This window comes from Ovis canadensis, chromosome 2 (assembly GCF_042477335.2).
Source record: "Ovis canadensis isolate MfBH-ARS-UI-01 breed Bighorn chromosome 2, ARS-UI_OviCan_v2, whole genome shotgun sequence".
Lineage (NCBI taxonomy): Eukaryota > Metazoa > Chordata > Mammalia > Artiodactyla > Bovidae > Ovis > Ovis canadensis.
The window spans coordinates 184,230,341-184,518,698 of record NC_091246.1 but is presented as its reverse complement, the minus strand read 5'-3'; the positions used below and the strand labels follow the sequence as shown (position 1 = coordinate 184,518,698).

The window sequence follows — 288,358 nt, the reverse complement described above, 5'->3', positions numbered from 1 at the left end:
TCCATGGACTGTATATACATGGGGTCGCAAAGAGTTGGGGCTTCCCTGATGGATCAGCAAGTAAAGAATCCACCTGCAATGCAGAAGACTCAAGAGACATGGGTTCAATCTCTGGGTCCTAAAGATCCCCTGGAGGAGGAAATGGCAGCCCACTACAGTATTCTTGCCTGAGAAATCCCAAAGACGGGGGAGGGACCCTGGTGCACTACAGTCCAAAGGGTCACAGAATTGGACCCAACTGACAGACTAAGCACTTAAAATTTATTAACAATGTAGTAATAGTTTCAGGTGTACATCAAAGTGATTCAATTATACAAATATGTGGATCTATCCTTTTTCTTGAGAGTCCCTTGGACTGCAAAGAGTTCCAACCAGTCTATTCTGAAGGAGATCAGCCCTGGGATTTCTTTGGAAGGAATGATGCTAAAGCTGAAACTCCAGTACTTTGGCCACCTCATGCGAAGAGTTGACTCACTGGAAAAGACTCTGATGCTGGGAGGGATTGGGGGCAGGAGGAGAAGGGGACGACAGAGGATGAGATGGCTGGATGGCATCACCGACTCGATGGACGTGAGTCTCGGTGAACTCCGGGAGTTGATGATGGACAGGGAGGCCTGGCGTGCTGCAATTCATGGGGTCACAAAGAGTCGGACATGACTGAGTGACTGAACTGAACTGAACTGATTCTTTTTCAAAAATTTTCCCCACTCAGGTTGTTATATAATATTGAACAGAGTTCCCTGTGTATACAGTAGTTCCTTGCTGGTTCAGTTAGTCAGTTCAGTCGCTCAGTCCTGTCTGACTCTTTGAAACCCCATGGTCTGCAGCATGCCGGGCTTCCCCATTTATCACCAACTCCCGAAGCTTACTCAAACTCACGTCCATCGAGTCAGTGATGCCATCCAACCATCTCATCCTCTGTTATCCCCTTCTCCTGCCTTCAATCTGTACCAGCATCAGGGTATTTTCTAGTGAGTCATTTCTTTGCATCAGGTGGCCAAAATATTGGAGTTTCAGCTTCAGTATCAGTCCTTCCAATGAATATTCAGGACTGATTTCCTTTAGGGTAGACTGTTTAGATCTCCTTGCTGAACAAGGGACTCTCAAGAGTCTCTTCTCTAACACCACAAAAAGCATCAATTGTTTGGCATTTAGCTTTTGTTATAGTCCAACTCTCACATCCATACATGACTTCTAGAAAAACCATAGCTTTGACTAGATGGACCTTCGCTGGCAAAGTAATATCTCTGCTTTTTAATATGCTGTCTAGGTTGATCAGAGCTTTCCTTCCAAGGAGCAAGCATCTTTTAATTTCATGGCTGCAGTGATGAAATCAGTCACCATCTGCAGTGATTTTGGAGCACCGCCCCCCAAATAACGTCTGCCACTGTTTCCACTGTTTCCCCATCTATTTGCCATGAACTAATGGGACCAGATACCATGATCTTAGTTTTCTGAATGTTGAGTTTTAAGCCAACTTTTTAACTCTCCTCTTTAACCTCCTTGCTGGTTGTCCATTTTAAATACAGTAGTGTATACATGTCCATCCCACACTCCCTAACTATCCCTCCCTGTTTTTCAATGCGGATTTTATTATCATTAAGTTCTGGTGTGATTAATAAATTTAGAGATGAATGCCATTAAAAAGACATCAGGTGTTCCTCACACTCCCCAAGAGGAAGGGCAGCCCTGTACCAACAGGGCCTCCACAAGGAAGGGCCAGGGTGGGTCAGGAGGCAGAGAGAGGTAGGAGGGCGTGGGGAAGAACCTTTATTATAGTTTGAGGGGAAAGTAGTAAGTTCAGCAGGATAAGCTAGCTGAGCATGGCAGGATGGGCTAGCTTGAATACTTTCAGTGGGCTCCAGGGCACAGGGGCTGTTCCTCATTGTCTGGTATCTGAGCCTGAAGTGCTTAGGGAAGGCAAGAGTACCTGGAAGTCTGAGAGTCTAAGCAAGGAGATGATCAGAGGCAGGGCTCTGGTTGGATGATAGAAATGTGACAGGTTCAATTGTAGGGGACTCATCTGCTATCTCCAAGAAGCAGCTTACCCTGGGATGGGCAGTCTCTCCACAGCCAGTGAGTCTCCAAGATGACAAAGTATCATAAAATGCAAAAATTTAAAAATATACACACCAGGATCAGATGGAATATGGAGTATTACACTGGCAGGGAAGACAAAGAAGGAAGAAAAAAAAAAAATAAGGATGCTGCTAATAACATTGCTGGTAACCCAGCTGAGAGCATTCCCTGACTTTCATAAAGTTGATAAGAAAAATTCTTCCAGTCCTGGATTAAAAATAGCCACTCACTTTCTGAGAAGTCGGCTACTAAAACATTTACTTCAGATTTCTTTTTATGTGAAGTGATAAATATACATTTTTTCCCCCTGGAGAATATTTATGAAAACTTTTCTGGGAAATGTCTTTTCACTAAATATAGGGTCTCTGGAGACAGTTAAGGAAAGCAGGCCCCCAAATGTGCTGTCAATTGTGACCTGACTGTCTAAATTACCATATTTTTATATTGTAACTCACTTCCTTTAATGATATATATATTCAGCTAATGGTGTGAAAGAGACGGAAACTGGCAGCTTTAATGGTGTGTGATGTATGTGCTCCCTGAGCATTAAATGTGAGGGTTTGCCTGAGACCAGAAGAAGCTTCGATGGCCTGCATCTGGGCCATCAGCTTCCGTGTGTCACTCCGCAGAGGTGACTTTGGTGGTGATGTGGCGTGTTTCCTTAGAGCACATCACAGATGACCGCAGAGCTGGACTTCAACAGTGGGAACTTCAGAGCCTTTTAAGCACCACTTTCTTTCTTTCAGGCCTTACCCCCACTCCCCTTGGGCCTCCTTTCCTTACTTTTCTTACTGTCTGTCTTCCTGGATGAGGCTCCAGACCTCAGCACTTACTGGAAGTGACTGTCAATTCAAATGACTCTACTGCTGGTCATCCTGTTGAAGGAGACGTATGCCCACATACATGTCTCTGGGTTTTGGAGACCAGGATGTTTAAAATGAGCCCAAGACAGGACAGGGGTTTTTCGGGTGGTGCTAGTGGTAAAAAATCCACCTGCCAATGCAAGCGACATAAGAGATGTGGGTTCAATCCCTGGTTCAGGAAGATCCCCTGGAGGAGGGCAACCCACTCCAGTATTCCTGCATGGAGAATCCCATGGACAGAGGAGCCTGGAGGCTACAGTCTAGGGGGTTGCAAAGAATCAGACATGACTGAAGCTACAGAGTGTACACAAGACAGGGCTCAAACAGTAGGGCACCAGGTGTGTCTCCATCTGGGAAGGAAAGGGGGGAACACCACACATTGAACCCCTTCGTCCCTACCCTATATCTCCTCTCCAGACTGTCCCAACTTAACAGACCCAGCCTAAAGGGGGCAGTGTTAATCTAGAGCAATGAGTTTCTGTTACTCAGTGGCTCTCTTCTGTCCTCTTTCCCCTCATTATGTCCCTTTATTACCAACCCCAGTGTTCTCGATGCCTTTTCCTTGCAGAGGTGAGGAGAGGATGTTTTATCAATAATTCCTGCTTCAAGCTAATCGTCCTCACTCCAGGCATTTTCAGCCACTTCTGACTGTAAAGTACAATATTTAGGTTCCCTCAAAGAAACTGCAAACAAGAGCAAACAGGGGGAGCAGAAATGATCTGACACGATGGAAACAGGTCCTCCCTGGACCCATTTGATAGAAACAATTAAAAATACCTACTCCTCAAGGAAAATTACCAACCGAAAGAAAAAGAATAGGCAGACTGGGCAAATATAGCTGAAATGGCTATTTTTAATGTGCTAAAAGTGCATGCAACTTGTAATAAATGCATTAAGACCCCAGCAGATAAAACTAGGAAGACAATAAGATAATAAAATTCAGAAATGTGAAAGACAAGTTTGCCAATTATAAAAATAATGCGAATTAAGTACACATTAAGGTACACAATTTACATATTAAGTTAATAAATAAAAGTTTAGTGGTAATCTACATTACTAGTAATGATGTATTGAAAATATGATCACCTACATTGCGTACAGCATTTTTAATGATACAATCCTTTTGGAAAGCTACTTGGTAATATATTTCAGGGACCAAATGAAAGATTATATTGTTCGACTGGATAAGGTTACTTCATACAAAATATGGGAAAGGCTATATATATGAAGATATTTATCACAATATTACTTTAGTAGGAAAAAAAAAAAACAATGTCCAGTAACAAAAGGATAATTAGGACAATTAAACTGGCTCTGGACTTGTGCCAGTTCTAAAACATCTCTGCAGATTCTTTCAACCCCTTGCCAGAGAGACATATTCCTTCCCCTTGAATTCGTGCTGACCTTAATTACCGGTTACCAAGAGGGAGAGCTGAATGGCACTATTTTAAGGTGATAGGAGACAAAGCTTTTGCCTGGCTTGCTAGAATACTCCTGCTAGAGCCCCGAACCACCACTTATGAAGTCCTAGCATCCTGTGGTTGCCATACTGTGAGGAAGCCCAAGAGGAGTGTCTACACTGAGATGCCCTGAAACTACAAAAAGACAGATGGATGCCCAGCCAGACCCAGCTGCTGCAGTCACCTCTGTCCAGGATCCAACCACCCTCTGATGGTAACTACTTGAGCCTAAACCACCCAGGCAAGCCTTCCCCAAACTCCTGACACTCAGAAAGCATGAGAAGTAATTCAATGATTTTGTTGTTTTAGGTCACTAACTTCTGAGTGCTTACAACAGAGGCCTAGAACAGGAATCTCTACTAGACAGAACAAGAGGCAGCCACTAATAAGCTTAATTAAAAGACCATGTAGAGGGACTTCCCTGGTGGTCCAGTAGTTAAGAATCTGCCTTCCAATGCAGGGGACACAGTTTCGATCCCTGGTCAGGGAACTAAAATTCCTGAGGGGCAACTAAGCCCACATGCCAAAATTAGAGAGCCCATGCGCCACAACTACTGAAGCCCTTGCACTCCAGAGCCCCGTGCACCACAACTAGAGTCTGTGCACCACAACAAAAGATGCAAAGACTCAACAAAGATCCCAAGTGCCTCAACAAAGACCTGGGACAGCTAAATAAATAAAGTTTTTTTAAAAGATTATATAGAAACTCAGAAGATTCTTTTACATAATATTTAGTGAAAAAGCAAGACTACAATTTTTGCACATTATGATTCTAAGCATTAAAGATCCATACTGAAAAGGACTAGAATGGAGTAACTACAATGTTAAGAGTGGTATGGTTTGGTAATGTGAGGATGGTGTGTGTGTGCTGTCACTTCAGCTGTGTCCAACTCTTTGCCATTCTATGGACTGTTGCCCCCCAGGCTCCTCTGTCCATGAGATTCTCCAGGCAAGAATAGTGGAGCGGCCATGCCTTCCTCCAGGAGATCTTTCTCACCCAGGGATCTAACTCTCATCTCAGTCTCCTGCATTGGCAGGGGGGTTCTTTTTCACTAGCGCCATCTGGGAAGCCCAAGGATGGTATTACTGTACTCAGTTCAGTTCACTCCATAGTGTCCAACTCTTTGCAACCCCATGGACTGCAGCACACCAGGCTTCCCTGTCCATCACCAACTCCCAGAGCTTACTCAGACTCATGTCCATCAAGTCAGTGATGCCATCCAACCATCTCATCCTCTGTTGCCCCCTTCTCCTTCCACCTTCAATCTTTCCCAGCATTAGGGTCTTTTCTAGTGAGTCAGTTCTTCACATCATGTGGCCAAAGTACTGGAGTTTGAGTTTCAGCATTGGTCCTTCCAATGAATATCCAGGACTGATTTCCTTTAGGATAAACTGGTTGGATCTCCTTGCTTGCTAATAAAGTCTAAACTCACTAATAGTGTTATAATGCTTGCACAATTAATTAATGAGAGTCACTGGTCCCTAAGAGAAAAAAATGAAGAGTTTCACTTCAAGATACTCATTTAGCAAAATGGAAAAAAAAAAATCTAAGATGCCAAAGCACAGAAGTGCTAGGGCAAAATTCATCCCTTTCTCAAGAGTGATTCTGAATTGGGATGGAACCCCTGAGGTTTAGGTGTTAAAATGTAAAAGTTGTACCTTCTGTTGTTTCTAAAGACTGATAAGCCCTCATAAATATTGATACTATCCACAGCCAAATAGGCACTGCCGATTTCTTCTTATTTTACAATGCCCTTATTTTTAGGACAAAAATTGCTAAGTATTTGTACAGAATGCAAACAACACAGAAGTGTTTGACATGGCTAAATGAAAATGCAGTCTTACAATGGTCTCTCTTGGGAACAGATAAGACTCTTGGGGCTACTTTTGAAGTTCATTCATATCCCATCACCTCCAGTCCACCAGGAAATGCATGTCTCCTTGGAGCTCAGTGACCTATCAACTGAAGGACACACCCACACAGTATGGGATGATGCAGTAAGTCTCAACGGTGGTAAATAAAACATCCTGCCAGGGGAAGAGGACTCAGGAAACACAGAGCAGCCACTGGCCCATTTGTCCTTTATCAAATCCACAAGGTAAGTACTGTGCAGGCCTTGTCTCAGGCCACAGAGTACATTGGCTGCTGGCTCTCTGTCCTGTCGTTGGAGGGGGGATGAGGCAGGCCCTGGAGGGTGTGCTCCTTTTAAATGCTGACCACCCACCTCCTGCTCAGGCAGGTTTGGGATCAGCAGCATTGCTTTCAGGCTTGAATGATTCCAGACTTTTGCAGGTGAAGGTAACACTGACTTAAAACAATAAAATTTCCCTCCAATTTTGCTAAGTTTCTTGCTTATTTGCCTGCAGTCACTCTGTGTATGGGCTTCCCTAGTAAATCAGCAGTAAAGAATCCACCTGCAATGCAGGAAATGCAGGAGACTCAGGTTCAATCCCTGGGTTGGAATGAATCTCCTTCAATTCCTGGAGAAGGGCATGACAGTCCACTCCAGTATTCTTGGCTGGAGAATCCCATGCACAGAGGAGCCTGGCGGGATATAGTTCACAGGGTCACAAAGAGTCGGACATGACTGAGCAACTGAGCACACACACAACTTTGGGTCTAAGACCTTATATATGCTCATGATACCAGTGCAAAGGTTGGCAAACTTTTCTTATAAAAAACCTAGAGCATAAACACATGGGGCTTAATGGGCCAAAACAAAAAATCAGAAGTATTATGTAGATACTCACAGAATATTAGAGAGAGCACATATTGATATTTTTTTCCACCTGATTTAAGGTCAGGGTCATACAGAAACCAGCGGCAGGTCAGACATGCCTGCACATCAGCAGTGAGCCTGCCCCTGATCTATTCCGCACTGCCCTCAGTGTTCCACACCCTTCCTTTCATCTTCATAGTGGCTGTCTTGAAGCCATCAGAGACAGCAGGCTTTAGAGAGAGGGCAACACCTGATCTGATCTTTGTCCATTACTTTATTTTGCTTGTGGAGATGCAGAGAGCTCTTCATAGACTGAGCTTAAGAAGAGCCTGCAGCCCAAAATTTCTGTCCAGGCAAAGCTGCCCCTTCAGAGTCACCACTAACCACTTTGGCTTTGGACACAGATGCATTGGCACTTTCAGCCCCCGGTCCCCAATTACCAAGCACTCCTTCAGCTTAAGATTGCAGAACATGGTAGAGTCCTGTTTCAGCAGAGCTGTGCTCGCTTCCACCAATGCCTACATACTGCCAACCCTGGCCAGAGCTCAGCTCTCTTATGGCAAGAGTGTCAAGAAACAGTCAACACACCCAACACTGTAAACTTTTTCCACCTGTTCCTGAATACTACCCCTGTTCCATCTCCCAGTGAACTCAGGCAAGAGTTTTTACTAAATGTTTTGCCACCACAAAACCAGAAGCTCACCCGTCTCTTAGCCAGCAATATCTGTGTATTCCCACTTATTACCTGACCACTTCAGCTCATCCTGTGCCACACACTTAGGTTCTGTAAATGCAGTCTCCCGCTTATGAACCAAATTCTCTCTTGTAGCTATTCTTGGCTTTCATCTTTGGTCCAAGATTATAACATCAGCTTCCAGGGAACACTATGGAAGACAAGGCAAATTTAAAAAGGGAAAGGGGTATGTGCCACGTCTTTAAAAGAAGGCTCTTAAAGCTACTAAAAGATGTTTTTGCTTGCATATCATTTGCTTGCCAGAAGGTAGAGACTAAGAAGAGCTCAAGGAAGAGCTAAGAAAGGCAGTTTCCATCCTGGGGAGCCTGATGACTCGCCAGAAAAGTGGCCTTTTATCACCTTGGAAGTGACAATGATATAAGGGCTGACTAGTAGTCTCTTTCATTGATCAGTCAGTCAGTTCAGTCACTCAGTCATGTCTGACTCTTTGCGACCCCATGGACTGTAGCCCTCCAGGCCTCCCTGTCCATCACCAACTCCCGGAGCTTACTCAAACTCGTATTCATCAAGTCAGTGATGCCACCAATCATCTCATCCTCTGTCATCCCCTTCTCTTCCCACCTTCAATCTTTCTCAGTTTCAGGGTCTTTTCTAGTGAGTCAGTTCTTTGCATCAGGTGGCCAGTGTATTGGAGTTTCAGCTTCAGCATCGGTCCTTCCAACGTATATTCAGGACTGATTTTTTTTAGGATGGACTCATTGGATCTCCTTGCAGTCCAAGGGACTCTCAAGAGTCTTCTCCAACACCACAGTTCAAAAGCATCAATTGTTTGGTGCTCAACTTTCTTTATAGTCCAACTCTCACATCCATACATGACTACTGGAAAAACCATAGCTCTGACTAGATGGACCTTTGTTGGCAAAGTAATGCCTCTGCTTTTTATTATGTTGTCTAGGTTGGTCATAGTTTTTCTTCCAAGGAGTAAGCATCTTTTAATTTCATGGCTGCAATCACCATCTGCAGTAATTTTAGAGCCAAAAAATAAATAAATAAAGTCTCTGACTGTTTCCATTGTTTCCCATCTATTTGCCATGAAGTGGTGGGACCGGATGCCATGATCTTTGTTTTCTGAATGTTGAGCTTTAAGCCAACTTTTTCACTCTCCTCTTTTCCCTTTCATCAAGAGGCTTTTAGTTCTTCTTCACTTTCTGCCATAAGGGTGGTGTCATCTGCATTTCTGAGGTTATTGATATTTCTTCCCGGCAATCTTGACACTTGTGCTTCTTCCAGCCCAGCATTTCTCATGATGTACTCTGTATATAAGTTAAATAAGCAGGGTGACAATATACAGCCTTGATGTACTCATTCCCCAATTTAGAACCAGTCTGTTGTTCCATGTCCAGTTCTAACTATTGCTTCTTGACCTGCATACAGATTTCTCAGGAGTCCCAATAGAATTCTCATTTTGAAGATGAAAATATGTGCATGTGTGTGTGCTAAGTCGCTTCAGTCATGTCCAACTCTTTGCAACCCTATGGACTGTAGCCCACCAGGCTCCTCTGTCCATGGGATTTCTCAGGCACGAATAATAGAACAGGTTGTCATTTCCTCCACTAGGGGATCTTTTCAACCCAGAAATCAAACTCACTTCTTCTATGGTTCCTGCATTGGGAGGCAGGTTCTTTACCACTGAGACATTCTTTACCACTGAAGATGAGAATACCAAGGCTTAAAGAGACTGTGTTGCCTGAGGTAAAGTGGTAAAACCAAAATTCCACACCAGGCTGTCTGACTCAAAGTCTCATGTTCTTAACTAGGACCAACCAGCTTTTATGTGGGATTTCACCACACGGTTTGGGGGTGCCCCTCCACTCTGCATATAAATAGATTTAGAGAAGGAAACCGCAGTGGGCTTCCTATCCAGCAACTTTTTTGAATCATCACATTTTTTAGCAAAATTTTCAGACTAAGCTTGAGAAGTCAGAGGGGAAAAGGAAACTATGGTCCCTGAACAGTGGATAACAAAATGCACTATATCCATACAATAGAATACCATTTGACTACCAAAGGGACTGAAGTGCTGATACATTCCATAATATGGTGAATGGTGAAAACACTGTGCTAAGTAAAAGAAGCCCATCTCAAGGGAGCACACGGTGTAAGTTTTCATTGATGGGAAATGCTGCAAATAGGCAAACCCATAAAGACAGAAAGTAGATTAGTGGTTGCCAGGGGCTGTGGAAAAGGGCAATGGCAAATGATTGCTAATGGGTACAGGGTTTCTTTGAGGGGTGACGGAAACATTTTTAAATTGATTGTGGTGATGGTTATGTGACTCTGAGAATATACTGAAAAGCACTGAGTTAGACATTTTAATTGGGTGAATTCTATGATATGTGAAGTACATCTCAGTATAATTGTTGCCAAGATAAAAAGCCCAGGGCAACGCTGCAACAGGAAAGTTAAAACAATGTGTTAGGTTGATAGACACGTGAGCATCTCATGTGCATGTACTCATGTGCTGTTGTACAACAACAGTCCCTGCTACTTGCCGCGCATCCAAAGAGTGCCATGGGAAAGCCAAATCCACATTAGGAATCACTAGCTGCAGTTGTGTGGTAAAGATTAACCAAAGGAAAAGACAACAAGACAGGGGAAACGTGAGCTATGATGGTCAAAGTGCTCAGGGTGAATGAACTTTCCTTTCAAACTGCTAAAATATTCTTATCTTTGTTATAGACTGATTAACAATCATTGATATGGTTCATGGTTCAATAGAGCACCAAGCATTCTGCACTTGAACTGAAAATCATGTGAGCAAGGAGACCTTTCTCTAGCTGTGTTGCCTTGTTCTGGCCACATAGAAGTGACAAGCCCTCTCCTCCACTCAGAGCCTGCCCTCACCTAGGCCTGGATTACTTGGGATTCCACTAATTATACAATCAGAGACCTCAAAGGTCCAGCTAATCCATTTCTCTTATTTTACAGGTTAAGGAGTCAAATAATCCTAGTGTTTAGTGACTTTTCCAAAATAAGGCATCCAGTGGGGGCAGATCTCCTCGCCCCTCCCCTTAGCCCAGTATATCTTACCCTATGTCTTATTGTTGTTGTTGTTTAATGGCTACGTAGTGTCTGACTCTTTTGTAACCCCCCTGGACTGTAGCACTCCAAGCTCCTCTGTCCATGGGATTTCCCAGGCAAGAATACTAGAATGGGTTGCCATTTCCTTCTCTGAGGGGTCTTCCTGACCCAGAGGTTGGATCCACGTCTCCTGCATTGTCAGGTGGATTCTCTACCACTGAGCCACCAGGGAAGCCCGCACTATGCCTTGCTCAGTCTCAGATGGCAGTGGAGAAATGCTCTGGAAATGTCCAAGGGTTGAAACTAGTATCTAGTGTCAATATTCTCAATATTTTACAGAGACAAAAATATTATTGTGAACCGGGGACAAAAATGTATGTGTAACTCTTCACTGTGGCATCCAAGCGGGGAGAATTCTCACAAGTCAGGCCAGCTCTTGGGCTGTCAGTATGAAGGTTCTGGACAGGGCAAAAGGGAAAATCAAGAGAGCCATTATGCTTACAACTGTCAGGAGATGGTTTTCAGGAATAGGGAAATGAAAGTAGAAGATAAGGATTTACAGGGGGCAAAAACTATTTTTTTTAAATTGGAGTAAAGCTGCATTTACAATGTTGTATTAGTCTCTGTTGTAAAATGAAGTGAATCAGCTTAGGTATACATATATTTCCTCCTTCTTGCACCTTCCTCCCAGCGCCCATTCTACTCACATAGGTCATCACAGAGCACCAAGCCGAGCTCCCTGTGCCACACAGCAGCTTCCCCCTAGCTAGCTATTGTATACACAGCAGCGTATATATGACAATCCTAATCTCCCAGTTCATCCCACCCCCCCCCCCCCGTGTCCGCAGGTCCATTCTCTAAATAAACTTCAAGGCTTTTTCCCAGCAAAGAAAGCCATAAGCAAGATGATTTTTTTAAAAAAAAAACCCATAGCAATTGGAGAAAATATTTACAAAAGGACAAATAATTAATCTTCAAAATATACAAACAGCTCATGGAACTATATCAAAAAACAAACAACCCCAATCAAAACAAATGACCTACATAGACATTTCTCCAAAGAAGACATACAGATGGCCAAGAGGTGCATGAGAAGATGCTCAATATCACTAATTATTAGAGAAACACAAATCGAAACTACAATGAGGTATCACATCACACCAGACAGAATGGCGAAAGCTATTAAAAGGAGCAGTGATGGGAGAAAAAAATATATCCTGAAAGAGGCTAGTGTGTCTTAAGAACACATAAGCTTCTTTTCCATTTGAGTAAGAGTTTGAGTAAAGAGCTGAGGTATTTTTATAACCTTTTGGCCAACATATTACTTACTTGAACATAACACCCTGTCCAGGCTTTGAGGTGTTGCACAATTTATGCAGGTTATGGTGATAATAAAATCAGTCCTCTAAGAGTTCTATAGTTTCTGGTCTTAACAAATTGAGAAAGTAGCATTGACATATATACACTATCATGCGTAAAGCAGATAACTAGCAGGAAGCTGCTGTGTAATATCAGGAGCCCAGCCTGGCACTCTGTGATGACCTAGAGGGGTGGAATGGGGTGGGGAGAGAAGCTCAAGAGGGAAGGGATATATACAATTATAACTGACTTGTGTTGATATATGGCAAAGACCACCACAGTACTGTAAAGCAATTATCCTCCAATTAAAATAGAAAAAAATAATCCATTAAAGCCACCTACATGGTAATTCAGAAAAAGAGTGCTCTGGGGATTTTCTTTAACATATATACATTTTTATTCTTAATTATTGCAATGTATGACTTGACAACTGGAGAGTAAATATTTTGAGAATAGAGAGTGGTTCTTACTCCTTTTTGTACTCCCAAACTACCTAAAACTGCTTTTTTACAGTTGTGAGAATTTTCCATATTTATCAACAATAACTATCAACTTTCTGATCATTCTCAAACGTGAAAAAGAAAGTAGGCAAGCAATGCCTTGGGTCCTGTGGCAGAGCTGATAGTTAGCCCTCAGGATATATTTTCTCCATATTACATGCCTGGATGCTCATTCGTGTCCGACTCTTTGCAACCCCATGGACTATAACCCGCAAGACTCCTCTGTCCATGGGATTTCCCAGGCAAGAATACTGGAGTGGGTTGCCATTTCCTTTTCCAGGGATCTTCCTGACCACGGGATTGGAGTAACATATCCTGCATCTCCTGCATTGGCAGGCGGATTCTTTACCACTGAGCCACCTGGGAAGCCCGCTCCATATTACATAGTAACAGGATTGTAGTAAAGGGCCTGACTATCCCTTTAAAGACTACATTTCCCAGCTTCCTTCGCCAGTAGGCAAAGCCACATGATTCTTCCTGACTCCACGGATTGAACCTGGCACTCCTGCATTGGCAGGCAGTTTCTATAACACTACCGCCACCCGGAAAACCCCACATGACTAAACTGTGGCTACTAAGATGTGACCAGCAGTGCTGTGTGCAAATTCAGGATGATGCGCTTAGAGAGTTGATGGAAGCTGTGTTTTAAGGATGGTAGAGCAACAAAACATAAGAAACCTGGGTCCTTCTTATGGTGGAGTTCCAGACTGGTAAATTAAATTTGTAAATAAGAGAGAAACAAACTTCAAGTTTATTTAAGCTACTGAAATTTTTTAACCTCTCTGTTATAGAGATCAAAACAATTGTGTTTTTATACATTTCATGAGTTTTGATCAATGTAAAATGGTGTGTATACATCATTCAAATATCATATAGAACTGTTTCACTGTCCTAAGAAAGTCCCTTGTGCTCTGCCTATTCACCTCTCCCTCCCTTACCCTCTAGCAACCGCTGACATTTTTACTGTCTCTAAGTAGTTTTGCCTTTTCCAGAATATCATATAGCAGGAACCGTGTAATATGCAGACTTTCCAGATTGGCTTTATTCACTTAGTAATGTGTATTAAAGTTTCTTCCATGTCTTTTTGTGGATTGAGGGCTCAGTAATTTATAGCACTGAATAATATTCCATTGTCTGAACGTACCACAGTTTATCCATTCACCTACTGAAGGAAATCTTGTTTGCTTCTAAGTTTTGACAATTATAAATAAAGCTCCCAGTGCCCTAATGTATATTATGGACTCTGGGTGATGACATGTCAGTATAGATTCATTGATTGTAACAAGTGTAGGATTCTGGTGAGGGATGTGCATAGCAAATGAAGTTGTATGTATATGGAACTCTCTGTAACTACTGCTCAATTTTGTCTTTAAAACAGCTCTAAAAAAATTAAGTTTATTAATAACAAAAAATGTATGTCTTCAGGAGAATTGTTCATATGTAAAATATGAAAGCATCTTACTCAATTCCTTCCCAAGAGTTGGTTTTCCACACCTATTGTATGACACCTGGGTATGTTCTATTCAGTTCTCAGGAAATATGAGGAGTTTTCCCTATATTTAAGTTTTTCTGTTTTAAAAAATAAACTATCAAGGAATTATCTAGCAGTCCAGTGATTAGGACTTAGTGCTTTCACTGCCAGAGCCCAGGTTCAATCCCTGGTCAGGAAACTAAGATCCCACAAGCCAAGTGGCACAGCCAAAAAGAATGAAAGAAAGAAAAAACTGCTTTGTTCTATTACACATCTAGGGGCTGATATAGACCTTAAAAAGTATTTCCTAGGGATTGAGTTGTTTTTTTCCAAGATCCTAAAAATCTATAATGCATACAATTCTAAAACCACCAAAGAGGATTAATTTTGAGAGAGAGAGAAATGTTTAAAGAACTCAAATAACCAGGAAGTTTTGCAAGCATTGCTGCAGAGGCAGTGAAAAGACTTCCTGTCCATGCGACCCTGGGTGAGCTCCTGCTACTCTCCCATCTCAGAAGATCAGTGGGAGGCGGGGTGGGGGACGGACTGTTCACTAATTCCCCTCTCAGCTATCAAATGTAGATGTTAGTAAAATGAGAGCAACTTGGTTTCCCAACTTTCAGTTAGACCAAGATAAGTTTGTCTCCAGCATTAGAACTCCAGGCTGAACTTCTTAGTTCTAATGGCCTGTGTAAGATCTGTCTTTGGAATTCCGCTGAAAGTCTCCTGTTTCAGGAATTAAAAAGTCAGTTATAAAACACAGGGGCTTCAGTTGAGTTTCATGAAGATCGAGTAGGTCCGCCTTAAGGATACCTCTGAGGCTGCCACGCCATGAGGACCTGGGGAACTCTGGAGCCCAGGCACAGCGTCCATTGCCCACTGTAGCCTGATGGGTTTGCTTCTGCGCTCTGTGTCAGTGTCCTGTTCACTTACAACATCAGTGTGCATCCATCTTCCTGTGCCCTGCACTGCTTCTCCTCGTACCACAGCCTGCCAGCCTCTACTCCCACAGTTCACTGCTCTGTTACTCAGCCTCTGCCTGCGCGTCATTATTGTTGTTCAGTCACTAAGCCATGTCCAACTCTTTGTGACCCCATGGACTGCAGCACTCCAGACTTCCTTGTCCTTCACCATCTCCCAGAATTTGCTCAAACTCATGTCCATTGAGTCAGTGATGCCATCCAATCATCTCATCCTCTGTCACCCCTTTATCCTCCTGCCCTCAGTTTTTCCCAGCATCAGGATCTTTTTCAATGAGTCAGCTCTTCCCATCAGGTGGCTGAAGTATTGGAGCTTCAGCTTTAGCAATAGTCCTTCCAATGAATATTCAGGGTTGATTTCCTTTAGGATTGACTGACTGAATGTCACTGGCCCAGGTTATCTTTCTATGACAGGCCCCAAGCTACTGGTCAATGGCCAGTCTGCAGTCCAGCTACCATTGGGTCACACTGCTGTCTCTGTGCCAATCGAAGGTAACCAGGGAGATCTCATGCTCCAACCCATGGCTTCCCTGCAGCAGTGTCTACAGACGCAGTAAGCACCTTGATGGGAGTGCCTTGTATTCTGTAACGGGACTGTCACTGTGTATACCCTATTTTGAGTTTTAATTAAATTGCAAGGCAGCTGAAAGAGCTTTGGTTTTAGAGTTCGTGCTCTAGAGGGATATGGACCCTCTCAGCCTCTGCTTCCTCATTTCTTGGGTGGGGATCATTATTCCTGCCTGTATTACTCAGGGATCTCCAGAGAAACAGAATCAACAGGAGATATATATATATACATATGCATATGGAGAGGGATTTATTTTAAGGAATTGGCTCACATAATGGTGGGGGCTAGCAAGCCTAAAATTTGTAAGGCAGGCTAGCAAGCTAGAAATCCAAGTAAGAATTGACATTGCAGACTTGAGGCTGAATTGTGCAGGGGAGCAAAGTAGACATTTTAAAAAGGTTTATATGCTGCAATCTTGAAGAGAATTCTTTCAGTCTTTGTTCTTAAGGCTTTCAACTAATAGGATGAGGCCCATCCAGATTATGGAGAGTAATCTGCTTTACTTACTGTCAACTGATTGGAAATATTAATCATATTCACAAAAAAAAAAACTTTATAGTACTATCTAGTCTACCATTTAACCAGACAACTGCTACCGCAGTACAGCCAAATTGACACATAAAACATAAAATTAACCACACTACCCTTCCTGCCTCACAAGTTGCTTAGGGAGGCATCATTCCTACATATTTTGCTTATTGCCTACATAGCATTGGGCACATAATTACCACAAAGATATACTTTGTGAGTGTGTGCTGTGATAACACTATGGAATTCAGAGCAATTGTCCATGTCAGGCCCTGAGCACTGTGGTTTGGGAGTGAGCCCCCTCACTCTCATCATATATTTTTGAGTCCTCTGCAGTCTCATCAGTTACACCTTAACTTCACCATTAAACTAGCACAGTAGCCCAGAAATTATACTTCTAGAAGTTATACCCATGTATATACTCACAGTGACACAAACTGACTTAAGGACAGTTATTCATCACAGCATGGCTTGTAGAAGAAAAGACTAGAAACAACCTAAATGCCCGTCAATACAGAATTTGGCTAAATGAACTTACTGGAATTTTAAAAATGAGGAAGCTCCTTATGTACTGTTGTGGAAAGATCTGCAAGATAGATATACTATTAGCAAGAAAAGCAAGAAACATAATGAGGGATAGGATGTTACCAAATTGTATAAAAGAGAAAAAATAAGGAATATTTGAGAGATGTCCTTACTTATGCATAATACATATTTGTACAGGTGTATAAATTAATTATAATGGAGAGAGACACTGAGTTAGCTGAGGGGTGGAGGCAGGAATGAGACCTTTTACTGAATATTCTTACTAATAATCTTAAATCCCATGAGCATATGACTGATACAAAATTAAATTTAAAAATAAAGAAAATGAACTCAGCTAGTACTTGGTATAAAAATGAACAGGCAAACAAGTGAGTTTTCTTTGAGTTTTCTTTTCACTTACTTCTATCTTCTTTTGGGGGCTTCCCAGGTAGCTCAGTGGTAAAATCCACTTGCCAATCCAGGAGAAACAAGAAATGTGAGTTTGATCCCTGAGTTAGGAAGATTCCTTGGAGAAGGAAATGGCAACTGACTCTAGTATTCTTGCCTGGAAAATTCTATGGGCAGAGGAGCCTAGCAGGCTACAGTTCATGCCGACATAAAGAGTCAAGACTCAACTGAGCAACTGAGTACATACACACCTGCTTTTGAACTTTGTGTTCAAAACTTTGTGTTTCAAAACTTCATGTTTCTTGGATCTGAGAATAACTATCTCATAGAATGAGGCATATTGAAAAGACCAACAGAGGCTTCATTTCCACAGGAAGAAGTCCTAAATTTTAGATTTGGGGCCTGATGTCTGGTTTGTAACAGATTTTCCTCTGAAGAAAGAAAAGAAAGAAAGAGTGAAGGGTTGGCTCAGAGGAATTCCAGGAAACTGATCTGAGTAAAAAGCAGCAGGAAAATGTTTTTGAGAAGATGGCCAAAACACATCAGCCCAAACATAACAAGAGCTCAAAAAAAAAAAAAAAAAAAAAAAAACAAGTTATTTAGTTGAAAGACAGAATTCCAATGCTTTTTTTTTTTTTGCATGCAGCCCATCAGAACTAAAACAAGTGAACCAGAAGACTTCAGACAAGATTATAAAAGGTATATCTTTAGAAAACCAAGCTTGCAAATCCAGCCAACTCTCAGTTGGCCAGAGGTTGGCAGTTCAATCTATGAATCCAGACTAATTCTTCATCTCTTTCAGAGCCCTGCTATCTGCTTTTTAACACTTCACCAACTCCCTCAAGCTGGAGAGGAAGCAGAAAAAGAAAAAAATCAAAATATTTCACCCAGGAATTTGGATTATCAGGGCTTTTTTTTTCTCCTTTTCTCAGTAAAGTGATATTCCCTATTCACTAAATGTTGCTGTCTGTTTCTTTCTATATCCATCAGGTTATGCTAGTTTCCACTGTAGTAACTGACAACCTCAAATATCTTAAAAGCTTAAAACAATGGCTTATTGCTCAGTTATTCAGAGTATACTGCCAGTTCTGGCACCTTCCAGGTAGCTGTCCTTGGTGTTGCACCCCATGACACAACTTTCTCACATGACCACTGTAGAAGAGGAAGCAAGAACGTGGAGAACCTCACATTAACTTTAAGGCACTTGCACCCAGAAGCAACCTGCATCTCTTCCAATCACATTATCAGGGACAAAAAGATCACATGAGACATCCATCCTCAGAAACCAGGGAAGTCCAACCTCCCTGCTCACCTAAAGGAGGGGAAGTGGGAATATTGAGGGGCAGCATTAGTGGCTTCCACACCTGCTTTGTTCACCAACATTAGAAGCTCTATTATAGCGTGGTTTTTACTTTGATTTTTAAAACCCCAGTTGTGCCTGGAGTTGTGTCCAAATGCTTGGGGGTAACAGTACTTGAATGACAATTTCCCTGCTGGTACACTGGATAGGAATCCACCTGCCAATGCAGGGGACATGGGTTTGATCCCTGGTCCATATGGTATGGCAAGATTCCATATGGTATGGGCAACTAAAGCCCACGTGCCACAACTGCTGAGCCCACGTGCTGTAACTACGGAAGCCTGTGCACCCAGAGCCCATGCTCTGCAACAAGAGAAGCCACCACGATGCAAAGCCCATGCACTGCAGCTAGAAAACAGCCCCTGCTCACTGTGACAAAAGAAAGCAGCAATGAAGTCCAAAATGAAATAAATAAATTTTATTTTTAGAAAAACAGTACTTGAATGAGTTAACTGATGAAACAGCAGTCTGGCTGCCCTTGTCCTGATTATTCTCTGACACGAATTACTTTTGGAAACCTGTCTTCTAGGCACTAAGGGGACCCTGAGGGCTCCATTAACAGTGCATGTTCAATGGGGTTCCACTGTAAGGAGCCATTCCCATTCTCTTCATGACTCTTCCTTGTAAGAGCTGCCAAGTATCTGTAAAGCTAGAGGGTCTTTTGTGGATTTAGAACCAAGATTCCAAACATCTAAACTGATAAGACCATTAGAAGATGATTAGACAATTAGAATATGCTAGCAAATTTGGAAAACTCAGCAGTGGCCACAGGACTGGAAAAGGTTAGTTTTCATTCCAATCCCAAAGAAAGGCAATGCCAAAGAATGCTCAAACTACCACACAATTGCACTCATCTCACATGCTAGCAAAGTAATACTCAAAAATCTCCAAACCAGGCTTCAACAATACATGAACCATGAACTTCCAGATGTTCAAGATGGATTAGAAAAGGCAGAGGAACCAGAGATCAAATTGCCAACATCCATTGGCTCCGCGAGAAAGCAAGAGAGTTCCAGAAAAACATCTATTTCTGCTTTATTGACTATGCCAAAGCCTTTGACTGTGTGGATCACAACAAACTGTTGAAAATTCTTAAAAAGATGGGAATAGCAGACCACCTGGGCTGCCTCTTGAGGAATCTGTATGGAAGTCAGGAAGCAACAGTTAGAACTGGACATGAAACAACAGATTGGTTCCAAATCAGGAAAGAAGTATGTCAAGGCTGTATATTCTCACACTGTTTATTTAACTTATATGCAGAGTACATCATGAGAAATGCTGGACTAGAAGAAGCACAAGCTGGAATCAAGATTGCTGGGAGAAATATCAATAACCCCAGATATGCAGATGACACCACCCTTATGGCAGAAAGCAAAGAACTAAACAGCCTCTTGATGAAAGTGAAAGAGGAGAGTGAAAAAGTTGGCTTAAAGCTCAACATTCAGAAAACGAAAATCATGGCATCCGGTCCCATCACTTCATGGCGAATAGATGGGGAAACAGTCAAAACACTGACAGACTTTATATTTGGGGCTCTAAGATCACTGCAGATGGTGACTGCAGCCATGAAATAAAAAGACACTTACTCCGTGGAAGAAAAGTTATGAACCACCTAGGCAACATGTTAAAAAGCAGAGACATTACTTTGCCAACAAAGGTCTGTCTAGTCAAAGCTATGGTTTTTCCAGTAGTCATGTATGGATGTGAGAGTTGGACTATAAAGAAAGCTGAGCACCAAAGAATTGACCCTTTTGAACTGTGGTGTTGGAGGAGACAACTCTTGAGAGTCCTTCAGACTGCAAGGAGATTCAACCTGATTTTCTTAAAGGAAATCAGTCCTGAATATTCACTGGAAGAACTGATGTTGAAGCTGAAACTCCAATACTTCGGCCACCTGATTCTAAGAGCTGACTCATTTGAAAAGACTCTGATGCTGGGAAAGATTGAAGGTGGGAGGAGAAGGGGATGACAGAGGATGAGATGATTGGATGGCATCACTGACTCGATGGATGAGTTTGAGTAAACTCCAGGAGTTGGTGATGGACAGGGAAGCCTGGCATGCTGCAATCCATGGAGTTGCAAAGAGTCAGACACAATTGAGCAACTGAACTGAAACTATTAGAAAACACTTCCATTCCAACCACTGCCCAGTAACAGATCAGAAACTTGAGATCCAGAAATGAAGTGCCTTACTCAGAACCACAAAGCTAATTCATGAGTGTTAAGTGGCTAAATGTGCAGTAATTTGTTGCACAACAATAGAGAACTAACACCAAGTTGTAGTCTCCCAAGAATATTTCTGTTTTAACTAGGTGAAAATTAAGACATAAAACATGAAAAGCAGTAAAAAGACGTTGACATCCAATAGTCACTATCACATGTAATTCAAAATAAAACGCTAGTTTTTAAAATTTCACATACCTTACATGTGTGGGATAATTAAAATAAATTCCTTAGAGATATTCTGATTTCAAAGGTCTGGATCATTCTATCAAAATAAAATTTTTCTCTTTTCTCTTTGGTACTAGATAATCTGTTGATTTTTATGATAACCCTTACTGACATTTAAGAACCTAGTCAGCTTATTAAAAAGCAGAGACATTACTTCGCCAACAAACGTCCATCTAATCAAAGTTATGGTTTTTCCAGGAGTCATATATGGATGTGAGAGTTGGATTATAAAGAAAGCTGAGTGCCAAAGAACTGATGCTTTTGAACTGTGGTATTGGAGAAGACTCTTGAGAGTCCCTTGGACTGCAAGGAGATCCAACCAGTCTATCCTAAAGGAAATCAGCCCTGGGTGTTCATTGGAATGAAGATGCTGAAGCTGAAACTCCAATACTTTGGCCACCTCACGTGAAGAACTGACTCATTGGAAAAGACCCTGATGCTGGGAAAGACTGAAGGCAGGAGGAGAAGGGGATGACAGAGGATGATGAGATGGTTGGATGGGATCACTGACTCAATGGACATGAGTTTGAGTAAACTCCGGGAGTTGGTGATGGACAGGGAGGCCTGGTGTGCTGCAGTCCATGGTTGCAAAGAGTCATAACTGATGACTGAACTGAACTGAACTGAAAATAAAAAGTAAACGTCTTGGTGTGTGTGTATACATGTAATGGAATATTAGCCATAAAAATGAAATAATGCCATTTGCAGCATGGACCTAGAAACGGTCATGTGCTCAGTTGTGTCTGACTGAGTTGTGACCCCACAGACTGTAGCCTGCCAGGCTTCTCTGTGCATGGGATTTCCCAGCAAGAATACTGGAGTGGGCTGCCATTTCCTTCTCCAGGGGATCTTCCCAACCCAGGGATCAAACCTCCATCTCCTGCATTGCAGACATATTCTTTACTGTCTGAACCACCAAGGGTGAAACCAAGTTTGGGCCTCCTCTGAGTAGGATAAACCAGGAGACTGCTCAAGGCCCATGGGCGCCAGGCCCAGATGACAGCACCCAGCAGGCACCCCACCATAAACAGACTGAAAGCTCCTGAGGCAACTTCTCTCTTCAAGACAACCACTGCCACTCCCTCACAGACATGATTTACAGAGGGGTGACCAGGTGCGGTAGCGGGGAGGCGGGGGCGGGGACAAGGCAGAGGGAGAGAAATTGAGGGAAGAGGTGTCGCACCGGAATAAGCAAATTTCAGGTCACCGTAGACAGAAACTCGGTTCTACACACCATGAGCCTCCACAGAAGCCAACAGGACTGCCCTCACAGCAGTCCTGTCCAGGGTAAGAGCAATGCTCCTGACAGCCTGCCTCCAAATCCCGAGGCAGCTTTGGCTCCCTGTGCCCCTGGCCAAGTCCCCTGACTTCTCTCAGCATCTGTTACCTCATTCATAAACTGGGCGTGAAAAAACTAGCTCCATCGTTAGGTGCTTTTAAGGACTGAATGACTTAAAACATAGAAAAGTTCTTGGTTTGATATTTGGCAGATATAAAATATCTAAACATCTATTACAAAGGCACTGTCTTAGTCTTCCCTGGTAGTTCAATGGTTAAGAATCCACCTGCCAATGCAGGGGACACAGGTTCAATGTCTGCTCCAGGAAGATCCCATGTGCTGAGGAACAATTAATAAGTCCGTGCACTACAGCTACCAAACCTGTGTGCATAGAGCCTGTGCTCCGCAATGAGAGAGGCCACCACGATGAGAAGCCCATGAACCACAGCGGGCTTTCCACCCGCATGCAGCAATGAAGACCCAATGTAGCCAAAACAGTGAAGAGTCTGCCTGCAGTGCGAGAGACCCGGATTCGATCCCTGGATCAAGAACGGTTCAGACAGTAAAGAATATGCCTGCAATGCAGGAGATGGACGTTTGATCCCTGGGTTGGGAAGATCCCCTGGAGAAGGAAATGGCAATCCACTCTAGTACTCCTGCTTGGGAAATCCCATCCATGGATGCAGGAGCCTGGCAGGCTACAGTCCATGGGGTCGCAAAGAGTTGGACACAGCTGAGCGACTTCACTTTCACACTTTCAAATCAACAAACAGAAACAAAAAGCAAAGGTGCTCTCTTTCTAACCTTTGGTAAACTCACTCTCAGCATGGAAGAAAAGAACCACCACTCTCCACCTCTCTTCCACTCCTGCCCCTACTCCCAGAAGGAGCCCTGGTCTTATTTACCCACTTCCCTTGTTTACAGGATGAAGTCTGGCACCACGGCTGATGTTTACTCTGTGTTTGGAAGAAGCTGCTCTTGCTGTAGCTTCAGGCTTATTTTTTTACTTCAGCTACTGGTTATCACCTCAGTCTGCCAAAAGCTGCCACCAGTGCAGCAAGACACTGAGGTGGGCAATTGATTTTTTCCCCCCCTTAATTTGGGGCCAGAGGCAACAGCTTCTTTCAAGAAATGAAATCATAGCTCTGACTGTTCTCAGTGGGGAGGAGGTCAGGACTCAGTGTGAAGAGAGGTGATATCTCCCTGTTCCAAGATTCCCAGCAATGAATCTGCCTGGAGGTAGACATGGTTGGCCTGGGTCCACAGGAGTGGGCAACCCCTGGTGTTAAGTGTCATCTGTAAAGAAAAAACCACAGAACCCACCAGCTCAAGGCAGTTAGCAAAACCCAGGCCAGCACTGTGAGCTACAGCAAAAACAATGAGCTGAAAAGGAAAAAAGAGAGACCAAAAAAAAGTATGTGGTTTTAAGCTACATGGTCTTTATTTAAAGAGGTGTCCAGCTATCAAATAGCTGCTTGGAATTCAATACAGAAAGTACAGGAGGGTTATAGGATCACAATCCCAACCAAATTTTGAAGTCAATTCACAAAGCTTCATCACACTGCAGAGAAAATACTCAGAACATCCCTAAATTCACAGTTCAAAAATGACATTCTTTTGGTCAAGTTTCTAGCAGCTTCCTTGGAGGTATCCTCTCCTTTGAGCCCCTTTACTCAGGATAAGATAAAAAGAGAAATAGGGATGCTAGCGGACTTTTTAATCCCACAGGGCTGGTCTAAATGGCCTAAGGAACTCCACAATCTCAGGGCACAGTTGTCTGTCACTCAGAGCCACAGATGGAAAACTTAGACCCCCAAACCTCCGCTGAAGAAACAAAACAGCAGATACATTATCTGAGTGGCATCAAGTCAGGGAATTTTTTTTTCTTATTTCTTTTTCTGTATAGAACCATCCAGTCATCCAAACCTCATGGTTATAACCAGGAGAGTCATTTAGTCTGAAATGCACTAGTTCCATTTGTCCACGAAGTGGCAGTAATACACTCTTTCCCAAAGGGAGCAACAGCAAGAACGGAAATGTAATTTATTTTTTATTGCTGAGTTGGGCTTTTCAATTTTTGCAGACATATCTTTAATAGATTTTCCGACATTTTATTTGTTAAAAAATTTCCATGCCCTCGCATAATTTCAATTATTCAATGAAAAACACAGTTTGGGGAATTGCTTCCAGCCACTTATTCAGCCCTTTGAATAAGCCATATTTATTACTTGAATTGATTACTTTGCCCATTTGAAGATTAGCTCGGATGAACGGGGATTAGGAGAGAAAGCGTTTTTAATTCTTTCTCCTCCTGAGATCACACAGGGACCCTTTGTTTCTTGGAGCAGCTCAGAATCTGGCCGTGCATATCCCTGGGGTCCTACCAGAGAGGGGCAGAAGAAGGAGGGTGCCAATGGGGCTTCCCAGGTGGCTAGGTGGTAAAGAATCCGCCTGCCAATGAAGGAAATACAGGTTTGATCTCTGGGTTGGGAAGAGCCCCTGGAGAGGAAATGGCAACCCACTTCAGTAGTCTTGCCTGGGAAATCCCATAGATTGAGAACTCTGGCAGGCTACAGTACATGGGGTTGCAAAGAGACACGACTGAGCACACACACACTGTGGAGGTACCACATCAGAACATCCATCAGCTGCAGGCAACAGAGCTTTGTTGAGTCTCTAAATACAGGAAATCTGGAGATGGGCAATTACTGGCCTTGGCTCAGGGAATCGACAAAGCCCTGGGCTGACATCTCAGGATGTTTTTTTGACCACAAATGGCTGTAGCAAATCAGGTCATCACATCCACTAAGAAGAGTCAAAGGGGAAAGACCACTTCTGCACATTCTGCCTCTTTTTATTAGGAAATGAAAATCTTTTCCAGCAGTCTCCCGCTGGCGTCTCGTTACTTCCACTCCCACAGTCAATCCAGGCTACCATCTTATCACCCTCACTACATTCTCATTTCTCTTCCACCTTCTTCTCCTTGCTCTGTCTGCCTTTTCTCAATATAACAACCAGAGTGAACACATTCACATGAAAATGAGATCATGCTACTGCTGTGCCCTGAACTTCAGTAGCTTCCCCACATACTGCAGAAAGAAGCCCAGGCTCCTGGGAGGGGTTGTGAAGCCCACATGATCTGGCCCTCTCCTTCCATCTGTGGTCTCTACCCACTGAACAATCTGTGTCCACTCTGCTCCAGCCACACTGGCTCCTTCTGGCTTTTTTAAAGTATTTATGTTTTTCTTATTCGTTTATCTGGCTGCATCCGGTCTTAGTCGCAGTATGTGGGATCTTTTGTTGAAGCGCACAGACTCTCTAGATGTGGCACAGGTTCCAGAGCACATGGGCTTCACTAGTTGCAACTCATGGGTTTAGTTGCTCCATGGCAAGTGGGATCTTAGTCCCCCAACCAGTGATTGAACCCATGTCCCCTGCATTGCAACGCAGATTCTTAACCACTGGACCACCAGGGAAGTTCCTGGCTCCTACTCTTTTAATAAGGCCAGCCTTTTCCTCCCCCTCAGGGCCTTTGCACATGCTCTTCCTGCTGCCTGGCATGCTATTCCTCCTATAACCACACACTTGGCTCCCTGACCTTCTGCAATCTTTGTCCACATTTCATCTTAGAGGTGAGATCTTCCCTGACCACACTATTGATAATTCCAACTTCCCTTTCCCCATTTCTCTCCATGTTTTATCTTACTATTTTTGCATAGCATTATCTAACATATCCTGAAGGAGGGCATGGCCACCCACTCTAGTATTCTTGCCTGGAATCCCCATGGACAGAGGAGTCTGGCAAGCTATAGTCCATGGGGTCCCAAAGAGTCTGCCATGACTGTGCAACTGAGCATATCTAACATATACATTAAGTCCCCTACATATGAATGAGTTCCATTCTGAGAGCATATCTGAAAGTCCAATTTGCTCGTAGGTCCAACAAACTAGGTGCCCAATTAACATGATCTAGTATATAATCCTGCACTGTAATAAGGTTTATAATACTTTTCAGACAAACAATACACACAAAACAAACACACAAAAAATAAGAAAGCCTTTTAATCTTATGGTACAATATTCTAAAAAGTACAGTAGTACAGTACAACAGCTGGGATACAGGGGCTGGCATCGAGAGAAAAGTTGCTGACTAGAGGAAGGAGAAGAGGTGGGAGATGGTAGAGCTAAAGGACTGTCAACAATATGAGAGTGAAGGCAGGCTGCAACTTCACTCGAGCCTGACATTGATAGAACACACATTCACATCTTTGAAAGTTCACAACTAGAAGATTTATATGTAGAGGACTTACTGTATACCTATTTATCTTTTTAACCTGCCTTCCCCCAGTAACTGGAACAGGGCCTCACATGAGTTATCCACCAAGGCACTCATGGAAGAATGCAAGAATTGATGGGACAGAACTAATCTGCAAGGCCTCTACTAGCAAGAGTCCATATACCACATATGTGGTACTCTGGCCTCTATAGCAGGAGCCTATCAGGAGAAAGGCGACTAGAAATTACTTTGAGGGGGGAGGTTTGCCACACCATGCAGCTTATATGGGCACTAGTGGTAAAAAACCTGTCTGCCAATGTAGGAGACATAAGAGACGCAGGTTCAATACCTGGATCAGGAAGACCCGCTGGAGGAGGAAATGGCAACCCACTTCGGTATTCTTGCCTGGAAAATCCCATGGACAGAGAAACCTGGTGGGCTACAGTCCAGAGGGTCGAAAACAATCAGACATAACTGAAGTGACTTAGCACACATGCAGCTTGTGGGATCTCAGTTCTTAGTTCCCCAACCAGGGATTGAACCTGTGCCCTCAGGAGTGAAAGCACAGAGTCCTAACCAGTGGACTGTAGGGAAGTCCCTAGAAATGACTTCTGAGTGATCAACTAACAGTGAGTGCAATATACATACACCAGCCCTTCTTCATTAAAACAAAATCTCAATCTACAACCATTTGTGATTGACTGTAACAAAACCAATCAAATTATTCTGATTTTTCTCACTGAGGATTCCAAAGGTTAGCTGGAGTATTAAGGATAAGGGAAAAGAGAAAAAAATAAAAACAGATCATAGATCTTCATAGACATGTGTTATTCATTCTTTAAATCCTCAGGACAGCCCCAGAGGAAAGCAAAGTTAGGAGATACTGGGCAATGTGTCCACAGGCCCTGTTGGGGTGTAACACCGGAGGTGTTAGTCTCCAGTGAAGGCGCTGCACACCCCGCTGTAGAGACTCACACTGTCCAATGCTGTGGTCATCAGCCACAGGGGCTGTGGAGCACCTGAAATGCGGCTGATACAACTTGAGATGTGCCATCAGGGCCAATACAACACAGATTTTGATGGCTTAGTAGGCAAAAAATGTAAAATATCTCATTAATATCTTTCATATCTCACTAATATTACATATTTAAGGGAAGATATTTGGGATATATTGAGTTGAACAAAATATGTTACTAAAATTAATTACACTGGTTTGTTTTTACTTTTTTCATGTGGCTACTAGAAAACTTTAAATCACATTTGTGGCTTGTGTTATATTTCTATTGGACAGAGCAGACAATTCATCATATTATACTGCCATTATTTATTTTATCTCTGTCTCACCCACCAGACTGGGAGCTCAAGGAGAAGAGAAAAGAGAACCTTCCAGTGCCAGAGAGAGATTTATGGTAAATACTCCAGAAACATTTGTTGAACGAAGCTGTGAAAAAATAAACTGCAGCTATTAAATGATTTTGAAATAGTTATAAATCTTTTGGAATTATACGCTATAAATTACTACTGAAGTGACCACCAATCTGTTGGGTGTGGATTTTCAATACATATGGTTAGTTTCTACGTCCATATAATCTCACGGGCATAGAGAAAATGAGTATTCCAAAACTACACCAAACCTTATGCATGTGAACTCAAACCAACACACATTTATCTTAAGGTGAGTTAGGCAGCCTACTACTTATACAATGCTGCAAGTGACATAATTCGACTCTGCAATCTGCTCTTCTATCTATATCCCTACTATGCAATGGCTGATCCAAGGACCAGCAGCAGGAGCATCGCCTGGGAGCTCCTGAGAAACGCAGCACCCTTCGATGCACCCTGATGTTCACTGCAGCACTATTTACAATAGTCAGAACACAGAAGCAACCTAGACGGCCATCAACAGAGGAATGGGTAAAGATGTGTTACCTATATACAATGTAATGTTGTTTTTCAGTCAGTAAGTCGTGTCCAACTCTTTGCAACCCCATGAACTGCATAGCACCCCCAGGCTCCTCTGTCCATGGGGTTCAGGAATATTACTCAGGCATACAAAGAAACAAAATAATGCCATTTTTCAGTGACATGGATGCACCTAGACAGTGTCATACAGAGTGAAGTAATTCAGAAAGAGAAATGCAAATATCGTATAATATTGCTTATATATGGAATCTCGACAAACAGTACAGATGAACTTAACCGCAAAGCAGAAATGGAGTCATGGATGTAGAAAATAAATTTATAGTTACCAAGTGGAGAAGAGGGAGTGGAATGAATTGGGAGATTGGGATTGACATATAACGCTACTACATATAAAATCGATAACTAATGAGAACCTACTCTATAGCACAGGGAACTCTACTCAATGCTCTGTGGTGATTTAAATGGGAAGAAAATCTTAAAAAGAGTAGATATATGTATATGTATAACTGAATCACCTTGCTGTACAGCAGAAACTGATACAACCTTGTAAAGCAACTATAACCCAATAAAATTTTTTAAAAAGAAAGAAGTGTAGCACTTCTGGTTGCACCCCAAACTTACTGAACCAGAACAAGATTTCCAGTTAATAGTATGCATGTAATAGCTGAGAAACCGAAGCTGTCTCTTTTTGCTTTTTAACTCTGGGAAGAAGGCCACCTGGGAACTTGGCTATCATTCCTTTTCATTTTTCACACCTTGTCTGTTAAAAATAATTAAGCATTTACTTGGTGTAAAATGCTATCCTTAGGCCCAGAGATCCAAGGGTGAACCAGGCACATGGCTCGTGGTTCTGTGGCTTGTGTCTCCTGTTACTGTGACCTCACTCCTGGTATGGCAGCTGGATACACCAGGTATTAGAGCCCCAGCAAGCACTGCTGGGGGTGTGTACTGGAGCGAGAGGGCAGGCACAGTACAAATGGCCCCACTTCTGCAGTGAACCTGCAGATAGCCACCTCATGAATTGTGCATCTCAGCATGTCTAGAGGAAAGGAAGCAGCCAGCACTCTCCTTTTCAAGAAAGAAACTTTCCCTGAATCTGCCTGTTTCCATAGAGACCCAAGAACCTGCAAAAGCTTCCATCAGCTTTGTGGTCCCCAGGCTCCAGTGTAAGCAAGCTTACTTCCCCTTTGTCTGAGTCTCTGGGATAGCATGAGTTTTCTTACTCTGGGGAAATGCAGGGTATTTTAGTCACAGGTGTATGGTCCCAGGGAGCAAAATCAACTCACACTGCATCTCAGCAGCAGTTCTCAGCCACTCTGTGGTGGGCAATTTGTGCTGAAACCTCAATGAACTCTCAGACATAATCAGGAAATCCAACTCCCAGATTTCTTTTCCTCTATTTCCACAATTACAACTGCATCCACTTTATCAGTCACATTTCTTAAGCACCTTTGATGTTTATCGTAAAGAATGCAGAAATTGTCCTTCTTAACAAGAAAAATTGATGTCCAAACAAGCAACAGTTTAAAACTTGATGCATGGCTTTCAATGAGTCACTGTTGCTGTTATTGGTCAGTCACTAAGCCATGTCCAACTCTTAGTGACCCCATGGACTGAGGCTTCCCTGTCCTTCACTATCTCCTGGAGCTTGCTGAAACTCATTTTCACTGAGTTGATGATGCCATCCAACCATCTCATCCTGTGTTGCCCTCTTCTACTCCTACCCTCAGTCTTTTCCAGCATCAGAGACTTTTCCAATGAATCAGTTCTTCACATCAGGTGGCCAAAGTACTGGAACTTCAGCTTCAGCATCAGTCCTTCCAATGAATATTCAGGGTTGATTTCCTTTAGGATTGACTGGTTTGACCTCCGTGCTGTACAAGGGGCTCTCCAGTCTTCTCCAGCACCACAGTTTGAAAGCATCAGTTCTCTGGTGCTCAGCCTTCTTTATAGGCCAACACTCACATCCATACACGACTGCTGGAAAAACCATAGCTTTGACTATAGACTTTTGTTGGCAAAGTGATGTCCCTGTTTTTCAATATGCTGTCTAAGTTGGCCATAGCTTTTCTTCCAAAGAGCAAGCATCTTTTAATTCCATGGCTGCAGTCATCATCTGCAGCGATATTGGAGCCCAAGAAAATAAAGTCAAGCAAAATTAATGTCTAAACAAATAACAGCTTAAAACTTAGGCATAGCTCTCAATGATTCATACATGGAAATTATTCCACAAATGCTTGGTCCACCAGGCTCTGCGTTCTGGACAGGCACCTGGCTCATCTTCCCTACCTCTTGCCTGCTCTCGGCACTTCAGCCAGACTGGAATGTTCTTCCCGCCTTCCCCGTTCTCTCCCCCTCTTCTTACCCAGTGAACTCTATTCATCCTTCAGTTCTCAGCTCAGGGATTTCTTTCTTGGGGAGCCTTCCAGGTGCCCAGTGGCTTGTGTGACCTGGGTTTCTCCCCTGTGCTCTCTTTCTGACACTCTCTCCCCTCAGCCCTTAGGTATGAGCCTCTTTCCTGACTGATTCAGACTTTATTCTATAGACTAGGGAAATCTGAAAGTTTCTGAGCAAAGGAGAGATAAGATTAAAGCCAGGGGAAGACAAATTCAGCAGCTGTGGACAGAGTATATTAAACAAAGGAAGAGATTTACAGGCACAGGGAAGAGCCTGGAATGATTAGCTGTTAAATGCCAGGCCTGGGGCTGTTTTTAAAGTATTATCTTTGTTCTTCATCATATAGCTTCCCAGGCAGCTCCAGTGGTAGAGAATCCACCTGCCTACGCAAGAGACATAAGAGACCCGGGTTTGATCCCTGCATCAGGAAGATCCCCTGGAGGAAGGCATGGCAACCCACTCCAGTATTCTTGCTTAGAGAATCCCATGGCCAGAAGAGCCTGGCGGGATACAGTGCACGGGGTCACAAAGAATTGGACACAACTGAGAGACTTAGCACATATATCTGTAAGGGAAGTTTTGTTTTCCCCATTTTTTAGTTAGAGACTGGGATGGAGAAGGATTTATTAACTTGCTCAAGGCCCCACAGCTGAAATGCTCAGGCCTGCCTGGCTCCCATAAGCAACTTCTTTCATAGGAAGGAACGAAAGGAAAGAACTGATCTGGCAAATATTGTAGAGGAAAAGAAACAGAATTAATTGATGATTATGTGTGGGGATAAGCATGGTGGTGGTGGTTTAGTCACTAAGTGGTGTCCAATTCTTTGCTACCCCATGGACTGCCTGCCAGGCTCCTCTGTCCATGGGATTTCCCAGGCAAGAATACTGGAGTGGGTTGCCATTTCCTTCTCCAGGGGATCTTCCCAGCCCAGGGATTGAACTCGTGTCTGCTGCACTGGCAGGAGGATTCTTTACCACTGTGCCATCTGGGAGCGGACTGGAGTGGGAGAAAGGAATTTATCCAAGATGACTGACATTCTCACCGGGTCACCACCTCCTGGAAGCATACGAGACACATCTCTCCTGAGTCCCCTCAGCACTCTGTGTCTCCCTCCCTGCACCCACCCCCACATCAGAGCACTCTTCCTAGAGTTTAGAGCTCCCAGTCTGTTTGCCTGCCTTCCCCACAAGACCATGTCTATGGGATTCACTACTGGAGCCCTGCAGGAAAGAAAACAGCCTGAAAGTGCCTAGTGAAGACCTGCTACTTGAACACAAGGTGACAAATGAACAAAGGACTGGACAATCAGGAGAGTGAGAGTGCCAAGGACACATTCACAGAGGGAAGTGCTTGGATCAAAGTGCTGAAGATCCGCCAGCCAGAGAGGGCCAGACAGCTCTCTGGGGTTCACCTGGAGTGATTGTCTGATATTGGGGTTAGCTTCATGAAAGTTAGTGAGAGAAGCCCCACTGTATGATGGTCTCATTTCTATGTCATAGTTAAAGTCCACTGGTAAACAACAATCACCCACACTCAGCACATTAGTGTGTTGCTCTGGTGTTCTTTGCAACCTAAGAGTTTCTGTAGTTAAGAACCCTAATTAAAACTATTAGCATGTCAAAGGAAATTTTTTAGAAAAAAACAATAATTAGCTTTGAAAGTTTTCATAATTTGTTAATGTTGTCAAGCTCAATAAACACTATTTTTTCCTGCTTACACGTCTTTCAGGAAAAGATCTGAAGTCCTGAACGAGTGGAAATAGAATGGGTCACCATTTTCAAACGTTTTTCCTTGTTTTTTAGAAAGAGAGTCTACAAAGGTTTTAAGGGCAACCAACTCAAAAATTCACTATCAACTGTTTCCTCCCTCTTGGATAATTCTCAGCTTGCAAGAATATGCTAGAATCTCCATGTTTAATAACTTTCTTTTAACCTAGTCCTCCCTTCCAGAAATGGCACCAGCAAAACTTCTCAGAAAGAGTTGTTCATATACATTCTATCTCTGCTTTCTTATTGCCTACCTAGTCTCTATTTTGAATTAAATTTATATTGTGTTAGAAACATAAATTCATTGTGGGAAGTTATAAAATATAAATAAACTGTGAGAAAATTAAAAGAATTCATGTGACGATGGACCTAGAGATTATTCGTACTGTCAGAAAGAGAAACACAAATACCATATGATATCACTTATATGTGAAATCTATGTCCGACGCAGGATACAGCATGCTTGGGGCTGGTGCACGGGGATGACCCAGAGAGATGTTATGGGGAGGGAGGTGGGAGGGGGGGTTCATGTTTGGGAACGCATGTACACCCATGGTGGATTCATGTCAATGTATGGCAAAACCAATACAGTATTGTAAAGTAAAATAAAGTAAAAATTAAAATTAAAAAAATAAAATATTACACAAATGAACCTATCTATGAAACAGAAACAGACTCACAGAAATAAAGGACAGACTTGTGGTTTCCAGGTGGCAGGAGGGGTGGAGGAGGGTGTTTAGGACTAGCAGATGCAAACTATTATACCAAGAATGGATAAACAACAATGTCCTACTGTAAAGCACAGGAAACTATATTCAATTTCCTATAACAGACCATCATGGAAAAGAATATGAAAAAGAATGTGTGTATATAAATATACTTAATGATTTTGCTATATACTAGAAATTAACACAACATTATAAATCAACTATACTTCAACTTAAAAAAAAAAAAGTGATGGGAAAAAGTAGCCATGTGGGGAAACTAAGCACATGGTAAACTACATTGCCCAGCACCCCTTGCAGTTTGGGCATACACTTACATTCCATTTGTGAGTGAGACACATCATTTCTACTCACTAATGTGACTGGTAGTAATATATTCTACTTACTGGCATAGGCCACAAAACCCCCCATGTACACTCCTCTATGCTCTTTCCTCTTCCTATAATATGTAAGAACTTATAACAAACTGGAAATCAATTAATGTAATACATCTTATATAGGTAAAAACAAACATTACACAATCATCTCAAAAGACACAGAAAAAATTGATGAAATCCAACACTTTTAGGATAAAAACACACAAGTAACTAAGAATGGAAGGGAATCTCCTCAACCTGAAAAAATTATCTATGAAAATCCCAGAGTTAACTTTATACTTCCTGGTGAAAGACTGGAAGCTTTATCCCTAAGATAAGAAACAAGACAATGATGACCATTCTTGACCACTTCTGTTCAACCTTGTACTGGATATTCTATCCAGGGCAATTAGTGATTTAAGATTCTTCCAAAAAATGCCACAGACTGGTTGACTTAAACAATAAATATTTATCTTGGGAAATCGAAGGTCAAGGTGCCAACAGACTCTAGTGAGAACAGCTTCCTGGTTCATAGACCACTCTTCTCATCATGTTCTCACACAGCAAAAAAAGCAAGGGAGCTCTCTACAGTCTCCTTTAAAAGGGCACTTGACTGTGTGTATCACAATAAACTGTGGAAAATTCTGAAAGAGTTGGGCATACTAGACCATCTGACCTGCCTCTTGATATACCTGTATGCAGGTCAGGAAGCAACAGTTAGAACTGGACATGGAAAAACAAACTGTTTCCAAATAGGAAAAGGATTATGTCAAAGCTGTTTATTGTCACCCTGCTTATTTAACTTCTATGCAGAGTACATCATGAGAAAAGCTGGCCTTGAGGAAGCACAAGCTGGAATCAAGATGGCTGGGGAAATTATCAATAACTTCAGATATGCAGATAACACCACCCTTATGGCAGAAAGTGAAGAAGGACTAAAGAACCTCTTGATGAAAGTGACATAGGAAAGTGAAAAAGTTGGCTTAAAGCTCAACATTCAGAAAATTAAAATCATAGCATCCAGTCCCATCACTTCATGGCAAATAGATGGGGAAATAGTGGATACAGTGGCCAACTTTATTTTTCTGGGTTCCAAAATCACTGCAGATGGTGACTGCAGCCATGAAATTAAAAGACGCTTACTCCTTGGAAGGAACGATCTGACCAACCTAAACAGCATATTGAAAAGCAGAGACATTACTTTGCCAACAAAGGTCCATCTGGTCAAGGCTATGGTTTTTCCAGTGGTCATGTATGGATGTGAGAGTTGGACTATAAAGAAATCTGAGGACCAAATAATTGATGCTTTTGAACTGTGGTGTTGGAGAAGACTCTTGAGAGTCCCTTGGACTGCAAGGAGATCCAACAAGTCCATCCTAAAGGAGATCAGTCCTGGGTGTTCATTGGAAGGACCAATGCTAAAGCTGAAACTCCAATACTTTGGCCACCTAATGCAAAGAGCTGACTCATTTGAAAAGACCCTGTTGCTGGGAAAGATTGAGGGCAAGAGGAGAAGGGGACAACAGAGAATGAGATGGTTGGATGGCATCATCGACTCAATGGACATGGGTTTGGGGGGACTCCGGGAGTTGGTGATGGACAGGGAGGCCTGGCATGCTGCGGTTCATGGGGTTGCAAAGAGTCAGACATGACTGAGCAACTGAACTGAACTGAACTGAATTCCAGCCATGAAATTAAAAGATGCTTGCTTCTTGGGAAAAAAAAAAAAAAAAACTATGACAAACCTAAACAGTGTGTTAAAAAGCAGAAACATCACTTTGCTGACAAAGGTCTCCATAGTCAAAGCTATGGTTTTTCCAGTACTCATGTACAGATGTGAGAGTTGGACCATAAAGAAGGCTAAGCACCAAAGAATTGATGTTTTCACATTGTGGTTCTGGAGAAGACTCGTGAGAGTTCCTTGGATAGCAAGGAGATCAAACCAGTCAATCCTAAAGGAAATCAACCCTGAATATTCATTGGAAGGACTGATACTGAAGCTGAAGCTCCAATACTTTGGTCACCTGATGCAAAGAGCTGACTCATTGAAAAAGACCCTGCTGCTTGGAAAGATTGAGCGCAGGAGGAGAAGGGGTCAACAGAGGATGAGATGGTTTGATGGCATCATTGATTCAATGGACATGAGTTTGAGCAAACTCCAGGAGATAGTTAAGGACAGGGAAATCTGAGGTTGCAAAGAGTCAGACATGACTGAGACTGAACATCAGTTCATTCATGAGAGCTCTGCCCTCATAACTTCATCACCTACCAAAGGCTCTATCTCCTAATACCATCACACTGAGGATTAAGATTTAGATGTATGAATTTTAGGAAGATACAAATGTTCACAAATATTCAGTTTGTAAACAGCAATTCATGCATAAAAGAAATAAAAGGAAACCAGATTGTAAAGAAGTAAAACTGTCTCTAGTCATAAATAACATGATTTTGTATATAGAAAATTCTAATGAAACCACCAAAAAACTACTGAGTGTGCTAAGTTGCTTCAGTCATGTCCAGCTCTTCAATGCTACAAACCATAGCTTGTCAAGCTCCTCTGTCCATGGGATTTTCCAGGCAAGCGTACTGGAGCGGGTTACCATTACCTCCTCCAGGGGATCTTCCCAAGCCAGGAACTGAACCAGCATCTCTTAGGTCTCCTGCATTGGCAGGAAGGCTCTTTACCACTAGCACTACCTGGGAAGCCCCAAAAGACTGCTGCTGCTGCTGCTAAGTTGCTTCAGTCGTGTCTGACTCTGTGCGACCCCACAGACGGCAGCCACTAAACTTCCCCATCCCTGGGATTCTCCAGGCAAGAACACTGGAGTGGGTTGCCATTTCCTTCTCCAATGCATGAAAGTGAAAAGTGAAAGTGAAGTTGCTCAGTAGTGTCCGACTCCTAGCGACCCCATGGACTGCAGCCTACCAGGTTCCTCCATCCATGGGATTTTCCAGGCAAGAGTACTAGAGTGGGGTGCCATTGCCTTCTCTGCAAAAGACTACTAGAACTAATAGATAAATTGTTGGCAAAGTTATAGAATACAAGATAAATGACACAAAAATAAACTGTAATTCACACTTGCAATGAACTATCCAAAAATAAATTATGAAAACAATTTACAATAACATTAAAAAGAGTAAGACAGTCACCAAATAAGTTAACAAAGAAGTACAAAATTTACATGCTGAAAACTACAAAACTTTACTGAAAGAACAGCTAAACAAATGGGTAAGTATGCCATGTTTATGGATCAGAAGACTTAATACAAAAACCACTACAATATTTTGAAGTAATTAGCCTCCAATTAAAATACATAAATTTTTTAAAAGATAGTAATAATCCCCAAACTTATCTACTACAAATTCAAAACAAAATCTACTCGGAATCCTAGCTAACTTCTTTGTAGAAATTAAAAGGCAATTTGAAACTCATACGGAATTGCAGTGACCCAGAATAGCTGATACAAAGCAGAAAAAGGAGGACAGATGAGAGAACTCAGACTTTTCAGTTCTGACAATTACTACAAAGCAATGTTAATCAGAAGGTGAAACTGATGTACTGCTGCTGCTACTAAGTCGCTTCAGCCGTGTCTGACTCTGTGCGACCCCATAGACGGCAGCCCACCAGATTCCGCCGTCCCTGGGATTCTCCAGCCAAGAACACTGGACTGGGTTGCCATTTCCTTCTCCGATGCATGAAAGTGAAAAGTGAAAGTGAAGTCGCTCAGTAGTGTCCAACTCCTAGTGACCCCATGGACTGCAGCCTACCGGGCTCCTCCGTCCATGGGATTTTCCAGGCAAGAGTACTGGAGTGGGTTGCCATCACCTTTTCCAACTGATGTACTAATGGGTATCTAAATCAATGCAACAGAAATGAGAGGCCGGAAGTAAACTCACACTCGATTGTTAACCAATTTTCCACAAGAGTGTCAACACCATCCAAGAGAGAAAGAATAGTCTTTTCAACAAATGGTATTGGGGACAACTGATTAGCCAAATGCAAAAGAATTAAACTAAAACTTGACCTCACATCGTATTCTAAACTGAAAACAAAATAAATCAAAAACCAAAATGTAAAAACTAGAATTATACAACTTTTCACAGGAATCATAGAAGTAAATCTTCATGACTTGAGATTTAGCAAAGGATTCTTAGATACACCAAAAGGACAAGCAACAAGAGAAAAAACTGACAAATCAGACTTCATCAAAATTAAAAAGCTCTCTGCTTCAAAGGACACTACCAAGAAAATAAAAACAACAACCCACAGAATGGGAGAAAATACTTTCAAATCATATATCTGAAAAGGGCTTGTATCTAGAATATATAAACAACTCTTACTCATTAGGAATTCAATAATTTAAAAAAACTCACTTTACAAATAGGTAAAGGCTCTGAATAAGCATTTTTTCCTAGGAAGACATACAAATAACCAGTAGGAACTTGCAAAGATATTCAACACCATTTGTCATCAGGGAAATGCAAATTAGAACCACAGTAAGATTCCTAGTCATACCCATTAGGATGGCTACAGTCAAAAAGTCATATAACAAGTGTTGGTTAGAAAGTGGAGAAATCAGGACCTTCTTGAATATGAAGCTGGTGGGAATTTAAAATGGTGCAGCCACTTTGGTAAACAATCTGGCAAATTCCTCCAACAATCCAATATAGTTACAGTATGACCCACCAACTCTACTTCTAGGTATATAACCAACAGAAATTAAAACATACATCTACATAAAAACTTTTACTACATGAATGTTTATAGTAACATTATAATAGGCCAAGTTAGAAACAACCCAAACATCCATCAACTGATGAATTAATTAACAAAATGCAGTTTAACCACACAATGGAATATTATTCAGCCATAAAAAGTAAGAAAGTACTGATGAATTCTACAACATGGACAAACTGTAAAAATACTATGCTAAGGGAAAGAAGTCAGTGACCAAAAGTGGATATGCCATTATTTCATTCATATGAATTCTCTAGGATAGAGAAATCTACAGAGTCAGAAAGCAGATCAATGGTTGCTTATGGCTGGGGGGTTGGTGATTAGGAGGTTAGAACGATGACAGTTAAAAGAGTATGAGGTTACCTTTTGAGGTAATGAAAATGCTCAAACTTTACTGTGGTGATGGTTGTACAAATCTATGAATACACTAAAAAGCATTGGATTGTATATTTTTAAATAGTGGTATAGTATATGAATTATATTTAGTGAAGCTGTTTAAAAATGTTTGAGCCATTGGCTATTGGGTTCAGCTTACCCTAACTAATACAACCGATAATCTCACAATCCATTTATATGCTTATTTAGACATATATCCTCTATACTTTGTTTGCATGATATACTTTTAAAAAAAACCATTCTTTTTAATGTGCATTTTTTCACTTAATTATAACTATGTCAATAAATATGCTTTTTCTTGTTTTATTTACTACTGAGCATTCCATTTCATTTTCTGTTTATTATAGTTTAAAATCTTGAGTTGACAGGCTTTCTTTTTCTTTCAATTTTAATTTTTCCACAGCATACCAATTTTTTAACTTTTTTTTCATCTCTCTTTGTTGTTGTTTTACCTTCTGAAAGATTTCCTTAGCTTTAATACCAATGTCTCTAGCATATTTTAAACTTTCAACCTTCTATCTTTTTCTCTGAATGTTCCTTTTTATACTGCCTTATTCTTTTTCATGAACATAAAATCTTCTCCTATGCTTCTGAAGATATTAATTATAGGCTTTTTAAGTCTGTCTGACCTCCACATTGCTTTCTCTGAGTTCTTTTCTTTTTTTTCCCTCTGTTTGTTCATTTCACTCTCTGTGTTTCATCATAGAGGGTTACTTCATAGAGGGTTACCATGTTTTTCACTGGCTTTCTGTTCTTGTTTAAAGTGAAAGTGTTAGTCACTCAGTCACATCCAATTCTTTGCAACCCTTTGTACTGTAGCCCACCAGACTCCTCTGTCCATGGGATTTTTCAGGTAAGAATACTGGAGTGGGTTGCCATTTCTTCCTCCAGGGGATCTTCCCGACCCAGGGATTGAACCTGGGTCTCCTTCATTGCAGGTAGATTCTTTACCATCTGAGCTACCAGGGAAGCCCAGTTCTTGTTTAAAAGTGCAACACTAAAACACGATTGGAAGCTATTTGTGTAGGGGTGCAGTATGCTAACCTCTGAGCACACAGTACAGTCAGGGAGAGGAGAGTCGGACTCCTCTGCTGTGGTTTCTCTCATATTAGTGTCTGGAGTCCTCTTATCTCACCCTAGAGGATGTCTCCAGGCAGAAGTCCTCCAACCTCCAAGCCTGCATTCTTACTTATGGCTGTCTGCGTGCCAGTTGCTGGGAAAGGCCAGGGGCCTGGAGGGTCACCCCACTCAGCATGCAGTTTTCCTTGATCCCTTGTTTGTCCTCCTGCCTTACTTCTATCTTATGCTGTGTGGCCATCTGCAAGCTCAGATCTTCTACATTTCAGTCTCTCGCCAGGGAATCTTTCTCCCTCAACCACTCTGGTCAGTTCTCCATCCTGATCTTTGAAATGAAGGCTCTCCTGTCCAAGTCTTTGATAGTCTCCATCTTGCAAAATCCAAAAGATGTTTTTCCATTCTCATCTCATTCATCCTCTCAGAAGAATTCGACACAATTTAGTATCCCCTCTTTCTAGAAATTCCTTGTTTTCTATGACAAGAGAGCTCTCTCCCCGCTTGCCTTCTGCTGAATTCCCTTCTGTGATTCACTTCCCACCATGCCAAACAAACAGGCCACTCTACTGCCTAAGCACAGTGAAGCATCTAATCCCAATTCAAAGCATCCAGTTTCCTTAACATGAACCCAAAGGCTCCACAGCAACTCTCCCTACCTGCCCCTCCAGCTCATCTCTGCCCACGCTCTGCCCACACACTCTGCCCCAGCCAACCTGGTCTTCTTTCTATGTCTCAAACACAACCAACTTGTCCCCTGGGGAGTCTTTTTTTAAAATAAATATATTTATTTTAATTGGAGGCTAATTACTTTACAATATTGTAGTAGTTTTTGCCACAAATCGACATGAATCAGCCACAGGCGCACATGTGTCCCCCATCCAGAACCCCTTCTCACCTCTCTCCCCATTCCACCCCCCAGGGTCATCCCAGTGCGCCAGCCCTGAGCACCCTGTCTCATGTATTGAGCCTGGACCGGTGATCTGCTTTACATATGATAATATACACATTTCAATGCTACTCTCTCAAATCATCCCACCCTTGCCTTCCCCCACAGAGTCCAAAAGACTGTTCTTTACATCTGTGTCTCTTTTGCTGTCTCGAATATAGGGTCATTGTTACCATCTTTCTAAATTCCATATATATCCGTTAGTATACTATATCAGTGTTTTTCTGACTTACTTCACTCTGTATAACAGGCTCCAGTTTCATCCACCTCATTAGAACTGATTCATATGCCTTTTTTTAAAATGGCTGAGTAATATTCTATTGTGTATATGTACCACAGCTTTCTTATCATTTCATCTGCTGATGGACATCTAGGTTGCTTCCATGTCCTGGCTATTATAAACAGTGCTGCGATGAACATTGGGGTACACGTGTCTATTTCAATTCTGTTTTTTTCAGTGTGTATGCCCAGCAGTGGGATTTCTGTGTCATATGGAAGTTCTATTTCCAGATTTTTAAGGAATCTCCACACTGTTCTCCATAGTGGCTGTACTAGCTTGCATTCCCACCAACAGTGTAAGAGGGTTCCTTTTTCTCCACACCCTCTCCACCATTTATTGTTTGTAGACTTTTGGATAGCAGCCATTCTGACTGGCGTGAGGTGGTACCTCATTGTGGTTTTGATTTGCATTTCTTTGATAATCAGTGATATTGAGCATCTTTTCATGTGTTTGTTAGCCATCTGTACATCTTCTTTGGAGAAGTGTCTGTTTAATTCTTTGGCCCATTTTTTGATTGGGTCGTTTATTTTTCTGGAATTGAGCTGCAGGAGCTGCTTGTATATTTTTGAGATTAATTCTTTGTCAGTTGCTTTATTTGCTATTATTTTATTCCATTCTGAAGGCAGTCTTTTCACCTTGCTTATAGTTTACTTTGTTGTGCAAAACCTTTTAATTTTAATTAGGTCCCATTTGTTTATTTTTGCTTTTATTTCCATTACTCTGGGAGGTGGATCATAGAGGATCCTGCTGTAATATATGTCAGAGAGTGTGTTGCCTGTTTTCCTCTAGTTTTATAGTTTCTGGTCTTATGTTTATATCTTTAATCCATTTTGAGTTTATTTTTGTTATGGTGTTAAAAAGTGTTCTAGTTTCATTTTTTTACAAGTGGTTGACCAATTTTCCCAGCACCACTTGTTAAAGACATTGTCTATTCTCCATTGTATATTCTTGCATCCTTTGCAAAGGTAAGGTTTCCAAAGATGCATGGATTTATCTCTGGGCTTTCTATTTTGTTCCTTTGATCTATATTTCTGTCTTTGTGCCAGTGCCATACTGTCTTGATGACTGTAGCTTTGAAGTATAGCCTAAAGTCAGGCAGGTTGATTCCTCCAGTTCCATTCTTCTTACTCAAGATTGCTTTGGCTAGTTGAGGTTTTTTTGTATTTCTACACAAATTGTGAAATTATTTGTTCTAGTTCTCTGAAAAATACCATTGGTAGTTGATAGGGATTGCATTGAATCTATAGATTGCTTTGGGTAGCATACTCATTTTCACTCTATTGATTCTTCCAGTCCATGAACATGGTCTATTTCTCCATCTATTTGTGTCCTCTTTAATTTCTTTCATCAGTGTTTTATAGTTTTCGATATATAGGTCTTTTGTTTCTTTAGATAGATTTATTCATAAGCATTTTATTTTTTTCATTGCAATGATGAATTGAATTGTTTCCTTAATTTCTCTTTCTGTTTTCTCATTGTTAGTGTATAGGAATGCAAGGGATTTCAGTGTGTTAATTTTATATCCTGCAACTTTACTATATTCATTGATTAGCTCTAGTAATTTTCTGGTGGAGTCTTTAGGGTTTTCTATGTAGAGGATCATGTCAATCTGCAAATAGTGAGAGTTTTACTTCTTCTTTTCTGATTTGGATTCCTTTTATTCCTTTTTCTGCTCTGATTGCTGTGGCTAAAACTTCCATAACTATGTTCAATAGTAGTGGTGAGAGTGGGCACCCTTGTCTTGTTCCTGACTTTAGGGGAAATGCTTTCAGTTTTTCACCATTGAGGATAATGTTTACCATGGGTTTGTCACATATGGCTTTTATTATGTTGATATATGACCCTTCTATTCCTGCCTTCTGGAGGATTTTTATCATAAATGGATGTTGAATTTTGTCAAAGGCTTTCTCTGCATCTATTGAGATAACCATCTGTTTTTTATCTTTCAATTGTTAATGTGGTGTATCACATTGATTGATTTGCAGATATTAAAGAATCTTGCATCCCTGGGATAAGGCCCACTAGGTCATGATGTATGATCTTTTAAATATGTTGTTGGATTCTGTGTGTTAGGATTTTGTTAAGGATTTTTGCATCTATGTTCATCAGTGATATTGGCCTGTGGTTTTCTTTTTTGTGGCATTTTTGTCAGGTTTTGGTATTAGCTTAATGGTGGCCTCATAGAATGGGGATGGAAGTTTACCTTCCTCTGCAATTTTCTGTAAGAATTTGAGTAGGATAGGTGTTACCTCTTCTCTAAATTTTCGTTAGAATTCAGCTGCGAAGCTGTCTGGACCTGGGCTTTTACTGAAAGATTTCTGATTACAGTTTCAATTTCAAGCTTCTGATGGGTGAGTTAAGATTTTCTATTTCTTTCTGGTTCAGTTTTTGAAAGTTATACTTTTCTAAGAATTTTTCAATTTCTTCAAAGTTGTCCACTTTATTTGCATATAGTTGCTGATAGTAGTCTCTTACGATCCTTTATATTTCTGTGTTGTCTGTTGTAATTTTTCCATTTTCATTTCTAATTTTGTCGATTTGATTCTTCTCCCTTTTTTTCTTGGTGAGTCTGGCTAATGGTTCGTCTATTTTATTTATCTTCTCAAAGAACCAGCTTCTAGCTTTGTTGATTCTTGCTATGGCCTCCTTTGTTTCCTTTTCATTTATTTGTGCCCTAATTTTTATGAATTCTTTCCTTCTACTAACCCTGGGGTTCTTCATTTCTTCCTTTTCTAGCTGCTTTAGGGTTTCAGTTCAGTTCAGTTCAATCACTCAGTCATGTCCGACTCTTTGAGACACCATGAACCGCAGCACAACAGGCCTCCCTGTCCATCACCAACTCCTGGAGTCCACCCAAAACCATGTCCATTGAGTCGATGATGCCAACCAACCATCTCATCCTCTGTCATCCCCTTCTCTTCCTGCCCTCAATCTTTCCCAGAATCAGGGTCTTTTCAAATGAGTCAGCTCTTCGCATCAGGTGTCCAAAGTATTGGAGTTTCAGCTTCAGCATCAGTCCTTCCAATGAACACCCAGGACTGATCTCCTTTAGGATGGACTTGTTGGATCTCCTTGCAGTCCAAGGGACTCTCACGAGTCTTCTCCAACACCACAGTTCAAAAGTATCAATTCTTTGGCTCTCAGCTTTCTTCACAGTCCAACTCTCACATCCATATATGACCACTGGAAAAACCATAGCCTTGACCAGATGGACCTTTGTTGGCAAAGTAATGTCTCTGCTTTTTAATATGCTGTCTAGGTTGGTCATAACTTTCCTTCCAGGGTAAGCGTCTTTAAATTTCATGGCTGCAGTCACCATCTGCAGTGATTTTGGAACTCAGAAAAATAAAGTCAGCCACTGTTTCCACTGTTTCCCCATCTATTTGCCATGAAGTGATGGGACAAGATGCCATGATCTTCGTTTTCTGAATGTTGAGCTTTAAGCCAACTTTTTCACTCTCCTCTTTCACTTTCATCAAGAGGCTCTTTAGTCCATCTTCACTCTCTGCTGTAAGTGTGGTGTCATCTGCATATCAGAGGGCAGACAGACTGAAAGTACAACCACAGACAGCTAGCCAATCTGATCACATGGCCCACAGCCTTATCTAACTCAGTGAAACTAATCCATGCCATGTGGGGCTGGATGGGTCATGGGGGAGAAGTCTGACAGAATGTGGTCCACTGGAGAAGCGAATGGCAAACCACTTCAATATTCTTGCCTTGAGAACCCCATGAACAGTATGAAAAGAGAAAAAGATAGGACACTGAAAGATGAACTCCCCAGGTCTGTAGGTGCCCAATATGCTACTGGAGATCAGTGGAGAAATAACTCCAGAAAGAATGAAAAGATGGAGCCAAAGAAAAACAACACCCAGTTGTGGATGGGACTGGTAACAGAAGCAAGGTCCAATGCTGTAAAGAGCAATATTGCATAGGAACCTGGAATGTCAGGTCCATGAATCAAGGCATATTGGAAGTGGTCAAACAAGAGATGACAACAGTGAGCATTGACATTCTAGGAATCAGCAAACTAAGATGGACTGGAATGGGTGGATTTAACTCAGATGACCATTATATCTACTACTGTGGGCAGGAATCCCTTAGAAGAAATGGAGTAGCAATCATAGTCAACAAAAAAGTCCGAAATGCAGTACTTGGATGCTATCTCAAAAACGACAGAATAATCTCTGTTCATTTCCAAGGCAAACCATTCAATATCATAATAATTCAAGTCTATTCCCTGACCAGTAATGCTGAAGAAGCTGAAGTTGAATGGTTCTATGAAGACCTACAAGACCTTCTAGAACTAACATCCAAAAAAGATGTCCTTTTCTTATAGGGGACTGGAATGCAAAAGCAGGAAGTCAAAGAATACCTGGAGTAACAGGCAAATTTGGCCTTGGGATACAGAATGAGGCAGGGCAAAGGCTAATGGAGTTCTGCCAAGAGAATGCACTGGTCATAGCAAACACCCTCTTCCAACAACACAAGAGAAGACTCTACACATGGACATCACCAGATGGTCGACACTGAAGTCAGGTTGATTATATTCTTTGCAGCCAAAGATGGAGAAGCTCTATACAGTCAGCAAAAACAAGACTGGGAGCTGACTGTGGCTCAGATCATGAACTCCTTATTACCAAATTCAGACTGAAATTGAAGAAAGTGGAGAAACCCACTAGACTGTTCAGGTATGACCTAAATCAAATCCCTTATGATTATATAGTGGAAGTGAGAAATAGATTTAAGGGACTAGATCTGATAGACAGAGTGCCTGATGAACTATGGAATGAGGCTCGTGACATTGTACAGGAGACAGGAATCAAGACCATCCCCAAGAAAAAGAAATGCAAAAAAGCAAAATGGCTGTTCCAGGAGGTCTTACAAATAGCTGTGAAAAGGGAAGTGAAAAGCAAAGGAGAAAAGGAAAGATATACCCATTGTAATGTAGAGTTCCAAAGAATATCAAGGAGAGATCAGAAAGCCTTCCTCAGTGATCAATGCAAAGAAATAGAGGAAAACAACAGAATGGGAAAGACTAGAGTTTTCTTCCAGTAAATTAGAGATACCAAGGGAACATTTCATGCAAAGGTGGGCTCAATAAGGACCGAAATGGTAGGGACCTAACAGAAGCAGAAGATATTAAGAAGAGGTGGCAAGAATACACAGAAGAACTATACAAAAAATATCTTCACGACCCAGATAATCACAATGGTGTGATCACTCAACTAGAGCCAGACATCCTGGAATGTGAAGTCAAGGGGGACTTATTAAGCATAACGACGAACAAAGCTGGCGGAGGTGATGGAATTCCAAATCCTGAAAGATGATGCTGTGAAAGTGCTGCACTCAACATGCCAGCAAATTTGGAAAACTCAGTTGGGACCACAGGACTGGAAAAGCTCAGTTTTCATTCCAATCCCAAAGAAAGGCAATGCCAAATATTGCTCAAACTACCACACAATTGCACTCATCTCACATGCTAGTAAAGTAATGCTTAAAATTCTCCAAGCCAGGCTTCAGCAATACTTGAACTGTAAACTTCCAGATGTTCAATCTGGTTTTAGAAAAGGCAGAGGAACCAGAGAGCAAATTGCCAACATTCACTGGATCATCAAAAAAGCAAGAGAGTTCCAGAAAAACATCTATTTCTGCTTTATTGACTATGCCAGAGACTTTAGCTATAGATTTTTGTTATTTATTTGACTTTTCTCTTGTTTCTTGAGGTAAGCTTGTGTTGCTATGAACCTTCTCCTTAGCACTGCTTTTTCTGAATCCCATAGGTTTTGGGTTGTTTTGTTTTCATTTTCATTCATTTCTATGCATATTTTGATTTCTTTTTTGATTTCTTCTGTGATTTGTTGGTTATTCAGGAGCATGTTGTTTAGCCTCCATATGTTTGTATTTTTAATAGTTATTTTTTCCCTGTAGTTGAAATCTAATCTTACTGCATTGTGATCAGAAAAGATGCTGGCAATATTTTCTAATTTTTTGAATTTACCAAGGCTAGATTTATGGCCCAGGATGTGATCTATCCTGGAGAAGGTTCCATGTGCACTTGAGAAAAAGGTTAAATTCCTTGTTTTAGGGTGAAATGTTCTATAGGTATCAATTAGGTTTAACTGGTCCTTTATATCATTTAAAGTTTATGTTTCCTTGCTAATTTTCTGTGTAGTTGATCTATCCATAGGTGTGAGTGGGATATTAAAGTCTCCCACTATTATTGTGTTAAGATTAATTCCCCCTTTCACACTTGTCAGCATTTGCCTTACATATTGCAATGCTCCTATCCTGAGTGCATATATTTTTATAATTGCTGTATCTTCTTCTTGGATTGACCCTTTGATGATTATATAGTGTCTTCATTGTCTCTTTTCACAGCCTTTATTTCAAAGTCTGTTTTATCTGATATGAGTATTGCTACTCCTGCTTTCTTTCGGTCTCCATTTGTGTTAATTATCTGTTTCCAGCCCTTCACTTTCAGTCTGTATATGTCCCTAGGTTTGAGGTGGGTCTCTTGTAGACAGCATATATAGGGGTTTTGTTTTTGTATCCTTTCAGCCTGTCTTTGTCTTTTGGTTGGGGCATTCAGCCCATTTACATTTAAGGTAATTATTGATAAATATGATCCCATTGTATTTCCTTTGTTGTTTTGGGTTCAAGTTTATAAACCTTTTCTGTGTTTCCTGTCTAGAAAAGATCCTTTAGCATTTGTTGAAGAGCTGGTTTGGTGGTGCTGAATTCTTCAGCTTTTGCTTGTCTGTAAAGCTTCTGATTTCTCCTTTATATCTGAATGAGATCCTTGCTGAGTACAGTAATCTGGGTTGTAGGTTTTTCTCTTCCATCACTCTAAGTATATCCGGACATTCCTTTCTTGCCTGAAGAGTTTCTATTGAAAGATCAGCTGTTATCCTTATAGGAATCCCCTTGTGTGTTATTTATTGGTTTTCCCTTGCTGCTTTTAATATTTGTTCTTTGTGTTTGATCTTCATTAATTTGATTAAAGTGTGTCTTGGGGTGTCTCACCTTGGGTTTATCCTGTTTGGGATTCTCTGAATTTCTTGGAATTGGGTGAGTATTTCCTTCACCATTTTAGGGAAGTTTTCAACTATTATCTCCTCAAGTATTTTCTCATGGCCTTTCTTTTTGTCTTCTTCTTCTGAGACTCCTATTATTCAAATGTTGGAGTGTTTGACATTGTCCCAGAGGTCTCTGAGGTGGTCCTCATTTAATTATTTTTTCTTTTTTTCTCTCTGCTTCATTTATTTCCAACATTCTATCTTCTACCTCATTTATCCTATCTTCTGCCTCAGTTATTCTACTGTTGGTTCCCTTCAGAGTGTTTTTGATCTCATTTATTGCATTATTCATTATTGATTGACTCTTTTTTATTTCTTCTAGGTCCTTGTTAAACTTTTCTTGCATCTTCTCAATCTTTGTCTCCAGACTATTTATCTGTAACTCCATTTTGTTTCCAAGATTTTGGACCATTTTTACTATCATTATTCTGAATTCTTTCTCAGGTAGACTCCCTATCTCCTTCTCTTTTGTTTGGTTTGGTGAGCACTTATCATGTTCCTTTACCTGCTGAATATTTCTCTGCCTTTTTGTCTTGTTTAGATTGCTCTGTTTGGGGTGACCTTTCTGTATGCTGGAAGTTTGTGGTTCCTCTTTATTGTGGAGGTTCCTCCCTGTGGGTAGGGTTGGATGAGGGGCTTGTCCCTGGTTAGGGAAGCTTGCATCGGTGTTCTGCTGGGTGGAGCTGGATTTCTTCTCTCTGGAGTGCAATGAAGTGTCCAGTAGTGAGTTTTGAGGTGTCTATGGGTTTGGTGTAACTTTGGGCAGCCTGTATATTAATGCTCAGGGCTATATTCCTGTGTTGCTAGAGAATTAGCATGGTATGTCTTGCTCTGGAACTTGTTGGCTCTTGGGTGGAGCTTGGTTTCAGTGTAGGTATGGAGGCTTTTGAATGAGCTCTTGTTGATTAATGTTCCTGGAGTCAGGAGTTTTATGGTATTCTCAAGTTTTGGATTAAGCCTCCTGCCTCTGGTTTTCAGTCTTATTCTTACAGTAGCCTCAAGACTTCTCCATCCATACTGCACTGATGATAAAACATCTAGGTTAATGGAGAAAAGATTCTCCACAGTGAGACACCCAGAGAGCTTCGCAGAGTTACATGGTGAAGAGAAGAGGGAGGAGGGAGATAGAGGTGGCCAGAAGGAGAAGAGGGGGAATCAAAAAAGGAGAGAGCTATCTAGCCAGTAATCAATTCCCTGTGTGCTCTCCACAGCCTAAAACACCCAGAGAGGTTCACAGATTTACACAGAGAAGAGAACAGGGAGAAATGAGATAGAGGTGACCAGGAGAAGAAGAGGGTGAGTCAAAAGGAGAGAGACAGATCTAGCCAGTAATCAGTTCCCTAAGTGTTCTCCACAGCCCGGAATACCCAAAGAGATTCACAGCATTGGATAGAGAAGAGAAGGGGGAGGGAGGAGATTGAGGTGACCTGGAAGAGAAAAAGGAGAGTCAAAAGGGGGAGAGGTCAGTCAAGCCAGGAATCACAATCTTTAGTAAAAATGGATACTGAAGATTGGATTCTTAAAGGTACAAAATTGATAACAAATACCAAAAAGCAAAGATTAAAAATCTAGAGTAGAGGTTAGACTCTCAAAAATACAATATTAAAAAAAAAAGAAAATCACAAAAATTATAAAAATATATATATGAAATTTGCTTTAAAGTGGCATCTTTTTTGCAAGGTAGTAGTAGGTTATAAAAATGAAAATTAAAGGAGTAATAAAGGGCTTAACATTTTTTAAAAATTTAAAAAAATTATAATAGTAAAATATAGGAATTTCTCTGGAGCTGTTGTGGGCAGTGTGTGGTCAATTCAGTTTCAGACAGTTCCTTGTTCCAGCTTATACTTCTTCTTGAGGTCTATAGGCCCCTTCCAATGTAGTCGGTGCTAACTCCAGGGTTTTAATCTGTTGCACTTGTCACTTTCCAAGCTGTTCCCTCTGTTTATTTTGGCTTCTGTTTGCAAATCTCTTCAGTGTCTAATTTCCACCTTGACACAAGGGGGCAGAGGTGGTCACTTATTTAGGCTCACTTGTTCAGTTGTGCTGTGAGGAGGGAGGAACACTGCAAACAATATCAGTGGCATGTGTGGAGAGTGCTTGCACTGTCTGGGCCACACTGGGTTTGCCCCCGCTAGTGGAGTGTGTGTTTTCCCAGTCTACACTATTCAAGCTCCAGGTTACTCTATGGGGGAAATGTCTAAAGCAGGCCCTGGGTTGCGTGAACTTCCCAAGTCTAAGCCTCTCAGGTTCAGGTTCTTGGGTACTCCACAAAGGCACAGACTCAGTTGGGCCTGCGTTTTGTGCCCTTCCCAGGTCCGAGCAGCTCAGGCGACCAGGTGCTTGGTGAGCGCACTCTCCCCAGGTGGGGTGGTAAGTCTTATCACCTGCCTGGGGCCAGTCGCTGGGTTTCCTGGGTGCACAGCGGGAGCGCCGTCTCAGATGTGCCATGTGTCTCCTCTGGGGAGCTGATCTCAGGCTGCAACCCTCCTGGCAGACTTCAACCATCCAGGATCCCAGGAAGACTTGATTAGCAATTGGGAGCCTGCTCGCAGTTTGGTAGAGGATGCCATCTCTGGGGCTGAATTTGGCCCTCATTGGCTCTGGCTGTCAACCGCCTGCCTCTCTGCCTCTGGTGGGGAATGGGCCAATCCACAGCTGGCTAGCTGTCCTCTGGTATTCACTCAGTCCTTTGTTCTGTGAGCAGGCCGGGCAGTGCCTTAGGTTAGAGCTTTTCAGGGGAAAGTTCTCTCTCTCTCTTTTTTTTCCTCTCTGGCTGTCCCACAGTGAGTTGCTATCTCACCCTAGCTCCCTCAGATTGTCCTCAGGGCATTCAGGCCCAGTCCTTACCCTAAATAATGCAGACCGCACCTCCGTGTTCAGCCCCTACTTGCTGGTGGTGGACGCAAGTATCTGAGCTACTTCTCTGCTGTGAGTTGTGGTTAGGCGCATAATCTGTGGGTTTTATTTATTTATTTTTTCCTCCCAGTTATGTTGCCCTCTGAGATTCCAAAACTCCCCACAGAACCCCAGTGACAGAGTTTCCTGGTGTTTGGAAACTTCTCCTCCTTCACGACTCCCTCCCCGGGATGAGTCTATGTCCTTAACTCTTTTGTCTATCTTTTTATCTTTTATATTTTGTCCTACCTCCTTTTGAAGACAATGGGCTGCCTTTCTGGGTGCCTGGTGTCCTCCACCAGCATTCAGAAGTTGTTTTATGGAATTTGCTCATGTTCAAATGATCTTTTGATGAATCTGTGGGGGAGAAAGTGGTCTCCCCGTCTTATTCCTCCACCATCTTAGGACCCTCCCCAACTCCCAGGGAGTCTTGCACTTCTGTTCTCCATTAAACATTCTTCTCCGTTAAACACTCCAAAGTTAAAAATCTTTCCAAAGTTGGCTTCTTCTCCTTACCTATTATCAACTCAAACATCACCTCCTCAGCCAACCCAATGGTGTGTCACTGCCATCATTACCTCCGCTACACTTACTGCATGAGTCAGTTCTATTGTCACCATGATATTTAAACCTGTGTGATATTCAACATGGACAGGGAGGGTGAGCAGGACAAATTAGGAGTATGGAATTAACAGATACAAACTACTGTACATGAATAGGAAGGCAACAAGGATTTACTGTATCAGTTCAGTTCAGTTCAGTTCAGTCACTCAGTCCTGTCCAACTCTTTGCAACCCCATGATCGCAGCACACCAGGCCTCCCTGTCCATCACGATCTCCAGGAGTTCACCTAGACTCATGTCCATCGAGTCAGTGATGCCATCCAGCCATCTCATCCTCTGTTGTTCCCTTCTCCTCCTGCCCACAATCCCTCCCAGCATCAGAGTCTTTTCCAACGAGTCAACTCTTCACATGAGGTATCCAAAGTACTGGAGTTTCAGCTTCAGCATCATTCCTTCCAAAGAAATCCCAGGGCTGATCTCCTTCAGAATGGACTGGTTGTATCTCCTTGCAGTCCAAGGGACTCTCAAGAGTCTTCTCCAACACCACAGTTCAAAAGCATCAATTCTTTGGCACTCAGCTTTCTTCACAGTCCAATTCTCACATCCATACATGACCACTGGAAAAACCATAGCCTTGACTAGATGGACCTTTGTTGACAAAGTAATGTCTCTGCTTTTAAATATGCTATCTAGATTGGCCATAACTTTGCCTCCAAGGAGTAAGCCTCTTTTAATTTCATGGCTACAGTCACCATCTGCAGTGATTTTGGAGCTCCAAAAAATAAAGTCTGACATTGTTTCCACTGTTTCCCCATCCATTTCCCATGAAGTGATGGGACCAGATGCCATGATCTTTGTTTTCTGAATGCTGAGCTTTAAGCCAACTTTCTCACTCTCTTCTTTCACTTTCATCAAGAGGCTTTTTAGTTCCTCTTCACTTTCTGCCATAAGGGTGGTGTCATCTGCCTATCTGAGGTTATTGATATTTCTCCCGGCAATCTTGATTCCAGCTTGTGCTTCTTCCAGTCCAGCATTTCTCATGATGTACTCTGCATAGAAGTTAAATAAGCAGGGTGACAGTGTACAGTCTTGATGTACTCCTTTTCCTATTTGAAACCAGTCTGTTGTTCTATGTCCAGTTCTAACTGTTGCTTCCTGATCTGCATACAGATTTCTCAGGAGACAGGTCAAGTGGTGTGGTATTCCCATCTCTCTCAGAATTTTCCACAGTTTATTGTGATCCACACAGTCAAAGGCTTTGGCATAGTCAATAAAGCAGAAATAGATGTTTTTCTGGAACTCTCTTGCTTTTTCCATGATCCAGCGGATGTTGGCAATTTGATCTCTGGTTCCTCTGCCTTTTCTAAAACCAGCTTGAACATCTGGGAATTCACAGTTCAAGTATTGCTGAAGCCTGGCTTGGAGAATTTTGAGCATTACTTTACTAGTGTGTGAGATGAGTGCAGTTGTGCAGTAGTTTGAGCATTCTTTGGCATTGCCTTTCTTTGGGAATGGAATGAAAACTGAGCTTTTCCAGTCCTGTGGCCACTGCTGAGTTTTCCAGATTTGCTGGCATATTGAGTGTAGTACTTTCACAGCATCATCTTTCAGGATTTGAAATAGCTCAGCTGGAATTCCATCACCTCCACTAGCTTTGTTCATAGTGATGTTTTCTAAGGCCCATTTGACTTCACATTCCAGGATGTCTGGCTCTAGGTGAGTGATCACACCATCGTGATTATCTGGCTCAGGAAGATCTTTTTTGTACAGTTCTGTGTATTCTTGCCACCTCTTCTTAATATCTTCTGTTTCTGTTAGGTCCATACCATTTCTGTCCTTTAGCAAGCCCATCTTTGCATGAAATGTTCCCTTGGTGTCTCTAATTTTCTTGAAGAGATCTCTAGTCTTTCCCATTCTGTTGTTTTCCTCTATTTCTTTGCACTGATCACTGAGGAAGGCTTTCTTATCTCTTCTTGCTATTCTTTGGAACTCTGCATTCAGATGCTTGTATCAAGGCAAATTGGAAGTGGTCAAACAGGAGATAGCAAGAGTGAACATTGGCTTTCTAGGAATCAGCAAACTAAAATGGACTGGAATGGGTGGATTTAACTCAGATGACCATTATATCTACTACTGCAGGCAGGAATCACTCAGAAGAAATGGAATAGCCATCATGGTCAACAAAAGAGTCCGAAATGCAGTACTTGGATGCAATCTCAAAAACGACAGAATGATCTCTGTTCGTTTCCAAGGCAAACCATTCAATACCACAGTAATCCAAGTCTATGCCCCAACCAGTAACACTGAAGAAGCTGAAGTGGAACAGTTCTATGAAGACCTACAAGACCTTTTAGAACTAACACCCCAAAAAGATGTCCTTTTCATTATAGGGGACTGGAATGCAAAAGTAGGAAGTCAAAAAACACCTGGAGTAACAGACAAATTTGGCCTTGGAATACGGAATGAAGCAGGGCAAAGACTAATAGAGTTTTGCCAAGAAAATGCACTGTTCATAGCAAACACCATCTTCCAACAACACAAGAGAAGACTCTACACATGGACATCACCAGATTGTCAACACCAAAATCAGATTGATTATATTCTTTGCAGCCAAAGATGGAGAAGCTCTATACAGTCAACAAAAACAAGACCAGGAGTTGACTATGGCTCAGATCATGAACTCCTTATTACCAAATTCAAACTTAAATTGAAGAAAGTAGGGGAAATCACTAGACCATTCAGGTATGACCTAAATCAAATCCCTTATGATTATATAGTGGAAGTGAGAAATAGATTTACGGGCCTAGATCTGATAGATAGAGTGCCTGATGAACTATGGACAGAGGTTCGTGACATTGTACAGGAGACAGGGATTAAGACCATCCCCATGGAAAAGAAATGCAAAAAAGCAAAATGGCTGTCTGGGGAGGCCTTACAAATAGTTGTGAAAAGAAGAGAAGCAAAAAAAATGAAAGTTTTACTGTATAGCATTAGGAATTAACTATACTCAGTATCTTATAATGGGCTTCCTAGGTGGTGCAGTGATAAAGAATCAGCCTGCCAATGCCAGAGACACAGGAGACTTGGGTTAGATCCTTGGGTCAGGAAGATCCCCTAGAGGAAGAAATGGCAACCCACTCTTGCCTAGAAAGTCCCATGGACAGAGGAGCCTGGTGGGCTACAGTGCATGGGGTCACAAAGAATCAGACACACCTGAGCATGCACACATGTAATATCTTATAATAACTTTTAATGGAATATGGTCTGCAAAAAAAGGTGAATCCTTATGCTATACACCTGAAACAAACACAATATTTTAAACCATCACTACTTCAATAAAATAAAATTATGCAATATTACTTTGATTACTATTTATACCCTTTCTGTCTGAATCCCCTACGAGAATGGAAGCCTCACATGGACAGAGTGTTATTTGTTTAGCCTGCAAGTGCCATCAACTGGTGCCTGGTACATGATGGGTTCCTGGTAAGTGCCCACTTCAGGAACACGTGAAGTCATGTTCTAAGCTCTCCATGGGAAGTCATTGCAATACAGCACAAGAAAGATCCATTTTCAGTTCAGACTGCCACCTAGATGGAACTCTTTCCAGTAGAACAAGTTTAAAATGCTCCTGGAGAGATTGGGATTGATATAGATAGATAGATAGATAGATAGATAGATAGATAGATAGATAGATAGATAATACCATGCATAAAATAGATAACCTAATGAGAACCTACTGTATACCCTGGGGAATTCTATGCAATGGCTCTGCGGTGACCTAACAGGGAAGGAAATCCAAAAAAGAGGGGATATGTGTGTAAATCTAGCTGATTCACTTTGTTGTACAGCAGAAACTAACACAACGTGGTAAAGCAACTCTACTCCAATAAAAACTGATGAAAACAAATAAAATGTTCCTTGACCACCACGATACCCAAAACCACTCATGACATCACAGAGTACAGCACTTCTCCCCAGAAAGACAGAGGACACACCTTACAGAGCCATTGCTCATCAGTAGTTAAAAGCAGGCACCTAGGAAGTAGTAAAAATCTTCCATTGAAATTAGTTAAGAAAAACTCACTGCCTTTAGACAGAACTTTGGACAAGTACACAAGTAAATACTAAGAATTTAGCACAGATCACTGCAGTAGGTGGATAGGCAGAAAAACTATACAAAATAGCCTGAAAGGCTCCTTTCTTATTCCCACTGATTGTGGGGTTCTAGCCACTTTCCTTATAGAGAAGCTCTATACAGTCAGCAAAAACAAGACTGGGAGCTGACTGTAGCTCAGATCACAAACTCCTTATTGCCAAATGCAGACTTAAATTGAAGAAAGTAGGGAAAACCATTAGATCATTCAGGTATGACCTAAATCACATCCCTGATGATGATACAGTAGAAGTGAGAATAGATTCAAGGGACTAGATCTGATAGATAGAGCGCCTGATGAACTATGGACAGAGGTACCTGACGTTGCACAGGAGACAGCGATCAGGACCATCCCCAAGAAAAAGAAATGCAAAAAGGCAAAATGGTTCTCTGAGGAGACCTTACAAATAGCTGTGAAAAGAAGAGAAGTGAAAGGCAAAGGAGGAAAGGAAAGATATACCCATTTGAATGCAGAATTCCAAAGAATAGCAAGGAGAGATAAGCCTTCCTCAGTGATCAATGCAAAGAAATAGAGGAAAACAATAGAATGGGAAAGACTAGAGATCTCTTCAAGTAAATTAGAGGCACCAAGAGAACATTTCATGCAAAGATGGGCTCAATAAAGGACAGAAATGCTATGGACCTGGCAGAAGCAGAAGATATTAAGAAGAGGTGGCAAGAATACACAGAAGAACAATACAAAACAGATCTTCCTGAGCCAGATAATCACGATGGTGTGATCACTCACCTAGAGCCAGACATCCTGGAATGTGAAGTCAAGTGGACCTTAGAAAGCATCACTACGAACAAAGCTAGTGGAGATGATGGAATTCCAGTGGAGCTATTTCAAATCCTGAAAGATGATGCTGTGAAAGTGCTGCACTTAACATGCCAGCAAATTTGGAAAACTCAGCAGTGGCCACAGGATTGGAAAAGGTCAGTTTTCATTCCAATCCCAAAGAAAGGCAATGCCAAAGAATGCTCAAACTATCGCACAATTGCACTCATCTCACACACTAGTAAAGTAATGCTCAAAATTCTCCAATCCAGGCTTCAACAGTACATGAACCATGAACGTCCAGATGTTCAAGCTGGTTTTAGAAAAGGCAGAGGAACCAGAGATCAAATTGCCAACATCCACTGGATTATGGAAATAGCAAGAGAGTTCCAGAAAAACACCTATTTCTGCTTTATTGACTATGCCAAAGCCTTTGACTGTGTGGATCACAATAATGTGTGGAAAATTCTTCAAGAGATGGTAATACCAGACCAGCTGACCTGTCTCCTGAGATATCTGTATGCAGATCAGGAAGCAACAGTTAGAACTGGACATGGAAACACAGACTGGTTCCAAATAGGAAAAGGAGTACGTCAAGGCTGTATATTGTCACCCTGCTTATTTAACTTCTATGCAGAATACATCATGAGAAACACTGGGCTGGAAGAAGCACAAGTTAGAATCAAGATTGCTGGGAGAACCATCAATAACCTCGGATATGCAGATGACACCACTCTTATGGCAGAAAGTGAAGAAGCACTAAAGAGCCCCTTGATGAAAGTGAAAGAAGAGAGTGAAAAAGTTGGCTTAAAGCTCCACATTCAGAAAACTAAGATCATGGCATCTGGTCCCATCGCTTCATGCAAATAGATGGGAAAACAGTAGAAACAGTGAGAGACTTTATTTTCTTGGACTCCAAAATGACTGCCAATGGTGACTGCAGCCATGAAATTAAAAGACGTTTGCTCCTTGGAAGAAAAGTTATGACCAACCTAGACAGCATATTAAAAAACAGAGAGATTACTTTGCCAACAAAGGCACATCTAGTCAAAGCTATGGTTTTTCCTGTAGTCATGTATGGATGTGACAGTTGGACTATAAAGAAAGATGAGCACTGAAGAATTGATGCTTTTGAACTGTGGTGTTGGAGAAGACTCTTGAGAGTCCCTTGGACTGCAAGGAGATCCAACCAGTCCATCCTAAAGGAAATCAGTCCTGGGTGTTCATTGGAAGGAATGATGCTGAAGCTGAAACTCCAATACTTTTCTGATGTGAAGAACTGACTCACTAGAAAAGACCCTGATGCTGGGAAAGATTGAAGGTGGGAGGAGAAGGGGACCATAAAGGATGAGATGGTTGAATGGAATCACCAACTCAATGGACATGAGTTTGAGTAAACTCTGGGAGTTGGTGATGGACAGCGAGACCTGGAGTGCTGGATTCTATGGGGTCGCAAAGAGTCAGACACGACTAAGCAACTGAACTGAACGGAACTGAGCCACTTTCTCACTGTAAAAGAACTAAAAGTTGCCATCATAAATTGCTACGGAGCTGAGTTTGTATTTACACAAATGTGCACGGCAAACTGCATATAAGTCTCCCCCAAAATGGTGACAAATTAGTCTCACTCTACCAATATTTCATACATAGAGCACACCAGCATGGGGACACTCCTGTGCTCTCTTTAAAGCATAACCACTTATGACCCTACAATTCTACTTTAAGGAAGTTAACCAAAGGAACTAATTAAGAATGTGAATTAATTTGGGGCTCTAAGGATAGTCATTACAATATCATTTATAGTAGCAATCTAAATGTCCAACTGCATGAGATTGGTTACAACCATCTAAGAAATTATTCTGTGGAGAAATATTTGTTGGTATCAGATGAGTTCATTATGTTGAAAAAAGCAGGTTACAAAATAATATAATCTGATTGTATTTATAAAATACATACATTAATACATATACATACATATCCATCTATATATGAATATGTATGCCAAATTGAAAGTTTATAAGCAGTTTCTTTGGATGATAATAATATGGAAGATTTTTTAAATGTTTTTTGTTTTTCTTTACGCTAATCCAAATTTTCTGTTTTTCCTATAATGAACAGTTGCTACAATTGCAATATAGGGGAAAAAAGCCATAAAATTTTAATCAAAACTTTGTTGGTGATCATAATAGGTACAATTAAGCAGGAAATACACTTTACACTTTTCTTAATCAGTTTATTCTACTTGAAAGAGACACATGTCATGCCATGTGGACAGCACAAGGCTTTAAGCCTAAAACAGACAGAGCCCTGTAGACACCTGTGATGTGGATCTCTCTGACACAGTTGGAGAACCCTTTCTTCTTAAATCTGTCTAATCCTTGACCTCTATGAAGTTACCTTCAGGAAGGCTTCTCCCTTTAGCCTTTTCATCATGCTTTCATTCTTTTTCTTAGCCTCCTTGTTTTAGCTTGACCCATCATAACGAAGGGGGCTTCCCGGGTGGTGCTAGTGGTAAAGAACCCACCTGCCAATGCAGGAAAAGTAAGAGATATGGGTTCAGTCCCTGGGCCGGGAAGACCCCCTGAGGTGGACACAGCAATCCACCCCAGTAGTTTTGCCTGGAGAATCCCATGGACAGAAGAGACTGGTGGGCTACAGCTCATAGGGTCGCCAAAAGTCGGACATGACTGAAGTGACTAAGCACACAGTAGCACGTCATAACGAAATACCCCAGACTGAGGGGCTTAAACAGCAGAAGTTTATTTCTCACGGTTTGAGAGGCTGGATGTCCAAGCCAAATGCGGGCTGACTCAGTTCCTGGTGAGAGTGTTCTTCCTGGCTTGAGATGGCATCTTCTCTGTGTGCTTTTAGTCTTTTGTTGGTGCATATACTTGGAGAGGAGAGAGAGCTCTCTCCATTTTTCTTCTTACAAGGCCACTAAATGCCATCATGACAACCCCACCCACAAGGGCCCCATCTTTCAATACCAGCACAGTGGGAGTTATACTTTCAACATATGAATTTGGGGGCAAGGTTAGGGAGAACCAACACTCAGTTCATAAAATTCCTCTTCTTCTGATTAAATACAAATGTTTTCCAGGGCTCTGTCCTGATGCCTTGTACATTCTCCATCATTCACATATAGCAATGCTTTCCACCCCATCTTTTTCTAAAGTCTCAATGATGACTCAGGCTTCAACTCCAGACCCAAATAAATCATCCATGAGTCTCACACACAGCTCAAACTCAAATATCCTAAAACTGCTACCCATCTCCAGACTTACTTTAGGATAAAGAAAAACAAAACACATATGAAAAGGGGGAAACTGCTCCATTCAGAATCTCAGGACCCAGAATTCAGACCCTCGTGTGACAGGCCTTGCATGAAGCTAGCAGTGGTGCTAGGTGCCAGTGTGTCCTGGGTCATGAAACTCACAGCCTTTGGCCTCTCTGACTTGGCAGACATCTCACCACACTGGCTGCCAAAACATCCAAAATACATCTAGAAACAAGGGAGGCCATGGGAGACCCTCCTTCATCCTAAAATCACAAACGGCATATTAGCTGCCTCCCTGAGGTTTTGTGAGCAGATTAAAGTAAAAGCAACCTTGGAACAAGTTAAAATTCTCCTTCTCACTATATCTGGCCTAATTTGTATTAGCCCTGGAGATTTCTAGAACATATCTCAAATTCCCTTTGCCACTCCTCTTAGTAGCTCATGTTCTAGCCATTTATCTCACAGCTTAGGGCTCAGCTTCTAGTTTTCTCTGTTGCTCAAATCTCTCCGGACTCCCACCCATCATCCATGCAGCAGCAGAATGGTCTTTCCAACATGGAAATCTAATGCATCTCACCCACTGGAAATCCTCGGATGACTTTCCCTTATCCCCTGGCATAGGGATCTTCTACAACCCAGCTCCTACCTGCCTGCCCACACCCAAATGCTTCATTCTAACTCACTCTTGCTGTACTTGCTGTTTTGAGCAAGTCATGTTCTGTTGCCTCCACTCCCTTGCACGTGCATTTGCTCACACTGTGCTTCCAAGCCCCCAACTCCTCTCTTACCTGAGAACTTCCCTGAGACCCCTCCCCTGCACCACCCGTGGAGACTTCAGAGTTGCTTTCTCCTTGCTCCTGTTGTACCGCAGAGAGCCTGGGGTAGCCAGACCTTGCCGTGTCATATAGTAAATGTTGACCTCTCTCTCCACCATACAGTAAGCGCCCAGAGAACAGTCATGAAATCTTTTTGCCTTTCTTCTCACATGCGATTCTGTGTTTAGACATAATGTTCAATAAATATATTTGAATGAGTTGGTGACTAAAATAATGAACAAACCAAAGAATGACAGTGGGCAGGAGGAGAAGGAGGGTAACAGAGGATGAAATGGTTGGATAGCATCACCAACTCACTGGACATGAGTCTGAGCAAACTCCAGCAGATAGTGAAGGACAGGGAGTCCATGTGGTGGCAAAGAGTTGGACACAACTGAGTGACTGAACAACAATGAAGAATGACTAGATGGCACCAATGACAATGACCTCTATGATTAACATGTCCTTTCAGGACTTCCCTTGTAGTCTAGTGGTTAAAACTTTGCCTTCCAATGCAGGGAGTTTGGATTCAATCTCTGGTCAGCAAGCTAAGATCCCACACACTTCAAGGCCCAAAAAATACAAAACAGAAAACAGAAGCAATATCATAACAAATTCAATAAAGATTAAAATTGTCCACATCAAAAAACATTTTTTCAATTTAAAAAAATTAAAATAAAATATCCTTCAAAAATGCTAAGGAATCCTTGTGGCCTTGGATATGGGACACTGGAATGAGGTAATTAAAAGACTAGAGAAGTTATTCATGTGACATGGATGTCAAGAGAGTAACCTGATGATAGAAAAATGTAAGATGCTGATCTGAAGAGTTTTGCAAGCCTCTGTAATGTTGATTTGGTGATTTTGCCATAGTCATGAGAAGGAGACACTATAGCTCAGACCCACTGTTTCTTAGCAAATACACTTCAAAAGATAACCCAGGGAAAACAAATCCCACTGAAAGCAACATTCTGTTAATCAGAGGCTCTCAGATGTGACCTGCCTGGGCAGCTATTGGGCCTCTTCTGCCATTTTATATTTCCTCTTTAATCAATCCCTGGATGCTAGTGTTTTCAATGTGCAGAGGTTTAAAAGGCGCTTTGATTAATGGACTTGATCAGTGTCCACTCTTGTTTAACTACTGTGTTCTCCTCCATGTTTCACATTTCACATCCACACAGCACCATTCCCCTTTTATTACAGGAACTAAAGAAGGTGATGGCCTGCCAGACAGCACAGTAATTTATGAAAAATATATTTTTAAAAGGAGAGTGTATTAAAGCTTGAAAAGAACTCCGAGCCTGTTGCTATTTTAATTTTAAATAGGCTATGCAAATAATTAAATGTCAGGTCATATTGACACCATCAAATTTAGGAGTATAGATGGCATACAACCCCAGAGTCCTAGGGAATATTAAATCAAATGTACCAGGGCACTGAATCGTGTCTTGGTTTTGACATGAAACAACAGTATTGACTGGGTTAAAAAAGAGCCAATTTCTGAAAACCTCTACCTGCTACAAATGTTTTCATATGTACCACAGTTTTTTAAAAGGAGATAAAAATAAAGAGCCATGAATTCCAAATATATTTAAGCGCTAAATCTCTCTTTGGTCTTTTATTTTTCTCAAACCTCTCCTTTCTCACACTAACCAATTTCAAATATTGACTTGCAGGAGGGAATGGATGAGAATAGCCAATATTCAGTGCAAAAGTAATGGACACTGCTCACTCTGCTTTAGGAAAGTTTAATTTGGATATTTACCTGAACTCTGCTCATGCCTTTACACATCTGAGTCTCAATCAGTCACATCAATGGGCCCTATGTACTGTGTACTATGTAGGGTGTCCCTGGTGACGCTATTCTAGATTCACAAGAAGGTTGAAAATCCCTCTAAAAATGACACAGGAAAAACACAAATGGTCAGTGAATAAATATTTATTGTGCAAAGAAGTGTGCTAGGTCAGAGATGTTCTATGATGAATATGACACTATTATGCTCTTGAGAAAAGGAAACAACAGCAGAAAATGTGCCTTCTCCTTTTAAATTCTTATTAGTGATGAAAGTAAATTTCTATTTCCAGAGTACCTAATAATTGGTCATCAGGAGACGGACTAGAATCAAGCTGGATGCCAGAAGGAAACCAGTTCCACATCCAAAATTGTTTGGCCATTATTAACCAATCCTGTGATAACAAAACTTGGTACTGAAATCATGACTGGTTCCTCCACTACCTGTAACAGGCCTCTCTAATCAACTATGGCGTTTGGCATCCCTTCCACAAGTATTTACTAAGCATTTCCTACATGTCAGTGCCCTAACTGGCACAGCAGATACGCAATGGACAAGGTAAACATGATCCCTGCCCTACTGGAGCTTTTTTCTATTTTGGCTGCACTGCATGGCTTGTGGGATCTTAGTTCCCCAACCAGGGATCAAACCTGTGTCTCCTGCAGTGGAAGCACAGAGTCCTAACCCCTGGAAGTCCCTTGGAGCTTATGTTCTAATGGGAGAAGAAAGCAATATACAAGAAAGAGTATTTCAGATAATGCAAGCAAGAGGAAGACAAGCAAGGAAAGGAGATGGATGTGGGAGAAGATGGAGGAGGGAGGGCACTTGAGCTGGGGCATTCAAGTCCTCTGAGTAGAGGTCACATCTCAGGAGAAATTTGACCAGTTTCTCCAGCCTGAGAGGTTCGTACTGACTCCTCCTCAACAGGCTCTCTTGGCAGCCATTACCAGTCAACTGCCAATTGACTGTGCTGTGGATGAACCCTGTACAAGGCATGCTGTGGAATACAGAAAAGTCCAACATAAAAGCATTCAGTGGAGCTGGGGGAGCACATTTAACAACATCCAACAGCACGAGGTTCTGAAATACACAGCAGAAGGAAGTTTTGGAAAACATGGACTCCAGATCCTTTTAACTTTTCAGAATCTCAGTTCCTTCACCAGAAAAATAAGAGGTTTATACCAGATGGTCTATAAAATTCTTTTTAGCTACTATGGTCAACTGTTGTTGTTGCTGCTGTTGTGCAGTCGCCCAGTCATGTCCAGCTCTTTTGCAACCCCATGGACTACAGCCCACCAGGCTCCTCTGTCCATGGGATTTCCTGGGCAAGAATACTGGAGTGGATTGCCATTTACTTCTCCAGGGGATTTTCCTGGCCCAGGGATCAAACTCATGTCTCCTACATTAGCAGGCAGATTCTTTACCACTGAGTCACCAAGGAAGCTTATGTTCAACAAATCTAACTAAAAAGCAAAGCAGTATTTTAGACAATTGCAGAGAGAAGCTAGATTAAGGAAAGAAGTCTATCTATAAATGGGGTCATTTGAACCATTAGAGGAAAACTAAAATGTAGGCACACTTCTTAGAGTCTTCTTGGTAATTTTAGAAAGAGCCACAATCAGCCCCTGGTTTTGCAAACAGCTTCAACTGCCACAATGCAAAGCAATGTTCACTTTAAATTCTAGATGAAAATGAGTTGGTGTGGTCTTCTCAGCTATACATATTCACAATCACCCTCAGCCCAGTCAGCTGGTCATCTCAAACACAAAGCACTACACCAAGGCCAACCACCCAGCTGTGGAAAAAAAGAGGGAAGAGTTACCAGAGTTTCATCCAAAGAATCCACCTTGCACAGCTGCCTGTCAACAGGAGAGCCAGAACTTCCACAAGTGCCATATGAGAGAATGACAGGTTTGCGTCGTAATGACTGAAGCCTCTGTGGTGGCTCAGATGGAAAAGAATCTGCTGGTAATGCAAGACACCCAGGTTCAATCCCTGGGTTGGGAAGATCCCCTGGAGAAGGGAATGGCAACCCACTTCATGATGGGTCTGGACCAAGATTCATGTATATGTGTCCAAAATTCCTGTTCTTCCTTCACAATAGCATTAAAAATAGATCTCAAGTGCATGAAGATGTCCCCCTTTGTACAGGCAGCAACTCAAGTTTGGGGCATCAGCCATAACACAGATACATGTGTCACCAATGATATTGTGTTTTTAGATGAGAAATGATTGAAATTCTCTTTGTGGATACAAAGTGCTTCATAAATACTTAATCTCCAGAGAGCCTTCAACTTAAGAGTGTCTGACTCCATTTGGAATTCTCGTCCATGTCACACAGGGTCCCTCTCTGTCTGTACCTACTTCATGTTCCACACTGGCCTCTTCACTGTTCTCCAGGCCAATGATCAATGCAGACATGGATCTGGACACCGTGGCAGACTGACACATCCTGAAAAGGCCAGGAATGCTGTTTTGAGTAACTTATGATTCAGAAACAGCACCACCAACTTACTGTTTTTCTGCTTTTCCATGCTCTGGAGCAAAGATGAAACTGTGATCCATCCCAGATCACAGGGGTGGATGGTTTTGTGGGAGGATGCTCTCTCCAAAAAGCTCTTGTTACCAATCCAGCCTTTTGCCCATGAACTGTTCATCAGCCTAATTATAGCTCCCACATTCCCACAGCCAGGAGCTAAACAGAGTGACTGAGGGCTCGTGTTCCTTGGAAACATACGAGAAATGTCAGTGGAGACTTCATCTTCTCTGCCACCCCTCGTAAGGCAACAGTTCTCAAGACGTTCATTCAGTACATCTTTGATCTACACTCAAGGGAACTTTTGAGGCCAGGCTGGAGTGTTCCTAGCCAAAGATCTGTGGTTAGTGATAAAGCACAGCAGTGATGCTATTTCTTCCTGGTTCTCAATCTTCTTATTTGTAGAATGAAGGTTTGCATCTGTCTTTTAAGGCTTTCACATCATGGAAAATAATTGGTGGGTAAAGTGAAAGTGTTAGTCGCTCAGTCATGTCTGATTCTTTGCAACCCCGTGGACTGTAGCCCATCAAGCTCTTCTGTCCATGGAATTTTCCAGGCAAGAATACCGAGTGGGCAGCTGTTTCCTTCTCCAGGGTATCTTCCCAACTCAGGTCTCTTGCACTGCAAGCAGAGTCTTTACCATCTGAGCCACCAGGGGAGCCCAAAAGAGAGCCAGAATGCTCAGTCAAGGCACCTGCTGGAAACGAACCTAGGGTCTCCTGTTTATCAGCAAGTAAACAGGAGATCTGAATTGGTGGGTAAGTCTTGGTTCAAATCCCATCTCTGGCACTTACTGCTTATGTGACCTGGTTTCAGTTGACGTTTCAGTGTAATAAAATGATATTTGCTTCACAAGGTAATGGTAAAAAGCAAATTAATTAAGCATGAGAGTACAGTCCATAGAGTCACAAAGAGTCAAACACGACTGAAGCGACTTAGCACGCATGCACGTGTACTTGTTAAACTGCAGTGCGATGTTTTACATGATATGTACAGAGAGTCTTCTTCCACCACCATCCAGCACACTTTCCTCCCCATGAAGATGCTTACTCAACACTGGATTGATTACTTATTGGATTTAATCTGACAACAAAATTGTACCTGCAGTATAGACCAAACAATACTTAAAAGAAGAGTTTACCTGGAGCATCTCTGTTGAAGATGGAGATCCCAGGCTAACCATGCCTCCTCACGGATGAAATCTGTTATAGCATCCAGGCACACAATATGAAGGATCTGGGAAAAGGGAAAAGAAAATCAGGTACCTGAGAGCGAGTGATAAGTGTGTATAATCTGCTTCATTACCTCAGTGCGTTTATGACAATAGCCATATTATTATATCTTGCGACTTTGTGGGTTGAGAATTCAGGCCACGTTTTAGCTAAGGGATGTTTCAGGTCCTTGTGGCATCAACTGAGACCAGTCTGCGGTATTTAGATGGTGAGTAGGATGAACTGAGGTCTTCCCAGGTGGCACTAGTGGTAAAGAACCCTCCTGCTAATGTAGGAAAACTAAGAGACATGGGTTCAATCCCTGGGTTGCAAAGAAACCCTGGAGGAGGTCACGGCAACCCACTCCAGTATTCTTGCCTGGAAAATCCCATGGACAGGAGCCTGGCAAGCTATGGTCCATAGGGACACAAAGAGTCTGATACAAGTGAGGTGACTCAGCATACACGTACACATGCAGGATGAACTGTAGGGTCCAAGACAGCTTCACCCATACCTGGGGGCCTTGGTGTGAATGGCTGAAAAGCTGAGCTCAGCTGGACTGTCAACTGGAGCAGCTCAAGGTGGTCTCAGGGTGGTCACACTTCTAGCACAGTCAACTGGGGCTTTGAGGTTGTGTCCCAAGAAACTGAGGCATGAACTTTAAGGCTTCTTCTGACCGAGCCTCAGAAGTTATGCAGTGTCGCTTCAGTCACATTCTGTTGGACCACTAAAGCTGGCCCAGATTCAAGGTGATGAGGAGCCAAGAATTTACAGCCCTCTTTAATCTACTCAATACCTGAGCCTCAGTCCTGTTTTGCAGAATGGGCTGTGTGTGGGTACCCCTTTTTCATCCTCTCATCCTTCCCAACGTCACTCTCAATCTCTTCCTCGCCAAGACTGAGATATTACCAGGACAACAGAACACCTCAACAGGTAACTCCAAGTAGGGCTGCCAGATAAGATACAGGGTATTCAGTTAAATTTGAACTTCAAGTAATTATAGTAATAATTTTTAGTATGTATTTCTGGAGATGTACTTACACTAAAAGAAAAAAAAAAACAGATTGATCATTTGAAATTCAAATTTAGCTGGTTGTCCTGTATTTTCTTTGTTAATTTGAGCAACCCTACTCCCAAATGACCTGCACGGGCCATGTAGCATTAGGAAGAAAAAACTTCCATTAATTTAAGCCATAGAGACTTGGGGATTGTTACAGCCCAATCGCCTAAAATGACTTAATTTCTCATCTTTGATGAAAAATATTTTGATTAGTCTTAAGTGCAGCCCTAATATTTGAAAGGAAGTAGGCAGCTCCTCTACCTAATAAAAGAGAAAATTAAAAGCTCTGAGATGTTATTTGAGAAGCAGAGATGGAGAGGAAACTGATAAAATACTGCCTCAGTCATCCAGGAATCACTTGTCCACTTGGAAAAGAAAACAAGAAAAAAAAAAAATTATGGTAGAGAGTAGTCCTGATTAGTCCTGAGGGCAGAGAGGTCATTGTGGGTCTGGAGGAGAAACAGACGATTTCAAGAGAAAGGTGGACTTGTCTGACCTAGGGATGGCCTAATAAGTAGGATTTAGACACTGAGGAACAGGACTTCCCTGCTGGCCCAGTGGTTAAGAATCTGCACTTCCAATGCAGGGGGCATGAGTTCAATCCCTGGTCTGGGTTCCAAGATCCCACCCGCCACGCAGTGTGACCAAAACAAGAAAAAACAGACACTGAGGAGCTGGAAGCAGGAATGTCGTGCGAGAAACACCATGGCTACATTAGTCAGTGCTCTCACTTTCCAGCTTCTTCAGCCCCTGCGGGGTTAGGCTTCTAGGTGGAGATGGAGATCAAGCTCCAGGTGGCCACTGGACCCTAGTTCACAGGACTGCTTGGATGCTGACAGGTTGACTGCATGCCACCACACAGGGGTTGGTGACTACCCTGGGCCTCTGGACTCAGAGTTGAAGTAAAACCACCTTGGCAGGGAGTGGATGTTTCAACACACAAATCCAAACATTTTCGCTAACTTTCGTCTGAAACATCAGTGTTGCAAGAAAGCTCCTTGGTATTAAGGGCCTGGCTCTCTTCATCTTCATGTGACCGTGTCCTACGCAACCCCACCTTTAGTGGCTGGTTGGTGAAATAAACATACGCGTAATCAACAGGAGGACGCCCTAGTTAGTTCAGGAGGCAGCCCTAAATATTAATATATTGAGACCCTTTTAGCTGCTAGTTACTCCCTTGGACCACCAGGGGGCAGCATGGCATCTTAAACAGTAAACCATGGTTAGGTTTCAGAACCCGGATGGATGTGATTCTCAAAAACCAGTTGCGATGAACATTGGGGTACACGTGTCTCTTTCAATTCTGGTTTCCTTGATGTGTATGCCCAGCAGTGGGATTGCTGGGTCATAAGGCAATTCTATTTGCAGTTTTTTTTAAAGAATCTCCACACTGTTCTCCATAGTGGCTATACTAGTTTGCATTCCCACCAACAGTGTAAGAGGGTTCCCTTTTCTCCACACCCTCTCCAGCATTTATTGCTTGTAAACTTTTGGATCGCAGACATTCTGACTGGTGTGAAATGGTACCTCATTGTGGTCTTTATTTGCATTTGAAGCAACCTAGATGTCCATCAGCAGATGAACGGATAAGAAAGCTGTGGTACATATACACAATGGGGTATTACTCAGCCATTAAAAAGAATTCATTTGAATCAGTTCTAATGAGGTGGATGAAACTGGAGCCGATTATACAGAGTGAAGTAAGCCAGAAAGAAAAACACCAATACAGTATACTGACACATATATATGGAATTTAGAAAGATGGTAATGACAACCCTGTATACGAGACAGCAAAAGAGACACAGATGTATAGAACAGACTTTTGGACTCTGTGGGAGAGGGAGAGGGTGGGATGATTTGGGGGAATGGCACTGAAACATGTATAATATCATGTAAGAAACAAATTGCCAGTCTAGGTTCGATACAGGATATGGGATGCTTGGGGCTGGTGCACTGGGATGACCCAGAGAGATGATATGGGGAGGGAGGTGGGAGGGGGGTTCAGGATTGGGAACTCATGTACACCCGTGGTGGATTCATGTTGATGTATGGCAAAACCAATACAGTATTGTAAAGTAAAATAGAGTAAAAGAAAAAAAAAAAAGTTGGACCTGGATGCCAGACCCTGCCAACATTTTCCTGAGCCCACAGCAAAGGGAGACAGATGGAGGCAAAGTGGTCATTTTTTTTTTTTCTGTAAAGGTATTCATTCAATTTGAAGGAACACACTTTTATCTGAGATTGTCTTTCCCAATACATATTTTATCATTAAAACATCCTTTCTTTTGTGAAATGATGGCAGCAATACGTGGTAGAGGTTTTTTTATTGTTAACATTCTTATTTAATCAAATAAATAATGATAACCTTCTGGTATTTGCAAATGATTCTAGAAAAATACTTTTTAGGTTTATGAAATCAAAAGTCAGAGATTCATTTCTGTAGAACGTCAGAATGAGACAGAGCCCAGGATACAAAAGGGGGTAGGGAGACAAACTTCATCTTTGGGTCCCTGGCCTTCTTTCCCACCACCCACTGCTCTTTTCTTCCTGCCAACCCCATTCGTGGTCAACAGGCCAGCTTAGGGCTCTCTTCCAGCCCACCCTCCTCCTCCTAGTGGAAAGCCATTCTCAGGAAAAACTCTACTATCAACAGCTTAGACCTCAATGAAAATTTAAATCACTTTTTTCCTCACCCAGAAAAACCTGCCTTCCATGTTCAATCTCGAATCTTAGAACACAGACATGTGTGGCCAGTTTATGGGTTTCAGGCATCAGCAGATCTGGGAATGAAAGGCAGTCAGCAAGACGCTGAAGTCAGGCCATCCAAGGGGCTCTATGATGCCAGTGTGCTTTACTAGGGAGACGGAACAGCCACCCCAGAGCAAGAGGACCAGATTCTCAGACAGAAGGCCCCAGTGGTTATTCTTCCCCCAGCTCTCTGGAAAGTCACAGGTTGAACCCATAAGTACCATGATATTCTGGCCCTGATAACAGAGCTTTCCATCCAGAGGACCAGAGCAGCCAGGACACGAAGTGCCTGCCCACATCATAAAGGTCTGCTTCTGCCACACCTCAAGAGGTACTATCCACAGTGCATGTGGAACACAGCACGCCTTTCAGCACTGATTGTACCCAACACATCGACAAACCTTGGCTGAGACCTACCATGGGTGCCACGGGGACTCAAAGGAATACCAAACGCCAAGAGGCTGCCTGTAAAAGTACTCCAAGACCATTGCCAGAGTTGAAAAAGAGCTGACAGCTGGTTTTGGAAAGACTTGGAAAGGCTTTATGAGCTGGGCCTGGAATAAAGGGTAAGGTTTTGACAGGAAACAGGAAAGGAAAGACCTATTTCAGTCAAGATACAGCCTGACTCAAGGGCTCAAGCAGCAAGTACAGGGCACAGGGCCCAGTCCAGTTTGGCCAAAGTATCAGGCAAGTAGCAGGAAACAGAGAAATGATAAGGAAAGGCCAGAGGCTTTGGCAGGCAGGCAGAGGTGGGCCTGAATGCCCTGACCACAACAGACCTCTCAGCAGCCTCAGTTGCCCCTGCTGCTTCTGTGCCTCTCAAAGTCCCCTGAATCTCTGTGGCCCTCTGCTCTGGGATGAGGGCACAGCCCTCTCTGCTCTGAGACCCTCACATCCTTCTTGTTTCTTCCCTAGGAGCTCAAGCATTCACTCTGAGGTCCCACAAGCCCAGCCCTCCCCAGGGAACTTGGCTGAGGGTAGATGAGAGCAGCAGGGCCTCCCTGGCTTCAGGCACACCAGTGCCCCCTCTCGCCACCCCACACCCCTCCCTTCTCTCTTACCAGCCTGGGACCACTATGTCTATTTACCACTTGTGCTCCCAAGTCTATCAGAGAAGACCTAAACTTCTGAAACCCAAAAGCCAAGAAAAGAGCCCTTTTCTCCAGTACTCTGCCTTTCCTGACATACCTCCCTCTGGCTACATGGAGCTAAGGGGTCTTCTAAGAAAATACCAGCAATAAAGTGACTCATAATTTGAAAATACTGGGACTTCTCTGGTGGTCCAGTGGCTAAGACTCTGCACTCGCAATGTATGGGGCCCAGGTTCCATTCCTGGTCAGGGAGCTAGGCGCCACATGGCAGAGTTGAGAGTTTGAATGCGGCAGCTACAGATCCCGAATTCCCCCACTAGAAGACCCCCCAGGCCGCAAGGAAGACCAAAGATCATGTGTGCTGCAACCAAGACCAGGTGCATCCAAACAAATAAGTAAATAAAAGATAAATATCAAAAAGAAATGGTATCCCAATGCCCATTCAACTGCCCGGCTACTGAACGTGTGCGAAGCTCTGTTTTCTCTGGGGTGAACATTTCAGTCAACCAGGATCACTAACCATATGATTTTGCTTTGCTCTCACTGCTAAAAGCAGGAAAGTACTAGGCACCAGGACAGAATAATCATCCAGCAGTAAACATCATGACCTTCCCCAGTCCAGGGATACTAAACAACCCAGGGGTGGGGATGAAAAGTGCTGAAGGAACTCAGAAGTCTCTCCAACAAAGGCTGTTTTTAACACGGTGACCAGTTATAATTTCAGAGAAACGCCACCAAAAGGCGCTTGGCAACTCGTGGGATGACACAGAGGCATCATGGAAGGGGCTCCGATCCTCTCAGGGGGCTCACCCCAGAGCCCTCACCTCACACGTGACCTTTGCTAGGCCTCTGGTCCACTCTCCACAAGCAGCTGCCCCACCACAAAAAGAACACTTGACTTCTTTTTCATATTCTTGAAAATAAAACTATTATAGGCTCCCCTACACCCTTTTGCCTCGGGATTCAGTCTTTCTGACTTTGTGTTTCCACTGTAGCTGACAGGCGTCTGAAATCTGTAGCGTGTCTGCAGGGCAGAAAAACCACGTGGAGTTCCTCAGCCTGAAACCTAATATCTGGTAGGAAGGTACCATCTGGTGGATACTGGGGAAACTGCTCACGTCCAGGGCTTGAAAATGAGCATCTGAGTGCAGCTCACCAGACAGAATGCCAATGGAAACATTACTCCGAGACTTAACGACAGCTCATCACCAAATACAGATCCATTACCTTAAATATCTAACGCCACATACAGCTATTCTCAGAGCCAATCAGAAGCACCAAACAGAGTCTGTCTCCCGGCCTCCTTTGTCCAGTTTACAATGACAGCCATCCCCTTACCTGAAGCTTGGCTCTTGCAGGTTTCCATTACCCATGGTCAACTATGAACAGGAAATATTAAATAGCAAATCCAGAAATAAACAATCCTTACATTTTAAATCACAATTGCACTCATCGCACATGCTAGTAAAGTAATGCTCAAAATTCTCCAAGTCAGGCTTCAGCAATACGTGAACTGTGAACTTCCAGATGTTCAAGCTGGTTTTGGAAAAAGCAGAGAACCAGAGATCAAATTGCCAACATCCACTGGATCATTGAAAAAGCAAGAGAGTTCCAGAAAACCATCTACTTCTGCTGTTTTGACTATGCCAAAACCTTTGACTGTGGGGATCACAATAAACTGTGGAAAATTCTTCAGAAGATGGAAACACCAGACCGCCTGACCTGTCTCTTGAGAAACCTATATGCAAGTCAGGAAGCAACAACTAGAACTGGACATTGAACAACAGACTGGTTCCAAATAGGAAAACGAGTACGTCAAGGCTGTATATTGTCACCCTGCTTATTTAACTTAATGCAGAGTACATCATGAGAAATGCTGGGCTGGAAGAAGCACAAGCTGGAATCAAGATTGCCGGGAGAAATATCTATAACCTCAGATATGCAGATGACACCACCCTTATGGCAGAAAGTGAAGAGGAACTAAAAAGCCTCTTGATGAAAGTGAAAGAGCAGAGTGAAAAAGTTGGCTTAAAGCTCCACATTCAGAAAACTAAGATCATGGCATCCGGTCCCATCACTTCATGGGAAATAGATAGGGAAACAGTGGAAACACTGTCAGACTTTATTTTTGGGGCTCCAAAATCACGGCAGATGGTGACTGCAGCCATGAAATTAAAAGACGCTTCCTCCTTGGAAGGAAAGTTATGACCAATATAGTTAGCATATTGAAAAGCAGAGACATTACTTTGTCAACAAAGGTCCATCTAGCCAAGGCTATGGTTTCTCCAGTGGTCATGTATCGCTGTGAGAGTTTGCCTGTGAAGAAAGCTGAGCGCGGAAGAATTGATGCTTTTGAACTGTGGTGTTGGAGAAGACTCTTGAGAGTCCCTTGGACTGCAAGGAGATCCAACCAGTCCATTCTGAAGATCAGCCCTGGGTGTTCTTTGGAAGGAATGATGTTGAAGCTGAAACTCCAATACTTTGGCCCCCTCATGCAAAGAGTTGACTCATTGGAAAAGACTCTGATGCTGGGAGGGATTAGGGGCAGGACGACCGAGGATGAGATGGCTGGATGGCATCACCAACTCGATGGACGTGAGTTTCAGTGAACTCCAGGAGTTGGTGATGGAGAGGGAGGCCTGGTGTGCTGCGATTCATGGGGTCGCAAAGAGCTGGACACGACTGAGCGACTGACCTGAACTGAACTTCGTTTTAAATCACGCACCACTGAGCAGCGTGTTGAAATCTCGCCAAGTTTTAAATCCCGCCCATAAGCGGATCAGCTCTAGGTTCAGCACGTCTGCCCGTTGGTTACTTTGTAGCAGGCTGGCTATCAGATCAACAGCTGTGATATCCTGGGGCTTGAGTTCAAGTCACTTTTATTTAGTAATGGCCCCAAAATGCAACAGTGGTGATGCTGGCGATTCGGGTGGATATTCCAAAGACTGAAGTGTTGGAGAAGACTCTTGAGAGTCCCTTGGACTGCAAGAAGATCCAACCAGTCCATTCTGAAGATCAGCCCTGGGATTTCTTTGGAGGGAATGATTCTAAAGCTGAAACTCCAGTACTTTGGCCACCTCATGCGAAGTGTTGACTCATTGGAAAAGACTCTGATGCTGGGAGGGATTGGGGCAGGAGGAGAAGGGGACTACAGAGGATGAGATGGCTGAATGGCATCACTGACTCGATGGACGTGAGTCTGAGTGAACTCCGGGAGTTGGTGATGGACAGGGAGGCCTGGCGTGCTGCGATTCATGGGGTCGCAAAGAGTTGGATACGACTGAGCGACTGAACTGAACTGAACTGAAATGTTCTCTTTAAGTGAAAAGGGGAAAGTTTTCTACTTAATGAGGGAAGTGGGAAAAATCATATGCAGAGATTGCTAAGAGCACAGGAAGAATAAATCTGTCTGTGAAACTGTGAGAAAGGAAGAAGGAATCCGTGCTCGTTTTGCTGTCGCACCTCGAACTGCAGAAGTTAGAGCTGCCACACGCAGTTAAGCACCTCGTTAAGATGGAAGAGGCATTCAATTTGTACAGTAAGATATTTTGAGAGAGATTACATTCATTTAACTTTTATTGCAGTATCAGTTCAGCCGCTCAGTCGTGTCCGACTCTTTGAAACCCCATGAATCGCAGCACGCCAGGCCTCCCTGTCCATCACCAACTTCTGGAGTTCACTCAAACTCATGTCCATCAAGTTGGTGATGCCATCCAGCCATCTCATCCTCTGTCGTCCCCTTCTCCTCCTGTCCCCAATCCCTCCCAGCATCAGAGTCTTTTCCAATGAGTCAGCTCTTCGCATGAGGTGGCCAAAGTATTGGAGTTTCAGCTTCAGCAACAGTCCTTCCAATGAACACCCAGGACTGATCTCCTTTAAGATGGACTTGTTGGATCTCCTTGCAGTCCAAGGGACTCTCAAGAGTCTTCTCCAACAGCACAGTTCAAAAGCATCAATTCTTCCGCTCTCAGCCTTCTTCACAGTCGAACTCTCACATCCATACATGACCACTGGAAAAACCATAGCCTTAATTAGATGGACCTTTGTTGGCAAAGTAATGTCTCTGCTTTTTAATATGCTATCTATTGCAGTATATTGTTATGTAATTGTATTTTATTAGTACTTATTGTTGTTAATCTCTTACTGTGTCTAATTTATAAATTAATCTTTATTACAGGTATAGGGCTTCTCTGGTGACTCAGACAGTAAAGAATCTGCCTGCAATACAAGAGACCTGAATTTCATCCCTGGGTTGGGAAAATCCCCTGGAGAAGGGATGGCTACCCACTCCTGTGTTCTTGCTTGGAGAATTCCATGGACAGAGGAGCCTGGGGCTACATTCCATGGAGTTCCAAAGAGTCAGACATGACTGAGCAACTAACACTTTAACTTTCATGCATGTACAGGAAAAACATCATATTAGATTTCAGAACTTGCTATCTGCAGTTTTAGGCATCCAATGGGGGTCTTGGAAGGTATCCCCTCATGGGTAAGTGGGGACACCTATAAATCAAAAAGCTGTTCATTGTCTATTCTGTCCCTCCTGACATATAATTCTGCTTCTCTTTATCATGGGCATTCATCTCTGAGAGTTGTAAATATCTTGAGAAATCTAGTCATCCCTCGTTCAACCCTCCAAGGACAGATTCACACATTATATATAGTTAATCATTCTGCAGGGGGGTGGAAGGGGCCCTCTCCCCAGCTCACCTCAGCCCCTTCCTCTGAGACTCTGCACCCCCCGCCCCCAGACCCCGGCCACAGATGTTGAACCGGGATGGCCATGTCACTCAAGGAAGGCAGCCAGATTCTCTCCCTCCTGGGATTTGGGATTGGGAATCGGTATTCAGAAATCATGAACTGGTGCAACTAAATCTGCGGTGAGGTGGACTCAGGTGCTGAGGGGCAACTGCTGCCACGTCATGCACAGGAAGATGACCAAGACTGGCCAGCTGCAAGCAGATGCCAGCCCAGAGCAGAGTCTGTGGCAGAGAGACCCTCCTGCCTGTGCTCTGTGGTTATTTGTGGTTCACGCACACGCACACGCACACACACACACACACACACACACACACAGTCTGATGATCTATCCGTAGATCCTGAGCTGCCAGACCTCTGAGTTCGCCTGGGGGAGTCTGAGTACTGCACACAGACAAAAAATTAGTTCTAATCAAAAAATTCTGAGCGATTCTATACTCGATATAATATATAATATCTGTGATCAACAGTGAGTTAAACCATACTGCCCAGGCCTGTCTGAAGGTTCTAGCAAGGGAGGTGCTACACCTCTGCCCACCTGAAAAGCAGGTTTTCTCCAATTATCTTCCATGATGTAAACGGTTTGGGGGAGAAAGTGCATGGTGATGCAGGAAGGAGACATCTACCCCCCCATCACAGCAGTCAGGCCACAGTGGAGGCAGACAAGGCAGTCAGAGGCTTCTCTGAGGGTCCCTGTGTTCCCTGGGAAGTGCCTCTGAAGTTTAGTGGGCAAGGTCTGGGAGGGGGCAGAGGCAGGACTGGGTAGATGGAGAGCTGAATTTCTGTACTGCCCAAATCAGTCTCAGCTGCCAATCCAGTGGCTTATCCTCTTTGAAAACAAAACTCTGACCTGTAGAAGGAGGGAATGGAGAGAAGTGAAGGACCAAAAAGGGGAGAAGTAGTACAGTAAAGAGAAGGGGCAGAGAGCAAAAGTAGAAATGGAGCGGATATTGATGGCATCCCCCCTATTTCTTACTTATAGATCCTGGTTTTGAGGGGATGGTTTAATTTACTTTACATAATCAGTTCAGTTCAGTTCAGTCGCTCAGTCGTGTCCAACTCGGCAACCCCATGAATCGCAGCACGCCAGGCCTCCCTGTCCATTACCATCTCCCAGAGTACCTGTGGCCATTTCTCATTGCATGAGGGTAAGAAAGAACAGAATGAGAAAGATGTGATCTCCTAGCGCAGGTGTCCCCTACCTCCAGGACCTAATTCCTGATGATCTGAGGATGAGCTGATGTAATAATAATAGAAATAAAGTGCACAATAGATGTAATGCACTTGAATCATCCTGAAAGCAAACCACCCCCCACCCCTAGTCCATAGAAAAACTGTCTTCCATGAAACCAGTCCTGGGTGCCCAAAAGGTTGGGGCCTACTCCCCTCGTGGGCATAGACCTTAATGGAATAAACATCATGTTAGGAAAGGAAGAGCACACACTCTGGAGCCCAGCTGCCTGGGGCTACCTCACTTCCAGGCAACCACCAGCTGGTTTTCAGTGATTGGAGACGCCCTCGGGGAAGGACTTGTTATCCCTCCCCCGACCCTTGTTGGGAGGTCTGTAGGGCTTCCTCGTCCCAGGCATTGCCTTTGCCTGGAGACCCTCACCCAGTAACTGACAGATAAAGGGTATAAAGACTGGGACATCCTGGCCCAAAGTGGGCAACCCTGACAGGCAGTCTACACTCCAAACTTTTGGGCAGCAGGAACTGGTTTCATGGAAGACAGTTTTTCTATGGACTCGGGGTGGGGAGTGGTTTGCTTTCAGGATGATTCAAGTGCATTACATCTATTGTGCACTTTATTTCTATTATTATTATTACATCAGCTCCTCCTCAGCTCTTCAGGCATTAGACCCTGGAGGTAGGGGACACCTGCACTAGGAGATCACATCTTTCTCATTCTGTTCTTTCTTACCCTCATGCAATGAGAAATGGCCACAGGTATTATGTAAAGTAAATTAAACCATCCCCTCAAAACCAGGATCTTTTATTAGTAAGAAATAGGGGGGATGCCATCAATATCCGCTCCATTGCTACTTTAGCTCTCTGCCCCTTCTCTGTACTGTACTACTTCTCCCCTTTTTGGTCCTTCACCTTCTCTCCATTCCCTCCTTCTACAGGTCAGAGTTTTGTTTTTGAAGAGGATAAGCCAGTGGTCTGGCTAATTCTTACTGTGAGTTGAGTGAAGGCTAACATCATTCTTGTCCAGTGCAATCCTCTATCCCTGCTGTGGCCCAGATGTTCAACTATATCTAGACAGTCTTTTACTCGGTTTCCCTTCTCCATTTCTTCCCTACTCCACCCAGACCACTGAAACCACACAAACCAACTCTCAATATCTCTTTTGCCAAGTCACTCCCTGGCTCAATGACTTCTCAGTGCCTTACATGCCTAGTTCAAGGACTAGGAGCACTGGATGAGAAGCCCTGGATGAGGAACACTGGACTTGTGGCAGGAAGGGGGATCCCTTCCAGGGCCCGAAACTGGGCTCTTGTCTAACAATCGGAAATGAATTGTCTGAGGAGACACATGTGCTGACAAAGCAAGAGATTTTATTGGGAAAGGGCACCCGGGTGGAGAGCATTAGGGTAAGGGAACCCAGGAGAACTGCTCTGCTGCGTGGCTTGCAGTCTCGGGTTTTATGGTGATGGGATTAGTTTCCGGGTGGTCTTTGGCCAATCACTTGAATTCAGAGTCTTTCATGGTGCATGCATCGCTCAGCCAAGATGGATGCTAGCCAGAGGGATTCTGGGAAGTGGACGGACATGTGGTGTCTCCTTTCGACCTTTCCCATACTCTTCCTGGTGGTGGTGGCTTATTAGTTCCGTATTCCTTATCAGGATCTCCAGTCATAAAACATCTCCTGCAAATGGTTACTATGGTGCCTGGCCAGGGTGGGAGGTTTCAATCAGTGTGCTTCCCCTAACAGACTGAGGGGCCCTGTGGCTCAGAAATGAAGAATACACTTTGTGCAGCCCAGCTGCCTGGGGCAGATCTCATTTCCACCACTTTCTGGTTCTATGACTTTGGGCAAGCTGCTTGTACTCTTCTGCCTCAGTTTTTCCATCTGTGAAATGGAGGTGAAAAGCAACATAACCAGCTGTGGGTATTCACTTAGATAATACACCCAAAGCACCTAGGATAGTGGCTGGTACACAGTAGAGTGCTCTATAATCTTAGCTATTAGTATCACTGTTAGTACTATTATTACCACTCCCATTCATAGCATTATTAGTACTATTATTTATGGTATGAGTACTACCATTAGTAGTAGTAGTAGTAGTAGTAGTTGTAATCACTGAGTACCAGATAACTGAGTGACTTTGACCTTGAACAAACCACTCCATGTTGCTGAAAAGAGGCTTTGGTTTCTCCACTTTTTTTTTTTTTTTTTGGTTGTGCTGGGTCTTAGTTGCAGCATGCAGGATCTAGTTCCTTGACCAGGAATAGAACCCAGGGCCCGTTGCATTGGGAGGACAGTGTCTTAGCCATTGGACCACCGGGGAAGTCCCTCCCAACCTTTAAATTGAGATTGCCAAGTGTCATCTCCAACCCTGGAATTTGGAATTTTGTTTCTCCCTTCCTCTTTGTGTATCCATCAAGAGCTATCCATCAATACACATTACCACTTTATTGTAGGGTGGCTACAGTTTTCCGTTCACCCTTAGAGAAGCCTTCATTCCTAGAGTTGTCCCTGCACCCCTCCAGGTGCTGTCAGTCTTACTAGATAAAGGACAGAATTCGGTCTTTGTGATTTCTATGTTTTCCTCTAGTGCTTGGAGCAGCTCCTCCTACATAGGCATTCAGGAAGTGCTTATTGGCCAAATAGATGCCGCCGAGCACCAAATGTTTTTTGGCCACTTTTAGGTATTTGTCCTCCCTGCCTCTCCCCCTCTGGAATCACTTCCCCAGCAGAGGGCCTGGAAACGATCTTTTTTCAATTGCCAGTTTAATTTGCCACCATCTGTCAGAGGACAAGTTCTCAGAGGCCTGGAGCACATTTCCAGGCGCTCAGCGGGGGGCCCATCTGCCTCCAGGCAGAGGGAGTTTACATATGGGGAAACAACAACAACAACAACAACAACCAGAACGGCAGTAGGAGCGAGAAGGGAGGCAGACGCTGCTGTAGACACTCTTACAGCCTCCAGTTTTTAGTTCTCCCCATTCTCTGGGCACTGATAGAATTTTAGGAGTTGAATTCTAAACATTTAGAGAAACTCGTGTCGTTGAGTACAGACATCTTCCAGAAAGATAGCCTTCTAAACGTATCCTTTATTCTTTTTTAGGTTAATGGCTACAGCACCCACAGAAGTAGAGGCACCGGTAACAAGACAGTGAAAGTGTTAGTCACGCAGTCATGTCTGATCCTTTGCGACCCTGTTAACTGTATGTAGCCCACCAGGCTCCTCTGTCCATGGATTCTCCAGGCAAGAATACTAGAGTGGGGCCATTCCTTTCAGAAGGAAATGACAAAAATCCTAAGATCCATGGGTTATGGGTAAGGGAGGTGGGAAATGACAGTTTTTCCTAGAAGTATCAATGATAAAATCCATAATATCAGATAAGGAAGTCTCTACAATGTGAATGAGCAGAGCAGTCTTAGACTGGTATCCTCTGCCTAGAAAGTCAAAAATATACTTATGAAATTTTTAATGTGTATATTTGAACTTGTTAACTGCCCATACTGAGGATACTTGCTAGGGTTTTAAAAAATATACATCCCTTTTCAGACATAGCCAGATTTCTGGCAACTTCAACCCTCCAGAACACAACCTGGGGTCAAGTGAAAACATCACAGCATCACTGCCTCCCTGTATCACCAACTGGCATGCATTCAAGAAGTACAGAAGCACTCTGGCTGGAGCAAACTGTACACTTGCAGCATCACATTCATTGTGAAGCCCATTTGGTCTGCTAGGAGCCCCTTTTGTGCTGCAGATACAATTCTGATAATGATTACAAACCAGAAGGGCTCCTGAATTCAAAGTCTGGCATGTCCCAGGTTCATCTTGCCAATCTTTGCAGCCAATGTTAATCACAATTGGTAGAGCCAGGTAATTCCATCCCTGGTTGATCTGATCAAAGAATGTGTGCCTAGTGTTTCTTGATAACACATCATGGTGTGGTTCTTAACTTAGGGCTTGCTGCCATCTGCCACCACATGACAGACAGGCTACAGACTGACTCTGGGGAAAGTGATCTCTACTATCTAGCCCTGGGCAGTTGGGAGAGGCCTCCTGTACATGCGCTGCACTTAAATCCAACCTCCTTGAACACGAAGTGGGAGCTTTTATCAACTTTACCTGTTCAGAATAGATAGAACAAAAAAATCTCTTAAGGAGCCGTGTCATGCTGACGACAGGCATTGGAGCTGAGGCTGCACCATCCGCACTCGGGAATATGTCACTCATCCTCTCCTGCTTTGTTGCTTTTCAAGAAGAGGACCCAGCCATCATTCTTCTCCAGGCTTAACCTGCCCCCTCTTTCTTCCCATCCTATTAGCTCTTACCTCTTCTGGGAACTTTTTAAAAAAAATTCCTTATATTTAATTTTGGCTGTGCTGGGTCTTCGTTGCTGCACATAGGCTTTCTCTAGTTGCGGTGTGCAGGCTTCTCATTGTGGTTGCTTCTCTTGCTGCGGAGCATGGGCTCTAGGCCCACGGCACATGGGCTTCCATAGTTGCAGCCCACTGGCTCTAGAACTCAGGTTCAGTGGTTGTGGCGCACAGGCTCAGCTGCTCCATGGCATGTGGGATCTTCCTGGACCAGGGATTGAATTCACGTCCCCTGCATTAGCAGGTGAATTCTTATTCATTGTACCACTGTACCAGGGAAGTCCTCTCCTAGGAACTTGAGTTCAAATCCACCCTTTCACCCTGCCTCCTCACCCCCAACCCAGTCATCTCCACCACCATCCAGGCTACACTATTCAGCATGGTCCTTCCTCCACCTCTGCCCCGTCTAATGATGCACTAAGCTCCACTGACACCCGTTCAGCACCAGCTTTCATTACTACTCCCCTGAGCTTGTTCCCAGGCTCCACTCTAACTTAAGGCTGAACTGGCTCTTCTCTGGAGAATTAAGTGGTAGCCTAATTTATTGAGATTAATTTGTATGTTTTTATGTTGCCATTTCCCTCTTCTATTCCATGAAAACAGCCAAACACTTTATACATCCTTGTCTCTAATAAAAATCTTTCTGGCTTTTATTGGAGAAAGCACACTAAATGCTTTTGAAGGGAACAAAGGGAAGGAGCTGCTTCCAAGGAAAGAGGAGGAGAGGCAGGGAACAACTTACAAAATAAAGAGGTGGAATGCTATTCAACAACATAAAAGTAACACTAAGCACCAAAAATGAATGCTGATATACACAACATTGTGCAAGGGTCTCACATATAGAGTGCTGAGTGAAAGCTGAAGGATCCTATTTATATGAAATTCTAGAACAAGCATGGTCTTCCCAGGTGGGTCAATGGTAAAAAATCTGCCTGCCAATGCAGGAGACACAGGTTTGATCCCTGGGTTGAGAAGAACCCCTGGAGGAGGAAATGGCAACCCACTTCAGTATTCTTGCAGAGAATCCCATGGACAGAGGAGGCCGGCAGTCTATAGTCCATAGGGTCACACAGAGTCAGACACGACTGAAGCGACTCAGCACATGTGCATGTCTTTTTCTGGCTAAAGTCTTCAGTGACTCCAGGTTCCTTACAGAAAAGCATTCCTTGGCCTGAATGAAATTCAAGGGCCTCCTCAATCTGTCTGCCTTCTCAAACTCGTGAGCCCACAGCTACTCCTCACTAAGGAGACAGTGAGAGGGATGTTCTGTAAGAAGAGACTGTTAAAACCAGTAAGAGGAGTTATGTTGTCTTGTTTCCAGGAAGTTGCACTCTTCAATACCACAGTTGTTCCACACACCATTTGGCCAATGTTCAGAGAAAGTGAACAAATGTTAATACTTATCTAACCCAAATGTAATTACAAGTGTAAATCTCTTAAACACTGGGATCTGCTCCAGTCACATTTTTCATAAGAGCCATACACAGGAAGTATTTATGTACATGTGAGTTTCGGGAATACGGGAGGCAAGCACAGGCTTTGGGATAGGTCCCTGCTCTGGTCCGAGGGAACAGACATTGTTGAATGTGTATCCAGCGATCTGAGGTGTGCACACACACCCCTTCCACACAGCCTGATTTGTCTCAGGGAGACACACTCTTACACTTGGTCTCATTAACTCAAACACTGAAATCCACTCAGCATGGACACATGCTGTAATTCTGACCATGGAACATGTAAGGAGAACTCTTCTGGGAGGTATGTAGGAAATTGCCCTTTTTCTTAAAAAATGACGATCCAGGATGAGCTGTCTCTTCTGCTGCTGGATACGATGGTGTCTGGATAAGAGGCCTGAAACAGCAACTATTCACTGTCAACCACAGGAAGAGAACCCACACACAGAATTTCCTGCTGAGAATGGCACAACATAAAGATGGGGAAAATGGGGTTCTGGACAATGCCAGTGGACTCTCAAGTTAATCACTCCTGGAGCTACTTCCCTATAGATTGCTTCCACACAAGGTGATATTCTTATTTAATCTACTTGAATTTGATTTTTCTGTTACTTGTATGCCAATGGAGCCTGCTTTGGTCAAGTCTTTCCTAGTGACACCCAAATCATGGAGTGACTGTGAGGATTAAGTGTCAAGTATCCAAAACACTGGAGAAGACTCTTTGAGTCCCTTGGATTGCAGGGAGATCAAATCAGTCAATCCTAAAGGAAATCAGCCCTGAATACTCATTTGAAGGGCTGATGCTGAAGCTGAAGCTCGAGCCACTGGAAGACCCTGATGTTGGGAAAGACTGAGGGCAGGAGAAGGGGATGACAGAGGGTGAAATGTTTCAATGGCATCATCATCATCATCAGACATGAGTTTGAGCAAACGCCAGGAGACAGTGAAGGACAGGGAAGCCCATCGTGCTGCAGTCCGTGGGGTCACAAAGAGCTGGACGTGACTGAGCAACTGAACAACAATCCAAAACACTGCCTACCACAGAGTTGGTGTTCAACAGATAGCAGTTTTTGTCTGTCAATTTTTTTTTTTTTTGCAATTTTTTATTTTTGGCTGTGCTGGGTCTTCATTGCTGAGGGAGCTTTTCTCTAGTTGTGGGAAGCAGGGGTTATTCCTCATTGCACTGTGCAGGCTTCTCATTGCAGTGGCTTCTCTTGTTGCTGAGCATGAGCTCTAGGGCACTTGGGCTTCAGTAATCGCAGTTCCCGGGCTCTAGAGCACAGGCTCGATAGTCGTAGCACATGGGCTTTGGTGCTCCACAGCATGTGGGATCTTTCCAGACCAGGGATCAAACCGATGTTTTCTGCACTGGCAGACAGATTCCTTACCGTTGAGCCACCAGGGAAGCCCCATCTTGTTTTTTTTTTTTCAAATTTGGCCATGTCTCACAGCCTGTGGGATCTTAGTTCCCCAACTAGGGATTGAACCTATCCCCTGTGCAGTGAAAGCACAAAGTCCTAATCATTGAACTGCCAAGGAATTCTCAGTAGTTATATTTTCAACTACTTGTCAGCCTCATTTTTCAGGTAGCAAAAAACCCTTTAAACATTATCTTTTACACTTTCCCTTTTCAACTATTTTTTAATACTTATTGAACAGAATTGAATCTTACTGTGGAAAAATTATCAAAACCAAAGAAGCTTAGGATCATGACCGGGGATCTTCATTGTTTTTCACATACACAGTGCATTACACCAATGAGTGCTACAGCAAACATTGGGACAGACTCCCTCCTGGTTCCTTCACCTGCCTTCAGTGGGAAAACATAAAACTGTTCCAGGTGTACATCACTGAAGTGATCAGGCTTCATCAAACAACCTAGTAAGTCCAGACGAAGGTGGGGACAGGATCACTAGCTCAAAAATCTAATATATTAACACTCAGTAGGGACAAAACACTAGAACAGAGAGCTTTCAGAACCACGTGTCAGGTAAGCATGAATTTTAGGGCACAACCATGAGGAAAGAGCAAGGGGTCAGAATGTGGGCTTTTACCCAATCCTTTCTGGTTACTCAAAAGGTTTATTACTTCCTACTTCTGGTGGTTTTATGAATCCTTGAATAGCCAAGTTTCAAGGGAAAGTGTTACTTTAGGTATAGGTAGATCAAGGACATAGATCCCCCAGCAGCCACTAAGAGCCAGGGACTTCAGCTTCTCCACCAGCCGCTACAGAAAGGGCAAGGCCTGCCTGGAAGGCAAGTCAGTGAATTCAGACTGTTGTTGCGCTGCTGCTGCATTGAGATCTATTAATGCCATCAGTGGTTTTCCTGAGCTGTTTTTAATTAAAGGTTTATTTCAACCAAAGTGATGAATGAACAAAAGTAAATACACAGAGGTTTGAAAGACAAATCAGGTTGGAGTGAGAAATTGTGCATTTACTTTTGCACATTTTCAGCTACAAGTGACATTCTGTATTTCCTGAGAGAGCAATCTGACAGCTTATCACCTCTTCGAGTTCCTGTGTATCGATTTTATCTTAGTGATACTACTAACAGGGGGCTTATTTGCACTTACCGCACATTATGACAAATACATCTATCCACTGACATTTAGACAGGCTTCAACTGCGCAGCGCCTCACTATCTGGGTAACTTGTACTTTATACAGAGATAGAAATGTGAGGAAGAGGATGCCACAATACCTTAGGTTTCAAACTTGGGGGAAGGTCTCAAGGAAATAGCTAAGATGTGAAACTTCTTTGATTCCATGTGTAAAGTGTTTATCTTTTAAATGTTTTATTACTTTTTAAAATTTTTACCTTATACTGGAGTTCAGCTGGTTAACAATGTTGTGTTAGTTTTAGGTGTACCACAAAGTGATTTAGCTATGCATATACATACATCTATTCTTTTTCTAATTTGTTTCACATTTAACTTGCTTTAGAATACTGAGCAGAGTTCCATGAGCTATTCAGTAGGTCCTTGCTGACTACCTGTTTTAAATATAGTAGTGTATATATGTCAGTCTCAAACTCCCAATTCATTCCTCCCCTGCCACCATTCCCCTTTGGTAACCATTAGTTTCTTTTCTAAGTCTGTGAGTCTGTTTCTGTTTTGTAAGTTCAACTGTATCATTTTTCACAAGATTCTGCATAAAAGCCATATCATACAATATTTGTCTTGGAAAGTATTTATTGAACACCTACTATATGCACAACGCTGGTCAAGACACTGAATAAAACTTACATGGAATTTTAAGCACAAGCTCCACTCTCCATGAAGAGGTATTACTGTGTTGAAGACCACTCTCCATGAAGAGGTATTACTGTGTTGAAGAGAAGTTATCTATCTATATATAAAACCACTAGAAGTGAAAACACAGGATACAGGTATATATTACTGTATATAGTATGTAAATGCATTACATATACATATATTTAATGCTAAATTGAGAACTGTCAAAGTGGAAAAATCACTTCAGTTTACTTGGTCTCGTATCTGTAATACTGAACTGTTTAAAAGGTGAGAACATCTAATAAATTATTAATTCAACTGCCTTCTTGAAGCAATCCTGAATCCTCAGTTAAAATCAGATTCTCTGTCCTTTTGTGTTTTATACTTAGAATAGATTTCTGTCCTAGCCCCCAAACCATTAAGACTTCCAGGAGCAAACCAATAAACTGACAGTCACCAGTCTGACAATACCCATCACTGTAAAAATACCTGCACACGGAGGAAATATGGAAATTACAAATTCTGGGGAAAGGGTGAAATTTCAATAAATCAACCCTGTGATAGGCTCGGAGCAAGGCAGGGCTCCATAAAGGCCTGAACATAAGGTCTGGACTACCAAATGGACCTAGGGTTCTGTATCCTTGGGAACTAGAGTTGACAAGTGCCATGACATGTTCCTAAACCCTTATTTGAAGCTCTGCCCCTCATCTGGAAGCCATGGCAACTTGTATTAAAGTAAATGACACAAAAATGGAATATTTCATCTTACTGACAAATTTTAAGTAACAAAATTTCTGATGGTCTATAAGACTTATAAAACAAAGTTTCTCAATGAGTAAAAAAGCAGTAGACACTTTAAGGAGATTGTTATATTACAGTTGCAGCATATCCAAGAGAGAAACACTGTTCCTGTTAACTCTGCAGCTGGCTTTATCTGTGTCTCATGAAGGGCAATGCAGTGTCCTGCCTCTGCTTAGTAACGTTAGTTCAGGGCTGTCTCCAAGTAAAGCTACACATACAAAGTGCCCCATGTCCCCACTGTCTAGCACAGTGCCTCCTATGTGATGAATGCTCAAACATATTTTTTGGATTGAATTTGGTTACCAAAGAATAGCAAAATTTCAAGTTCAGCAAAAATTGCACATCATGCCCAACCAAAACTAAGACGAGGCTGAGTCAAGCAGTAGGTTACAAAGCTACAACAAAAGACCTCCCCACTTTCAAAAGTGAAGGCAGGCCAGTCTTCCTCAGGTGGAAGGAACAGTGATTTAACAGGATTTCAACAGGAATCCACTCGGCAAAGTTGCACCTACAAAAAGAACTCTCAAAGGAAATGGGCAGCTAGGAATCAGGTTAGCCTTCTGTGTAAATCCTGCTCACACAAATAAGGTGATACTTTCAACCTGCAACTTTTAGATTTTGCTCTTTTTATGAATGGGGGACAGTAATCAGCCTTTTCTTCTTGTCTTATCCTACCTTAGACACACGTTAATTGCTTGAAAAGGCATAGCCTATTAAGTTTTTATTGCTCAAATGATGTATATAACATCATCTCAGCTCCAATGTGTCATCATTAGATAATCACACCCATTATAGAGAATATAATGAGACCACATGGAGTGGAAACCTGTTCTTACCCCAATGTGATAGGGACAGAGTAAAGGGACAAAGTAGGTGAATAAATGGTTAAACCCACTAGGGGATTGTTAACTAAAAAAATACAGGACTTCCCTGGTGGTACAGTGGATAACAATTCTCCTGCCACTGCAGGGGACATGGGTTTGACCCCCAGTCCAGGAAGAGTCTACATGCTTCAGAAAAACTAAGCCTGCACTCTGCAACTACTGAGTCCATGTGCTGCAACCCTGAGGCCCTCACAGATAAAGCCTGGCTCCAGAAGAGAAGCCACTTCAATGAGAAGCTTGCGTACCGCAACAGAGTAGCCCTCACTGGCCATTACTAGAGAAAGCCCACATGCAGCAATGAAGACCCAATAGTCTGCTATATATATATATACGACTATATATATTATACAGGGGAAACTCTTATACATTACCGATTACTCAACAAAGTAGGTTTGCTTAACCACAAAACCAAGCAGGCTTGCTTAGCAGCAAAACCATGAAGCACAAAACATGCCCCAAACAATAACACAATGGTGGCATGAGCCCCACATCCTGCCCAGTGGGCTTATAAGTTAATGATGCCTAGGAAATGCTCTCTGCACACATAAAAAACAATAATTTGTGGTCTTAGCTTGACCATGTATGGACAAGAAAACTTCCTGGCTCAACCTGCAGGAGGAACTGACGATGGAACCATGACATCTACACCAAAAAATTTGTTTTTCTCCCCCTCCCTTTTCCTTTGGTTATAAAACTGTAGCCCAGTAAGTTCTCGGAGCACAGCATCCTCTCACCCACCCACTAGTAAGCCTCAGAAGTGCCCTATTCTAATAAATCATTTCTTACCTATCACTCTGCCTCTTGCTGAATTCTTTCTGTGCTGATATAAAGACTATGGTGCTGGAGCTCTTCAGAGCCCCTGAAACCACCACCAAACTGTTTCAAAAGTCACTCTTAAGGGCTTTTGTGTCTTAAGAACACTTCCCACTCACTGCATCATGAAATGTTAACACACTGGTAGGGCATGTCTATAAACTGGTCTGGTGGGTGTAAACCAGCAGACAGTACAAAAAGCTGTAGTTCACAAGACATGCTGTCCGCATACATAAAAAGACATGGCACTAGAATTTCTGAGTTTAATAATTCTAGGGTAAATGTACTACAATGTGGTGAACACAAGACTTCTTTACTGATGTTCTGGGCTCTCCTGGTGGTTCAGATGGTAAAGAATCTACCTGCAATGTGGGAGACCTGGACTCAACCCCTGGATGGGGAAGACCCCCTGGAGGAGGGCATGGCAACCCCCTCCAGCATTCTTGCCTGGAGAATTCCCATGGACAAAGTTGTCTGGTGGGCTACAGTCCATGTGGTTGCAAAGCTGGACATGACTGAGCGACTAAGCACAGTAATGATGTTCTACCATGCCCTGTTGACCAGCCACATCTAGGGCAACTGGCCCTGATCTCAAAACAGACAAATGTTCAGAGGCAGAAGTGATGACAGACGTCAGCAAGGCCTCTCCCCATAAAAGACTGTTTTCAGTCAATTTGTAGAGCCCCTTCTTGAAACTGGGAGACAAGAGACATGCATTACTGCAGCTGTGTCACAGAGCCAGAGGTCTCCTGCCTGGTGCAATGTGCAAGTTCTTTCTCCAGAGTATCTCAAGGTCACTTAAAATCCTAGTATCTATGTATTGTCAAGACAACACACAGGCATTTATTCCACTTCGTAAAACATTTGCATTAAACTTCAGGTAGCTCTATCTCAATCTGAAGTGACAGCCCTCAAACTCACAATAAAGCATTCTTTTAAGAGTTAGCTTTAGGCTTGTTCTACTGGAGTTCACCTTGCACATTTTAAGAGGTAGCAATGGGAGAAAACCTAACAGCACATAAGGAAATAAAAATGCTTCTTTGATACAGTATAACTTCAGTTCATTTCTTTGCTACTAAGGCTCAAGGCCACTTATTAATACTGAAGGAACTTTAATCATCTCCTTTTGCTATTGGTGCTCATTTTGAGAATATAAAGGGCCTAAGAAGGAAAGCTGCTGGGGAATGGGAAATGATCTTGCCAAGAATGTAGGTGACATAGAGCACACAGCCCCTGGTCTAAGAACACCATAAATTCCCAGTTCTTGTTGTAATTTTATGATGGCAGTAAAAAAAAAAAAAAAAAAGTTGAGATTTTCTGTTGCAAAGGACTAACCAATGTCCAGAAAAGGGTATACATACCTTGAATACATTCTGGAATATAAAACTGAAATCACAATTCTTAGGCCAAACCACAGTACCTCAGATCAGACTAAAATAGGAAGAGCAACTGGCCAAACCAATTCATGCTATTGTCACCCAAGGTTCAGTTTGATGGGTAAAACACACCACCTCAAGGAGTTCTTGATCACATATTGCTAAATGGAGGTAATTTTTAATTTTTTTTTCTGATAAGAAACCTTCATTTACCCTTTATATATTAACCTTAGAAAACTTAAGTTGGTGGGTGTCTCAAGTCTGCATGTATTTAAGACAATTAACAAATCACGTATTTGTAACATGAGATGTAACCAATCTTAACTTCTTTGACTTTGCAATTAACTTGGCATTTTTCCAATGATCTACATCACTAAAGAGAAACTGAACAAAGCCTAACCTTAAAGAACAGTTCAGGTAGCAAATACCACTTCTGTTTTGCTATTATAGTCCCTGCATCTTGAACAGTATTTAGCATACAGAATGTTCCAAACAAATACTGCAGAATAAATCACACTCTGAATGATGAAAACAGCCTGAGGAATATTTCATTTTTAAAAGTCATGCTGAAAATGGCATCCTTTAAATGGGAAAGTGAATGTTTTTGGTATAACCCAGATCCAAACTGCTCTTGACAGCAGCATATCTAATCGAAATATATTCATTTATTAATGGAGAAGACAGAGACATCTAGTGGATGGATTCAAAGACTAAAACTCAAAAGCTACCTCTGCTACTCCTTCCATCTGTTAAATGTCTTTTAAGTCATGTGTCTTCTTTGTGAAATAGGTAAAAACAAGTAGTACCTTCAATTTCAAGAATACAAAAATGCTAAAGATTAAGTGTAGTCTCCTACATGGGGTTTTAAGAAGTCGTTATTTTTTTCCTTGGGGAAAAAGTACTTAAAACCATTTAATTCATTCTTCCAGTGCCTTAAGGAATAATGTCCAGAGTTGTTACTTCCATTTTATAAAAGTGGAAAAGAAAATTAGGTAGGAAAATAGTAATGCTCAGATCAAATAACCATATATGTATTTTTTTAGATATATCAGTGACAGATGAATTCAGACATACAACTCAAATGCAATCCAAATGTGAAATCATTAGCAAATCCTTGAAGTTATTAAAATATAAAATATATATAAAGTGTTGAACTTTTTCAATGAATCATCTTGCAAAAGATGAATTTTAAAGACAGCTATAAATGGATATGTAAATTTTTAATCTGTGCCAAATTTGTGACCTATTTTTAAAACAGATATCCCCTGCCTGTATCATAAGTATTCTTTTAAATTACTGGATCAAAACAATGACAAGATCAGAAATATCATTTCCACAAGTCCTTTTTGAACCAGATCTTTTCTCCAAGAAATATTTGAGCACTTCCTACATGCCATGATAACTTCCTAACATTATCATAAACTTCACTTTTATTTGTAGTCTAAAAATGCTTTCTGTTTTTAAAACCAGTTCAGGTACTAAATAAAAATAGTTAAGCCACTGACAAATTTAAATTTCTGTATTAGTGAGAACTGAAATATGGTACATAAATTTAGCATTTTAGAGCTACATGGCCAAAATGCATAAGAGCTCAAATATGCCATTTCACCTACGTTGGGACAGTTTAAAATTCCAAAGCTTGTTCTGAATATGAAGTGTCCTTTACTTTCTTTTTAAAGACCACTGCCTCTTAACATCTAATTCTGTCTCAAATAGACATCCTGATAGGCTCTTAATATTCATTCAGCCCTTTGGCCTGGTAACTATGGGCATCATGCACAACTTGGTAGACAATGAGTCATTTAATACCTTCCTCTTGTAAACAGCATCTAGCACAAGAGTGCTGGTAGGAGCTCTCCCAAGAGAATGAGTGGTCTGAGAGGCTAAGCAATGTTGCCAAATAAATTTTGGGAAAAACCCATATGCTATTCAATATAACAAGTATCATTCCCAACAAGTCTTCTGCCACTACTCAAGTGGTCTCACACAGTCAATGTGTCTCCTCATCTATAAAGTGAGTTTAAGTAGACCAAACTTTGAAAATTCCCCAGTGATACCAATGTCAATCTGGGTGTGATATCAACCTTAAGTGCATCAACTTTTAAGTCAGTGTTTGAAGGAGACGCCTTCTCATCTTATGCCCCACTCTTCAAACTTGTCTACAATCACATGCTCACTCTTTGCCCAACTACTAATCATTTCACAGGCTGTTTCTTCTATAACTAAAACATCTTCCCCATCTACTCTCCAACTACCAAAATCTTATTCTTCTTTCAGGATCTCAGGAAAGACCAGCAGTATTTCAATACTAAGTGCCCTGTGAAGTACTTTCATCATCTCATGAATGTATGTGATATCTCAGCTAAGCATCATGGCACCAAAAACAAGTCTCGGATTTTTTTTTTACTGCCCAGCCTTCTGACAATGGATTATTAAGAATTTGTTTGGGAATGATACCATGTATGGCCAATAAGAGAAAGACTGTGTGGTTCTAATTCAGTATTAACTTTCTAATAAACCTCCAATAAATTAACAGCCTACCATACCACTGACTTATTAATTGAAAACGGAGGCAATTTTGAAGTCATCACCTCTAAATAAATTGGTTTAAAATGAAATTTGAACAAATCATAACTGATCAATAAAAACCAGAGCTAGAAATCAGTGTTTTTTTTACTGTTGATACTGTTACAAAACATTTCAGGACATTTCAATTAGCCTTGTACAATGCGATGATTTTGAGAGACATGGTCATTTACATCAGAGATTTCAAAATGATCAAAGACCTAGTTAAGGAACTACTGAAAATCTACTTCAGAAAATTTGATCACTTAAATGATTCCCCACTATTTTATGTAAAGTGTCACTGTTTTACTTTTAAGGCAAAAACTACTGGCATTAAAAAACAGTAATAATTCAGTCTTAAGTTTTCTGATAGACACTTTTTAACGAAAAAAGCTATATACTCAAGTAACTCAAAGTTTTCATTTCAAAGTGAAAAATGGCTTTTATTCAGTCATCTATCAGACACTGCCTAAACACCACAATGTGCCAGGAAATACTGTAATGCCCTAAAAAGAGCATATGGAAGACAAACCCTACTATAAGATTTCACTTTTGTCAACTATTGTTGGATAACATTTACAGTATTTTAAGAATCTCAGGCACACAGAAAATACTAATTTTAAACCATAAAGTGTTGGAAGTGTCACTCAGTCGTGTTCTACTCCGTGACCCCATGGACTGTAGCCCACCAGGCTCCTCTGTCCACAAATTCTCCAGGCTAGGATACTGGAGTGGGTAGCCAGCCATTCCCTTCTCCAGGGGATCTTCCCACTCCAGGAATCAAATTGGGTCTCCTGCATTGAAGGCAGATTCTTTACCTTCTGAGCCATCAGGGAAGCTAATTTTAAACCACAGCCACACTTATATTGGGCTTCCCAGGTCGGATTGTTGGTAAGAACCTGCCTGCCAATGCAAGAGACTAAGAGATGGGTTTGATCCCTGGGTCAGGAAGATCCTCTGGAGAAGAAAACGGCAACCTACTCTAGTATTCTTGCCTGGAGAGACCCACAGACAGAAAAGCCTGGTGGGTTACAATCCATAGTATCACAAAGAGGCAGACAGGACTGAAGTGACTTAGCACACTTACATTGTGTGTGTATTTTCCACTTCACCTGAGTTTTCTCCCTAAAATCCACTACCACTACCACCATCTTTACAAAAAGAAATTCTAAGTTAACATGATATTTCGCAAAACTCTGGGCAAAATATTCCTCACTCCTCCGAGAGCATCTTTACTAATACATTAGCCTTTGAGCTCAGGGCAGATGTTCTATTCACCTTCATGCAGTGCCTGAATCACAGTATGTAGTCAAGAAATGCCTGTGAGATTAGAGGCCCCAGATTTGATGCACTATATAGAGTATAAATGAGTTGTAGCGTCTGAATAAAACTAAAACTATTTTGACTCAGCATCTTAGCTTTAAATGTAATATACAAAAATCACCAAAAGTGAAGAAACACTGGAAAACAGTACAAGAATAATAATTTGCAAAATCAAACTAAAGAACAATACTTTTCTTCTTCCTAATTTTTAATTTCCTTATTTTCTTCTTTCAGGTTTTTTTCCAATTGCCACTTTTTCTAAATCATTCATTTCTATTTTTCTTTTTTTTTTTTTTTACTGTGCCTGTGACACTGGAACAATGTTAAAGTAACTCTAAATTCAAATAGGTGTTATTTCCTTTCAGCTCCAAGTTAAAAATTTATCAGTTAAACTGCGTTATGGCATAGAGAATACCAAAGACAACCATAGATTTTAACTTGTTTTTGTCAAGGTTCTACCAAGACCAAGCAGGTTATAAAGAAAACTCTGGAATGCTGGGGGAAAATGTGGAAGAGAGATGAACACTTATATAGTACTGAGGTGTTATGAAATCCTTTTCCACTAATGTCTAAAAACTTTTCATACTTACAAGCAGATCTAATCATTGTTGCTTAAGGTTAGCTTAGATGTGATATGGAACTAATTATAAAAATAAAGTCTTTATTTTCTGAATTTGCTGTGAAAGTTCTTTATAAACTCTGAATAACAACTCTGCACCAGGCCACCTATCTAGACTTAGTGCTATTACACAGAAACATATTCTAAAGCACAGGATTCCAATATGAACGAGAGAATGCTTCACTCCTAGAGTCGGCACATATTTTGGTTTGTATGTTGGCTAATATATTTAGTCCCCATTAACCGAAGCTGAGATTATTGGTGCTAACAGTTAAAGAAGAGACTGCCAAGGGCTATCCAAGGTACTCAAGCTTACTGATGATGAATTACAAAATATCAGGGAGTACGGGGTCACAAGAGTCAGAGATGGGATGGTAAGAAAATCAGAAATTCACTGGACTTCACTAGTGACAGAAAGTCCAGTATTTATAACAGCACTCTTTACAATGACACAAATAAGCTTTTACATTACAAATAATTTCCTCAACATTGTTACAAGTACTCTAGTACCACCTTTAGGGTTATCTGAAAGTTTTTATTCATATAGATATATTCTCTAGGACTTCTCTAGAGATTAAGAATAGAGAACATAACAGCCTATTATCCACACATTCATTTTATTTCTGAAGGTATTTCTAGAAACTGCAAGAACAATTTATTTCCATTTGTTAAAGTAGCTTTGAAAACAAACCAAAATATGTATATTAAGGGACCTGAATAGATTAACTGCCTTATCTCTTATCAAAAAGGAAGATCAATCAGAACAGGATGATTACTTGCAGTATACACCATTTAGAGATTTTAAGGGTAAGCTATACTTACCAAAGAGTAAACATCATGTTAGAGAGAGCCATCATCTATTTTATTTCCGTCCGTCAGTATTTCCAATTGATTAAAAGTCCTGCCTATCAAAAAAGAGACCTTTACAAACATCTTTACAACCACAAACAGATTAATCAAAAAGACTAGGTTATAGTGTCACAACTCATAAAAACTGCATCGTTAATCCAGGTAACACTGTGCTGTGCTATGCTTAGTCGCTCAGTTGTGTCCAACTCTTTGCAACCCCATGGACCAACAGCCTGCCAGGTTCCTGTGTCCACGGGGACTCTCCAGGCAAGAATACTGGAGTGGGTTGTCATGCCTTCTTCCAGGAGATCTTTCCAACCCAGGGATCGAACCCAGATCTCCCACATTGCGGGGGGAATTCTTTACCATCTGAGCCACCATGGAAGCCCAAGAATATTGGAGTGGGTAGCCTATCCCTTCTCCAGGGAATCTTCCTGACCCAGGAATCAAACCAGGGTCTCCCGCATTGTAGGCGATTCTTTACCAGCTGAGCTACCAGGGAAGCTCCAGGTAGCACTACTATCTTATATATAAATTGAATTAAGGTCCAGCAAGTTCAAACAATATGTCCATGATTATATAAATAGTTTTTTCATGTTTTAACAATAACAACAACAATAAAAGTTGAAGGAGTTGTATTATCAATCTGTAGAACTAGAATAAAAATTTCAACAACTGGCTTCAGGCTTCAGTCTGGTGTTTTTCCCATGTAACATGCTTATGCAGTTTCTTCTATCGGTGTTACAGGTTTTAATCACCTTGGCCAACCTCTACACATATACAACCAAGGGTGCAATAAATTAATGATATACAATGACAGGAGAGATGTAAAGGACGTAAGAGTACTGTTTCTATCATATTATACACCAGGAAACATACAGGAAAGGCTAGAGACTTCTTGTTTCCCCAAGTAAGTTTAAGCTTAAAACAAAATTTCTGACTCTCAAGTTTATTTATTTACTATTCAATCATCTCAGATGGAAAAGACAGTTATGACAATACTAATAATAATACTGTTTTGGGCCAGGAGGATAAAATCTTTAATGCTTATTAATTTAGTTCTGTATCAAAAGATCTTTGAAAAAGCAAAGTGCAGAACAGTATATATAGTAAGCTCTTATTTCTGTAAAACAAGGGAGCTATATTCATTCCCATATGCACAGAAAATTACAAGGACATAAAAGACATTCTAAGAGTGTAATGATGGGAAAAAATGAGACAGGCTAGGGTAGGAAAGAAATCTTTCACTATGTACTCTTTGGTACTACTTGAACAGTTTTTTTTAACAATGTTCATGAAATACTTTTTCAAATAAAACAAGATCTTTGATCCTGACAGGATTACCACTTTACAACATACAGTATGTTCCTGACTGTCACACTCAAAGAATTAAGATTCACATAAATGATTAATATAATTTTAAACATCCATATTCACTCTAAATAAAAACTAAAGTTTACTCCTCAGATCTATATTAAAGACAAAAACACTTTAATTGTTCTTTAAAATTTGGACAGAAGTATATATTAATATTAATCCTGTGTGTTATTTTCATGGATAATGAAGTTCAAGTGTTCACTAGTATTACTGTTTAAGTTCTAAAAGCCTATAAAACATCTCTCATTTGTCTTCTATAAATAACTGGCAAAATTTCAAGTTCACAAGAAATTTTCTACCATATATATAGAGAGATTTCAATGAATTCTACTATTTCAACAGAAATAAAAAGCATATAAATATATAAACACAAAGTAGAATGACACTGCTTCTAAAAAAAAAACATTAGAACAGGTAATTCAGTTTTAATTTATTTTCATCACTTGTTCTTCATGATCCAGATATTTTAAAATGTAATGAAAATTAACTTTCCATATGTCAGGGACTGGCACTAAAAAAATTTTTGGACTGCAAATGGGTTATACAAATGAAAGTATCAAATGGAGATCCAGTTATCAAAATGAAAGCACTCAACATATTAAAAGTTCACAATTATTTGTTTAGAGCACATAAAAAAGTCAGCTCACTAACCAACTGTTGAGATTTTAAAGAACTATTGCAGAGGTTTGAAGAAAATAGATTTATTAGTTAACTTATAAAGATTAAAGAGCTTGAAACAAGTATTAAAAAGAAATTTGTGCCTTTATTAGAATGGTGTTAGGCTTTAAATATACCAATTTGGGTAATCAAATTATTCATTTTTTAATAAGAAATGACACTACAGAACTGCAATACTGGTCCAACAGTCTTGTCTTTACTTTTCCTTTAAAGCGAGAAAACAGAATGCGAGTAATCAGAAAGCACTAGCAGGCATCAGTTAATCCAAGACACTAGCTTCTTAGTTCCAAAAGCACTTGCAAAGAAAACCATTGGGGGGCACAGGAGGGTGGAAGCACTTCATAATAACTGGAATCCCATGAGTGTGTGTGTACGCCAAGTCTCACAGGCTATTTTTTGTATTTATCCTTTACTTGGTCACTTTTTTTTTTTACCCTCAAATACTAGTTTTTCTTTGACTTTTTTTCCTCAAAGTATAAAAAGTATGAAATATAAACAAGCTCTTGCATTGCACACTTCAAAGTGTACAATTCAAGCATTATAGAGCTATCTACATACTGATAAATCCCATCAAATCTCGGATAATTCAATAATATACAAAATACCAGGGCACAGAAAGAACTAAAACCCACTTCTTTTTGATACACGTAAGATTCAAATATTCAATCTAAAGAAAAACACTTAATCATTTTGGCTCTCCTCTACATTCGCATGTTGATATACTTATTAAAATATTCCTGTATAATTAATGTTTGGTCTTATTATTTCAAGTCAGGTTTAAAACCAGCCATCCAGACAAAACAGGTAATCTTTCTTCCCCACCTCCCTAACCCCAATAACTATGAAGCCAATTTTACGACATGACTCCAAACACTGGATTGTGACGACAAATGCTAGGTCCAATTTCTTCATAATCCTTTTTGGTGTGGCATACTTGGTAGAACTCAGGCTGAAAATAAAAACAGATTTTTGGAAAGGTCAAAAATGTAACACTTTTCGACATGCTTTAAGATAAATATGTTAAATCTAAAACGTTTATCAGTCCATTCATGGTAGCTGAACAAAGCTTTGAAATTCTAGCAACTGTGACTCAAAATCAGCTACAAGTCTATAACCAAAACTGAAAATGAGCATTTGACAAAAGTCTCTCCAATCCCCCTCCTCAACATCTGTTTCTCCTGAAAATTTTCAATTTTGGAAAAACTGAATGGAATGGAAGGTTGAATCTCAAATGCCCAACTATTCTGTTGTGGCTTTCCCACACTGTACACTGAAACAAGAAAAGCAGCAGCATTCATATAAGTTACAGGTGATATATTCTAGGTCATGCTCCAAAAACTTCTAGATGAACTTGCTTTCCTCACTGAAGGTCTGGTATAGACAGACTGTTCCATAGTCTATCACCTCATTTCTTCAAGGGGAAAGTTACACACTCAACTAGGTGACAGAGACATCACAAATGAAGACAATTCAAATTAAGGAAGAAAATAACTTTTACCTCTTATTTTTAAATGCTTTTATTGAAATCCAAGGTTGTATAGTTTTCAATAATTCAAATAAATTTCTTACATTTTATTTTATACTGTGTACTACAGGATAAAGCTAAAAAAGTGAAGTCGCTCAGTCGTGTACAACTCTTTGCGACATCATAGACTGTAGCCCACCAGGTTTCTCCGTCCATGGATTTTCCAGGCAAGAATACTGGAATGGGTTGCCATTTCCTTCTCCATGTACTACAGGATAGAACACCACTATTTACTAGGCAAAGGATGTTAACATTTAAAGTATCTTTCAAAGGGACTTTAACATGTTTTGGTTTGGGAGAGGTAACCTATTAATTCCCTTGACTCAGTTTAGAACATCATACTTCTTATGTGGTAACTCTTAATATTTTAAAATATTTGTACAGAAAAAACAATGACCTTCTGATACCTGTATTACTACAGACTTAAGCCTATGCTCTGCAACAAAAGAAGCTACCACAATGAGAAATCTGCACACTGCAATGAAGAACAGCCCCCAGTTGCTAAAACTAGAAAAAGCCCACGTGCAGCAATGAAGATGCAGCACAGCCAAAAATACTACATTAAATAAATTTTAAAAAGAAGTGCTCACTCAAAAAATGTCTAGCAAGATCAACAACAACAAAAAAACCACCCCAAAAAACCAGTAAGTCCAAATGAATTCCACTTTTCAAAAATACTATGTTTATGTGTGTCCAATTTTAAAACTTTGCTGTGCAATATTACATAAAAACTTAAGAAATTTCTCTTGTTGCTCTAAATTGTTTAAGTTGATAAATTATTTCATCTTTAAAACAAAAAAGTCAAATTTTAAAGTAAGCTTCATCTCACTTACTGTGGAAGCCAGCATAGATCCTCCAAACCAAACTGCGTATCGTTGCATGTGATGTGTAATGACTTGTACATCAATAGGTTTCGGCTATAAAAGATATAGTAAGATCAGTTCAATGGTAAACTCATATAACAATTCCTGTATTATTTAACCTTAGTTGTACACACTCAAAAACAAACAAAAAAAGATGTGGAGGTGGGGGTGTACACAGGGCAAAACAATGTAACAGAAACAAATTAAGCTAATTTTATTATTTGTTTTAAAAAATATAACCACCGTAAAGGGAAAAGAACTAATCCAGGTAACCCATGAACACAGTATTAGGACCACGCCCTCAGGGTTAAGCTAAAAACTAAGCAAACACTGAACTCTCATTAGTCAGTCTATGTCTCACAGTGGCATGGATCAATAATTCTGAAACTACTATATATGTATTCTAGGACTGAGCAAACAACAAACATAAGGCTGGTTTCTTACCATCAGAGAAGAGCATTACAAATATGGGAAGGTATAAGGCTAGAATGAACCTTACAGTACTCTGGAACTTCTATAATCAGTATGAATCTGTAGTTTTTAGGTTATACAGAGAGCTAGATTTATATGCATACACACACATACTACATCTGACTGCCAACAAGGCCTAGCTGCCCTGACCCCTCAGTAACAACTGAATATATATCTAGTGTCCAAATCTTGGTTTCTTTTAATTGAAGTACAGTTGGTTTACAATATTGTTAGTTTCTGGGTGTACAGCAAAGTAATTCATATCTGTATAGATACATAGATAGATTTCAGATTATTTTCCATTAGAGGTTACTATAAGATACTGAATATAGTTCCCTGTGCTATACAGTAAAATCCTTGTTGCTTGTCTATTTTATGAATAAGACAAGAAAAGCATTCTCCACTAAAAGGAACACGGGTGCCTTGAAATAAAATGGCTGATTTCAAGACTGGAGAAGAGAAAGTACAAGATGAACTTGCAATATCTTGCTATTTCAGAAAGTTAGGATGTACCTGCAGAATACTGGGGCGACAACAAAAGGAATAAAAGCCACCTCTGAAGGATTCTTACTAGTCAAATATGAGAAAGTCTGAGCATCAAACTTAATAATAGTACTAATGGTATGTTATATCATAATATTAATGATAGCACCTAGAGAATAACTGAGAAATCAGGAATTCAGGGATATTAATGAATGAATAAGGGGGGAAAACATACTCTTTCTTACAGTAAAATGAGACTATGAAACAAAGAAGAAATAATGGAATTTGCAAAATACCATTTGGCAACTACCACAGCAATAACAAAATATGATGCTATAAGCAGTGGCTGAGACTTTGATGAAAAACAAGACAGTTACACATAATCTGAAAGTATCATCCTATAAGATTCTTATTAAATATAAAGAAAAAACAATAACTTTATAATAGAGACACCTGACACACTTAACCAGGTGATCAAACTTAACATAAATCATGCATCTGGCAAACCAATGCAGTAAAAAGAACACAACATCCACTTCTGTACTATTACTGCAAAAAATGCATTATCTGAACCTAATCATAAGAAAATATCAGACAAACCCAAACTGAGAAACAGCTTGCAAAATAAATTTCCTGTAGTCTTCAAAAATACTGAAGTTATAAAAGACAAAAAAAAGACTACTTTTTCCAGACAAGAGGGAAATGAAACCAAATTCAAACATATGATCTTGGACTGAACCCTAGACTAGGAAAAAAAAAAAATTATATATATATATATTGGTTTTGATAATTGTAATGGCCTGTTTTTAGGAAATATATACACTAACATTTAGGGGTAACAGGCTATATTTGAAACTCACTCTCAAATAGTTCAGGAAGATACATGTGTCTATTTGTATACATGGATATATTTATAAAAATAGAAAAATAAAGCAAATATGTTAAAATTTGGAAATCTAGGAGAAGAATATATAGGAATTCCACTAGAATTTGCCAACAGTTTTACCTTATGAAATTATTTTGGTATAAAATATTTTTTTTAATTTATGTATCACAAAAAGATACGGCTTTTTGTTACTAAAAAATCGCTATTTGACTGTCATTTAAAATTGGATTGATGGAAAAAAAAGCAAGATTTAAATACAGATATATAAAGATGTTATAAAGATCCATTTTATAACTACTGAGTAAAATAAAAGATAAGGAGGTGGAGTACTCTAGTATGTATGATTTTTCCTATATTATTAGATATGTTAGCATAGTGCTGACATCACTGAGAGAAAAAAAAATCTCTCAGTTCTTAGTTAGAAATGTGTATGAAGCATAAAAATATTTAAACATTTTTATTTAGCTGCAATCAGTCATTAAAAACTAAACCACCACTTTTTACTGTACTCCAACAGTTGAGCTATTTCAAATCCTGAAAGATGATGCTGTGAAAGTGCTGCACTCAATGTCAGCAAATTTGGAAAACTCAGCAGTGGCCACAGGACTGGAAAAGGTCAGTTTTCATTCCAATCCCAAAGAAACGCAATGCCAAAGGATGCTCAAACTACCACACAATTACACTCATCTCACACGCTAGTCGGAGAAGGCAATGGTACCTCACTCCAGTACTTTTGTGTGGAAAATCCCATGGACGGAAGAGCCTGAGCCTGGTGGGCTGCAGTCCGTGGGGTCTCGAAGAGTTGGACACAACTGAGCAACTTCACTTTCACTTTTCACTTTCATGCACTGGAGAAGGAAATGGCAACCCACTCCAGTGTTCTTGCCTGGAGAATCCCAGGGACGGGGGAGCCTGGTGGGCTGCCGTCTATGGGGTCGCAGAGTCGGACACAACTAAAGTGACTTAGCAGCAGCACACGCTAGTAAAGTAATGCTCAAAATTCTCCAAGCCAGGCTTCAGCAATAAGTGAACCGTGAAATTCCTGATGTTCAAGCTGGTTTTAAAAAAGGCAGAGCAAACAGAGATCAAATTGCCAACATCCGCTGGATCATGGAAAAAGCAAGAGAGTTCCAGAAAAACATCTATTTCTGCTGTATCGACTATGCCAAAGCCTTCGACCGTGTGGATCACAATAAACTGTGGAAAATTCTGAGACAGATGGGAATACCAGATCACCTGACCAGAATCTTGAGAAACCTATATGCAGGTCAGGAAGCAACAGTTAGAACTGGACATGGAACAACAGACTGGTTCCAAACAGGTAAAGGAGTACGTCAAGGCTGTATATTGTCACCCTGCTTATTTAACTTCTATGCAGAATACATCATGAGAAATGCTGGGCTGGAAGAAGCACAAGCTGGAATCAAGACTGCCGGGATCAAGACTGTCAGATATGCACATGACACCATCCTTATGGCAGAAAGTGAAGAGGAACTAAAAAGCCTCTTGATGAAAGTGGAAGAGGCAAGTGAAAAAGTTGGCTTAAAGCTCAACATGCAGAAAACGAAGATCATGGCATCCGGTCCCATCACTTCATGGCAAATAGATGGGGAAACAGGGGAAACAGTGTCAGACTTTATTTTGGGGGGCTCCAAAATCACTGCAGATGGTGATTGCAGCCATGAAATTAAAAGACGCTTACTCCTTGGAAGAAAAGTTATGACCAACCTAGACAGCATATTCAAAAGCAGAGACATTACTTTGCCGACTAAGGTCCATCTAGTCAAGGCTATGGTTTTTCCAGTAGTCATGCATGGATGTGAGAATTGGGACTGTGAACAAAGCTGAGCACGGAAGAATTGATGCTCTTGAACTGTGGTGTTGGAGAAGACTCTTGAGAGTCCTTGGGCTGCAAGGAGACCCAACCAGTCCATTCTGAAGGAGATCAACCCTGGGATTTCTTTGGAAGGAATGATGCTAAAGCTGAAACTCCAGTACTTTGGCCACCTCATGCGAAGAGTTGACTCACTGGAAAAGACTCTGATGCTGGGAGGGATTGGGGGCAGGAGGAGAAGGGGACAACAGAGGATGAGATGGCTGGATGGCATCACCAACTCGATGGACGTGAGTTTGAGTGAACTCCGGAAGTTGGTGATGGAAGGGAGGCCTGGCGTGCTGCAATCCATGACGTCGCAAAGTCGGACACAACTGAGCGACTGAGCTGAACTGAAGGAATAGTTTAAAGATAATCAAAATTTAGGGGCTGAAAGCAGTCAGCTATCATGCAATTCTTCAAACAGCAGTAAACCACAGAGTGCTGTATCTACTACTTTCAAGTAATTTGGGGTGACTGATAGTCTCGGATGAAGCCCTCATTCTTGGTAATTTTCCAAGTTGCATAAATGTGTTTTATGTAGTAACATATTCTCTGAATCAATGTTTTGCTTCAATATCCCACATATAATGAAAATATAACAAAATTTACTGAAAATTTGTCTTATAGAAAGCAGTCATCTGAGAATTTGAAGTTAATTTTGATTTTTTTGACAGCAAGCCCAAAATTACAGGACAGAAATTGAAAGGTTATTTTGCTGTACCACCAATCTAGTTTCACACTATGAGGCTGCTATTGGAGAGGATAAAGTCAGTGTGTGAAAACAGGTGAAATCACACAACAGTCTCTTTCAACTCTGCTTTGTTGTCCTGCTATAAAAGGTATTTAATATTTTGTAGACTCATAAAGAATATTATTCCTGGAATATGCAACAAGTATATGTAAATTATATACGTAAATTATTTGTGAGATGAACATTAAAAAAATCTCTCTCATAGCTATGAAAGTGAAAGTGCTAGTCACTCAGTCATGGCTGACTCTGCGACCCCATGACAGCCCACCAGGCTCCTCTGTCCATGGAATTCTCCAGGCAACAATACTGCAGTTGGTTGTCGTATTTTCCAGAAATATAGGTAATATCCTAGAGGAATAGAATGACCAAGAATATCATGGATATTAATCTATAAAATTAACCACTTTCCATTAGGTACCTCAGGCTCCTCTTACCTTCCAAAGAAAGCTGGCAGACATTCTACATTTCCAATACAATAATCAAGGCACCATCAACCTTTCCACCAATAATTCAGAAAACCTACCTTCAATCTACCACCACTCAACTCCTCACTTAATTTCAGCCTGGCATCTACAGTTCTTTTCAAATCTCTTTGCAAACGACGTCCAAAGTCCCTGAACATGGTTGAACCTCCAGAGAGGACAATATTCTGTATTAGTAGAGAAAAATAAATAAATAGAACTTTTACATAAAGAGAAGTTTAGACGTGTTTTTAAATCTACATTCACCAACAGAAAGAAAATAAACACATTTTTTTAAAGTGTGACTTCGAATAACAATTTTGCTATAAACACTGACCTTGTAGAGAGGACGTCTGACATCAATAGGACAATTCTGAATTACTTCATCTACAACTTCTGAGATAGGCTGGGTAAAGTCTGGGTTAGCAAACTGAAAAGTAAGTTGGACACATGATAGAGATTAGACCACTACTGATTTAAATATCACAATTAAAAATTAAGAAACTTTTCAGTTAAAAAATAAAAGGACTTCTAGAAATAATAAATTCTGGTCTCTAATTCAAATTAAAGACACTGAAATCAGAAATTTCAAAAGAAATAAAAATAATGATTACATATACCATTTCATAAACATCAGATTAGCAAAAATGTAAAGCCAAACACATACTATGACCCAGCAAAAATCTATATAAATAGGAATACTTTATAGTGCTGATGAGAACATACATTGATGTAAAGATTACTCACTACAGCACTTTAGTATTCAAAAGAAAAGTTCCTGAGATTAACTCTCTCTGATACTATTAACCAATATTTTCTGCAGCATAATTCAAAACAAGTCTATCTTAAAAAAAGAAACAAAACTTACCTCTGGATGAAAAAAGATTTCAGGTCCCAAGAATCTCTCATATCCAACATCAATGGAAAACTCTTTCTTTGAAATAGCATTGATTCCAGTATACTGTTTAATCCACTTTGATCCATCTGTATCATACTTGTTAAATTCTTTTACTAAGTCTGGGCAGACATAACTATAGCGCTCCTAGAAAACGAAGAGTAATTTTTCCCTCTTGTTTTAGGAAAAGCAAAACAGAATGGTATTTATTTTCAGTTAACTAACATCAAATGAAAAAATATCTTCAGAAAATAAAATTCAGAGACTAAGATGAAGAAAATTTTATGATAGGATGTTATCATATGTATAGTACAAATAAACAGCTCATCTCCTGGGCTTCACATACAAATAGAATAAGACTTAACAAAGAGTCGATTTCTAATATTTCAGTGCTACTTCATGAAAGCACTCATTAATGTCATACAAAATTTTATACTGTTTCAATAATTAAAGGACTTTATATTTTATCAAAGAGAAAAGATAAAATACACAAAGAATAGCAGAATAAATACCTGACATAACCACACAAATTATAATACAGTAAGAGGTACAAATTATTAGGTATAAAATAAACTTTAAGGATATATTATACAACATGGGGAATATAGCCAATATTTTAAATGAAGTATGATCTTTAAAAGCTATGGCTCACTATGCTGTACACCTGTAACATATATATTAGAGCAACTATGCTTCAGTAAATAAAATTTCTGAGGTGACTTTTGGCAACCATTAACAAATTCCTTTACTATCTAGGAAGTGGTAAATTCATTTTCATTCCTAATCTCCGATAAGCAAGGAAAACACTATAATCATGCAAAGACTGTCAAATCAATGGAATTATCTTTACCTGGCAAGTTTTGCTTTTATGAAAAGCATATATAAAAACATACTTCACATTTTTCTTCTATCTGCCATATCATTTGAACCAACCACTGCATCTATCCTATAGCCCAATGAATCAATGACACCAAAAATTTTGTTGTAACAGATAACTGTTAGAATCAGAAATAAAGAAATCAGTGAAAATTGAGATGTGAGGACTCTGAAGTGAACTAATTACAGGCATACCCCATTTTACTGTGCTTCGCCAATAGTGTATTTTTTACAAACTGAAGATATCTGGCATCTGCATTATCAGATGACAGCATGCTTTAGCAATAAATATTTTTTAATTAAAGTATGGGATTCCAAATTAAAGTATGTACATTTTATAGACATAATGCTAATGCCACTTAATAGACTGTAGTGTAACCATAACTTTTAAATGCACTGGGAAACCAAAAAATTTGTGTGACTTGCTCTTTTGTGATACTCCCTTTCCCACAGTGGGTCAGAACAGAACCCACAGTACCTCCAAGGCATGTTGCATTTATTTTACTAAAGACAGTAACTATGTTGAAGTCAGTTTATATAAATGTCCTTATATGTTAGTCCTCTCAAATGTGAAATGTGGTGAGAGCAAGCAGCAAGTTGCTAAGCCCCCAAAATTTCCTATAAGAAATACAGAGAAAAAATATAAATAAGAATAGTGGTTTGTAACTGGGTAACAAAAGCTTTTTTTAAACTACTGTTCTTAAGAATTTTTCCTGTTAATATTATAAACATGACTTTAATTTCTAACTGAATTATATTCACAGCATTATTTTTTACCTTCACTGCCTTAGCAGTTTCCAAGGATTGCTCTGGAGGAATTCCTACTTCTCGGTCTCTCAACAATTGCTGAATAAAATATGTTATATCTCGTCCTGCGATTGGAATGTGCTTAATACAGCTGCCAATCACATACCCTTCAGCCTAGATGGGGAAAAAGTGTCAAATTTACTTTCAATGTTTTCAACAATCACCTGAACTAATCATTAAAGACCAATTTCTTAGATTACTACACTTGTATCCTTAAGTATTGCTTCATTCCAGGAAAATTCTTCTAGTCTTTATTCCTCAACTGTATTCTTTACAGCTAACTTACCACAGAATTTACAATACTGTACAGACACCATGAATAAGAATGGCAAGTTAGATTTATTATCCCACTGCTAAGAGTTTATAACAAAGACTGAAATGACTCAACAACAAAGAAATAGTGAATTTTAGAAGTATTAAAGGTTTTATATAACAGACTTCAAATAGGATATCATTATAAATTTACTATAATTTCAGAAAAAATTTTAAATTGCATTGTAGGAAATTTAATCATTAGCACACATTTTCTATCATTTATAATGAAGTAGGTACCAACTTAAGTCTGACATAGTCCATGCACCATAATACTTCCAAATAATTTTACAGAATGAATTCATAAATTTACTACTATAACTCACAAGTACAAAAATAATGTAACAAAATTAAATTTCATTAACTTGTTATTTATGAAAAGGTAGAATATTATTATTAGATTATGGTAAGTTAGAGATGTTTACTATAAACCATACAGCAAAACTCACCAAAATCAAATGACAGTAACAAAGAAATACACAGCATAGCCAAGTCAGTAAAAAAGATAAAATGAAATTATAAAAAACACTCCATAGTTCAAAAGAATGCAGGAAAAAATAATAGGAATACCCAATTCTTAATATGCTTCATAAAACTGTTCCAAGTTGGTAGCTTCTTTTTGCAAATTACCTACTCCAATATTAATTATAAGGATAAAGACATTATTGCTTAACTCTGTAGATATTAAGAAAAGGCTGCAGTCAGGAAGAACAAGTCCAAATCCTAGCACCATGACCTACTTGGTGATGTTAAGGAACTCATTTGCATATTATAAGTAAGTAAACTGAGGTCCTTAAAGGATAATATAACCTACAATGTAGATCTTGAGGTTAAAATGAGAATTTTAAATGAACAATTTAAGAATCTTTATGTATCTCTAAGCAGTATACATGTATCCATTATTTAATCCTCAAAACAGTTTTATTAAACAGATTGCTATTATCGTTCTCATTCTGGAAAAAAAAAAAAGGAAAAGAATATGTAGCACTAAGAAAAATATGCCAACTAAATTATAAAAAGCTATCAAAATAGACACACCCTAATATCCAAGATATTAAAATATCCCCCATTGCAATACAATAAAATGTAGAATAGCCATATAAAAAGATATTATTTGGCAATAATAATAAGTGAAGTACTAGACATGCTACAAACACTGGACTATGTGAGAGGACAATCACAAGAGTGCAGGACTCCGTTTATATGAAATATCCAGAACAAGCAAAACTATAGAATCAGAAAAGGTAGACTGGGCTAAAGGTAAGTGGGGAGAGTGAATGCTAAAAGATATAAGGTTTCTTTTTAGAGTGATAAAAATGTTTTTACTGACTCTGGTAATGATGTAGTTTATGAATATACAAAAAACACTGCATGGTACACTATAAATGAATGAACTGTGTGGCGTGTGAATTACAGCTCAAAAAAGTTTCTTTCTTTTTAAAAAAAAGGGCAAGTACTACTAAAACTATTATGATATCAGGAGGGTGAATTATGACATCTAACCTAAGACAGAGGGTGAGATGGCTGGACGGCATCACCGAATCGATGGACATGAGTTTGAGTGAACTCCAGGAGTTGGTGATGGACAGGGAGGCCTGGCGTGCCTGCGGTTCATGGGGTCACAAAGAATCGGACACAACTGAGCGACTGAACTGAACCTAATAATCACTCTGAGGATGTAATTGTCAACAGAGGTTGCCCACTGCATTAAAATGAGGAATAATAATAATGAAGAAATAAAAGTTCAAAACAATTTCATTCTTTGCATGATATTCAATATAACATAGAAAATTTTTTAAAGAGAAACATTTCTATATATACCAACCCAATCAGTATGAATTCAAGCAATAATTCTGAATCTATTGGGCACAATGAAAAAATTTTATTTGTCAATAAAAATTAGAAGTAGAAAGGCTTTGGCAGAAAAATGCTTTCTCTCATAAATAATCCAATCTGATGAATTTTTTTAAATGTGCTTGATTAAACCCATGCAAAGCACAAACAAAACTTGAGCTTTTTAATTCAAAAAATGTAATTCCCCAAAAGTCACTGATGGTCATGTGCTTTCAACTAACTGCCATTTTAGTAGAAAGCTAACACAAGTATGAAATCTGTTAATGAAGAAGAATAAGAAAAACTATTCATTGGCTGTGGAGTAGGAAATGGCAACCCACTCCAGTACTCTTGCCTGGAGAATCCCACGGACAGAGGAGTCTGGCAGGCTATAGTCCATGGGGTTGCAAAGAGTCGAATATGGCTGAATGACTTAGCACATTCACTGGCTAACATAAATCTAAGCTGGAAAACTGAATTCCATTTTTAAGACAAGAAAAGCACATTTCCATTCCAGATATTGTAATTCATCATTTCCTAACTACAAATTGGAAACTTCTAATAATTTTCTAATTATTTTTAACTACAGTACAAACCTATAGCAAAAAAGAAAAAAAAAGGAATTTGTTTATAAAATTCTAATAATGTGAGCAAAACACAACTATAGCTGAGCAATGACCAAATTATAGTAAATAAATATAATATTTCAAGTTTTTTTAAAAGGTGGCATTAATCCATATAATTAAACTTTGCTAGATGTTAACTGCTATCTTATTCAGTAATTTTAAAATATCCTTACCACAGGGATGACATGAGTGACACCGTCTCCACTGTCTATTACCGTACCAGTCAACGTCCGTTCTCCTACTTGTCTGGAGGTCCAAGATGCAGCTAAGGCAAGAACGGCCTTGAACAAAAAGAAATATGGCAGGCAAGAAAATAAAGAGTTAATAGAAAAAAACTTTTTTTATTGTAGAACTTCATTCAATTGTAAACGTAATATCTTTGGAAAGGAAATACACAGAAATAACTTACATTATACAGTAAAATTGTTTATATCCTATATATTATTAAGATAACTTAAAGCCTTAAATTAGTTTTTAGGGGCATATTTATAAAATTTCCATATTTTAATGAGGGCCATTTTCCTCCTATAGCCAAAAAAAAGTGGAAGACTAACATGAGATACTACAGTACTAACATATAGGAGACTAACATGAGATAATACAGTATAGGACTTAAATTCTATGTATATGGCCTACCCTATAACAAACACAAAAGTAAAAGTAAGGTAGAGAAGCACACAACCACCAATCATTAGTTATTCAATACATACATGGCTATACACAAGCATCACTCTTGTATTATTGGCTCCAAATTTTCTAAATGCAACATGCATTCAGGAATATGTAACAAGCAATATAACCAGAGAATAGACCACTGAACATTTCCAAATACTGTGATTTAATTAGGAAAACAAAGTTGATGAAATGTTTTTCTATAAACAATCTTGGCATAAGCAATAAAGTATGGTTTTCCATTTACAAAGAAATTAATGTAACTAGTTCAATTAAAAAAACTAAATTTCATATAAATCCAAGCCTCAAACAAGATAATTAACTAAAAACAGTACTAAGCTGGCTTTATTTTATCTACTTGCAATATAATAGCTGAAAAGAATCTAGAAAGGTAACTAGACCATCCTCTTACTTTTAACACTGGATCACACCATAGTCATTATGGGCTAACAGAACTACACAATAATTTATATACCTATTAAGCATTTGTGATATGCCAGGGATCACATTTGCTACAGGGTTAAGAAACAAGTAAGAAGTAAGCTCTGTTACTAAGAGGGGAGAAAAACTATTCCACTTTCCATACAGATTTATTTCCATACAAATTAAATTCGACAAAACATTAGAGGGATTTGTGATATACAGTATACAGAGGAGCACAATGGTGACAATGGTCAAACATACGTAGTGGTAACTAATTCAAAACAGACTACAAAAAAGGACACAATGAATGTTATAAGGGTAAATAAATGTGTATACAAAGTTTTTACATGAACTCTGAATAAATATTAGTTCCCTTATTTCTGTTTTCCAAAAGGCCTTATTAATTTATCCAAAACCCAACAACTTACTTCCTTTTAACACTTCTCTTGTACTCACTAAATAGTTCCACTGTTCTAATGAAATAAATTATCAATTCAATAGAAAACTACGATATGTTTTGAAATTAAGAAAAATACACGAATATTTTAAGGTTAAATTAAACCAGGTTAAAATTTAAGAGCCATGTTTATTTTGACATCTAAACTTGCTTACCTGTACAGCAATGTACAAGCCAGGAACATTGAAGGACTCAAACATTATTTCAGCAGTATATTCCCTGTTTTCTGGAGTATTCAGTGGAGGTTCAGTCTATGAAATTGAATAACATTTAAATAGGCAATATCAGAATACTGTGGTAACTTTATAGACAAATTGTAAGTGAGAAATAATATATTTCAAACACTATATTTACATAAAAATCATTAAACTCAGAGGTACAAAGACACACAGGCTAACGAAAAACTGTAAAGAATTCAAATAGATCTATACATACATATAACAAGAGTGTAAAATGGAGATGTTTACACAGTTCTCTTCAGTTTAAATTATGTGACTGAATACACCACATCCCTTAGAAACCTATGGGGTAAGTCTGGGTCAGAACATATCCCAGTGAGGTAAGAAAGGACCGAAGGAACAGCACCCAAAATCCTGAACTTCGTGGTTCACCTTTGTCTCAGGAATACCTAAATCATTTTATATCACCAAGCTTGAAACCACATAAGACATTATTCTCATGAGTCTGATTTGACTATTAAATTCTTTTTGTTATCTCAAATAGTTAAACTTGAAATGTAAAACTTTAAATTTAAGAAATACAGAATTATCTTTTTGACCTGGGGTTAAGGAAAAAGTCCTTAAATTTAATGAGCACAACTTGCAATTCATTGCAAATAAAATCATGTTCTAGATTTTAAAAGACACCATAAAAATTTTTTTTCAATTAACTGGGATCAGATCGTTAACTTCTAAACTACTTGATGTATTTAAACTTATTTAGGAAGGCTTTGGACTACGTTCAAGAATTTGGAGATAATTAAGTAATAGTTATATGTAAATTAAGCAAACTAAAAAAACCAAGGCAGTTAAATTATAAACTCCAAGAAAAACAGAATTCTATACAAAATAAAATTTAATCAGAAGATCTCACAAGGAAAATATACAAATAGCTACTAAGCACATGAAAAAGTACTCAATGTCATCAGTCATCAGAAAAATGCAAATTAAAACCAAAATGAGAAAGCTCACACCCACCAGAATGGCTAAGACTGACACATATGAAATGTTAGACAGAATGCAGAGTAACCGGATCAATAACACATTGTTGGTGGGTGTGAAAAAAGGTACAATCCTTTGGGAAAAGTTCTGAAACTTAAAATCAATCATACAGCTACCCTATGGCACAACAATTCCTTATCTAGGTGTTTACACAAGAGAAATAAAAACATGTTCACAAAAGACTTGTATAAGAACATTCACAATACCCAAAATATTCATAACTATCAAAAACTTGGAACAGCCCAGGTGATTTTCAACAGGGAAATGGGCAGTGAGGCATATTTATACAATAGAGTATGACCCAGCAAAAAAAAGCAGCAAATGCAACAACATGTATGAATATCAAGATTATGGTGAATGAAATCTTACCAAAGAGCACATTTTATACAATTCTACTTATATGAAACTCAAAAATAAGGAAAATGTATATGTGTGGGAAAAAAATTGGAACAAGGGTTGCCTCCAAGAGATGGGGTAGGGATTAACTGGAAAAGGGCAAGAGATAACTTTGCAGCTTAATTGTAATGTTCTGTATCTTGATAAGGGTTTGGGTTACACAGACATATGCATCTGTCAAAACTAGAGAAGGGCAACGATTAACACATCATGCATCCTGCAGGCCAGATCTAGTCTACCACTTCTTTTTGTAAATAAAAGTTGACTGGAACACAGCCACAGCCACTCATTTAAGTACTGCATATGGTTGTTTTCCTACTACAACAGCAGAGCTAAGCAGCTGCAACAGAGACCACATGGTTCACAAAGCCACAAATCTTTCCTATCTACCTTTAGACAAAGTTTGCCAATGCCTGGTCAAACCAATAAAATGGTAGGGTTAAGATGTGTGATTTTACAGAAAGTAAGTTTTACAGAAAAGAAAAAAATATAAACAATAATAAACTCTAGTTGATGATAACGTATCTAAAGTAGTTAGGGGTGAATTGACTCAATCTCCAACTCTTTGCAGTGATTTAAAAAGTAAGATGCAGTAATAGAAAGATAACCAAATAAACAGATGTTCTAAGACAATTACAGCAAAACTGAATGCTGAGTCTAGATTGTAGGTGCTCACTGCAACGTTCTTTAAACTTTGTATTTATGTCTATGTATATCCACATATGTGTATATATATATTCACAATCACCATAATAAAATATTAATTTTACCCAAAATTATGATATAACTGTATCACAGAAAGATGAAGAAGATAAGGATACTGTGTTTAGGAGGGGGGACAAAAGGAAAAGAACAAAATACTCATCTTTCCTAGTAGGAAGTTACAGTATCTAATATTTAAAATAACAAATGAAATACATGAGAAAACTATCAGGGAGAACTTTTTAAAATTTTAAAGCGTGTGCCTCTGGGGAATCAAGTGTTTAAGAGCAGGGAGAGGTTAGGAAGGAAAGTGCTGTTTCTTAAATCTATAATGATTAAATTTTTAAAGTTATAAACATGCATTGCTTTGATTAAAAAAAGTTTAAAAATTAAATTACATATTTTATTAGCAAGAATCACAAATGAAATAAAAATCACACCTGCTATTTTTTTAATTTAAAAAAAAGTGTCATGTTTCCAACTTTTTCCCCTCAAATTTACAGTTAAAGATACTAAAATATGATCCAGATTTATCACAATGTTTTTAGATACATGACAAATAAATTATAGCCTATTGAGTACAGATGTAATGAAAACATTCTAATTAAGCTTCTTCAAAAATTTCTTCACTGAAATTATAAGTTGTGCTTACCAAAAGAAAATAATGATCTTCAGGTTCTGCCCTTAAATATTTAAAGATCACTTGCTCCATAAACCTTTCCATCAAGTCCCAATCTTCAACTATACCATGGCGGATTGGCCACTATTAAAACAAAAAAATAAAACAGGAATCAAATCTTTATTTTAATATCAAAAATAAAACAGATCATTAGTAAATAGCAGATGAGGGAAGCATTTCTTAGGTGTAATGACAATGCATACTTAACTAGAGATAAAGGAAATGATTTCTACATATTTTCAGATGTTTCTATTAAAAAAATAATGCAAATATGTCAAAATGTTAAAAACTATTCAATCTAGATGAAAGATTGCACCAGTCTTTCTGGATTTTTGAAAATTTTATAATAGAAACATACCCCATTAAAATTCAGCTTGTGAAAATTACTGGTTATGACAATTTGCTTAATCTTTAATTTATTAGCTCTCACAAATATTTGTTGCATATCTAATATATAAAAAATGGTAAGTAAATAGCAAGAATAGTCATAAATCAAGCAAGCAAAATTTTGTAGGACAAGTCATACATATCTATATAGACTCAGTTTCAAAACTGAACCTGGCAGAACTACAGCAAATTCAAAAATACATTGCAAATATTTTAAATTTTCCAGGGAAATTTGGTGATACTCAGAATCAGTTTGACACTACATATCTACTAGTTTAATAAAACAATACAGTTTCAACATCAGTCAGTAACATTACTTCTTTGAAAAACTGGATTACCAGCAGTTGTTATGATAAAAATTAAATCCCTCCCTCCAAAAATCCATAAAATAAGAAATGTAAAAAGTAAATTAAGAATGAGGATGGTGATACAAAATCTAATTCAAGGTGTGAGAAAGTGTGACCTACCTGACAGGCACATGCATTCTAATAGGAACTAATTAACAATTTAACAAAAATATTTTCCTTTCAAAGAAGTGTCATTTTTTTTCAAGTAGCTACGTTCCTAGTTAACAAACAGACTGTTAGAAATTTCTTTCTAAGTGACAAAAAACTGTCAAAACTTTTACTGAGACACTGAAGGCACTAAGAAAGTTTGTGAACCTCTGCAATAAAAGTTTCACAACACATAAAACTAAAGCAAAAATTAGTATTCTGACTATATGAAGAATTCCTTAAACAAGCAAAGTAAAAGCTTAGGCAATAATCCAAAATTTTACCAAAGAAACATTTTTTAAAATATACTTCCATACACATAGAATAAATATACACTCAGTACCTAAGGATGAATACATTAATGAAGAAAACATCCTACTGCCATTTAGTCATCATTAAACCTCTTATCTATACATTTCTAATGACATTTCACCAAAGCCTTCTAATATACTTCTTAAGCATTACACTTAAAAAGTAACTTCTACTCCTCACTGACTCATTGGAAAAGACCCTGATGCTGGGAAAGATTGAAGGTGGGAGGAGAAGGGGATGACAGTCAATGACATGATGACATGATGGATGGTATCACTGACTCAATGGACATGAGTTTTGAATAAACTCTGGGAGTTGGTAATGGACAGGGAGGCGTGGCATGCTGCAGTCCATGGAGTTGCAGAGTCAGACACGATGGAGCGACTGAACTGCTTTAGGAAAAGCAGTTCTCACTTTGCTTTAGGAAAGGAAAAAAATGTACTTATTACATCATTCATTTTATAACATTACTGGGAGTTTACATATTTTAATGTTCTAAATGCTATTTACTGATTTATTGATCATCTAGTATTGTGTACCTACTATGAATCATTGGCACAAATGCTAAGGCCATGAACATCCTGCCATAAGAATCTATCTAATGAAAGAAATATAACAGATACAAACATTACACTATTAGCTTTTAAAGAAATAAAATACCTAGGACAAGATGAACAACTTGCCTTCAGAGGGAAAATATGAAGGCTCTTATTTCTCTATGACTGAGGGGGTCATATCTTCTTAAAGGAACAACCTTGTTAATTTTGTTTTCAGAGTGGGAGATAGAAGGAAATGTAAGTAGAGAATAGCAAAAAATATGTACAGACACTACATAATATACAAACACAACAGTTATCAATGAAAAACACCTGTGTCTTTAGGGAAAGGGGTGTAGATAGGTAGATGGCTTCTAGATGAAGAGGACCAGGTTCTCAAAAACTATTACTTGCCTTGTATTGGCGTTTTATTCTGTAAGAAATAGAACATCAGTAGAAATTTTCTATCAGGGTAAACAAGAATAGCTTTGATTTTTAAGAAGATAATTACAGTAGCATTGGGGAAGCTGAACTGAATCTTACAAGAACAAAAGAGAATAAGAGCCCCAGTTGTGCTGTAAATGATGTTAGGCCAGACTGAAGATTTCTGTCACTAAGAGAAAAAACTCAAAGATATCAATAGGCTTCTAACTATGAAATCAGGATGAAAAGAATCTATTATTAATCAAGATAACCAAAGATGTATTTTGTCTTATCTTGGAATAGCAAGGGTGGAGTATATATAAAAAATTTTGTTTTGAATATATTAAACTCAAGAGCCAGAGAATAGGTAGGTGACAGCAGGCAGCTGGAAATGGGTCAAGGAACTGGGTAGAGATCTAAGCCGTGCCGGCAGATGAAGGTGTGGATGAGATCATCTACAAAAGGTCTTAAATAAGAGAGAATCAAGGACAGTACCTGGGAAATACTGATATTTGAATAGTAGGCAAAGGAAGAAGAGCCAGTGACAGTACAGGGTAAAAAATGAACAGTAACAACAAGAATAGCCTCTGTTAGGAAGAGAGCCAGCAGAGTAATCTTGTGAAAGAAAGACCCATCAAGAAGGATAAAGACTGCTAGATATAATTGGATTTAACAAAGAGCTTATCAAAATAAGTTTGTTTTTAAAAGGACAAAGAAGAAAATAAAATAACAACTAAAATGCGGAGGAAAGAAGGCAGGACTGTAAGAAGTTTTGTCATTTGAGTGTGCCTGCTGCATCTGGAAGACCTGAAAGTGTATTAAGAGAACGAATCAATGCAGAGGAACTCTGGCCTCTCAGATCACTGACTTCACCACCTCTGAAGGTGTCTTTTCCATTTTGGCCACAGTCTAGATCTTAGTATCAACATCATCTCTAAATTTCTGAAATGCAAGTACACCCTCTCTCTGATCACAACTTCTTATCCTTCTAGCATACTCCAGCACCTCACTACATCTCTCTAGACTTGCAGTCCACAGGCTAATATACTTTTTCTCTAGCCAAAACCCATCCCTCCTCACAACACACAGTTTAGACTCCGGGCTCCCTTACTCTGCTTGTATTTCCTTTTATCATTCCATCTACCAAAACCCAACTTGGCATGATCCTACCCTAAACTTAACCTATATCCAGAATGCTGATCATACAAATCACATAGAACTGGCTGATAAAACTAAGAATTCATAACTACTATTCCCAAATGGACATAAATATACCTGGCAAGCTGTTGTTTCCCCACTCTGTTCATTTTTAGTCTCCACAGTGATGATTTTAAATATTCTCCGCATCACTCAGACTTCACTTTTCCCTTCTATTTCCGGAGCAGTAAAGAAAATGTCATCATGTGTTTCACAAGGAAAGCAGGAGCTAAGTCAGGAAGCCAAACTGACTTTCCTCACCAAATCTATAAAACTGATTCCACACTTACTTCTTTTTTCCTTTTCAATTGTTTATAATTTAAGAGATCCTCCATGTGTGAAGTAAATCATCTGTGCTCTGGATTCCATCCCTCTAGCTTTGTCATCGACCTGTATTATAGTCTGTCTTTCCTGTTGCTTTGATCTCTTTTTCTAATAATTCTCTCACATTAGCATTTAAGCATTTAAACATCTCTTCTATCTTATGCCCACACTTATCTGTTTATTTCTCCTTCCCAATCAAAGCCAAACCTCACAGGAATAATGATTTTTCCTGGCCTACTTTGCTGGCCATTCACAATCCAACCTATACTTTAATCCAGGCTCATTAATCTTCTAAAACTATTCTTATTAAGGTTACAAATAACATCCTTGTAACTAAAGACAGCAAGTAACGTAGGGGCTCTAGGTCACTTGATAGCAGCATGCCACACTGTTTATCAGTGACCTACAGTTCTTTCCTGTTTACCCAGTCTAACTATGCCTTTTCAGAATCCTTTGTAGGCTTTCCTCCTCCATCCAAATCTCAGTGGTGCATTGATCAAGCTCTGTCATAGGCCTATCCCTAGAGAATCTTATCCCTTCCAAAGGTCACTAATATCTTCCAAATATTTATCTCTAGGTCTGTCTTGTTTATAAGCTCCAAGAGCCAAATATCTGTATAAATGCAAACCACTTATAATTTCTTCTTCAAGGGCTTTCTTTCCACATTACAATAGTCTTGAAGTCAGGAAATCCATTTTTCTTATTTAATCTCAGCACTTTAAATAAAGTTGTTTATACATGGTAGTTTTTTTGTTAATGAATGAATTATGAGAAGTGAAGAAAAGACGTATAAAGGAAGAAATGTGCAGATCAGGCAAAGTGAGTTTTAATAGTGTCTACCTTTTAGTGCAGGTGGGGATAGTGACTCTGAGAGCAGACACAAGGAAGGTATCTGGGTTACTAGATTTGTTCTCTATCCTGAACTTTTATGATTACAGTCACAAATTTTTTTTAAACTGTATAACTAAGCCTTATCTATTTTATAGCATGTAAATTATATCTCAATAAAAAAGGAGCAGGAGGATGAAGGGTAGGGAACAAACAAGAAAAAGATAAAAAACAGTGCCCTTTCAGATGACACAGGCTTCAACAGGAGAAAAAACAGCGTGGGTCTGAATAAAGATGGGAAGTATTTCTAGGTGTGATAATGTGGAGGCAAGAGAAAGTCAATCACATTGATGACTCTGAGATTGAAAAAGTAAATACCAGTTACTCGAAGGAGCTAAAATATTCCTCTTTATGGGGAGGGAAAAGTAATGCAGTTAAAGCAAGGCTGGAAGAAGTCACAAGGGAAGAAAAAATTTCTACTGTGAAGAGGCTGAGAGTATTAGTCCTGTAATTGAGTGGCAAAATTACTAAATGAACTAATTTTTTGAAATAAAATGTTATTTATATTTATACAAATCATAAAAATATACCTTTGTTGCATATGTAGGTTTTTCTATTGCTTCATCACCAATGAAGAAGTCTAGGTCATCAACACCTTTCATCACCCTCCTTTGAGCTTGATCTCCCACTTTTGCTGACTCCTTAATAGCAATACCTTTAAAATAGAAGTTATTTATGCATGTAAAAAATTTTATTTTTTTCAAGTGAGACGAATTTTTCACTTGTATTTTTTCATAATGAAGTATTATTACATAGAACATGATCTAGTATATTTAAACTGCTAAATTAAAGCAAAAAGATCATTAATAAAAAAATGACAAAATTCCTTTAATACAATGAAATCTCAACTTCCACCCAGAAACAAGGCCTCAAATATAAAAAGCCCCCAAAAGAGAAGTACTGTTGTGGGAATGTTTCAGTTATGTTCTTAAAAACTAGGTAAACTCTGTTTTGATCTGAGTAAAACTGTAATTCCACCAAGTCAACATAGGCTTGATGCACAATCAGAAAAAATTGAAAACCAGTAATAAAAGTAGGAAAACTGCATGGGGAGATATTTTTTTAAAACTTTTTTCATATACTGTTTGCGCTACTGTGAACTAGCTTACTTTTAACACTGGCATAAGGACCTGTTAAACTTTAATCCACGTATACAAAGGGAAACTTCAAATCATTCAGGTAAAACACATAGCAATCTCCTTATATAATTTCTAAAAACAGCATACAGTTCTAGACCTAAAACTTATAAATTTCTTAACTAAGTTGTAAATGTCTGAATCCTTCAAATTAAACAGTTCTTCATTCAAAACATCTGCATGGGGACTTTCCTGGTGGTCCTGTGGTTAAGACTCAGCTCTTCTACTGCATGGGTGCAACCCCTGGTCAGATCCTGCATGAGGAGTGGCCAAAAATTAAAAAGAAACAAAAAACAAAAACATGCATGCACTTAAGCTGATGGGCCATTCAAATAGTTACACTTTCAGTTAATAACCATTTATATCCTTAATAAGGTGTGTAGCAAATACAGAAGGAAATTCTAAATTCAATCTACTTCTAAATGCTGCTTCTCTAGCATAAGGCACATAGACATCCAGACGCGTCACTACAAATTTCCTAGAAACAAAGATTATGAAAATAACTTTGAACCATATCCACAGGTTTTCCAGACCAAATATCCATGTTCATCAGTGGCAATGATTATATCTGCTCATTATAAAACTACACCTGCAGCATTAAAACTAGTTGGGTGAAAAAAACTCCATAATCAAAAATCTTTTCTTTCATACACAAATGGATTTTTAACATGCTGCAACATCTCATAAGAAAGACAATGAAAACTAAAATTGCAAATTTTGGCAGAAAGATGAAATAGAGAAAGAATACAATGGTGATGAGAAACAAACGTTTAAAATATCAAAATTACATGGGCTTCCAACTAAGACTTAATACAGCACTTAAGAATATAACCAAAAGCAAATTTTGTAAGAATCTTGAGTTAACACATCAGGAATCTCCTGAAATAAATGTTTTAATCACAATACAATGCCTTATAAAAAATTACAAATTAAGAGATTACAAAATCAGCATTTTAAGAGTTGAGTTGTGTGCCCCCAAAAAGATATGTTTAGGTCCTAATTCTTACCACCTCAGAATGTGACCTTATTTGGAAATAGGGTCTTTCAAGTTAAAATGAGGTTATTAGGATGGGCTACAATCCAATGACTGGTGATCTTATAAAAATACAGAATTGGGGCATATCCATGCGCAGAAGAAAAACAATGTGAAGACACATAGGGTTAGCTACGTGACTGGAGTGATGCACACAGAAGCCAAAGAATGCCAAGGACTGTCAGGAAACACCAGAAGTTTTAAGAGCTAAGATTTCTCCCCTAGAGCTGTCAGCAAGATCATGGCCCTGTTGACACCTTGATTCTGGACTTCTTGCTTGCAGTACTACAAGTTTCTGTTGTTTTAAGCCATCTGGCTTTTGGTACTTTGCCTTGGCAGCCTTGGGAAACTAATATAAGCATACACATGGAATAAAACTAAACTCAAACATAACTAACATCAAGTAATAGTTTGCAAAAGTACTCTATTTTAGTCAGCAACAGAGCCAATATTTGTCATTAAAATCTTAAACAAACTATCAATATATTGATATGTAAAGCTGGGACAAAAGTGAAAAAAAGCAAATCTGTCCCTCCATGTAGATAACAATATACTTGAATAGAGGATAAAAACAACAGTACTACAAATTAACACCACTATATTCCTATGAATAAGTTATTTCATCAGTGTCAGCTAAAAGCCATTCCATGTATTGAAGCATCAGATTTAGGTAATAACCTAAATTCACAGATAATCAATCCCTAGAAAAATATATCAAAAGTTTATCAGAAGTGCAAAAGTCAAACAGGTCTGTTTCTAGAGAATGAAATAAATATATAATAGCTCCCCCTTTAGAGATAACTTTGACACATCTTCACACATTTAACTTTGTTCTTGCCATACATAAACAATAAAACTACTCGTTCATGTCCAATGAGTGCCCAACTGAGTCCAGAGATCTGTAGTTCAGGCAAGTCTAGGAATTTCTACATTGTTCTCAATATCACAGACTCTGAATCCTAAGCTGCTTTCACTATTCTCTGTATGTTTATCTTTCCGTTTCCTTCTCATTTTCATAAATCAGTAAGAATACACAAAAATATTCAGTCACACAAATACTAGTGATACTTCCAAAATTAAACCACCTAGAAGTTAGCACCACCAAGGAATGGCTGAAAAAGTTTGTCGTCTGATATGCTGAAGTCTTAACCTGGCGGTAGGTCAGGTAGTTGAGAAATGTTACTATACAATGTGCAAAAGGTGACCGTCTAACATTCAGATGTCCAAAATATGTCCATCAGGGACCAGGTACATAGCCCAGGCTAACAAATAAGAGCACAAATAAACCAAGTCTGAGAGTATTTTTTAAAAACATCTGAAAGATAAATTATTGAAACTGGACAGTCAGTTAAAGTGAAGTTAACAAACATAAGCCAGAACAAAAATAACCTAAGTAAGGTTATAAAGTATTCGAGAACAGCTGAAGTCTGCATCTCTAAAGATAAGATGCCATCCTTATTTTGAAGATGCGCTTTTGTTAGGGATGTCAACAAGCACAAGCCCTGCAAAAATCATGAGCACAAACCAAAGGATGGTCTTTGTAGCTGTGTGATGAGAAATGCATTACTTAATAGTAACACACACACATTACTAATAGCAATATCCTCAAAGCAGATTCCCAGCTTATTCATTTTGTCTTTGAAAAAGTATTTGGTAGATTTAGTAAATGAAGAGCTAAAAAGAGATTTGAAATAAATGGTCAGAGATATGGAAATTAGGCCACACTTAGAACTTGGCAAATCATGTTTCTAAAGCACTAAATCTTACAGAATGTTGAAATGATTATTTACTTATTTTTTTTTACTTTTATCAAGAAAAAGATATTCAGTCAGCTTACTTATGATTTAAAAGAAATACTTACAGGAAGGGATGATAAACTGTGGTTCTGTATTTCCAGCATATCCTAATTTTGTATACCTGAAAAACAAAACAAAAAGAATTTTATAAGTATTTCACTAATATCTTGCAATTTATGAATTTAATTCTTAGAATTCTATGTTATACAGTAAGATTCCATTCTGGGTGAATATTATACAAAATCCCATAGCTTCAATTATGGCAAACCACTTCAGTATTCTTGCCTTGAGAACCCCATGAACAGTATGAAGCTTTTTGCCTTTTCAAAATGATAGGATACTAAAGAGGAACTCCCCAGGTCAGTAGATGCCCAATATGCTACTGGAGATCAGTGGAGAAATGACTCCAGGAAGAATGAAGGGATGGAGCCAAAGCAAAAACAATAGGCAGCTGTGGATGTGACTAATGACAGAAGCAAGGTCCGATGCTATAAAGAGCAATATTGCATAGAAAACTGGAATGTCAGGTCCATGAATCAAGGCAAATTGGAAGTGGTCAAACAAGAGATGGTAAGAGTGAACATCGACATTCTAGGAATCAGCGAACTAAAATGGACTGGAATGGGTGAATCTAACTCAGATGACCATTATATCTACTACTGTGGGCAGGAATCCCTCAGAAGAAATGCAGTAGCCATCATGGTCAACAAAAGAGTCCGAAATGTAGTACTTGGATGCAATCTCAAAAACGACAGAATGATCTCTGTTCGTTTCCAAGGCAAACCATTCAATACCACAGTAATCCAAGTCTATGCCCCAACCAGTAACACTGAAGAAGCTGAAGAGAACAGTTCTATGAAGACCTACAACACCTTTTAGAACTAACACCTAAAAAAGATGTCCTTTTCATTATAGGGGACTGGAATGCAAAAGTAGGAAGTCAAAGAACACCTGGAGTAACAGGCAAATTTGGCCTTGGAATACGGAATGAAGCAGGGCAAAGGTTAATAGAGTTTTGTCAAGAAAATGCACTGGTCTTAGCAAACACCTTGTTCCAACAACACAAGAGAAGACTCTACACATGGACATCACCAGATGGTCAACACCGAAATCAGATTGATTATATTCTTTGCAGCTAAAGATGGAGAAACTCTATACAGTCAACAAAAACAAGACCAGGAGCTGACTGTGGCTCAGATCATGAACTCCTTATTACCAAATTCAGACTTAAATTGAAGAAAGTAGGGAAAACTGCTAGACCATTCAGGTGTGACCTAAATCAAATCCCTTATTATTATACAGTGGAAGTGAGAAATAGATTTAAGGGCCTAGATCTGATGGATAGAGTGCCTGATTAACTATGGAATGAGGTTCGTGACGCTGTACAGGAGAAAGGGATCAAGACCATCCCCATGGAAAAGAAATGCAAAAAAGCAAAATGGCTCTGGGGAGGCCTTACTAATAGCTGTGAAAAGAAGAGAAGCAAAAAGCAAAGGAGAAAAGGAAAGATATAAGCATCTGAATGCAGAGTTCCAAAGAATAGCAAGGAGATAAGAAAGCCTTCTTCAGCGATCAACGCAAAGAAATAGAGGAAAACAACAGAATGGGAAAGACTAGAGATCTCTTCAAGAAAATTAGAGATACCAAGGGAACATTTCATGCAAAGATGGACTTGATAAAGGACAGAAATGGTATGGACATAACAGAAGCAGAAGATATTAAGAAGAGGTGGCAAAAATACACAGAAGAACTGTACAAAAAAGATCTTCAAGACCCAGATAATCACAATGATGTGATCACTCATCTAGAGCCATACATCCTGGAATGTGAAGTCAAGTGGGCCTTAGAAAGCATCACTACGAACAAAGCTAGTGGAGGTGATGGAATTCCAGTGGAGGTATTTCAAATCCTGAAAGATGATCTGTGAAAGTGCTGCACTCAATATGCCAGCAAATTAGGAAAACTCAGCAGTGGCCACAGGACTGGAAAAGGTCAGTTTTCATTCCAATCCCAAAGAAAGGCAATGCCAAAGAATGCTCAAACTGCTGCACAATTGCACTCATCTCACATGCTAGTAAAGTAATGCTCAAAATTCTCCAAGCCAGGCTTCAGCAATACGTGAACCGTGAACTCCCTGATGTTCAAGCTGGTTTTAGAAAAGGCAGAGGAACCAGAGATCAAATTGCCAACATCAACTGGATCGTGGAAAAAGCAAGAGAGTTCCAGAAAAACATCTATTTCTGCTTTACTGACTATGCCAAAGCCTTTGACTGTGTGGATCACAATAAACTGTGGAAAATTCTGAAAGAGATGGGAATACGAGACCACCTGACCTGCCTCTTGATGAATCTGTATGCAGGTCAGGAAGGAACAGTTAGAACTGGACATGGAACAACAGACTGGTTCCAAATAGGAAAAGGAATACGTCAAGACTGTATATTGTCACCCTGCTTATTTAACGTATATGCAGAGTACATCATGAGAAACGCTGGGCTGGAAGAAACACAAGCTGGAATCAAGATTGCCGGGAGAAATATCAATAACCTCAGATATGCAGATGACACCACCCTTATGGCAGAAAGTGAAGAGGAACTAAAAAGCCTCTAGATGAAAGTGAAAGAGGAGAGTGAAAAAGTTGGCTTAAAGCTCAACATTCAGAAAACGAAGATCATGGCATCTGGTCCCATCACTTCATGGCAAATAGATGGCTAAACAGTGGAAACAGTGTCAGACTTTATTTTTTGGGCTCCAAAATCACTGCAGATGGTGACTGCAGCCATGAAATTAAAGATGCTTACTCCTTGGAAGAAAAGTTATGACCAACCCAGATACATATTCAAAAGCAGAGACATTGCTTTGCCGACTAAGGTCCATCTAGTCAAGGCTATGGTTTTCCCAGTGGTCATGTATGGATGTGAGAGTTGGACTGTGAAGAAGGCTGAGCACCAAAGAATTGATGCTCTTGAACTGTGGTGTTGCAGAAGACTCTGGAGAGTCCCTTGGACTGCAAGGAGATCCAACCAGTCCATTCTGAAGGACATCCATCCTGGGATTTCTTTGGAAGGAATGATGCTAAAGCTGAAACTCCAGTACTTTGGCCACCTCATGCGAAGAGTTGACTCATTGGAAAAGACTCTGATGCTGGGATTGGGGGCAGGAGGAGAAGGGGACGACAGAGGATGAGATGGCTGGATGGCATCACTGACTAAATGGACGTGAGTCTGAGCAAACTCCGGGAGTTGGTGATGGACAGGGAGGCCTGGCGTGCAGCGATTCACGGGGTCACAGAGTCAGACACGACTGAGTGACTGAACTGAATTGAACTGAAGTTTCAAAATTGTAAGTACCCATAGCTTTTATTTGTTATTTGTATTTCAACTGTTTTACAAAACTGCTATCTCTTATATTATCAAAGGGTGATTAAGCCTCTGATAAAATAATATATAGTTCCATATGAGATCAATCATTTTAACAGTGTAACTCTAGATATGGAAGAAGCAACAAGAGGGAATATTTTCTAGGATCGAAAGGCTAGTAATACAGGTGGTGCAAAGAATTTTGGATACTGTTTTACGACCTAGTCCAGTAAGAGGACACCGAGTGGCCTATAAGCAATATCTCTGCCAGACTTGGGAATGAGCATTCTCAGCACAACTGGACGAAATGGCAGCCTCAGATCACGGTCAAATTTATGACATGAAGGGACCCTGCCAACTGGAAACTGGCAATTGCCATCTACCTCTACAAAGATTAAATCATGGCCACTGCAGCTGCTGACCTTCAACATCACTGAAAGATTAGGGTGGAGATCAGGAATCAGGCACTCTGTGCTCTGGAAAAACTGGCAGAACAGGCCTTCAGAGAGTTGGATATCTTCAGGAAAAGATTTTGAGTCCCAATTCCTGCATCCTCTCATACACAGAGAAACACTAACATTGTTAAAGATGATATCTGCTTTGGCTAATAAGAAAAACATTAAAAGTCAAAATAGAGCAAATATGGTTCAGGCATCCAAGGAAATAACGAGGTGACACAATGGGTGTAATTTCAGACTAGTCTTTGCATTGCTAACAAGTTGAGTTTTCTGAGATGTCAGGCTTGGATGCCACTAGACATTATCAAACAGTATCTGCTGGCAGCTAGTAACTACAATCTTACTTTTTATAAAGCTAGGCAACTGGCTACTTGGCTATTAACCATTAAAACTAAGCAGGAGTCTATGGGGCTTTAGGGTCTTTCTTTGTCCCATTTCTTCCCAGGTGGCTCAGTGGTAAAGAATTTGCCTCCCAAGGAAGGAATGAGTCAGGAAGATCCCCTGGAGGAGGAAATGGCAACCCCCTCCAGTATTCTTGCCTGGAAAATCCCATGGGCAGAGGAGCCTGAAGGGCTAGAGTCTATGGGGTCACAAAGAGTCGGACACGATTGAGTAACTGAGTACACATAGCTTTTCATAAGAAACTGCACTTCTAGAAATTGATCCTATAGGGATATTCATAACATACAAAATAACATATAATAAGGTGTTTCATTACAATCTTGCGTATAAAAGCAAAAGTGAAAATAAGGGCCATCAAATGAGAAGCTAATTACATATGCTGTTTAAACCACAGAATATTAGGTACCTATTCAAAAAGTGATTGAAAAAGCTCTTTATGTACAGATATGGAACAATCTCCAAAATGCTTTTGTTAACTGAACAAAATCAAGGTACCGAACACTTGTGAAAAAGTAAAGGGTACAGGTAAAACATATTTCACTGTATAAGCAGAGAATATCTCTGGAAGAGATTAAGAAATTCGTAATTTTGGTTGTCTCTAGAGAACAGAACTAAGTAACAGGCAAGGGTAAAAAGGTTTTTTTTATCACGTATTATTTCATACCATTTGAATTCATTACTATTCAAAAAAAAAAGGTATAAATTTCATAGTGTTTGCCATAATAGATTCAACCTACAGTCTTACAATGGCTTTCTGGTGACTCAGCAGTAAAGCCAATGCAGAAGACATGGGTTTGATCCCTGGGTCGGGAAGATCCCTTGTAGAAGAAAATGGCAACCAATCCAGTATTCTTGGGAAATCCCATGGACAGAGGAGCCTGGCCAGCTACAGTCCACAGGGTCACAAAAAGACTTGGATGCGATTTAGCGACTAATCAACAACATCTTACATTAACAAAATAACAACAAGGATGTCTAGAAAAGCGGAGCTTCCACAAGCAGCATGTTGGGGGCTACTTAGGAGACAGCTGGATACTTTCTGGCTATAAGCAGGCTTTAAAAAGAAAGTATTTACATTACAATATTCTGAGAAACACACTCCACAGAGAGTTTGACTCCATATTCAAACAATGCTAAACAGTAGGTAAATTACTGTGATATTCTTGGATTTTAATAGTTTCAGCAGAAATATTTTTTAATATGATGGGAAGATCTCTCTTTGGGGTACATTTTAGCCCCCAAACTAAGTTCAAGATCTGAAAGTGCTAAACAGACTAAAACATTAAAAATAAGGGGAAAACATAAACTGTTCACAATGTGATACTGCTCCACTGACCAAATCTCTACAAAGATTCCATACTGTATATGTTATAAAAATAAATAAAACTTCTTTGCAGGACATACAAAAGACCCCCTTTAATATTTGGTTCCTGACAACCTCTTCCAGCAGCCCTGACACCACACCACACTACCAAACCATAAAAATACTAACAATTTCCCAAAAGACCAACTCATGCCATGTCAAAGAGCCACTATCAACACTGTTCCAGGTTATATACCATTGTTTTTATATGAAAACTTTCACAACCTCCCACACAGTCAATTACCTCTGCCCTTGTGAGTACAAGTATCATTTACTAATAATTTCTAAGTCTTAATTCCTTCATTTATAAAATAAAGTGCACTAACTCATGACTGTTCAAGGTATTTAATAGGAGAACAAGGTAAACCATTAAGCACAGCACCTGTCATAAAGGACACACTTAATACATGTCAACTCTAATTACTCTTTTCGTGCATTCTCTCCAAAATTTCCATTCCCCAATAATCAGATAAAGGCCATGCAGATATCTGAACTTTTAAATACTTATCAGTTCAGTTGCTCAGTCGTGTCTGACTCTTTGTGACCCCATGAACTGCAGCATGTCAGGCCTCCCTGTCCATTACCAACTCCCAGAGTCTACCCAAACCCATGTCATGTCCATTGAGTCAATGATGCCAGCCAACCATCTCATCCTCTGTCGTCCCCTTTTCCTCCTGCCCGCAATCCCTCCCAGCATCAGTGTCTTTTCAAATCAATCAGCTCTTCGCATCAGGTGGCCTAAGTATTGGAGTTTCAGCTTCAACATCAGTCTTTCCAATGAACACCTAGGACTGATTTCCTATAGGATGGACTGGTTGGATCTCCTTGCAGTCCAAGGGACTCTCAAGTCTTCTTCCACACCACAGTTCAAAAGCATCAATTCTTCAGCTTATCACTATGATACAAATTATCCCTGTATTCATAAATAAAAGTTAGTCTGTAGAAGATTTTTCAGATTAGTGCTTATATCTATTTTTTCAATGCTTTCACTGCCTTTTTTTCTTTAAATATAAGAAGTCGATTTATTTAGAGCGAAACATACTTCAGACAGTGTGAGCCATCTCAAAGGCAAGACTGGCCTTGGGAAAAACATACTCCATAGACAAGAGTGTGGGTTGTCACAGAGGGCTAATGCCCACATTTTTTATACTTCTAAATCAGTCTCTTCTTAATGTAAAACCTTCAATTGTGGTAGAACAGAACTCCTGTAATAGATGGAGGTCAGCATGATTGAACCACTTGCTCACACCCTCTGGTTTGGGTACAAAAAAGTAAGAATTATTCAAACGCACAAAACCACCATCAACTAATATGAATAATCTGTTCCCACTGAACTCACTAAAACTAACAGTAACCTACTTGAAGTAAGAGGGTATGTGTGTGTGCTCAGTCGCTCAGTAATTTTGTGACCCCACAGATGGTAGCCTGGCAGGCTCCTCTGTCCATGGAATTTCGCAAGCAAGAATACTGGAGAGGGTTGCCATTTCCTACTCCAGGGGATACTCCCGACCCATGGAATCGAACCACCTCTCTTATACTTCCTGCATTGGCAGGCAGATTCTTTACCACTGCACCACCTAGGAAGCAGGATAAAGTAGAGGCTACCATGACACTGAAAGGAAGAGGGCCAACAGTATATCTTGTCCCACCCCATTCAGAGGAAAAAAAGAACTACTTTAACCTTATCAAAACAAAGACTTGGTTAAAACAAGTTAGTCTAAAGCTGCCTGAGGCTATAAAACCCTAAAAGACACTACTGTCTTACCGACACAGTGGAAAAATAAATACTAATTATTCTTTCATCCAGTCTCTTCCATTTTATTCCCAAAGCTGTTCAAGCAATTATACACAACAATACCCTAACAGAACAGAATGACTTTCTTCCAGTTCTATGACCCTGACAAAGGAGGATAATCTCCCTAAAAAGTCACTGCCTAACAGAAATCTTCAAATGAGGCTCTATGATCCACAAGATTAAGAACTTGTTTCTGCGTCTATAAAATGATCCACTGTAAATAGTTCGTAAAGTATCTTGTAGATAAAAAATTATGACTCTGACTCCTTCGGCTAAGTATTAAGATTCTCCAAAATAACCCTCAATTCAACTTTAAAAGTGTCTCCCATCACTTCCATGAACCCAACTCAAAGCCCACTGTACCTATTACTCATTTTCCCCTACATGACTTGCACATTCCCCCTCACATATTATCTGTGTTCTCACTGCACCCTCTCAAAGACCTCAGGTCACAGCTTAGGAGTCTTCCATGAAGCCTTTCCTGATCATTTTAATTAAGAGTCATCCTTTCCTTCAATTAAACTTCTCTCAATCACTCGATGAACATATATATACAAGTCTATGTTATTTTTATGTGTGTAAATACCATTTCCCAAGAATAACAGTAAGAAACTTGAAGCAGAAACCACATTACCATAAGAAACTTCCATTTAACAAGTTCACCAGGTAAATCAATACTCCATTCCTGGTCAAAGTAAAATTTCCTAGGTTGAGCATATTCAGCAATAATCTACTCTCAAAACAAACACCGAAAGAAGGATATAATAAATGTAATACAAAAGCCAAGACATAATCAAAACAAGTGTGTTCTTCTCCCAAACATGAATGTAACTACAGATAATATATCAACTATATGGATACACGGTAACATTTAATCATTTCTATTAAATTTAAAACAATCTAGCAAAATAATTTTTTAACTGGGGGAATGGGAGGAACAGCAGCCAAATACATTTACTAATGTTCTACTTGGAGTAGGAAATGGCAGCCCACTCCAGTATTCTTGTCTGAAAAATTCCAAGGACAGAGGAGCCTGGGGGGCTACAGTCCTAGGGGAGCCTGGGGGGCTACAGTCCTGGGGGAGCCTGGGGGGCTACAGTCCTGGAAAACCTGGGGGGGGGCTACAGTCCATGGGGTGGCAAATGGTAGGACACGACCGAGCAACTGAACACACATACACAATGTTCTACTGCCCTGGATTTAAATAATACCCCCAAAGAACAAAATCATCTAGTCTAGATATACCAGATATAGACCACTATATAATAATATTTGAGATTATCATAGAGGACAGTATTTTCACCCATTTTTAAGAAATGTAAGGGGAAATGTCCTAGTTTATGTAATTTTACAACTTGTTTAGCTTCTAAAAAGCTTTCCAACCCTTTACATATCAATGCATAGAAGATACAGTAATATTTGTAGAGCACATATAAATAAACTGGAGGGGATTTGAGAATATAGCTGTAAGAGGTTTGCTTTAAAACTTCACTTAAATTTTCTTTATATAAATATAAGAAAAAAATTAGGAAAGACTTTAAGTACTAAATTTGTTTAGAACTTTCAAATATAAACTTGCTTTTCATTAACCTAATATTAAATATAATCAGGTTTTTCACTTGAAATGACTGATTTAAGGTATTTTTACAATGAGCTGTCAAAATTCTCCAGCCACCACAGAGAAGAAACACTGTGTTAAGTAGATGCCAAAGTTTCTCTCATTTTTTTTCTAACTCAAAGAAACTCCCTTCTCACAATTAATTCAATTTTTATAGTAAAGGAAACATTTCAAATCAAACCTTTTCATATTAAGAATTTCTCTGGACCCAGTACAAAATAAAGAGTTAAAAGTTAAAAAAAAAATAGGCATACACACTTTCCTCTCTTAGTTATAATACTGTTCCTTAGACTTAAAAACAAATACTGACCAAATATCACAGCACACCATTTCTAACCTTATATTTACAAGGTAAATTTTTGTTTTAAATTCATAGATTATGTCAGTACACTTTATTTTTCCACAGCCCTTGCAATTTTCTACTAAGTTTTCGGGGTGTCCAAAAAGTCACTTATATAATTAAGCATGTTAGGAAAATAACAGTTAACTAAATTATACTTAATTTCAGACATTCACACACATAAACACATCAAAATCTTTCTAAACTTCCCTTGTAACAGGGAAGAACAAATCTGACTCCATATTAGAGATGTTCCTTTTATATACTTTATTAATCTTTGTGCTTTGTCTCCTATGCTTAGTCATGCTAGCTCCGCACTTTGGTAAAAATAAAAAAATGTTGCCTATTATCTGAAATATACAGGATAACAGATTCTCAAGGCTTCTTTGACCTTTTAGAGTATAATACCTCCTTATTCATACAGAGATAAAAAGTTGCAGAAATCCTTGCCTTATTAGAGGCTTAGACAAATAACCTGATGTATGTGAACAGCTGCCAACATACCACCCCATCACTTTGCCTTTAAAAGTGCCTTGCTGAAACCTTTCAAGGAGCTAAGGGTTTGTATGGCACAAGGTACCAGTCTCCTTGCATGGCCCTGCAATAAACCTTTCTCTGCTCCAAACTCAATGTTTCGGTTCATTTGGCCTCACTGCTCGGTAACACCTTCAGAAAAAAAATCTTCCTTCAGACAGACATGAGATTAAATAGCTTGGATTTTTCTTAAATTTGCCATCTGGATAACATTATTTGGTACAGGACTCAGACATGGGTCAAACTTGCACAACAGCAAGCTATTTATTCAAATCCACCTACAGATCCATGTGATTGCTATCAAAATTCCAACAATTTTGGGGGGAGAAATGGAAAATCAATTCGAAAATTCACATGGAATCTCAAGGGACTATGAATAGCTAAAACAATCCTGAAAAAGAACAAAGTTGGAGGTCTCACACTTCCTGATTTCAAACTTACAGTAACCAAAGCTGTGTGGCCTGACAGACATATAGACCAACTGGAATAGCAGAAAGCCTGGAAATAAACCCTGCCATATACAGTTGAATAATTTTTGACAAGGGCGCCAAAACTACTGAGTGAAAGGACAGTCTTTTCAACAAATGGTGCTACGAAAACTGGAAATCAATTAATGAACATGGACTTTAATCTTATACCACATACAACTCAAAATAAATCAAAGACCTACATGTAAACACTAAAACTAGAAGGTGTTGACAACAAGGGAAAGAAAGGAGGAGGAAATAAAGGAAGGAAAGGTAAAAGACACTAACTACTTAAGAAAAAGAAATATAAATGGCTACAAACAAAAAGATGCTCAACTCCACAGGGCTTAAAAAAAGAAAAGCAAATTTAAAGTACACTGAGATAAATTTCATACATTTCTAGTTGAAATGACAGAAAATCAAAATCATTTGTAAACAGCCACTTTAGAAAACAGTTAAACATTCATTTACTATATGATCCAGCAATTCTACTTCTAGGTATACACCCAAGAAAAATAAAAACATATGTCTGCACAAAGATATGGGCACATTTGTTCACAAGAGCATTATTTGTGATGCCCCAAAACTGGAAGCAAAGCATATATTCATCAACAAGAGAACAACTAAAAAAAGGTTGGTTAATTCATACACACCAAAATTATTATATTAATATGAATAATCAGGAAAATGTAACCCATTTTCCAAGGAAAAGACATTCAACAGAAGATGAAATAATTCAATGTTAGAATTATCAGATAAAGCCATGGAAGCAGCTGTAACTTGGTAATGACTGATAATAAATAACAAAGAAACTCTAAAACTGTAAAAAGAGCAAATGGAAATAACAGAACTGAAAAATGCAATGCCAGGTACAAAAAGTTCTCTGAATGAGCAAAGCAAAATAGAGACAACAGAGGAAATAATCAGTGAACTTGAAGGCAAATCAGTAAAAATTATCCAATCTGAAAAGAGAGAGGAAAAACATTAAAAAGATAGACACAAAGAGAAAAGAACAGACCCCAGAGACTTAGGGAACAAAAAATGAAAGGTGACACAATGAAGTTTCTGAAGAGTGGGAAGGAGGAAGATGGGAGGGAAGTGGGCAGGGTAGCAGAGAGGGAGGGGAGAAACACAGAAAAAAACACAAAGAAACCTTAGGGATGTCATAATTAAACTACTAAAAATCAAAGATAAAGAAAAATCTTAAAAGCAGCCAGAGAAAAATGCCCCAATAACAGGAACAAAAAATTTAAATTGCTGCTAAGTCACTTCAGTCGTGTCCAACTCTGTGCGACCCAAGAGACGGCAGCCCACCAGGCTCCCCCGTCCCTGGGATTCTCCAGGCAAGAACACTGGAGTAGGTTGCCATTTCCTTCTCCGATGTGTGAAAGTCAAAGTGAAGTCGCTCAGTCGTGCCCGACTCTTCGCAACCCCATGGACTGCAGCCTACCAGGCTCCTCCGTCCATGGGATTTTCCAGGCAAGAGGACTGCAGTGGGGAGCCATCACCTTCTCCTATTATGAGAAACAATGCAAGTCAAAAAACAGTGAAGTAATATTCCTCAAGTCTGAAAGAGGTACAAAAATAGTCAACCCAGAAATCTTTGAGAGTGAAAATATCCTTCAACAATGAAAGTGAAATAAAGACGTTTTTCTGTAAAAGAAAACCCACTGCCATCAAACCTGAGCTAAAGAAAGTTCTTTAGGCTGAGGGGAAATGACACCAGAGGGGAAACTGTGGTATTAATGAAAAACATTAGAAATGGCAAACTGGTAAATGAGACTTTTTTCTGCTTAATTTTTGACATACTTTTGAGTATTTAAGTCAAAAATTAAATTGTTTTGTGGGGTTATATTAACACCTATGATAACTATACCATAGAAGGACAGTAAGGTAGAGGGAATGGCAAGAGTTAGTACTGATAAATCTACAGAGATGCAAGGGTTCTACTCTGCATAAAGTTTTAAATTATTCACTCTAAGTAAAAAATAAAATGGCATACCCAAATCCAACTATACTAATTGTTACATTAAATGTAATAGACTATATTCTCCAATTAAAGGGGATAGACAATCAGAATAGATGAAAGAAAAAGGAAGAGAAGAAAGGAAGAAAGAGAGAGAGAGGGAGCCCCAAGTATATACTGTCTGCATGGTACACACTTTAAAAAGATGGATGAAGGGCAAATAGTAGGCATAAGTCTGAAGTGGCTATATTAACATCAAATGAAACTTTTAAGAAAAAGAGTAATACCAAAGATAGAGAAGTTTTATGATCATATAGTGATAAATTCATCAAGAAGACGTAACAGTCTTAAATGTATGTGCCTATTAACAGTTAAATGTCAAGCATGGATTAGCAGGGGCTTCCCTTGTGGCTCAGCTGGCAAAGAATATACCTGCAATGGGGGAGACCTAAGATTGATCCCTGAATTGGGATGATCCCCTGGAGAAGGGAAAGACTACTCACTCCAGTATTCTGGCCTGGAGAATTCCATGGACTGTGTAGTCCATGGGGTCACAAAGAGGTGGACACAACTGAGCGACTTGCACACACATACATGGATTAACAGTACAAAAAACCAAGGCTCTGCTTTTCAGAACACCTCAATGAATTTCACTGGTTTGAAGACTACTCCTCAACAAGCTATGTATGATCTGATGCCTATTTACCTTCTCAGACTCATCTAGATACCCACAGTTCTCTTTCTTAATCCTCATCTCCTGCAATACACTCTGTTATGTCTGAAGCAGAAAGAATAACTATTATAAAGTCTTGAAAACTGTATTTGGGAACAGAAACATAAATCCTAGCACTTATAAATGCTCTATCCTCTCTTCATTGTTGTTTTTGTTTTATCCTAATCATTTCTTTCTTCAAAGGTCCTTTTCAAATCTTCCATTTTCATCAATCCTTTTGGAAACATTTGATTTTCACAGCATGATTCCCAGGCAAATTAGTAAGAGTCCTAAAGCGTTCCAACTTGCTATTTCTTAATAAATGATGTGTGTGTATGTATGTGCCTGTGCATGTACATGAATATGTATTTTAGTATTAATTACATTACACTGTTACTTTAAAATGTCTCAAAAATACTTTCAAACCTAGTTCTAAACAGGGAAAGATACATGTTGTGAATACCCTGATATTTTCATGTCAAGTATTTTTGTCAACTGTAAACAAAAATTTACACATACATGTAGAGTAGAAATAAAATTACACATCAAGAGTAATTCTATTATATAGTGCTAGAATATACATACACAGTTTCTTTTGAAAGTCTACAGAAGAAATAGTAAAGTCTGATTACTTACATGCTGCTATTTGCAGGATGTCAGAATTTTGTTTTTCAAAATAACACTTGTCTTAAATAGTCCTAACCATACACATAAATTATTTTTAAAAGAATTTCGGAATAAGTAACACTAGCACATGATAAAAATTTCAATAAATAAAACAGGAAGTACTAAAGTTAGTAGCTCTACCACACAAAAAGCTTCCCTACAAGGCTGATCTACTAACCAGTCTGTTGTGACCCCTAGAGTCAATCATTTATGTATTCCAGAGATAATTCGCACATAGGCATATAAATTAAATTACTTTAATTTAAAACATGTCACTGGGTTACCTGGGTAGTGAAATCATGACTCTTCTTTAAGCTTTCCTATACTTAGAAAAAGAAAGTGTCATTTCAAATGGTTTTTAAAGAGACCATAAAATGAAAAAGTCAAAGCTATACTAAGTTTATGAAATTGACAAGGGCAATATAATACTGAGAAAAATTAAACCAAATTTTTTCCTTTGTGGCCCAGGGAAGCAAGTTAAATATACAGAAAAACCTCCCTGGACTGTGGTAGCTATGAGAAAAAATCTACAATGCTAGTTTTGAGCAGCAAGGTTAGAAACTGCTTTTGAGAAAGGAATATAGTAAAAGAGAGTTCAAAAGCACTTCTGAAATTATATCAAAGTGACTAGAAGAACAGTAGTGGTAATGTAATCAAGTCAGGAGTGAGGGAAGACCTGGACTGATAGAAATGAACAGCAAAAAAAAAAAAGAATTTTATACAGAAAATGGTTAATTTATTGTAGTCCTGAATGCTTCTGGGCAGGGGAAAAGTGGGCTTGAGGAGAGTCATTTATAATGTTCTCTTATTCTTAAAAAACAAAGAGATGAAACAAATATAAAATTTTACCAGGTAATGATTCTGATAAATAGGGGTATATGTTATATTATTCACTATATCTTTCTAAAAGGAATAAATTTATTTATGAAAGAATATTTTTAAACAGTGAAATCAGTGATGCTTGTAATATAAAAACAATAGCACCCCACATGTTGGGTATTACTTTTAATTCTACAAATTCATGTTTCCTTATTAAAAACATAAGTTGACAAAAGTACATTTTTTTACTTAATACAATGGTTCATTTTTCTTTTTGTTTTGAAAAACATATCACAGGAAAAACTACTTAAAGATCTCAATTAGTTGCTGACATTAAACCATTAAATGAGAATATTAAATAGAATCTTTGAAAAAAAAAATCACATTTCAAAAATGAAATGGATAGAAAGCTAGGACAAAAATCATTCCAGAAAAGAATAAACTGAATTTATTATACTAAGTATGGTGTACTTGACTCTATAGACTACATAAGGGAAAAACAGCAGTAGAGTTTTAACTGTAAATGTTTCAACAATTTTAAACCATACAACAAAACAAATAAAAGACCCCAGACCCTAGAACTTTAGAGTGCAAAGAACCTGAATAACTTAGTACAATCCATTTTCCAAAATTTCTTAGTAGTGAGAACCATTAATTTAAAGTTGAAAGAATTTTACCTCAGTACGAATGATCAGCTTCCACCTTTAATATGTTATAAAAACAAAGTAAAGCGTACACAGAGAAATTTTTACAAAATAAATAAATGATTTTCAAATTTTAAATGAAAAAAGAGGTATACAAATGAATCCCAATGTCAAATTTCATAATACCTCAATTCTCAGCTTAGCTATGGTTTTCTTTATACTTGTAGTGTTAAGGCATTTTCAGAACAAGAAGGTAATATCTAGTTAATAGGGAATGTTAGCTATAAAGACAACTACCGACTGTTTAAAGAGCATTTCCAATCTCCTCCAATGCTCTTCTCACTACATGAAAGTCACTATTTAACCCGACACAAAAACATGTACAAGACCGTTGATTGGAGGAATCTGGACTCCTAAATATCAACAGAAATATTCTTTCAATTCTTCTAGAGCTAAAACTTAATACTTTTACACTAGCAGGGAGGTAAGAACACAGACCATAGAATCAAAAAGTCATGAGTGAAATGTCCACCATTTACTGTCGTATGATAAACTTCACTCCTAAGACTGTATTCCTGATACACATTGCAAACGTGTATTAAGTCTAATACAAAATGTCTAATGTGTCTAAATGTGTATTGAGTCTAATACAAAAATTATTTTTACAGTCCTAGATTCTAAGGCTAGTTTTACTCTTCAGTTCAGTTCAGTCGTTCAGTCGTCTCCGACTCTTTGCGCCCCCATGAATCACAGCACGCCAGGCCTCCCTGTCCATCACCAACTCCCAGAGTTCACTCAGACTCACGTTCATCGAGTCAGTGATGCCATCCAGCCATCTCATCCTCTGTCGTCCCTTTCTCCTCCTGCCCCCAATCCCTCCCAGCATCAGAGTCTCTTCCAATGAGTCAACTCTTCGCATGAGGTGGCCAAAGTACTGGAGTTTCAGCTTCAGCATCATTCCTTCCAAAGAAATCCCAGGGCTGATCTCCTTCAGAATGGACTGGGTGAATCTCCTTGCAGTCCAAGGGACTCTCAAGAGTCTTCTCCGACACCACAGTTCAAAAGCATCAATTTTTCGGTGCTCAGCCTTCTTCACAGTCCAACTCTCACATCCATACATGACCACTGGAAAAACCAAAGCCTTGACTAGATGGACCTTAGTCAGCAAAGTAATGTCTCTGCTTTTGAATATGCTATCTAGGTTGGTCATAACTTTTCTTCCAAGGAGTAAGTGTTTTTTTACTCTTAGGTTCAACCATTTCATGTCTGTGTTTTATGCCATCATTAATGAGAAAGGAATTTTTAAATGCATCAATTATTTATCTTCAAATTACAGCTTAACAAATATGCTCATCTTCATTTTAAAGTTATATGTAATTAGACATCATTTCCTTAATTGAGCTGTCCTGTATTAACCAACAATTTTCAGTTTTATTATGTTAAATACAATATATGTCCTTATAATATTCATGAGGCTAAATGAATAATTCTATGCTATGTAATTTACATGTGTTTCTGGTTAGTAAAATCAATGAACTGGTCACAAAGACCTCCCTATATATTTCATATTTGTTCAAAATTAGCAGTTCTGGGACATTCCTGGCAGTCCAATGGTTAAGAATTCAGCTTTCAATGCAGGGTACTTGGGTTTAGATCCCTGATCAGGGAATTAAGACCCCAGATGCAGAGGGCAACTGCCTGTACACTGCGACTAGAGGAACCCTCTTGGGGCCGTAACTAGGGAAAGCCTGTGCCCTGCAAGGAACCCCAGCACAGTCCTGCCTCGCTCACCAAAAAATATAGTTCTAAAGTAGAAATTTAGGACTTCCCTGGTTGTACAGTGGATAGCAATCCACCTGCCAATGCAGGGGACACCACTTAGATCCCTGGTCCAGAAGGATTCAACATGCCGCAGGCAACATAAGCCCATGCACCACAGCTACTGAGCCCACGTTCTAGAGCATGCCAGCCCCAACTGTTGAAGCCCATGTGCCTAGAGCCTGTGCTCTGCAACAAGAGAAGCCACCGCAGTGAGAAGCCTGCCACCGCGGTGGAGTAGCCCCCACTCGCCGCAACTAGGAAAGTTTCCAAGTAGCAATGATGACCCAGCGAAACCATATATAAACACATAGTATCCTTTAAATTTTTTTAATAAATAAATAAAAGTAGAAATTTACTTTTCTACATACGTAACTTAAACTTTGAACACTATTCACAAAACTGGGTGAACAATTTAACTATCCCTGGTGAATATATCCCAAGTTAAGGTAGTACAGCAGTGGGCCCTGGAGTCAGACTGCCACAGGGCTCAATTCTAGACTACTACTTAACTGAGCAAGTTACTTAAGCTCACCATACCTCACATTCCTCATCTTTAAAAAGATAATTATAAATAGTACTCATTTAGCAAGGTTTCTGAAACTGTTATAAAAAGTTATCTCAGAAATAAAACCCTTACAAGGGCCCTGAAAGACATTTCTCAACTCTGGACCTCTGTTTAATTTGTAAATAAAGAGTGGATTAAATTATTTTTCAGTCTTTTTCAGCTCCAAAATTCTGTGTGAGTAATTAGGCACTTTTCTTAATTCACTAAAATGTAAGTGAAGTGTTACAAATACACATTAAATACTATTTGTATAGCCTCAAAGTAACCTAATTTTTTAAAGGTTTATAGCAGAAGAAAAAGTGCACTGTATTTAATTATACTCAACTCTAAAACTTTAAGTAGGCAAACATTTGTGTTTTATCATAGACCAATATTAAAAATATAGTTTATATTTTTAGAGAGCTTCCAAACCAACTCTAAACTGTAAGGTATTTTGCATCCTGGTTCCCCTTTTGAAGACGTACCCTCCTTCTAGCAACTTTTCATTCACACTAATTACTACAACCGAAAAAGTGTTAAAAGACATTCTTCTCAAAAGTATCACACTTTCACAAAGGGCAAGAAGCCTTCAAGGAGAATGTTTAAAGATAAAACGCTCAGCATTGGAACAAATGAAGAAAATATTCTTTGAGGTATGGCTTATAAGTAGGAAGAAGAGAAGGAGTAAGAGTGAAAAAGAGTATGTAATCAGATATACTCAAGGCTGTTCTCTTCCTGGTTGCAAGGAGTATATAAGAATGACTTGTGTTTAAATGAACAGTTTGGGAAACTTTTGAAAGAAAATTATTTAAATTCCATAAAATTTTGTCCTTTGAAAAAAATTAAGATACTATTTGTCTTTCTTCACTGGTATTAATCAGTTATGCAGGCACATTTTATATATTTTATGATATAAAGGCACACATAAAGATATAAAGCACTTTCTTGGTAGTGCTAGTGGTGAAGAATCTGTCTGCCAATGCAGTAGCCACAACAGATGCGGGTTCGATCCCTATGTCGGGAAGATCCCCTGGAGTAGGAAATGGCAACCTGCTCCAGTATTCTTGCCTGGAAAATTCTGTGGACAGAGGAGCCTGGAGAGCTACAAGCCCATGGTGCTGCAGTCAGACACAACTGAGTGACCAAGCACAAAACATAAAACAAGCAACACACAAAATAGTATTAATGGGTACCACACCTAAGAACCAAATTTAAAACATTAATCCAATAACATCACCCTATCTTGCACCATTCCTTAATAACTCATGAATTATTAAGCTCTTGGTAAGCTAGAAAGCATCTTAATGTAATGCTATTATTACTTAACTGCTTTGCTCTTACCTCTATGTTAGTGTCTATTATAGACCACAGTATCATAAAAGAGGCTACAAGTTCCTAAAGAACTGCAAGTGAGCATTCCAATGCTTTTATTACAAGGGAATTTTATTTCAGAAAATATATTGCCTAAAGAAACATTTTAACCATCCCTCAGACTAGAGCATTCTGGACTAGGAGAAACACTGTGGAGTAAAATTTAACCCATCTTGAGCTAAACTCTTCTAAGCACTTTGAAGAAGTGGGATGAGATCACTCACCATGTCTAGCCAAAGAGCTTCTTATTCTTCTTTTTGTGATGTTCAAGAAGCCAGACCACATATCCAAGATTTTTTTTAAAAACAGAAGATAAATATTCAAGCCTTCTGTTCTCTCTTTGTCATCTTATTAGCTTCAATTTAAAAATTATAATGGTGACTGCCAAATCCCCACCTTCATTCCTAAAGTTCCTATATCTCTAACTTCTCTTGGAACATTTCCAATTATGGCTCACAAATGCAAATTTCAACCTTACTCAGCTTCTTAAAACCAACTCCTTCATGTCCCACTCCAAACTCACAATCTGTAATATTCATTGATTCCTATTTACAATACACCAGAAACAAATGCCAAGCCCTAACTATACCTCCATCTTTCAAATCAACAAAAATATTGTGACTGAGCAAAAAACTATGGTAGACAAAGCCTGCTGGAAATAAGCATAAGACAATGTGTTCCTTTTGTTAAGAACCTTTCAATTCAATAAAAAGAGAAAGCTAACTGATAATTAAAAGACGCTTGCTTACTCCTTGGAAGAAAATTTATGACCAACCTAGATAGCATATTCAAAAGCAGAGACATTACTCTGTCAACAAAGGTCCGTCTAGTCAAGGCTATGGTCTTTCCAGTGGTCATGTATGGATGTGAGAGTTGGACTGTGAAGAAGGCTGAGCACCGAAAAATTGATGCTTTTGAACTGTGGTGTCGGAGAAGACTCTTGAGAGTCCCTTGGATTGCAAGGAGATCCAACCAGTCCATTCTGAAGGAGATCAGCCCTGGGATTTCTTGGGAAGGAATGATGCTGAAGCTGAAACTCCAGTACTTTGGCCACCTCATGCGAAGAGTTGACTCATTGGAAAAGACTCTGATGCTGGGAGGGATTGGGGGCAGGAGGAGAAAGGGACGACAGAGGATGAGATGGCTGGATGGCATCACTGACTCAATGGACATCAGTCTGAGTGAACTCTGGGAGTTGGTGATGGACAGAGAGGCCTGGCGTGCTGTGATTCATGGGGTCGCAAAGAGTCGGACACAACTGAGCGACTGAACTGAACTGATAACTGTAATGATTACAATGTATTAAACTCTTACTATATGCCAAGCACTGGGTTGACCCATCTTCATGCATTATCTCAAAAAACAAAAACCCCGTAAGATACTATGATCTCTAAGTGACAAAAACAGTATCTGTAGAATCTGAAGTGTACAAGGTCACACAGCTAGAAAATGGTAGAGCTTGAACTCAAAAATAGCTCTGACTACAAAGCCCTTGCTAACCATAAATAAAACATACAAAACAATGTAACTGCCAAAAGAAAGGTACAAAAGCAGCAACTTTTCCCAAATTGATCTCTTCTCCATTCCCACTGCCAACACCCTATTTCAGAATTCCTGAAAAGCAGGTACTGAGAGGAGTGCTTAAAAATCACACAGGGAGCCCATTTAAATAAATGTGCCTAGGCCCAACCCATAAGATTCTGAACCACTGGGCAAAAGGTGTTTCTGATGCACTTTTTAAAAACCATATCCCTAATTATTGCTCATTCACTCATTCATTCATTCATTCATTCAACAAGGATTCAGGTTTCTACTATGTAGCAAGTCCAGTAAGTTCACCCCAAATATCTCCTCTACACCTGGTCCAACTAAATTCCATTCCAAAAATACTCTAAAAACCCTATTTTCAACATTCACTTATCTGTGTACTAGATTATGTCGTCCTCTCAAGTAAAATGATTTTGACCAAAGCTTTCCTGCCATATAATGAACACCTGATACACAAGAAGAGCTCAGTGAATGTCCGCACCTTTTCGCGTTACATAATCTAGATTTGGACTGTCATTACAGATTTCAATCCATAAGGTAGGGGAAGTGGTGCAACATATGCCAAGAGGGCTAAACACAGACAGCTCCCCCCTCCCCACGACATATGCTTTTCCTTTCCCTGCCTCAATCCAAATCCTTAAAGGAAGAATTTATACCCTATCTTCACTGCAAGTTCCTTGACTAATCCTAACCACAATAATTCTTCTTTCCTTACTAACCTACAGGACAGGAATTACTACTGCCAGAAAAGGAAATATCTTAACATTTGATTAAGTACAGTCTTATACATCCTCTAAATTCCTTTTTTAAAAAATATTTATTTACTTATGGCTGTCAGGTCTTAACTGTGGCACAAGGGCTCTGCCTTGAGGCATGTGGGATCTTTGTTCCCCAACTAGGGTTAGAAACCCAAATGCTCTGCACTAGAAGGCAGATTCTTAACCACTGGACCACCAACAAAGCTCCTCTAATTTCTTTTTAATGATTTTTCACTCTTGTCTCATTAAGATTCTTGAGAGCTGATTGTACTACATTTTCGTTATAATTCCAAGAGTTTCTGACCTGGTAAGTATTTAAGTGTTAGTTGCTCAGTCATGTCCGATCTTTGTAACCCTATGGACTATAGACCACCATGTTCCTGGTCCATAGGATCCTCCCGGTAAGAATACTGAACCTGGGTCTCCTGCACTTCAAGCAGATTCTTTACCACTGAGCCACCAGGAAAGCCTCCTGCTAAGTATATAGTTAGCCTTGATATGACAACACCACTTTTTCCACCTGTGCAAGTAATTCTTAAGTTACACTGCTTTCTGCCTTTTTAACAACATATATTTCTCTTTTAAAAAATATCAAAATGATTCAAAATTGTCAAAAGCTCATCCTCTATGTAAGGAGACTTACATAGTACAGTGTCTCTACCACAGGTATTTGCTACAATACCTTGAGTCAAGTAGTTTAACGTCTCTAAACCTACATTTTCCAGTCTAAAAACGGAGGTAATAATTCTCAAGCCAATATGAAAAGTAAAGGAGATAACACAGAACAGTTAGCACAGCGCTTGACACATAATTCTTGGTAAATGTTAGCTGTTAGTATTTCCTGATTAAAAAAACCTGGGGCGTAAATTTTTTCTGGAGATTAAATTTAATCATTTCTAAAAGTGACAAAAAAATTAAGTCAGGGAATTCACATATCCAGAAAAAGAAAAATCTAAAGTCAGTCAGATTTGCACAGAAAGATTTCTCTAATTAGTAAGGCTGCTGCTGCTGCTGCTAAGTCACTTCAGTCGTGTCTGACTCTGTGCAACCCCATAGATGGCAGCCCACCAGGCTCCCCCGTCCCTGGGATTCTCCAGGCAAGAACACTGGAGTGGGCTGCCATTTCCTTCTCCAATGCATGAAAGTGAAAAGTGAAAGAAGTCGCTCAATCGTGTCCGACTCTTAGCAACCATGGACTGCAGCCTACCAGGCTCCTCCATCCATGGGATTTTCCAGGCAAGAGTACTGGAGTGGGGTGCCACTGCCTTCTCCGAATTAGTAGGGCTAGGATTTTTTTAAATAAGACTACTTTAAGCAAGAATAGAGTTAACTTTACTAATACAAATAATCAACGTACACAGTTCCTAAGAAGAGTCCCCACAGTATTAACAGAGAGAACATGGGGCTTAAATACCAAAAAAATAATAATAATAAACTTAAATACGAATAGCAACTCTTACACTTAACTACATGATATCAAAAAGTAAATTCTCTATTCTATTTTCTCACTTGTAAGATGAGGTAAAAATAGCTATCACAAAATTAAATAAGTTAAGTAAAAAGCCTGACCAACAGATCCTCCACTAGTGGATCTTTCCCTTCTGTGCTTAAAAGTAAAATTTCCAAACTCTTTAACAATAAGGCTGAAAAGTTCATTAGATACAACATATACCCAATCTAAAGTCAATATTCCAACACAAAATTGGCAGGCAGAAGAAGACTGGAAGGAAAGGAAAGAAAAGATTTTAGACAAGACCAAGTAAGAATCCGACTTTTCAACAGGAGCATGTCTGTTATGTTTACTGCAAACAGCATGCAAAACAAGACCCATGAAGTAGTAAGACTTTTAATGAATGTTTTGGTAACAACTAGATACTGTGACTGCTTCTGCTCTTCAAGACAACTGGAAAAATAGCGTTATTATTACATATTACATACAGAATTTATGTAAGAAACATGGACTTCCCAATTATATTTTCTTCCACCCACTCAGCTCTTCCTCACTGCTCTCAAACATGAGCACTAGCTAGAATGTACTATAAGACAAACCACCAACTCCAACAAAATACTTGTGCTTACATTTCAAGATGACCAAGAAGTTTAACTCAACTAGGAAAACTGCTTAATTGATTCTAAATCCAAATATATCCAAGAGGTCTAGGATATATGTACAATAAGACTATAACAACTCTGCTAATGGAAATAATTTACCAATACAGTATTTATTAGGGAAAAAAAAGAAAAGACATTAAAGGGGAAAGAAATTTCACAATGCACAGCTCTGCAAACAAGCTATAACAAAATAAAAGCATGTAAGCAGTTCCTCTATACGGCTTGAATGCTGAAGAATTCTGGGGGAAAATATGCAAAAGATAACTTAGGATAGTCTTAACTTTACAAGTATTACAATATTTTTTAAATGCTTAAAAAAAAGTTTTCCTCACCACTGGTAGCCCATTTGAGTCCGCACCTTAGTTCGTAAGCAACCCACTCTACCAATAATAATCTGTTCCCAAATTTTATTTTACATTACTATTCCAATACAGATTCCACCCAAAAGTATGTAGACATGGTATCAATATGAAAGAAGTATTTTTTTCTGAATTCTTTTTAAAAGGCGTTACTTTCTTTTATGATCTGTGCTTAGGTGATTCTTTACCTTATGCTGAAATAAAGGATCACTGGAGGATCTCTAAATTTGGGGATTAAACGTCATTGTTTCCTAACTTTTACAACTTTTGTTACCTAAGCCCACCAAATTTCATAGATGGCCATTCTTTTCATCACCTTTTGCTTATCTTATATAATGAAATGGAATAAGTATCTGAACTCACTATAATTTTTCACTTATGTAAATGGGTAATTATGGTTGATGAATGCATTCTCTAAAGTACAAAAGAACACACACATTGTAGGTGCATAATTTGCATCTGGAAAACTACAGTACTCTGGAACATAAAACTCTCTATTAAGGGCTTATTTACATGTGTTTATCAAAGGTCCAATTTCAATGAGCTATCTTCTATATGCTATTAAAGCTGAAGGTGTAACTTTCCAGGATTTGTACTAATAGGCAACAAGAAAGACCAAAATGCCTTCTGAAAACCACAATAAGTATATATCTGGAACTTCCCTGGTGGTTAACACTCTGAGTTTCCAAAGCAGGGAGCAAGAGTTCGATCCCTGCTCAGGGAACTAACATCTCACATTCCGCATGGGCAATCAAATTAAAAATAAACAAATAAATAAACGGATCTCTTAAGGTGGAATTTCAGACAGTGACAGATGGTAAAAGAAAGTAATAAGAATTCTTAGATCAGTTTCATTTAAATCATGACTGTCCAGCTAACACAACCTCTCCCTATGAGATAAAACTAATGTAGTAATATAATTAATAACTGATCATTAAAGCAAAAATACCCTAAGTATAAGGGGCTTCCCAGGTGGCTCACTGGTAAAGAATCTGTCTACCAATGCAAGAGACACAGGTTCGATTCCTGGGTGGGGAAAATCCCCTGGAGTAGAAAACGGCAACTCACTCCAGTATTCTTGTCTGGAAAATTCCATGGACAGAGGATCCTGGCAGGCTACAGTCCACCCGGCCGCAAGGAGTCGGACACAGCTCAACAACCAAGACTGGGCAGCATCCTAAGTACAGACTGAACCCCCCTCCCCCACACCTCATGGTAACTCAGTCTGTGTTTTAAATTCAAAGCTGCCCTATCAGAAAGACACTTAAGGATAGTTAACCTCAAAGAAATACCCAGCATACTAATTCAAACGTAATCAAGATTTCAAAAGGGAAAAAATTAAATGAGAAAAAGTTAACACCTTACTTAAGATATTACCATTAGGGCAACAATTATCTATACTAATTTTATCGACAAGGCAATAATTACTAAAGCATAGAATATTAACTATGTAGCAATATTTTTCACTGTAACAAAACATACTTGAAAATTCTTTCTCAGTCAAGCTGCCAAATCTAATTTTAAAACTGACCCTAAACATAAAACTACTCCCCAACTGGACTAAGAAGGAAGGCGGGAAAAAAAAATACTGATTCAAGGAAATAAAACTGGATTAAGAAAAATAATCAGCTATCCATCAAAAATCTACATAGAAGTTTCATGGCTAAACAACACTGGTTTATTATTATATTAATAAATCGGTTATTTCCTTCTGCACGGCTGGGATTTTACAAACTGCCACACTTTCATAAAGGTATGATCATGAGGATTATAGAGAAATTTCACACAGAACAAACTGAGTGAGGAGTATACCATCCTTTAAGTAACAATAGTTCGCTAAAGAGTAAAAAGGGAAGGGAAAGGCTGACAATCTACTTCTCATAACCCCGTCCAAAATTGGGGGAAATGGAGAAGTAATCATGTATCAGCACAGCATTCACAAGCACAAGAAAACACTTCCAATAGTGAAACATAAAGTCACTCTGCATTAAAACACAGGCAATATTTTCTACGATAGTATAAAGTGTGCTATAAACGCCTATTAATACAAAAGGAACGACCACTTCCACACCGTTATATACTTTAGTAAACTACACTGCAGATCCATAATAACTCCTTGAAAAGCAAGTACCTCCCTTTACAACTCTATTACCTTCCTTCTCTCCTTAAGACACGGTCACAGAATGAACCTATACAACTTAATTTTCCTGGGTGCTTCACTTCCTTCCTCTCAGTGCAACGCAAATATACTTTTTAAGTTCACAGAAATTCATACCTAGCACCAGTACCTCAGCCTATTTGAAAACTGCTTGATTTTGAAAGTTCTAATAAGATGTGTTCAGGTTGGAAACGAAAAACTACCTTATAAGGGTATAAAAGACTGAAAGCAGGAAGCGGCTTTGACAAAACTAAGGAAGTTGCAGCGCGCTTGCTCACTGGGGGACTTTTTTGAGGCAAGAGAAGTAACACATGACATCTTTCTCTCAAATTAAAATGTGAGTTGGTTGGCCGGTAGGAACGTAGTGGGAGATGGAAAAGACCGGGAGTCGAAAAGGAAGAGGAGGTGGGTGGTCCAATGAAAGCCCCGATCTAGGTTCCCATTTTCAGGGTCCGATTCTTCCCTTTCCCCTCCCACACCCCGGGTAGAATGTTGTCACAGCAATCTTGCAAAACCTACAAGGAGCGCTTCTCTTTTCTCGCTCCTTTGCCCGGCCAGTCCCCGCGCTCCATTCCCCCCGGTCTCCAAACCTACGGGCAGGAAAGGGCACCGGGCAAAGGAGGGTCGGCTGTGCGGGGCTCGAAGACCACCCCCACGCGACCGCGGGCCCCGGGGAGGCAGCCCGTCCCCGCAGCCCCTCGGGCGGCGCTGCCCACCGCGGTGGGGGAAGGGCCGGGAGGGGTGGCGCGGAGGAAGCCGCTCCCCGGGGTTTCTGGGCCCCGCGCCGCCGCCCGGCTCCCAGAGGGTGCAGCGCGGGGGATGAGGGAGGCCCTGACTGCGGGCCCCACCCCTCGCCACCCGGCGCGGCCCGGGCTGACACAGCCGGCGGCAGCACCTTGCCGCTCCATTCATCTCCCGGCCTCCTCCCGGCCCCGCCATTTTCCTGCCTCCGCCTCAGTTTCCCCACCCCCGCCCATCAGCCCCCTTACCCCGTGCCACAGTCCACCACACAGGCCGGCAGCCGTCCCGCCATCTTCCTCCTCGCCTGCTGCTGCTGCTGCCGCCGTCTGCTCCGTGCCGTTTGGGGCCAGGGATGGGCGGCGGGAGGTAGAAGCTATCTGACCATCCACGGCCGGGCCACCCTCTCCGTCTGGGGGGGAGCCGGGAAGCCGAAGCAGTAGCGAGAGAGAAGCAGGCTCGGTCAGCGGCTACCACTTCCGCAACCCGGGCAGGCAGGCAGTCCCCGCCCTGCCCCGCCGCGGCCTCCTCCCTCTCTCTCTCCCCTCCTCCTCACTCCTGCCCCCACCCTACAACTTCTTCCCCTCACACCGCCTTTCCCCGGGAAGCCAAGATGGCCGCCAGTGCCGACGCCCCGGCCAGGACAGGCCTAGGCCTCGAGCGCTCCCCCTTCCGGCTCCGAGCGGGCGGGGCGAGAGAGCATGCGCACTGAGGAGCGCCGCCGGCTGCCGCTCCCATTCCGAAGGTGAGGTAGTCCACTTCGGGTGTTCTCCAGGTAGGGTTGGGTAGGTCTGCCCGAGTCTCCAATTCTCCTTCTGAAGCTGGAAGGGGTTTTTCGTTGCAATTACTTCTGTGCTAGGTTGAGGAAGCGATGAAATCGCATTCCACAGCCACAACTATATTCCGGTGCTCCGAGGAAAACGGCCTAATTGAAAACCTTGTCAGCGGCACCCATCCGATTTTATATCTTGAGCGGCTCCTTTTCTGGTTGGAAAAGAGCTATATCAGACGGAGGGTGAGCCGTTGGAGGAGAGAGGAACAAAGGCTTGCACCGTGGCTCCTCTGCCTTGGTACTGTTTTTTGGGTTTTTTTTTTTCCTTCAGTTACACTTACGCATTGTTACAACGTGGCACATTACAAGTGTTACTACAAGGGTTAGATTGTAGGCCACCCGGAGGGCAGGCCTGTGCCCACGACGAAGGCACACCTCACAGGAATGTACAGGTAAATCCCTTACACAAATAAGCCTTTGGTGGCTTTGAATGAGGAGAAAAAAGTACTCTCCGGGGTAGTTTTAGGTTGTACTATTCTACTTGCAGGATGAAACCACGGATTAAGGACCAAACTTTTTAATTTAAAAAAAAAAAAAAACTAGAAAGCCTAGAACAATGACATTTAAACTTCTCAAAGTGTGCATCAGAATTCCGTGGAAGGCTTGTTAAAGCACAGAATGCTGGACTACATCCCTTGAGTTCTCTGATTAGGTAGTCTGGAGTGGGGCCTAGTAATTTGCATTTCTACCCAGTTCCTAGGTGTTGGTCTGGGACCTCCTCCCACCTAGGAAACCTATAATATTAATAGCTTTTTTCTCTTCTTGTTTATCTTCTGATAAACCATGTGGATTCACTTATAGGTGACTGAAATAATATTCTTCCTAAGAAAGGATGTCTAATTGCTCCAGAAGATAACATAGAGTGGTGTTAGACCAGCCTGGGCAATGGAATTTAAGCTTTTCATTCATTTGGCAAATAAGAATTGCTCACCCATTCTATTAGGGCAGGGACTATGCTGACCATTAATATTCAGTAGGCACAAAATGAACAAGTTCTCTGCACTGCCGGGTTTACAGTTTAGTGGCGAAACATACAAACTGTATTAAGAGCAATAGAAATTATAATGCAGAGGGTGCTGAGAAATGGGGAGGAGGGGTGAGTGAATAGGAGGGAAACAAAAGTTAGGAGAGACTTCTCTGACAAAAGTGAAAGTCTCTCAGTTATGCCTGACTCTTTGTGACCCCATGGACTATACAGTTCATGGAATTTTCTAGACCAGGATACTGGCGGGAATAGCCTTTCCCTTCTCCAGGGTATCTTACCAACCCAGGGTCTCCTGCGTTGCAGGTGGATTTTTTTTACCAGCTGAGCCAGAAGGGAAGCCCAAGAATGCTGGAGTGGGTAGCCTATCCCTTCTCCAGTGGATCTTCCTGATCCAGGAATGAAACTAGGGTCTCCTGCATTGCAGGCAAGTTCTTTACCAACTGAGCTATCAGAGAAGCATTTAAAAACTGAGGGCTGGAAGATGATAGGAGATAGGGAGGAGAGTGAGGAAGAAGGGGAGCCCTCCAGGAAGTGAGAAGAGTCAAGGCCCTGAGGTGAGAATGAGCCCTTTTTCTTCCACAAATTTAAAGAAGGTCTTTAAGTGTTCAAAGCGAAGTGAGCCAGGGAAGGAGACAGAATGGGAGACAAAGCCTGAGAGAAGGAGGAATCTAATCATGCGAGGATTTGTAGACTTCTTAAAGCATCTTAAAGTTTAGCCTAAAAGCAACTTGGAATCCATCAGAGACTTAAGGAAATGTTCTGCCTGCTTTGTAAGGAATGGATTCTACAAAGTTAAGAGTGAAGTGAATGCTTATATAGCGTATATGATGTTGGCATTAAGAGATAGAAAATGTGAGGAGTAGCATCCAGATGGGATTGGATGTGTACAAAGGAGACTTACTAAGCGGCATCATCATCATTACCATCCACTAGTGCCCAGCACATCCACAGCTACTCATATGAAATAAACAAACAAACAAATAATTCTCAGGGGCAGCTTTCCTCAGAGATTTGTCTTCCAAGAAGTCAAACAGAAGTGGTTCTTTGTTCAGGTGCCTTCTGTTTTTTCACTATGCATAGAAGGTGGTATATGAGGGTTCTTTGCTGCTTTTTCCACCATCAAGTATTTAAGGTTTGGGGGGAGAGCAGATGCCTGAAGATTGGCTCTGACAGAAGACGGAGATGTGGTTTGGTTGGGGTTGAGCAAATGATTGTTTCCAGTATGACAGGTAGTATGTCTGGACTAAAGGGATCTTACCAAAGGGGTCTCAAGAACAGAGGTTTGGAACTTGAACTCAGGAAAATTCTCCTGGTCAGGGAAGCCCGCAGTGATAGATCCTCAAAATGGCTGTCCAAAATGCTGGCCTTGGGTAGGTTGTCATGGAAGTAATTACATCAGTGTTCAGAAACTAGAATGCTCCCATGATCCAGGCAGGCAGCCTCATAAGTGAAGAGGGCTATGAGGAGGGTGTGGCAACATGGAGAGTCCACAGAAGACAGTAGAAAATTGTTGCTATGTAAGAATGTAGGCCTTGTGTTGCCAAAACCTCCCCCCTTTTTTTTTTTTCAAGAAAAGTTAGAAACACCTGTATTTTTATCTGTTGGTAACTAATTTTTTGAAGAGCATAGCTGACCCATGGGCTACCCATTTTCAATGTTTGATTCAAGAGACTGTTTAATGTATACCAGTGTATTACATTCAAATATGAGCTTCGTGTTCATGGTAGTTACTGTATCTCATTCCGTAGACATGAGGAAACCTGCTGGAGTCTCTTTCTCAGAGCCAAGACCTGTCCCTTGTCTGTAAAGGGAGTGACTTGTTAGAAGTGTTTCAGTTTCCAGCACTTGTGAAAACTGTCATTTGTGGAGGTTCCTCATAACTCACCTACCCAAACGCGTTGCCTGCTTAAGACCCTTTCCACTTCCTGCTTGCTACATGCCACATTGGTCAGCGTCTGTACCGCTGTGGTGGCTCAGCCTTCTTTAGCTATGCAGAACCTTCTGAGGCATATCCGGCCAAAGCATTTCTGACCACCCTGTTTGCATATGCATCCCTCTTCCTGCTTCAGTTCAGCTCAGTCGCTCTTTGCTTACTCTTCTCCAAATACTGAGAAGCAGAGGATGTCAGAGCTAGAAGGCCTCTTGGGGATGATCCTTGATCAATATGAAAAGGAAAGCAGTGGTGGATGGGTGGGATTTGTTTGACTGCCCTAAATTCATTGCTGCCTGTTAGTACCCTGGTTTTCCTATTAGTTCAGGTCAACCAGGTGCCTTGTTCTTATCAGTTTCCAAACCCAGTTCCTAGCCTTTAAGCATTTGTCCATCTTACAGTATCCTTCCAATAAATCCCCGTTTGCCTAAGTTAACAGCAGTCAGTTTCCATTACTTGCATAAATTTAAGAGCCCTAAGTGATACAGAAACCCTGAGAGTTTAAATGATTTTCCCAATATCTTAGAGAAACTAAGGAACACAGTCCAGATCAAAACCCAGTTCTGACCCCTTTTCAGGACTCAAGTTATAATGCCACAAGCATTGTTTAATTTTGACTGCTCTACTGGTTACAGGTTACCATGAGATTTCCTAGGTCATTCCTGTTCTTTAACATCAATTTAGCAAATGTCTCTAAATCTTAAAATGTCCAAGAAATTCACAGCATTCCATTTCCATTATTTTAAAGTGGGAAACAATGTTATTTTTTTTTAAATTAACTTGGGTTCTTGTTGCACAGGTGACTATCTGCAAGTTGTCAGACCAATCATATCTATAGAGAGCATTGATTAAGGCAGATAGGTAAATGGTCAGGATGTCCATGCACCCCAGTGGTCATAAGGGATGATGGCTATGAACTGTGGCTTCTCCTTTCTCAAGTTGTGTGACCTTAAATAGCTTAGTGTGTAGAGAGAGCACTGACCTTGGAATCAAGAGACTTGAATGTCAGCTTCTTAAACTGATCTGTTTCTTCATCTTTAAAAAATGGTAGGAATATGTAACTCACAGAGTTGTTGTAAAGCATAAATTTTTAAAAAGCATGTTGCAAATTATAAAACAACTATATGAAAAGATCAAAAGGAATATGCTTGAATTATAAAGCAATGACTCTTTTACTTATTATACACACCTAAAGTTTTAAAGTTTGTCCCCCTTTTCAAAGAAGTTATCTTGGGGCCCATCTGGTTACTCTTTTAATGCTACCATCATGCAAAATATTTTTAGAAGGTTTCCTTCAGACTTGCCTTCAGAGCCTTTTGCACATTCCTTTAAATATCTTCATTGGTGGCATATCTTGGCCCTTGAGTGTTTGCATGTCTCACACGAAGGCACAGGTCATCAGTGGCCTGACATGAGGACAGGAGCTCTGGCTGCTACAGACCTGGGTAATGCAGCATGTGGCATAAGCCCTATTGGAGGAGGTCATCATTAGCCTGACCATAGAGCCACTGAGCAGACAACCCACAAACTGCAGAACAATTATACCGAAGAAATTCTCACACTATTAAGAAAGTTCTAGGACCCAAAACAAATTTATAACCTGGGATCGGGCAAAGGGAAGGAGAAAACAAAGGGAATTTGACTTTGGAGGACAGTGGGATTTTAGTACAGAACTTCCTACAGTACTTGGGAAACAGACTCTTGGAGGGCATGAACAAAACCTAGTGTGCACCAGGAGAAAGGAGCAGTGTCCCCACAAGAGTGAGCCAGACTTGCCTGTGAGTGTCCAGGAGTCTCAGTGGAGGCATGGGTCAACAGTTTGGCCTCAGGTCAGACAAAACAGAGAGAACACAGCCCCACCAATCAACAGAAAATTAGATTAAAATTTACTGAGCATGCCCCCACCCAGTAAACAAGACCCAGTTTCCCCCACAATCAGTCTCTCCCATCGGGAAGCATCCATAAGCCTTTTATCCTTATTTATCAGAGGGTAGACAGAATGAAAACCACAATCACAAAAACTAACCAAACTGATCACATGGACCACAGCCTTGTCTGACGTAATGAAACTATGAGCCATGCTCTGTAGGGCCACCCAAGACAGACAGGTCATGGTGGAGAGTTCTGACAAAACATGGTCTACTGGAGAAGGAAATGACAAAACACTCAAGTATTCTTGCTTTGATAACCCCATGAACAGTATAAGAAGGCAAAAACATACAACACTGAAAGATGAACTCCCCAGGTCGATAGGTGCTCAATATGCTACTGGAGATCAGTGGAGAAATAACTCCAGAAAGAATGAACAGATGGAGCCAAAGCAAAAACAACACCCAGTTGTAGATGTGACTGGTGATAGAAGCACAGCCTGATGCTGTAAAGAGCAATATTGCATAGGAATCTGAAATGTTTGATCCATGAATCAAGGCAAATTGGATGTGGTCAAACAGGAGATGGCAAGAGTGAATATCAACATTTTAGGAATCAGTGAACTAAAATGGACTGGAATGGGCGAATTTAATTCTGATGACCGTTATGTCTACTACTGTGGGCAACAATCCCTTAGAAGAATGGACTAACCCTCATAGTCAACAAAAGAGTCCAAAATGCAGTACTTGGATGCAATCTCAAAAATTACAGAATGATCTCTGTTCATTTCCGAGGCAAACCATTCAGTATCACAGCAATCCAAGTCTATGCCCCAACCAGTTATGCTGAAGAAGCTGAAGTTGAACAGTTCTATGAAGACCTACAAGACCTTCTAGAACTAATGCCAAAAAATGATATCCTTTTCAACATAGGGGACTGGAATGCAAAAGTAGGAAGCCAAGAGATACCTGGAGTAACAGGCAAGTTTGGCCTTAGAGTACAAAATGAAGCAGGGCAAAGGCTAACACTTTTGCCAAGAGAATGCACTGGTCGTAGCAAACGCCCTCTTCCAACAACACAAAGGACGACTCTACACATGGACATCACCAGATGGTCAACACTGAAATCAGATTGATTATATTCTTTGCAGCCAAAGAGGGAGAAGCACTATATAGTCAGCAAAAGCGAGACCAAGAGCTGAATGTGGCTCAGATCATGAACACCTTATTGCAAAATTCAGACGTAGATTGAAGTGAGGAGAACCACTAGACTGTTCAGGTATGACCTAAATCAAATCCCTTATGATTATACAGTGGAAATGACAAATAGATTCAAGGGATTAGATTTGATAGAGTGCCTGAAGAACCATGGACAGAGGTTCATGACATTCTACAGGAGGTGGTGATCAAAACCATCATCAAGAAAAAGAAATGCAAAAAGGCAAAATGGTTGTCTTGAGGAGGACTTACAAATAGCTAAGAAAAGAGAAGCAAAAGGCAAAGAAGAAAAGGAAAGATATACCCTTCTGAATTCAGAGTTCCCAAGAATAGTAAGGGGAAGTAAGAAAGCCTTCCTCAGTGATCAGTGCAAAGAAACAGAGGAAGACATTAGAATGGGAAAGACTAGAGATCTTTTCAAGAAAATTAGGGATACCAAGGGAACATTTCATGCAAAGATGGACACAATAAAGGACAGAAACTGTATGGACCTAACAGAAGCAAAAGATATTAAGAAAAGGTGACAAGAATACACAGAAGAGCTATCCAAAAAAGATCATGATCCAGATAGCCACAATGGTATGATCACTCACCTAGAGCCAGACATCCTGGAATGCGAAGTCAGATAGGCCTTAGGAAGCATCACTACAAACAAAGCTAGTGGGAGTGATGGAATTCCAGTTGAGCAATTTCAAGTCCTGAAAAATGATGCTGTGAAAGTGCTGGACTCAATATGTCAGCAAATTTGAAAAACTCAGCAATGGCCACAGGGCTGGAAAAGGTCAGTTTTCATTCCAATTCCAAAGAAAGGCAATGCCAAAGAATGTTTAAACTACCGCACAGTTGCACTCATCTCACACGCTAGTAAAGTAATGCTCAAATCCTTCAAGCTATGCTTCAACAGTATGTGAACTGAGAACTTCCAGATATTCAAGCTGGATTTAGAAAAGGCAGAGGAACCAGAGATCAAAATGCCAACATCCGTTGAATCATAGAAAAAGCAAGAGAGTTCCAGAAAAACATCTACTTATGCTTTATTGTCTACGCCAAAGCCTTTGACTGTGTGATACACAGCAAACTGAAAATTTCTTCAAGAGATGGAAATATCAGACCACCTTACCTGCTTCCTGAGAGCTCTGTATGCAGATCAAGAAGCAACAGTTAGAACCAGACATGGAACAATGGACTAGTTCTGAGTTGGGAAATGAATATGTCAAGGCTGTATATTGTCACCCTGCTTATTTAACTTACACACAGAGTATAACGTGAAATGCCGGGCTGGATGAAGCGCAAGCTGGAATCAAGATTTCCGGAAGAAATATCAATAACCTCAGATATGCAGATGACACCGCTCTTACGGCAGAAAGCAAAGAGGAACTAAAGAGCCTCTTGATGAAAATGAAAGAGGAGAGTGAAAAAGCTGGCTTAAAACCCAACATTCAAAAACCTAAGATCATGGCATCCGGTCCCATCACTTCATGGCAAGAAGATGGGGAAACAATGGAAATAGTGAGAGACTATTTTCTTTGTCTCCAAAATCACTGCAGGTGGTGGCTGCAGCCATGAAATTAAAAGATGCTTGCTCCTTGGAAGAAAAGCTGTGACCAACCTAGACAGCATATTAAAAAGCAGAGACATTGTTTTGCTTACAAGGGCCCATCTAGTCAAAGCTGTGGTTTTTCCAGTACTCATGTATGGATTTGTGGGCTGGGCCATAAAGAAAGCTGAATGCCAAAGATAATGCTTTTGACCTCTGGTGTTGGAGAAGACTCTTGAGAGTCCCTTGGACTGTAAGGAGATCAAACCAGTCAATCGTAAAGGAAATCCGTCCTGAATATTCATTGGAAGGACTGATGTTGAAGCTAAAGCTCCAATACTTTGGCCACCTGATGCAAAAAACTGATTCATTGGAAAAGACCCTGAAGCTGGGCAAGATTGAGGGAAGGAGGAGAAGGGGACGACATAGTCTGAGATGGTTGGATGGCATCCCCGACTCAATGGACATGAGTTCGAGCAAGCTCTGAGTTTTTTGATGGACTTGGAAGCCTGGCGTGCTACAGTCCATGGGATCACAAAGAGTCGGACATGACTGAGTGACTGATCCGTACTAACTCGAGATGACTTAAAAACTGCTTCTGACCATGTTTCTAAAAAGCAGTTCTAGAAAGATTTGTTGAATAGTCACAGCCTTGAGATAAAAACATTATATACTCATGGGGACTTTCCTGATTATCCAGTGGTTAGGACTCAGCACTTCCACAGCAGAGTGCATGGGTTCATTCCCTAGTCAGGGAATTAAGATCCTGCATTCCACATTGCATGGCCAAAATCCAAAACAACAACAAAAACAAAAAAAGCAAAACAACACAAAACAAAAATTACACTTGTTCTATGTTTAATTTCAATTGAACAAATATTTTATTTAGTAATGTTATCTGTACAGTGTTTGAAATGGGGTGAGATTCTGTAGAATATCACCCTAGTTCCCACCACCACCTGCAAATGATGAATAGTTTATTTAAAATAGAACTCTCCATTTGAAAGCAAATGGACAGTTAGACTTCCCCTACACACATACCATATTACATATAAAAACAAATAAATCCTCAATGTAGGATAAAATCTTTACTTCTCTTTGGCCTGCTAAACCCACCGTGTTCTGGTCCTGCCTCCCTCTCAAATTTTTCTCCTCTCCTTGAGCCATTGGCCACATCAGCCTTCCAGCTCTTCACACATCCCAAGGCCATTCCCACCTGCATCTTCTCCCCTAATCAGTAGTTATTCCTGAATCAGTTTATATCTTATCTCCTTTTAGAAGCTTTTCTTGGTCACTCAATCTAAAATAGCCCGCCTTACCCTACCACATCACCATGTTTTAATTCTATGGTGAAATGCCTCATGTTTTATATCAGTTCATTGCATTATTGTCCATCTTTACCAACTAGGAAAACATCCCCACTGGAATTTGAAGAGGACCTGGCATATAGTAAGTGGTCAACAAATAGTTGACTGGATGAGTTGGATAATAAAGATAAAAATATATTAGAAAAATCAGAAGAAAATTTAGGAAAATAATCTGAAAGTGGAAGAGATGTTTTCTTAAGTAAAAGTAGAAATCCATCACTATTCATGGAAAGATTTGGTTACATAAATTTCCAGTGGGTAAAGATTTTTTTTAGAAATTATGGGATTAGAAAAATATTTATATCATGTATGACGAAGTCAAAATGGTAAGAACAAGGCAAATAATCCAGCAGAAACATTGGCAAAGGGTTTTAACACAAATTCCCTACAGAAGAAATTTAACTGGACAATTAACATAGACAAAGAGGCTTTTCATTGCTGACAGTAAGGGAACCACAAATCAGACAATGACAGATACCATTTTTCACCCATGATTCACAACATTTAAAAAGAAAAAAAAAATTCCAGTGCTGAGAATATATATCAAGAAATGGACATGTATTGAACAGTGTATGTCAGTTGCTCTAACATAGTGTCAGTTCTTAAAAATGAATTGCCATAGCCTCCTGCAAAGTGAACCACCAGTATCTGTTAAAACTTAAACTTCCAGTATGACACAGGGAGCTCAACCCAGTGCTCTGTGACAACCTAGAGGAGTGGGATGGAGTAGGAGGTGGCAGGGATGTTCAAGCAGGAGGGATATAAATATACTTATGGCTGATTCATATTTTTGTATGGCAGAAACCAATACAACATTGTAAAGCAGTTATCCTCCAATTAAAAATAAGCTGAAAAAAAAACCAACTTTGCTTAAGTTAGTCTTAGGAATCCCATTTGGTGAATCCTAAAAAAAAGGTCTGATGATGGAGGAAGAGAAGGTTATGATCATGAAGTATTATTTAAAACTTTGAAGAGTTAGAAATATAGCCTTCATTTCAAGTACCTCTGTGAACAGGTTAAAGCTGAAACTTCTTTTAGCTTAAAAGGGTACCCTGGCAGTCTCGGCCATATGTCTGTACTAACCTGCAGGGATATGGAGCAGAGGTTGATATGTTAGTTTTCTCCTTGATAGCAGTACCCGGATCTTATTCTGGTGCTTATGTTCCCAGTCAAGGACATTGCTCCACCTCCTATGTAGCTAGGTGTGGCTGTGTGGTAAAGTTATGGCTAATGAGATCTAAGTGAAAGTATTTGCGCAGGACTTCTGGAAAACGCCTTTCAAGAAGGCTGTTTCAGGAGAAGCACCATTCTGTGTTTTGCCCTCCAGTTTTCTACTGCCTGTAACACAGATCAAGATTGAGTGACTAGAGTTCTTAGCCAGTAGGGATGATAGACTGAGCTTGAGACTGGAAGCCATGTCCCAAGGAAGGTGGAAAGGAAAAATAGGAGGAGCTCAGGTCACTTATGACTCTGAAGTGCCATCTAGGCTGTGGCCCACACACTTCCAGACTTATTTTACATGTGAAAAAGAGAAACCAGTAGGATTTAAGCCACTATCATTTGGCATTTTCAGTTATATGCAACTGCATTTAATTCTAATCGATAATACCATGACATAATGTTAAATCCAAAAAGCAAGTTGGTAAGTAATACCAGGAGGATATAAATTCAAATGCTTATAGGTGATAGGCCAGTAATGTAAAAAGGTGGATTATTAGAGGCGTGAATAATAGGGACTGGAAAGGACCATGTTAAATTAAAAACCCTGTGCAGCATCAATAACATCATTGCCACGGAGGAATGGGTGTGCAGATTGTTCGTGTTAAATTTCCCTAATCTTTTGCCAACAAAATATTTTCCCTGACTGTGAGCCGCTAGTTTGTGACCATTGATTTATAGTGGGATCCAATATTTGGAAAACTATGGGGGGAAAAGGGAGGATTAAGGGAGGGAGAAAGGAAGGAAGGATGAGCCCGGTGTATGTATGTGTTTATATGTGGTATAAACAGAAACTATATAGAAAGTTGCACATGAAGCAATGGAGACCTAACAGATGAGATTGAAGGAAGATTAAATTTTACATTGAACTTCTGGTATAACTTTTTATTTTCTGTCTAATTACAATGAATATACATTAATTTTTCTAATTTAAGAAAAATCTAATAAGGCAGGAGGAAAATTGCTGAGTTACCCAACTTGGAAATCCAATGCAAATATCACAACATAGTCATAGAAAACTTTTAGGATAATTCAGCCTGAGCAAGTTCAGTGTGTCTTATGAGCAGATCACTGTGTATTAACACCTAAAACTAAAAATACAAATTTGAGAGAAAACACAAACACATCATAGATTGCAATGATTTTTGTTAGCTGTGGATGAATAGGAAGTCATGTAAACACATGCACATGAGAAAAAAAATGTTTCAGGAAGTGGAACCTTGATTATTTTTTAAGTGAAAGATAAAAAGAAGTGCATTCTGAGTTCTTTGAAGTTGCAATGTAACCCACTGTGTCATTACATTTAGTTTAATGTATTATGTTGGTTTTTATTAAAACTGCTCCTGGTTTTAGAGCAGCCCAGGTTTTTAAATAGTCATTGCTTTTTTCTACGTTTGTCTCAGGCATTGCCATCTCTTCAAAACACATATTTGAAAAATGTTTAGGCTTCTCTCAATCGAAAACTGGGCATTTGGCTCCAGTTTGATGAGAAGAAACTGAATTATGAATGCATTTTTCCCCTGACACATCTATTTTCATCCTTTGGTAAATCTGACAACCTGTGACAGTTCTCACATTTCTGGAACTCATCCCCCAATTACAGAAGAAGCTAATAATGATACTGTGATAAATATTTGACTGTTTGGGGTTTATCCAAAATGAAGTTTATTGGACTTTCTTCCCCTTCTTTCTCTACCCTCCCCCTCCTCCAGCCCCTGACACTAACTGTATGCCATGGCAGCATTTATGGTTGGAGAATTATGATCCTCAATAGCAGTCAGTTGCTCTAACATTGTGTCAGTGTTTTTTCCATAGAATAATAATTCTGCAGAAAGAACTTTGTATAATTCCCCAGTTTAGCAAATGAGGAAGCTGAAGTACAGAGAATTAAATGATTTATTTAAGATCTGACAACAAACTGGTAGATTCCTTCTACTTAAGTATATCTCTAGGGATTCGTAGACGAGAAGAGCTTTATTGAAAATCCACACAATTCTTGTATAATAAGTTCAGTGATGCTATAAAATTAGATATAGTGTCTTATGATCAAGACACATATGATAGTAAATGCTGCTGCTGCTGCTGCCGCTGCTAAGTCGCTTCAGTCATGTCCGACTCTGTGCGACCCCATAGACGGCAGCCCATCAGGCTCCCCGTCCCTGGGATTCTCCAGGCCAAGAATACTGGAGTGGGTATCCATTTCCTTCTCCAATGCATGAAAGTGAAAAGTGAAAGTGAAGTCGCTCAGTTGTCCCTGACTCTTAGCAACCCCATGGATTGCAGCCTACCAGGCTCCTCCATCCATGGGATTTTCCAGGCAAGAGTACTGGAGTGGGTTGCCATTGCCTTCTCTGATAGTAAATGAGACAACTCAAACTTAAGCCAGTTTAAGAATAAAAAGGATATTTTTACTTTAGAATGAGTAGAGCTCAACTAAGTATAAATCTCAAGCAGTAAACAGTTTAGTCACAGCTGGATGCAAAGGCTCAAAAGTATCATCAGAAATTGCCTCTCTTTCTCTTTTGGCTTTGCTTGTTACCATGTTGGCTTCATTCTTAGGCAGCTTTACTCACACAGTGGCAAAAATGGCTTATGTTCTAACAGTGTATCAGTCCCAGTGCAGGGAGAACATCTTTTCCAATAGTCTTGGCAAAGGAACAAGGACTAACTCTCCTTGGCTTCCTTGGACCATGCATCTTCCCTAAGCTCTTCACTGTGACTCCAACTGGCCAAGCCTGGGTCACATGTCCCCCGTCCCCAACCAGTCTCACCAAAAAGAACCACGTGTCTAGAAAGTGGAGAAGGAGTAGTCACAAAGGGAAAAATATGCATTTACTACCCAGAGAATGAATGTAAGGGAAGAAAAAACAAATGAAGTCCATTAAAAATTGCATTTACATTGAATTATAAACTGATACAACTAAGTGTCAGTGTCTTGCTTAGTGGTTGGGGGTTCATGGTATGTTCATTGAAACAAAAATACTACCAACTAAAAGCCGAAAAAATAGAAATACACTGAAAAATATTTTTGACTTTGCAAAAAAGGAAGAGATGAATTGCATGTTTATGTTTATATTGGTTTACTCTCAGTCATGTCCAACTCTTTGTGATCGCATGGACTGTAGCCCACAAGGCTCCTCTGTCCATGGGATTCTCCAGGCAAGAATACTGGAGTGGGTTGCCCTTTTTCTTCTCCAGTATTTATATTGCCAGCCCATAAATGAACACAAAGGCAAATGAAAAATAAAGAACATTGGACATCTGCCAAACAATACATTAATCTAAATGTTTAATGATTCCCTCAATCCTGCACAAGGAGAGAAATCATTATATTTTTTGTAGTAGCATTTGTTTATTTCCATTTTATCTCAAATGCTGATGAGCTTCTGCTAGCTTTGCTTAATAGTATTCTGTTGAAAGATACAGAATTATTCAGTTCATAAAGAGTAATGATCAATACACAGCCAGTTTCTACCATAGTGTAACCAGAATTCTGCTCATTCATTAGTCTATTTGTTCATTATTTGTTATGTCCCTGTTATGAATCAGGAACAAGGCTGGACTCTTAAGATTAAAGAGATGAGTAATTTGCAGTCCCACCCCTGAAGGAGTCAAAGTACAGTAAGAGAAACAGACAAGTGAAAATTAAAGTACGCTACGAGAAGAGATTTGCACAAGGCTTTTCAAAACAAAGGCAGACCCTTAGCTCACTTAGCTGAGAGATCAAGGAAAGCTTTAAAGAGGGCTTAGGAAATGCTTTCCAGGATGAAAAAGGAGTGCAAGGTAATTCTGGAAAGAATAGATATGCAGTGACACAGAGGCTTTAGAACCCTGGGAGTTTCAGAAGTGGGTTACAACTGTGACCATGATATGGGGTGTGTATGGGGGAAGAGTCCATGTGAATCACTGTGTGCTAAGTTTGGACTTTATCTTGCAGTTCCAAAACCCTGGGCCCTCCACTGGAACCAGGCTAACAGTAAATAGCTTCTGAAGAGCTTGTTAAAAATACAGATTGCCAAGGCCCCACTTTGGAAATTTTAGTTCAAGAGGAATCTGTTGGAAAAAGAAGTTCCCTAACATGATAATGGGGTACATCCAAGTCTGAGAGCCACTGTCTATGGACAGTGGAGGTCTATCAGAGGGTACCAAGAAAGAGAATAATGTGTTTTGGAAAGAGAGCACTTTGCCAGTGCAAAGTTGCAAAAGAGCAGATCAAAACAGGAGATGGAGAGACCCAATAGGAGACCATTGTGATAGAACAAATTAAGAAATGGCAGGTACCTGCACTGTAGCAGAAGCAGATGTTCAGAGATATTTCTGAGAAATGTAGTCATCAGCACTAGATGACCTGTTTGATGTGGGAAGCAAAGTATGTCTGTCTGTGGGAGGCAGGGGGTGGAATTAAGTTTGTGTAGGGTGCCCATGAGTTCTGGGAGTGAGAGGTGAGCAGGAGGCACAGCTTTGTGTATAGCGGTGTGATGTTAGCTCAGGATGGAAACCAGGCTGGAACTTGCCATGGGCAGGAGACCAAAGCTTGGCACTGGGCTGTCCAAGGTCCAGAGCTTCCAGTTTGCCAACCTTGAGGTTGAAAACTTGTGGATGACTCCCTAGGGACACCTCTCTTCTTTGTGCTACCTGTGGGCCCTGGCAATAGTCACCTCTCATAGCTTCTGTAGTAGCTTCTTAGACTTTTTAGCTTATTTACTCCCTGAAGGTAGGAATTATGTATATGTACATGTTCTCAGAGCCTAGCCTTGTGCCTGCACATATTTGATGCCTCTATTTCTGGGTGAATGAATTTTATTAATATCTGTAATTATAGCTACAGCAGCCTCATTATATCTGTATAGATTTTTGGCCTCCTTTGTGTGTGTTTGTGTGTATGTGTATGATTATATAAACTAGTATTTCTGAAATTCACATGCTTCCTTTATTATTTTCCAAAATGTACATTATAATGATAAAGGAGAGTGTGCAAAATACACTGCTTTCTTCCAAATATTAATTATTGTAAATGTCTGTATAATTAGTGGATCAGGCATCTCCTATAAATATTAATTTAGATTCCACCAAAAAAGAGCTTGGTTAACAAAAAAATAGTTTTAAAACATTCAATCTAATTAATTAAAGACAAGGAACAATTTTCATTTCATTTTATCTAAATAAACATTGTGGATCCAGAGAGATTTTTCTCTTTTTTTTATCAGCCGACGAGAGAACATAGCCTGAAGAGCCAGTCTGTGGGCTGCAAGGAGGCTCATTTGCCAATTTTCAGAGAAACCCGTGACTCTCTCCACCGTTTCCCCAGAAAGCCTTGCCTACAACCCCAGAAATAACCTCTTGTTCAGTCGCTAAATCGTGTCTTACTCTTTGCGACCCCATGGACTGCAGCCCGCCAGGCTCCTCTGTCCATGGGATTCTCTAGGCAAGAATACTGGAGTGGATTGCAGAGACATTATTTTTAAGGAGAGTAGTATGATCACGTTAAAGTATCTTTTTCTCATATGATACTATATAGAATAAATAAGAAAAGCGTTACTCAAGCTCATGAAAAAGAAATAATACAAGGACAGAAAATGTAAGACGAATTTGATGGTTACATTACTCTATATCTAAACTTTCCTTCTATCCATTGACTGGATGATTCCTTTTTTTGTTTATTCCGCATTATCTTTGCCTTCCTTGCTGCAGATAAGTGCCTTGTGAGTACCTAACAGGAACATCCTACTTGTAGAGTTTGCAATCAACAGAAAACTCAAATAGTTACAACTTTTCTTTATAATCTACTCTCATGAGAAAGCAATGACAAGTAACTAAACTAATACAGTGATTTCAAAGTGCAGTTTCCAAGCAAATACAGAAATGTCTACCTTTCAAACCGTTTATTTGGAATGGATCCCTGCTGTAATACAGGTAATGAATTGTACTCTCTCTCAGCCTATTTGACCCCTTGTTACTACCCTGTGTGTGTTGATGTTCTATCCGCATGATATGGCCTAATTATCATGAAAATCTGTGGCTTCTTGTTTCCTCTGATCTCCAGGAGACTGTTTTATACGTCTCTACTTATAATTTATGACGTGTGTGTGCTGATTCTCCTTATTGACTCAACTCCTATTTATGACTCTGTATTCCTTTTTTTTTTTTTTTTTCCAGTTTGGTTGTGGTATGTGGGATCTAGTTCCCTGACCAGATATCAAACCCAGACCCCATGCATTTGGGAGCCTGGAGTCTTAGCCACTGGGCCACGAGGGAAGTCCCATAACCCTGTAATCTGTATGCAGTATCTATCATACCTCACTGGCTTTGCCCAATCTCTGGTTTTGGCTTCTCTGACCTGTTTTGACCATTTGCTACCCCAAAGCACAATATAACATACTGTACTAAGGGCTTAATGTGCTGGCCATTTGCTTGCATGTGTGTGCTAAGATGCTTCAGTCATGACCGACTCTTTGCGATGCTATGGATTATAGCTCATTAGGCTCCTCTGTCAATGGGATTCTCCAAGCAAGAATACTGGAGTGGGTTGCCATGCCATGCTCCAGCAGATCTTCCTGACCCAGGGATCAAACCTGAATCTCTTAGGTCTCCTGCATTGGCAGGTGGGTTTTTTGTTTTTTGGTTTTTTTACCACTAATGCTACCAGGAAAGCCTAGTCATTGGCCTACTTGCTGTCATATTCATTCATTCCTTATCATTCTCTTATTCTGTCTGTATGGAAGGAAGCTGATTGCTGCCAACTTCATTTCTTAGACTCACCGGCCCATGCCAAAAAAGAATTAGGATAATGAAAGATAAAAAGATAAAATAGGAACACGAGCAGAAGAAGAGAAGCCAAGGTATTTGCCTCTTTCTCTGAATCAGGAAGCTTCTCTCACAGTGACTGCTTCTCCTCTGTGATTCCCATTCTAGGACCATCTGGGGTAAATGACTCCAGGGATCTGTTAACTCAATCCCTCTGTTGGTCTCTCCAAACCCTAGAGGTGGAGGGTAGAGGCTTTCTGCTATTGCTTCTCACTGGGCTTCCCCCTCTTTCCCCAGTTAGGCTTTCTGGCCCATCCAGCACCTTTGTAACCAGTTCCTTATTAAATTCCCTCAACTAAACTATCTCACTTGGTTTCTGACTAGTCCCCAGAGACAATACTAGACAGATTGTTAGGCAAAGAACCAAGTGATCGTCATCATCACAGAACTCATGTAGGTATTTCAAGGTTCACATCCCAAAATATCCAGCAGAGGTCTAGAATAGCTAATTAACATGCTATTGGAAATATATAATGCAATGGAAACATAGTCATTTGGTTTTTTTAAGGGACTTTCATTTATTTCTTATATTTATTCATTAGTAATCTCCCATCAATAGGGAAACCATGGAGAATGAAGCAGAATGAACAAAGAACCATGCCCACGTTGAGTCCAAAATAATCCCAAGCATATTTGCCTGCACAAAAGAAAGAAAGACAGCACCCAGTGTAGGTAACAAAATACATTTACCATTGTTAATGTTAAATAACAATGGGGACTTCTGCTCTCCCCCCAAGAAACTCTCTCTCTGCATTAATTTTTCCATGACCCAAAAGCAGCCACACTAATGGCAAGGAAGTCCAGGACAGTTGTCAGTGGCCCTGATGGCCTAGGAATGATCCATCCTTTGAGGTAGGTTTCAAAATCAGACCTTTGTACTCTGGGAAAAGTTGATGCTATGGTTTCATAACCTTGGGTAGGATTCAGTTCATTATGTCTATCTTTTAAGTAAATTATTTTCTGGTTTTGTTGAAATATAGCAGAATGAGAAGCTATAAGGGGGATAAGTTTTATTCTTCAACCAGTGATGGGCTGTATGTTAGATTCCTGTCACCAGTGTAACAAAGGACCCACAAACTAGGGGGCTCAAACAACAGAAATGTGTTGTCTCAAGTTCTGGCAACTAAAGAGTGAGATGAAGGTGTTGGCAGGGCTGCTTCTGAGGACTGTAAGAGAAGGATCCATTCCAGTCCTCTCTCCTAGCTTCTGGTGACTTGCTGACAGTCTTTGGTATTCCTTAGTGGGCAGAAATATCATCCTGATGTTTGCCTTTGTTTTTATAATCAAATCTCTACCATTTGGTGGGCATTTAAGGTCACACATAGTTGAAGAAGGGCTTCTCCGGTAGCTCAGATGGTAAAGAATCTGCCTACAAGGTGGGAGACCTGGCTTCTATTCCAGGGTTGGGAAGATACCTTGGAGAAGGAAATGGCAACCCACTCCAGTATTCTTTCCTGGGAAGTCCATGGATAGAGGAACCTGGCAGGCTATAGTCCATGGTGTCACAAAGAGTTAGACATGACTGAGCGACTAACACACACATATGTAAAGAAAGTTAAACATTTGTTTTACAAGAACTTTTATGGCCTGAAATGTATACCTGATACTCGATCTGGGTTCAGATTGGGAGTCTCTCTTACAAGCTGTGTGTGCCACTGGACAGTCAGTGTTTGTGAGCCTTAGGTTCCTCATCATTAAAATGGGTATGTTAACATTAGGTTGAATATATAAAATTGACGTTTTTGTGGGTAAAAAAATCAGTGAATATTTGTAATTTCATATGATTTAACTTAATACCTATTTAATAGATACAAGGAAAAAATTAGAATAATGTTCTAGCACTGTCCCTCATATTCAGTAAGTGCCTAATAAGCACTTGATTTATTAAAAAATATATAAATAAAACCTTGAGGCCTAATTATCAGCGTATAATCTGAGCTTATAATATCTGCCCTTTGCCATGTGTGCACGCTCAGTTGCTTCAGTTGTGTCCGACTCTTTGCAACGCTATAGACTGTAGCTCGCCACGCTTCTCTGTCCATAGGAATTGTCCAGGCAAGAATACTGGAGTGGGTTGCTATGCCCTCCTCCAGGGGATCTTCCTGACCCAGGGATCAAACCCATGTCTCTTATGTCTCCTGCACTGGCAGGTGGGTTCTTTACCACTAGCGCCACCTGGGAAGCCCACCCATTGCCACACAGAACATCAAATGCCTACTAATTTCTAATTTCTCTCTCCCTCCCTACTTCCTTCCTTCTTTACTCCTTCTTACTTCTTATTCTTAAATCCCAGTTCTTCTTTATTTTAGTGTTTACTTTTTTTCAGATAGCTAGCATGTTTTCATGATTCAAGAAGCAAAAGGCATAAAAAAGAATCTATAACATCACTTGTCTTCCATCTGTCCAGAGTGCTATTTCTTATATGTTTTCCTGATGTTAAACACATTTAAATGTGTTGTTGATCTGTGTGAGTTCTAAAAATAGCTTTAAAATATTTCTTTATATGAATATATATACACATACATATATATATATATATATATATATATATATATATGTAGTCCAAGACTATCACTTTATGAGTAAGAAGCTGATGCCCACAAAAATTCAGTCCCTTTGCCCAAGGTCACTCTCAGAATCAGTAGCAAAGTTTGGGCATTAATTATACTTATCCGATGGAGGAGCCTGGTAGGCTGCCGTCTATGGGGTCACACAGAGTTGGACATGACTGAAGCAACTTAGCAGCAGCAGCAGCAGCAGCATTCTATGAGGCCTCACATTACAAATATTAACTTTAAAAGTAAATAACCTATTTTGTTAAGCAAGTAAGACTTTGTTTATTTGGTTTATGGCAATGGAAGCCAAGTCAAAGTACCTCATTTTTCAGGGCTTTGTATTTATGAATAAAAATATATCTACAATGCCAAAATGAATATCCATGGCATTTCACTGTCATTCCCAGAGATGAGCAGAGGGGCAAAAATATTTGAGTTGCTGATTATACATATTCCCAGGTGAGGTCAAACAGGTGACACTTGGCCTTGTTTTAGGTCTCATACTATAAACCAGTTTCCTTTTTGTGCTCTATTTATTGCTATTTTTCAAATTTCTGTGCTTTTTGTGGTGACTTTGCTATTTAAAATGGCCCTCAAGCATAGCGTGAAAGTGCTGTCTCCCACTCCTAAGCAAAAAGGGACTGTGATGTGTTTTATGGACAAAATATTGTTAGATAGACTTATTTCAGACACAAATTATAGTATTGTTGGCTGTGAGTTCAATGTTAATTAATCAACATTAAACATTAAATAATATGTCTTTAAACAGAAACGCACATGAAACAAGGTTATGAGTTCAGTTGACAAAAACATTGTGACCAGAGGCCAACATGAACCTAACCCTGCATTTCCCCTAGGAGCAGTGGTTCATTATTCACTAATTTCATGTTCACAGCAACTTTATAGAATATAACTACCATGCATAATGAGAATTGACTATATTTTAGAGTACAACACATGAAGTCCAGTTTTCCTATCTTTTTAGTTCTCAGGGTAAGTTTGGTATAAGTGTTTCTTAAATATGATAGCTGTGCTATCAATAGTCCACACTCTTGAGTTTAAAAAAAAAAATTGTGATGCCTGCAAAAATGGCTCCTAATAATAATTTTAGAAGGGATAGATTTAAAGCCATTGTTCATTTGAGTGGTTCAAATATCTTTCTAATTTCACCTATCACTTATGAAACAGCAGTAGCTACCAAGTTTGCATTTCCTTTGTTGTTGTTTAGTCGCTAAGTCATGTCTGACTCTTTGCAACCCCATGGACTATAACCCACCAGGTTCCTCTGTCCATGGGATTTCTCAGGCATGAATACTGGGGTCAGTTGCCATTGCCTTGTCCAGGGGATATTCCCAACCCAAGGATTGAACCTGCCTCTCTTGCATTGCAGGAGGATTCTTTAACACTGATCCACCTGGAAAACCCACGGTTCCTTTAGGAGTGTCTATATTTCTTATTAAAGAAGAAATTTACAGTAATCTTAAGTAGGGACTGTGAGTACATATCTTTGTATTAACAACATGGAATGTAATCCTATTTTGCATTAATAGAAAATGCTTTTATGTTAATTATAAGAAAAAATAAGTATTGCTTAGCAAGTTTTACATATTATCCCAAATATTGCTACAATTTATGTTATAGTCTGGCCCAGCTGGCCCAGTTCTCTCCAGCCATTCCTTCCCGGCTGGCAAGGAATGGGGAACTCTGGGATCTTACTGCTTTTTTTTTTTTTTAATTGAAGGATAATTGCTTTATAGAATTTTGTTGTTTTCTGTCAGACTTCAAGATAAATCAGCCATAGGTCCTTAGCTCGTGGGACTTACATCTTCTCTGCTCTTCAGCAGGATGTATACCTCACAGACCACTTTCTCTGAAACCCTTAAGTCTACTCACCACTAACTTCCTCACTGGCTCTCCTGGATCCAGACCCTTCCTAGTCCCAAGGAACAGAAAAGTCTGATTCTTACATACTGTACATAGTCCTTTCAAGGCATGGGCTTTGATATTTCAAAAGCTTAATCTTTCACATTTCTGACAAAATGTAGTCCACCGGAGAAGGGAATGGCAAACCACTTCAGATTCTTGTCTTGAGAACCCCATGAACAGTATGAAAAGGCAAAAAGATAGGAGGCTGAAAGATGAACTCCCCAGGTTGGTAGGTGCCCAATATGCTACTGGAGATCAGTGGAGAAATAACTCCAGAATGAAGAGATGGAGCCAAAACAAAAACACCCAGTTGTGGATGTGACTGGTGATAAAAGCAAAGTTCGATGCTGTAAAGAGCAATATTGTGTAGGAACCTAGAATGTTAGGTCCATGAATCAAGGCAAATCGGAAGTGGTCAAACAGGAGACGGCAACAGTGAACATCAACATTCCAGGAATCAGCGAACTAAAATGGACTGGAATGGGTGAATTTAACTCAGATGACCATTATATCTACTACTGTGGGCAAGAATCCCTTAGAATAAATGGAATATCCATCATAGTCAACAAAAGAGTCCAACATGCAGTACTTGGATGCAGTCTCAAAAATGACAGAATGATCTCTGTTCATTTCCAAGGCAAACCATTCAGTCTCCCAGTAATTCAAGTCTATGCCCCAACCAGTAATTCTGAAGATGAAGTTGAACAGTTCTATGAAGACCTATAAGACCTTCTAGAAATAACACCCAAAAAAGATGTCATTTTCATTAAAGGGAACTGAAATGCAAAAGTAGGAATCAAGAAACACCTGGAGTATTTGGCCTTGGAGTACAGAATGAAGCAGGGCAAAGGCTAACAGAGTTTTGCAAAGAAAACGCGCTGGTCATAGCAAACACCCTCTTCCAACAAGGCAAGAGACAACTCTACACATGGACATCACCAGATGGTCAATACTAAGATCAGATTGATTATATTCTTTGCAGCCAAAGATAGAGAAGTTCTGTACAGTCAGCAAAAAGAAGACCAGGAACTGACTGTGGCTCAGATCGTGAACTCCTTATTGCCAAATTCAGACATAAATTGAAGACAGTAGGGAAACCAACTAGACCATTCAGATGTGACCTAAATCCCTTAAGACTATAAAGTGGAAGTCAGAAATAGATTCAAGGGATTAGATCTGATAGACAGAATGCCTGATGAACTATGGATGGAGGTTCATGACATTGTGCAAGAGACAAGGATCAAGACCATCCCTAAGAAAAAGAAATGCAAAAAAGCAAAATGGCTGTCTGAGGAGGCCTTACAAATAGCTGTGAAAAGAAGAAAAGGGAAAAGCAAAGGAGAAAAGGAAAGATATAAGCATCTGAATGCAGAGTTCCAAAGAAAAGCAAGGAGTGATAAGAAAGCCTTCCTCTGTGATCAGTGCAAAGAAATAGAGGAAAACTACAGAATGGGAAAGACTAGAGATCTCTTCAAGAAAGTTAGAGATACCAAGGGAACATTTCATGCAAAGATGAGCACAATAAAGGACAGAAATGATATGGACCTAACAGAAGCAGAAGATATTAAGAAGAGGTGGCAATAATACACAGAAGAACTATGGAAACAAGATCTTCAGGACCCAGATAATCATGATCATATGATCACTCACCAAGAGCCAGACCTTCTGGAATGCAAAGTCAATAGGCCTTAGGAAGTATCACTACAAACAAAGCTAGTGGAAGTGATGGAATTCCAGTTGAGCTATTTCAAATCCTAAAAGATGATGCTGTGAAAGTGCTGTACACAATATGCCAGCAAATCTGGAAACCCAGCCACAGGACTGGAAAAGGTCAGTTTTCATTCCAATCCCAAAGAAAGGCAATGCCAAAGAATGTTTAAACTATCACACAATTGCACTCATCTCACACGCTAGCAGAGTAATGCTCAAAATTCTCCAAGCCAGGCTTAAGCAATACATGAACCGTGAACTTCCAGATGTTCAAGCTGGTTTCAGAAAAGGCAGAGAAACCAGAGATTAAATTGCCAACATCCATTGGATCATCGAAAAAGCAAGAGAGTTCCAGAAAAACATCTGCTTTATTGACTACGCCAAAGCCTTGAACTGTGTGGATCACAACAAAATATGGAAAGTTCTACAAGAGATGGGAATACCAGACCACCTGACCTGCCTCCTGAGAAATCTGTATGCAGGTTAAGAAGCAACAGTTAGAACTGGACATGGAACAACAGACTGGTTCCAAATAGGGAAAGGAATACGTCAAGGCTTTATATTGTCACCCTACTTATTTAACTAATAGGCAGAGTACGTCATGTGAAATGGCAGGCTGAATGAAGCACAAGCTGGACTCAAGATCGCCAGGAGAAATATCAATAACCTCAGATATGCAGATAACACCACCCTTATGGCAGAAAGCAAAGAAGAACTAAGGAGCCTCTTGATGAAAGTGAAAGAGGAGAGTGAAAAAGTTGGCTTAAATCTCAGCGTTCAGAAAGCTAAGATCATGGCATCTGGTCCCATCACTTCATGGCAAATAGATGGGGAAACAGTGGAAACAGTGACATATTTTATTTTGGGGGCTCCAAAATCACTGCAGATGGTGACTGCAGCCATGAAATTAAAAGACACTTACTCCTTGGAAGGAAAGTTATGACCAACCTAGATAGCATATTAAAAAGCAGAGACATTACTTTGCCAAGTAAGGCCCATTTAGTCAAGGCTATGGTTTTTCCAGTGGTCATGTATGGATGTGAGTGTTGGACTATAAAGAAAGCTGAACACCAAAGAATTGATGCTTTTGAGCTGTGGTGTTGAAGAAGACTCTTGAGAGTCCCTTGGTCTGCAAGGAGATCCAACCAGTTTATCCTAAAGGAGATCAGTCCCGAATATTCATTGGAAGGACTGATGCTGAAGCTGAAACCCCAGTACTTTGGCCACCTGGTACAAAAAACTGAAAAGATCCTCATTTGAAAAGATCCTGATGCTGGGAAATACAGATGGCAGGAGAAGGCGACGACATATGAGATGGTTGGATGGCATCACCGACTCAATGGATATAAGTTTGCATAAACTCCAGGAATTGTTGACGGACTGGGAGGCCTGGCGTGCTGCCGTCCATGAGGTTGCAAAGAGTTGGTCCCGACTGAGTGACTGAATTGAAGTGAACTGAATCTTTCACCTTCAATAGACTGTTCTCTTCAGCTCTTTCCTATTTATGATTTTGAAGTCTCTTTTGAAATACAAAAACATCAGGTATCAACTTTGAGTTTCCTTTTAGTCTTTTCTTAAAGCCTAAAGGCAAAATAATTAGTAGCCTGAGGGTGAGAGTGCTGGGAGGGGTAGAGCTAAGAGGAAAGAACATGTGGGAATGAGGAGAATATCAGTTAATGTTCAAAATACTGTCCTGCCACTTATGTCTGTTGTTTTTTCTCACCATAGCTTTTCATGTAGTTCTCAAACTTGGGGATATGTATCAACTATCTAGCACCATGTGGCTTGCAGGATCTTAGTTCCCAGACCAGGGATCAAACCCATGAACCCTGTAGTAGAAGCTTGGAGTCCTAACAGGGAAGTCCCTAGACCCCATTCTCTTTGAAGAAGGCTACGTTGGACCAGTGGAAACAGTTGACCTTTTATCTTACTTTGCACTTGTGGGCACATCCAGATTGAAATAAGAACTTGCAATCATAGGAAATAGAAGGAAATGTTTTAGGTAAATAGGACTGAAATTTATTTTCAGCCAGGAATTGAATAGCAACATGGCACTGGCTAAACAGCAAAGCCTCTTGCTGTTTAGCAGCTTCTTGGCCCTTTGACTTTACCTGTGAGCAGTCCTTTTGGACACAGAAGAGGCGCTGGGCCCTTATTGAGATAAGACTAACATAGGACAGAAATTGTTCAAAAGGACATGACAGATCAGAGAGGAGAGTCAGGCAGACTGTTCTGCTGTGCTATATCTAAATTGCAAAGGAGAAGAGAGACTTGGGAAACAGTGTAATTAGAGGCATTTTAAGCTCCCTCGTAGGAGGAACAGCAAAATGTTCTAAATTTGAAATTGTGGGAACTTGAAGCTCCAAGGTGGTGGGGACAAGGAGAAGGGAAGAAGGCACAATGTGCTTTCAGACTCAGAGGGAAAGTGTTTGATCAGACACTTCAGAGAATCAGAAGACACAGTTCTAGGAGAAAGGAAGAGTAAAATCACATTTCTCCCAAGTACAATGAGAGATGTAAGGCTAGAGAAGAAAGAACCAGAGATTGAGGGGGTGGGAGTAAGAACAGGGTTGACAGGGCAGAAAGAACTCAGATGAAAGCAGATTGAAAATGTACACGGCATAAAATAAAAATTGATATTTTTAAGTAAAAATATTTCGCTGTAGAAAGTCTCTAGGCATGCCATTAATGTTTAATTTCGATTATCACATTCACTATGTATTTTTTCTAAAAATACTTTTAAAAGTGCTAACCAACCTTTTTGGCCACAGTTCAGAATACAGTTGTGAAGCCTCACATAGACTCAGAGAGTTTCTCCTCCTGAAGGCTAATTTTGTTCTCTACCTGATCCTGCCAAACTGAGAAAATAAGCGTAAGTTATTTCTTCAGCAAAGAGCAACTCTCAAGATTGCTGTCGATCTAAGAGGAGAGGCAAAAATACCAATTTTTCATGTTTCTCCTAGAAAAGCTTTCTTGTTCAAATAACCCCTCACAGTTATATAGCACTTTATGCCCTTAAAACACTTTCAGATGCATTATTGCTTCCTTTGAATTTTAGTGAGTTGTATCATAACGGGCACTTTCTGTTTGATGTATTTTTACTTGCTGCTCTTCTACCATCAAAATCAATAAAACATTAGACATGGTTAATTAGATTCTTATGCCCTAAAAACTCTCAGCGTTTTGCTATTTCCACTTTAGTTTTTGTTTTGTTTTGTTTTTAGTTTTGTTTTTTTCACTTTCCATCTAATTAGAGAGCATTTTATGCTGCTGGTCTGTTGTCTTGACTGTCTAAATTTCTCATCTTGCACTTAACAAAGTAACACAGGGTCTCTAAGACCTAGAAAAAATCCACGTTGGGATGGACCTCTGGGTCTCTATGTTATAACTTACTGCCCAGGTCATTCACTAATAGTGTGAGAGTTCTGTGGCCTGTTGATGCTGTTGAAGCACATCAGAGGTTATCAACTATCAACCAAATTTTTAAGCTAGACTAGACCAGGCTTTGAACCCTAGATTTACCGCTTAATAGCTGTGTGGCATCCTCCATAAAGTGGTGATATTTACTTCATGTCATTTGTAAAGTTTCTAAGTACACTAGTGTTCCTGATATACAGTGGGGACTGAATGAATGTCCATTCCTTTCCTTACCACAGAGAAGGAAGACCATTGAAAAGTGGAGTCACTCACAATTTATGTGACAAGGACTGGGTTTGATTTTCTTTACAAAAGTAAAGATGGGAAGGCTACCTGCACACCCCCAGGGTAATTGTGTGCACTGCTAAACTCTGACCAGTCCACCAAGCCTGCTGACACCTCAGTGGATTCCATCATCACCATCAGGCAGATCATGAGGTGCCTACATACCATAATCTCAAAATGGCCCAAATATATACCATATTCCCAAAGAAGACTAGCCCCATAATTATACAAGCAGTAGATTCAGATAGCACCAGCCAACCAACATCACACAAGACATTTTGCTTTCCTAATATGGGGTGGAAACAGTTGGAGTGTTTTTGCTTTAAAAGATACACCTGCTTTCTCCTTCCCTAAATCTCATCCTTGAGGGGCTCCTAAGGCCTGTTCTTCTGTCTGAGTCGAGTTTCCTGGTTTTCCAATCATCAGTCAGTCTTAGGTCTCCAATAGTCTTTCTTTTTTTTCCCTTTAACACCATGTAAGAAAAACTAGTGTCTTAGCCTCTGGGGAAAAACTCATCATCTTTATGCCCCTACAGAAGAAGGCAAATAACTTAGCTTGATAGATGTTGATTCTTTGCCTAAAGGAGAGAACCAAGTTGAGAGAACTGGACTGGAAGGTCAAAAGATTTTGCTTCCACAAGACAAAAATCTCTCTGTGAGAGACAATGGCTCAGTTTCAACAAGCACGAATAGAATATATACATTGTCCAAATACTGCATTGGATGTCAGAGTATTAAAGTGAGTAGAACATGTTCCTTATCCTATCCTTCAAGCCTACTTGGAAGAACAGAAGAAACCTATGATTCAAGCTATGATGATGGTGACTGAGGCTAAAAAAGGCTCAAAGTGAAAAGTGCTCTGGGTCATACATAGAGGGGAAATCATCAGCTCTAATGGGAGGAAAGGGAGCTAAGAAAAGTCTTCACAACAGGGGTAATACTGATGCTAATTACAATCTCTATGTTGGGTCTAACTGGCAGTTATTTTGTGAATGTGAGGTATATTATGGAGTTTATTGACATTTCTGGTTTGTCCTAATTTTTTTACTTTTTCTTTTCAATTCATAAAGTTCTGTTTTACAAATATATATGTCTCTGTGTGTGTGCATATATACATATACATGTGCATGTCCATGTATATAAATATATGTACATGAATATATTACAAATACTGTGCTCTATTGTGAGTCTTTCTCCTGCTTCTTTCACAATAAGTTCAAGCATTAAAATATGGTTGAATCTATGCTTTTTCTACCTAGTAGATATAAATGATGACTTCTTCTAAATAAGCTGAAACTGGGATCAGTATGTATTTTATATATGTATACACATACCATTTGACTTGAATCCCCTAAATACCTTCCTTTCTTTCTTTTGAAGACTGCTATCCTTATTTGGGGCTTCTCTCGTGGCTCAAACAGTAAAGAATCTGCCTTTATTGTAGGATACCCAGATTTGATCCCTGGGTCAAGAAGATTCCCCTGGAGAAGGGAATGGCTACCTACTCCAGTATTCTTGCCTGGAGACTTCCATAGACAGAGGAGCTTGGTGGGCTACAGTCCATGGACTTGCAAAAGAGCCAGACATGACTGAACAACTAAATACTTTTGCTTTTTCATTCTTATTTTCTGCTCTGTTTCTTTCACCATACTTGTCATAGAGTTTGCCATCAGCCTACATCCTGTAACCAGCAACATTGCCCCAGGATCCCTTACAAGAAATACCTGGAGAGGCCCATAATGTATGATCTGAGTACACAGCCCCTGTTTTTACTTTCAAAGCTCCATGCAATTCTGCAACTTCCAAGTAAGCTTGGACTTCGGAGCATGTTGTCATCTTTGTTGTGAGGAAATGCTCTATGCCCTGCACTGCTCTCTTGATCACCTTTAAGAGTATTTTCTGTTAGTACAGTATGTAAAATAGAACTTTCAGTTTCAACTCATCTCAGACCGTCTGTCCTTGAGCTGTCTCCAAGTCACACTGATCCAAGGAGAAGGGATTGGTCCTGCTCGTGTTTTAATGGAAGGAGAGCTTAAAGTACTGGAAACTAGCAAAGATTCCCTAACGGAACTCCAAAATCTGCTTTCTGTGTGGTTCCTATAGGTACTTTCCCTTGCCACTGCCACTTCGTCATCCCATATCCATTTTGAGGGAATGGAGCATCCTTGGCTGAAGCTTACCTCACATCCTTCTATGATGTAGACCACAAAAGCGCTTTGCAAACTGTAATGCATTATACAAACACAGAGTCTTATTGTAATTATATTAGAAATAGCAATCCATTAAAAGATAAAGTCTGTCTGCATGGACCACTCCAATTTATCAGTCCTTTATCACCATTTATGTGAACTACTTTGGGACTAAGTTGTCTTATTATTCCTTACAGTCATTAAAAGGCTACCCATGTGACTGCAGAAGAACCTAAAAGAGATGTCAACTTTTCAGGAATATTCTTGTATTTAAGAAAAAAATATGATGAACGTTCATTAATTCTGGGTATCTGTGTATTTTTCACTGTCATCTATGGTTTTTTTTTCTGTATTTTTAAATGTTTTCAAATTTCAAAAATTAAAAGTCCTCCCTGGACCAAACTGCATACCTGCTAAAATGTGCATAATTAAAATATAAGAATAAGAAGCCGATTCTGCTGAATCAACTGGCTCTTAAAGGTAACTTCTAAATCATTCACATTTAACTTTTTCCTTTTTAAAAAAAGTTCTAAAAATTTTTTCTTAGCATCTCCTCCCTTGCTTATGCTGAGAATACCAACTGTGCTTGTTGGCATATATTTATAATTGTAGGTAACTGGAAACAATAGCCACCAGACATAGACACTGACAATGTAAGTCTGATGAGTGATGGTGTATTGAAGAAAACAGGTTAAATTTCAAAAGTAGCAAAATGTAAATATATATATTGTGTGTATGGGGGCATGGAGAGATAAAATTGGGGAGGAACATAAAGAAACAAAATCACCATATAGTAAGGGAATTTCAGGTCACTTTTAAAAATTGCTTCTAAAAATGTACTCCATTTATCTATGAAGAAAGATGAGTGTCCCTACATTTATGCCTCCATGCCACTGAGTTTGGGCTCTCTTTGGTGACTCTTGCTTCTGCTTTTCTAGCATGAGTTCAAATGTTTAACTGCTAGATGCTATCTATGCTTCTCTGGTGATACATTCTAGCTATGAATAGTGACTTTTTTGGTCCACAGAAGCTGAAAATGGGTCAGTGCTCCCTCCTTAATTTTCATTTCTGCGAAGTGTGAGCTGTACTTTATCCTAGGCACCTTAGGATCAGCCTTGCCTCACACTCCCTGATACTCTCTTTCTACCCACCCTGGGAGCATAGCAAGGAAACCCCAAAGGGGAACGTCCTCTTGAACTTCAGCACTTCATTTCTTTGCATGGATGGCCCAGTCTAAAATCTGTCTTGGTGCAAAATTAAAAATTACCTTTCTGAGACTTCTCTGGTGGTTTGAAAAAAAGTGAAAGTGAGAGTTGCTAAGTCATGTCCGGCTCTTTGTGACCCCATGGACTGCAGCATGCTAGGCTTCCCTGTCCATCACCAGCTCCTGAAGCCTGATCAAACTGATATCTATCGAATCGGCTATCCAACGATCCCATCCTCTGTTGTCCCCTTCTTCTCCTGCCTTCAGTCTTTCCAAGGATCAGGGTCTCTTCTAATGAGTCAGTTCTTCGCATAAGGTGGCCGAAGTATTGGAACTTCAGCTTCAGCATCAGTCCTTCCAATGAATATTCAGGATGGATTTCTTTTATGATTGACTGGTTGAATCTCCTTGCAGTCCAAGGGACTCTCAAGAGTCTTCTCCAACACCACAAGCCAAAAGCATCAATTCTTTGGTGCTCAGCTTTCTTTATAGTCCAACCATACGTGGCTACTGGAAAAACCACAGCTTTGACTAGACAGACCTTTGTTGGCAAAGTAACGTCTCTGCTTTTTAATATGCTGTCTAGTTTGGTCATAACTTTTCTTCCAAGAAGCAAGCGTCTTTTAATTTTATGGCTGCAGTCACCATCTACAGTGATTTTAGAAACCAAGAAAATACAATCTCTCAGTGTTTCCATTGTTTCCCCATCTATTTGCCATGAAGTGATAGGACCGGATGCAGTGATCTTCGTTTTTTGAATGTTGAACTTTAACCCAGCTTTTTCACTTTCCTCTTTCACTTTCATCCAGAGACTCTTTAGTTCTTCTTCACTTTCTGCCACAAGGGTGGTGTCATCTGCATATCTGAGGTTATTGGTATGTCTCCCAGCAATCTTGATTCCAGCTTATGCTTCATCCAGTCCAGCATTTCTCATGATGTACTCTGCATATAAGTTAAATAAAAGGGATAAAATATACAGCTTTGACATACTCCTTTCCCATTTTGGAACCAGTCCATCATTCCATGCCCAGTTCTAACTGTTGTTCCTTGATGTGCATACAGATTTTTCAGGAGACAGGTAAGGTGGTCTGGTATTCCCATCCCTTTCAGAATTTTCCACAGTTTGTCGTGATCCACACAGTCAAAGGTTTTGGCATAGTCGATAAAGCAGAAGTAGATGCTCTTCTGGAACTCTCTTGATTTCTCTATGATCCAGCAGATGTTTCCAATTTGATCTCTGGTTCCTCTGCTTTTTTAAATCCAACTTGAACATCTGGAAGTTCTCGGTTCATGTACTGTTGGGGCCTCATTTGGAGAATTTTGAGCATTACTTTGCCTGCGTGTGAGATGAGTGGAATTGGGTGATAGTTTGAACATTCTTTGGCTCTGCCTTTCTTTAGGATTAGAATGAAAACTGCCCTTTTCCAGTCCTGTGGCCACTGCTGAGTTTTCCAGATTTGCTGGCACTTTCACAGTACCATTTTTTAGGATTTGAAATAGCTAAGCAGTATATCTGGCTCTAGGTGAATGATCACACTGTCATGGTTATCTGGGTCATTAAGATCTTTTTTGTATAGTTCTTCTGTGTATTCTTGCCACCTATTCTTAATATCTTCTTCTTTTGTTAGATCCATACCATTTCTGTCCTTTATTGTGCCCATCTTTGCATGAAATGTTTCCTTGGTGTCTATAATTTTCTTGAAGAAATCTCTAGTCTTTCCCATTCTATTGTTTTCCTCTATTTCTTTGCACTGATCACAGAGGAAGGCTTTCTTATCTCTTGTTACTATTCTTTGGAATCCGGCATTCAGATGGGTACATCTTTCCTTTTTTCCTTTGCCTTTCGCTTCACTTGTTTTCTCAGCCATTTGTAAGGCCTCCTCAGACAATCATTTTGCCTTTTTGCATTTCTTTTTCTTGATCACTGCCTCCTGTACAATGTCACAAACCCCCATCTATAGTTCTTCAGGCACTTTGTCTATCAAATCTAATCCCTTGAATCTATTTCTCACTTCCACTGTGTGATCATAAGGGATTTGATTAAGGTCATATCTGAATAGTCTAGTAGTTTTCCCTCCTTGTTTCAATTTATGTCTGAATTTTGCAATAAGTAATTTATGATCTGAGCCACATTCAGCTCCTGGTCTTATTTGTGCTGACTGTATAGCACTTCTCCATCTTTAGATGCAAAGAATATAGTCAATCTTATATCGGTAGTAGTACTGACCATCTGGTCTATCCATGTGTAGAGTCATCTCTCGTGTTGTCAGAGGATGTTTGCTATGATCAGTACATTCTCTTGGCAAAACTCTGTTAGCCTTTGCCCTATTTCATTTTGTACTCCAAGGCCAGACTTGTCTGTTACTCCAGGTATCTCTTGACTTTCTACTTTTGCATTCCAGTCCCCTATGATGAAAAAGACATCTTTTTTAGGTGTTAGTTCTAGAAGTTCTTGTAAGTCATCATAGAATCATTCAACTTTAGCTTCTTCAGCATATGTGGTTGGGGCATAGACTTGGATTACTGTGATATTGAACAATTTGTCTTGGAAACAAACAAAATCATTCTGTCGTTTTTGAGATTGCACCCAAGTACTGCATTTTGGACTCTTTTGTTGACTATGAGGGTTAGTCCATTCTTCTAAGGGATTCTTGCCCACAGTGGTAGATATAATAGTTGTCTGAATTAAGTTTGCCCATTCCAGTCCATTTTAGTTCACTGATTCCTAAAATGTTGACATTCACTCTTGCCATCTCTTGTCTGACCACTTCCAATTTACCTTGATTCATGGACCTAACATTCCAGATTCCCATGCAGTGTTGTTCTTTACAGCATCAGACTTTACTTCCATCACCAGTCACATCCACAGCTGGGCGTTGTTTTCTCTTTGGCTCTGTCTCTTCATTCTTTCTGGAGTTATTTCCCCACTCTTCTGCAGTAGCGTATCAGTCACCTACTGTAGTCCATGGAATTCTCCAGGCCAGAATACTGGAGTGGGTAGCCATTCCTTTCTCTAGAGGGTCATTCCAATCCAGTGATCAAACCCAGGTCTCCTGCATTGCAGGCAGTTTCTTTACCACCTGAGGTACCTGGTCTAGTGGTTAAGAATCTGCCTTGCAGTACAGGGGATGCAGGCTCCATTCCTGGTTGGCAAACTAAGATCCCTCGTGCCATGGGGCAGCTAAGCCCACGCATCCCACAACTAGAGAGACTGAGTGCTATAACTAAGACCCCATGCAGCAAAAAATAAATAATTAAATAGATAATTTTTTTTTTTTTAATCACCTTCCTAATTCTGTCCTTTGGTACTGTAGCCTTCCTCATAAACCACCCAGCTACTTTTTTTTACCCTTTTATGCTAGACTGTGTGCCTTGTGAGTCATGCTCCTGGAACTTTTTGCTTGCCTTGCAATAAGAGTTACCCCAAAATCTCAGAATTTAGAAACATTAGTGCTCCTGAATTCCTAGCAAATTTTTACTTTGAAAATGTCATCATTAATAAACAAACATGGATATATAATATATATGAATATATGTAAATATGTTTATCATATATATAGATGTCAAAGTATGTGTTAAAAATATAAAATCGTGTTAGAATGGTAAACATGGAATTAATGAGATAGGTTTTTGATGTAATGATAAACACTAGTAAAGAGAAATAGTATAGATGCCCTTAATGGATTGGCAGTGCTTTTTTTTAAGGGGAGTAAATATGTATGGTGTTAAGATCTGATAAAGCTGAGTGGCGGATATATATATATATAATATTCTATATTAGTCTCTATTATTGTCTGTGTGCATGAACTGTTTCACAATTTTTGTAATGTCGTTTGAACTTCTTGTTTTTTGGTTTTTTTTTTTAATACCCTTTTTTTTTTTTTGGCTACACAGTTTGTGGGATCTTAGTTCCCCAGCCAGAGATTGAACCCAGACCCACGGAAGTGAAAGCACTGAGTCTTAACTACTGAACCACCACGGAATTCCCTGAACTTCTTATTCCATTATGCTGGTCCTTTGAACTTTTTCATTGAAATCTTACAGAGGACAGCAGTAAAAGAACTTTGGAAGTGGAAGGGGAGGGGACCTATACAAAGTAAGGGGTTGAGAGCTATAGGTCATTGTTAATGGAACAGGAAACAAAAATACATAGAGTAAGAAAATTGCAAAGAGGAACTAAAGAGCGTTACTGAAAATTACAATAGTGGAATTAAAAATAGTGAGATATTCCCGTTGAGGGGTTGGGAGGATGTAAGCGAGCTAAGTACTCATGTATCAAAATGTGAAGGAAGTCCATAGATAAAAGTCTATTTGATAAACAAAAAGTCCTGATATGACTGTATTACTGAGAGATAGGGAGGTAACCACCCAAAAGAATAAAATAAAAAATAAACTGTAGCTGTTAAAAAGTTAAACTTAGTTGATTCTCAAGTTTGAGTCTTCTAGGGTTCGGGTAGAGACAAAGGGGTGGGGTAGGGCTGGGATGTAGCAGCAGATATTCCTACCTTTTGCAGTAGCTCTTCAGCATCAGTGATACTTTTTTATAAAGGTGTGCATATACTGCTTTGATATTTGAAAAAATATTTTAAGAATGAACGCAGAAAAACTGTCAGACCCAAGAAAATGTCTCTTTAATAATCTGATCAATTTACTATTCACTTCTTAAGGTGTATTGTCTGCTTGTGAATAATTTTTACATCTTCATTTTTCAGTTATCCTAGAATTATCCTTTATTTGTTTCTTTCTCTGTTTCTTTTCTTTCTTTTAATTTTTACCCTCTGCAAACATTTCTATATATAAAAATTTGAAAGCTGTTTATCCATTCATGAAAAATTGTTTTTGATAGATTATTTTTTTTAATTGGAGGATAATTGCTTTACAATGTTGTATTAGTTTCTGCTGTACAACAATGTGAATTAGCTATATATATATATATATATATATGTATATATACCCTCCCTCGTGAGCCTCCCTCCCACCCCTACTCTTATCCCACCCCTCTGGGTCATCACAGGACCAAGCTGATTTTCCTGAGTTTTATACTAATAGCAGCTTCTCACTAGCTATCTATTTTACACATTAGTGTATATATGTCAATCCTCATCTCCCAATTTGTCCTGAACTCCTCTTCCCCCACCACGTTCATATGTCAGCTCTCTACATCCGAGTCTCTGTTCCTACCCTGGAGATAGATTCATCTGTGCATTAATACATGATATTTGTTTTTCTCTTTCTGACTTACCTCATCCAGTATAATAGACTCTAGTTGCAGCCACATCTCTACAAATGACTCAATTTCATTCCTTTTATGGCTAAATAATATTCCATTGTATATGTGTATCACATCTTTATCCATTCATCTGTTATTGGGCATTTAGATTGTTTCCATGTTCTGGCTATTGTAAATCGTGCCACAATGAACATTGGGGTGCATGTATCATTTTAAATTATTATTTTCTCAGGGTATATGCCTCGAATCATTCCTCAAGTCTAATCAAAGCTGGCAGGAAATTTGGAGGAGGGGGAAAAGGGCTCAGATAGGTTAAGCAACTCACTCTGGACCACACAGCTGGTAAATCGCAAAGGCAAGTGTCAGACCCAGTTCAGTCTAACTTCAAAACCAGTGCTCTTTCCTCTGTACCTTCATTTTTAGTTAGATCAATGCTGTTGAGACATATTGCCAAAGTGGCCTCCAAAGTTATATCAACTTATACCAATAATTGGTGGATTTTTATGTTTATTGGTCACTTACATATTTGCCATTAGTAGATTTTCATATATATATTAACTATATCATTTCTTCTCTGAATTTGCTGCCAATTCCTTTTCCTGTTTTGTTACTATGTTATATGTAGTTATGATTCTTCTTGATTTACAGCCGCTCTGTATTATGGCTAATGATTTATTTATTTTCTTTGTTATAATTCTGAGTTCCTAGATTGCCATTCACCTCCTAACTTTGTTTATAGTACTGTTACATGAAAAACAATTATAATTTTTCACATTTTAATCATTTTCTTTATTGTTATGGGCTTAATGTTATTCTGAGAAGTGAATTTACCACCCTGAGATTATAAAAACATTTCTATGAATTTTGTTCTTAGTAGTTTTATAGCTTTCTTTTTTATTAAAAAAATATTCAGGACTTCTCTGGTGGTCCAGTGGTTAAGACATCACCTTCCGATAAAGGGGGTGGGTTTGATCCCTGATCAGAGTGCTAAGATCCCACATACCTTGAGGCCAGAAAAACAAAACACAATACAGAAACAATATGGTAACAAATTCAATAAAAACTTTTAAAATGGTCCACATTAAAAAAAAATTTTTTTTTAATTTTCAGGTCTTTGATCTATCTGAAATTTAGCTTAGTTTGTGATATGAAAGATAATTAGCATTATTTTTTCTTTAAACAATAACCGGCTGTCCCAAATAAATTTTACTTTACATAATGATTTGGTATGCAGCCTTTATGGAATAATAAATACAGATGCACACACACACACATACATATATATTAAATTGACATACACATATATACATTCATATATACATATATATCTGTGGAATCTAATTCCACAGATGGCCTACAGACACATGAAAAGTACTCAATATCGATAATTATTAGAGAACTGGAAGTCAAAACTACAATGAGATATCATCTCACACCAGTCAGGACAGCCATCATCAAATAATACATGCTGAATACACCTACAAATAATAAATGCTGAAGAGGGTATGGAGAAAAAGGAAACCTCCTCTACTGTTGGTAGAAATATAAATTGGTTCAGCCACTGTAGAGAGCAGTATGGAAGTCCCTCAAAAGACTAAAGATTGAAGTACCTTATGATCCAGCAATCCCACTCCTCTATCCAGACAAAACTCTAATTTGAAAAGATACATATTGCCAAAGTGGCCTCCAAAAGGTTGTATAAACTTACACCAATAATTGGTGGATTTTTATGTTTATTGGTCATTTACATACAGCACTATTCACAATAGCCAAGACATGGAAGCAAAGTAAATGTCAATTGACAGTTGAATTGATAAAGAAAACATGACATATATACATATGTATAGACATATATACACACACACAGACACACACACATATAATGGAAAAGCCTCAGGAAAAGATAATGACATTTGAAGCAACATGGATAGACCTAGAGATTACCATACTAAATGCAGTAAGTCAAAGAGAGAAAGATAAATATTATATCACCTATATGTAGAATCTAAAAGTATGATACAAATGAACTTATTTACCAAACAGATTCACAGGCATAGAAACAAATTTATGGTTACCAAAGGGGACAGGAGTGGGGAGGGAGGGATAGAAAAGAATATGAAAAAGAATACATACATATGTGCTTATATATGTGTGTATATATATAGATACATATATCTAAATCAGTTTGCTGTACACCTGAAACTAATACAACATTGTAAATCCACTATACTTTAATTAAAAAAAAATCTGTCTTCTAGTCTTCTCCATTAACTTTTTTGCCTATTCCTAAATCGGTACTGTGCTGTTAATTTTGATAGAACATATCTTCTTGCAATATGTTTTGAATAAACAAAAAATCTCACAATAAATAAATAAAATTTGTACCCGAAGTTGCTAAATTCTTGTGTAATTCTTAAATTCTTGTGTAATTTAGAGATAGAATCCAGAGAGTAATCTCAGTATCTTGAGTTTGGTCATCTTTCATTTTATTTAATATATTTTTATTGAGCATCTATTATTTTGCCAGAGACTCCAGCAGTGAAGGAAACAATATACATCTCTGCTAAATTTCTCAATTTTTGAGAAATAAATCTTAGTTATTTCTTTAACATAATTGAAAGAGTTGGATCTTGCACTTTCTGTTTCAAAGCCTCTTTCCCTTGCATATAAATATTTTAAACTCTACAGTTTCATTTCTCTGTCTCTCTTTTTTTTTCTAATGCAAAGTAGTTTCTCTTCTATACCCAAGTTTGGTTTCTAAAAACCTCTTTGTAGAGAATTCATTGTTGAGGAGCTTAAGATGTTGTGAGGAAAATTAGTTTAGGGAAATTAAGGTCAGAGTTAAACTAGAAAAATACATATTTTCCTTAAACAGTAATTAAAATAACAACTAGCACATATTTTGCATCTGAAATTAGTAATTAATTTTCCTTTACTATGTTTTACTCAGGGCAAATTTTTCAGAACTTTCCTTTTATGAAGTTTCCAAAGCTTCAGAAGATGTGTGATTATATTATTTTAGCGCATGTAAAATTCATGATGAATCTTTTTTTCTTCCCTATAAATTCTAATCATTACATATAAGATTTTATGATTTGAAGTAACTGAATCCCACTTTCTGATCGCAACATGACCCCAAAGAAAGAGAATGACTTGGCTGGAGTTAGATTTAATTATATGTTTGGGTTCTGAAGTTGTACAAATCTGAAGACAGAACCAGCTTTGCCACAGGATCAGTGTGTGACCTTGAGTAGGAGAGATCACTTCTCTAAACTAGGATCTCCACCTATAGATTGGTAATAATAATAATAGTGCCTCATAGATTGTTGAAAACATTAAATAAGCAAGAACATGTATAGTTAACCCCTTAGTGCTTGTCACATAGGTGTTAAATAAATATTAGCCAGTGCTATTATTCCTGAGATGTTGTCAATATCCTTTCCTTACAAAGAACAATGATTCATTTGAGGGCTGGAAGTAGAAGTACTGTGAGGATATCCGTGGAAGTAAAGACTCTCAAGAATCTTCTTGGAATTTGGGAAAAGTGATGGAGTCAGTCCTCGTGAACACTGGCAGTCATTCAGGAACTGGAGGCATCCAGTGAAGAATTGCTGCTCTGAGTCATCTTGTTGTCTTGGCAAGTTCAGAGCCCATACTGCCATGACTCAGCATCCCTCCATCTGCCCTGCCACCATTCCTATATCTGCCCGCCGATTTCTCAGCTCCCCTATGAATATCTTGTGATTTTAGCTTCTCTTTTCTGATAACTTAAGCTTCAGCTTATTCATAATTTTTCAGTTCCTTGTCAAATTTCTAAAAGATAGTGTCTGCTTAACCCAGAAAAATCCCTACTTGGTCAAAGGTTCTATGCCAAACCTCCTCATAGACCATAAATCCATAAAATTGTTTTGGGGTTACATGCTCCTTCCTGGCTCCAGTCAGCTGAGGTAGGAGAACTGGGAGCTAAAGGATTAGCTAACAGTCATGGTGGAACGTGGTGGAGAAGGCAATGGCACCCCACTCCAGTACTCTTGCCTGGAAAATCCCATGGGACAGAGGAGCCCGGTAGGCTGCAGTCCATGTGGTCACACAGAGTCAGACACGACTGAGGTGACTTAGCAGCAGCAGCAGCATGGTGGAACATGGCAGGTTTTCCCAAATGGGTCCGTGTGATGACTGGCTTGCCCATAAGGTCTATCATGGGTAAATTAATCTGTTTAACATAGCAAAAAAGAACTGTGTCACTTTCCTTCCCTCCACTCATAGCTATTTTATTTTGGTTGGTTTCAAACTTGACACAAAATGGGGAAATTGACTCAGTGGCTCCAGGAGACATGAAAAAGTAGATGACCAAACCCAGTCTTTCTTCACATATTGCTTTACTTGTTATTTTAAAATTATACCCTAAATCTTTCCTCTCTGATACCTATAAACTGTGCCTGTAACCTTGAGTGATCTATTGCTATCTCAGTGACCTGTTTCCGGTTTACATAACACTTGGCCCACATATATGGTTTATTTTTAGCTTCTCTAGGCTTCTTTTGAACTCCTTTTACTTCCTTAAATTCTCAATGTTTTACTTCCTTTAATCTCAGAACTCACATTTCTTTTTCCTGTATTCTTCCATCTTGAATAGTTTATATACCTGCATGATGCTTCTCATTTCCTCGGTGCTTTACCTCCATGTCTTCCGTGGACGCCTTTCCTCACCTCTTTGTCATTGAGCTCAGGAAGTTTTCTCCTCCACTAACTGAAAACACATCTCTGTTAGAGTAAGAAATCTTGGTACTGTTTCCTCAACAAAAGTTTGTTTTGGCAGTTGTCCACTTTTTCTCATCCATTTATTGTTATCTTCACCATTTCCTGAAATTGAATTTGATGAAAGTGAAAGTCATCTTCTTGTTTTTATTTTTATTGACCCCTTTATCTCATTTTTCTCTTACAGAATCATTAATTCTCCTGCATTCAAAGGGCAAATAATACCAGATAGTGCCTGTGTTAATTTGCTAGGGCTGCTATAACAAAGTATCATCATTGGGTGGTTTAAACAACAGAAATTAATTTTCTCACAATTCTGGAGGTTGGAAATTCCAAATCAGGGTATTAGGAGGACTTGTTTCTTCTGAGGCCTGTCTTTGGGTTGGTAGCAGTCTTCTCCCTGCTTCCTCACATAGTCTTCCCTCTCTATAACTGTGTTCTGATTTATTATTCTTATGGGAACACCAGTACTATTTAGTTAGGGCTCTTAATATTGGGGGAGGGACAGGAATGTGTGATTCCCAGGCACTTTCACTTAGGAATTCACTAGCCCTGATGACCTTGCACAACTTGAACTTTTAGGGTGGTGGTGGTGGTTGAGTCACTAAGGCATGTCCAACTTTTATAACCCCATGGACAGGTTCCTCTGTCCATGGGATTTCCCAGGCAAGAACACTGGAGTGGATTGTCACTTCCTTCTCCAGGGGATCTTCCCAAACCAGGGATCAAACCTGAGTCTCCTACATGGGCAAGCAAATTCTTTACCACTGAGCCACCAAGGAAGCCCAAGACTATTGTTTTAAAATAAATAGTTTGAAAACAGTTGAGCAGTAGTGGAAGAAAGTCAGCCTTTGAAAAGGTACAGTCCAGGCTTTGACTGTGATCCAAAGTGGTCCAGTATTACCACTTATCTCACAGCAACCTTGGGTAAGTTCCTTCAGCTCTCAGTCTTGCTTTCTGTATCAGCATATAGTAGAAGGACACCAAGTTAGGAGGTAGTTGCAAGTTCTTCGAGGTCATTACTGTATTCCTAGTCCTTGGCATTTAGTTGCTCATAAAACATTTGCTAAATGATCTAATAATTGATTTGGTAACTATCTAGCATGAAAGAAAGTGAAAGTCACTCGGTCATGTCCTGCTTTTTGCCACCCCATGGACCATATTGTCCATGGAATTCTAGCATGCTGCTGCTGCTGCTACTGCTGCTAAGTCACTTCAGTCGTGTCTGACTATGTGCGACCCCATAGACAGCAGCCCACCGGGCTCCACCGTCCCTGGGATTCTCCAGGCAAGAACACTGGAGTGGGTTGCCATTTCCTTCTCCAATGCATGAAAGTGAAAAGTGAAAGTGAAGTCGCACAGTCATGTCCGACTCTTAGCGACCTCATGGACTGCAGCCTACCAGGCTCCTCTGTCCATGGGATTTTCCAGGCAAGAGGACTGGAGTGGGGTGCCATTGCCTTTTCCGGGAATTCTAGCATAGCACCTACTTAATAAGAGGAAATTAGAGTTATTGATACTGCAATATTTTTCTCCTTTTTTGTCATTATTCTCAAATACCACATGTACTTGCACTTCAAATTTCAGATCGTTTGAGGAGGTATTGGGATTCAGACTAGAGTATAACTGAGAGATAGCCAAAGGGGAGTTTATTTTGACCTGTAACTTTTATAATTTTTGCAAGGAAAGTATATTTGTGTATCATTTGTTCTATTAGAAAAAATTTTTAAGTAAACTCAAAATCTCTTTTACGTCACCTCATGAATGGTCTACCAACCAGCTTAGAAGTTTTTCTTTAATTTTTCATTTATAATTCTGCATTTACACACGTACACACACACAGCAAGCAGACACTCAACTTTCCATCTAAAGGAAAGTTGCATATTTTCCTTTCTATTAAGCAAGCTGCCTTGAACTATGTAACACTTTCCTGCTGGAGAAATATGTAGATCTCTTCTTAGTCTGCCTCACCCTCAGTCATCTAAACCCCTTATCTTATCATGTTCAGAACAATTCGGATTAATTTACTTAAAGCTTTTATCTTATCTCATGAAGGACTCTGGTTACCACATCTCTTTTTCTCTGCATTGAACAAACGGAGTGTGATGTTACATGCAGCCTGGGCAGAGAGTGGCCTCTTAACCCTTTGTTCCCAAGTGACAGTCCAACATTCTCTGCCTGGCTGGCAAGACCTTCCAGCTTGGGCCTCACTGGACCAAGTGTTCTTTTCCAGTTGCATGTAGACACCTCAGCATCTCTAGCAGAAGATGAACTCCTTGGGTGTGGAGTCTAAGCCTTCGAACTGTTTAAGATCTCTTCAGTTCAACAGGACCTTTGTCAGGAAGGAAATGTTCCAGTTGGATGAATGAAACTGGAGTTTTGATCTTACATTAAAAAAATAATGATTCAGTCACTACTTCTTATCTACAATAAATATAAGTTGTCGCTAAAAAGCAGCTTCCCACTATTGTAACAAGTAATTTACAATTGTCTACTGTTTTTCAAGGTTTCAGCTTCCCTTGGTCATGTACTTATTCTAAGTCCTTTTTTTCTCCCCGTTTATTAATTTGGCTAAACACATGTTTAACTTCTGCTTCTGCAGAATATGCTGATTTTAGAGTTTATTTTCAGTGACAGCCTGTCATTGTATGAGAATATTTTATTGGAGAAATTTCAACTTCTCATCCAGTGGGTTTTGTTTGTTTTCGGTATTTCTTAGTAAAGACTACTGGCTTTGGGACACCCTGGGCTTGAATCCTGAATCTGCCATTTAATAGTTATGTGGCTCTGGACTACTTATTTCATTTTTTCTAAGCCTTATTTTTTTTAATTTGTAATATTAAAAAGATGGCCATAGTAATGATTGTGAGAATTAAATGAGAAAATTATGTTGAGAAGTTAGCTCAATGGCCAGTCCACAGAGAATACTTAGTATCTGTGATTATGATCAAGGTGGATATTGTGAACTTTACTCATTCATTTATCCATCCATTTATCTGATTGTTACAACAATGGCACTTCCCTGGACACTACAGAAAAACAAAACTAAGACATTCTTCCTTCTAGCTTTTCTTAAATGCATGTGTGTGTGTGCATGTGTGTATATTTACTCTTCATTTACTATCTCTATTTAACTGTGTAAACTATGGTGATATAAGTTATAAGAACTGGCAGTATCCACTTTTTTAATGTTAATCACTTAACCAACAAGCCATTATTAAATATCTTCAATACTTGATGCTCTGAGGAACTCAGGAGTACTACACACTCAGTAGTTCTTACAAGAAGTTTCTATGGGGCTGTAGATACATATATAACAGTGAAGGACTGTATATAATTAGGAAATTGTGGGCTACAGAGAAGTGGCTCTCAGTCTGCTCTCAGCTGGGACAAATCCTAGGCACCATGATTCATAGGGACACAATCTCTTATTAATCATGGTTGTGCGAACACCTGCTTTTCCCCCTGTTACTCAGCAGATGGAAAGAGTTAAGTGTCATGTGAATATAGGGATAGCTCTAAACACAGTCTCTTTTGTTTGTTTTAAGTTGATTATTAGCAAATTTCAGCACTTTCACTGCTATCAGATAAAAATGCTTTGCCTGAAACTGAGAAAAAGATTCAAAAAAGGATCTTAAAGTAAAATGCCTGCAGGGAGTGAGATGAGCTGAATCTGAGAATCTACAGGAAGCTGACAGAGAAAACCTCAGTAAGCCAGGATCCATTTGCATTTTTAAATGGGGCTGCACCCATGTGGCCCTCAGTCATCAAAGGACCAGCACTGCCAACAACTCTGGTTTCTCAAACAACCCACATGCCTGAGATTTTCTGTGAAAATTCTGGATTTTAATGTTGATTCGTACGCTTTTAAACAGAATAGGACCCATCAAACATGTCCGATTTATCTAAGACCTAAAGGTCATTGGTTTGTGATCCAACTTACAGACCAAACTTTTAAATTTCATATCCTAGTCAGCAAAAACATGTTGAATGTGAAATTCAAAATGTAATTTATAAATTTTATACATGGACTCAAAGTAGATGAATTGAATGTTAATAATACCTTCTTTCTTTTAGGAAAAAAATAAATCAAAATAGATGTACTCACATTTCCCTTCTTCACTCTAGAGTATCACTGTGGTGATACTGTCTGGACTCTGGGTGCTCTATAGCACCACCTTGGGGTCCAGTCTGGACTATGGGTGCTGGAGGAATTAAAGATCATGGGACCTAGGCAAGTGGAAAATAATTCTCTCTTGCTCTCCCACCCCTGACACCCAAGTTCCCAGTTGCCTTCCGCAAAGCATTCATGATAAATATTTGGCCGGGGCGGGGGCAGGGGGCGGTTCTCCTATATTTTTCATTGTAAGTTAATTTATTCAAAGGAAATTTATTATATAGCTTCTATGCCCCAGGGGGCTTTTCAGTTGGCTCAGTGGTAAAGAATTCTCCTGTCAGTGCAGAAGGCATGGGTTTGGTCCCTGGATTGGGAAGATTCCCCCGGAAAAGGAAATGGCAACCCACTCCAGATTCTGGCCTAGAGAATCCCATGGCAAGAAGAGCCTGGTGGTCCCTAGCCCATGGGGTCTCGAACAGTCAGACACAGCTGAGTGACTAGGCACACACACTCTGCACTGGCCCTGTTTTAGGTGCTTGGGGTCTTCCCTAATGGGACTCCACATGCTGTTGGGAGAGACAGCTACTAAACAACTAAACATTCAGTATGTAACTAAATGTCAAATGGTGATCAGTGCGGTGAAGAAAAATAAATCAGGGTAAGGTGACCTTATAGGTAGATGGGGAGTGGGGAAGGAAGAGACAGAGACAGGATGAGGAAAGGTCCCTTTGAGGAGCTGATATCTGAGCAGAGATCTGGGTGACAGGCCAGGCTCAGTCTCTGGGAAAAGCACTCTAGGCAAAGGGACCATGTGTTGAAGTAAGAATGAGCTAGAATAAGATGAAGTCAAAACCAGATCATAGGGGATTGTGGAGACCTGGAGAGGAATATGGTTTTACTCAATTTGATTTAAAAAAAAACACACACACACACTTTAAAGGTTTTGAACAGGGAGAGAGTTGGTAGTGGGGGGATGATGTCATTTAATATTCCTTTTACCTGGATGCCTTGGGCTGCTGTGTGGGGATTAGATTGAAGGTTGGAGGCAGTGAGGCCAGTGAAGTAACGAGAAGATTGCTAGCCTCATTTAGGCAAGAGGCGATGGCTCTCCTGAGGATGAGAATGATGGAAGGGGAGGGATCGTTGGGACTGGAATTATATATTTTGAGGGTAGACTCAACAAAGCTTTCTGATGAATTATTCTGAGCAATGAGTGCGTGTATGCGTGCTCAGTCATGTCTGACTCTTTGCAACCCCAATGGACTGTAGCCCACCAGGCTTCACTGTCCATAAAATTTTCTAGGCAAGAATACTGGAGTAGGTTGCCATTTCCTCCTCTATCCCTGGATCCAGGGATAGAACTCATGTCTTCTGTGTCTTCCACATGGGTAGGCAGACTTTTTACCACTAAACGACCTGGGAAGCCCATTCTGTGCAATATAAGTGTATATTTATAGTTTCCACTCCCTCTTTTTTTTACCTTTTTTTTTTTTATGTTGACCATTTTTAAAGTCTTCATTGAATTTGTTACAATATTGCTTCTGTTTTATGTTTTTTGGTTTTCTGGCCAAGAGTTATGTGGAATCTTAGTTCCCTGACCAAGGATTAAACCTTTGTCCCTTGCATTGGAAGGTGAAGTCTTAAACGCTGGATCACCAGGGAAATCCCCACTCCATTTTTAAAAAATTTACCTATGTATAAAAAATAATTTTATTTACTTATTTTTTACTTTTTTAAAGAAACTGTTCTGGGTCTTTTTTGCTTAGCAGGCTTCTTTTCTAGTTGTACAAACAGGGGCTCCTCTAGTTACAGTGCATGGGCTTCTTATCGTGTTGGTTTCTCTTGTTGCTGAGCATGCTCTAGGGCACACAGCTTCAGTAGTTGTGGCACATGGGCTCAGTGGTTGTGATACCCAGGCCTTAGAGTACAGGCTCAATAGTTGTGGTGCATGGGCTTAGTTGTTCCAAGGCATGTGGGGTCTTCCCAAACCGGGGATCGAACCCACGTCTTCTGCACTGGCAGGTGGATTCTTTACCACTGAGCCACTGGGGATACTTCCACCTCTGTTTTTAAAATGCAAACAATAGCTTAGTATGCAAACCACTCCTCATTTTAATTTTTGTCACTTGATATTAGATTATTACATATCAGTCTGGATTAAAGATACTTATCACTTTCTTCTCTTTTTTCTTTCAGTTTTTATTTGTACTTAAGTGAACATACACATAATTTTAAAGACAAATGTTTCTCTGTGACTTTTTGTGGAACACAGCAGGTCCCCTCACATATCATTTCCTCCTTCCCAGAGGCACCAGTTTCACCTGATTATTTTGGTATTTGGCTCCATTTTTCTAGATAACATTTTTGTATTGCTCTTTCTTGACTTTCCAGTTTTAGATATGATCTCTTGATTTTCCATTCAAGAAGAAGAATGGAAGAGTAGGACTCAGCACTCTTTTATTCTTCCTGCCCCACTACTTGTACCCACTTTTTGTACTCATTTTTCTCACAGTTTGGTCAATTTTTTTTTCTTTTTGGCTGCATGACATGGCATGTGGGAATATTTGTTTCCCAACCAGGTATTGAACCCATGCCCTTTGCATTAGGAGTACAGAGTCTTAACCATTGGACCACCAGGGAAGTCTGGTCAAATTGTAATTTTCATTTGTTCAATATTTAGTATTAACTGGCTGATTTATGATCAATTACACACTAATTAACACTAAATCTGTTGCAAATTGTGGTTAGTTTTATTTGCTAACAACACTCTGTTATCCTCAGAGTTCATAATGTCCTGTATTTTTTTCTCTGCTTAATTATCTTTTTATTTGTCATGAATTCAACACCAAAATCTTTAACAGCTGTCTAAATCTTCCCTCAATGTGTTCAGACACATCAGTTACATTTTAGCAGTTTCATCTTCTTAGAGAATTTTCTCCTGGAAACTTCTGCTAAACTCTGTAGTAGATTGCTAACAGAAATGTCCAACAATTCCCTTGCTAATAGTCCATGTCTCTTGCTTTGCAACTTTAAGCACATTTTCTACTTTGATTCCTAACTTGACCATGTGATTCCCTTTGCCAGTGAAATGTTAGCAAACATGACATAGTAGTTGGAAAAGATCTTGTGCTTTGGGCTGTTGGAGTCCTGCTGCCATGTTGAAAGTAAGGCTTGCCTTCTGGATGAGGAAAGAATTATGTAGCTTAGCCACTCTAATGGCTCTGGCCACCATCACCACCTGTCAGACACGTGAGTGTGGCCATCCGGAACCAATCACCCCCAGCTAACCTGCCAACTGGCCACAGATACATGAATGATCCTAGCTAAGATCAGCCAGAAGAAATACCCAGAAAAGCATGAGCTAAAGAGTTTGTTTTAAGCCACTTCATTTTAGGTTTATTTATTACACAGCATTGGGTAGCTGATACAAGCTACAATATGGATTGGTTTGCTGTGGGGGTATGACTACCATCTTGTGATTCTCTTGATCACTGTTCTGGAACTGTCTTTTGCTTTTTTCCTAAATGGGGTCTCTTGTTTCCAGTAACCTACATCTTCCTTTTGGTTGGTTCATCCAGTGACTGCCCAAGAAAAGGTATATGATAAGTAAATTGTTTAAGATCTTGCATGTCTAAAAGTATCTTTTTAAAGAATTCTCACATTTAAATGATAATTTGGTTGGGTGTAGAACTCTGCATGCATGCTCAGTTGTGTCTAACTCTTTATGACCCCATGGACTCCTCAGTCCATGGAATTTTCCAGGCAAGAGTACTGGAGTGGGCTGCAATTTCCTCCTCCAAGGGATTTTCCCATCCCAGGGATCAAACTCACACCTCCTGCATTGACAGATAGATTCTTTACCACTGAGCCAAGTTGTTAATTATTTTCCTTAAGAATTTTGAAAATCTTCCTCTATTGCTTTGTAGCTTCAAGTGCTCCTGTTCAGAAATTAAAAATCTATGTCAAAGGCTAATGAGACCACCACTCAATATCTGAAATAAAAGAGTAAAGCTGGATATACTGCTTGCTATGGTACAGGAGAGCTATGCTGGTTAGGCATGATTTCTCCAAGCAAAGCAGACTGCTAAGCTTGTCTGGGGTTTTGGGGAAGCACAGAGTTCAGGGACTAGTGGATTTTCAGAGGCTTCAGTGGGTTGCCATCATCTGCAGAATCACAATTCCTTGGGTGTGTTTATTGGAGTGAGTCCTTCCCTGATAGGCCAGTGATCAGAAGTGACCAAGTCATGATTGGTTGGCTTTCAAAGGCATATTCTTCCAGGGTGGGGGAAGGAGGTGCATTTGATTGATTAAGTTTAAAACCATTTTAATGGCCACTTGTTACCGTGATTATAGAACAATTGCCTTTATCCATGTTTGGGGGAACATTTTTATTCTCACTGATTGCTGATCCTATATGTATGATCTGGACTTTTTTTCCTCTTTACAGTCTTGCAGGATCTTCTCCTTGCCCTAAATGTGAAATTTCACAATGTTGTACTAGCATGAATCTGTTTTCACTCAGTAAATTTTGCAGTTTGGAAATTTCCTCTCTTTTTTAATGCTAGTTTTTCCATGATCAGTTTCTTAATTGTCTCAGAAGTTTTTTTAATCTATTTTCTGTCTTCTTTTCTTTTTGCTGATAAAACTCCTTCACTTTATATTTTAAACTTTCTATCAAATATTTTTATTTCTGTCACTGTATTTAATTTCTAAGACATTCACTGTGTTTTTGGAATGTTCCACTTATTTACTTGTTTGTTTATTTATTTGGGGATAGAATTCTGTTTATTTGGGAGTAGAAGCCAATAAAGGACAGAAATGGTGTGGACCTAGCGGAAGCAGAAGATATTAAGAAAAGGTGGCAAGAATACACAGAACTATATAAAAAAAGATCTTCATGACCCAGATAACCATGATGGTGTGATCACTCACCTAGAGCCAGGCATCCTGGAATGTAAAGTCACTGGGCCTTAGGAAGCATCACTACAAATGAAGCTAGTGGAGGTGATGGAATTTTGTTTGAGCTATGTCAAATCCTAAAAGGTGATACTGTGAAAGTGCTGCATTCAATATGCCAGCAAATCTGGAATACTCAGCAGTGGACACAGGACTGGAAAAGTTCAGTTTTCATTCCAATCCCAAAGAAAGGCAATGCCAAAGAATGTTTAAACTACCACACAACTGTACTCATCTCACACGCTAGCAAAGTAATGCTCAAAATTCTCCAAGCCAGGCCTCAATAGTACATGAACCGTGAACTTCCAGATGTTCAAGATGAATTTAGAAAAGGCAGAGGAACCAGAGATCAAATTGCCAACATCTGTTGGATCATAGAAAAAGCAAGAGAATTCCCAAAAAACATCTACTTCTGCTTTATTGACTACGCCGAAGCTTTTGGCTATGATCACAACAAACTGGAAAATTCTTCAAGAGATGGGAATACCAGACCACCTGACCTGCCTCCTGAGAAATCTGTATGCAGGTTAAGAAGCAACAGTTAGAACTGGACATGGAACAACAGACTAGTTCCAAATCAGGAAAGGAGCACATCAAGGCTGTATATTGTCACCCTGTTTATTTAACATATATGCAGAGTAAATCATGAGAAATGCCAGGCCGGATGAAGCACAAGCTGTAATCAAGATTGCCGGGAGAAATATCAATAACCTCAGATATGCAGATGACACCACCATTATGGCAGAAAGCGAAGAACTAAAGAGCCTCTTGATGAAAGTGAAAGAGGAGAGTGAAAAAGTTGGTTTAAAACACAACCTTAAGAAAACTAAGATCATGGCATTTGGTCCCATCAGTTCATGGCAAATAGATGGGGAAACAGTGGAAACAGTAGCAGACTTTATTTTGGGGGACTCTAAGATCACTGCAGTTGGTGCCTGCAGCCATGAAATTAAAAGACGCTTACTCTTTGGAAGAAAAGCTATGACCAACCTAGACAACATATTAAAAAGCAGAGATATTACTTTACCAACAAAGATTCGTCTAGTCAAAACTATGGTTTTTCCAGTAGTCAGGCGTGGATGTGAGAGTTGGACTATAAAGAAAGCTGAGCATAGAAGAATTGATGCTTTTGAATTTTGGTGTTGGAGAAGACTCTTGAGAGTGCCTTGGACTGCAAGGAGATCCAACCTGCCAATCCTAAAGGAAATCAGTAGTCAATATTCATTGGAAGGACTGATGCTGAAGCTGAAACTCCAATATTTTGGCCTCCTGATGCAAAGAACCAACTCATTGGAAAAGACCCTGATACTGGGAAAGATTGAAGGTGGGAGGAGAAGGGGATGACAGAGGATGAGATGGTTGGATGGCATCACTGACATGATTGACGTGAGTCTGAGTAGGCTACAGGAGTTGGTGACGGACAGGGAAGCCTGGCGTGCTGCAGTCCATGGGGTTGCAAAGAGTTGGAGACGACTGAGCGAGTGAACTGAACTGAGAATTCTGTTCTTTTTCATAGTTAACAGTCATTTCACTTTGTGATGTTTTTGACCTTTATTGTGTCTTTAATTTTTCAACATTACTTTTTTCCCTTTATTTTATTTTCTATCTTCCAGGTTAGCTTTCCTCAGATTTCTCATACATAGTCTTTGTACTTGACAATATCTAAGTGTGTGATACTAAAATATTGACTGGAAGCTCTGAGGATGTGAGAGATGAGCTAGTCTGATATGAATTTTCCTATATGAGCATCAGGGTGAGCTGTTTATTGGGGAAATTTCTGATGTCAGTACCTTTCCAATGTCATGGCTTTCATCACCGACTGGCCATATTCCTAGAGAAGACTCTTTCAGTGTCCTGCCAGGAGGGTGAAGATCTAGCTTTCAGTGTCCTGGACTCAGAACTGAGAAAGATCACATGTTATCACATGGAGACATGTTATTGCATGTCTCCAAATCAAATATGTATACATTCATTTATTCCCCGGTTGATAGTCCTGCTCTCTTGCCCTCAACTGCACTGGTATTCTTCCATGCAGACCATCTATTTTATGTCATTCTAAAGATAAACCATCACTCTGCCAGTTAAGGAAGGGGCAATTTCTGGATGCTGCTTGGATCTGGGGAGGAATCTAAGGATCCAGGTCTTTCTAAAACAGTCTTCCTAATAATCTTCCTTATTAAATCTATACCCCTTTTATTTTCACTTCTACAAGAAGCTGCTGCCATTAGTTTCTAAGGTTTTTTTTTTAAATTGATTTGTTTTGTTTTTTTTTGCTGCCAAATGGCATGCAGGATCTCTTCTTTATCCCTCCTTTACTTCTGCTTATTCTCTTCTTGACAGGTTTGCAAAAGCGACTTTGTCTTCCAAGAAGGCATCCCCAACTACTGCAGCATCCCACACCCCAACCTTCTTCTTCCTGAGGTTTTAAGCTCCTCAAGAAAAAGGATGAGGTCATCCCAACTATTGTGTGTCCTCGGTGCCTGGCACATGATGACCCACAGTTAGGGTTCAATGAGTGAATAGATGAGCTCCCCCAACCCCAGCCCCCCCCCCCTTTTTGGTTGCACTTTGTGGCATGTGAGATCTTAGTTCCCCACCCAGGGGTGGAATCTGTGCCCCCTGCAGTGGAAGCCCAGAGTCTTAACCACTGGACTTGCAGGGAAATCCTAGTTTCTAAGTCTTTGATTCTCTGTAAATCAGATTACTTCTTAGTATTCTCTATTGTTTGATTGAATTCAACTTTCTCAGCTCTTTTTATTCTATCCCTGTGTATTCATCTGCTATCCAACTTCCAAAATGATCCCTTTTCTAGCTCTCCATATATTGGGTTTAAGCCTTAAAATATCCCTTCACTGGTTGTGTTAGCCCACTAACAGAAGGTCAAGAGAGTCAAAGTACATGTTAAATCTCCTCTCTTCACACAGAACTTGCTTTTTATTTTCTATTTATGTGAAGTGTGATAATGGCTTTGTTATTGAATATAGCTTATAATTTATGTGAGATCAATCTAAAACTAATATATGAAAGATGGCTTCAATTACAATAAGCTTAAAGCAAAGCTCTCCTTCTTAACACTACAGACAAGAAAAAAATAATTTGGCACTAACCCAGTGAAGGGGGACACATAATTATAAATCAAGATGAATATGCTTGGGAATACTCTTTCCATTCATTTCTATACCCTTGCTAAATTGCAGATTGTGTAACAACCTTAATAAGAAAATTCCTAAGCCTGTGCAAACTTGTGGGAGAGGTGTGGTCATGCATAATCACACACTAAAATCTGCCAAGGCAGTGCATACTATGGAATTCATAATTTCCACTTTTATTCCACGCAGTAGCTCAAAGCCAGAAACAAACGTGTTTGTGAATATGTGTCAGGTTAATTACTTTTTCCAGTTGTACCACAAGTTTAATGCAGGCTTCTCAACAACCTGTTGCTAGAGTAACCTATTTGCTAATCTTATGATAAATCACACATGAGGTAAATTAATGTTGCTCTGTTAATTGCAACCTTTTTTTTTTTCCAGAGCTCTGCTCTTCTGCAGTCTTTTGAGGATGACTGGCTTCCTTAGCTAGAACCAAGCCAGACAACAACACAGTGTAGCACTGCAAAACAAAAATAAGCAGAAAGTACATGTGGGCTGTTATTCAGTTATTCCATCTCATTCTGAAGTGATCCTTATTTGCTCCTGAAGCTATTGTCTACTCTCCTTTCCTTGATTCCGCCACCTCTTGTAGGTGGCCTTGGACCTTACAGTGGTCTTTTCTTACTTCTATCCTCTTTCATTCCTAAGCAGAGCTTGCCGAGATTACTCAGACTCTCTTTACTAAAAGGTAACTTACAGGGACTTCCCTGGTATCCAGTAGCTAAGACTCCACACTTCCAAAGCATGGGGCTCAGGTTTGATCCACAGTCACAGAACTAGATCTTGCATGCCACAACTAAGAGCTGTCATGCCGCAACCAAAATCTATGATCCACATGTCGTAACTAAGACAGTGCAACTTACTAAATAAATAAAAATAAGTGTTTTTTTAAAAGGTAACTGACAAACATAATGAGCTTCAATAGGAAATCTTGATTTCCCACCTTAAATCCAATCCTTCACTTCTTTAACCATACATTAGTTGATAATAATAAAAGCTTATATAGAGGATTTATTTAGCTAAGTGCTAAATACTTTTCATATATTAACTCTTTTTACCATCACAATAACCCTATGAAATAGAATCTATTATACCCATTTTTATAAATAAGAACACTGAGTCCAGAGAATTTATGTAATTTGCTCAAGCAAAAATCCCTGGTGAGTGGCAATCCATATATGTGAACTGTACCCCCATTCACCCAGTTTCCCAAGCCAGAAACCTAGAAATCAACATTAATTTCTCTTTTTCTTTCTCTCTATATTCTTACCATCTTAGGCTAAGCTACCATCATTTCTCACCTGGCCTAGTGTACCAGCCTTCCATCTATTTCCATTCATATTCCTCATTTTTCATATAACTGGCATGTGAATTTAATAAATCCATGATCATAATGAAAGATCTTTAACAAACTCCTTTCAAAAACTGACTTCATACCATCAGAATAGCTGTATGGATAAAAATGTATTAATATCTTTATGGTGTGGGCAACACAACTAACAAACCAAGTCTGACCTACATTTGTGGAGCACTGCCCCCAAACAAAATAGAGAGTATATACTCTTCAATAAAACTTGGAACATTTACAAAACCTATGTCATAGGCCTCAAAATGAGTTTCAATAAATAACAAATAATTATTATCAAATAGACTACAATCTTTGATCACCATATAATAAATTTACAAATCAGTAACAAAAAGACCATCACTTCCTCTGCTGTTTTCCGTTTACTCTTACCCCTGTGAAAGGGAACTACAATTTCCAGGCTTCCTTGGGCTCTGATAGTGGGAGACACTAATAGGACTGACCTAGATTAGCAGGACGAAGGAGAAAAGGAAGGATGTTTCTTGGTTCCTCTGGATTCCCTCACTTGGCTCCCAGCTTCTGTTGGGCAGTCCCCACTTTGGCTGTAACTTACTCCAGATGGGTTCAGCTTTAAGCTTGGATGAAGCCACCTCCTTCTGTTGTCCCCACAGGCATAGAATTGGTAATGAATGCCTGCTGTTGCTAATCTCTGGATTGCCTCAGTGTTGCCAGTTGCCTTCTCAGTCTATGGCCACCATGGAATCAATTCTCTGTGTTAAATTTCTCTCTAGTCAAATCTGTATATCAAGAGAAACCCAAGTAAGATGGTAGGTGTTGTGAGAGAGCATCAGAGGGCAGACACGCTGAAACCATAATCACAGCAAACTAGTCAATCTAAGCACACAGACCACGGCCTTGTCTAACTCAATGAAACTAAGCCATGCTGTATGGGGCCACCCAAGATGGGCAGGTCATGGTGGAGAGGTCTGACAGAAAGTAGTCTACTGGAGAAGGGAATGGCAAACCACTTCAGTATTCTTGCCTTGAGAACCCCATGAACAGTATGAAAAGGCAAAATGATAGGATACTGAAAGAAGAACTCCCCAGGTCGGTAGGTACCCAATATGCTACTGGAGATCAGTGGGGAAATAACTCCAGAAAGAATGAAGGGATGGAGCCAAAGCAAAAACAATACCCAGTTGTGGATGTGACTGGTGACATAAGCAAGGTCCAATGCTATAAAGAGCAATATTGCGTAAGAACTTGGAAAGTTAGGTCCATGAATCAAGGTAAATTGGAAGTAGTCAAACAGGAGATGGCAAGAGTGAACACTGACATTCTAGGAATCAGCAAAGTAAAATGGACTGGAATGGGTGAATTTAACTCAGATGACTATTATATCTACTACTGCAGGCAGGAATCCCTCAGAAGAAATGGAGTAGCCATCATGGTCAACAAAAGAGTCAGAAATACAGTACTCGGATGTAATCTCAGAAATGACAGAATGGTCTGTGTTTGTTTCCAAGGCAAACCATTCAAAATCACGGTGATCCAAGCCTATGCCCCAACCAGTAACACTGAACAAGCTGAAGTTGAACGGTTCTATGAAGACCTACTAGACCTTTTAGAACTAACACCCGAAAAAGATATCCTTTTCATTATAGGGGACTGGAATGCAAAAGTAGGAAGTCAAGAAACACCTGGAGTAACAGGCAAATTTGGCCTTGGAATACGGAATGAAGCAGGGCAAGGGCAATAGAGTTTTGTCAAGAGAACGCACTGCTCATAGCAAACACCCTCTTCCAACAACACAAGAGAAGACTCTACACATGGACATCACCAGATGTTCAACACTGAAATCAGATTGATTATATTCTTTGCAGCCAAAGATGGAGAAGCTCTATACATTCAGCAAAAACAAGACTGGGAGCTGACTGTGGCTCAGATCATGAACTCCTTATTACCAAATTCAGACTTAAATTGAAGAAAGTAGGGAAAACCAATAGACCATTCAAGTATGACCTAAATCAAATCCCTTATGATTGTACAGTGGAAGTGAGAAATAGATTTAAGGGACTAGATCTGATAGATAGAGTGCCTGATGAAGTATGGATGGAGGTTCGTGACATTGTACAGGAGACAGGGATCAAGACTATCCCCATGGAAAAGAAATGCAAAAAAGCAAAATGGCTGTCTGGGGAGGCCTTACAAATAGCTGTGAAAAGAAAAGAAGCAAAAAGGAAAGATGTAAGCATCTGAATGCAGAGTTCTAAAGAATAGCAAGAAGAGATAAGAAAGCCTTCCTCACGGATCAATGCAAAGAAATAGAGGAAAACAACAGAATGGGAAAGACTAGAGATCTCTTCAAGAAAATTAGAGATTCCAAGGGAAAATTTCATGCAAAGATGGGCTTGATAAAGGTCAGAAATGGTATGGACCTAACAGAAGCAGAAGATATTAAGAAGAGATGGCAGGAATACATAGAGAACTGTACAAAAAAAATCTTCATGACCAAGATAATCATGATGGTGTGATCACTCACCTATGGCCAGACATCCTGGAATGTGAAGTCAAGTGGGCCTTAGAAAGCATCACTATGAACAAAGCTAGTGGAGGTGATGGAATTCCAGTTGAGCTGTTTCAAATCCTGAAAGATGATGCTGTGAAAGTGCTGCACTCAATATGCCAGCAAATTAGGAAAACTCAGCAGTGGCCACAGGACTGGAAAAGGTCAGTTTTCATTCCAATCCCAAAGAAAGGCAATGCCAAAGAATGCTCAAACTGCCGCACAATGGCAGTTATCTCATATGCTAGTAAAGTAATGCTCAAAATTCTCCAAGCCAGGCTTCAGCAATATTTGAACCGTGAACTTCCTGATGTTCAAGCTGGTTTTAGAAAAGGCAGAGGAACCAGGGATCAAATTGCCAACATCCACTGGATCATGGAAAAAGCAAAAGAGTTCCAGAAAAAAATTCTATTTCTGCTTTATTGACTATGCCAAAGCCTTTGACTGTGTGGATCACAATAAACTATGGAAAATTCTGAAAGAGATGGGAATACCAGACCACCTGACCTGCCTCTTGAGAAATCTGTATGCAGGTCAGGAGGCAACAGTTAGAACTGGACATGGAACAAAAGACTGGTTTCAAATAGGAAAAGGAGTGTGTCAAGGCTGTATACTGTCACCCTGCTTATTTAACTTCTATGCAGAGTACATCATGAGAAACGCTGGGCTGGAAGGAGCACAAGCTGGAACCAAGATTGCCGGGAGAAATATCAATAACCTCAGATATGCAGATGACACCACCCTTATGGCAGAAAGTGAAGAGGACCTGAAAAGCCTCTTGATGAAAGTGAAAGAGGCAAGTGAAAAAGTTGGCTTAAAGCTCAACATGCAGAAAATGAATATCATGGCACCCGGTCCCATCACTTCATGGGAAATAGATGGGGGAACAGTGGAAACAGTGTCAGACTTTATTTTTTGGAGCTCTAAAATCTCTGCAGATAGCGATTGCAGCCATGAAATTAAAAGATGCTTACTCCTTGGAAGGAAAGTTATGACCAACCTAGATAGCATATTCAAAAGCAGAGACATTACTTTGCCGACTAAGGTCGATCTAGTCAAGGCTATGGTTTTTCCAGTTGTCATGTATGGATGTGAGAGATGGACTGAAGAAAGCTGAGCACCCAAGAATTGATGCTTTTGAACTGTAGTGTTGGAGAAGACTCTTGAGAGTCCCTTGGACTGCAAGCAGATCCAACCAGTCCATTCTAAAGGAGATCAGCCCTGGATTTCTTTGGAAGGAATGATGCTAAAGCTGAAACTCTAGTACTTTGGTCAAAGAGTTGACTCATTGGAAAAGACCTTGATGCTGGGAGGGATTGGGGGCAGGAGGAGAAGGGAACAACAGAGAATGAGATGGCTGGATGGCATCACTGACTTGATGGACATGAGTCTGAGTGAACTGCGAGTTGGTGATGGACAGGGAGACCTGGCGTGTTGCAATTCATGGGGTTGCAAAGAGTTGGGCATGACTGAGCAACTGAACTGAACTGATAGCTATATCTATCATTTATCTATCATGATACAGCCCCATATACTTAGAAACTATAGCTAAATAATTCATGGAGTAATGTTTAGAAATGAGGAATTATACAATCTATGTATCACCATTTGGGGATGTTGGTAAAGAAGTACTTACAGTTAAATTTCTATCTCATAAAGCAAGATCTGATGTTGAATCTTCTCCACGTTTGGCTAACTTGTCTGTGCTATCGTCACCATTCTTTAACACTTTTCCTGTCTTTTACCAGTTCTGTATCATTCTTTGATTTTTGAAGCAACTGTCATTTTGTTGAAAACCTCCACTGGGGACTTCCCTGGTGACTCAATAGCTGAGACTTGACGTTCCCAAATGCAGGGGGTCCAGGTTCAATCCTCTGTCAATGAACTAGATCTCTCATGCCGCAAGTAAGAGTTTGCATGCCCCAACTAATCATGTGCCACAACAAAGGCTGAAAGTCCCAACTGCCAAAACTACTACCTGGTGCAGGCAAATAAATTAAAAAACAAAAAACACATAGATACTATTAGCCTTGGAAACAATAGTTTCATCCTCTATGTCTGCCTCTGGCACTGACTTTATGCTGGTTTCTGTACCCTAACATTTGTAACCCCTGCCTTGCCTTTTTTCACCATTTCCATGTTTGCAACTGTGTATTAGACATAGCATACATTTTTCAGAATATCACATTTGACTAAATTCATCATCTTGCTCCTCACCCTCTAGAATTTGCTGTTTTAATCCTCTCTCTGACCCTGTCACTTTCCCAAACAGCCATCCTTGAAAACTCAGACACCTTCCAAGCAGACACTGCGTCTCTTTCACAGTAATATCTTTTGTTCCAAGCAAAGAGCATGACGTGGAACAAGTATGCAATCAATATATTTTGAATCATCGGAAGACTCCACCCTCTTTCTAATTCCATATCCCTGCTTTGTATATCTTGGTAATGCCCTCTCATAATTATTCTCTTTATGTTTTCTATTTTCATTGTGACTAGTTTTCTTGCCCACTCACCTGGAGAGAGGCACAAGATAGGCTGAAATTCTGAGAGTTAAATTATAACTCACCTGAAACCCTGAGAGTGAAATTATAGCTCATTTCATAATAGTGTTCAACAAAAGCCATGTTAAAAGCAAAATGCTTCTAAGTCAGTTAGGGTAAGACCTGACTGGGGGTTCTAAATGCTGATAACATATTGGAGAAAGAATGTGTTGATCCAGTGGAGAGTTGAGCCCCCAGCAGAGTCCCTTCAAATTCTTTCAGGGTATTTCCCTGTCCCAGGACTCAGCTCCCCCCAGGAATACATGTAGCCCAGTTGCTTCGAGTTTTTGGCATAGCTGGATTTAGCTTCTCTCGAAGCACATCTAACCACCCCCTACATTTCTGGCAGTCCCAAAGCTATTCCTTCAATTGACCAGGCTCAGAATGTAAAAATTATTTCTGGCTCTTAGCCCCGTTTAGTCCTCACATCGGCCTGATTGATCTTTTTTCATTCTTAGTCTTTCTTTCTCTTATTTCACTCCTTGCTTCTCTCTGCCACCCATAATTTATAAGGCACTAATTAAAATAAACCTGTAATAGTCCTTCAGTTAGATCTCTATGCCTCTTTCCACCCCTCCTAAGAGTCCTGCCCTTGGCACCAGATTTCTCACCCTCTTTTTTTTCTCTTCTTTAAAAAACTATTTATTTTTATTTATTTGGCTGAGCTGGATCTTAATTGTGGCATGTAGGATCTTTGATCTTTATTGCACCATGCAGAATCTTTCATCGCAACATGTGAACTCTTAGTTGCAGCATGTGGGATCTAGTTCCCTGATCAGGGATTGAACCTGGGACCCCAGCATTGGAAACACAGAGTCTTAGTCGTTGGACACCAGGGAAGTCCTGATTTCTCATCTTTTTGATGCTTTTCACTGCGTAATGCTGTAAGACTGAGGAATGTATGAACATTCCCAGCAGACTTTCCATGTTGGCATTTAAATTAGGCGCTGCCTTCCTCAGCAAACACAGTGGTTCCCCTCTGGCCAGTGTCACTGTGGGTTTCAGGCAGGTGGTATTTTCTGTCCTTCCCTGAACAGACAGTGTTCACACTCCCCGCACTGCCTTTTTCACTCGGTGCCCAATCACAGTTCAATTCAGTTCAGTTGCTCAGTCGTATCCGACTCTTTGTGACCCCATGAATTGCAGCACGCCAGGCCTCCCTATCCATCACTGACTCCCAGAGTTCACCCAAACTCATGTCCATCGAGTCCCTGATGCCATCCAGCCATCTCATCCTTGGTCGTCCCCTTTTCCTCCTGCCCCCAATCCCTCCCAGCATCAGAGTCTTTTCCAGTGAGTCAACTCTTCACATGAGGTGGCCAAAGTATTGGAGTTTCAGCTTTAGCATCATTCCGTCCAAAGAACACCCAGGACTGATCTCCTTTAGAATGAACTGGTTGGATCTCCTTGCAGTCCAAGGGACTCTCAAGAATCTTCTCCAACACCACAGTTCAAAAACATCAATCACAGCCACATTTCAAAGTCCCAGCTTCTCCTAAAAATCTCTGCTGATATTCCTTGCTGACACTGATTCATTCCTTGTCTGGTCTTCTTCAGGTGCAAGGACATTTAGATGAGATGGATTTGCCATGAAGCTAATGGGGCTTCCAGGCTTCCCAGGTGGCGCTAATGGTAAAGAACCTGCCTGCCATACAGGAGATGTAAGAGATGCAGGTTCAGCCCCTGGGTCAGGAAGATCCCCTGGAGGAGGGCATGGCAACCCACTCCAGTGTTCTTGTCTGGAGAATTCCATGAGCAGAGGAGCCTGACATGCTACAGTCCATAGAGTAGCAAAGAGTTGGACATGCCTGATGGGCCTAAGCACACACACACACACACACACACACACACACACAAAATGAGGCTTCCATTTGAAGGCTCCCTTCTTGGGACAGTTCCCTCCAAAAACTATAGGCCTAACATTTATTTATACTTTACTATTTTTTCTGAAAGAAGATCTTTCAAATTGTAAAAGCCTGAGGTCCTACATAGTGTGGATCTGTCCCTGAATTTGGGCAGTTAATTATATTCTTTCCTTTTCCTGAAGTGTTTTCTAATTGACTAGTGTTAAACAAATTTGTTTTCCAAATTTAGTGTGAGCTTCTTGCTACATAATGTTGTCTAGTGTAGTAATTAAAAGGGTCATCAGTAGAGTCCCTCAGAGCTATATCCAAAATTATCTCTACCATTTCTTGCTCTGTCACATGTTTTATTTCTCCACTTGATTGAGCCTCAGTTTCTTTATTTGTTAAGTGGGAATGATTATAGCAAGGGCTACATTATGACTTTCTGAGGCCCAAAGGCATTTTGCCCTCATGGATGCTTACTCCATAAAAAATATTATAAATTACCTTTTATGGTTGTGAGAAAAACTAATATCCAGGGAAGATTATATTCCTTTATTTTCCCTTCTGATTCAAAGAAACTTAAACATTTTCATGGACCTCTAAAAGCATTGTGGGTCCTAGGCGTTGTACCTAATAAGCATAATGGATAGGTTGGTCCTGATTAGTTTCCACAGAAGGTAAGTCTGGTAAATAATAAATGAAACAGTGCATGTAGAGCATTTAATAAAGCACATGACACGTATTAAGTACTCAGTAGATGGTAGATATTATTACTGGGTTGGCCAAAAATTTCATTTGGGTTCTTTGGGTTTTTCCACAAGATGGTGTGGAAAAACCCGAACGAACTTTTTGGCTAACCCAACATTTTTGTTTGTCATTATTTCATTCCTCTTTTATATCCTTCACAATGAATAACAGAAGATAAAAGCTTCCTTGGGCTTCCCTGGTGGCTCCAGGGTAAGGAATCCCCCTGCCAATGCAGAAAAGGTGGTTTCCATCACTAGGTGGAGAAGATCCCCTGGAGAAGGAAAGAGCAACCCACTCCAGTATTGTTGCCTGGGACATCCCATGGACAGAGGAGTCTGGCAGCTATAGTTCATGGGGTCCCAAACAGTTGGACATGACTTAGGAACTAAACAATAACAACAAAATCAGTTTGACTAGAGCGTATTTTACACTAAGCTATCTGTAGTCTTATACGAGAAACTGAGGCATACTAAAACTTTTAAAAGTTTGAGCAAAAATCGACTGGAACTTGGCCGCATCAAACCAGAAATGGTTAGGAGCCACTTCATAGACAGAAGTTAAGGGAAAGACTATAAAGGGAAAAGGAGTATCCATCATGGTCAACAAAAGAGTCCAAAATGCAGTACTTGGGTGCAATCTCAAAAATGACAGAATGATCTCTGTTCAATTCCAAGGCAAACCATTCAGTATTATGGTAACCCAAGTCTATGCCCCAACCAGTAACGCTGAACAAGCTGAAGTTGAATGGTTCTATGAAGACCTACAAGACCTTTTAGAACTATCACTCAAAAGAGATGTCCTTTTCATTATAGGGGACTGGAATGCAAAAGTAGGAAGTCAAGAAACGCCTGGAGTAACAGGCAAATGTGGCCTTGGAATGCGGAATTAAGCAGGGCAAAGACTAATAGAGCTTTGCCAAGAAAATGCACTGGTCTTAGCAAACACCCTCTTCCAATAACACAACAGAAGACTCTACACATGGACATCACCAGATGGCCAACACCGAAATCAGATTGATTATATTCTTTGCAGCCAAAGATGGAGAAGCTCTATACAGTCAACAAAAACAAGACCAGGAGCTGACTGTGGCTCAGATCATGAACTCCTTATTACCAAATTCAGATTTCAATTGAAGAAAGTAGGGAAAACTGCTAGACCATTCAAGTATGACCTAAATCAAATCCCTTATGATTATACAGTGGAAGTGAAAAATAGATTTAAGGGACTAGATCTGATAGATAGAGTGCCTGATGAACTATGGATGGAGGTTCATGACATTGTACAGGAGACAGTGATCAAGACCATCCCCATGGAAAAGAAATGCAAAAAAGCAAAATGGCTGTCTGGGGAGGCCTTACAAATAGCTGTGAAAAGAAAAGAAGCAAAAAGCAAAGGAGAAAAGGAAAGATAAAAGTATCTGAATGCAGAGTTCCAAAGAATAGCAAGAAGAGATAAGAAAGCCTTCTTCAGCGATCAATGCAAAGAAATAGAGGAAAACAACAGAATGGGAAAGACTAGAGATCTCTTCAAGAAAATTAGAGATACCAAGGGAACATTTCATGCAAAGATGGGCTCGATAAAGGACAGAAATGGTATGGACCTAAGAGAAGCAGAAGATATTAAGAAGAGGTGGCAAGAATACACAGAAGAACTGTACAAAAAAGATCTTCATGACCCGGATAATCACGATGGTGTGATCACTCATCTAGAGCCAGACATCCTGGAATGTGAAGTCAAGTGGGCCTTAGAAAGCATCACTATGAACAAAGCTAGTAGAAGTGATGGAATTCCAGTTGAGCTGTATCAAATCCTGAAAGATGATGCTGTGACAGTGCTGCACTCAATATGCCAGCAAATTAGGAAAACTCAGCAGTGGCCACAGGACTGGAAAAGGTCAGTTTTCATTCCAATCCCAAAGAAAGGCAATGCCAAAGAATGCTCAAACTGCCGCACAATGGCAGTTATCTCATATGCTAGTAAAGTAATGCTCAAAATTCTCCAAGCCAGGCTTCAGCAATACATGAACCATGAACTTCCTGATGTTCAAGCTGGTTTTAGAAAAGGCAGAGGAACCAGGGATCAAATTGCCAACATCTGCTGGATCATGGAAAAAGCAAAAGAGTTCCAGAAAAAAATTCTATTTCTGCTTTATTGACTATGCCAAAGCCTTTGACTGTGTGGATCACAATAAACTATGGAAAATTCTGAAAGAGATGGGAATACCAGACCACCTGACCTGCCTCTTGAGAAATCTGTATGCAGGTCAGGAAGCAACAGTTAGAACTGGACACGGAACAACAGACCTGTTTCAAATAGGAAAAGAAGTGTGTCAAGGCCGTATACTGTCACCCTGCTTATTTAACTTCTATGCAGAGTACATCATGAGAAACGCTGGACTGGAAGGAGCACAAGCTGGAATCAAGATTGCCAGGAGAAATATCAATAACCTCAGATATGCAGATGACACCACCCTTATGGCAGAAAGTGAAGAGGACCTGAAAAGCCTCTTGATGAAAGTGAAAGAGGCAAGTGAAAAAGTTGACTTAAAGCTCTTCAGAAAACGAAGTTCATGGCATCCAGTCCCATCACTTCGTGGGAAATAGATGGGGGAACAGTGGAAACAGTGTCAGGCTTTATTTTTTGGAGCTCTAAAATCACTGCAGATAGCGATTGCAGCCATGAAATTAAAAGATGTTTACTCCTTGGAAGAAAAGTTAACGACCAACATAGATAGCATATTCAAAAGCAGAGACATTACTTTACTGACTGAGGTCCATTTAGTCAAGGCTATGGTTTTTCCTGTGATCATGTATGGATGTGAGAGTTGGACTGTGAAGGAGGCTGAGCGCCAAAGAATTGATGCTTTTGAACTGTGGTGTTGGAGAAGACTCTTGAGAGTCCCTTGGACTGCAGGGAGATCCAACCAGTCCATTCTGAAGATCAGCCCTGGGATTTCTTTGGAAGGAATGATGCTAAAGCTGAAACTCTAGTACTTTGGCCACTTCATGCAAAGAGTTGACTCATTGGAAAAGACTCTGATGCTGGGAGGGATTGGGGGCAGGAGGAGAAGGGGACGACAGAGGATGAGATGGCTGGATGGCATCACTGACTCGATGGACATGAATCTGAGCAAACTCCAGGAGTTGGTGATGGACAGAGAGTCCTGGTGTGCTGTGATTCATGGGGTTGCAAAGAGTCAGACACGACTGAGCGACTGAACTGAAGTGTACTGAAGCAAGGAAATGATTTGATTGGTTAGAGTGTTAGGTGATTGCCTTATGCAGGGAAGCCTAGTTGGCTGTTTGGGATAGACTGTCCTTAGGTTTTGATTTTTTCAGCTGGATGCATTTCAGCCTTAGGTTTTGGTTTGCTTACGTAGGCTACTAGGGTGTGATATGAAAGCCACCTCAGTCTGATGGTCTTCTTGTTTAATTAATCTAACAGTAAAGATACATTTTGGGAAACAGAATTATCACTTAATTTTATACAGTAATATACAGTAGCAATTAAAGCATTTATTATGTGTTTGCTTATGTTTCCAGATTGGATGCACACCCTGTATTTACAAGAAGTTACTACTTGCCAAGAAGGTGCTAAGATACCTTCAGCTTGAATTTCCCAACACAGACTCTGAAACACTAGAATCTCGGACCCTACCCAAGAGATTCTAGCTCAGTGGCTCTGGAGTAGGACCTGAAAGTATGTATTTTTTAAAAATCTGAGTCTCATGGTAATTTTGATTTGTTGGAAATCACCATCATAGGCAAGGACAGTGATGGCTTAAAGGATGGTATGTGGGGCTATAGCTAACCTCTTCCCAACTCTGTAATACCCACCCTCCCAATCACTGCAAATAAAAATAGTGTGTCTGCTATGCAAATTCAAGTTCCAGTCAAGTCCCCTAGGCACTCTCTTCCTGACCAGATTGAATCTTTAAGCCTCCTTAGTAAAGTAATTTTGGAGTCACCAACAGAAGATATATAATCTTGATGACAAATTGAAGAAAGCTGAGTGCTAAAGAATTGATGCTTTTGAACTGTGGTGTTGGAGAAGATTCTTGAGAGTCCCTTAGACTACAAGGAGATCCAACCAGTCCATCCTAAAGGAGATTAGTCCTGGGTGTTCATTGGAAGGACTGATGTTGAAGCTGAAACTCCAATACTTTGGCCACCTGATGCAAAGAGCTGACTCTGGAAAAGACCCTGATGCTGGGAGAGATTGAGGGCAGGAAGAGAAGGGGATGACAGAGGATGAAATGGTTGGATAGCATCATCAACTCAATGAACATGGGTTTAGGTGGACTCTGGGAGTTGGTGATGGACAGGGAGGCCTAGCGTGCCGCGGTTCATGGGGTTGCAAAGAGTTGGACACGACTGAGCAACTGAACTGAACTGATGACAAATAGAAATTATAATGGATTAACCACACTTGCAGGCATACAAAAATGGAGTCAGGTGGCCATTGAGGATATGATCTCAGACACATCTCTACACCATGAGAACTTGAGCTCTATTTGAACTGTACCAGACCCAAAGACACTACCAGTTGTATTCAAAACAACACTTGCCAGCTGCAACCTTGTGGTCTCAAGGTCTCCCTTTGTAACTAGACAACCTTTTTAGACTCCAACCAATTCTTAATTAATAAGCACCCTTACTTCTTGCCAGCTCCAATTATAATTCTTGAAAAACAATTCAAGTAACTCATAGTAATCTTCAGTGTTCTTCCCTTATAAGCCATTTTGTGGTCTGGCAGAACACAAATTCAACTGCTTCTTGAATCTGTGTATCCTGCAGTCCTGCTGCTGCTGCTAAGTCACTTCAGTCGTGTCTGACTCTGTGTGACCCCATAGACGGCAGCCCACCAGGCTCCCCCGTCCCTGGGATTCTCCAGGCAAGAACACTGGAGTGGGTTGCCATTTCCTTCTCCAATGTGTGAAAGTGAAGTTGCTCATTGTGTCCGACTCTTAGCCACCCCATGGACTGCAGCCTACAAGGCTCCTCCATCCATGGGATTTTCCAGGCAAGAGACTGGAGTGGGGTGCCATTGCCTTCTTCACCTGCAGTCCTAACAAACCCCAAGTTAGCACTTTTTAATTTCAATCAGTTCTCTGTTTCTAAAACTTGATTAACAACCCTATTCTAGGAACTTCCCTGTTGGTTCAGTGGTTAAGAATCCACCTTTCAATGCAGGGGACATCAGTTTGATCCCTGGTCTCAGAAGATCCCACATACCATGAAGTCACTAAGTCCGAAAGCCATAGCTACTGAACCCACGCACCATAACTACTGAGCCACACACCCTAGGGCCTGTGCTCCACAACAAGGGAAGCCACCCCAGTGAGAAGCCTGAGCACTACAACTAGAGAATAGCCCCACTTGCCACAACTAGAGAAAGCCTGCATGCAGTGATGAAGACCCACCGTAGCCAAAAAAAACAAAACCCTATTCTAGCTTTTAAGGAACTTCCAGGATAGATGCACATACAGCACTAGAAGAGAACATTTTCAGGACTGAATAAGTACTGCTGGCATTGAGCATTCAGAGGAGGAAGCAGTCACTATAGGCTGAGGTTTTGGGAGAGGCCTCACAGTGATGAGTGACAGCTGATTCATGAAAGAAGGTAGACCTAGGATGTGTCATGGCCAGGGGAAAAGAACACAGGACTAGGTCTAGGAATAAAACTGGTTTTGCCATTCACTAGCTTGGTTTCTTTGAAAATGAAGATACAGAAAAATAAAAATCTGTCAACATCTACTCTAAACAAAACAAATTTGGTATAAGAATATTAATATTTGCAAAAATATAATTTAATGCAAAAAGAGGGATATGATACTAAGATAAGCAATTATCTACCAGGAGGATAGAATCATCATGTACTTGTATGTATTGCCCCCTTAACCCCCCAAAAAACAACCTTGAAATATGTTAATCCCCAAACTGGGAGAATTTAAGACATCTCTCTCAGATAATGATGGATCAAGCATTTAAAACATTAATAAGGATAATGAATAATTGATTTGAACAACAAGAAGGGGAAACTGAAGCACAGAGCTTCAGTGAAATAGCTTGTCCAATATACTAGTGACAGCAGAGATTCAAACCCAGGAAATCGTTTGTTGCCAGCCTGTGGCTAAAGTGGAATTATGAAAATGTATTTACATAAAAGTATTAAAAACAAGTCAACTAAGCATTCAATATTCAACTCAACAAGTTTGAAAATAGATAAACCCCCCAAAGAGGAAGCAAACAAAAACTCTTAAACACCCAAAGCTGATTCTTTGAAAAGCCTATAAAAATAGGTTTCTTTAAATATTGACACAGAAACTCACAGAGAATGAAAATATGAGAGAAAGAGATGTGAGTAAAGAAAGGGACATAACTAGAGAAATATCAGAGACTTTTAAAATTATGGATGAATAGTATAAAGAATTTTTTACCAATAAACTGAAAAGTTAAAGTGTATTTTTTTCTAGAACACAAAAGTTAACAAAGTTGCAAAAAAAAAAAAAGATGAACCAATACCCAATAAAGAAATGGAAAGTACTCAGGACTCTTCCAACACTCCTTTTTTCACTCACAAAAAGAAAAGGTACAGAAAATTTTATGGTGCATTTAAAAAAACCTTTAAAGAAATGATAATCCAAAGTTTAAGAGATTTACAATTACAAGCAGAAAAAGGAAGAGAAGGAAAGCCATGAACTTTATTTTATGAAGGTATAACTACCTTTACACCAAAATGGGATAAGAGCAATACAAGAAAAGGAAAGATGAAATTTTTCGAGGTAAAATTAACAAAGTGGTCTTTAGTCTAAGATCCAGTGAAATGTGTTTGCTAGGTGGAAGTAGAAGGCAGAGAGAATCTTAACTCAATGAAACTGCTGGGTTCTCCTCACTGACTAGTTTCCCAGATTATGAAGAATGAGGCATCATCATTCTGCATCATCATCCAATGCAAAGGTAATTTTTTAAATTGGATCCTTCTATGACCCGAAGAAATGAGTTTTTATTTCCCAGTGCCATTACTATAGACACTTTGCTGTTCTTCTTGACCTTAGGTAGAGTGGAACATGCCTGAGCACCATTATAACCTCACTGGGATACCACACAGTCAGTATTCTACAGGTAATCTAGTATTAGAAACTGCAAGAGTTTTGTGGGACCCAATGCCTCCAAGCTCTTTCTACAGCAAAGCTTCAACTAGATCAGCTATTGCACAACAGGACTGCTTTTGATTTCAGCTGCTTTTGTTCCTCCTCTTTGGTCACAGGCCTTATTTTTTCTATTTTTATAGTCAACAGTTGGCTAAGTAGCAAGTTCACAAAAGGTACTTGCAGGGTGTCATTTGTCAAAAGCTCTTTTAGTTTTAATTAATTAGTTAATTTAGTCTCCTTTATGCTGTGGATAAAAAGGCTCTTTGTATCAGAGAGATGGTACTTAGTATGTTTTAGCTTTTCCTGCTTTTCAACAATAATCCAACTGATAAGAGTTTTAAGAGCCATTTCATTTTATAGCATATGTATATAATTATATAATTTTCTATTTGCCTATGGAAGACAGCATTGAATATTCATTAGGAATAAAGGCTTTGGAGTCAGAAAAGATGGGATTTAAGTCTTGGCTCTAATAGAAAATGGTGTGGAAATAAACACACCCAGTTGTTAATAGAGGTTACCTCTGGAAGCCGACAGGCACTCCACTTTTACTTTACCCCTTCTGGATTTAATGAGCATATGAACTTTTTTAACTTGAAAAGAAGAGAAGGGAAGGAAAGGAATAGGAAGAGAGCTAATTTTGTGACTAGAGGCAAACAATTCTGCCTCTCTGTACTGCAGGTTACTCACGCATTATATAGAGAATACTGAAGGAGTATTATGAGGAATACAGGAGGTAAATGCATATAAAACATTTTGCACTTCACTTGGCACAAATTCAGCATCCAATAACTGTTCACTGTTCAGTTCAGTTCAGTCGCTCAGTCATGTCCGACTCTGCAACCGCATGAATTGCAGCACACCAGGCCTCCCTGTCCATCACCAACTCCTGGAGTTCACTCAGACTCATCCATCGAGTCAGTGATGCCATCCAGCCATCTCATCCTCTGTCGTCCCCTTCTCCTCCTGCCCCCAATCCCTCCCAGCATCAGAGTCTTTTCCAATGAGTCAACTCTTCGCATGAGGTGGCCAAAGTACTGGAGCTTCAGCTTTAGCATCATTCCTTCCAAAGAAATCCCAGGGCTGATCTCCTTCAGAATGGACTGGTTGGATCTCCTTGTAGTCCAAGGGACTCTCAAGAGTCTTCTCCAACACCACAGTTCAAAAGCATCAATTCTTTGGTTCTCAGCCTTCTTCACAGTCCAACTCTCACATCCATACATGATCACAGGAAAAACCATAGCCTTGACTAGACGGACCTTAGTCGACAAAGTAATGTCTCTGCTTTTGAATATGCTATCTAAGTTGGTCATAACTTTTCTTCCAAGGAGTAAGCGTCTAAAATTTCATGGCTTCAATCACCATCTGCAGTGATTTTGGGGCCCTAAAAAATAAAGCCTGACACTGTTTCCACTGTTTCCCCATCTATTTTCCCATGAAGTGATGGGACCAGGTGCCATGATCTTCGTTTTCTGAATGTTGAGCTTTAGGCCAACTTTTTCACTCTCCACTTTCACTTTCATCAAGAGGATTTTTAGTTCCACTTCACTTTGTGCCATAAGGGTGGTGTCATCTGCATATCTGAGGTTATTGATGTTTCTCCCAGCAATTTTGATTCCAGCTTGTGTTTGTTTCTTCCAGTCCAGCGTTTCTCATGATGTACTCTGCATAGAAGTTAAATAAGCAGGGTGACAATATACAGCCTTGATGCACTCCTTTTCCTATCTGAAACCAGTCTGTTGTTCTGTATCCAGTTCTAACTGTTGCTTCCTGACCTACATACAGATTTCTCAAGAGGCAGGTTAGGTGGTCTGGTATTCCCATCTCTTTCAAAATTTTCCACAGTCTATTGTGATCCACACAGTCAAAGGCTTTGGTCTAGTCAATAAAGCAGAAATAGATGTTTTTCTGGAACTCTCTTGCTTTTTCCATGATCCAGCAGATGTTGGTGATTTGATCTCTGGTTCTTCAGCCTTTTCTAAAACCAGCTTGAACATCAGGAAGATCATGGTTCATGTATTGCTGAAGCCTGGCTTGGAGAATTTTGAGCATTACTTTACTAGCATGTGAGATGAGTGCAATTGTGCGGTAGTTTGAGCATTCTTTGGCATTGCCTTTCTTTGGGATTGGAATGAAAACTGACCTTTTCCAGTCCTGTGGCCACTGCTGAGTTTTCCAAATTTGCTGGCATATTGAGTGCAGCACTTTGACAGCTGCATCATCTTTCAGGATTTGAAATAGCTCAGCTGGAATTCCATCACCTCCACTAGCTTTCTTCGTAGTGATGCTTTCTAAGGCCCACTTGACTTCACTTTCCAGGATATCTGGCTCTAGATGAGTGATCACACCATCATGATTATCTGGGTCATGAAGATCTTTTTTGTACAGTTCTTCTGTGTGTTCTTGCCACGTCTTCTTAATATCTTCTGCTTCTGTTAGGTCCATACTGTTTCTGACCTTTATCGAGCCCATCTTTGCATAAAATGTTCCCTTGGTATCTCTAATTTTCTTGAAGAGATCTCTAGTCTTTCCCATTCTGTTGTTTTCCTCTATTTCTTTGCATTGATCCGTGAGGAAGGCTTTCTTATCTCTTCTTGCTATTCTTTGGAACTCTGCATTCAGATGCTTTTATCTTTCCTTTTCTCCTTTGTTTTTCACCTCTCTTGTTTTCACTGTTACCCCTAGGCAAAATACTTAACTCAATATTTGCCATATAGTAAGTGCTCAAAAAATGGTAAGTAGTCAAGCAAACAAAATATGATAAGCATTCCTTCTTTTTTTCCTAGTTTTATTGAGATATAACTGTATAAGTTTAAGGCATACAGTATAATGATTTGACTTACAGTCATCATGAAATTACGACCACAGTAAGTTTAGTGAACACGCATCATCTCATATAGAAAGAAAATTTAAAAAATCGAAAAAAAATTTATTTGTGATGAGAACTCTTAGGATTTACACTCTTATAAGTTTGTATATGTAACTTACCAGAGTTAGTTTTATGTTATATCACAGTGTTAATTGTACATTATAAGATAAGCACTTACTTATCATATAACTGGAAGTTTGTACCTTTTGAGTAACTTTCATCCAATTCCTCCTTTCTCTTCCCTCCTCTGGTAACCACAATCTGATCTCTTTTTCTATGAGTTTGTTTTTGAAATAAACTGGAGCTACAACATTGTTAGTACATGACACAGTAATTCAGTATCTCTATACATTTCAAAATTGTCACTACAATAAGTAATTACCATCTGTCACAATACAAGATATTATATAGTTATTGACTATTTCCGTACACTATACATTTCATACCCATGATTCATTTATTTTGTAACTGAAAGTTTGTTCCTCTTAATTTTCCTCACTTATTTCTCTCCTCTTATCCCCACCCCCGCAAATGATAGGTAGTCTTACTAAGTACATTTTTTATTTTATTTTTCTTGTTCTTGTCTATATCTGGAAAGTTTTCCTTGTATTTTGCTTTGTTATTTGCAATTGGTTCTTTGTTTTTAAAAAAATAAAGTCCCAAATTGAAGGACAGTTTTTGAATTGGCTTAAACTCTTCAAAAGTGTTAATGTCATAAAAATAAAGATTGAGAAGCTATTAACACTAATTTTCTGATACCTATCATTGAATATTCATTAATATCTGAAATCATGTTAAAATAATTAGTTACTAAATAAATGTAGAAACCTGTGATCCATTGCTAATATAATATAAACTAATGTGACTGTCCTGAATGATAATTTGGCCAAATCTTTCAAAAACAGAAATGAATATATCCCTTGACTCAAAAATTCCAATTCTAAGAAATTATCCTATAAAGATGCTTCCATTTGTGTGAAATGAAATGATACAAATAAAACAATGTATTCTTTGTGTGAACAAAGTTTAGAAACTTGCTGGACCATCAGTAATGCGATACTTAAATAAATTATAATACACTCAAACAATACAATAAAATGGATTTACTATACTGCTTTAAGTGTACTTTTCTGGAAGGAATTCCAAGAGAAGGGAAGCTAAGAGAATAAGGCAAAGTAAAGAACATTGGGTAGAATATGCCACCATTTGTGTGTGGGGGAAATGTGTGTATGTATGCATATGTATGCATTGATTTTTATATGCATCTATTTATAGTTTATATTAAAATATATTAATATATATATTTGTGGGTCTTCCTAGCACTAGTGATAAGGAATCTGCCTGCTGATGCAGGGGATGCAAGAGATGCAGGTTTAATCCCTGGGTTGGGAAGATCCCTTGCAGTAGGAAATGGCAACCTGCTCCAGTGTTCTTGCCTGGAAAATTCCACAGACAGAGGAGCCTGGTGGGCTGCAGTCCATGGGGTTGCAAAGAGTCAGACACGGCTGACCAACTGAGTACACGTGCATACCTATAGTTGTATACTTATATATGTCTATATACATACTTTTTAATACATTGATATATGTATGTATGTGTAAATACATAGTATACCTCTAATGATGCTTTTTAAAAAAATTGAGGATACTGTTAGCTCTGGAAAGGAAACTGATTTACTGGGAGTTAGAGAGTGGGTGTAACTTATTTATCTTGGTATGTACCATTTTGTATTTTGTGCAATGTACAGGTATTATGTGTTAAAAAAACACTAAAGAATGGAGACAATGGAGAATGTTGGAGAGGCAACATGAAATCAGTTGAAAGAAGTGAACATTTGTTAATAACATGAGTACAAGCAGATGGAAAGAGAACTGCACTGAACAATTCTCCAAATATAGAAACCATCTACTGGAGAAAGTCAGACAAACATGGCATGTCCAAAAATCTGTTTCCAGTTTAAAGCTTATCTTTTCATGGAGTAAGGATGTTCACATGATTCATTTCTTCATTAAAAAAAAAAAACTAAGGTAAAGGGGTTAATTTTATTGTACATGAATTAAACTTCAATTAAAAATATAATGAATTTTAAGAGATTAATAATGATGACTCATTCATACCATGGAATACTGCTCAGCAATAGATAGAAAGGAAGTATTGATACATACACAAGTTGGATGAATCATCCAGGCATTGTGCTTACTGAAAAAAGCTTGTCTCAAGAGGTTCCATGCTTTAAGATTCCATTTATATGGCTTTCTCAGAGACAAACTGTAAAAAAGAAGAAAGATAAATGGTTTTCAGGGACTGCAAGTGAGTGACTATAGAGGGATGATAGGAGAGAGTCTTTTTTGGAGGGTGGATGATGGGATGGTTCTATATCCTGGTCATGGAGGTAATTGCAGGAATCTATACATGTGTTAAAATTCATAGAACTTTACCTCAAAAGCAAAAAATCAAAATAGTTACATAATAATATATAAACTAAAAATGTTTTAGGTTAAAATGCACACACACACTTAAATGTGGGAGTTCTTACAAGAGCTATCTCCAAGCTAGAGTTCATAACTTTAGCATTTAAATTTTGCTTCTATACCAAGAGTCAGCAGGGTTTGGCTGGTGATTTGATATTGCGACCATATTGTCCTATTCAACATGACAACCCTAACCCTCTCCATGATTCTCTTAGAGTCAGGGAGTATATAATAATTCCAGAGTCTCATCATTACAGGAACATGGTGGCTACACATTGTAATTTCCCTCCCATGTGAATGCACCAGCAAAGTTGACATTGGTGGGTGGTCATGACACACCCTGTAACACAGTTTTATGGTTCATTGTTACAACACACCTTAGGTGCCAGTATGAAGATGACTCAGCGGAAGTAAGGATTCCAGGGCAGTGTCAGATCTGAAAAAGCAATCCCAGCACCAGTTCCTTGTCTCACAGTGGCTTGGCAACTTCACCTGTCTCCAAAGAAGAGAGGAAAATCAAGTCAAACAGGCCTTCCTGAAACATGGCATGAAACACCACATGTCACCTTTGTTCCTGGAGGAGACACTAAACAAGTACTTGTTGAGGTAAATTATTACATATTCTCCCCATTTCTCACCTAAGCAGTCGGAAGTTAACTATCTTCCTGAAGACGTGGAAAGAGCAAAACAGCTACCTGGCATTCTTATATTTCCCCTGCTGGTTATTCTTTCATAGCCTACTTATTTTACACATTTCTTCTAGACTTCAACTTAAATAGCTCTAGGAAAAGCCACTTGTTGTAGAGCAAAATGGGCTGATGGTTCGAATTATGCATCCACAGAAGAAGTGATCCTGAAGAGAAAGCTGCATAAAGGATTTCCTAGTTGAAAAGGCTCTGGAATCAATGTCTAGAATTTGAATCTCAACTCTGAAGTGCATCAGCTGTGTGACCTTAGGTAACTAACTAAACTTCTCTGGCCTCAGTTTTCTCTCTGTTCATTACAGGTGCTAAAGGAGCCTACTGAACTGGGGGTAAGATTAAATCACATAATGGCTATAATGCGTCTAGTAGGAGGTTTGTGTGTGTGCTAAGTTGCTCAGTTGTATCTGACTGTGTAACCCCAGAGATTGTAACCCACCAGGCTCCTCTGTCCATAGAATTCTCCAGGCAGAAATACTGGAGTGGGTTACCATTTCTTCTCCAGGATATCTTCCTGACCCAGGGATCAAACCTGCATTTCCTACATCTGCATTGGCAGGCGGATTCTTTACCAGTGCACCACCTGAGAAGCCCAATAAACGGCTTAGAGAGGCTTAATGCATATTCAGGATGTGTGAACCGTTTTCACATGATAAGTCATTAACGTGACCAGGAAAGGGTGGGACTTTCCAGGAAGGTGTTTAAATTCCTTTTGCTGCCCAGTTCATCTAATGTGTTTAGGGTGACCTACAACACTCCCAGGGTCTGCTGCCTGCTTCCCTGTTGGCATGGTGTCCTGTTCCCTCACGTTCTTTGCTGATCTACCAATCAATCTGGGAATCTAATCGTCCCAGAGTTATTAGTGACTTTGACTTCTCCACTTAGAGAATGATGGCTTAAGAAGTTACCTTAGGCTGGGAGCAGCTGGGGCCAATCAGCAGTCTTCAGGTAGCAGTTCTTACCACACAAGTCAGCCCCACATCCTGGGCTATGACCCCTCTGTGAACTGGCCACCACCTTGTGCTCCCTTCTCATGATCCAGGGTCCTTGTACACATTGATGATACTCATCTTTCTGCTTGCCTTCCTTTTCTCTCCTTTCTTCCCATATCAGAGTGGAATCAGTTCAGTCACTCAGTTGTGTCCGACATTTGCAACCCCATGAACTTCAACATGCCAGGCCACCCTGTCCATCACCAACTCCCAGAGTCCACCCAAACCCAATCCAACCATCTCATCCTCTGTCATCCCTTCTTCTCCTGCCCTCAATCTTTCCCAGGATCAGGGTCTTTTCCAATGAGTCAGCTCTTCACATCAGGTGGCCAAAGTATTGGAGTTTCAGCTTCAACATCAGTCCTTCCAATGAACACCCAGGACTGATCTTTAGGATGGACTGGTTGGATCTCCTTGCAGTCCAAGGGACTCTCAAGAGTCTTCTCCAACACCACAGTTCAAAAGCATCAGTTCTTTGGTGCTCAGCTTTCTTTATAGTCCAACTCTCGGATCCATACATGACCACTGGAAAAACCATAGCCTTGACTACATGGACCTTTGTTGGCAAAGTAATGTCTCTGCTTTTCAATATGCTGTCTAGGTTGGTCATAACTTTCCTTCCAAGGAGTAAGCATCTTTTAATTTCATGGCTGCGCTCACCATCTGCAGTGATTTTGGAGCCCAGAAAAATTAAGTCTAACACTGTTTCCACTCTTTCCCCATCTATTTGCCATGAAGTGATGGGACTGGATACCATGATCTTAGTTTTCTGAATGTTGAGCTTTAAGCCAACTTTTTTACTCTCTTTCACTTTCATCAAGAGGCTTTTCAGTTCCTCTTCACTTTCTGCCATAAGGGTGGTGTCATCTGCATATCTGAGGTTATTGATATTTCTCCTAGCAATCTTGATTCCAGCTTGTGTTTCTTCCAGCCCAGCATTTCTCAAGATGTACTCTGCATATAAGTTAAATAAGCAGGGTGACAATATACAGCCTTGACGTACTCCTTTTCCTATTTGGAACCAGTCTGTTGTTCCATGTCCAGTTCTAACTGTTGCTTTCTGATTTCTCAAGAGGTAGGTCAGGTGGTCTGGTATTCCCATCTCTTTCAGGATTTTCCACAGTCTATTGTGATCCACACAGTCAAAAGCTTTGGCATAATCAATAAAGCAGAAATAGATGTTTTTCTGGAACTCTCTTGCTTTTTCTATGATCCAGCAGATGTTGGCAATTTGATCTCTGATTCCTCTGCCTTTTCTAAAACCAGCTTGAACATCTGGAAGTTCACGGTTCATGTATTGCTGAAGCCTGCCTTGGAGAATTTTAAGCATTACTAGTGTGTGAAATGAGGGCAATTGTGCGGTAGTTTGAGCATTCTTTGGCATTGCCTTTCTTTGGGATTGGAATGAAAACTGACCTTTTCTGGTCCTGTGGCCACTGCTGAGTTTTCCAAATTTGCTGGCATGTTGAGTGCAGCACTTTCACAGCATCATCTTTCAGGATTTGAAATAGCTCAACTGGAATTCCATCACCTCCACTAGCTTTGTTTGTAGTGATGTTTCCTAATAATAGAGTGGAATAGTGCTAATTAAAGCCTTATAGGAATAGTGCCAATGAGGAACTTTCCAGATCTGGGCTTGGTCCAGAGAAGACTCACTAATAAAGATCAACTGGGAACTTCCCTGGAAGTTCAGTGGCTAAGATTTCACCTTCCAATGCAAGGAGTGTGGGGCTCAATGCCTAGTCAGGAAGCTAAGATCCCACATGCCTTGCAACCAAAAAACCAAAATGTAAAACAGAAGCAATATTGAACAAATTCAATAAGAACTTTAAGAAGGGTCCACATAAAAATAAATCTTAAAAAGATTGACTGTACACTCTGGGAGCCTATAGGTAACTGCTGCTTCCATTGATGTTTGCTATTTATTGCTTCCTCATAATCTTTGGGAGAAGGCAGTGGCACCCCACTCCAATACTCTTGCGTGGAAAATCCCATGGACGGAGAATCCTGGTAGGCTGCAGTCCATGGGGTTGCGAAGTCAGACACAACTGAGTGACTTCACTTTCACTTTTCACTTTTATGCATTGGAGAAGGAAATGGCAACCCACTCCAATACTCTAGCCTGGAGAATTCCAGGGATGGCAGAGCCTGGTGAGCTGCTGTCCATGGGGTCACACAGAGTTGGACATGACTGAAGCAACTTAGCAGCAGCAGCAGCATAATCTTTGAGTGGCTGTCTTGCCAGTTTAGGAAGGCTAAGGAAAAATTACTTTGCCAACAATGGTCCATCTAGTCAAGGCTATGGTTTTTCCAGTGGCCATATATGGATGTGAGAGTTGGACTGTGAAGAAAGCTGATCACTGAAGAATTGATGCTTTTGAACTGTGGTGTTGGAGAAGACTCTTGAGAGTCCCTTGGACTGCAAGGAGATCCAACCAGTTCATTCTAAAGGAGATCAGTCCTGGGTGTTCTTTGGAAGGAATGATGCTAAAGCTGAAACTCCAGTATTTTGGCCACCTCATGCGAAGAGTTGACTCATTGGAAAAAACTCTGATGCTGGGAGGGATTGGGGCCAGGAGAAAGGAACAACAGAGGATGAGATGGCTGGATGGCATCACTGACTCGATGGACGTGAGTTTGAGTGAACTCTGGAAGTTGGTGATGGACAGGGAGGCCTGGTGTGCTGCAATTCATGGAGTCGCAAAGAGACACGACTAAGTGACTGAACTAAACTGAAGGAAAAATTCCTATAAATGTTATTTTCTACCACATGATATATTTACTATTTTGCTTGAAATTTTTATTTTTATATTTCTTATAAAAGTATAAATAAAATCACTACTGTTTTCAGGCCAAACAGATTATTGTGCAACAGTCTACTGTTTATAAGAGTATCACACAAGTTGGAAGGGTTAATCCTAGAAAAATTTGACACAACACTATAATAACACAGTATTAATAATGGAACTAGGAATGAAAAAAGAATCCATTAAGTCTTTGGAATCTGAATATGTGGTGGTACACAGCAAGGGGGAATGAAGGATGCAGATGGAATGAAAATTGCCAAGGGGCTGACTTCAAAGAACTGATATTTTCCTGATTATCTGGTTCAGCTGCATGAAGTCACAGATCCAGGGAGGCAGAAAAGGAAGTTAGGCAGAAATTTGAAGGAGCTTTACAGGAAACCCTGCTCCTCTTCTCAGCAGATTTCTCCAGCTATTGTTCTATTAGTCTCTCTCCCTTCATTGCTTAACTTATTGAAAGAATTGTCTATGTTCTCTGCCCAGCCTTTCCTCACTTCTCATTCATGACTTAATCTATGATGTTTTTGCCTTCACGTTGAAGGCAAACGCAATTGAAATTGTGTTTCCCAAGGTCACCAATTACCTCTTTGTAGCTAAATCCAGTGACTATTTTTTGCCTTCTTCTCTTAGAGATCTCTGATAACTCCTCTGTCCTAAGATAATTTTACTTACTTTGATTTGTGTGGTTTTACACTTCCCCACTTCTCCTTCAGCCTCTATGGATGTTCTTCCTGGAGTTCAGTGCTTCCCTTGCCTTTCCCCTAAATAATACTTATGATTGGCCTTCCACTTCTTCTACAGACTATTAAAAATCATCTACATCCACTATCTCAATGAGAAGGCATATGTTGATGACTCCTAAATATTAAATATCTTCCAGCCCAAAGTTTCCACCTGAATTTCCAATCTTCATATCCATGTGCCTTCTGAAACCTCCACTTGGTTGTTTCAAAAACAGCTTCATTTTAGACTCTGATACTCCAGTATGGGTGTAAATGGCTAATTTTGGGGGGAGGTGATCTCTGGAGGCCTTCTAAGGGAATGAGAAATGAGACAGGAAAAGAAAGAGAATCAGCAGAGGATGTGTCAACGAACAGCTATTGTGGTTGATACCTGAGGCTTAGTCTCATGAGACCCTCTAAACACTGGATGGAAGATGCCTCAGAAATGGTATGTAGAAAGACAAGAAAAATTTCCTTGCAGTCCAGTGGTTAGAACTCTGCAATTTCATTGCCGAGGGCCCAAGTTCCATCTCTGATGGGGGAACTGAGATCACAAAAGCTGTGAGGTGGAGGCAAAAAGAGAAAGATAGCTGAGACTGTGATTCATCAGTCCCTGTACCTCACTGTGGTTGGTCACTCTTGGGACATCAACTCCCTGAAACTTTGTAGCTGACTACATGTACCCTAAAGCAAAACTCACTTTAGTGAGCAAGGAATGACCTCAGGCAGAGAGATGCAGATGCTTTCTTCACATACAGGAACTTGTTGTTCAGTCACTAAGTCATATCTGACTCTTTGTGACCCCGTGAACGTCAGGCTTTCCTTTCCTACACTATCTCACAGAATTTGCTCAAATTCATGTCCTTGAATAGTAGGCCTCAGGGACACAACTAGGTCATTGCCAGTGTCCACTACACACCTCAAGTCAACATGTCCCAAACTGAATTCCAGATCTTAGACTCAATTTTGCTCTTCCTTCTGGGTCCCCCATTTCAATAGATGACCTCACTATCAACCTAGTGTCCAAGCCAGAGACTTGAGCAATCTCAGTATCAGGCTAAAGTCCCCCCTCTCCTTTCCTACACCATCCACATATCATGTCCTGTCAATTCTACCTTCTAGAATTTTCTTGAATCTGCCCTCTTGTACATTCCACAGCCAGTATGTGATCTCAGAGGACCATTGTCTCTTTCTTGGAGAGCTACATAGATCCTGCTTTGGAGTTTTAATCTCCTATCTCCAGACTTTGTCTTTCTCAATCTGTTTTCAACATAGCAACCAGAGTGGCCTCCAGAAACAAATTCAATCATGCCACTTTCCTGCTAAAGATTATTCAATGACTATTTCCATAAAGATAGAGGTCACACTTTGTAACATGGTTTACTAGACTTTCCATGATGTTGCATTTGCTTACCCCTTTAACCTCAAGCCACATCCCTTTCCTCTTCATTTATTCCCTAAAAAACACAAAAACAAAAACACTTCTCTCCTTCACCCCTGCATGTAACTTTATATTCTCAGTGCTTTCAAATATGCCATATGCTCTCTAGCCCCTGGGACTTTGCTCATTCCATCATCCACTGATTAAGTCCTGTTTCTCCTGGGATCACAATTCCAGGTTGATTCTTTTAGGAAGTCTTCCCTGATTTCCTCCAGTGTAAGATTAGTTAGGGCTTCCTGGGTAGCTCAGCTGGTAAAGAATCTACCTGCAATGCAGGAGACCCTGATTTGATTCCTGGGTTGAGAATTTCCCCTGGAGAAGGGATAGGCTACCCACTCCAGTATTCTTGGGTTTCTGTGGTGGTAAAGAATGGTAAAGAATCCATCTATAATGCCAGAGACCTGGGTTCGATCCCTGAGTTGGGAAGATTCCCCTGGAGGAGGGCATGGCAACCCATTCTAGTATTCTTGCCTGGAGAATCCCCAGGGACAGAAGAACCTGGTAGGCTATAGTCCACCAGGGGTCGCAGAGTCAGACACGACTGAGTGACTAAGCACACACGCACATAAGCTTAGTACCCTATGTGTCCTCAGTTTGGTATTTCTCACACTGAATTGTAGGCTGTTTACCTGCTAGATTCAGCTCTCTCTTCCAATAACAAAAGCTCTATTAAATAGGTCTTTTAAGTGGATCAAATAAGTAGATTAGGTGTCATCAGCACATTGCACGGTGTGGCACATAGTAGAAAATGATACATATTTGTTGAAAAACATCTCTCCATGCTATGGCAAAGCAATAAATTTGTAAACTTGGCTGGCTGTTGACTCTTTTCCAAATGCCTGAAATCTGAGAACCAATGCAATTTTTGTATCTAAATGTCACATAGCAAAGAGAGGCCTCTCTTTGAAGCCAATGGGCCCAAAGAGAATCTGCTATCAATAAACATACCTCCCACCTGCTGCTGGAGGAATTTATCACAACTCTGAAGAGTATCCAAGAAGATATGTATCCCAGAAAAATCAAACCACTGATCTTTCCAGAGCCCCTCCTTTTGGGAACCCAGTACAAAATCAGTCTATTCATCTTTCTGGTAATGATTTTTTTCCCTCCTCAAAGCACTCAATTCACTTTCCATCACTGGCATGTAATCCAGAAATAATAGAGGTCAGTCTAGTACAACTCATTTCCAAAAAGGGAAAGTGCTGACACCCCGAAAGAAAAGCTCTGAATTAAGTATTCCCCAAAATAAATCGGGTTATATGAAAAGACCTATTCAGCAGATCATACCTCTTTTTATTGTTTATTATAAACATATCTCCCCAATAGAAAGAGTTAGATTTGAAAACAGCGTTCTGGGACAGTCTTTATAATTATATCGCCGGTTTCAAATCTGAACATTTCTTCTTATTCTGTTTTTTAATAAAATTCTACTCAGGGGTGCTAATATTTAAGCCATTTTTTAAACCCTGAAACTCCCACTGTGTGGTGTGTATAGTCAAAAACAACAACCAGAGACCCTGTGAACAAGTAACATAAGTGAGAAATAAACCTTTGTTATTTTAGCCACTAGGATGGAAGGCTTTCATGTGTGTGTGATTTCTTTAATTAATCTTTTATTGGCTGCTCTGGGTCTCTGTTGCCACCTGCGGGCTTAGTTGTCCCATGGCATGTGGGATCTTAGTTCCCCAAGCAGGGATCAAACCCGCGTCCCCTGCAAGGCAGATTCTTAACTGCTGGACCACCAGGGAAGTCCCTTGAGGGGGTTTTTGTTCCTATAGAAGTGATTATTCCCTTTCAGCCCTCTGAATTCAAACCTCACTGAGAAGTGGACACAAGAATCAGACAGCTGAAAAACAAAATAATCAAAGGGACAGTTTGGAGAATGGGTATTAATCAAAATTCAGTTCCCTGATGACTTTCCCTACAGATTGACTAAACTTCAAGTCTCCTCATTCCAGCCAGATCCTGACATAGAAAGCTTATGCCATGGAGAAATAGAATGAGAGATGCTTGAGGAGAGGTGGGGCAGAGAAGCAACAATGAGGTACAGGGGCTAAGCTGAGCATACCGAATGCCTGCTCCCTATCACCAGTCTGGGAAGGCACCCCTCCAAGGGAAGAATTTCCATCCTTTCCCTTTCTAAGGTGGAAAAACCAACAGTTGAAATAATGGAATGTTGATCCAATTAAGGAGAAAAGCTAAAGAAACTCAAAGGGCTTTCTTTCACCTAGTTTTGCAAATGACCAGTAATGGGACTTCCATGATGGTCCAGTGGTGACGAATCTACCTTCCAATTTCGGGGACATGGGTTTGATCCCTAGTCAGGGGACTAAGATCCCACAGGCTGCAGGGCAACTACGCCTGCACACCAAAACTAGAGAAGCCCATGTACCTCAATTAGAGAAACCCCTGTACTGTGACAAAGAGCTGTGCAGTGCAATGACTACCCAGCACAGCTAAATAATAATAGTAAAAAATAAAAATTATAAAAAAAAGTTTCACAGTAAGGTAATTTATTATAAATAAATGAATAAAATTTTATTGTAGGTTGTAGATGCTAAATTCATGCAATGTGGACTCTGGGAGATAGGGTGCAAGGCCATCTATCTTCAGGGAAAGCAGGACCTTGTACTGTTTTGGGTTTCATGGGAAGCTGGGTTAAAAACAAAACAAAACTCTATCTGGGTAATAATGGGTGGATCTGAGCTCTAAGACCAGCTCTGAGGAAGAAAACGTCCCAACAGACAGCCTGGATTCCTAGTTGGAGGAATGTGAAAGAAAAAGAGACAGTCCTATTATTTTGGCTCAGTACAGAGAAAGGGCTCTGGGTCCGATTAGAGGCACATCAGCCTCAGAGATTGTAGAAGCTCATGATAAAAGCACGTCTTTTACCCAACATTCGCCTTCCTCAATTGTTACTTCCCTCTTTTACCAAGTGAACAGTGTTTATTCATTTAAATCTGGGCTTTGATGGACTTTAGCTTTAAGTTCATAACAAAATAATAAATTGCTGAGGACAAGGGCCATCCAGTTTGGAGCAGGAGGAGAAGTATGATGCAGTGATACCTTGGAAAAAACAACCAGCTTATCCTATGATTGTCATGTGGGATATATCAGCTGAGTAACAAACGTGTTTGACTTCCAAAGCAACAAAATGCCTTTGGCCTCTGCCAAGTTGTAAAACATACACACACACTTGTAGAGAAAAGTCAAGATAGTTAGAGGTAGGTAGATAGAAAGAAGGAAGGAAGGGGGAATGTTTCTCTCCTTTTATTTTTAACATTCTATAAACTGTATAACAAATTGAGTCAATTTGGGTCAAATACCTTTTTTATGTGTCACAACTAAGAAACCACGAGGTCATCATATGAAAAGGAAGAGTCTGGCATTACATCTGAAACTGTAATTATCTTCCTTGCATGAACATTGGGAAAAGGTTTTCATGTTAGTTTATTTTTGTGAAACATTCTGCTTCAGCTGATCCTAAGACATCTGAATGAGCTACACAGAAGTTAAGGACCTGCCAGGAGAGTAAGCATACATCATTGAGATTGCCATTGAAACTCTTTCTTTTACATAAAACTTTTCTACTGTTTGTTCATTTCCTTCACAGTTTCTTGTTTACTATATGGAAGCATGACTAAAATTACTGGAAAAGTATTCTTGGGACCTATTTTTCCCTTCTGAGGTTACCCAGTTAGTAGCTGATTATGAATGAATGTTATTTTTTCCCTGGAAAATATAAACAGTTTAGATGGATTAAATAATAATCCTTTAATGTTATATTACCTTATTCTGATATGGCAGATTTCAGTTTAGGTATGGTTTATAAATTTTATTAAATAGATGTTTCGGAGAGCTATGATTAGCTTTCAGGAAATTTTTAGACGGAGACCTATATATGTGCTTGAAAAGCTCCTTCATTAATGAACACCTGTTATGAATAGTTTTAATCTCAGGTCAAAATTTATGATTTGTGGTTTCTGCCTGTCGTCAAGCAGTCTATCTATGCTATAAAGTTTGCTGTGACTTTCCAGCATGGCTCTAATATATGAGTGAGACAGAATCCCACTGCCAAGATGTGTTTTCTGATGGTATTAAATCTGATATATGGCTTACTGTCTTGGGTTATTTTTTAAGCTCCAGTCATTCTTCCACAGTAGGAAAGAGCAGCAGTGAGCCTCAGGACTCCAGAGGAAAAGATGTGAGTCTATTTTCTGTAGCAAAGGATAATTGTAAAAATTTCTGCCCGCTGTAGCTTGTTGATCATAAGAACAAATACAGACAGCTGCTCACCATAGGCTATGCTCTATCTAGTCGTCTGAGAATAATTAATTATCCCAATTTTCCTGTCACGAAGGGGGTTATTTGGGTCTTTCAGTGTGAAACTGGTAAACTTCTGGGTAAACCAGGACAAGCTGATCACCCTAGGTAGCTCTGTATTCTGAAAGATTGCAATCCCTGATTCGAAGACTTCAGAGGTCTGACTGACATAATGGAATTGCAGTGGATCTGCGAATATAGATCACTAGCTCCAGGTTTGCCTTCAGAGGAGACAGGGAGACCATATCTGTTCCTGGCCCTTAAAGGGTTAGGGCCTCCTCTCAAAAGTACAACTGCTTAACTGCTGCCACACTACTAAGGGATTCCTTCCTGGTATGGACTTCAGCCCTCCAGACCATGTGGGGTACTTTTTCCTCTTTAAGGTTTTGACAGGTTTGCTGAAAAACAAAAATAATATTCCTGGCTTTTGACTATTTATCAATAGATAAGAGCTGTCTTTTTTATTTCTTAATGACTTATTGAAACATAGTTCACACACCATATGATTCACTCATTTAAAGAGCACAAATGAATGACCTTTTAATGTTTTCAGAGAATTTGCACCATCTCCACAATCTAGGGGCTTCCTAGGTGGCAGTAGTGGTAAAAAAAAAAATCTGCCTGCCAATGCAGGAGACACAAAAGATGTGGGTTCAATCCCTGGGTGGGGAAGATCCTCTGGAGTAGGAAATGGCACCCCACTCCAGTATTCTTGCCTGGAATACCCCATGCACAGAAGAACCTGGCAGGCTACTGTCTATTGGGCTGCAAAGAGTCTGACATGGCTGATCAACTGAGCATAGCACAATCCACAATCTAAGATAAGAAAATTTTCATCATTCTGCAAAGACACATCATACCTATTAGCAGTTACTTCCTATCCCTCTCTCCCTCCAGCCCTTGACAATGACTAATCTATTTTCTTTTTATTATTTTTTAAATTTATTTTTTGGCCTTGCTGCACCAAAAATAAATCCTAGTTTCCCAACCAAGGTCTAACCCTCACCCCCTGCATTGGAACCACTTAACCACTCATCGGTCAGGGAAGTCCCTAACCTGTTTTCTATCTCTATCAATTTGCCTATTCTGTACATTGCATATAAATAGACTCATACAATACGTAATTTTTTTGAGCCTAACTTCTTTCAATTGGCATATATTTTCAGTGGTCATTCATATATTAGTAGTTTATTCCTTTTTGCAGCTGAATAATATTCGATTCGGAGAAGGCAATGGCACCCCACTCCAGTACGCTTACCTGGAAAATCCCATGGATGGAGCAGCATGGTAGGCTGCAGTCCATGGGGTCGCTAAGTCGGAGATGACTGAGCGACTTCACTTTCACTTTTCACTTTCATGCATTGGAGAAGGAAATGGCAACCCACTCCAGTGTTCTTGCCTGGAGAATCCCAGGGACAGGGGAGCCTGGTGGGCTGCCGTCTATGGGGTCGCACAGAGTCGGATACGACTGAAGTGACTTAGCAAAAAAAAAAATAGCAATATTCGATTATATGCATATACCAGGGCTTCCCTGGTGGGTCAGATGGTAAAGAGCCTGCCTGCAATGTGGGAGACCCAGGTTCGATACCTGGGTTGGCAATGCCCTGGAAAAGGAAATGGCAACCCGCTCCAGTGTTCTTGCCTGGAGAATTCATGGACAGAGGAGCCTAGTGGATGGTCCATGGGGTCACAAAGAGCTGGGCACTACTGAGTGACCAACAGTTTCACATGCATATGCCACATTTTTTCCTCCATTCGTTCACTGGTGAGTATTTTGGTTGTATCCATTTTGAGGCTATTATGAATAATGGTGCTAATGCACATTCAGGTAAAAACAATTTTTTTTATTTTTTTTTTAAATATTAAAATCTTTAATTCCTACATGCTTTCCCAAATATGAACCCCCCTCCCATCTCCCTCCCCATAACATCTCTCTGGGTCATCCCCATGCACCAGCCCCAAGCATGCTGTATCCTGCGTCAGACATAGACTGGCGATTCAATTCTTACACGATAGTATACATGTTAGAATGCCATTCTCCCAAATCATCCCACCCTCTCCCTCTCCCACAGAGTCCAAAAGTCCGTTATACACATCTGTGTCTTTTTTTCCTATCTTGCATACAGGGTCGTCATTGCCATCTTTCTAAATTCCATATATGTGTTAGTATACTGTATTGGTGTTTTTCTTTCTGGCTTACTTCACTCTGTATAATTGGCTCCAGTTTCATCCATCTCATCAGAACTGATTCAAATGAATTCTTTTTAACGGCTGAGTAATACTCCATTGTGTATATGTACCACAGCTTTCTTATCCATTCATCTGCTGATGGACATCTAGGTTGTTTCCATGTTCAGGTAAAAATTTTTGTGTGAACTTATTTTTTTAATTCTTTTGACTACATAGTTATGAGATAAATTTCTGGCTTATATCATAACACCATATTTAGACTTTTGAGGAACTTTCAGACTAATTTCCAAAGTGGCTCCCCACTTTAAATTCCTACCAGCAGTGTATGAGTGTTCTAATTTCTCCATATCCTCAACAAGATAATGTTATTTTCTCTATTTTTTTATTTTATGAATTTTAGAAGGTTTAAATGGAGAAGGCAATGGCACCCCACTCCAGTACTCTTGCCTGGAAAATCCCATGGATGGAGAAGCCTGGTAGGCTGCAGTCCATGGGGTCACTAAGAGTTGGACACGACTGAGCGACTTCCCTTTCCCTTTTCACTTTCATGCATTGGAGAAGGAAATGGCAACCCACTCCAGTGTTCTTGCCTGGAGAATCCCAGGGACGAGGGAGCCTGGGGGGCTGCGGTCTATGGGCACAGAATCAGACACGACTAAAGCAACTTAGCAGCAGCAGCAGCAGCAGAAGGTTTAAAATGGTACCTATTTTTTATTTGTGTATCCCTATTGGGCTTCCATGGTGGCTCAGATGGTAAAGAATCTGCCTTACAATGCAAGAGACCTGGGTTCTGTCCCTGGGTTGGGAAGATCCCCTGGAGGAGGGCATGGCAATCCACTCCAGTATTTGGGATTTCCTCATAGCTCATTTGGTAAAGAATCTGCCTGTGATGCAGGAAACCTGGATTTGATTCCCGGGTGGGAAAGATCGCGCGGAGAAGGAAATGGCAACCCACTCCAGTATTCTTGCCTGGAGAATCCTACAAACAGAGAAGCCTGGTGAACTACACAGTACAAGAGTTGGACATGACTTAGCGACTAAACCACTGCTAACCATCACCACCACCAATCACTAATGATTCTGAGAATCCTTTCACATGTTAATTGATCATTTGTATATCTTCTTTGGAAAAATGTCAATTGGAGCTGTTTATAGAAACTGGAATTCCAGTTGAGCTATTTCAAATCCTGAAAGATGATGCTGTGAAAGTGCTGCACTCAATATGCCAGCAAATTTGGAACACTCAGCAGTGGCCACAGGACTGGAAAAGGTCAGTTTTCATTCCAATCCCAGAGAAAGACAATGCCAAAGAATGCTCAAACAACCACACAATTGCACTCATCTCACATGCTAGTAAAGTAATGCTCAAAATTCTCCAAGCCAGGCTTCAGCAATATGTGAACTGTGAACTTCCAGATGTTCAAGCTGGTTTTAGAAAAGGCAGAGGAACCAGAGATCAAATTGCCAACATCCGCTGGATCATGGAAAAAGCAGGAGAGTTCCAGAAAAACATCTATTTCTGCTTTACTGACTATGCCAAAGCCTTTGACTGTATGGATCACAATAAACTGGAAAATTCTGAAAGGGATGGGAATACCAGACCACCTAACCTGCCTCTTGAGAAACCTGTATGCAGGTCAGGAAACGACAGTTAGAACAGGACATGCAACAACAGACTGGTTCCAAATAAGAAAAGGAGTACGTCAAGGCTGTATATTGTCACCCTGCTTACTTAACTTACATGCAGAGTACATCATGAGAAACGCTGGGCTAGAAGAAGCACAAGCTGGAATCAAGATTGCCAGGAGAAATATCAATAACCTCAGATATGCAGATGACACCACCCTTATGGCAGAAAGTAAAGAGGAACTGAAAGCCTCTTGATGAAAGTGAAAGAGGAGAGTGAAAAAGTTGGCTTACAGCTCAACATTCAGAAAACGAAGATCATGGCATCCGGTCCCATCACTTCATGGGAAATAGATGGGGAAACAGTGGAAACAGTGTCAGACTTTATTTTTGGGGGCTCCAAAATCACTGCAGATGGTGATTGCAGCCATGAAATTAAAAGACGCTTACTCCTTGGAAGGAAAGTTATGACCAACCTAGATAGCATATTAAAAAGCAGAGACGTTACTTTGCCAACAAAGGTCTGTCTAGTCAAGGCTATGGTTTTTCCAGTGGTCATGTATGGATGTGAGAGTTGGACTATAAAGAAAGCTGAGCACTGAAGAATTAATGCTTTTGAACTCTGGTGTTGGAGAAGACTCTTGAGAGTCCCTTGGACTGCAAGGAGATCCAACCAGTCCATCCTAAAGGAGATCAGTCCTGGGTGTTCATTGGAAGGACTGATGTTGAAGCTGAAACTCCAATATTTTGGCCACCTGATGCGAAGAGGTGACTCACTGAAAAAGACCCTGATGCTGGGAAGGATTGGGGCCAGGAGGAGAAGGGGACGACAGAGGATGAGATGATTGGATGGCATCACCGACTCGATGGACATGAGTTTGGGTAAACTCATGAGTTGTTGATGGACAGAGAGGCCTGGCATGCTGCGATTCATGGGGTTGCAAAGAGTCGGACATGACTGAGTGACTGAACTGAACTGACTGAACTGAAGTCAAATAAAAAACAAAAATAGTTTACATAAAGTGAACTAAGTTTTCAGCTTCAGGGTAGATAGGCTTTTAGGTCTCCTACCATGACCTTTTCTGTCACTTCTGAGAAAAATCATATTCTGACAACAGCATAGTTGTCACAGATCTGATGACCTGTAGAGCCCAGGTGCTCTACGGTGAGGTAATAAATGTGCAGACTCCTTCACCTAGCAACTCACTCAGTTTTTGTGACAGGTTAAATTTAGAGTTCTGGGAGAACTGGTAGGATGCCAGTCAAGCTGGTCCTTAACACCTCACTCATCAGTCAGTTCAAGCATGCAATTTTTCTTCCAGTGGCAAGTCAGCAAGAACCAATTGGTGACTTCAGCTATGGATGGACATTAGAAAGCAGGAGAGACTTATTATCCATCATTGCAACATTACTTGGTTGCATTTGATACTGGCAGGAATAGGGACAATTTTGTCATCTAGGTGAGGCAGTGTTTTAAGAACTACCTGTCCCTCAGCTATATTTTAAGATCTTCTTGTCCCTCAGCTCTTGTCCATCAGCTCCTTCTTTCCCCTTGGCAATATTTTAAAACCTTCTTTTCCCTCAAATTTCATTGTTCAATTCAGTTAGAAAATATTACAGAGTATTTTAAAAGTTTGGATGTGTAGTAAGAAAGTTAAAAAGTTCTAGAATCTCCAGTGGTGGATGAGCCCTATTGTGGAAAACTTTAAGGTGCCTTGAGGTGGCATAGAAGTGGTTTTTTTTTTAGTTACTATGTCTGACTCTTTTGTGACCCTGTGGACTGTAGCTTGCCAGACTCCTCTGTCCATGGGATTTCCCAGGCAAGAATACGGGAGTGGCTTGCCATTTCTTTCTCCAGGTGATGTTCCTGACCCAGGGATCGAACTCACATCTACATTGGCAGGTGGATTCTTTACCACTGAGCCACCAGGGAAGCCTGACATAAAAGTATCATGGCTCATTTCAAAGGAAACAGAGGATGTAGGGAATTGTGTCCATTGTTGATTCTGTCACACATCCAGATTGCAGACCAATAAAGGTCTTGTCAGGTGATCTTTACTATTCCACGGTAACTCAGAAAAAGGGTAGAATAGAACCAAAATGCTTTTAGAGGGAGGGATATTATAGCCCTCAGATATTTATAGCTACTTTATTTGTAATTGTGAAAACTTGGAACAACCAAGATGACCCTTCACTGTAGGTGCATAAATAAGTAACTGTGATGCACCCAGACCATAGTGTATACTTCAGTGCTGAAAAGAAATGGACAATCAAGCCATGAAAAGGCATGGAGAAACTGTAAACTTACTAAGTGGATGAAGCCAATCCGAAAAGGTTACATACTATATGATTCCAGCAATATGTCATTCTGGAAAAAGCAAAGCAATGATGACAGTAAAATGAGTATTTATTGTCAGGAGTAGAAGGAACGAATAGGGCAGTGGACTTTAGGGCAGTGAAACTACTGGCTTTGATACCATAGTTTTAGATTCCTGTCATTAGTTTGCTCAGATACACAGAACGCACACCAAGACTGAACCTGAAGGTAAGCTATGGGCTCTGGGTGATATGTACCACTGATGTGTTGTTGATAGTGGAGGAGGCTACACTCATGTGGGGGCTCAATTTCACTATGAACATAAACCTGCTCTAAAAAGACTAAAGTCAAAGCTTTGCCCTTGTGACGCTGTCAGGAACTTAGCTAAGAAAGGAAAAAACTGTTGTAATAGCTTTTTAAAACAAGATGCTTTAAGAAAGTCTAAAACTGGGAAAAGTGCAGGCTCCCTCCTGTTTTATTTCCCCCACAAAATGGCATTCCGGTGAGGGTCAGGTGGATCAGTACAGACCTGGAGGTCTCCTGCAGTTTTATGGGGAAGAGGGGAGGATGGCAAAGTGAGGCAGGGCATGCTAAGGCTGCATAAGTAGGTGATACTGAGTCAGAGGAAAGAAAAAATTGTCAAGGCTCTCCCCACTAAACCCATAAGGAGGTCACATTGGAGGTGCCTGCAGATCTCTGCCCAAGGCCTTAGATAAAGAAACCTAGGAATGAAGCCTCCAGGGTTAGGAGTGAAAGAGCATAACTTCCCCCAGGGGTTCTGAGTCCTTGAGACTGTGTGGGGAAGGGGAAGCTCCCCCCTCCCAACCCCAGGCCTTCCAGCTTAAAGCCTTTGAATTGCCTTTGGTCAGGCCTGAAATGTCACATACAGGTTTTGAATCAGGAGAGGGACTCCTTACTAGCATTGTAGACAATAAATAGAATAAGCAAGTAAAATATATGCTGTATTAGATAGTGATAAGTGCTGACAAGAAAAATTAAATAATAAAGCAGGGAGGATGACTCAGGACTCTCTCTCTCTGAGCCTGCCCATGTGTCCACAGGTACTATACTCTTTTTTCCTTCTAATAAATACTTGTTTCACTAAAAAAAAATTTTTTTTTTTCAATAAAGCAGGGAGATAAAGAGCGAGTCAATGAGAATTTGCAGGTAAGTGTATGACAGCAATTTTATTTATTTTTAAAAATTAATTTTAAATTTTTACTTATTTTTTTTGCTGCACTGTGCACAAGTTTAGTTGTCCCATGGCATATGGGATCTTCCCAGACCAGTAATCAAACCCGTGTCCCCTGCATTGGCAGGCAAGTTCTTAACCACTGGACCACTAGGGAAGTCACTTAAAATAATTTTTATGAGAGTAGAGTTGATTTACAATGTTGTGTGAGTTACTGCTCTACAGCAAAGTGAATCAGTTATATATATGCAGTCTTTTTAATGTTTATTTATTTTAAAAATTATATATGTTTATTTATTTGGCTGGGTCAATTGTCAGTTGTGACATGTAGGATCTTTCCTTGCAGCATGCCAGCTTCTCTAGGTGTGGCTCTGGAGGGCTCTAAATTGCCCGGGCTCAGTAACTGAGGTGCAGGGCTTAGTTGCCCCGAGGCATGTGGGCTCTTAGTTCCCTGACCAGGAATCAAACCCACATCCCCCGCATTGGAAGACGGATTCTTAATCACTGGAACACCAGGAAAGTGCCAATCCACTCTTTTTTAGATACTGTTCCCACATAGGTCATTAGAGTGTTGAATAGAGTTTCCTGTGCTATACAGTAAGTTCTTACTAGTTATTTATTTTATATATAGTAGTGTGTATATGTTTGGTTGCTAAGTTGTGTCTGACTCTAAGTTGTGACCCTATGAACTGTAGTCCACCAGACTCCTCTGTCTATGGGACTTCCCAAGCAAGAATACTGGAATGGGTTGCCAATCCTTCTCCAGGGGATTTTCCCAACCCAGGGATCGAACCCATGTCTCCTGCATTGGCAGCAGATTCTTTACCACTGACCCACCAGGGAGGCCCATACTTTCCAGTCTTCCAGTTTATCCCTTCCCTACCAAAACAATATCAGACAAAGGAAGATAAAGGAGGCCTCCCTGAAAAGATGATGTTGGTGAAAGACTTTATCAATTGAGCCTTGAAGATACCTGGAAGAAGAGTGGGTCTTGCAGAGGGATCAGGAAGTACAAGTTGCCTGAGGTGGCAGTGGAAGTGTTGGAGGATACCCATTACTCTGGAGGGAGAGGAGCAGGAGATTGGGTCATGTAACCTGAGCTAATGCAGAGTCCTAGTAGCCTCCATAAGGATTTGATTTTTTGTCTGAGTGGAACAAGAAGCCACTAGGGATTGTGAACAGAGGAATGACATGATTTGACTCTCTTGAGGATAAATTTAAGAGGAGAAGAGGGGCCATTAAGGGCAAAACTAGTGAAACCACTTGGGTGGCTACTATAATAATTTAGGGAGGAGATGATGTTCACTTGGACCAGAATGATGAACTGGAAAGAGAGAAAAGTGGTTGGATTTTGTATTTAACCCAGAGCTCCCATTTTATCAACTCTAAACACACCAGTTCTTCTTCACATTTTAATATATCTGAAATCAGAATGCAACTGATCCTGGGGTGGCATATTATGATTGCTATTAGCCAGCTGGCAGTTATGATATCATTGTCAGTTAGCCAAAAACTCTCCAGTGATACTGTCTGATAATTGTCAGCATCAATTCACAGATATAGGTATGTTGTGACAAATTCTGACTTTAGGTAAGGAAGTTTTGAAGTTTAAGGTCTTTGCTCAGAAGCATATCATAAATGTGGCTGCTCTACTTAACAATACCTTATTTGTGGCCCTCATCCTTTTGTACCTGGACATTAACTGGGTCCAAGCTTCTCCAAGCTTTGAGGGTGTTGCCTTCCATGAGCACAGCAGGCTGGTGTCTGTTATCTTCCCTAAAATCAAAACTGACCATTTCATTCAGTGCATGTTAGTTTCTGATGCTATGGTGGTTACAGAATCCATTCCACACTCTTCAGCTTCACACAAGACCCTAATAATCTGCCTCCCATCTAAGTTTCCCAGTTTTATTTCTCACAGTCCCTAGTTAGTACTTCCTCCCCAAGCTATATTTAACTCTCAGTTTTCTGTGTGATCAGAACCTTGTGCCAACTGCACACCTCTACTCATGTTTCCTCTGCCTTTTATCCAACAGATGTTTATTCTACAAGCTCATGTCACCTCCTTTCCAAAACTTTTACAATTTACAGTACTGTAAATTTACAGTAGTATAAATTTACAGTAATATATTGCATTTTATCACATTGACTTTGCCTCACAAGAGTCTATTCATGTCCAGTCTGCTCTCGGTCGTGAGAAGTGCATTATCCAATTACTTATTCAGTCTCTTTTAAAATATGGAAATAGCAAATTTATAAAATTGGTTAAGTTACTATAGCAGACATCACTCAGACTCTGTTAATTCTGACACTCCAACAAACTTAATTATTCATCTTTTCACAAAGCATGCTGCATTAAAATGCAGGCTATCTGTTTACTCATTTATCTTTTCTGGAAGGCTATGAGTTGGGCGTATTATTCATTTTTGTTGTTGTTATTGTTCAGTCACTAAGTCATGTCTGACTCTTCGTGACCCCATGGACTGCAGCATGCCAGGCTTACCTGTCCTTCACTATCTCCTGACTGGCTCAAACTCTTGTCAATGGAGTTGGTGATGCCATCCAACCATCTCATAATCTGTCCCCTCCATCTTCTCCTGCCCTCAATCTTTCCCAGCATCAGGGTCTTTTCCAGTGAGTCAGCTCTTCGCATCAGGTGGCAAAAGTATTAGAGCTTCAGCTTCAGCATCAGTCCTTCCAATGAATATTCAGGGTTACTATCCTTTCAATTCAGTTCAGTTCACTTACTCAGTAGTGTCCAACTCTTTGAAACCCCATGGACTGCAGCACGCCAGGCCTCCCTGTCCATCACCAACTCCCGGAGTTTACTCAAACTCATGTCCGCTGAATCGGTGATGCCATCCAAATCTCATCCTCTGCCACCCCCTTCTCCCACCTTCTAGCTTTCCCAGCATCAGGATCTTTTCAGATGAGTCAGTTCTTTGCATCAGGTGGCCAAAGTATTGGAGTTTCAGCTTCAACACCAGTCCTTCCAATGAATATTCAGGACTGATTTCCTTTAGAATGGACTGGTTGGATCTCCTTGCAGTCCAAAGGTCTCTCAAGAGTCTTCTCCAACACCACAGTTCAAAAGCATCAATTCTTCAGCACTCAGCTTTCTTTACAGTCCAACTCTCACATCCGTACATGACTACTGGAAAAACCATAGCTTTGACTAGACAGACCTTTGTTGGCAAAGGAATGTCTCTGCTTTTTAATATGCTGTCTAGGTTGGTCATAACTTTCCTTCCAAGGAGTAAGCGTCTTTTAATTTCATGGCTGCAGTCACCATCTGCAGTAATTTTGGAGCCCCCAAAAATAGTCTGCCACTGTTTCCACTGTTTCCCCATCTATTTGCCATGAAGTGATGGGACTGGATGCCATGATCTTCATTTTCTGAATGTTGAGCTTTAAGCCAACTTTTTCACTCTCCTCTTTAACTTTCATCAAAAAGCTCTTTAGTTCATCTTCACTTTCTGCCATAAGGGTGGTGTCATCTTTATGTCTGAGGTTATTGATATTTCTCCAGGCAATCTTGATTACATCTAGAGCTTCATCCAGCCCAGTGTTTCTCATGATGTACTCTGCATGTAAGTTAAGTAAGCAGGGTGACAATATACAGCCTTGACATACTCCTTTTCTTATTTGGAACCAGTCTGTTGTTGCATGTCCAGTTCTAACTGTCATTTCCTGACCTGCATACAGGTTTCTCAAGAGGCAGGTCAGGCAGTCTGGTTTTCCCGTCTAAGAATTTTCCAGTTTGTTGTGATCCACACAGTCAAAGGCTTGGCATAGTTAATAAAGCTGAAGTAGATGTTTTTCTGGAACTCTCTTGCTTTTTCTATGATCCAGCAGATGTTGGCAATTTGATCTCTGATTCCTCTGCCTTTTCTAAAACCAGCTTGAACATCTGGAAGTTTACGATTCATGTATTGCTGAAGCCTGGCTTGGAGAATTTTGAGCATTACTTTACTAGCATGTGAGATGAGTGCAATTGTGTGGTAGTTTGAGCATTCTTTTGCATTGCCTTTCTTTGGGATTGGAACGAAACTGACATTTTCCAGTCCTGTGACCATTGCTGAGTTTTCTAAATTTGCTGGCATATTGAATGCAGCACTTTCACAGCATCATCTTTTAGAACTTGAAACAGCTCAACTGGAATTCTATCACCTCCACTAGCTTTGTTCATAGTGATGCTTCCTAAGGCCCATTGACTACACATTCCAAAATGTCTGTCTCTAGGTGAGTGATCACACCACTGTGATGATCTAGATCATGAAGATCGTTTTTGTACAATTCTTCTGTGTATTCTTGCCACCTGTTCTTAATATCTTCTGCTTCTGTTAGGTCCATATCATTTCTGTCCTTTATTGTGCCCATCTTTGCATGAAATGTTCCCTTGGTATTTCTAATTTTCTTGAAGAGATCTCTAGTCTTTCCTATTCTATTTTTTCATCTGTTTCTTTGCATTGATCACTGAGAAAAGCTTTCTTATCTCTCCTTGCTATTCTTTGGAACTCTACATTCAAATGGGTATATCTTTCCTTTTCTCCTTTGCTTTTCACTTCTCTTCTTTTCACAGCTATTTGTAAGGCCTCCTCAGACAGCCATTTTGCTTTTTTGCATTTCTTTCTTGGGGATGGTCTTGCTCCCCATCTCCCTGTGAATGTAAAGAGAGGTACGATGCATATAAGTTAAAGTACAGGGAGGTACAATGTCATGAACCTCTGTCCATAGTTCATTAGGCACTCTATCAGATCCAGTCCCTTAAATCTTTTTTTTTCTTTTTTTTTTTCCTTCAAAACCAACTTTTTATTGTGTTAAATAAACACAAAATTTTCCATCAACCATTTTAAAGTGTATGATATAGTTATTGTTAATTACATGCACATTGTTGTATAACAGAGCTAGGATTTTTTTTTTCCTTTTGTAAAACTGAAACTCTTTTTCTAAAAACTTTTAAATTTATTTATTCATTTTTGGCTGTACTGGGTCTTTCTTCTGTGAGGGCTTTCTCTAGTTGTGGTGAGTAGGGGCTATTCTTCCTTGCAGTGTGGAGGCTTCTAATTGCAGTGGCTTCTCTTGTTTTGGAGGGCAGGCTCTAGGTATGCAGGCTTCTGTAGTTTTGGGTCATGGGCTCTGTAGTTGTGATGCATGGGCTTGGTTGCTCCACAGCATACATGTGGGATCTTCCTGGACCTGGACCAGGGATCAAATTCATGCCCCCTACATTGGCAGGTGGAATTTTTTTTTTAATTGGAGGCTAATTACTTTACAATATTGTAGTGGTTTTTGCCATAAATTCGCATGAAACAGCCATGGATGTACATGTGTTCTTCAACCTGAACCCCACTCCCTCCTCCCTCCCCATCCCATCCCTCAGGGTCATCCCAGTGCACCAGCCCTGAGCACCTTGTCTCATGCATCAAACCTGGACTGGTGATCTGTTTCACATATGATAATATACATGTTTCAATGCCATTTTCTCAAATCATCCCACCCCTGCCTTCTCCCACAGAGTCCATAAGACTGTTCTATACATTTGTGTCTGTTTTGCTGTCTCTCATATAGGGTCATCGTTACCATCTTTCTAAATTCAATATATATGCATTAGTATACTCTATTGGTGTTTTTCTTTCTGACTTACCTTACTCTGTATAACAGGCTCCAGTTTCATCCACCTCATTAGAACCAATGCAAATGTATTCTTTTTAATGGCTGAGTAATATTCCATTGTGTATATTTACCACAGCTTTCTTATCCATTCATCTGCCAATGGACATCTAGGTTGCTTCCATCTCCTGGCTATTATAAACAGTGCTGTGATAAACATTGGGTTACACATGTCTCTTTCAATTCTGGTTTCCTTGGTGTGTAGCCAAAGCAGTGGGATTGCTGGGTCGTATGGCAGTTCTATTTCCAGTTTTCTAAGGACTCTCCACACTGTTCTCCATAGTGGCTGTACTTGTTTGCATTCCCACCAACAGTGTAAGAGGGTTCCCTATTCTTCTGACCCTGTCCACCATTTATTGTTTGTAGACTTTTGGATAGCAGCCATTGTGACCGGTGTGAGATGGTATCTTGTTGTGGTTTTGATTTGCATTTATCTGATAATGAGTGACGTTGAGCATCTTTTCGTGTGTTTGTTAGCCATATATATGTCTTCTTTGGAGAAATGTCTTTTTAGATCTTTGGCCCATTTTTTGATTGGGTCATTTATTTTTCTGGAATTGAGCTGCAGGAGCTGCTTGTATATTTTTGAGATTAATTCTTTGTCAGTTGCTTATTTGTTATTATTTTCTCCCATTTGTTATTATTTTCTCCTGTTTGTTATTATTTTCTCCCATTCTGAAGGCTGTATTTTCACCTTGCCTATAGTTGCCTTCATTGTGCAAAAGCTTTTAAGTTTAATTAGGTCCCATTTGTTTATTTTTGCTTTTATTCCCATTACTCTGGGAGGTGGGTCATAGAGGATCCTGCTGTGATTTATGTCAGAGAGTGTTTTGCCTATGTTTACCTACAGGAGTTTTATAGTTTCTGGTCTTATGTTTAGATTTTTAATCCATTTTGAGTTTATTTTTGTTATGGTATTAGAAAGTGTTCTAGTTTCATTCTTTTACAAGTGGTTGACCAGTTTCCCCAGCACCACTTGTTAAAGAGATTGGTTTTTCTCCATTGTATATTCTTGCCTCCTTTGTCAAATATAAGGTGTCCATACATGCATGAATTTATCTTTGAGCTTTCTATTTTGTTCCATTGATCTTTATTTCTGTCTTTGTGCCAGTACCATACTGTCTTGATGACTGTAGCTTTGTAGTATAGCCTGCAGGCAGGTTGATTCCTCCAGTTCCATTCTTCTTTCTCAAGATTGCTTTGTCTAGTCAAAGTTTTTTGTATTTCCATACAAATTGTGAAATTATTTGTTCTAGTTCTCTGAAAAATACTATTGGTAGTTTGATAGGGATTGCATTGAATCTGTAGATTGCTTTGAGTAGTATGCTCATTTTTGCTATATTGATTCTTCCAATCCATGAACACAGTATATTTCTCCACCTATTTGTGTCCTCTTTGATTTCTTTCATCAGTGTTTTATAGTTTTCTATATATAGGTCTTTTGTTTATTTAGGTAGATTTATTCCTACATATTTTATTCTTTTCATTGCAGTGGTGAATGGAATTGTTTCCTTAATTTCTCTTTCTGTTTTCTCATTGTTACTGTATAGAAATGCAATGGATTTCTCTGTGTTAATTTTATATCCTGCAACTTTACTATATTCATTGATTAGCTCTAGTAATTTTCTGGTGGAGTCTTTAGGGTTTTCTATGTAAAGGATCATGTCATCTGCAAACAGTGAGAGTTTTACTTCTTCTTTTCCAATTTTGATTCCTTTTATTTCTTTTTCTGCTCTGATTGCTGTGGCCAAAACTTCCAAAACTATGTGAAATAGTAGTGGTGAGAGTGGGCACCCTTGTCTTGTTCCTGAGTTTAGGGGAAATGCTTTCAGTTTTTCACCATTGAGGATAATGTTTGCTGTGGGTTTGTCATATGTAGCTTTTATTATGTTGAGGTATGTTCCTTCTATTCCTGCTTTCTGGAGGGTTTTTATCATAAATGGATGTTGAATTTTGTCAAAGGCTATCTTTGCATCTATTGAAATAATCATATGGTTTTTATCGTTCAGTTTGTTAATGTGGTGTGTTACATTGATTGATTTGTAGACATTAAAGAATACTTTCATCCCTGGGATAAAACACACTTGGTCATGATGTATGATTTTTTTAATATGTTGTTGGATTCTGTTTGCTAGGATTTTGTTAAGGATTTTTGCTTCTATGTTCATCAGTGATATTGGCCGGTAATTTTCTTTTTATGTGGCATCTTTGTCTAGTTTTGGTATTAGGGTGATGGTGGCCTCATAGAATGAGTTTGGAAGTTTACCTTTCTCTGCAATTTTCTGGAAGAGTTTGAGAAGGATAGGTGTTAGCTCTTCGCAAAATTTTTGGTAGAATTCAGCTGTGAAGCCGTCTGGTCCTGGGCTTTTGTTTGCTGGAAGATTTCTGATTACAGTGTTGATTTCTGTGCTTGTGATGGGTCTGTTAAGATTTTATATTTCTTCCTGGTTCAATTTTGGAAGTTATACTTTTCAAGGAATTTGTCCATTTCTTCCAACTTGCCCATTTTATTGGCATATAGTTGCTGATAGTACTCTCTTATGATCCTTTGTATTTCTGTGTTATCTGTTGTGATTCTCCATTTTCATTTCTAATTTTTCTCCATTTTCATTTCTAATTTTGATAATTTGATTCTTCTCCTTTTGTTTCTTGATGAGTCTGGCTAATGGTTTGTCTATTTTATTTATCTTCTCAAAGAACTAGCTTTTAGCTTTGTTGATTTTTGCTATGGTCTCCTTTGTTTCTTTTTCATTTATTTCTGCCTTAATTTTTATGATTTATTTCCTTCTACTAACCACGGGATTCTTCATTTCTTCCTTTTCTAGTTGCTTTAGGTATAGAGTTAGGTTATTTATTTGACTTCTCTCTTGTTACTTGAGGTAAGCTTGTATTGCTATGAACCTTCCCCTTAGCACTGATTTTACAATGTCCCATAGGTTTTGGGTTGTTGTGTTTTCATTTTCATTCATTTCTATGCATATTTTGATTTCTTTTTTGATTTCTTCTGTGATTTGTTGGTTATTCAGAAGCTTGTTGTTTAACCTCTATATGTTGGAATTTTTAATAGTTTTTTTTTTTTTCCCCTGTAGTTGACATCTAATCTTACACCATTGTGATCAGAAAAAATGCTTGGAATGATTTCAACTTTTTAAAATTTACCTAAGCTAGATTTATGGCCCAGGATGTGATCTATCCTGGAGAAGGTTCTGTGTGCATTTGAGAAAAAGGTGAAATTCATTGTTTTGGGGTGAAATGTCTTATAGATATCAATTAGGTCTAACTGGTCTATTGCATCATTTAAAGTTTGTGTTTCCTTGCTAATTTTCAGTTTAGTTGATCTATCCATAGATGTGAGTGGTGTATCAAAGTCTCCCACTATTGTTATGTTATTGTTAATTTCTCCTTTCATCAGTTCAGTTCAGTTCAGCCACTCAGTCGTGTCTGAATCTTTGCAACCCCATGAACCACTGCACACCAGGCCTCCCTGTCCATCACCATCTCCCAGAGTTCACTCAGACTCACATCCATCGAGTCAGTGATGCCATCCAGCCATCTCATCCTCTGTCATCCCCTTCTCCTCCTGTCCCCAATCCCTCCCAGCATCAGGGTCTTTTCCAATGAGTCAACTCTTCGCATGAGGTGGCCAAAGTACTGGAGCTTCAGCTTTAGCATCATTCCTTCCAAAGAAATCCCAGGGCTGATCTCCTTCAGAATGGACTGGTCAGATCTCCTTGCAGTCTAAGGGACTCTCAAGAGTCTTCTCCAACACCACAGTTCAAAAGCATCAATTCTTTGGCGCTCAGCCTTCTTCACAGTCCAACTCTCACATCCATACATGGCCACTGGAAAAACCATAGCCTTGACTAGACGGACCTTAGTCAGCAAAGTAATGTCTCTGCTTTTGAATATACTATCTAGGTTGGTCATAACTTTTCTTCCAAGGAGTAAACATCTTTTAATTTCATGGCTGCAGTCACCATCTGCAGTGATTTTGGAGCCCCCAAAAATAAAGTCTGACACTGTTTCCACTGTTTCCCCACCTATTTCCCATGAAATGATGGGACCAGATGCCATGATCTTCGTTTTCTGAATGTGGAGCTTTAAGCCAACTTTTTCACTCTCCACTTTCACTTTCATCAAGAGGCTTTTTAGCTCCTCTTCACTTTCTGCCATAAGGGTGGTGTCATCTGCATATCTGAGGTTATTGATATTTCTCCCGGAAATCTTGATTCCAGCTTGTGCTTCTTCCAGTCCAGCGTTTCTCATGATGTACTCTGCATAGAAGTTAAATAAGCAGGGTGACAGTATACAGCCTTGACACACTCCTTTTCCTATTTGAAACCAGTCTGTTGTTCCATGTCCAGTTCTAACTGTTGCTTCCTGACCTGCATACAGATTTCTCAAGAGGCAGGTCAGGTGGTCTGGTATTCCTATCTCTTTCAGAATTTTCCACAGTTTATTGTGATCCAAACAGTGAAAGGCTTTGGCATAGTCAATAAAGCAGAAATAGATGTTTTTCTGGAACTCTCTTGCTTTTTCAATGATCCAGTGGATGTTGGCAATTTGATCTCTGGTTCCTCTGCCTTTTCTAAAACCAGCTTGAACATCAGGGAGTTCACTGTTCACGTATTGCTGAAGCCTGGCTTGGAGAATTTTGAGCATTACTTTACTAGCATGTGAGATGAGTACAATTGTGCAGTAGTTTGAGCATTCTTTGGTATTGCCTTTCTTTGGGATTGGAATGAAAACTGACATTTTCCAGTCCTGTGGCCACTGCTGAGTTTTCCAAATGTGCTGGCATATTGAGTGTAGCACTTTCACAGCATCATCTTTCAGGATTTGATACAGCTCAACTGGAATTCCATCACCTCCACTAGCTTTGTTCATAGTGATGCTTTCTAAGGCCCACTTGACTTCACGTTCCAAGATGTCTGGCTCTAGATTAGTGATCACACCATTATGATTTTCTGGGTCATGAAGATCTTTTTTGTACAGTTCTTCTGTGTATTCCTGCCACCTCTTCTTAATATCTTCTGCTTCTGTTAGGTCCATACCATTTCTCTCCTTTATCGAGCCCATCTTTGCATGAAATGTTCCCTTGGTATCTCTAATTTTCTTGAAGAGATCTCTAGTCTTCCCCATTCTGTTGTTTTCCTCTATTTCTTTGCAATGATTGCTGAAGAAGGCTTTCTTATCTCTTCTTGCTATTCTTTGGAACTCTGCATTCAGATGCTTATATCTTTCCTTTTCTCCTTTGCTTTTTGCCTATCTTCTTTTTTTAGCATTTGCCTTGTAAGGCAGTGCTCCTACGTTGAGTGCCTATACATTTATAATTGTTATATCTTCTTCTTGGATTGATCCTTTGATCATTGTGTACTGTCCTTCTTCTTCTCTTTTCACAGCCTTTATTTCAAAGTCTGTTCTATCTGATATGAGTATTGCTACTCCTGCTTTATTTTGGTCTCCATTTGTATGAAATATCTTTTTCCAGCCCTTCATTTTCAGTCTGTATGGTGTCCCTTGTTTTGAGGTGGGTCTCTTGTAGACAACATATATAGGGGTCTTGTTTTTGTATCCATTCAGCCTGTCTTTGTCTTTTGGTTGGGGCATTCAATCCATTTATGTTTAAGGTAATTATTGTTAAGTATGATCCTGTTGCCATTTACTTTGTTGTTTTAGATTTGAGTTTATACACCTTTTCTATGTTTCCTGTCTAGAGAAGATCCTTTAGCATTTGTTGAAGAGCTGGTTTGGTGGTGCTGAATTCTCTCAGCTTTTGCTTGTCTGTAAAGCTTTTGATTTCTCCTTCATATTTGAACGAGATCCTTGCTGGGTGCAGTAATCTGGGTTGTAGGTTTTTCTCTTCCACCACTTTAAGTATGTCCTGCCATTCCATTCTTGCCTGAAGAGTTTCTATTGAAAGATCAGCTGTTATCCTTTTGGGAATCCCATTGCTGTTTTCCCTGTGCTGCTTTTAATATTTGTTCTTTGTGTTTGATCTTTGTTAATTTGATTAATGTGTGTCATGGGGTGTTTTGCCTTGGGTTCATCCTGTTTGGGACTCTCTGGGTTTCTTGGACTTGGGTGATTATTTCCTTCCCCATTTTAGGGAAGTTTTCAACTATCATCTCCTTAAGTATTTTCTCATGGCCTTTCTTTTTGTCTTCTTCCAGGACTCCTATGATTTGAATGTTGGAGTGTGTGACATTGTCCCAGAGGTCTCTGAGGTTGTCCTCATTCTTTTAATTCTTTTTTCTTTTTTCCTCTCTGCTTCATTTATTTCCACCATTCTATCTTCTACCTCGTTTATCCTACTTCTGCCTCAGTTATTCTACTATTTGTTGCCTCCAGAGTGTTTTTATCTCATTTATTGCATTATTCATTATTGATTGACTCTTTTTTATTTCTTCTAGGTCCTTATTAAACATTTCTTGCATCTTCTCAATCCTTGTCTCCAGACTATTTATCTGTAACTCCATTTTGTTTTCAAGATTTTGGATCATTTTTACTATCATTATTGTAAATTCTTTTTCAGGTAGACTCCCTATCTCCTCCTTTTTTGTTTGGTTTAGTGGGCATTTATCATGTTCCTTTACCTGCTGAATATTTTCTGCCTCTTCATCTTGTTTAGATTGCTGTGTTTGGGGTGGCCTTTCTGTATTCTGGCAGTTTGTGGTTCCTCTTTATTGTGGAGGTTCCTCCCTGTAGGTGGGGTTGGAAGAGTGGCTTGTCAAGTTATCCTAGTTAAGGAAGCTTGCATTGGTGTTCTGGTGGGTGGAGCTGGATCTCTTCTCTCTGGAGTGCAATGAAGTGTCCAGTAGTGACTTTTGAGATGTCTTTGGGTTTGGTGTGACTTTGGGCACCCTCTATATTAAAGTTCAGGGCTATGTTCCTGCATTGCTGGAGAATTTGCATGCTGTGTCTTGCTCTGTAACTTCTGTTGGCTCTTGGATGCAGGTTGGTTTTAGTGTAAGTATGGAGGCTTTTGGATGAACTCTTGTCAAATAATGTTCCCTGAAGTCAGGAGTTTTCTGGTTTTCTCAGGTTTTGTACTTAAGCCTCCTGCCTGTGGCTTTCAGTCTTATTTTTACAGTAGCCTCAAGACTTCTCCATCCATACAGCACATATGATAAAACATCTCAGTTAATAGAGAATGGATTCTCTACAATGAGGGACACCCAGAAAGATTTGCAGAGTTATATGGAGAAGAGAAGAGGAAGGAGAGAGATAGAAGTGACCAGGAGGAGAAGAGGGGGAGTCAAAAGGAAAGAGACAGATCTAGCCAGTAATCCGTTCCCTAAGTGTTCTCCATAGCCCAGAATACCCAAAAAGATTCACAGAGTTGTATAGAGAATATAAGGGTGAGGAAGGAGATAGAGTTGACCTACGGGAGAAAAAGTAGAGTCAAAAGGGGGAGATGGCAATCAAGCCAGTAATTACACTCCTAAGTAAAAATGGGTATCGAAGATTGGATTCTTCAAGGTACAAAATTGATAACAAATACCAAAAAGCAAAGATTAAAAATCTAGAGTAGAGGTGAGACTCAAAATACAGTATTAAAACAACAAAACAAAATCACAAAAATTATAAAAAATGTATATGCACTTTGCTTTAAAAATAGGGTCTTTTTTTTGCAAGTTAATAGTAGGTTATAAAAATGAAAATTAAAGGGGTAATAGCAGACTTTAAAATTTAAAAATTTTTTTAAATTAAAAAAATGGTAATAGTGAAAATATATCTAGGAATTTCTCTGGAGCTGTTGTGGGCAGTGTGGGATCAGTTCAGTTTCAGATAGTTCCTTGTTCCAGCTTTTACTTTTCAAGATCTATAGGCCCCTTTTAATGTAGTTGGTACTAACTACAGGGTTTTAATCTGTTGCACCTGTCATTTCCAAAGCGGTTCCCTCTGTTTATTTTGGCTTCTTCTGTTTGCAAGTCTCTTCAGTGTTTAATTTATGCCCTGACACAAGGTGTTGAAAGTGGCCACTTATTTAGGCTCACTTGTTCAGTCGTGCTGGGGGGCGGGGGGGAGGGGGGGGAGGAAAACCGCAAACAAATATCACTGGCATGTGTTGAGAGTGCTTGCAGTGTCTTGGCCACACTGGATCTGCCCCTGCTCATGGCATGTGCGCTTACCCAGTCTACACTGCTCAAGCTCCAGGTTGCTCTGCAGGGGAACTGTCTATAGTAGGCCCTGGGTTGTGGGGTTCAGGTTCTTGGATACTCCACAAAGGCACAGACTCAGTGGGTCCTGTGTTTTGTGCCCTTCCTAGGTCCGAGCAGCTCACGTGACCAGGTGCTTAACAAGCACACACTCCCCAGGTGTGGTGCACCTTATTGCCTCCCGCGTCCCAGCCACTTAATTTCCTGGGTGTGCAGCAGGAGTGCCATCTCAGGTATGCAGCGTGCCTCTCTGGGGAGGTGATCTCTGGCTGCGACCCTCCTAGTGGATGTCAACTGTCCAGGACCCAGTAAGACTTGGTTAGCAACTGGGAGCCTGCTCGCGATTTGGTAGAGGATGCTGTCTCTGAGACCGAGATTGCCCCTTTCTGGCTCTGGCTGTTGCCCGCCTGCCTCCCTGCCTCCCTGCCTCCGGCAAGGGATGGGCCAGTCTGCAGCTGGCTATCTCTCCTCGGGTATTTGCTCAGTCCTTTGTTCTATGAGCAGGCCTGGCAGTGCCTTGCTGCTGCTGCTAAGTCACTTCAGTCGTGTCCGACTCTGTGCGACCCCATAGATGGCAGCCTGCCAGGCTCCCCCATCCCTGGGACTCTCCAGACAAGAACACTGGAATGGGTTGCCATTTCCTTTTCCAATGGAGGAAAGTGAAAAGTCAAAGTGAAGTCGCTCAGTCATGTTCAACACTAAGCAACGCCATGGACTGCAGCCCACCAGGCTCCTCCATCCATGGGATTTGCCAGGCAAGAATACTGGAGTGGGGTGCCATTGCCTGCCTTAGGTTAGGGCTTTTCACAGGAAAGTTCTCTCTCTCTCTCTCTCTTTTTTTTTTCTCTCTCTCTCTGGTTATCCCACAGTTTGGGTTGCTATCTCACGTTAGCTCCCTCAGATTGCCCTCAGGGCATTCAGGCCCCGTCCTTACCCTTAGCAATGCAGCCCATGCCTCCCTGTTTAGCCCCCGCTTGCTGGTGGTGGACCAAGCGTCTGGGCTACTTCTCCGCTGGGAGTTGCCATTAGGCACGTGGGTTTTGTTTATTTATTTATTTATTTATCCTCCCAGTTATGTTGAGGTTCCAACATTGAGGTTCCACTCTGAGATTCCAACACTCCCCACAGATCCACTGGTGAGAGGGTTTCCTTGTGTTTGGAAACTTCTTCTCTTTTACGACTCCCTCGTGGGATGGGTCTCCATTCCTAACTCTTTTGTCTCTCTTTTTACCTTTTATATTTCATCCTACCTCCTTTTGAAGACAATGGGCTGCCTTTCTGGGTGCCTGGTGTCCTCTGCCAGCGTTCAGAATTTGTTTTGTGGAATTTGCTCAGCGTTCAAGTGTTCTTTCGATGAATTTGTGGGGGAGAAAGTGGTCTCCCCATCCTATTCCTCTGCCATCTTAGGACTGCCCCTAGTCCTTTAAATCTATTTCTCACTTCCTGTGTATAATTGTAAGGGATTTGATTTAGCTCATACCTGAATGGTCTAGTGGTTTTCCCTACTTTCTTCCATTTAAGTCTTAATTTGGCAATAAGGAATTCATGATCTGAGCCACAGACAGCTCCTGGTCTTGTTTTTGCTGAAAGAATAGCGTTTCTTCATCTTCAGCTGCAAAGAATATAATCAATCTGATTTCAGTATTGACCATCTGGTGATGTCCATGTGTAGAATCTTCTTGTATGTTGTTGGAAAAAGGTGTTTGCTATGACCATTGCGTTCTCTTGGCAAAACTCTGTTAGCCTTTGCCCTGCTTCATTCTGTACTGCAAGGCTAAATTTGCCTGTTACTCCAGGTGTTTCTTGACTTCCTACTTTTGCATTCCAGTTCCCTATAATGAAAAGAACATCTTTTATGGGTGTTAGTTCTAGAAGGTCTTGTAGGTCTTCATAGAACCATTCAACTTCAGCTTCTTCAGCATTACTGGTCGAGGCATAGACTTGGATTACTGTGATATTGAATGGTTTGCCTTGGAAATGAACAGAGATCATTCTATCATTTTTGAGATTGCATCCAAATACTGCATTTTGGACTCTTTGTTTGCCTATGATGCCTATTCCATTTTCTCTAAGGGATTCTTGCCCACAGTAGTAGATATAATGGTCATCTGAGTTAAATTCACCCACTCCAGTCCATTTTAGTTTGCTGATTCTTAAAATGTCAACGTCCACTCTGGCCATCTCCTATTTGACCACTTCCAATTTGCCTTGATTCGTGGACCTAACATTCCAGATTCCTATGCAATATTGCTCTTTATAGCATTGGACATTGCTTCCATCAGCAGTTGCATCCACAACTGGGTGTTGTTTTTGCTTTGGCTCCGTTTCTTCATTCTTTCTGGAGTTATTTCTCTTCTGATCTCCAGTAGCATATTGGGCACCTACTGACCTGGGGAGTTCATCTTTCAGTATCCTATCATTTTGCCTTTTCGTACTGTTCATGGGGTTCTCAAAGCAAGAATACTGAAGTGGTTTGCCATTCCTTTTTCCGGTGGACCACATTTTGTCAGAACTCTCCACCATGACCTGTCTGTCTTGGGTGGCCTTACACTCCATGGATCATAATTTCATTGAGTTTACAAGGCTGTGGTTCATGTGATTAGATTGGTTAGTTTTCTGTGCTTGTGGTTTTCAGTCTGTCTGCCCTGTAATGGAGAAGGATAAGAAGCTTATGGAAGCTTCCTGATGGGAGAGTCTGACTGAGGGGAAAACTGGGTCTTGTTCTGATGGGCCTATCATGCTCAGTAAATTTTGAATCCAATTTTCTGTTGATGAGTGGAGCTGTGTTCCCTCCCTGTTATTTAAGTGGCACCGAACTATGGTGGAGGTGATGAAGATAATGGTGACCTCCTTCAAAAGTGTAGCATGTACTGCTACACTCAGGGCCCCCAACCCTGCAGCAGACCACCACTGACCCACTCCTCAGCTGGAGACTCCCTGGACACTTACAGGCAAGTCTGAGTCAGTCTTTTCTGGTGTTACTGCTCCTTTCTCCTGGGTCCTGGTGCACAAGGTTCTGTTTGTGTCCTCCAAGAGTTTATTTTCCAGTTCTGTGTAAGTTCTGGCAGCTCTATGTTGGGGTTAATGGTAACCTCCTCCTCCTCCTAATTTCCTTTACGATTGACTTGTTTGATCTCCTTGCAGTTCAAGGGACTCTCAAGAGTTTTCTCCAGCACCACAGTTCGAAAGAATCAATTCTTTGGCACTGGGCCTTCTTTTTTTACTGTACAAAATCCCCTGAATGCAGTAATATACTTGACATGGAAGAGGTATACAATATTTGTAACAGTGTATCTTAGTACACTGGATTAGATGAACCAAGTTTGTCTTTTGCAAAATGTAGGTAGTAATAGAAACTACCTCATAAAGGTGCTTTAGGAGTTTCGAAGTTTATGTAAGATAATACATATACCAGGTACAAAGAACAGTGCTTGGTACCTAAGTCCTCAATGAATGGTTGCTCTTTAAAAATTTGTATTGCAATGTAATGTTACTATTACATGTTAAATTGTCATAATGTATTTTTAATTTCATGTGAAAATTATAACATCTGTTTTTAAGATTTAGAATGGGATCTGTCCCATCACAAATTTTTCAGTGTGTTCAACAAGAAAGAAAACCAATGAAAAGGTGATGTAACCCCATTCTATGTCTCCCTTGTTGACAAAGTGCTGAGATCTATGATTATTTGAAGATTCTAAATATAGGGCATTGATGACCCAAAAGTTCTTCTCAGATTTCATTTTTTCTAATAGCTTCTGAAAAAATACTCCCAGGAGTGTCAACTCTTAGTGTCAAGTTAGCTAATTTTGCATTTACAGTAGTGTATTGCATTTTATCACATTGACTTTATCTCACGAGTCTATTCATGTCCAGTCTGCCTTGGTCACAAGAAAGGTGTTATCCAATTACTTATTCAGTCTCTTTGCTAATATGGAAATAAGCAATTTACTTCATTGGCTAAGTCACTAAAACAGACATCATTGTGTGCGCATGCATCGCTTTAGTCATGTCCAACTCTGTGTGATCCCATGGACTGTATCTTGCCAGGCTGCTCTTTCCATGGGATTCTTCAGCAAGAATGCTGGAGTGGGTTGCCGTGCTCTCCTTCCAGGGACCCAGGGATCAAACCCACATTTCTTACATCTCCTGCATTGGCAGGGAGGTTCTTTACCATTAGCACCACCTGGGAAGCCCATCACTGGATCTCTGTTAATTCTGGCTAAGATGCAGAACTGAACAATACTTTCATGTGTACTTCCTTCTATGACTTCAGAATTTTCCTGTTGCTGAATTGACACTGATGAATTTTAATATATGATTATAAAACTCCTTTAAGGTTTTTAAATAAAATTCCTCAATAAATCCATCTTGATTTTTACACTGTTGTTCTTGGGACCGAGCCTATTCACTTTTTTCTTGTTTGAGATCTTGAGAAACTTCAAAGTTTATTGGGTAAGTGAGAGTCTATATGTGCATTAATTTTCAAATTAGCAGGATCAACATGAGATGTATAATATACTCAGAGAACCTGTTCTAATTTCCCCTTTCCTTCTTTCCCTTCTTACTGGTGGGTTTGATTCATTCTTCATGAGAAATAGAAGTAAATGGACACTTTCTCATTTTCCTTTCACCGTGTCTCTGCAGCCTCTTGAATCAGCACCCAGTGTCTTTCATCTGCTATCATAGGAGGAAACATACCTGTTCCTAGATAAAGCCAACCCTTTCCTTGTACTCTGTACCTCATCCCCTTTCACTTTCTCAAAGACTTTACTCCCACAAATAGATGTCTCTCTCCTGAATTATCAGTTTCCCTCTTTCTAGGGGGTTGTGTCCTTCAGCCAACAAACCTGCTCTTGACCTCCCATTCCTGTTTAGTTGCTACCCCATTTTCCTGCTCTCTCACAGAAAAACTTCTCAAATGAATGCCTTTCCCCACTGCATCACCTGTTTTCAGTCTATTTCATATAGGCCTTTGTCCTCCCCACTACATCTGAACCTTCTAAAAGATTCATTAGTGACCTCCATGTTACCACTCAGTGGTCACATTTTGCCTTCATCTATGTAACAACTCAGTGGCTTTTCTCCCAAGTGACCATGATCTCCTCGAAACTTTTTTGGCTTCTGTGATACCCTGCATGCATGTGTACGTGCTAAGTCATGGTATGGTTCTTCAGTCATGTTCAACTCTTTGCCACTCTATGGACGGTAGCCCTCCAGGCTCCTCTGTCCATGGGTTTCTCTAAGCAAGAATACTGAAATGAGTTGCCATGGCCTCCTCCAGGTGATCTTCCCCACCTAGGGGTCAAACCCATGTCTCTTATGACTCCTGCATTGGCAGGCAAGTTCTTTACCACTAGCACCATGTAGGAAGCCACTTTGTGATACCCTACTCCCCTGATTTTCCTATATCACTGCCTAGTGACTACTATAGACTGGTAACTTCGAAGTATATATATCCAGATCTAACCTTCCCCAGGGTCCCAACTTGTATATCTAAATGCAATTCGGCATCTCCGCTTAGATGTCTCATGAGCATCTCATATCCATTTATTATGATCATCTTTACATGTAAATAAATATATATTTAGAATCCTTTTGCTCTTCACTCTGCTTAGTGCTCTCTTCCCTCATCTTTTCTCTTTATTTCCTTCTCCTTCTCCTAAATCAGTCCCCAATAGTTTAGATCCCGTGGTGATTCCATAGCACCCAGTAGTTTTCCTTTGTGGTAATTAGCACACTTACAGTCAATTAGTCAAATATATGATTATCTGTTTAATGTCAACCTTGTGCCTTTAGCCTTTAAAATTTCTGAGACCGCAGGTTTTCCATGTTGTCCACTATCTCTTCAGGGCTCAACTCAGTGCTTGAGCATACTAGGGCCACTATAAATATACTTATTTCTTATCTTTGTACATCTAGGTTGTTCCTATTTTTCACCACTAAAAGCAGTTCTACAATGAACTTTCATGTAGCTAAATCTTTGACACATCTTTAATCATATGTTTTAAAAAATCCCTAGAAATAGAATCATTGGTTTTATAATGAGGTGCACATTTTCAAGGTTTTTGGCTAAGTGTGATAGTCTGAAAAATAGCCATCATTAACTTCTCCTCTCCCTGTACAAGCAATGCCACTCATCCGTCAATAAGTGGTGTCTCTAGAGGACAGACTTATGGTTGCCAAGGAGGAGAAAGGATGAGGGGGGAATGGAGTGGGAGGCTGGGGTTAGCAGATGCAAGCTGTTATATACAGAATGGATAATCAACAAGGTCCTACAGGATAGCATGAGGATCTGTATTCAATGCCATGTAATAAGCCATTATGGAAAAGAACATAAAAAAGACTGTATGTATGTGTGTAACTGAATCACTTTGCTGTACAGCAGAAATTAATACAACATTGTACATAAACTATACTTCAATAATAAATAAATTAAAAATTTTTAAAGTGATGTCTCAGGACTTCCCTCATCATCCAGTGGTTAAGAAACCACCTTTCAATGCAGGGGATATGGGTTCAATCCCTGGTCAGGGAACTAAGATCCCATAAGCCTCAAAGCAGTCAAACTCATGTGCTGCGACTACTGAAGCGTGCTTGCTCTGGAGCCCATGTGCCACAATGAGAGAACCCACGCTGCAATGAAAGATCCCACATGATGCAACTAAGATGACACAAACAAAAAAAAGTGATGTCTCCTTTCCTTATCCTTGAGTGACTTACTTTGACCTTCTGAATGTGGTGAAAATAGAATTGCCAGGTAAAATACAAAATGCTCAGTAAAATTAGAATATCAAACAAACAGAAAAATGGGACATACTTATACTAAAATATTATTTGTGACTTATCTGACATTCAGATTTAACTGGGTATTCTGTACCATTTTATTGATATATAGATGATTTATAAGATATGATCTTCATGTGTACAGCATAATGACTCAATATTTTTGCATATTATGCTCAATTGTAAGTTATTACAAGATAATGGCTATAATTCCCTGTGCTATACAATATATTCTTGTTGCTTATCTATTTTATACATAGTAGTTTGTATATGTTAATCCCATATTCCTAATTTGTCTCTCCCCCTCTACCTCCCCCCTTTGATAACCACAAGTTTGTTTTCTGTATCTGTTTGTGTTTCTGTTTAGCACATACATTAATTTGTATTATTTTTTAGATTCCACATGTAAATGATATCCTATAGTATTTATCTTTCCCTGTCTGATTTATGTCACTAACATAACATATTCTCTAGGTCCGTCCACATTGCTACAAATGGCAGAATTTCATTCTTCTTATGACTGAGTCAATCTTCTTAATCCATTTGTCTGTTGATGGACACCTGGGTTACATCCATGTCCTGGCTGCTATAAATAGTGTTCAATGAACATTGGGGTGCCTGTATATTTTGAATTAGTATTTTCATTTTTTAGAGATATATACTCAAGAGTAGAATTGCTGGATCATATGCTAGTCCTATTTTTGGGTTTTTGAGGATGCTCCATACTGTTTTCCACAGTAGCTGCACTAATTTACTTTCCCACCAATAGTTTACAAAGGTTCCCCTTTTCTCATTTCCTTACTAATATGTCATTTGTAGACTTTTTGATGATAGCCATTCTGACAGGTGTAAAGTTATATCCCATTGTGATTTTCTTTTAAGAATCAGTGATGTTGAGCATCTTTTCATGAGGAATTTGGTATTTTTATTTGCTAAATATAGAAACACTAGTATGAAGACACTATTGCAGAAGGAACATACCTCAACATAATAAAAGCTATATATGACAAACACACAGCAAACATTATCCTCAATGGTGAAAAATTGAAAGCATTTCCCCTAAAGTCAGGAACAAGACAAGGGTGCCCACTTTCACCGCTACTATTCAACATAGTTCTGGAAGTTTTGGCCACAGCAATCAGAGCAGAAAAAGAAATAAAAGGAATCCAAATTGGAAAAGAAGAAGTAAAACTCTCACTGTTTGCAGATGACATGATCCTCTACATAGAAATCCCTAAAGACTCCACCAGAAAATTACTAGAGCTAATCAATGAATATAGTAAAGTTGCAGGATATAAAATCAACACACAGAAATCCCTTGCATTCCTATACACTAATAATGAGAAAATAGAAAAAGAAATTAAGGAAACAATTCCATTCACCATTGCAACGAAAAGAATAAAATACTTAGGAATATATCTACCTAAAGAAACTAAACACCTATATATAGAAAACTATGAAACACTGATGAAAGAAATCAAAGAGGACACTAATAGATGGAGAAATATACCATGTTCATGGATCGGAAGAATCAATATAGTGAAAATGAGTATACTACCCAAAGCAATTTACAAATTCAGTGCAATCCCTATCAAGCTACCAGCCATATTTTTCACAGAACTAGAACAAATAATTTCAAGATTTGTATGGAAATACAAAAAACCTCGAATAGCCAAAGCAATCTTGAGAAAGAAGAATGGAACTGGAGGAATCAACTTGCCTGACTTCAGGCTCTACTACAAAGCCATAGTCATCAAGACAGTATGGTACTGGCACAAAGACAGACATATAGATCAATGGAACAAAATAGAAAGCCCAGAGATAAATCCACACACCTATGGACACCTTATCTTTGACAAAGGAGGCAAGAATATACAACGGAGTAAAGACAATCTCTTTAACAAGTGGTGCTGGGAAAACTGGTCAACCACTTGTAAAAGAATGAAACTAGATCACTTTCTAACACCGCACACAAAAATAAACTCAAAATGGATTAAAGATCTAAATGTAAGGCCAGAAACTATAAAATCCTAGAGGAGAACATAGGCAAAACACTCTCTGACATAAATCACAGCAGGATCCTCTATGATCCACCACCCAGAATTCTGGAAATAAAAGCAAAAATAAACAAATGGGATCTAATTAAAATTAAAAGCTTCTGCACAACAAAGGAAAATATAAGCAAGGTGAAAAGACAGCCTTCTGAATGGGAGAAAATAATAGCAAATGAAGCAACTGACAAACAACTAATCTCAAAAATATAAAAGCAACTTATGCAGCTCAATTCCAGAAAAATAAACGACCCAATCAAAAAATGGGCCGAAGAACTAAATAGACATTTCTCCAAAGAAGACATACGGATGGCTAACAAACACATGAAAAGGTGCTCAATATCACTCATTATTAGAGAAATGCAAATCAAAACCACAATGAGGTACCACTTCACACCAGTCAGAATGGCTGTGATCCAAAAATCTGCAAGCAATAAATGCTGGAGAGGGTGTGGAGAAAAGGGAACCCTCCTACGCTGTTGGTGGGAATGCAAACTAGTACAGCCACTATGGAGAACAGTGTGGAGATTCCTTTAAAAAATTGCAAATAGAACTGCCTTATGACCCAGCAATCCCACTGCTGGGCATACACACCGAGGAAACCAGAATTGAAAGAGACACATGTATCCCAGTGTTCATCGCAGCACTGTTTATAATAGCCAGGACATGGAAGCAACCTAGATGTCCATCAGCAGATGAATGGATAAGAAAGCTGTGGTACATATACACAAAGGAGTATTACTCAGCCGTTAAAAAGAATTCATTTGAATCAGTTCTGATGAGATGGATGAAACTGGAGCCAATTATACAGAGTGAAGTAAGCCAGAAAGAAAAACACCAATACAGTATACTAACACATATATATGGAATTTAGAAAGATGGCAATGACAACCCTGTATGCAAGACAGCAAAAAAGACACAGATGTGTATAATGGACTTTTGGACTCAGAGGGAGAGGGAGAAGGTGGGATGATTTGGGAGAATGGCATTCTAACATGTATACTATCATGTAAGAATCGAATTGCCAGTCTATGTCTGACGCAGGATACAGCATGCTTGGGGCTGGTGCATGGGGATGACCCAGAGAGATGTTATGGGGAGGGAGGTGGGAGGGGGGTTCATGTTTGGGAACGCATGTAAGAATTAAAGATTTTAAAATTAAAAAAAAAAAGACACTATTGCTATTCCAGGCCTAGCCTTTTTTAAAAAATTATTTTTTAATTGGAGGAAAATTGCCTTACAGTGTTGTGTTGGTTTTTGCTGTACAACAATGTGAATCAGCAGACCTAGCCTTTGAGAGACATAGCAGTTTCTCCTGTCACTCTCTAGAAACCAGCTAGCATTCTGTAAAGAACTTTGCCATAGACTCCTGAATGAATAGAGGTCAGCTAGAGAAGCCAGGGGGATGAGAAGTCACTTGACATATTTCAGCCCTAGCAGAGCTCCCAGGCCCAGAGCTGGGGGGTGGGGTATAGAGGATTTCTCATCTAATATCCAGGCAAATTTCAGAATTGCTATAAACCTGTTCTCTGTGTTGTTGAATAGGAGCATCCATGGTGACTTTCCTGTCCAGTTCTCACCATTGAATGCCTGGTAGGGGTGGAAGAGTGGAGGCAAGTTGGGAAAGTTCACAATTCACAGCTTTCTAGACCCAGAGGAGCTGTAGTCACATCTTAGCATGATTCAGGTCATGAAATATTGAGATTTTAAAAAATTTAATTCCAAAGTGGGTATTTATTTTATTATTTAAAACATTTTTAAAGTTTTTTAATTTTATACCAGGGTATAGTTGATTATGGGGCTTTGCAGGTGATTCAGTGGTAAAGAACCTACCTGCCAAGCGGGAGACACAGGTTTGATCCTTGGGTAGGGAAGATCCCCTGGAGAAGGAAATAGAAACCCACTCCAGTATTCTTGCCTGAGAAGTCCCATGGGCAGAGGGGCCTGGTAGTCTACAGTCCATGGGGTCACAAAGTCAGATACAACTTAGGGACTAAACAACAACAATAGTTGATTAATAATGTTGTGTTAACTTTAGATGTACAGCAAAATGATTCAGATATACATATACATCTATCTATTCTTTTTCAAATTCTTTTTTCCCATTTAGGTTGTTACAGAATATTGAGCAGAATTCCCTGGGCTATATAGTAGGTTTTTGTTAGTTAGAAATATTGAACTTTGAGGCTGATGCTTTCTTGGAATGAGACTTTGAGGTGTCTTGGGAGGTGGTCTGTTTTGTTTTGTTTTGCATGAGAAAGAATATAAATAATTTGTGGCCAGAGAGAAGACTCTGTTGGGTTAAATATGGTCACAAATTCTTTGTCATTCCTCAGATCAAGAGGTAAAATTTGTTTCTTCTCCCACAGGAACTCTCGGCTGGATTTGTGACTTGCTTGAAGAAACAGAATGTGATGGATGTGAAGCTGTGTGTCTTTCAGCTTTTTGAAAAATAATTAAAAGTCCTGATTTAGAGCATTTGCCAATTTCTAAGAATCCACCTGAAATGCAGAAGACACAGGAGATGTAGGTTTGATCCGTAGGACAGGAAGATCCCCTGTAGAGGAAATGGCAACACACTCCAGTGTGCCTGCCTGAAAAATCCTGTGGACAAAGGAGCCTGGTAGGCTATGGTCCAAAGGGTTGCAAAGAGTTGGACATGACTGAATAACTGAGCACGTGGTGTAAGTGCTGCCAGCATGACTGATTTTGAGCTACCAATGTGGTATTACAGAGCATGTGGTTGGAAAGAGATAGCATATATGACCAATGGGCTCCAGCATACCATCGCTTCCAGACTTACTCCGTAAGAGATCTGTCAGCTTCCATATTTGCTTTCTTGGAATCCAGTTGACATGAAGGATCCTTGGGCTAGGCTCTTGAATGATGAGAGGCCAAATGGAGAGAAAGGCCATATGGAAAAGAAACGAAGCCTTAGGCAATCCATCCCTGGCTGGGCTCCCAGCTGAGTGCAGCTGCATGTGTGGCCTCAGCCAACATTTCATGACATGAAAGACCACACAGCCAACTCACAGAAATGTGAGACATAATACATTGTTGTAGATTTAAGCCACTACATTTTGGAATATTTTAATTAGTCAGCAATAGGTAATTGGAAACATGTATTGCCAAGCCATTGTAAAACAATTTTCACATTTTACTCCTATATTAGCAATGTGGCTCAGCTGGTAAAGAATCCATCTGCAATGCGGGAGACCTGGGATCAGTCCCTGGGTTGGGAAGATCCCCTGGAGAAGGGAAAGGCTACTCACTCCAGTATTTTGGCCTGGAGAATTCCATGGACTGTATAGTCTGTGGGGTCTCACAGAGTCAGACATGTCTAAGCAACTTTCATTTTCACTAGCAATGTACAAGCGTACATTGTTCTTTGCACATTAGCCTGCACTTTGCATTATCGTCACCAGGTTGATAACTTAAAAAATGTATTTGCAGTTTAGCTTGTATTCTTTGAAAATGAGCTTGAACAGTTTTTCAGATGCTTATTGGCTGTAAATTGTCTGTGCTCTCTGTCCGTTTTTCCCTTGATTTGTAAGGGCTCTTTATATTTTAATAGGGCTTCTCAGGTGGCTCAATGGTAAATTATCTGCCTGCAGTGTGGAAGACCCAGGTTTGATACCTGGGTCAGGAATATCCCCTGGAGAAGGAAATGGCAACCCAGTATAGTATTGTTGCCTGGGAAATTCCAAGGCAGAAGAGCCTGGCAGGCTGTAGCCCATGGGATCACAAACGAATCAGACGTGACTTAGCAAGTAAACAAAAACAATATAGTTGGTTAACAATTTTGTGTATAGTAAAAACAAATGGACAATATTTTGCAATGTATGTGGCTACCTAGTTTGCTTGTATGCTCTTCGCAGTAAAAAGCTTAAACTATTTGTATGAAAAAATGATGCCTATGGCAATTTTCTGCAAGTTTCTTATAACATGATCATTTTCAATTTTGGCTTATTAGTTTTTTTAATATATCTCACTATATTCTAATATTTCCCCTGGATTTCTTATTAGTGATTTTATTCAAACCCAGTACAAAATACACTCTGTCCATTCCACTCCTCATTCCAATTTGAACAACACTGGCTTAGGCCACTGTGGTAGGTTAATTCTTCAGCCATCCTTGTATTAAACACTATGGAAAACCTTTGCATAAACAGCATGCCAATTTTAATTTCATAAATTTGAAGGTGTGATTTTAAAATGTTATCAGTTTACACAAATTTTGAATAATATGAATCTTTCAAAACTAAAAAGTATTTAAAATTGTATTGGATTCTGAAACAAAAATAGGAGCATAATGGGAAAATTAATGAAATCTGAGTAAAATCTTAAATTCAGTGAATGTTACCCATGTTAGTTTATTAGTTTTGACAAATGTACTATAGTAATGTTAGGTGTTAATGATAGGGAAAACTGGGTAAGGGGTATAAGGAAAGTCAGTACTATCTTTCAAAACTTTTCTATAAATCTAAAATTATTTCCAAAGAAAAAGTTTAGTTTTGAAAAAAAAAACACTAAAAATTTACTCTAAGAAATGCTCTGTAGTACTGTAGGATTATTTATTATTATTCTGAGAATACTATTTCTTACATTATATTGTTCTTTGAGTGGGATAATCTGTCTAGAATTATGCAAGTTTTGAATTATGTGATCTTTTTAAGATCTTTATCCCATGGATATAATTCACTGCCATATGAACTCTATAGTTAAATCCCATTTTGAAAATTGAAATAGGAAAAATTGAAGATGTAAGCCTTCAGTTTTTAAACTAAAAGAACTTCCTTCTCCCAATTAAGAGTCAAGAACAGAACTAAAACTCTCTCTCTTCCAGTTTCTAACATTAGAATTGTGGCAGCAAAACCTTATCATTCTATGTGATCTCTGGACAAGTATGTGATTAAAGACATGATTTTAAGTGTGGAATCTGGAAGCTAGGTCATCAGGTAAGGCTTGATCTATACTCTGAGGCAGAAATGTAAGCATGGAAATCCAAACCTTGCAGGCACAGTTTTTATTAAAAGTTTGGCTTTTGTCCATGCAATTGGTAGGATTTCCCACCTCCTCCCTCCCACATTTCTGTGTTCTCTTCCATCAGAGCAAGTGTCTTGGGAGTGGAGTGTTTTAGTTTGTCATCATTTCACATTCTTTTTTAGGTTTCTTTGCAGATTTTTTTTAAAAAAGTACCTTTTTATAGGTTTCACAGTTGTAAAAGAAATTCCAACAATTAAATTCTAGATGTTGCAGGATTTACATTTCCTATATAATACTCTATATTTAAAGTATATCCCTTGAAATCCTTTATACACTCCCCTGTGCCTCATTTTTTATAATACCCTCTCTCTGATACTGAATGGCCTTTGGATAAACAGTGTGTTTATATTTCATACTGATATGAATTAGCAAATTTGAAACAGTGAGCAGTGAAAAATATTATTAAGGTCTCACTTTATGCATATACATTGAAATAATTTTAATTCCCCTCAGTAGAAATTGTTGATTGTGCATTAAACAGGAAGTTGGATGTAAGAAATGTATTTCATTTGCCTAGGTTTACATGCACTCAGACTATTATTTCCCTCATTACATTTATTCTTAAGGGAAAAATCTCTTTATGTCTTATGCATGTTTTGAGTTACATGAGGTTTTCAGGAGTTGTTCCCACAGTGACTCTCCAGTGACTTAGATGATTCAGCTCCTCTGCTGTGAATCTGTTTATTATTTTTGCTGATTGTTAATGATAAAAGTTGCTGATTGCTTAATCCTGTACTAGGGACTATGTTGATTATCTGTGTACTCAACAATGTGTATTACTCCATTATCTAAGAAGCAGATATCATTATATCATCTCTATTTTGTAAATGAAAATTTTCATGCTTGGAAAATTTAAGTAACTTGCCTTAAGGGAATATCTTTGGATTCCAAAAGTCTGGAATAAGATTTCTTTGTCAATGCCAAGATTTTTGCTAACCACTTTAGTATGAACTATTTGCCACACTTCCCTCTGTTATTTCAGTCCTGTAGAAAGGTAGGTAGATTTTGATTCTGTGATCATGGTCTTTCAACTTTTTTAAAAACTAAGTAATTTATTCATTTCTAGCTGCACTGGATCTTCATTGCTGTGGGCGGGCTTTCTCTAGTTGTGGTATTCAGGCTTCTCATTGCAGTGGCTTCTCTTGTTGAGGTACATGGACTACCGGCATGCAGGCTTCAGCAGTTGTGGTACACAGGATCAGTAGTTATGCACAGGCTTAGTTGCCTCCTGGCATATGTAATCTTCCCTGACCAAGGATTGAACCAGTGTCCCCTGCATTGCCAGGATGATTCTTATCCACTGCACCACCAGGGAAGTCCACTAAAAAACGTTTTTTTAATTCAATTTTTTTTTTTTTTTTGGCTACAAAAACGTGGAATTTTAGTTCCCCAAATTGGGATTGAGCCACTGCCGACTGCATCAGAAGAATGGAGTCCCAACAACTGGACCACAAGAGAAGTCCCTGAAATTTTTTAAATGACTGTTTTCTAATCCCAAAAGGAGCACTGTGCTCCCAGGTTCTTGAAGATTATTATCAGTAGCAGTTATAGACATATAAAGTATCAGTTCAGTTCAGTTCAGTTGCTCAGTCGTGTCTGACTCTTTGCGACCCCATGAGCTGCAGCACACCAGGCCTCCCTGTCCATCACCAACTCCCAGAGTTCACTCAAACTCATGTCCATCGAGTCAGTGATGCCATCCAGCCATCTCATCCTCTGTTGTCCCCTTCTCCTCCTGCCCCCAGTCCCTCCCAACACCAGGGTCTTTTCCAATGAGTCAACTCTTCGCATGAGGTGGCCAAAGTACTGGAGTTTCAGCTTTGGCATCATTCCTTCCAAAGAACATCCAGGACTGATCTCCTTCAGAATGGACTGATTGGATCTCCTTGCAGTCCAAGGGACTCTCAAGAGTCTTCTCCAACAACACAGTTCAAAAGCATCGGTTCTTCAGTGTTCAGCCTTCTTCACAGTCCAACTCTCACATCCATACATGACCACAGGAAAAACCATAGCCTTGACTAGAGGGACCTCTGTTGGCAAAATGTCTCTGCTTTTGAATATGCTATCTAGGTTGGTCATAACTTTCCTTCCAAGGAGTAAGTGTCTTTTAATTTCATGGCTGCAATCACCATCTGCAGTGATCTTGGAGCCCCAAAAAATAAAGTCTGACACTGTTTCCACTGTTTCCCCATCTATTTCCCATGAAGTGATGGGACCAGATGCCATGATCTTAGTTTTCTGAATGTTGAGCTTTAAGTCAACCGTTTCACTCTCCTCTTTCACTTTCATCAAGAGGCTTTTTAGTTCCTCTTCACTTTCTGCCATAAGGGTGGTGTCATCTGCATATCTGAGGTTATTGATATAAAGTATAAGACATATAAAATGACTCATTCTGGTTTTGTGGAAAGAGCCAACCACAAATCACTGGTATTTTTCAAAATTATTTTGCAAGTTTTGTGTTTCAAAATGAAACCTACATTTATTGCCTTTAGATAAGAGTTATATTAAGGAAAGGGCTTCCCTAGTGGCTCAGATGGTAAAGAAGCTGCCTGCAATATGGGAGACTTGGGTTCGGTCCCTGGGTTGGGAAGATCCCCTGGATGAGGGCATGGCAACCCACTCCAGCATTGCTACCTGAAGAATCCCCATGGACAGAGGAGCCTGGCAGGCTACAGTCCATGTGGTTGCAGTCAGATATGACTGAGAGACTAAGCACAACACATATTAAGAAAGACCAACTAAAATTTTGGATGGGAAGAACTACCATTCTTATGCAGAAAATGTTAGATATCTGAGTCTTTTCCTGTGGTTCAAAGTGTGGCGAAAATCTTCAAAAAGGGCAGGTATCTAAGTGGGTGTGGATAGCACCTATATACATATATATACCACATCTTCTTTATCCATTCATCTGTTGATGGACATTTAGGTGGTTGCCATGTCTTGACTATTATGAACAGTGCTGCTATGAACATAGAAGCGCATCTATGTCTTTTAATTATAATTTTGTCTGGCCATATGCTCAGGAGTGGGATTGCAAGATCATGTAGTAACTAGAAGAATTAAGGTGTCTGTTCTCATTACCATCACTATTATCTGGACCAAGTGACTACATACCTGTTGGTCAGGTCACTGTCCCCAACACAGCATTTTATGGGCTCAGGAATTATTCCTGATCTATATTTCTGTTCTTCCTGATGTTGCTCCAGCCTTTCCACCACTATTCTTTCCCTTTAAAAATTTTTTTTATTGATGTATAGTTGATTTACAGTGTTGTGTTAATTTCTGCCGTACAGAAAAGTGACTCAGCTATACATATACATACTTTCAAAAAAATATTATTTTCCATTATGGTTTATCTCAAGACGTTGAATATAGTTCCCTATGCTATGCAATAGGACTGTGTTTTTTTATCTATCCTATATATAATAATTTACATGTGCAGTCTCAAACTTCCAATCCTTCTCTCCCCTACCCACCCTCCTTAGCAACCACAAGTCTGTTCTCTATGTCTGTGAGTCTGCTTCTGTTTCATAAATTGGTTTATTTGTGCCATATTTTAGATTCCATATATATAAGTGGTATCATAAGGTATTTGTCTTTCTCTTTCTGATGTATTTCACTTGGTATCACAATCTCTAGTTGTATCCATATTGCTGGAAATGGCATTTTCATTCTTCTTTATGGCCAAGTAGTATTCAATTACATATATGTACCACATCTTCTTTATCCATTCATCTGTTGATGGACATTTAGGTGGTTTCCATGTCTTGATTATTATGAACAGTGCTGCTATGAACATAGAGGTGCATCTATGTCTTTTAACTATAATTTTGTCTGGCTATATGCTCAGGAGTGGGATTGCAAGATCATATAGTAATTCTATTTTTAGTTTTATGAGGAACCTCCATGCTGTCTCCCATAGTGGCTGTACCAACCTACATTCCTGCCAACAGTGCAGGAGGGTTTTCTTTTCACTACACCCTCTCCAGCATTTGTTATCTGTAAACTTTTTAATGTTATTTGTAAACATTCTGACTCATGTGGGGTGATAACATTGCAGCTTTGATTTGTACTTCTCTAATAATTAGGAACATTGAGCATCTTTTAATATGCCTGTTGACCATCTGTATGTCTTCTTTGGAGAAACGTCTATAATAAGTCGTCTGCCCATTTTTCAGTTGTGTGTGTGTGTGTGTGTGTGTGTGTGTGTGTTTTGTTGTTGTTTATGTTGTTTTTTCCCAGTACTGTCCTTTTTGTACTTACACACTAGGAACAAGAATACTGGTTTCAGAATTTGCCATTTATTAAGTAATAATAATAATATAGCAGCTAACTATCAGGTTTTCACCTATGCAAACCTCCTTATAAGCCTTATCTCATGCAGCCCTAGTAACTCATGAAGTAGGTGCAATTATTTTAATGTAATACTCACATTTTAGGAAACTGAAGTATAGACCTTGATCTTTGGTGAAATTTTTACCTTTCATTTTTTCTTCTGTAAAATGGAGATTATATCTATTATTCATTTACTTTCCGTAAGTGAAGAAATGTAGTTGCATTGGATAAATAACCTTTTGCTGTAACCTTGATACACATGATGGAACTACTTTTCAGATGAATAAAAATAGTTTCCTTTCTAGGCTCCCAAGAATTTATCTTTTCATTGCTTACTTTATTCATTATTCACCCTGATTGCTTCCAAAAGGGCTTCTCTGCAATATTTTTTTCTTCTCATTGAAAGGAAAATTGTCATCAAGGAGAGCTCAGAGGACTTCTGTAGAATGAAATTACACCTAAACACACAAGTTATTTGACTTTGAGGAAACAAAAGAAGGGCTTCCCTGTTGGTTCAGACTATAAAGAATATGCCTGCAATGCAAGAGACCTGGGTTCAATCCCTGGGTCAGGAAGACCCCCTGGAGAAGGGAATGGCTACTCACTCCAGTATTCTTGCCTGGCGAATTCCATGGACAGAGGAGCCTGGCAAGCAGGCTATAGTCCATGAGGTCACAAAGCAGACACAGCTAGGCGACTAACAACACTGAGCAACACATATAAACAAAAGAAACCCATTGCTACCAGGATTTCTGAATCCCTAAATCCTACCGTTTCTTCCCATTGGAGTCACACAGATGACATTTATACATAAGAATGTTAGATTTTTTTTTTTTAAGTGGTGGCCAGAAGAAGATAAAAATGAGAAAAGACTGGACAAGAACTTCAGTGACACTAAACCTCACTAGAAGGGGAAGCCCAGAGGCCAGCTCCCCAGGGCCAGAGTGACTCAGGTTCCTAGTCTCCAGACCCACAATGGCAGGTGTGGGCGGAGGGACTCTATGGTTGATGCAAAGGCATGTACACTAAGGCCCCTTTAATGAAAATATGAGTGGCTGTCCATACAGGTCCCTGCCCACATTTGAACATCAGTAGCCAGACATCCTAAATGATTCATTTTCCTGAAGTTTACCAAGAAGGAAACTCCTCTTTCCCAGGTTTGTTCTTAATAGATACTCCCGAGGAAGTTTGATTATGGGAATGTAATTGATAGATTTGGATAGTTGTCATTTTTCTCACTAATAAAGTGTTGGGAAGACAAGAGGGGAATTAACCTAGAAGTAATATTTTTAAAATATTAATAACTATACAAAAAGAAAGGGAAAGGAAGTAAGGTAAAGAAAGAGGGAGGAATAAAAGAAGAGAAAAAGGAAGAACAAGAGAAAAATCCCTAGGCATTCATACAACTCTCTCAGGGTCCTTGATTGGGAACTAGATATTTTTTAGGTCTGGAACAGAGGTGCAGGGAGAAAACCTTGAGTGAAGTTCAAGACCTATCTCTGGTGGTAATTCATTCCCACAAAATCTCTGTGTGTTGGAGTAGGTGAGAACCATGGTTCAATTATTTCACTGGAGAAAGGGAAGGACAAGTGCCAACACATGCCAGTAACTTTCTCAAGATCACAGGTCCAAAATTTAAAAGAAGCTAGGCTTAGGGACCGCCCTAGTCCAGTGGCTAAGATTCCACACTCCTAATGCAGGGGATCTGGGCTCCATTCCTGGTCAGGGAACTATATTCCACATGCTACAACTAAAGATCCCACTTAAGATTCTGCATGCCACAACTAAAGGATCTCTGATGAAGACTGAAGATCCCACATGCCACATCTGGTACAGCCAAATAAATAAAGAGGAAAGATAAACAAACAAAACAAGCTAGGCTTAGAAGTGTCCAAATCTTAAATGTCAGGAAAATTTTAGGCTTTGGGTGGTTAAGTATTGTTACAAAACAAGAGAAAGTATAAATAGAAGGACAAAGAAGCAGGAAGAAGGAGGGTGATGCTAAAAATACAAAGTGTATGTTTGCTTTGATGAGCTTTGGTCTTGGACAGGCATAAGTCTTGCAGTGTTGGGAAACAGGGATTAGGGTGGATATAGCACATGTGGATGTTAGGCCAGAATCACTGCATGAGTACCATGGGGATTCACTAATTAAAAAAAAATTGTTATAATTTACACGTTTCAATGCCATTCTCCCATATTATCCTGCCCTCGCCCTCTCCCACAGAGTCCAAAAGACTGTTCTGTACATCTGTGTCTCTTTCACTGTCTCGCATACAGGGTTATCATTACCATCTTTCTAAATTCCATATATATGCATTAGTATACTGTATTGGTGTTTTTCTTTCTGGCTTACTTCTCTCTGTATAATTGGCTCCAGTTTCATCCACCTCATTAGAACTGATTCAAATGCATTCTTTTTAATGGCTGAGTAATACTCCATTGTGTATATGTACCACAGCTTTCTTATCCATTCATCTGCTGATGGACATCTAGGTTGCTTCCATGTCCTGGCTATTATAAACAGTGCTGCAGTGAACATTGGGGTATATGTGTCTCTTTCAATTCTGGTTTCCTTGGTGTGTATGCCCACCAGTGGGATTGCTGGGTCATATGGCAGTTCTATTTCCAGTTTTTTAAGGACTCTCCACACTGTTCTCCATAGTGGCTGTACTAGTTTGCATTCCCACCAACAATGTAAGAGGGTTCCCTTTTCTCCACACCCTCTCCAGCATTTATTGCTTGGTTTGATGCATGGTACAGGGTGCTCGGGGCTGGTGCACTGGGATGACTCACAGGGATGGGATGGGGAGGGAGGTGGGAGTGGGGTTCAGGATGGAGAACACCTGTACACCCATGCCAGATTCATGTCAATGTATGCCAAAACCAATACAATATTGTAAAGTAAAATAAATAAATAAAAAAAACTGAGATTAAAAAATAATAAATTTTTAAAAATTTTTTTAATTTAAAAATTGTAGTATAAAATACTTAGAATTTTAGTGCCCTCTGCAGTTCTTTTAAGAATCAACTTAATATGGAATGATTTCTGTCTGATGTGCCTTTCCTCATCTTCACGTCCTCAATGAACAACTTTTTCCTACATTTCTTTACCATCATCAGAGACCTCATTTTGTACTCTTGGGAAAAGCCTGTTCTGCAGCAAGATTACCTCTCTCCCTTCCTTCCAATTATATATATACACACATAATACATGTATGTGTGTGTGTGGATATATATACAATTTATAACAAAAACATGTATCCACTGAAAAATATTCTGAAAATACAGAAATAAAAACAACAATTTAAAATCACATTTAGTTCCACTGTTGCTGTTGTTTAGTTGCTAAGTCATGTCCAGCTCGTTGCAACCCTGTGGACTGCAGCACATCACACTTCACTGTCCTTCACTATCTCCTGCAGTTTGCTCAAACTCATGTCCTTTGAGTCAGTGATGCTATCCAGCCATCTCATCCTCTGTCTCCCCCTTCCCCTCCTGCCCTCAATCTTTCCCAGCATCAGGGTCTTTTCCAACGAATTGTCTCAGCTTCAGGTGGCCAAAGTATTGGAGCTTCAGCTTCAGTATCACTTCTTCCGATGAATATTCAGGGTTGATTTCCTTTAGGACTGACTGGTTTGATCTCCTTGCTGTCCAAGGGACTCTCAAGAGTCTTCTCCAACACCACAGATTGAAAGCATCAGTTCTTCGGTGCTCAACCTCCTTTATGGCCCAATTCTCACATCTGTACATGACTACTGGAAAACCCACAGATTTTACCATCTGGACCTTTGTCAGCAAAGTGATGTCTCTGCTTTTTAATATGCTGTCTAGGTTGGTCATAGCTTTTTTTCCAAGGAGTAAGCGTCTTTTAATTTTGAAGTCACAGTGATTTTGGAATCAAAGAAAATAAAGTCTTTCACTGTTTCCATCGTTTCCCCATCTGCTTGCCATGAAGTGATGAGACCAGATGCCATGATCTTAGTTTTTTGAATATTGAGTTTTAAGTCAGCTTTTTCACTCTCCTCTTTCACCCTCATCAAGAGGCTCTTTGGTTCCTCTTTGCTTTCTTCCATAAGGGTGGTATCATCTGCATATCTGAGTTTATTAATATTTCTCCTGGCAATCTTGATTCCAGCTTGAGCTCATCTAGCCTGGCGTTTCACATGATGTACTCTAAATATAAGTTAAATAAGCAGAGTGACGGTATACTGCCTTGACATACTTCTTTCCCAATTTGAAACAAGTCTGTTGTTCCATGTCCAGTTCTAACTGTTGCTGACTGTAGCTTCTTGACCTGAATACAGGTTTCTCAGGAGGCAAATAAGATGGTCTGGTTTTCCCATCTCTTGAAGAAGTTTCCACTGTTTGTTGTAATCCACACAGTCAAAGGCTTTAGCATAGTCAATGAAGCAGAGATAGATGTTTCTCTGGATTTCTCTTGCTTTTTCTATGACCCAGCAGATGTTGGCAATTTGATCTCTGGTTCCACTGCCTTTCCTAAATCCAGCTTGTACATCTGGAAGTTCTCTGTTCACATAGTGTTGAAGCCTAGCTTAAAGGATTTTTGTAACCATAAATTTGTTTTCTATGTCTGGAAGTCTGTTTATGTTTTGAAGTAAGTTCATATGAATCATATTTTTAGACTCCACATGTAAGTGATACCATATGATATTTTTATCTTTCTGAGTTGCTTCACTTAGTATGATAATCTCTAGGTAATTAATATTTTAATTGTCCAAGATATTGATTGTCTAAAGTGCCACAATTTATTTAAATCATTCATTAGTATGGATTTTCTATGGCTACAGATTTTTGCCAATATAAAAAATACCACACAATATCATTTTTTTTTAAGTTTTTTCCTTTTACTTATTTTCTTATGTTTTTTTTAAATTTATTTATTTTTTTAATTTTAAAATCTTTAATTCTTACATGCGTTCCCAAACATGACCCCCCCTCCCACCTCCCTCCCCACAACATCTCTCTGGGTCATCCCCATGCACCAGCCCCAAGCATGCTGCATCCTGCGTCAGACATGGACTGGTGATTCAATTCTTACATGATAGTATACATGTTAGAATTCCCATTCTCCCATATCATCCCACCCTCTCCCTCTCCCTCTGAGTCCAAAAGTCCGTTATACACATCTGTGACTTTTTTCCTGTCTTGCATACAGGGTCGTCATTGCCATCTTCCTAAATTCCATATATATGTGTTAGTATACTGTATTGGTGTTTTTCTTTCTGGCTTACTTCACTCTGTATAATTGGCTCCAGTTTCATCCATCTCATCAGAACTGATTCAAATGAATTCTTTTTAATGGCTGAGTAATACTCCATTGTGTATATGTACCACAGCTTTCTTATCCATTCATCTGCTGATGGACATCTAGGTTGTTTCCATGTCCTGGCTATTATAAACAGTGCTGCGATGAACATTGGGGTACATGTGTCTCTTTCAATTCTGGTTTCCTCGGTGTGTATGACCAGAAGCTTAATGCCAATTTTATACTTAAGAAAGCCTTCCCATTTAATATCATACTATCAAGTTTTCAATATAATACATTATATGATAATGAAAAGATGTTAACTGCCTAGTTAAAATAATTGTGCACACAGAAGACTTTTCATTTGACAACATTCAGCTTATAGATCCACTGTACTGCTTAGAATAATACTCAGGTAGGTGAATATGCAGGTCCATTGATCAACCATAAAAGCTATCTTTCGATTTCACAGATGTGTTTCATTTTTTCCTCTTCTAGAAGACAACCCATTGCTTAATTATGATATATTTAAGGTTATCTTGTAGTAAAATGAATAGCTTTGTATTTTTCCTCCTTTTTACATTAAGCAAAAATGAAGTAGTCTACCCAGATGATCATTAAATAATTCTCAAAATTTTTTTTAAGAAACTCAGTAAGATTTTCATAGAACTTGCAATACCATACCTTTTCTACCTAGGTTTAAGCTTCACCGTATTCTGGTTACGCAAGAAGATATATGAGTACAATCCCAAGAGACAAACATCAGTTCCTTTCCTAACAATTCTCTTGCTTTCTTGGTTATGCCATTTTGTCTCCCAGTATTAAACTGCAGGAAGACAGCTTAGTCTTCTTTCAAACCTTTAAGTGTGTCAAAGAGAAGGAGCTACATAAGTTCAAAGCATGATTCTGAGTTATTTTATGGCAAATCATAGCTCCCCTGCTGGCTCAGTGGTAAAGTATCCACCTGTCAATGCAGGAAATGTGGGTTCAATCCCTGGGTTGGGAAGATCCCTGGGAGGGGGGCATGGTAACCCACTCTAGTATTCTCGCCTGGAGAATCCCACGGACAGAGGAGCCTGCCAGGCTACAGTCCATAGTGTTGCCAAGAGTCGGACCCAACTAAAGCAACTTAGCACTCATGCCATAATCTAGACACTTTAAAGAGCATGCTGTTCATTGAGTATGTTGTTAAACACTTTTTCATTTATTGTTTCTGTGCAACTACACTCTTTTATAGAAGGTGCAAAACACACAGTGAAATACGCATTCATACTTACTTCATTGAGAGCAAAGGAAGCCCTGATAAGAAAATTTTAATAGAATTACTTCCTAAGCATTAAACAAGAGCTAAAAACAAAAGTTGACCCCATTTGGAAAACATGGAACTGATATTAAAATATTACTAATGGAGCAAGAGAAAAATCACTGCTTTCAGATCTCCAACTAATATGCTGGGCAGTCATGGACCAACAAACTCAGTAAATATAAACAGATAGCGATCAGAATAAAGAAAATAAAGATAAATGGAAATGAGGTGAAATAGAATACACTCAAATACTTTAATGTAGTTTAAGATAAATAAAATTGGCACTCAGTCATTTCTGACTCTGTGACCTCATGGACAGTAGCCTGCCAAGCTCTTCTGTCTATAGAACTCTGCAGGCAAGATACTGGAGTGGGTAGCCATTCCCTTCTCCAGGGAATCTTCCCAATCCAAGGATCGAATCCAGGTCCCCTGAATTTCAGGTAAGATTTCTTTGCCACCTGAGCCCCCAGGGAAGACAAATAAAGAGATTAAAAAATAAAAAAGCCCTACCCCAAAAAGTATATGCCAAGATTTAGGAAAACAAAACAAAACAAAACACATTTCAGGCTTCCCTGGTGGTCCAGTGGTTAAGAATCCATCTGCCAATGGAGGGACACAAGTTCAATACCTGGTCCGGGAAGATCCCACATGCTAAGGGGCAGCTAAGCCCGTGTGCCACAGCTGTCGAGCCCATGTTCTAGAGCCTATGCTCTGCAACAAGAGAAGCCACTGCAATAAGAAGCTCTGCATGGCGATGAAGAGTAGCCCCCACTCGCCACAGCTAGGGAAAGCCCACACGCAGCAAGGAAGACCCAGTGCAGCCAAGAGCAAGCAAACTAATAACTAATTAAAAACAAACAAATAAACCTCTTGTCATCTTGCCCTGGTTGCCAGTCTCTGATTCTTTCCCCTTCAAACAATGTTTTATTTCTAGCTCTTCAAATCGAAGAAGCTTATGATACACATAAGTTGCTCACTTTACATATTTTGCAGAAAATACCACCTCTAGTCAAATCCTGGCTGTTGTTAATTCAGTGTTATCCTCTGATAGGATATCTGACTAAATTCTTTTGCAAAGATTGTGTTTTGGCTACTCAGCAGGATTCCTGAAGGTGCAAACTTCCACCTGGACTTATCTTGAATGTTACTTGGGATAAGATAAATTTTAGATTAAAATGCTTATAGTCTTTCAATGATTATTAATGAGTAATCACATAGGGAACAAACATATGACTACCAAGGGAGAAAGGGGAGGTGTGGGATGCATTGAGAGACTAGGATTAACTTATACACACTACTATGTATAATCATACACACACACACACACACACACACACACATACACTACTATGTATACTATGTCACAAAGAGTCAGATACAACTTAGCAACTGACCAACAACAAAAAATGTATGAAATAGATAGCTAATGAGAACCTACTGTATAGCACAGGGAACTCTTCTTGGTGCTCTGTGGTGACCTAAAAAGGAAGGAAATCCAAAAAAGAGGGGATATATGTATAAATATGTCTGATTCACTTCATTGCACAGCAGAAACTGACACAGCAGCAACTATACTCCTATTTTAAAAAAAGTAATCACACAGTGAGGTGAAATGTGTAACAAAGGCACATTAAAACTGTAAAATCCTTCAGCTTTGTGTTGAACTTTTTGATTTCTTAAATTAGCTTTACAGTTTGTGTAGGATCACATCTCATGCTTGTGATTTTGAAAGATACCTTGAAGCTCCTTGGCTTGGCATTTGTGGTGTTCAGCCTTTCTTATCTTTTCAGTCTTTCCTTGTTCTCCTACAAACTATATTTCTGCATCTCTCTCTTTGGTTTAATTTTCTGGACCAGAGCTGGAAGATAATACCTTCCAAACTATCTGTTATTACTCTCTTCAAGGCACACTTTGAGTCTCATATCCTCAGTCTAACCCCATGACTTCATGACGATCCTTTGCTGAATTTTCATTTCCTTCCTTCCTTCATTCAAGAAATATTTGCTGAATGCCTACCATGGGACAGACACTGTTCTCAGCCTTGGGGGAACACCACCAAACAAAACAAATCCCTATTCTCAGGGAGGCTACATTTGAGCATGGGAGTACAGATAGTAAACAAACAATTAAATATATAACCTATAGGTTGTTATGTAGGCCAATGAGGGAAAATAAAGCAGGGAAATGGAGACCAGTCGTGGCATCATAGTGGGGAAAGAGAGCTGTTTTTACACTGGGGGTCAGAGAAGACTTTCTTGCAAGGAGATGTTAGAGCACTATTAATGGAGTGTAGGAGACATGTAGGAATTTCGAGGTCAAGTATTCTGGGGACAGCATGTCAAGACCTGTACTAGCTATCTATTGCTACAAAACAAGTTATCCCAAAACGTAGCTGCTTAAAATAGCAACAGATATTATCTCATAGTTTCTGTGGGCTAGATTTGAAAGTGACTTAACTGGGTGGTTCTGGCTTAGAGTCTCATAAGAGGTTGCAGTCAAGATGTTAGACAGGGATATAGCCTCTGAAGGCTTGACAGAGGCTGGAGAATCCGGTTCCAAAATGAGTTCTCTCATTTGGTGCTGATTGTTGGCAGGAGGCCTTGGTATCTGCCAACATGGACCCCTCCATAGATTGCTTGAATGTCTTCATGATACACTGGCTGGCTTCTCCCACAGCAAAAAAGTCCAAAATGGGGCAAGAGAGAAGCCACATGTCTTTTTTTTTTTTTTTTTTTGGCTGCTCCAGTCTTAGTTGTGACCTGCAGGATCTTTTACTTATGTCATGTGAGATCTAGTTGCCTGACCAGGGATTGAACTTTGGCCTCTTGCACTGGGGGTGCAGAGTGTTAGCCAATGGACCATCAGGGAAGTCCCAGAAGCCTTATGTCTTCTATGATCCAGCTCAGAAGATACACATCATCATCTCTGCAAAACCTGATTGTTTCGCAGATAAACCCATCCAGCGTAGGTAGGGACTATGTAAGTGAAACCAAGTGAAACTGTGTAACCCAGATTGGAGCTTGAATCCACAGTCTTTTAACTGAGATCACACACTTGGCCACAGGACTTACTGAAGTTCAAGTTTTTGATACCTCATCACAGAAAGAATTCAGTGAGAGAAAAAATGATAGGTAAGAAGTGAACTTATTTAGAAGTAAACACTGCACAGACATCTCAGAAGGTGAGAGGTCCTGAAATATGGGGTGGATAGTTTTTATGGACTGTATAATTTCATAGGCTAATGACCAGGGGGATTATTCCAACTATTTTGGGGAAGGGGCAGAGATATTCAGGAATTAGGCCACCACCCACTTTTTGATCATTGATGGTTGGAACTGTCCTGGAGCTAGTGGGTGTGTCACTTAGCTGTTCAAGGTCACTGGAAGTCAACTCTTCCACCATCTTGGACCTAGGTGGTTCTAACCAATTTTTGTAATGTCCTATGTCTAAGTCACTCTTTCAAAGTTTGTGCCCTGCCCCCTTTCCTCATGTTTCATAAGGACATGAAAATCATGAGATGAGGATCATTGGGGATCATCCTTGAGGCTGGCTGCCACAGAGCTCCGAGGAGGAAAGAGGTTAACAAGTTCAAGGAGCATAAAGTACAGTGCGAATACAGTGGAATTACCAGAGAGGGCGACAGAGGATAAGGGAGTGCAAAGAGCGAGCCAGGGTGCAAGAGGGAGCAGGAGGTAAATTCATGCTGGGCTTTTTAGGTGACAGTAAGTTAGGCACTTCCAGTTGTTTGCTCAGTGAGAGGGAAAGCCATTGGAAAATAGCAAGATAATTTACTGAATTACTAAATTCTGTTTGTTCGTCCATGATTTTCCCTCCCCACTCATTGTCGTCAGGCTTTGCCATTCTATGCCTTAGGGCTTATGACTAGGCTGAAAGCAGAAACAGCCTAAATCCAAGGGATTCTGTTCAGTTCAGTCTCTCAGTCATGTCCAACTCTGCGACCCCATGGACTGCAGCATGCCAGGCTTCCCTGTCCATCAGCAACTCTTGGAGCTTGCTCAAACTCATGTCCATCAAGTCAGTGATGCCTTTGGACCATCTCATCCTCTGTCATCCTCACCTCTTCCGGCCTTCAATCTTTCTCAGCATCAGGGTATTGTCCAATGAGTCAATTCTTTGCATCAGGTGGCCAAAGTATTGGAGTTTCAGCTTCAGCATCAGTCCTTCCAATGAATGTTCAAAACTGATTTCCTTTAGAATTGACTGGTTTGATCTCCTTGCAGTCCAAGGGACTCTCAAGAGTCTTATCAAACAACACAGTTCAAAAGCATCAATTCTTTGGCACTCAGCTTTCTTCAGTCCAACTCTCACATCCATGCATGATTACTGGAAAAACCATAGCTTTGACTAGATGGATTTTTGTTGGCACTAGGTTGGTCATAGCTTTTCTTCCAAGGAGCAGGCATCTTTTAATTTCATGGCTGCAATCACCATCTGCAGTGATTTTGGAGCCCAAGAAAATAAAGTCCATCATTGTTTACACTGTTTTCCCCATCTATTTGCCATGAAGTGATGGGACCGGATGCCATGATCTTAGTTTTTTGAATGTTGAGTTTTAATCCAGCTCTTCACTGTCCTCTTTCACTTTCATCCAGAGGCCCTTTAATTCCTCTTCACTTTCTGCCATAAGGGTGGTATCATCTGTGTATCTGAGGTTACTGATATTTCTCCCAACAATCTTGATTCCAGCTTATGCTTCATCCAGCCTGGCATTTAGCATGATGTATGCTGGATATAAGTTAAATAAGCAAGATGACAATATATAGCCTTGACGTACTCCTTTCCCAGTTTGGAACCAATCTGTTGTTTCATGTCCGATTCTAACTGTTGCTTCTTGACCTGCATACAGGTTTCTCAGGAGGCAGATAAGGTGGTCTGGTATTCCCATCTCTTTCAGAATTTTCCACAGTTTGTTGTGATCCACACGGTCAAAGGTGTTAGCATAGTCAAGGAAGCAGAAGTAGATATTTTTCTGGAATTCTCTTGCTTCTTCTATGATCCACCAGATATTGGCAATTTGATCTCTGGTTCCTCTGCCTTTTCTAAATCCAGCTTGAACATCTGAAAGTTCACGGTTCTAGTACTGTTGAAGCTTGGTTTGGAGAATTTTGAACATTACTTTGCTAGTGTGTGAGATGAGTTCAACTGTGTAATAGTTTGAACATTCTTTGGCATTGCCTTTCTTTAGGATTAGAATGAAAACTGACCTTTTGCAGTCATGTGGCCACTGCTGAGTTTTCCAAATTTGCTGGCATATTGAGTGCAGCACTTTCACAGCATCATCTTTCAGGATTTAAAATAGCTCAACTAGAATTCCATCTCCTCCACTAGCTGTGTCTGGCTCTAGGTGAGCGATCACACCATTGTAGTTATCTGGGTCATGAAGATCTTTTTTGTACAGTTCTTCTGTGTATTCTTGCCACCTCTTCTTAATATCTTCTGCTTCTGCTATATCCATACCATTTCTGTCCTTTATTGTGCCTGTCTTTGCATGAAATGTTCCCTTGGTATCTCTAATTGTCTTGAAGAGATCTCTAGTTTTCCCATTCTATTGTTTTCCTCTGTTTCTTTGCATTGATCACTGAGGCAGGCTTACTTATTTCCCCTTACTAGTCTTTGGAACTCTGCATTCAGACAGATATATTTTTCCTTTTCTCCTTTGCCTTTTGCTTCTCTTCTTTTCACAGCTATTTGTAAGGCCTCCTCATACAACCATTTTTGCCTTTTTGCATTTCTTTTTCTTGGGGATGGTCTTGATCACTGCCTCCTGTACAGTGTCATGAACCTCTGTCCAGAGTTCTTCAGGCACTCTGTCTATCAGATATAATCCATTGAATCTATTTGTCACTTATACTGTATAATCATAAGACATTTGATTTAGGTCATACCTGAATGGTCTAGTGGTTTTCCCTACTTTCTTCAAGTTAAGACTCAATTTGGCAATAAGGAGTTCATGATCTGAACCACAGTCAGCTTCTGGTCTTGTTTTTGCTGACTGTATAGAGCTGCTCCATCTTCAGCTGCAAAGAATGTAAGAAGTATAAATGGATCCTGTAGGATTGGACTTTCCTGGCTTTCAGACAGTGAACACTCTGCCTGCAATGCAGGGCACCTGGGTTTGATCCCGGTGTTTGAAAGGTCCCCTGGAGAAGGAAATGGCAACCCACTTCAGTATTCTTCCCTGGGGAATCCCATGGACAGCGGAACCTGGTGGAGTCCATGGGGTCACAAAGAGTCAGACACAACTTAGCAATTGACACTTAACACTTTCTGCTGGGTTTCTTTGGGATGCCCCAGGGCTGAGAGGAAAAGTCTCCTGAGGCACTGAAATGTATTTGCAATCTGGGGCGGTGGATACCCTGGCATTGCTCTACTGCAGGGACCCTGGGTGAGCACAGAAACAGCTTTGTGGATACTAGGGTAGGAAGGATTGAAACAGAGGAACCACAGAACATGAGTGTGGTTTTGAAGCAAATGAAGCAACAGCAAGTTGTATTTCCCTGTGTCAGTCCCAGGACTTTTGTACAACTCTCCTTGAAAGATTGGCCCTGAAGGTCATTGAAATTGCATTTTTGGAGGGAGGTCCATAGTGATAAAGTTCATTTAACTGAAATATTAAGACTTCCCTGATGGTCCAGTGGTTAAGAATCTGCCTGCCAATGCAGGGCAGGTTTTTTCACTGGTCTAGGAAGATTCCACATGCTGCCGGGCAACTAAGCTCTTGCACCACAACTACTGAGCCTGCAAGCCCCAGAGCCCATGGTCTGCAACATGAGAAGCCACTACAATGTGAAGACCATCCACCAAAACTAGAGAGTAGCCTGTGCACAGCAGTGAAGACCCAGTGCAGCCAAAACTAAGTAAA

At 39.9% G+C, this 288,358-nt stretch overlaps 2 protein-coding genes across 16 annotated transcripts; one reads left to right on the top strand and one right to left on the bottom strand.

The window, feature by feature from the left end:
• Positions 1-96,373: 96,373 nt before the first annotated feature.
• On the bottom strand, positions 96,374-151,149 carry ACTR3 (actin related protein 3). 3 transcript variants are annotated; one of them, XM_069577769.1, is made up of 12 exons: positions 150,036-151,149; positions 123,301-123,356; positions 119,801-119,925; positions 114,683-114,793; positions 111,868-111,963; positions 110,334-110,441; positions 107,360-107,503; positions 105,680-105,853; positions 105,149-105,241; positions 104,874-104,999; positions 99,854-99,937; positions 96,374-98,444 (listed from the first exon to the last, which is right to left on the bottom strand). In XM_069577769.1, the coding sequence occupies exons 1-12, from the start codon at positions 150,077-150,079 to the stop codon at positions 98,349-98,351; spliced, it is 1,257 nt and encodes a 418-aa protein (XP_069433870.1). In that variant the 5' UTR covers positions 150,080-151,149; the 3' UTR covers positions 96,374-98,348. The 3 variants fall into 3 exon arrangements, with proteins under 3 accessions (XP_069433870.1, XP_069433873.1, XP_069433871.1); XM_069577772.1 differs by having other exon boundaries at positions 119,801-120,660; positions 150,036-150,440; XM_069577770.1 differs by lacking the exon at positions 114,683-114,793.
• Positions 149,290-267,995, top strand: LOC138434017 (uncharacterized). Of its 13 annotated transcripts, XM_069577773.1 has the most exons (10): positions 149,448-150,529; positions 166,431-166,652; positions 171,489-171,591; positions 215,589-215,745; positions 223,816-224,095; positions 224,922-225,145; positions 225,382-225,496; positions 235,340-235,403; positions 242,787-242,822; positions 267,889-267,995. In XM_069577773.1, exon 1 carries the CDS (start codon positions 149,536-149,538, stop codon positions 150,166-150,168), a length of 633 nt encoding a protein of 210 aa, XP_069433874.1. In that variant the 5' UTR covers positions 149,448-149,535; the 3' UTR covers positions 150,169-150,529; positions 166,431-166,652; positions 171,489-171,591; positions 215,589-215,745; positions 223,816-224,095; positions 224,922-225,145; positions 225,382-225,496; positions 235,340-235,403; positions 242,787-242,822; positions 267,889-267,995. The 13 variants fall into 13 exon arrangements, 5 of the variants coding, with proteins under 5 accessions (XP_069433874.1, XP_069433876.1, XP_069433877.1 ...); XR_011254608.1 differs by lacking the exons at positions 166,431-166,652; positions 235,340-235,403 and having other exon boundaries at positions 149,319-149,451; XR_011254604.1 differs by lacking the exons at positions 166,431-166,652; positions 171,489-171,591; positions 235,340-235,403 and having other exon boundaries at positions 149,319-149,451; positions 150,393-150,529; positions 225,303-225,496.
• Positions 267,996-288,358: the final 20,363 nt, after the last annotated feature.

Excerpts from the sequence above, each read along its gene's own strand:
- ACTR3 (XM_069577772.1), bottom strand. The coding sequence starts at position 120,031 with ATGTTCTATGTAATAATACTTCATTATGAAAAAATACAAGTGAAAAAT. Across the intron at positions 114,794-119,800 it reads AACCTACATATGCAACAAAG|TGGCCAATCCGCCATGGTAT; the intron begins GTATATTTTTAT and ends TTGTTTTAATAG. Across the intron at positions 110,442-111,867 it reads GCTTGTACATTGCTGTACAG|GCCGTTCTTGCCTTAGCTGC; the intron begins GTAAGCAAGTTT and ends TTTTTGTTCAAG.
- LOC138434017 (XM_069577773.1), top strand. The coding sequence starts at position 149,536 with ATGTTGTCACAGCAATCTTGCAAAACCTACAAGGAGCGCTTCTCTTTT.